The sequence below is a fragment of the Manis pentadactyla genome, chromosome 9 (assembly GCF_030020395.1).
Source record: "Manis pentadactyla isolate mManPen7 chromosome 9, mManPen7.hap1, whole genome shotgun sequence".
Classification (NCBI taxonomy): domain Eukaryota; kingdom Metazoa; phylum Chordata; class Mammalia; order Pholidota; family Manidae; genus Manis; species Manis pentadactyla.
This window is the reverse complement of record NC_080027.1, coordinates 23,131,279-23,419,636: the sequence shown is the minus strand read 5'-3', so window position 1 is coordinate 23,419,636 and position 288,358 is coordinate 23,131,279. Positions and strand designations below refer to the sequence as shown.

Sequence of the window (288,358 nt, the reverse complement as noted above, 5' to 3'; positions counted from 1 at the left end):
GCAGTAGGATTTGAGCCCCGCAGTCTGGCTCCTAAATTCATGCTCTTAAGCCCTGTGGTAGGCTGACTAATGGCCCACAGATATCAGGTCCTAAGCCTGGAACCTACAAATGTTACCTTATATAGAAAAGGGGTCTCTGCAGATGTGATTAAGATGAGCATCTTAAGATGAAGAGATATCATGGACCATCTGGGTGGACCCTAGATGCCATCACAAGTGTCCTCCTATGAGAGGCAGAGGGAGATTTCATACACACACACACACACACACAAGGCAGGCATATGAAAACAGGGCCATTATTAGAGATGGGGGCCACATTCCAAGAAATGTCAGCAGCCACAAGAAGCTGGGAGGGGCAGGGAACAGATTCTCCCTAGAGAGACAGGAGGGAGCCCAGTCCTTCCTCTACCTTGATTTGGACTTCTAGCCTCTAGAAGTATGACAGAATAAATTTCTGTTGTTTTAAACCACCCCAGGTTTTGGAAATTTGTTACAGCAGCTACAGAAACTAATGAAGTTCCTGTGCCGTACTGCTCTGAATGCAAGAGAACATATTCCCATGTTAAATGGGAAAAGTAGAAATCAAAATTTTTATACAATGATCTTAATTATGCATATAAAAATGCATGCAAATATAACAAAATGTTTTGTAGTGATTATCTCTGAATACTAAAATTATGGGTAATCTTCAGCATTATGCCTTCTGATATTTTTCCAAATTTCTACAATTAGTGTGAATTATTTTTACAAAGAATATTTTTAAAAAATAGCAACTCATGATATTTCTGCAAGTCTAACTCAATCACAAAAATTAGAAACCAAGAGGACCAAAATTCCCTGAGAAGTTTAATTCAATCTCAGAGCACCAGAAAAATCAGCAACCCAGATGCATGCCTCTCTCCAAATGGCTCCACTCAACCCTTGGCTTCTCCAAAGTCTATTAATTTTCAGACTCTGGCCCGAACATGATGTGGCTGAAGGAGTTTCAGGCTTTGAAACAAGAGGATAATCTGAGCTGGCGAACATTTTCCTGTCTATCCATGGAGGTGGTTTGGGGGGGAGTATGTGTGCTGGGGGTGGATGGGAGGCATTCATGCATTCCTCAAGCTCATCCAGCCCAACGCAGTACGGGACACATGCCAAGAAGCAAAAGCACTGGTTAATACACATGCAAATGTTTGATTTCTCTGTAGGTGACTTCCCAGAATGAAACACTTCAGATTAATCATTGGCTTAATCTTCTTACTAAAGCCTGACTCCAAGGCCATTCTGCTGTAAGAGCCTCCTGTTATCATGTGTCCAGGCAGTCGGAAGACCAAAGGCCAATTCTGCTATATCAACATCATGTCCTTTGATTAAAAAGTCGTATAAACAGTGTATTAACATTTTCCCCCAATGGGTGGGCAGTACTGGATCCAAATAGAAAGCAGGGTGTGCTCTGTTTGGCATAGAGGAGAAGGGAAGAGTTGCTGGTTTCCTCCAAAACAGGCCAGGTCAGAGCAGCAGAGCAGAACAAGCCTTTTATATGGCTCTGTTCAATTTGCTCTGTACAGAGAAGCCAGTTCAGGCTCTAGGGTGATGAGACCACAGTGTGGGGCTTATTCCTCAAATTCTTCTGAGCACGTTTACTCATTCCTCGTTCAGCCAACCAATGTGCACAAGCACCTTCTCATGCTAGGCACATTTTAAAAGATCCTGTCTCCAACAGGTCTACTCTGACATGATACGGTTGAGCAAATGGCCCACATCTTTGCTGACCCTCCTCAGTCAGATGGATCCCAGGGATGACAGCAGCGAAGTGTTGAGAGGAATGCTCAGACAGACCAGGCAGAGCTTCACAGTGGGGGAAAAATCAAAAAGCGAATGGCTTAGCCCTGGTTACCATCCTCCGTAGTATTGGGGGGTGAGTAGATGAATACCGGACCTCCCACTTAACCATCTGCTCCACACAAATAGCATATAGCTTTTCTCCAAGTCTGTCTTGGTTTTGTTGCTTGTCATGGGATGCCTAAGTCTACCTGCATATGACCTTAAGAGGTACTCATAAAATATCTGAGGTATAAAGTAATGCACAAATGAATGCAGGTAATCAATTTCCTCATCTGTAAAAATGGAAAGGCCAGGCTACATGATTATTTCCCAAAGAAAATTCCAAGGAACCTAAATCATATGACATATGCCAAGAAGAGAAGGTTCACATGATATTCAATTTGGGAAATACTATAGTCAGTAGCCTCTCATACCCCTTAGAGATTCACAGTGCACTTAATGCAGTAAAGGATCCAGAAAATCCTTCAATTAAAACCCTGTTTGAACATTCCCAAGTCTAGTTAACCACAGATGCCCTTTTGTGCTTAACATTTACTGACATGACAAAGAACCAATGTTGTAAGGAAACCCTGGAAAAATACTAACCCAAACTCTTTATTTGTTCAAAAAATATTTATCAGGCCCTTGCAATGGTGATGATGAAGATAGCTAACATTTAAAAGTTAACATTCAATAGGCATGGTACTTGGTTCACAGTCTACACTCCACTGGAAGATACCCATGAACACATGGTTAGTATAACAGTATTAACTGAGGTGACACACACACATATGCATATATATACATGTACTTAGACACACATACATACACACATATGTGTTTATGTATATATGTATGTGTGTGTGTGTGTGTGTGTACACACTCACATAAAAGGATGGAGAAGTGGTAACAATCAATGTCCAGAGATGGGAAGCAAGAGAATCTACTGTGTGCAGATGAAAGACAGTTCGGTCTTATCCAGTGGTTTTCAAAGTATGGTCCAAGACTCTCCTTGAGGATACTGCAAGATCAAAACTATCCTCAGTTGTGTTGACATCTGCACCATTGGTGGGTAAAGCTGCTGGTAGCTAAGCAAGAATCCAGGCAGTGGCATCTGACTGTATTAGGAGTCACTGTATTCTCTACTGCCACATATTCACAGTTGAGGAAAAAAGTCAATGTCACTGAGGAATGTCCTTGATGAAGCAGTAAAAATTATTAATTTCATTAAACATCGACCCTTGAGTACATCTCTCTTAATGCCCCACGTGACAAAATGTGAGCATTCATAAGGCACCGTGGCTGCGAGCCAGAGCATGACCATTGGCAGGAGGAAAAGCACTTGAGTAACCGAGCTGCAAGCTGAACAGCCCCCTTTCCGCAGACAGTTTTTACTGGAAAGAATGACAGGGAAACTATGGCAATTCAGATTTGCATACTGTAGACATTTCCTCAAAAATGGATAAAGTGAGTGTGCTATTTCGAGGAAATCTGATGTCATTTGTTGCTAAAGAAAACATTTTAACTTTCAAACAAAAATTTAAATTTTAAAGAACCTGTTTCGGCCACTGTGAGCTTTGGAGTGTCTCAATACTTAAAGACATTTCAGATGAGAGTGAGAGTAACATTAACAAATACTATTTTCCAAAAGACTAATGTATGATGTTACAAAATGCATGAAGGAGGCTTTCAAAGTGTAAGACGGATCAATAGGTCTTAATGTGACACAGTAGGAAAAGCTCACTTACACAGTTTCAGATTCTATGCTGCAAAAATGTTTAAGAAGCTTCCACTTGTCAAGCTCTGATGTAGTTTCAAGGATTATCCATAATTAACTGAAAAGGTCATTAAAATTACTCTTCCTTTTCCCAACTGCATATCCATGCAAGATGGTATTTTCTTCTTAGAGTTGAACCAACACATCATACTGCAACAGAATGCATGCAAAAGTATTTGTGAGACTCCAGCTGTCTTCCATTAAGGGAGACATTAAAAAGATCTGTAACAAGTAAAACAGTGTCACTCTTCTGATAAATGTGTTTGTTTTGGAAACAGTTATTCTTCATTAAAAATGTTGTTTATGTTACATAATGGGTTATTATTGCTACACTTAAACTAAATAAACATTTGAAATAGTTTCCATTTCGATTTCTAATACAGTACATATTGTTAAATATAATTCACATAATTGGAAGTTCTTTGGAGAGCTCACTGATTTTGAAGAATTTTTGAAGGGGACCTGAAATGGAAAGTTTGGGAACTGCTGGTCTGGTGTTGGGGGGGTGGGGCAAGGAGTCATGGCAGGTGAGGTGAAGAGGGAGAGGAACAGGGAGTGGGACACCAGTAGCCTCCTGCACTGTGACAAGGTGCTCAGAACTGATCCTACAAGAACCAGCGAAGTGTATAGAGCCCCAAAATGATAGACAGATCTGCCTCTTAGAAAGAGAAAGGACACCATAAAGGTATCCTCTGCTCCACGAACAAGTGATTCTAGAAATAAGTCAATCTTGATGGGAAGTCAAACTATAGGGCATTGACGATCCATTATTACAATCTAAAAAATGAAACACAAATTTCTATAAAAGAGCAGGAACAGAAAAGTATTAAAATTTAATGATGGAAGGGAAAGAAGCAGGGTCTTGCAAAACAGACTTGCAACCAAAGGGATTCTGCAAAATGAGGGAGATCATCAGTAATAAAGAGCAGGGCTTTAAACATCTGAGATGCCAAAATCAAGATGCATTTCAGGCAAGTCTGGAAAATAAAAATAAAGGAGCCAGCGAAGTGCAATAAACTGCAGCAGTAAAGAGGGAAAATGAATGTAGCCCTGAGAAGACAAACAGAAGCACTTAGAAACAGAAAATAGGGAGAAAAGAAAATCAGCTCCTACATCCAGAGCAGGCACACCACCTAGTCAGCATGCACTCCCTCCGGTCAGCACGCATGCCATCCAATCAGCACGCACTCCACCACTAGGGTGGGAACAGATGGAGCCGGAAGCACCTCCAGAGCCAAGGAGACCCTGCAGAGTCCGTCACAGGAATGGATAGGCTTGGCCTGGACCAGCAGACCTTCTGAGAAAGTATCTCAGACAAGAAAAGTTGCATTACACCAATCAAGAACACAGACCATATAGAATAGATAAAACACAGCTATTTAAACATGCTCTCAAGAAGCTTACAGTTATCATTTTCTAAATCCAAAAGAAAAAAACATTAATAGGGCAGTTATAACTAAAGAAAGAATGGTGTCCTACAAAGAACTCCAAAAGGAAGACTCTGGCCAAGTTTCTCAAACTTGGGCCTCAGTTTTCTCTTCTGTCAACAGGAGTTCACCACCTATTTCCCACAGTTGGGAAAAGAGGTGACGCATCACGGCGCATACGTCTGGCATATGGCAGATGCTTAATAAACAAAAGCTGTATTAATTATCATCAGTATAATTATGATTTCAGGGCTGAAGTAGAATATGGAGTTATCACTGCATAATTCTAAGCCAGAAATTTCCCTGAGGTCAAATATCAAGGTTTTAAAATCACCAATATGTGAACACAGAGAAGGAATTTGAATGGTTTGGCCCAGGGCTGAATTCACTCAAAGATGAGAGAGTCACCCTTGGCCTTGGTTGGCCTAGTACTGCTGGGCCTATAGGGCCTCTCCAATCACAAAGGCACCTTGTCAAGCACACACAGACCCAAGAAAGAAGGGAGAAAAAAACAAACTGCCACCTTCCTAAATGGCCAACACAGCTACTTCATGTACCTTTCACACAATTTATCTCCTCTGATTGTCAAGATTAGCCCGGATGTAGGTGCATACACTGTCATAATGCCCACTTAACGCATCAGGGAAGCTGTCTCACCACTGAATTGCAAAGTGTTGTAAGTGGGGCCTCTATCTCTTGATGTGGGGGAACAGGACCCACACTAGACCAACTGCCCACCCCCACAGGGATCCGCAGGCCCACCCAACAGATGTGAGCCAACAGCCCTTCACCCAACTAGAATAGCACACTAGGAATGCACTGAATTAAAAGATAACCACAAAAACAAACAAACAAACAAAAATACTCATAAGATTTTGACCCATCTACAGAATAAATGTGGCCAATTAAAGAAATGTTTTCTAGAAAATGCAGATAGGAAGAAGAGACTAAGGAGTATTTTGTCAACTCAGCCAAAAAGGGGACTCCTGCCTTTCTTCTGCATCCACAGCTAATGATGAGCATTCACTGACTGACATGCCAGACACTGCCCACAGGCCTGGGGATGCCAGCCAGCCTGGTGCCACTGCCCCCAGAGAGACAACAGGGGCACAAGCCGTCGCTGCTGTGGATGCACTGTCCAGGTACCACGGGTCCTGGTACCACAGGGGCAGGTCGTGACCAGCCTGGGCCTGAGAGGTCACAGGAGCACATGCAGAGGGCCGGAGGGGTCCTGAAGCCTGCAAGACAGGAAGAGCTGTGGGACTCAGGAGGCCTGCAGGGACCAGGCTCCGCAGCCTGGAGGCCACACAGCCTGCACACTCTCCTAAGAGCGTGGGACCCCGCTGGAGAGGAAAGGCACTGTCCCATTTCCATTGTAAAAGGTTATTGTGGCTGCAGCTCAGAGATCTACAGAGGATAAGAGTGAAGGTACAGATGTCTGTCAAATAGAAACTTTCCACCCCTTTTTTTTTTTCTTTACCACAATTTGCACAGTAAGAAAGATACTTTGCAACTCAGTAAGTACCTATACATGTACACGCATGTAGAAAGAGTCTCTGAGAGGCAGGCTACCAACCTGGGCATTTTCTGTGACCATGGGACAGTCTCTCAACTTCCCTGAGCTTCACTTTCCTCATCTGTGAAACAAAGATAATAATAATAATGATACCTACTGCATAGGCTGTTGTGGGGGAGATAAAAAAGCCAATACATGTAAGGTCCTTAGCAATGCTAACCTTTCTTCTATAAAACTATTATTATAAACAAATACAAATTTCACAAAATTAAACTCAGCCTTACTCCATGCGCTCTGCTCCAATATTCTCTATTCTACCTCTTCTTTTAAAATGCTGGTCAATACCACTCAATTAATTTCAGAACCCAGTAACCTGGCTCATGACCTTCAGTTGGAGATAACGGCTTGGCCGTGAGTGATGGCAATGGAGGGAGAGAACTGGAGACAGGGTTGGGGAATAATTACAGCAGGAGTGGAAGAGAGGAAGGTGTCAGAGGCACTCTTAGGCCTCTGGGTTGAGGGGGTGTCCTTTCTAAGTCGGGGAGCCCAGGGGAGGAGCCAGTGTGAGGCTGTGGGAGGAGTGGAAGGGATCAACTTTTTGGTCTAGACTTTCTCTTTCATTGAACAGTCTGCCTGGACAAAAGGAACCTTCACATAAACCACTTTATGAAGCAGGGAACCACAGAGAGAGCATCAGAACTGTGGCTACAAATAAAGAATGCATTCTTGCAGACTGTGCTGGGGGCGGGGGCGGGGGCACGCTCCAGTAGCTGAGCACAGCAGCAACTGGCTGATGGAGGACTTGGGGACTTTGGGGCTCCCAGCAAATGTCTTTCTTTTCCAACCAACAAAAAGAACTGATCACATTTAATTAGTGTCCCTCTGTCCATCTGTTTTCTCTACCGAGCAAGCTGCTTCAGGGCAATAACCACCCTGTCTCATCAATCTTTCTGCTTCCCAGGCCTCCCCAGCATGTGGCTCTGCCTGCTGCCTGTAGTAGGTGTTCAATAAACATCTGCTGAATCCACGGCCACAATTCGACATGATAAAATCCTGGAAAGGCCGCATACAGTGCAGGGAACTAAAATAAGGCAAAGCAAATGGGACGGAGGTGGTAGAATCTGCTAGGAGAATTCTGATCATTTTAAGGGTGTGAACCAACAAAAGGCCAACTGTTCGCAGAGAAACTGCGCAAAAAAAAAAAAACAACACCTCTGAAATGTGCAATAGGTAAGGATCTTCACATAAAGATCAGAAACACTAATCAGGTCTGGGACAGAATCGGTTAAGAAAAAGGAAAAATAAAACAGGAAAAATGAGGCATGAGGTGCGTATATCATCTCACCTCTTGCAAAGATCACCCTCAAAGTTAAATTCTTTGTATCACTTTCCTCGCTACACTTTTCCATCAGCTCTGCGCCATCTCTGGATGCCTCCCTGTTTCCAATCCTCTGCCATCCTCTACTGCCCAGCTCCTCGTACATTACCTCTTTTTTTCCATACATACATGACAGGCATGGTGTTACATACCCCTTGCACAGGTGAGACACCCAATAGGAGTTTTATTGATGGGCTTTGGCATTAAATACCAAATTCAGATTCATACTTTCTAGTCTCACCCCCTTTAGCTGCAACTGCTGCTAAAGCTAGCATTTTTAATAGTAACAGCTGCATTTATGTAGCACCTATCACACATAAAACACAGCTATGGTCTTTAAATGCCTAATTTCTTATAATCCTCCATCTACAGGGTTGGGAGTTTTATTGCCAGTTTACAAATGACAAGATTGAGGATCAAAGACAACATAGTTTAGTAAATGACAACACCAGGATTCAAACCCAAAGCTATTTAACTCCAAAGCCAAGTAAAAGTACAATCACTCTACAATTTCAGCACGATTTTCCCTGGCACAGAGGCACAGAGAACAGCCCATCTGATAGGGATTCTACTCAATGTTCACCAAGACATAATTAGAGTTCAACTCAGAGAAGGCTTTTTTTAGGCTTGAAAAGGCTATAATCTATCAAGACCTATTCATTCATTTCCTATAAATACAGAGGTCAGGTCAAGCTTATTTTAACTCTGTGATGAAAAAGCAGAATATGCCAATGGCATCATTTGCTTTTGAAGGAATATTTAACTTACACTGAGAAACCAACAGTGGTCAGATCAAATCATTAATGTCAGGTAGTTAATAAAATAATCATAAAACTTGTAACAGCATTATCTCCTATCTCCTCCCAAAGCTTTCACATGTTTCATTTGAACTTGTCAGCAACTGAGGTGATTACTGTTACACCATCGTACATGTGAGAGAAGAAAAACGAGACTAAGAGAAGTTCAGTAAGTCACCAAAGGTCACAATTCTATTAGAATCCTGGGTTATAAAAAAATAAAACAAGGCATCTCCAATCAGCTTGGGCAAAAGAGAAGCCTCGCCAGAAGGAAGCATAGTGAGCAGCTAGGGACTCCCGGCTGAACACGGGCCCCCTCTCTCCTTCTCTGCCTGTGGCTTCCTCCTACCTGCGGGCAGGCCAGCTTCCTGCTCCAGACAGGAAACCTGGGCCACCAGAGTTCCACCCCCAGATCCCCAGCCACTTCAGGAAGACGGAATTGAAATGGGGTCCACCACGCCCCTCTCCTCTCCCGAGCCCTGTGCCGGGTGGCAGGAGAGTGTGAACAATGGACAGACGTCACCTAGTCCAAAGACACTTCTGCACTAAATCCTCTCCCGCCTCCACGGTCTGACCCGCCTCTCCTCAGCATCTGTGATCTGGCTGAGGTCCACAAGCGGCAACCCCAGTTCCCAGCTTCTCATCTGTGATTCCCACACGGGAGGCTGCCGCACACACACTCCGGTATAGGATGCCCCGTACCAGAGGCTCTGCAGGCACAGAGGCAGAAACCCCCCCCTTTTAACATCCAGTTACATGGCTTAATTACTTACTGCCTTGGAGTCGCTGAGACACCTGAGGCCTCATAATAAACTCTTCTCTTTTACTAACAAGAAAAGGAAAACAATTCAGAGAGGTCAGGTCAAGGGTCCACCTACATCACAGGGAGCAATCAGGAGCCACACCTGGCAGCCTGGAGAGTGGACAGAGGGGCAGCAGCTCCCCAGAAGGTGGGGGCTGGGGTGGGGTGTGGGGTACAGTTCCAAAAAAAAGAGAGCAGGGCAGAAGTTAAATTGTAAAAATAAGTAGAAACCTGCACACACAACTGCTAAGCCACTGCTTTTCAGACCCCAAATCCAGTGACCTTTCTTCCTGTGACTCCACAGCTGACATGATCCGGGCATGAAGCTGTGACGCACCCACAGTAAACAAGAGCCAGTCCACAATAAGGGGCTAACTGTGTAGTAAAGCTATTTAATGCAAACAGAATTAGGAAAGAGAGAGCTCTCCATGTACCCATTTACATCAGAGTAATATCCGCAAATTAGATATCTCCACACCACAATTTTGTGCTAAGAAGAAATGAAAACTATTTCTTCACCAAAAAAGTCAGACTCGCGTCCCCACCCCGCCTTTACCCCATCCAGCTGGGCAATGGCAGCCTCTCCCTCGGCCCAGGCCTTCTCATCCTCTATTCCGAGGGAGGGCTCTTCCGGGCCTATGTCCCTTCTTCCGGGAAAGAAAGCAGGAATCAGAGACACAAAGCCAGTCTATTAGATGATCCCAATAGCATGATGCTCTGCAAACCCTGGAGGGCCAACAAAACATGCAGGCACCCCGCAATGTGCTCAGTGCTAGAGTAAGGCCACCGTGTGTAAGGACCAGGAGGCGCGGAAAGGAGGAGGGTCGGGGGGCACGTACCCCATCTCTGGCTCGTGAAGAGTGCCACAGCTCACTTGGGGCTTTTCTTCTTTAATCAAACACTTCTATAGCCACCGACCAGGCACTGATCTAAATGCTTTATAAATATTCTTTGTTTAGCTGGTAGAAGTCAGCTTTCACAGCATCACTGGCTATGCGTGGTTATGGTGACTGACTCCTAAAAGGAATCTACGAAGTGGGATTTTTTTTATTCTTTTCTTAAAGGTCTAACCTAAACCTAGATGGCTGAACTCAAGCCCCAGTTGTCTAGTGCCAGCACTTTGCTTCTCTCCCTGAGCCCACTTCAACCTCTCCTCCCACAGACCAGAGACAAAGGTTAATAAGGTTAATATTTCTTAAGCACCTACAGTGTGCCCAGCACCATCTATCCATTACCTCACCTGATTCTCCCGGCAATCCTATAAGGTAAGGTCTACTTTTAAGCTTTCTTTACAAAAGAGGGAACAGGCTGGGAGAGGGGAGGCAACTCTCTGGGCTGACTGGCAACCCTGATGCTGAGCAGCGAGGCTGGTTCCTGGCCCCAGAGGGGGGACTGCACACACCCTGCCCATAGCCACCCTTAATGGAGAGCAACTCTTATATAGTGTCACTGGAAAAGCCACCCTTGGCAAAACACATATGGGCAGCTCATTCAAAAAAATGTTTTTTAATTGAGCTGAAATTCACATAAACTAACCATTGTAAAGTGTTCAATTTGGTGGCACTTAGGACACTCACAACGTCCTACAGCCTTTATCTAGTTCCAAAACATTTTCACCACCCCAAAAGAAAACTCTTATCGGTAAGTGGTCAATCCCCACATTTCCCATTCCCCCAGCTCCTGGCAACCACCTTTGCTTTCTGTCTCTGTGGATATACCTACTCTGGGTATTTCATTTAAATGCAGTCACACCATATGCAACCTGCTGTGTTTGACTTCTTTCATCGACAGTAGAATGCCTTTGAAGTTTATCCATGTTGTAGCTATATCTGTACTTCACTCCCTTTCATAGCTTTATAATAGTCCATTGAATGGACATACCACTTTTATTTATCCATTCCCCCTGATGGACATTTGGGTTGTTTCCATTTGGGTATTGCAAACAGAGCTATGACTATTTGTGCACAAAGATTTCAGTTCCTGTTTTCAATTCTTTCACATGGATCCCTAGGGTGAAATTGCTTCGTCCTATGGTAATTCCATGTTTAACTTTTTGAGGAGCTCTTTAAAATATTTTAAAAATATGAAATCCTACAAGGAAAAGCCAAAAGAAAACTGAATAATGTAAAACCTAAGTGAGATCAAAGAAATTTAAAAAAAAAGAAAGTTTTCTGAATAAGTTCAAATCTGGGCAGAAGGAACCCAAACAGTATATATATTTCTATTTAAAAGGCAAAAACACTAGGAAGAGAATATTAATATATACATTTCTACCAAATAATGAACATGGGTTGGTGTGTCTCCATAAGATTTTCAACAAAATAATACCTAAGCCAGGGCTCCACTAAAAACCACATGGCTGCCTATAAGTCTTTTGAACCAAAGAAAACAGTAGAGCAGACCCAACACAGGCCAGCAGCCAGGAAGGCTTTCTAGTACTGGAAGATTGGATTCTCCACTCTGGCTCTTATTTTTAGTGAAGTTGCTTTCTCTTTGGAAAGACATAAGCTTCTTGTGTCAAAAAAGCCAGTACTCTTTAAAAAAACAATCTTACCACATCACATGTGATCAGGGAAATGCAAATTAAGCCATCAAGACACCACTATACTCCTATGGAAAGGCCAAAATCTGGAACACTGACAACACCAAATGCTGCCAAGGATGTGGAGCCACAGGAACTCTCATTCATTGTTGGAGGGAATGGAGAGAATGTAAAATCGTTTGGCTTTGGAAGACAGAAGACAGTTTGGCAGTTTCTTACAAAACTAAACATACTCTTACCCTATGATTCAGCCATCAGCTGCATCCATCTCCTTGGATTTACCCAAAGGTTTGGAAAACTATGTCCACACACAAACCTGCACATAGATGTTTACAGAAACTTTATTCACAATTGCCAAAACTTGGAAGCAACCAAGATGTTCTTCAGTAGGTGATGGATAAAGAAACCGTGTTATATTCAGACCACAGAATATTATCCAGCACTAAGAAGAAATGAGCTACTGAGCCATGAAAAGACATGGAAGAACTTTAAATGCATACGACTAAGTGAAAGAAGCCAGTCTGAGAATGCCACATACTGTATGATTCCAACTATATGACACTGTAGAAAAGGGAACACTATGGAGACAGTAAAATCAGTGGTTGCCAGGGGTGGGTGTGGGAGGGATGAACAGGCACAGCACAGAGGATTTTTGAGGCAGTGAAAATACTCTCTATGATAGCATAATGACAGAAACATGTCATGATACATTTGTCCAGAACCACAGAATGAACCCCAGGATAAACTGTGGCCTTTGGTGATTGTGATGGCTCAATGTAGGTTCATCAGTTGTAACAAATGTACTGCTCTGGTGGGGGATGTTAATACCAGGGGAGGCTGTGCATGTGTGGGGCAGGGGTATACGGGAAATCTCTGCACTTTCTGTTCATTATTGCTGCAAACCTAAAACTGCTCTAAAAATGTAAAGTCTTCATAAGGAAACAAAAATCTATGTCCCATCCCCTAAAAGAGTATTTCAAATCAGCTCTGGAAGCAAGCACTACTTTAAGATTTTCTAGAAACTTAGTCTGGGACAGAGGGAGAGTGAGGCAAGCACAAGAACCAGCCCAGGAGGTGAACGTACTCTTTTTCTCTGCCTCTGGTCTCTTGGAAGCTTTTTTGATGTTGACAGTCAGCAGTGCTTTCAGCTGGGAGGACAGTAGCCAGATGGGAATAAACAGGGGGTGTACGGAAAGAGGACACATGAGCACCTTTAAGTTAAGTGAAGAAGGAAACAGTTCTCTGAAGGACACAGTAAGCTAACCACAAAAACAAAACCGACTCATCTGATCCAAGCAAGACACTGCCATGTCGGGGATGCTGGCAATCAGATAAAGGGCAGGAGCACTGGCTGCATTTGCTAGACAGGTGTTCAGTCAGGCAGGAAGTGGGGTGAAAACAAATCCATTCATTCATTGTGCCTGCCTGTCCCAGAGAACAGGAAGATAAACCTGAAACACCAACGGCAGGCTGGAGATGAATTCCACAGCTCCACTTTGTGCAAAAGTGAGGGTGAGTGAAAATGCACAAGCAAAACGGAAAATTGCATCAACATTAACCCTGGTAAGCCCGTCAACATCCAAACTAAAACTGCAGGCCAGGAAGGAAACAAAGGAAGAAAGGTAGCTTATTATGAATCAAAAAAGTAATCTGTTTGTCATGAGTGGCTCAGTTACCTGCAGCCCTTGGGGGCTGGGATGGGGAATGTGGTAAGGACAAACACAGACACGACTGTAAAACCATCAGCAAAGTGATAGGATCCCACTCTCTGCTTACAAGTTACACGCTTACTTGTAACATTCCCTGTGTGGGAGGCTCTGCCAAGCTGAGACTTAACTCCCACCCACCAGGCACATCCCTGGTCTGTACACACTGGAAAAAAATCTACAAAGAGAGAGAGAGGGGTCATTTGGCAGAGGCTTGTAAAGGGGAGATACACCGAGAATACACAATCAAGGAAAGAAAAACAAGTTATCGGATCAACATCTGGCGGGGGGGCTACAGGTTCTTAACAGAAAGTGGGACCTCACCCTCCTGGCAGCCAGCAATGTGTCAATCAGGCCGGAGAAGAAACAGAGGCTCAGCATGCAAAGCAAAGCCTTCGACCAAGAAGCACCTGGGCCGCCCCCTTGTTTTAGAGAAAATAATACTGAGGTTCAGAGATTCAGCAACATATCCAGGACCAACTGTTAATAATGGCAAGGCCGGCTCAAAAATCCTGGTCTCCTGGAAGGCCTTCCCTAATAATATTAATGTGATAATAACAATAGCGCCCAGGTGCTGAAGAGTTTATGAGCAGACGTACATAACAAGGAAGGCTTTACATCTGTTATCCCATTTAATCCTCAACAAACTATAAGGTAATAGTATTATTATTGGCCCATTTCACAGATGGGGTACAGAGAGGGTGAGCTACTTGCCCAAAGTCACACAGCTTGTTAAAAGTACAGGCAGCTTTGTGTCAGCATGGATGAAGCTGGAGGGCATCATGCAAAGTGAAATAAGCCACACACAGAATGTATCTCACTTACATGTGGAATCTAATAAAGTCAGACTCTAAAGCAAAGAGTAAGGACGGTGGTTGCCAGGGGCTGGGAGAGCGGGTGGATAAGGAGCTGTTGGTGAAAGAGTACAGACTTTCAGTTATAAGATGAATAAGCTGGGGACCAAATGTACAGCCTGGTGACAACAGTTAATAATGCTGTATTGTATACTTGAAGTTGCTAAGAGAACAGATCTGAGGTGTTCTTCCCCCCACAAACACGGTGGTGCTACATGAGGTGATGGACGTGTGAACTTGATTGTGGTAATCATTTCCCAGAGCACAAGTATATCAACTTATCACACTGTGTTCCTTAAGTAGATACGATTTTTATCTGTTAATTAAACTTCCATAAAGCAGGAAAAAAGCCCAAGCAGGATGAAAACCAAGGTCGAGTTAAAGTCTGTGCTCTTAACTACTCTATGTGACTGCTTCCAGACAAGGCAGAGTCAGATTTTCAAATGCAGTATAGACCAGAAACTTCCTGTTACTGGTAGTGTCTTATGTCTACCAGCTTTCCCTCCCAAGACACAAAAAACAATCAGCACTGGGGATATAAAGAACAAAAATATTTTAACTTTGGGAAGAAAGAAGGCTCAAGATTCTTCTACCTAGACAAGAGACCTGAGCAGACTCAGACTGGAAAAATTAGGGGCTTTTGCCAAAAGGCAAGAATCTTACACCTTCAACGTGTATTTTTATGTAGTTCTGACTGGACAGTGGTGCTGTTGGCCCAGTTGCTGGTGTCAGAAATCAGTATTTACCAGACCTTGGAGCTTCCACTAAAAACATCACTGTGCTGAACACAAAATCACCAGTTAAGCCATACACATGGTTATCTTCAGTTTCAGGAAACAGTTGCCTTCTTTTTACTGTGGTAAAAAAACAAAAAAAGTAACATTAAATTGAAACTGTTGCTTTTTGATTAAGTAAAAAGCACTTGGCTTTTTAAAGCAATGCCATGTGTATTTTTTTAAGCAATGCCAAGAATATTCTCAGATGCCACAATGATAGTCCTCTTTTACTATGGCTAGAAGATGTTTTGTTTCCTCTAAACTACAAAACCAGAACATTCCCCTGCATGCACAGACACCCACTCCATTGCAACATCCACTTCCTCTCCCTGCACAAGCAAACCACACGGTCAAGGTCAACATCAAGATCCATGACTATCCCTGAACTGGAGCTCCAGAAAGGGCCTCCTGCAGTGGACCTGGCAAGAGCCACTTAATCTCTCTTAATATTAATTTTTAAAACAAGAGTAGCAGATAATGCTTCCTGACCATTTATGAGATGCCAAGCACCATACTAAAGGCACTTGAGTTCTCTCTTCTAATCCTCACAATACCTCTGAGGTAGGTGCCCTTATTACACCCAGCTTAGAGATGGAGAAAGTGTGAGGGCAATCTGGCTGCAACATCTGTCACCCCATTTGTTGCCAGGCTTGATTCGGCAGATGTGGCTAGGTGGGTGTCCCCTTCCTCCGCTCCATGTGCGTCCGTCCTGTAGCCTTGTGCTCAAAGAGGACCACCTTTCCCAACAGAGGAGGATGTCCTTCAGTCAAGAGTATATGAGTAGCTACACTCCCCTGCTAGACCCTCCAGACAAGCTCCCAAGGTTCATCTGTAGGAGAAGGTGGGGTAGTCCAGCTTCTAAGACTCCAGACACATCCAAAGAGGTGCTGCATGTGGCAGTCTGCTTTCTTTAAATTAAAAAAAAAAATTGAGAAAGTAAAGTTTAGCAAGTGGAAGGAAGTTGTCTAAAGGCACACTTGGAAGCTGCACATACAAAACTCAAACCCAGGTTCCTCAGACTTCAGAGCCCAAGCTCTCACCTGTCATGCACTTGGTGTCTCTCTATGTTCCTCACACACAAAGCCTGGGAAAGACCATCACACTCATTTCCTTTGTGAGGACAGCACAGGGTATGTTCTGTCTTCTTACAGTATGGAAAACCAGAGCAAATTCCCCCAGAGAGACTAACCATGTACTCAGCACTGGGTTAGCATGGATGGAACATAAGAAGAAAAGGAGAGAGAGAACAGACCTCTATTCCAAGAACTTTCCAGTCTAACCTTCATTGATCTCAATTATAGTCCATCTCTCCAGGACATCTTTGTTCATGAGCCACGTCATGATCCAGGACACACACACACATACTAAGCCTTACCATGGGTGATGCAGATTTTTTTTTATTCTGTCCCTTTTCTTTTTCCTAATGTGTCAGTCCACTCAATTGATCCTGTGACTAGGGGTTGTGAATGATATATTAAAATGCTGCTCTAGAATACCCCCATTTTACCTCTAATTAAAAGAATAAAAAAACAAAAAAATGTTAGGAAGTTCTTCCTTAGATCTAATTTGAGTTTCCAGGGCTATCAGGTTAATTTAATTAGTATGGCTGGACATGTCCTCAGGGCACAGATGGAAGTGTATCAGATTAGTCAAGGGAGATCTGGAATTGGCAGACTGGCATTCAAATGCCGAAAAACTTATCTGCATGTCAGCTGGGGGGCTTCTCCAGATCTTGGCCTATAAAATAGCAGAGAGTACCACTCACTCTTTGGGCTTGTTACAGAGCGCCTATTTGGTACTGGCTCTGTGTTTCTCAACAGAGGTGCTACAGGCAAGCGCTGGGGAAGGGAGACAAGCCTGGTTTGTGGGACCGGCCCGCACCTTACAGGACTTTCCACGTCCCTGGTCCCACACAGCTCCCAACGCCCCCTGGTGGTTGAAGGCCAAATCTGCAAAATAAATATCTACACTTGACAGAACGCCCTGTCCCACACCTTTCCCCCATGGTAAGGGATCCCAACTCCTTCAAATTTTTATGTAGCCATCAGTTGTGTCCCACATACAACATGTAAGATATCTAAGCTATAACTGGGCATAATCCAAGTCCCTGCCTCTGCAGAGCCTGCCATCAAGCTGGACAGACGGACAGATAAACAGTTAACCATAACCCACTGAGCCAAACGGTATAACTGAAGTCTGGGAGCCCAAGGAGAGAGCAGCTTACACTAAAAGTCCAGTCTTTAATCTAATTGCAATCCTAATTGCAATTCTTTTAGTAGGGGGAAAAAAACAGCTTGCAAATTTCTAGCATATAAATGCATTAAGATTAGGAAACTACCACCCTGCCAAGACTCAAGCTCTGAAGAAAGCATCTTTATCTGCACCCAGAGCAGTAATAGGATTGTCACAACTCCAGGTCGACCTCGCTGCTGAGACTAAGTTCCCTGGGGCTGGAAGTAAAGGGAACTGCTCAAGATCACAAGGCAAATATACACAAAACTGGAATCCCAAAGATCACAAATGACTGGTTATTTTCCTGCTTCCTCTGGAACCTGCCTGACGCTTTTCTAGACTCATACTTATAGGAGGGGGGATGGGAGAGGCATAGATGGAAGGCCTGCTATTAGGTGGTCAAAAAGGTAAGGCTGAATCTGCTAGATGCTTAGGCCTTCAGAGAGGCAAGGCCAGGGGCCTCACATTTAGACTTCCAAAGTCGTCTCCAGATAATTATATAGTGATTATACATGTGTGTGCTAGAAGTACTGATATGCCCAATGTGCACATTTAAAACACCTCTGTTTCTAAAATGCTGTTTTGGCATTTTTTCATTTTTTTAAATACTGGCCTGGGCACTTGAGAGGGCCAGGCAGTTAACACAGATTTCCCAGAGCTCTGGTTCCCAGCAAAGGAAGCATGCATCACCTACGCCACCCCAAATGCAAAAAGAATGGGAAAATCTTGGAAAAGACTCTCGCTAAGGTAAGGGTTCTTGATGCTCCGTCCTCTCCCTCTTTCTTTGGGGAAGGGGATCTCTTGGGCCTCTAAGCTACTCAGTTAACTAAGGCTCTCAGGGAGGGGGAGTTTCCAGGCCTTTGTTTCTGTAGTTCAGATAAAGACAAAGTAATAACCCATTCATTGGGTCCTGGGTGATTTTATGTACACTGTCTCATTTACATCTTACCACAACTCTGTTAGATATTACTATCCCCAATTTATAGGATACAGACTCAGAGTAGTTAAGTAAAAAGCCAGGGAACAGCTGGGAGGGAAACCAGGATGGGTGCAGGCACCCCACCTGCCTGCCAGCCAATCAGACCACATTTGAGGAGGGCATTCTTCACTTCCAGAATACAACTAATTTTAAATAAACATTTCCTCTGGCATTATTTTACAAAACTTTCAGAGAAAGCTATGGAATATGCTACCTAAAAGTCTCAGGTCTGTGATGTCCCTGAAGACTCCCTACCTGCAAAGTGGGGGTGACAACAGCTCACAGGGAGTGTGGGGCGGGGTGATGCCTTCATGAAGCAGCAGAAAACTCCAACATAGCAGCAAACAGAAATGCCCCCTGAGCAGAAAGAAGCATTACCACCAGGACTCTGTAACAGCTTAGGAGGAAGAAAGGTAGAGAAAGACAAGCAAACACCCCCCCAAAGCTTGTATTTACTCCTCAAAAATGTAGGGAAAACACAGTGTACTGAAGATGGCAGAGTAGGTGGTTAAAATGACTCCATCACCACCTACACTGTCACGGACCTCACCACCTCACTGCACTCATCCAAGCTCTTAGGCAAGAAAACCTAGAGAAAAACATTGAAACTGGAAAAAATCCAACAGAGTAAAAATTGAGAATTCTGTGGTCCAGTTAGAGCAAAGTGATAGCCTAAGACATAACTCCAATTCCACAAAGAAGCCCCTCTGTGTTGGGGGGCCTGTATCCCCAATACCCACAGCTGGCCTCTATGGAGCACAGTCACATCTCATGTCAGAACAGAGCCATGAGCTGCTACCATGCTCTCCACTCCCAGCAAGGAACATCTCCCACTCCCAGGGGTCCAGAGACCAGTGTGGTGTGGTACAAAATGCCAGCCTGCACAGAAGGACCTGGGTTCGAACCTCTGACCCTACATCTTACACACTTGATCTGTGGGCAAATTATCGCACTACTTTGACTGTCCCCTCACCTGTAAAGTGGAGACAATAATACCCATTTTCTAAGGTAGTTGTGAGAAGTAAACATAATGAAATAAAAGGTTCAACACCCAGTAAATCAGCAACTGGCATATTAATATAAGCAGAAGTCCACTAACCCTGGGTAACAATTAAATTGATTCCTTAAAAGAAGAAGTTTTGTGAACTTAGTGATGACCCTCAATTTTCAGAAAATTTGAGGAAGCAGGGTAGAAACACTCTACTCCCCTGGCTTCCTGAAGGTTTCTGAAACTTCTCAACCAATGGCACTCCTACAGGAATAGAGAAATTGGGTGTCTCGTTACCTCCAGACTCCTCACACTTTATAAATATCACACAAGCCACCAGAGCATGTTTGCTGCCAACCTCCCGGGCAGCAGGAGGTTGATCCAACAGGATTTGATCCGGAAATTACATGTCCATGAAGCCCAGCCACACTTCATTCAAAATAGATATCCATGACCTACTTAGTCTTCGAGTGCCGCTCTCAACGCCAGAAACAAGTGGCCAATGAGACAGGGTGCTGGCGTCAGCAGGGCCGTGCAGGGAAGGCCTGGCTTTCTTGTCAGAGGAAAAGTGCACTGAACAGTGATGGCAGAAATCATTCTTGAGGGAAGCTGGATAGAAACCCGAGCCTTAGAAAAGCTGCTTCAAACAGCTGTTTAAAAGCAAAGGTGCGCAGAAGTCCCAAGAACAATGATCAGCCCTGAGGAGCCACAAGAATGCATTTTCATTCGGACTACAGGCTACATGCCTCATGACAGTCACTTTTCAAGCCACCTATCCCTGGTCCTTGTGAACAGTTTCCTGAGCATATACATCTTCCCTACGAAAGTGTGACTGTGAGAGCTAAGACCCTCTCTCCTTCACCTTGACATTGCACAGTGGAGGGTCTTGGTGCAACAAGAAGCCAGCACTGCCACGAGACTGCCACAGCAGTCTTCCACGAGAAGGGGAGCTCCTTTGTCACCAGTGAGTCCTCCAGATCCCAACCCACTGGCCAGCTCGGCTTCTCAAGATTTAGAGAAGAGAAGCAGACAGACTGCAGACAGACAAGGCTGTAAAAACTTGCAGACAGACGAGACCAGGGAAAGTTGCTGTGTCCTTTCAATTTCCACATGGCTACAAAATGACCTACATTACAGTTCACTTCACCAGGGAGATGGGAATCTTGGGGAGGTCAGTCCAAGCACCCTGGCATACATGTATTCCAGGAAATCCCAGAGCATTCCAATATCAGGTGCTAGTAGACAGTGCAACAGAATATATATGTCACCAACCAAGCGATGGTGAAAGAAGCAGGCTGATGGTAAAAACAAAAGAAACCTGCTACTCTTCACATTCAAATCCATCCTCCTCGAGTCTCTAGGGTCAGCCCCAGACACTCCTCCCAGACCACAGTTTACTCAAAATTCTCGAGAAATTTATTGACAGCCCTTGAGCTTACGCAGCACTTTTTCCCCACATCAAGATATGTAACCATCTATAATCATGGAACGCAAGTAAGCGAGCAATTTTTATCATCCACTCAGAAATGAGGAAGTTGAGGCCAAAGCATGTCTACCACCTGGTAAAATCAGGACTAAAGCACAGACCTTCTAACCCAAAGTTCAATGCCCTTTTTCTAAAACCACCCAGCATGGTGCTCCCTGACCTGGTGAAGCCAGGAATCTGGGCTCTAGGCCACTGCACCCCACTCAATCCTAAGTACCTCAGAAACTCAATCCCAACACAGCAGCCCATACACTCAACCTTATTAACAAAGACAAACAGGAGCACACAAATTGTCAGACCTGGTGTCCATCAATAGGCCGCAGCTATGTCAGCCATGTACCCTGAGCTAGGCTGATCTCCCACCTCCCTGACACATACACAAAGCCCAAGCCCAGAACTTTCCGAGGAGACACACACACCAGTGAGCTGGCTGTAATCAAGCGGCAAGCACAGGGTAAGGCGAATAGTCGTGGACTCCAACCACCGTAAACCAGAGACCCCCTGATTTCTGGGCCTCAGTGTCCTGGGTTCAAATCCTGTCTCTGGAACTACTCACTCTCTGGAACTTTAGACAAGCAACTTTGTTTTTCTAAATCTCAGCTTCCACATTTACAAAATCAGGAGTTAAAAAAAAAAACAAAAGATCTCACAGTGAATATGCTTAATGCTATAGAACTATACACTTAAAAATGGTTAAAAAAATACATTTTATATAATGTATATTTTACCACAATTTTAAAAATAGATTAACATTTGTATTTTTCTTTAAAAAAAAGTATCTCACGTAGTGAGAATTAAGTAAGAGCGTAATGGCAAGATCTTATAGCCTCTAGCACCTATTACATCCTAATAAATAAAAATTTATTATTTATAGTAATTGTAATATTTATTATAAAGACAATACATGCTCAATGCAGAACATGACCAAAAAAACAAAGATTGTAAAAATCTCATATATCAAAATGCAGAGATAACCAATGACATAAAGCCCTTTATAGTATTTTTCCTATGCTGTACTCTTGATCCATTCTTTTCTTCCTTACCAGTAATTACACAAACAATTCTTACAACAACATCCAGAACTAAAGGGACTTTGTTCAAGGCCAAGATAAAGAGTGGTGTGAAACCTGAGAGAGGAACAAGTTGCTCACGTTGAACAACGGGAGACACCTGTCCCCAAAGCCAGGCTGGAGATTAATGCCAAATCCCCTTCCACCTGTTCCTCCTTTCCCCCCTCAAAGTTCACAGCAACAAAGCGCTCTGGGGGTCTAGCCAACAGGACTCAGGCCATGAGGAAGCTTTGTACAAGATCTGCATGTGTCAGGCTCACAGGACAGAGCGCATGTTCCTGCTGCCCCAGAGGAGCTCCCGCTGTAACCATGGGAGATGGAGGCAAATCATCCCAGGATCCATGAAAAGGGCTGAAGGGGAAAGGGATTCATCCAACCCCCGGGGTTAAAGATGAGAGAAATGAGGTCCAGGTAGGCAAGTAACTTCCCTAGAGCAGTCACAATACTGGGCTGAATTCAGAGATAGCAGGGCTCTGAGCTCACTCACAGCATGCTGCCTGCTCAGAACCCAGCAAAAAATAGTCAGGGACTACATCCCACTGAGCCTGCCTGCCAACAGGTATTTATTTTTACTAAGTGCGTGGGGCACATCAGCACAGAGACAAAGGCCACCCCGGGCACAGGACAAGGCCATTTCACAGGAACACTTGGGGCCGTCTGGCTCCCACTCTGGTGCAAGGCCAGACCCCAGACTTCTGGGGAGGCTCTCTGAGTCAAAACTTCCTGCAGTGTCTGGCAGAGAAGGCTGCACGACTTGAAAGGCAGTGCCTCTCAGGAAGTGCTTTTGATGTGCTGGGGGAAGCACCCCCAGAATAACTCTGGAGAAGGAATTACAATCTCACAAAACACATTTTAGATGCTCATTTTCTAGCTAGAAGTAGTCTTCACACCTTTCATTCTGTCTGGGTGTGTGCTGTTTGGGAGGTGGGGTAGGGAGTAAGTGGGTGGCACCCAACACAGCTACTGAAATCCAACCCCAGAGCGGCTGCTCCTGGCACTGGGATTCTATTTCCGTCTCTGCTTACACGTAATTATCTTCCAAAGCAGTGCTCCCCAGAGGCTTGACGGTGCCAGTGGCCCCCCAGATAACCTCCCGGAATGGGCTGCTCCCGACCCTACCCTGGCAGGTAGAGGCAGGGAAGGAGCCAGGGCCCTACTTCCAACATGTCCAGCCCTTTCCTTTTGAGGCCCAAAGAGGAAATTAAATGTCAGCCAGCTAAGGAGACTTCCCTTTGGCAATGACGCCAAGGAGCCCAAAGTTCTGATCCCCCAGCAACCACGCCAGCCCAGCCAGCACAGGCCCAGCCCACGAGGCCCGCGCTGAGGGCCAGCCCCTGCCTGGAGTTCCTTCTTCTTTCCCATGCCTGATGTTCAGATGGCAGGCCTAAGCGTTCTTGCAGCAAATAGGAACAACGGTGTGCAAAGCTCTGTAGGCCAGTTACAAAGGCAGTGCTGAGGGCCTGGGCCCGGGCACAGCAACCACCCGACAGCTCCCTCAGTCTCTCCGCAGGTGCTTTTGGAGGTCCCTCCCTGCCCTGGATTTTCAAGGCCAAATGTGGCCCGCTGCCCAAGGGAGCTGACCCAGCTCGTTTCACGCATAGTGACTTTGCCCACAGAAAGATCCGGGGAGCAGAACATGCTCAGCTCACACACTGACCTCAGCATTTTCTAAATCTGCTGGGGAGATAAACACCTCAACAGCGGGCACAGTGTTCACCGGGCAGGCCCAGAGCTAGGGGAAAATAAGCAGCTGACAGCGGGTCTCTCACACACAGTGAGCTTCCTGACAGCCCCAGCCACCCCCAGACTTGTCCACTTTCTCTTCTTCATGCTTGTGGTTTACATGTGGGGAGGTCAGTGGGTGAAAAGGCATCTAGAAGGACAAAGAACAGATAGGAAAGGGTGGTGGATGGCTAACACTTAAAAAAGAAACTGCAGAGAAATGGTTGCTGCAAACCTTGGTGTGCATAGCGCTCTGACAGCCATCTGCCCTTGTGAGAAATCCTAGAGAACTGGTGCATGCTGACCTGATTCCCTCCATGTTCACAGCCACCTCAGTGGCTCCTGTCTCACTGGGGCAAAGGGCCAAAGTCTTCACAAAGGCTGGCAAGGACTCCTTGATCCCCTCACATACTTCCTGGACCCCACATCCTCCTCAACCATCTCGAGTGCACACATGTGCATGCACACACACAGGACTTCAACCGTGCTGTCCCTATACCATCCCGTAGGTACACACGCCCACCTCCAGACTTCCACATTTGCTGTTCCCTCTGCCTGGAATGGTGTCCCTCCACACATCTGCTTCTTCCCTCTCCCCTCCTACCGATGGGAGCTCAAACACTACCTTCTCAGCAAGGCCTGCCTTGATCCTCACCCCTGGCACTCCCCCCACTTTTCAGCAGTCACCACCACCTCACATGCTCTTCTGGGTTGAACAGTATCCTCCCAAAATCCACATCTACCTGGAACCTCAGAATGTGACCTCATTTGGAAATGGGTCTTTGCAAATGCATTTAGTCTGGATGAGGACACATTGTGGTAGAGTGGGTCCTAATCCAGAGACCGGTGTCTTTTTATAAGCAAGCATAGAACAGATTCTCTCTCAGAGCCCCAGACCAGTAAGAGAATGGATGTCTGTGGTTTAAGCCATCCAGCATGTGGTCCTTTGTTACAGCAGCCCTAGGAAACCAGTACGCGTGGCATGAATTGGAATCATTCGTTGTCTATTGCTGCTCACTAGAAAATAAGCCCCAGAAGAACAGGATTTTAGCTTCTTTTGCTCAGTACAAACTGACCCACACATAGACCAGTGTCTGGCACCCAGCAGGCATGCAATAAATATTTGCTGAACACATTATAAGTGGATGAAGAAAGCTTAGAAGGGAGGTGGGGGTGGTGCTATGCCCATCCTTCAGAGGGCAAAACTGAGACACTAATGTTCTACTCAGAGAAGGAAAAGCCAGGACTGGAATGGACTTGGGACCTTGTTCATTCATTGGTAAGTAATACCAAGCTCCTCCAGGTGCTAAATGCCATGCCAGCCCTTAGGTAGCCGTGACACAGTGATCACTAACTACAGGTATGGGTGGAGGGACAGAAAGGAGAGTCTCCAGGCTCCACTCTCCAGAGGCCATGAGCCTGAACAAGGTAGCTCACCTCTGGGTCTCATCTGCAAACTAGAAGCCATGTCCACCTGCTCTCCAAGGGGCAGGCAAGGCTCGGTTTCATTTGGTCTGCTTCTGAGAAGCCTTCTTAGACCTCTGGAGCCAAGGTAAAGTCTCCATTCCACTCATTTACATGTAGGGCAGTACGTTTGGCACTTACCACACATTACTTTGAAATCTCTCTCAAACCACAGGCCACTATTACTCATTTGCACAGTTAATGTTCACACACATTATATGGACTCAGGTCACAGGCCTCTGCATCTGGAGCTCTGCAAGCTGTGCACTCGCTGGGTGGCTCTGTTCCTCCCAGGCCAGCAGACAAGTGCACACACCAGCTCGGCTCCCAAGGCGAGGTTTCCTTTCCCCGCCTGCACCTTGGCGGCCTGGCCTGCAGCAGAGATCTTGGGTACAGCCATGTCCACGCTCAACCTGCAGGTCTTACCTCCAGTTTGGGTGACCCATCAGCCAGCAAACTGGCGATTTCAAATGAACTTGCCATCATACAAAGTATGTGTGCGTGCACACACACACACACACACACACACACACACACACACACACACAGGCATCACTCTCTGAGCAGTGCAATTACAGGTGATCAGGTTGTGACACCAGCACCACTAGGAATGCACCCAGGTGGAAGGTAAAAGTCCAAGCTTTGGAGGCAGGCAGACTGAGTGTGAATCCCAGCCTTGCCTTTGCCTGTGCCTGGCTTTCCCTCTCTGCACTTCAGGGACCACGTCTCAGGCCTGAGGAGCATCTAGCAGGCCTCCACAAAGCACCTACCACCACATAGTGCTCTTTCCCACATCTGGAAATTGGCAGCCCCTGGCAGGGACCTGGCCCCACCTCCACTCTGAACCTGACACTGCATGGCTTGGGGAAGGACTTCACCTCGGGGCCTTGCTCAGCTCCTCAAAGCCCCAGGGGAGAAGCTGTACTAAGGAACCCCCAGCACTGGGTCTGTCTAAAAAAGGGGAAGGTCTCTGCACTTGGGGCTTCAGGGTTTTGCAGTAGGAGCTCTTTGGTAAGAGAACAGCAAGTCAGCAAGCTTGCCCGCAAGCTGGTGACCCCCTGCCAGACCTCCGTTCAGCCCTTCCTTACTCCTGCTGCCCAATGGGTCCCAATCCACCTTGGGCCGGCTCCTCATCTTGACCTCCTCTCCCCGACATTACTGTCAATGCACAATGATGTGCACTTTTATACATAGCAAATATAACATGCATCCATGCATTTTAAAACATTTAAGGGAAAGGGAACACAAATAAGAGCAGTTATTTATAATTACTGAGTACTTATTAGGTAATAAACTGAGAGCTTTACAAACATTATGTTCTCAATCCTCACAACAACCCTGTACAGTAGGCACTGACCTGACTCCTGGTTTACAGCTGAGGAAGCTGAGGCCCGGGGAGAAATGCTACTTTGCCCTTGTCACCAACACAAGGGGCCGAGTGGGAGCTGGAACCCAGCTTGGCCGGGCCCTGGAGTCCCTCCACCACCCCAGGCTGCCTCCTCCATCACTCCTTCTCTCTGGCCCCTTTTGAACAGCAGGTTAAGGCCACTGTTTTCCAGTAAACGTGAGCTTCCCAGCACCCCGGCAGCTCAGCCTGCAGGCACAGCGCAGGGGAGCCCTACTGGGAGGGTGTCCAGATGCCTCCTCAACCAGGGCAGGCCCCTAGAGCATCTTCTAAGACACCATGGCTTCTCCAAGAGCACCCTGCTGAGGGACAAACCATCACAATAGTCCCACAAACCAGGAGGGGGGACTGTCAACCTGCTGGAAGGAAAGACACACCACACACAGACTCTCGCTTCACTGAATGCACGGCAGCTATTCCAGAAGCAAGAGCGCCTGATTTTCTGGTATGCAATCTTGAATTGTTCTCCCAGTTCAGCTGTCCGGTCTCAAATCCCTGCCTCCGAGGCAGAACACATGGGTCCCAACATGCTACTTATGCACACTTGCTTCCTCTGGGGAGAGGTTCAGAGAAATACTCTGGCAGGTTACACCAAAATTAAGGTGTTCTGTTACAGTACTCTAGCCACTGGGAAAAGCGGAGAGAAAGTGAAACCCGAAGTGCTTGCTTCCAGGACCACGTTGCCTCCTCTGGCGACAGGAAGCTGAGACTTGATCCTCAAGGGCTCGGCTGCCCCATCCTCCACTGTCAGTATGGACTCACCCACTAGGACCCAGAGGCCAAATGACGAGTCTCACAGTCTCACCAGTCATCAGTGTCTACATCAATGTCTAGAACTGTCTACTAAACATTATTCCTTTCACCTAGAAGAATGGCAGCCCACAGGGAAATGGGCAGCCTCATAACACTATTCAGAGTTTAAGCCAGTACAGCCCTTGAGAGAACATTGTGGGTACAGCTGTAACAGTTTAAGTGTGTAGAACTGTTGACACACCAATGCCACTCCTAGAAAAACACATGCATATGTGCACAACAATATGTATGTATGAGGATGTAATAGCAAAACTAATCAGTTAGTTTATATGCCTATCGATAGGGGACTGACTCATAAATTATGATACAGCTGTACTATATTTTGTAGACAAATTAGAAGAGAGAAGCGCTACGTGCATGATGAGATCTACAAGATATATTATGTGAAAGGAGAAAACAGAAACAATATAAATGATGCCATCAGATTTATGCTTACGAAAGAAATAAAGCTGTATGCATTTGTATCTACACACGCTGATGGACAGCTTCAGGGCATGTGCCAAGCCGCTAAAACTGGTTACTTCTGAGGACCCAGCCGGGAGGTGGTACATGGGGGATGGTGCCAGGTGAAAGAGGACTTAACTTTTTCTGCTTAGGACTCCTGCACTATTCAAACAGGAGGGTGGGGTGCCAGAACATAATATGTTCATGAAGAAAAAGGCAACTAAACTGATTAAACACCACCAACCGCCCACCCCACTACCAACATCACCACCACCAAAATAGGATTCTTCTGGTGTGGAACTGCCGTGCCAACCTGAACAAGTTTTGGTGCTCCAAGGTCTCCCCGAGAGGGATAACATTCAAGTCCAATTACGAAGCCGCTGATGACATGCTAGATCAGAATCATGGAAAAGAAGGGAAATGTGGGTCACAAGGAAAACCTGTAAAATCTCCAATCCTCTCCTACCCGCAACCTGGGCAGCAACAAAACTCAATATTCTGAGACTTTCCTCCCTCTCACCCCCATTGGATGAGAAGAATAGCGAAACCCCAGGATTCAGAGAGAATTCCCTTTCCCACGGCAGAAGGAGGGCCACCCACCGTCCCCAGCAGAGCCATTCCCCCAAGAAAAGCATGCTGGGCTCTGGAATCGCGGGGGGGTGGGGGGGGGCCACACCCGACAACCCCGAAGCCCGCTCACTCCCGTCCCTGCACTCGGCAGTCAGCCCAGGCATCTTTTCACACTCACTGCTGAAATCCAAACTGAACCAGTATACAAATCAGATGGTTCTGCCAATAAAACAGCTCCAGTGTGGTAAAAGGAGAGATAAATCAGTGATATCCTGCCTAATATATGTATTATTCTTTCTGCTTGCCAGCAGCAGTACTTCTGTAGATTCAAGCATTTGATAAATATCCTTTTTGCCTCCCAGTAATAATTAAAACACACACACACCCCAAACACATACGCAGCTAACCACAAAGCAAAAGGAAAAACAACGAAGGGGCTCTGCCTAGGACAATGTGCTTGAGAGGCAGGCGAGATGGCTAACATTCCCCACAAAAATGTTCTCACACTAAAACAGGTACCGGGTTAAAGCACTAGAAAATCTCACTGGTCACTTTAACAGTCCGCTGGCTGGGGGGGCACTACGGAGAGATGCCCTGGGGACAAGGAAAACAGGTCACATCTTGGGAGGGAATGGGGTGACCATCAAGCAGAAAGAGGGGGAGCTGAGTCTTCTGCAGTAACTCACTGCAGAGATGGGCTGTGACTGTGGGTGCCTAGAAGCAGGCAGTCCAATAAAGGTAACCCTCAGCCTCCTCGCAATGAGGTTGCAGCCCACATAAAGCCAGAACCTGATCGACTGGCCTGAGCCAACCCAGAACAAACTATATGAAGGGCATGGGTGTTGTTCAATCTGGAAAAGAGATGCCCAAGCAAGTTTATTACAGTGTCTGACAATGACTACGGGAGAGGGCATGAAGCCAGTCTTTCCTGATGTGGCAATAGTGCATCTCATAACAGGGATGTGTGAACACCTGCCACAGGGACCAATCCCCTCACCTTGCTCTGACTCCAGTCCACCAGAGCACCCCCTTCAAGTGATGGCTCACCTCCTCGCAGGGCTGGTCCCACTGTGACCTCACCCACCACCACTCCCCTTCCTTGACCAATCACCTGCATGCTTGGTGACCAAAAGTCACCCCCACCTAGAAGCAGATCAGCTATCTGGGAACAGCTAGAACTGAGGACCATACCTGCTGGTGGGTTCACTGAATCCACAGGGAACAGCAGGATGCCAACTACCCCCCAGGAGGTTCACTCTATGGGGGCTTTTCCTCTCTGACACCTTGTGCTTTAAGTTTGAATGTGCAAACCAACATTTCCCTCTGTGGGGTCTGAGGAACCTGAACTCCATCCTGAGATGCTCCTGGAAATGTAGAAATGACAAGGCTAGGCAGTGGGCAAAGAAAGCAGAAGGCATTTTCAGGTTTTACTCAGGGCTTTCTCTAGCTGGAGGAAGAGACTGAAGGAGGCAATTTTGGTTTCTGCAGAGATGGCTTGCTGTGTACACAGAGTTGGTATAACCAATATCCAGCCCGGGGGGGTGGGGTGGGAGATCAGAACTGCAGTGGGGAGGCGTGAGGAGAGAAAAGAATCAGCTCAGATTTGATCCCTCCCTTTCTCAACTCACATTTCCAAAAGACTAAGTACTATCCCCTTTTCTCCATCACCACTGTCTCTGTCTTAATGTCTTAAGTTCAAGCCCTTGTCATCAGTCTTGCCAATTACTCTAAAGGGACTCATTTCTCTACTCCTAATTTCATACTCCACATAGCCCATGGAGTTACCATTTTAAAATACAGACCTGACCCTCTCTCCCTTAATGAAAACTCCAGCCTACAAAACAGTGTCTAGCCCTGGCAGGGCATGGTCTCTGCCTGCAAAGACTTCGGAGTCACACAGACCACAGCTGACACAGTAACCTCTTGCTGGCTGTGGACACACAGGTGTTTCTGTGCCCATTTGCCCATCCATACATCAGGAACACCATCAACCTCCATAGCTGCTGTGAGGATTAAATCCAAGTTCCAGAGAGCACAGCTCTGCAAGAACACTCTGTATCTGTCCCAACCTGGTTCCCAAGTCTGTGCACATCACCACCTCGTGTAGTACCTCTTCCTAATGCATTACTATGAATTAGCTCAACAGATAAGAAGGTACTTCCAGAGATCTAAAAATTAAGTGTCATAAAGCGTAAGAACTAGGCTATCAAAATGTGAAAGAAATCAAAATTAACTCATTACCAAAATAATGCGCCAAGAGGGGGAGGAAGAGAAGGAAAACATTACTTTGGGGAGATAATGCTTTTAAAATATATAGCTTTATGACTTTTTGGACTTCATTTGTTCCAAAGACTTGGGAAGACTGCATTTCAAAAGCTCACAAAGGACACACTTCTATTTTTTTTTAAACCATTTCTTAATTAATATCTTCAGAGAACTAAGAAGCACTTTTTTTTTTCTAGGCTGACTGAATTGTAATAAAATTCTCAGAGAAATTCAGGCATCAGTCACAACAAACACCCTCTTGGAATTTAATTTCCTTTTGAGCACACAACTTACTACGGAAACTCATTTATAATGCCACCACAACCAGTCAAAATCTGCCTGGAGCACAAAAACTTCAAAGCCCCAAAGAGAGCTTTATAGGACCAGATGGAAACTGGCCCCATATCTAACCAAATCCTACATCTAACCGAGATTTCGCTACACCAAACTTTCCAGCTTTTTCTGTCAGATTCGACTCCTCCCTCCCCTTCTCTCCTTCCCAGCCTGTAACTGCCCTGCCCTCCCACCTCACACTAGAGTCCTTCCAGCGCCATCTTCCAGCTAGAAAACCCCCAAATTTTTTTTATTTTCACAGTCCAAAGAAATGAATAAAAAAAGGAAAGAAAGGCACAAAACGGGCAAAGGGCAATGAGCTATATCCATCTTCAACTTATCAAAGACTTGTCCTTTCTGGCTTCGGGTTTTGTTCGATCCCCTCCTTCTAGATGATTGCAAGGCCTGGAATATTCATTTTGTGTGTTGTGGGCTGGATGGGAAGGCAAAAAAGCTGGAAGAATTATTCATAAGTACAAAAATGTACTTGAAAAGCCTTTTTCCCTTGAGGACAATCCCTACTGGAAGACTTAATCAATCCCATTATCCTCGGTGCCTGTGGACAAAGGGAGAGAAAGGGGTGGATGCTAACCTTGACTGAGAGCCCTCTGCAATTCAGTTACATCTCATCTAATTTAAGGCCCACGACATTACCCTATTTTCACATATAAGGAAACCGAGCTCAGAGGGGTCAGACAATTGGCTCAGGATATACACTCATGCCCATCAGAAACTAGAATTCATGGATTCCTAAGATTTCAGTGTCCCCAAGTGCTTATGTTAAAACACTGTCCCAGTTTGGACAGCACTTTACAGATTACCTGTTGCTTTTCAAATACACTATCTCATTTAATATCACTACCCTGCAGGACAGCTGCAAATTCCTTACCCACTATTACAAAAGACTATTTGGTTTCAAAGATCATCAGCAAGCTAACACAGAGCTGTGCCCTGAGGTTTGTTTTCTTGCCTCACAGCGCCTGATAAATGGTAGGGGCTCATATGGTAGCTATTATTAGCACCATGATTTTTATCAATTTAACAGCCCTCGGTTCAAGCAAAATTTACACACACACACATATATACTATAGATATTTTAAAGATTCAACTTAATTAGTTAAGTCTTTCCTTGTTGGACAGGATATGATTTCACCCACTACCTCAAATCAGAGATAACCACTAACTATAGCTTCCAAGAAACTGACAAGAAAGGATTACTTAAAAAGATGTGGCCGAACCCAATATAGATTTTGAAAGCTACTAATGGAAGAAAACAGAAGAACAGGAGCATTCAGTTATATGAAAATACAAAAAAAAAAAAAAAACCCTCTTCTTCTAGCACCATGGCTTGATCATTAATATGCTTCTGGTACAGCCGTATCCTTTCAACTCTGTGATGACCCTCAGCATCTAAAATAGGAGAGCCAGCAGGGGATGGGAAGTTCTAGTGAGAGGCTGCCCAAGGAGTCTGGGGAATAGGGGTGGGGTAGACACATTTATTACCTCAAGCTATTTTTAATGTGCTGCATCTAATGCACTGTTTGCCTGTTAATTGCACTCACTTGAAAAGAAAACTGTGAAATTCAGAAATGCCAGATGAGACAGGAAACAGCTCACTTCTCAGGCCACAAAGGAAAAGATGACAGAAGTGTAGTAGTACGAAGATTCCAGCATCCATCAGACAGAAGGAAATCTATGGTATTATAACAACAAGAGATCCAGGGGATGAAATTCCAGGAAGGCAGCACCAAGACCAATCCAAGTGGGCATCCACTCCATGCTTAAATGTTAAAATAAAACACTCAGGTCCACAGGTCAGATACAGGAAATTTTCTTCAAACACAGTTAATAACTTTATAGTAAAGACAGCGGGAGAGCCCTGTACATCAATTACCTGCATGACAACAGGGTTCATACTGTAAATCTAGTACCAATTACTAGTTTTTGGTTTTCTTTTGCTTTTTGCTTCTTACTTGTTTTAAGTCCATTCTAATTTCTTTATAAGAATAAGCTGAGTTTGATTTAGTGTGGCTGATCTAGTCTCACAAGTAAAAAGATTGCAGTCTCCCTCAGAAACTTACCCCTGCCTCCATGGGATTGCTTAGCTCTCATTATATTCAGTTTCACAGATTAGAAAACTGCAGGCAAGAGGGCAAGTGACTCATCCAAGATCACATTCCTTGCTAAGGTATGTAGGACTAGGGCTCAGGAGGCCCACAGTGTGGGTCTCCAGCTTTAACACTGTCACAAGCGCCCTGGCATACTTGTGTCTGGAATACAAAGTTGTTTTTTTTTTTAAAGCCAGCATGAGTCATCTTCATTGTCAAGGGGCACCACACAGGTTGTTCTAATAAAGTATCTAGCATCTCCAGAACCACTTGTTCTGAAATAACCAACCCCAGCCAGATAATAAAAGGCCTTGTCTTACAGCCCTTCAGGATACCCATGACCCTGTGAGCAGATGGGCAACTGCGCTTTGGGGACCTGCTAACATAACGGCAGGGAATGCTGGTGCATGGCAGTACTGGAGAGGGAAGGGGTCGGGTGTGTGAAGGAGGTCCGCGGTGCTTTCAGACATCTCCGGGGACAGTTATGATGTCATGTAGCTGGATCCTACTCACCTTGGAACCCCTAAATGTCTCATCCACTCAGGGGTCCCTCAACTTCCCCAGGACAAAAGCCCTGCAGTGTGGGAGGTGACTCCGGCGACGGGGAGGGGCCAAGTGCCAGAGGAAGCAACGCTTAGCCCTCCGCCACCCTTAGGGAACTCCCCACAGGCTCCCCAGACGCCAGGGGCGTCCCCAGCTCCGAGCCTGGGCCAGAGGGTCTCTTAGGGTCTGCCCCAACAGAGGCGGGTGGAGGCAAAGCCGACTGGGCATCGGTGTAGCAGCAGCTCGCCCTGGCGCCCGGCCCCCAGCGCTCGCCCCACGTAGGGCCTCCGACCCTCTGCACCGCAGGGACCCCGCCGGGCACTTGTCCACTCCAGCCCCAGACCCTGAGCGCACCCCTCTCTCCCAGTACGCGGAGGCCCCCGTCTCCCGCCTTCCCAAAAGGGGACCCCGGCCGCCCGCCTCCTGCCTCCCGCCCAGGACGCCCTCTCACCGCGTCCCTCAGATCCCCTGGAGTCCGCCCCACACCCGCACTTCCCGCCCGCCTAACGCCGGCTCGCGGTCCGCCCCAACTTTTCCCGGCCGCAGCCCCGGCCCCGCAGCGGCGGGGATTCCGCGTCCCGCGCCGAGACTGGCGGGCGGGCTCGCGTCCCCTCGGCCCCCGCCCGCCCCGCCCGCCCCGCCGGCACGAGTTGCGCTCGGGACCCGCTGGGAGCCCGGGCCTCGGCCGTCAGCCCGGCGCAGAGGCGGAGCCGGCGTGGCGGGCACCGCGCTGTCCCGGCGCCGGCGCCCCGGCCCGGTGCCCGCTCCGCCCGCGCCGCTCCCTGCCCACCTGCCCGCAGCGCCGGCGCCGCTCACCTCCTCGCGCTCGGTCGCCGGCTCTGCCGGGAATACGTGGCAGTGGCCGCCGCCGCTCGCGCTCCCCGCCTCGCCTCGCCTCGCCTGTCCTCTCGGCGCCCGCGCGGGCGGCTACGGCGCACCGGACCGCAGCGCCAGGCGCCCTCTGCCGCCGGGAAGCCGAATGCTCTTGCCCTAACCCTAACTCGCAGGCCGCCCCGGCCAGCCCCGCCCCCGGCCAGCCCCGACGCTCGCTTCCTAGTGGGTCCCTGCGTGCTGGGCCCCGGGCCCGCCGCTGCCTCCGGGGAGCCCGCCCTGACCACCCACCTCCGGCTCTCGCGCAGCCGCTGCAAGTCATCCCCGGGTTGCACGTTTCCTGCTTCTCTGTACGCCTCGCCCACGAGACAGTACAATGGGGGCGGGCAGAGAGCGGGGAGCAAACATCTCCCGTGTTCACCGTTCTCTCCTAGAGCTGGGTTAGCGCCTTGCCTGGAATACCCTAGCGCGCAATAAACACTTCTTGAGGGAGCGGAAAAGTGAATGAATGAGTAGAGGCTGTTGCTGTTCTCCACGCAAGTAGGCTTTTAAACCTCGAGCGGTCAGATACTCTGACCTGGATTTGCTTTTTGTAAATTACACACACGGGTGCGCAGCTCTGAATGAATAAATGGGATGCACATTTTCCCACCTCAGATCAGCACCAAAGCTTGCACAAAGCCCACAGCCGAACGTTATTTAGGTTTCTGAGTCAAATAGACTTAGCTTTTAGTTCTCACTTAAAAGCTGGGAAATCTGGGGAATGCTAATTTCCCTGGGCACAGTTACCTCATCTATAAATTCAGAATAATAAAACCTACTTCATAGGGTTGCTGTGGGGATCATTTGAGATCATGCGTTGTATGTAAAGCACTTTGCACAGCCGGCACCTCTGGTACACTGTAGTACCTAATGGTAGCTATTGTTATTATATTACTGTTCCAGAAGGTAATAAAAACTGTAGGTAAAATAATGGCTGTCTAATCGCCTGAGGACAAGCTTAATACCCTTGCTCTTGAGGCAGTCACCTGCCCAGTAGAGCCAGCCCTGGGAGCAAGGCCTCTCCAGGTCTGCCTCTCCCCACCCCCAAGAATTAACTGCTCTTGTTTTTTAAGAGCTGTAGCACTGGCTCTCCTGCAGGCTTGCCACCTGGGTTTCCGTGGTCAATCTCTAATAACAAGTGTTTATTTATTGCAAAGGCGGTGAACAGTTTGAAGTCCCCTGCCGTCTACTGCCTCTTCCTGTTTCCTTCTTGCCCCTCTCTCAGCACCTTGAGGCCATCTTTTCACTTTTGACAGTGTCTCCTTCCGGCTGCACACATAGAGGAGCAGTGAGTGCAGTGAGGCAGCGTCAGAGGGGCTGGACTGGAACGGAAGCCCATCTCCCTTGGGCTTTCTGAGCCCCAATCCGCTCAATTGTGAACTGTGGAGAAGAACGTTTATCTGTGACATTAAGAGAGACCTGGTAATCCCATCTATGAGCAAAATCCCTGGAATACATAGGTGTTTAATAAAAGGCAGCTATTGATCAGTTTATTTAACCAGCATTTAGGGCACACCTGCTGAGTGTTGTAGGTGCTGGAAGGTTGAGGGAAACAAACCAAGGTGGGCTAAGATCCTTGCCCTCAAAGGACTTTGAAGTCTAGTGGGTGAGACAGGCACGTACATACTGGGGTAGACGGACTGGGGGACATGAATGCCACTAAATATTAAAGTAGCAAACCTCAAGTTCCCGATTGAAACAGTGGTATTTTGGTGTAGATTGCTCTAATTCATTATAATTGTAAATGCCATTTTCCTCTAAGTATTATGTACATAACTTTCCAAGGCCACCGCTAAAAATTAATGAATAATTTTATGAGGCAAGCAGAGCCATTTGATGTAGGATTCAGTCCCTTAATAAGGTGACTTCAAGTGCTTCCTTATACGGCTTATATTATGTATATTATGTCTCTGAGTAAGCACCATAATTGATAAATTCAAGTTGCATATCTTGCGATGCATGTCTAAGAAGGAAAGTTCACACATCATTTCCCTAATGACCTATCATGAATCATCCCCAGTGTCCATGCCCTTGGGATAGCCCCCTCCCACACTGACCTTGGGCTTGGCCACATGATACGCTTTGGCCACTGGGACTTCAGCAAACATGGTAAAACAGGTGTTCGATGAGCACTTGTCCCTTGTTCATTGCTCTCTTGGAATGTTGTAATGGAAGTGAAGAAATCTGGTCTGACCTCCCTGAAAATGGAAACCTCCAGACTGAGAGAGCCTCGCCCTCCCAGCTGTGCTGGCCCCCAGCCAACCCACCGGTGGAATGCAGCCACCTGCGTGAGCCCAGGCCAGACCAGCCGAAAAATGACCCAGCCAACCCAAGAATTCTGAGAAATAAAGAGGTTGTTGTTTAAGCCACTAAGTGTTTGGGGTGACTTCTTATCCAGCAATAGACAATTGATGCACACATCACACACACACATGTCAACAGTTACAAGGTCTTGGGGAAATTGACCCAGGAGTCACGTGGCTACTTTGAAAGGGGAAGTTGTACCCAAGAGTCTACCTGGCTACTGAGACTAGTGCTATTTAAAATCCTTTGGCAGCCAGCATGATAATGATCTGGCAAAACCAAATTATAACCTGCTTTAAGTATTATCAGTCCTTGGACCACAACAGATGTTACAGAGGTCGGTGTGTCTATCTCTCCCACTTTTTTGTGAACTTAATGATAACTACCTTGTTTCATCTGATCAGGTTTCACACTAGATCATGAAACATCAGAGAAGGTAGAGAAGTTAGAGATTAGGTAATCCACCACCTCATGATATAGATTAGGAAATGGGTTAAGAGAGATTATAAAACCTAATAAATCACTAGGGTACTGAACTTGGCTCAGAGCAGTGTTGGGATGACCAATTCAAAGCTCTGGATGCTGTTTGCTGGATCATTCTGTCTTGCCTTTGTGATTTTCGTTGCCACTAAAACTATCCTCCCCATGTTCACAACATCTTCACAGCTTTCCTTTGCATTCAGAACTAAGCCCAAACTCAATCTGGCCCCACGAGGCCTGGTGCAGCTTGCCCCTCTGGATATTTCAGTTCTGCTCTACCTCTCACTCAGCCCTCTCTGCCCACTCTGGGTTTTTCTGTCCTTAGATCACTCCACCCAAGTTTCCAAGCCTTGAAAGAAAGTCAGTGTGACCTAACTTGGTCACAGGCCCCACGCCAGCCTACCAAGAACAGGAGGACTTCGAATGAAATCCCCCAAACATGATCATCCGTGTGTTGTTTCCAGAAGAAGAGAAGGTGGATAGAAGATGACAAAGACCACAAATGCCCACTATGTCATCTCTCAAATCTTAGCTTAAATGTTACTCTCACAGGGGAAAGTAACTGTTCTTAATTACTCCATCTGTTACACTCTCCTGACACTCCTTGTTTTGGTCCTTACCACATTTTGCAATTACATATTTATTTGTTTCTATCATGCTCTCCCTCCAGGAGAGAAGAGACTGTACTTGTTTGCCCTTTACTATATCCTGGTCACTGGCATAGATCCTGGTGCATAATCCACTCTCAATAAATACTGAATGAATGAATGAATGAATAAATAATATAGGCCTTGTGAATCTTCTGACTCAGTCCACATGTCATTACCTTTTTAGGAGTGGGTGAGAAAGACAAAGAGAATATGGCTGAATACAGGTTTGTGGAAGATATGCCATGCTGGGTCCCTGTGTGTCACTGTGAAGAGGACAAGGTCTCACACTCAGGATAAATGAGGAAACACTAAGTACGTCGTGCATCAGAGATGTGTCATGTTGTGCTGTGCTCTTCTGTAATTTATCTTAAGGGATAAATTACACAAGCAGTGATGCAAGGTGGGTGCAAAGGGCACATATCTAGAATGCTGCAGTCTGCGTGCCTGAGTGTGTACTGAAGTAAGAGCCTCAAAACTGAGATCAGCAGCGTGTGTTTATAAACCTGCTGGTCCCTGGGCGCTATCCAAGCCTGGCTGCGTGGTTCCTACAATAGATGTCCCAGTCTCCTCTGCTGATGGCCACAAGTCCATGGAGAGGTTTTTGTCACTTGGGCAAAATGAGAATAATCAGGGTAATGTAATGCTAAATGTGTTCTTGTAATGTTACTGGCCCGTGCAATCTGAAAACTTCGGAAATGACCGCTTTACAGTCTCAGGGACCCAGGCAGTCCCTGCAAAGATTTGGCGGACTCAGTACACCATCATTGAATCGTCTGTTGTTGTTATTGCCTTGGTACCATTCACCCAGCCTCTGTTTCCTTTTCTGCCTCAGTCTACCAGGCAGTCATATTCATCCACGGGGTAGATCATAGGGCTAAATGGGCTTCCCTCCCAGGACTGCATCAGTAGCCATGGCCCTGAAGTTGTCCTGTCGGGAACGGAGCCCTGTGCTTCAAGTCTGGTCAACAGCCTGTGTGTGTGCTTGTGGCATGGCAAGTCCTTCTTAGGTCACCAACAGTGTTCCACCAAAGGGGACTGAATTAACCCAAAGGGAAGACATTAGTTGTTAGTTGAAATTAAATCTGATGTGAATTCCCAGGAGCCTGACATGGGAAAGACTCTTGGAGAACTAGGAAAGGGATGGAATTTATCTTCCCTAAGCTGAAAGAGGGAAATATCCAACTTGTTATATTTGAGAAGTAGTGTAACGTTAAGTCCCGTACATCTACATTTCCAGCAGAAGCTAGCCTACCCATTTTATACACTTACCTGGAATTTGAATTCCTCAGAGAAAATACTAAGTATCAAGTACTATAATAAAAACGTCTTTTCTTCACTGGTAGTAATAACATATGTATTTTATTTTTTTAAACAGACTTTGAATAAAATTATACCTATTCGATTCTACCATAAAGATACCTTGCTCGTTTTCATAAAGCTGTGAAATCCCATAGAAGGAAGTTTTAAGATTTCTGCATTCATTTGTACAAAGATACTGGAACACTAATGGAAAGTTCCACCAAGATCTTCATGCTCCCTGCTTCTGATTTTTTTTTTTTAATAATTATTTTTTATTGAAGGGTAGTTGATGCACAGTATTACATTACATTAGTTTCAAGTGTACAACACAGTGGTAGAACATTTATATACATAATTCGAGGTTCCAGCTATCACCCTACCAAGCTGTTACATTATCTTGACTATATTCCTTATGCTATACATTACATCCCGGTTACTTATTTATTTTACCATTGGAAGTCTGTCCTTTTTTTTTTTTTTTTTTTGTGAGGGCATCTCTCATATTTATTGATCAAATGATTGTTAACAACAATAAAATTCTGTATAGGGGAGTCAATGCTCAATGCACAATCATTAATCCACCCCAAGCCTAATTTTCGTCAGTCTCCAATCTTCTGAGGCATAACAAACAAGTTCTTACATGGAGAACAAATTCTTACATAATGAATAAGTTACATAGTGAACAGTACAAGGGCAGTCATCACAGAAACTTTCAGTTTTGCTCATGCATTATGAACTCTAAACAGTCAGTTCAAATATGAATACTCATTTGGTTTTTATACTTGATTTATGTGTGGATACTACATTTCTCTCTTTATTATTATTACTTTTAATAAAATGCTGAAGTGGTAGGTAGATACAAGATAAAGGTAGAAAACATAGTTTAGTGTTGTAAGAGAGCAAATGTAGATGATCAGGTGTGTGCCTGTAGACTATGTGTTAATCCAAGCTAGACCAGGGCAATAAAACATCCACGTATGCAGAAGATTTCTCTCAGAACAGGGGGGTTGAGGTTCTAAGCCTCACCTCTGTTGATCCCCAATTTCTCACCTGATGGCCCCCCTGCGACTGTGCCTGTCTTAGGTTGTTCCTCCCTTGAGGAATCTTACCCGTCTCTGGCTAACCAGTCATCTTCTGGGGCCATACAGGGAAATGTGAAGTTGGTAAGTGAGAGAGAAGCCTTATTGTTTGAAAAGGTTAGCTTTTTACATCTTTGCATATTTATGCCCTGTGGCTTCTATGCCCAGCATTTGTCTTGAGGTATCTTTACCACTTGGAAGAATTATGATACTCGATAAATTTGATACGAGGCACGAATTCTATTTAAGGGTTGTAATTAGGAAGGAAGAAGAAAAGCTGTAGAAGTAGCAGGCGGAAGAAAACATGGGAAGATTGATTATTTCTTTGGCATATCTTCTTGTAGAGTACTTCAGCATGAATAGGTTTTAAGGTACTACTTAAATTGCGCACACACATTAACATAATAGGAGTATAGTTACATAACCAAAGCATATCTGTAATTACCAGCCATCTCCAGTGAAACCAAGAAAACCAGTTAGGCACCTTAGGCATTTGTGAAAACTTATCTATGATATGGTGGATATTGTCCAACTGAACTTGAACAGTCTGAGAGAAATCAGACAAATTAAAACAACCCATTCCTGGGGACTGTTCACATGCCATATGTTCTTTTAACAGTAAATAGTCTGTAGCTGTAAGACTTTGGAGCGCTACAGTTTGCACTTCTCCAAATTCTTGGTTGAGTTCCAACAGTATAGATCCAGTCAAATTTGTTGTTTTACTGTATGCACAGGCCAGCTTAGATATCTCCTTCCTCATTCCCATGGCAAGTCCAGGAACGGGTGGGATGAGTGCATCTACAGCTGTAGCAGTGCGTGGATCTTTGTTGGGGTTTTTTGATGATCATCTTCTGGCATGAGTCTTCCAGAGAGTGCTGATGTTGGAAGTTCTTTTTCATATCGTATCTTAGTTCATTTTCGGGGTAGCCCAATTAGGCTTTGATCCTCTGTATAAACACAAACAGACCCTTTGCCTACACTTTTATATGCCCTTTATACCCTTGTGTAGAACTCGTTGGAGGTTACCACACAGGAACTGCCCTCCCTTTTTTTTTTTTTTTGGTATCACTAATCTACACTTACATGACGAATATTATGCTTACTAGGCTCTCCCCTATACCAGGTCTCCCCTATAAACCCCTTTACAGTCATTGTCTATCAGCATAGCAAAATGTTGTAGAGTCACTACTTGCCTTCTCTGTGTTGTACAGCCCTCCCTTTTCTCCTACCCCCCCTTGCATGTTAATCTTAATACCCCCCTACTTCTCCCCCCCTTATCCCTCCCTACCCACCCATCCTCCCCAGTCCCTTTCCCTTTGGTACCTGTTAGTCCATTCTTGAGTTCTGTGATTCTGCTGCTGTTTTGTTCCTTCAGTTTTTCCTTTGTTCTTATATTCCACAGATAAGTGAAATCATTTGGTATTTCTCTTTCTCCGCTTGGCTTGTTTCACTGAGCATAATACCCTCCAGCTCCATCCATGTTGCTGCAAATGATTGGATTTGCCCTTTTCTTATGGCTGAGTAGTATTCCATTGTGTATATGTACCACATCTTCTTTATCCATTCATCTATTGATGGACATTTAGGTTGCTTCCAATTCTTGGCTATTGTAAATAGTGCTGCAATAAACATAGGGGTGCATCTGTCTTTCTCAAACTTGATTGCTGCGTTCTTAGGGTAAATTCCTAGGAGTGCAATTCCTGGGTCAAATGGTAAGTCTGTTTTGAGCATTTTGATGTACCTCCATACTGCTTTCCACAATGGTTGAACTAACTTACATTCCCACCAGCAGTGTAGGAGGGTTCCCCTTTCTCCACAGCCTCGCCAACATTTGTTGTTGTTTGTCTTTTGGATGGCAGCCATCCTTACTGGTGTGAGGTGATACCTCATTGTAGTTTTAATTTGCATTTCTCTGATAATTAGCGATGTGGAGCATCTTTTCATGTGTCTGTTGGCCATCTGTATTTCTTTTTTGGAGAACTGTCTGTTCAGTTCCTCTGCCCATTTTTTAATTGGGTTATTTGTTTTTTGTTTGTTGAGGCGTGTGAGCTCCTTATATATTCTGGATGTCAAGCCTTTATCGGATGTGTCATTTTCAAATATATTCTCCCATACTGTAGGGATCCTTCTTGTTCTATTGATGGTGTCTTTTGCTGTACAGAAGCTTTTCAGCTTAATATAGTCCCACTTACTCATTTTTGCTGTTGTTTTCCTTGCCCGGGGAGATATGTTCAAGAAGAGGTCACTCATGTTTATGTCTAAGAGGTTTTTGCCTATGTTTTCTTCCAAGAGTTTAATGGTTTCATGGCTTACATTCAGGTCTTTGATCCATTTTGAGTTTACTTTTGTATATGGGGTTAGACAATGGTCCAGTTTCATTCTCCTACATGTAGCTGTCCAGTTTTGCCAGCACCACCTGTTGAAGAGACTGTCATTTCGCCATTGTATGTCCATGGCTCCTTTATCAAATATTAATTGACCATATATGTCTGGGTTAATGTCTGGATTCTCTAGTCTGTTCCATTGGTCTGTGGCTCTGCTCTTGTGCCAGTACCAAATTGTCTTGATTACTATGGCTTTATAGTAGAGCTTGAAGTTGGGGAGTGAGATCCCCCCTACTTTATTCTTCTTTCTCAGGATTGCTTTGGCTATTCGGGGTCTTTTGTGTTTCCATATGAATTTTTGAATTATTTGTTCCAGTTCATTGAAGAATGTTGCTGGTAGTTTCATAAGGATTGCATCAAATCTGTATATTGCTTTGGGCAGGATGGCCATTTTGACGATATTAATTCTTCCTAGCCACGAGCATGGGATGAGTTTCCATCTGTTAGTGTCCCCTTTAATTTCTCTTAAGAGTGACTTGTAGTTTTCAGAGTATAAGTCTTTCACTTCTTTGGTTAGGTTTATTCCTAGGTATTTTATTTTTTTTGATGCAATTGTGAATGGAGTTGTTTTCCTGATTTCTCTTTCTGTTGGTTCATTGTTAGTATACAGGAAAGCCACAGATTTCTGTGTGTTGATTTTGTATCCTGCAACTTTGCTGTATTCCGATATCAGTTCTAGTAGTTTTGGGGTGGAGTCTTTAGGGTTTTTTATGTACCCTGCTTCTGATTTTATGACACTGAAATCTCCAGCTAAAGGCGGGGAAGGGCTCCGTCTTCCACCCCCACTGTTGGAAAGCAAAGCAAACTCTCAAACCAAGAACACCAGTGGATTCTTTTGACTTAATTTCTTCACAACTTTCTCCCTGCTGGCAAACGTTTCATTTCTATATCAGGAGAAATAAGAGCTGCATGAACTTGCCTGTCTTCATGCTTGGCTCACTCCTTTCAGAGTTTTGGGGGTATTTTGTGGGAAGGTAAGATGACACAAACACAACTCCCCAGAGCCCCATTAAAGGCAGACCGGTTGGCATGGGTGGGAAGGAGCAGGGAAACTCTTCTTTTATTCCATAGGTTGTAAATAGCCCACCACAGGTTTTGAATTCCAGGCCCAAAAAGCACCACATCTCAATTCCCTTAACTCTCAGATCTGTAACTCTGAAGATCTTCATCAGTGACTCATACACCAGATGTCCCTTTTGGTCTGGCGCATTTTTAACATCAAAAAGTGTTTCTTATCAACCGTGTCTTTGTCCCCAGCTGAGCTTCATCATTACCAGACAGCACTGGTATGGTTTCCAGCCTGTACTTAACTCAGTACTCCACACGTATTTACTGAGCACCTTGTATGTGCAGGCAATATATTGAATTTTGTGGGTACAGAGGCCAGCAAAAAAGACATAGTCCTTTCTCTCCCTCCCTAGAGAAGCTCACAGGCCAGTGGAGAGAAAAACGAACATATAATTCCAGATTATGTTAAGTGTTTTAAAGGAAAAAAAACAGGGTACTATTAGAAAGTTTAATAAAGGGAACTAGTTTTAAAATTGAGAGGACTGGGAGGAACTTTATGGAAGTAACCTTACAGCAGAGACCTGAGGGATGAATGGGCGTTGGCCCTGTGAGAAGGCCTATGGTCCTCCTCACATCAGGCTTCTGTATCTCATAAATAACGACCAGAACAAGGAGTACAACTTCTCAGGGCCCCGTGGCTTCCAGAGAGAAGTCCTAAGAACCCTGTTTCCACACAGGGGCAGACACAGGACAGGATGCCCTTCAGCACCCGGCCCGCACTCTGCTCTCTGGCCTCCTGACTCCCGGTAGCAGCATTTAGGTTAGCACTCCAGGTGATGTTTTTCCCCGGTTCCTGGGTGTGTGCAGTCTCTAGCTCTCCACTGCAAACTCTCAGAGAGTGAGTGTCTCTGTCTTATTCTCCTTGTGAACCGTTGCCAGCTCCTAGAAGAGAGCTTGACTAGTAGCTACTTTTCAGTGAACACCTGTGCAGCGGAATTGAATTTCATCTCAGCATTTAGCAGGGCGGCAAACATCTGATGTGAAATAGGAGCCGAATTAGACAAAATAAATACGCTTTAGAAGTGCAGAAATGAAAAGAAAAGAGCATGAAGAGCATAGACGTGGAAGCACTTCCCGAAGCTTCAAGGAATCGGCTTGTATGGCTCCAATTGACTCTGCAAGACGGTTCCTCGGTTCTAACATGCAACTGGAGGAGGCCACGCTGACTTCTCAACAGCTTAGCTTTTCTGGGAGTGGGGAGGATGGACGGGCTGCTTTCAATGTACACATCTATTGAGAGTCATAGCCTGATTTCAAACCCATTAAAATGTTCCCAGAAAGTATATCGCATTAAAAAAATAATCAATGCTCATCATTACTTTGCATGAGACTTACACTTTATTTTCCCTTTTGCCTGCCTCATGGCAACATCATTTTTTCTTTTCTTTTTCCTTACTTCCTTTTTTTTTTTGGTAATAGCACCTTAAATCCCTCCTGAGAAACTATCCTTCCTTATTAGATACAGTATGCTGAGGTGTGTCATCAAGGCGCCCAGCTTTCCCCTAGTGAAGGAATGGGCACCTGACCCAAGCCAGGCGATGATCACAGGGTCGAAAGCCCGGCCACAGGTGGAGCTCACATGTCCTGCATGCGGGATGCAAATAAGACTGTCCAGAAGCTTCTTCTACAAAGACTTTCTAAAACTGCCTGGTTTCAGACTTAGTTTCTGTTATTTACAGTCAAAGAGTGCCTCGGTGTACTGTGCCTTTGACAGTTGGTACACTTAGAACCGGAGTTAACCTGGGAGCCATGGACTTGGAAATGGTCCATGGATGGGTGACAAGGGGTCCACAAGAGGATATAATTTTTGTATTTGTAGATCAATGCTTTTTTTTTTTTTTTTTTTTTTTTGGTGAGGCATTCTCTCCTTTTGTAGCTTTTGTTAGATTCTCAAAGCAGTCGCTGGCTAAAAATAGGTTAGAAACTATTAGCCCCAAAGCAAGGTCTGTGGGTGAACTTGGGTGGAGGAAAACTATATTTTTGTTTTCACTTCCATTCATGTTCCCTTCAGTTATGAATGTAACAGACCACAGTATTATTAACAATATCTGTGACTTTGCCACCAATAGAAATCAGATATTTTCTTATCACATTATAGTGTTGCAGATATCTCAGAATATAATTTACACCTCTCATTACTTTAAACTTATGTTATTAGACCCACAGCTAGACCTTCTTATTCAATGTGTTAATAAGGAAGAGTATATATTACTTGACCACCAAATACTTTAATATATATATAACTGCATCTCAACATGATTGGTCGCCTTTGCAATCCTGTATGCTTTACGTTATTCAAATTGTTATTTTGAGAAGAGGTCTAGGAGCTTCATCAACTGCCAAGGAATCAATTAACACAAAAATAAGAGCCCCTTCAAGAGATACTTGATAGGGCTGTCTCCTAGGGTTCTACAAAACAAGGGTTTATCCTGTGGTTCCCCTCCTTTCAACAACATGACAGATTGGCGCCAACCATCACAACGCTGAATTCTTCCAGAGCAGCAGCCATTGCCTGTGGTCCAGAGAAACATACAAGCTTTTATGAATCATAGGAAAGAAATGAAAGCAGAAAAATAAAAATACATTTTATAAATAAAGAGAGAGAGAGAGAGATCCAGAATAGGTAAATCCATGGAGACAGGAAACAGATTAGTGGTTGCCAAGGGCTGGAGGGCAGGGGAAATGAAGAGTGACTACTTAATGGAGGCAGGATTTCCTTTTGGGGTGGTGGATGCGTTAAGGACCTGGATTGAGGCGATGGTCCCACAGCACAGAACTGTGAATGTCCTAAATGCCATCGAACTATACACTATAAAAGGGTTAATTTTATGTTATGTGAATTCCATCTCAATAAAATATAACAGGAAATAATAAATAAGTAAGAGGAAACTCCATTACAGATCCTCCTGGGAATTCAATGTCCCACTTAGGGGAATAAGGAAAATTGATCCTGAGGTTTTATATTATTTAGTTTCCCTCACTCCTCCCACCTCTCAAGTTGCTCATGTACACTGCAATTTTAGACCACTTATGAAATTGCTAATGTGTGCTTTAGCCTACACATTAAATTCTGGTTTGCACTTATGCATATTAAAACACACCGCTAAATACTCATTTGACAAGCTATATTTTAAACTTCAAACAAGGTTTTATTGTGCCTGGATGCATTTTAATATACCTCCTAAATTTTAACTGAGGTGAAAAATGCCTGGCAATGATGATTGATAAGGGAGCGGAGAGTTTCTCACATTCTATCCCACACATTCTGCTTCTGCTTGGGGGACTGGGGGTTGGCAGTCCCTACTGCCTGAGAGCTCTAGAGAGCTTTCGGGAACAGATTTCAAGCATGATCTGATTGCCTCAGGCAGGGTCTGAGAGAGCACCGAAAGGCTTCCCATTCCAGTAACTTGCCTGGCACCCAGGACCTCAGGGTATCCCGTTAGAGCTCTTGGTCCTTGCCAGAACTCCGTCAGAGAGGGCATGGGTTAACCTGCACAGGCCTTTCATCCTTCACAATTCTCCCTCTGCCAGGGTATTGAAATTCCTGCTCACTAACCCTCGCAGCTCCACACAGCCTGCAGGATGAAGTCCAAGCAGCTCAGCCCAGGAAGGGAGGACCAGAATGACATTTTTTTGAGGCCCAGAAAGTGCCCAGTGCTGGGTTAGAGCTTCAGATCAAGTATCTCATTGAACTTTACAAACAGCACCACCAAGTCTTCCCACCCAGCGGGGGGTGAGGAAAACTAGGCGCAGCATCAAAGTCAAAGGTCAAGCCTTCACGTTTCCCTGCCACCTTGCTTTTCAACCATTTTGCTGCCATTTCTGTCCCCTTCTTCAGCCAGGCTCCTGCACTGACCAGCCCTTGACTGTGTCATCAGGGGCCTCCACCTAAAATACCTCTTCTCTCCACATTCCAAATCCCCCCCTCTGTCAAAGTCTGGCTCAAGTTCCCCTTTCTCCAAGAAGCTTTTTCAGACCCAGTGCTCCCCTGCCGCCAATTGCCCCTGAGCCCCTGTGCCTCGCCTTCTCTGCCTCCTCACTCCCTTAAGCAAAACCTCCCTGAGGACAGAGACTGTGTCTTATTCATCTTTGTATTTACTGCATGAGAGATGGAAGCTGATTGATTCTCTCAGTCAGCAAGAGATTTGGTATTTCAGGCCAAAGCATTAAGACTCTCACTTCTGTACTTCTCTACCCCCACCCCCAGGAAGTCTGACGGGACTCCCAGTCCTTCTGTTCGCTCTGCCCTGCACAGGTGAGCTCAGCCTCACTCAGGGCCTCCCTCCTGCTGCCCTGTCTCTCCTAGATGCAGCCTGTTTCCTTTGTAGCTAGAAAATGAAAAGGGTTCTTTTTTCCCTTTATATGTCTAATGACATCATCCCTTTCAGGCAGGGACTTTGGGAAATTCATGGCAAATGAAGTATGACCACTTACTTATTCAGAGAATGAGCCAGTTGTGTTTCCAGGTGTCTGAAAGCTACTGAAGGGGTGATATTTAGGTCGTGTTGGCAGGAAGAAGGGCTTCAGCAGCATTAAGCACCCACAGGAGAAGACAGGGGTCTTGGGATGAGGGACCTGAGTAGAAGGCATAGCTGCCTGCATCATAGATTTCAGCAATGCTGTAAGACCCCAGCATCCCCAACCATGATCCTCTGAGCTTGCAATGATTTTTTCTTTCCTTTTGTGTTTAAAACTCCTATTGTTTCAGGTCTTTCTGCTTTAGATTGTGTGGCTTCATCTCTGATAAACCATCTCTCCTAGATGTACAGGTTGGGAAGATTAATTAGGAATGGTGTGGGTAATGTCCGCATTTTCTGGGAAGATGCGTCCAGCTGGGGAAAAGCAAGGACAGCCAGAATGAGTAACCTTCCCTCTATCTCTGTAGAAGACTAATTGCCACTTTGGGGACACTTTGACGTGTACAGTGAGTCAGAAGAGCAGGACACATAAGTCAGGAGTAGGATAGAAGAGTGAGGAAGCATCTCCAGGGGTAAAGAAGTGAAGGTGAGTGGGAAGGAGGACTCAGAGCCCTTGATATGACTCAGCCTGACCAGCTTCCCAAGATGGACAAGCGTAGGTGGCCCAGCCCCAGGCCATTGGAAATCCAGCCTGTACAACGCCAGGCTGAAGATGACAGTTTAGACAAGCAGCTGGTATCAGAGAGATGAAGGAGTGGCCAGCTCAAGAGGTACAAGCAGGAAGTTGGAATGAGTGACATCAGAGGTTCCCACAATATAAAAGCCCAATCCGGCCTTTGTAGGCAGGGACGAGAAGTGGAGGGGTGGCCTTAAAGAACAAGCAGCCCCTGAAGCAGAGGGACTGAGGGACTGAGCAGCGTCTTTACAGAGAGATCCAGTTACAAGGTAAGGACAGAGTCAGGAGCAAGGCAGAAGCACATCCTGCCGTGTGAAAGAAACAAGGTCTTCCAAAGACAGATGCACCAGGGTTTTACAACTGTTATTATCATGGCAAAATATACATAAAACTTACCATTTTAACTAACATAAAATGTACAATTCAGTAGCATTAAGCACATCCACAGGGCTGTGCAGCCCCCACTACCATCTAGCTCCAGAACTTTTCCATCTCCCTGAGTGGAAACACTGAGCCTATGAAGCAGTCACTCCCCATTCACAGCCCACTCCCTGTGCCAGGCCCTGGCGAGCACTATGCTTTCTGTTTCTATGCATTTGCCAACTCTGGATATTTCCTATAAATGAATCACACCACATGTAACCTTTTGTGTCTGGCTTCTTTCACTCAGCATAATGTTTTCAATGTGCATCCATCTTATAGCATGTGATGGCTACAAGTGCAACCTAACTGGGCCATGAAGTGCCCAAATATTTGGCTAAACATGCTGGGGGTTTCTGGATGAGATTAACATTTGAATTGATAACATGAGGAAAGGAGATTGCCCTCCAGATGGAGATGGGCCTCACCCAGTCTGTTGAAGGGCTCAATAGAACAAAAAGGCTGACTAAGGGAGAATTTGCTCTCTAGCTCTCTCTGCCTGACTGCTTTCGAGCTGGGATATTGGTCTTTACCTGCCTCTGGACTCAGTCTTGGACTGGAACTTACACTATTGGCTGTCCTGGGTGTCCAGCTCATAGATTGCTGATCTCCAGTTTGCCAGCTTCCATAATCATGTGAGCTAATTCCTTATTTTATATATATGCATGTATTTTATATATATGTGTGTGTGTGCTTGTATTTTATATTTTATATGTATATATATAAAATATATAATGTGTGGTATGTATTTTATATGATATACATATATGTATATGTATGTGGTGTATATGATATATGACATGTTATATGTTGTGTGTATATGTGATATATATGATACATGTATAATATATAAACAATATATGTATATATAAAAGTAGTGTTAATATACGATATGTATTAATATATTATGTTTATATTTATTAATATAGAACATTTATATATATATATATATATATATATATATATGTTCTTTTTTCTGTTGGTTCTGTTTCTCTGGAGAATCCTGACTAATGCATGGCATGTATCAGTACTTCATTCCTTTTAATGGCTGAATAGTATTCCACTGTATGGATATGCCACTTTTGTTTATCCACTGGCCAGTTGGTGGGCATTTGGGTTGTTTCTACCATGCACCAGGTTTTAAATCCTGGTGAAATCAAATCCTTTAACCTCTCTGTGCATCTGTTTCATCATATGTGAAATTCTTACAAGGATTAAATAGATAAAGCCTGTAAGATCATGGCAGAGAGAGGGCAATCAGTAAATTGGTTCCCTTAACTGGAATTAGGACCTAGATCAGAGTAGGTCCAACAGCAGAGCTAACTTCCAAGGTATCTAAGGATCCTTAAATTCCCCTTCAAATCAGAACTGGGCCCAGAGTCAGGACGAGAGGTCTTAGTTCTGAAGGAATAAAACTGGGCCCTTCTTTGCCCTCCTGCCTCTCTCTAGCATACAAACTTGGGGAACTGAGGTGCTAAATCAGGGCCCCAAAACATGAGTATGCCTCTGTTTCACAGTGTCTTAGGCAAATACATACTGCAATGAACTATCTCACATTTAACTTATTAGAAACACCACACATTTTACAAATGTTTGAAAGACAAGGCCCACACTGCCATCACGTCCTATCTTAAAAATAAGTACTCTTCAGGTTTCTTTACAACTTTTGTTCAGATTATTCTATAGCATGCACTCACATTATATAAAACTTGTGAAAAAATAACACCTATCATTCCCTAAATCACAGTAATTTCAGCTTAAGCTTATATTCACTTTATGTTCTGCAACTGTAAATGTTGCTCTCATATATGTCATAAAAGGCAATCTAGAAAGTGAGTTTAAATGCACTGCTAAAGGCACACATCTGAATAGCTTTCTCTACATTCAGGAGTGACCAATTCAATGGTCAACCTAAGAGCCCCGGGGGCATGCTCCCCTGGGGCCATGGACAGGTTCCCTAACTGCTCTGAGCCTCAGGTTTCTTCTCTGTGCAATCCATTCATTCAGCAGCACCCCCTGTGGACAATAGTGGGCCAGGCACTGTGCCAGGCTCTGGAGTTATAGCGATGAATAAGACCCACACCCCTTACCCTCAGAAACTCACAGTCAAGCAGGAAAACAGCTACCACACTTCACCTTACCATTTGCCAAAGATTACTCTTCTATTGCACACATATTAGCTCATTAGATCCTTCCCCAAACCTTATGAGATGGATAATATTATTAGAGATACTATTATTATCTTCATTTTATGGAGGAGAAAGCTGAAGCACAGAATGGCTCAGTAGCTTAACGCAGCTAGGCAAGGGCAAACCCAGGTGGTCTGGCTTCAGAGCCTGCCCTGTCAATCACCACATGATTGTGCCCAGTACGTACTTACAAAACAGACCTCCATGCTACTGAGACTGGACCAAGGAGCAGAGCAATTGATTTTAACTTATCTTAAAAGAGTTAAGAAAGGCATCAGACATGACTATGTATGTATCTTGGCCAAGAAAAATGAACAGAATTTCACCTGGCAGGGATGGCAGAGAGAAACGGAGAGCTGAGAAAACAGCAAGAGCCAAACACTGCAGGTGGTCAAGTGTGAGGCACAGTCAGAGAATGCCAAAAAGCCCCTGGTGGAAAGAGCAAGGCCATACAGGTAAGAATGAAAAATAAGGACACAGGTCCACCCTGATGCCCCTCCTAGTTCTTATTCCTGTGACTTGCCTACAAATTGTATCTATCATCTTTCATTTAAGGGCATGTCTTGCCTATACATTAACTATCACACTGGGGCTTAAAGAAGCAGATACCTCTCTGTCCCACCACCTAAACTACCTTTAGCCAGCTCATATAATGTGCTGTATATTGCAATGCGCGTATTTGGAGTATCTGACATTTGCTGAGCAATCACGGTGAGCATTAAATCAGTGCACACTATTGCACCGTAGTGGAGGGAAGGTTCATATATTGACTGCAAGTCTGCTTTCTCCAAACCACGTCCCCTCTTCCATGTGGCATTAATCTAACTGTTCTGATTTCCTAAGATCTCTGCCACTTCCATGGCCGACTACTGCATAAAGTCTGTTCTCTCTAGCACGGTATTCAGAACATTTCCCCATTGTTTGTGGTCTAACCTTCAACCCCGCCTCCTGCTGCTCCTCACCCCATCTACCCCAAGTTCCAGCCGAAGCCAAACCACCCCCCATTCGAACAGCACATCCATGCTGCCTTCCTGACAGCCCCAGAGAGCTAGTCACTCCTTCCTCCCACAGCTCCCTGCTCTTACCTGCATGTCAGAACTCATCTAATTATCCGGTTATATCTGAAACACTTTGGTATGCTTCCTGGCCAGGTTCACCTGGTCTGCTTTTCATATGATCACACAGCCCACGTAAGTGACTATATGAAAACCTGGCCTGTTACTTTATAAATATTGACACAGTTAGGTGGTTATTACTTACAAAGAAATGTATACAGATTTTTTTTGCTTTTCTTACTCAATATACTTAAGGTAAATTCAGCACTCATTCACCAAATACATATTGAGCAGCTCTTCTGTTCCTTACATGCACTGGACACTGGGCGTAGTGAGTAAGACAGTGGTTAGCAAACTGCCGTCACAGAGTTTGCAAAACATTCTAGATGGGAGAACAGATGAACATGAGAAAAGAAATAAACATGATCATGATGGGCCCTGATAAGTCCCTATCAATGAGGACACACCGGCAGGAAAGATAACACAATCAGAGGGAGCTGCTTAGATCAGGTGGTTCAGGACAGCCTCTTCAAGAGGTGACATTTTCACTGACACCTGGTGGGTGCAAGAGCATCCTGGGCCAAGGGGACAGCAAATACAAAGGGCCAGAGGTGGGAAAAGGCTCTATGAGTATTTGGCACAGAAAGGAACAGAGTGTAGCTGCTGTGTAAGGATAGGGGGAGAGCTAGAGCTGTCATAAGATTAAATGAGAGAAAGTTTAGTGGGGGCTCAATAAATACTATCTCTCAATGAGCGTCATCATCATATGAGTTTGGAGAGATAGGCGACATGTCTCTTTCATATGATCACTGCAGCCCATGATAAGAATTCTGGGTTTTAAGGCAAACACAACTGCAAGTCATTATGGTCTTTGAGCAGGTAGGCAACATGGTCTGATTTATTGTTTTAAAAAGATCCCAGACTGCTGGGTGGGGAGAAATTAGAACAGGGCAAGCATGGAAGTAGGGAGATAGGTTAGGAGTCCTTCACAATAATCTGGACAGGAACTTAGCATAAGATGTTTAAACGCCTGACTCTCATTTTGATCTAAATAAAGTTCATAAAAACAGAATTATATGTGTTTTTGAGTTGGTCCCACACTTTCAACAGAAGATGTTTATATATTCTGAGGTCCATGTTTATGGATGGACAAATCTATGCTGCTTTCTCAAGAATGCCACTAGGTGTTTTCCAACACCACCCGCCAATCCTCTGATTCTCTGGGCACCAGCTGCATGTCCCACAGTTCAATTCCAGCTACCTGGAGTCAGCATCAGATTCCACAATTTAAAGGGCTCAGTTCCATAAGACTCCCTCACTTCAGATGCTGATCCCAGGACCTCTGCACTTCTGGCCGACTGGCTATAAATTGGGAGTTCCCTAGTCCCTTTCTCAGGTTCAATAATGCACAAGAATGACTCACAGAACTCAGAAAGACACTTAACTTACTATAATCAGTTTATTATAAAGGATACAATGCAGCAACAGCCAAAGGGATGCACAGGGCAAGGAAGCGGGGTGGACAGTGCATGGAGCGGCCATGGCTTCTCTGGGCACTACCCAGCACCTCGGTGTGTTCACCAGCCCGAAAGCTCTCCAAACCCTGTCACTTAGGGTTTTCACGGAGGCTTCATCTGTTGTCATGGTTAACTCAACATCCAGCTGCTCTCCCTTCCCCAGAGATTGAGGAACAGGACTTAAGATTCCAGGCATCTAATCAAGGTTTGGTCTTTCTGGTAACATGTTCCCATTCCAAAGCTATCTGGGGGTCCACCACGAGTCCCCTCATTAGAACAAAAGACACTCCTAACATCCCTAACACTCAGAAAATCTGAGGGCTTTAGGACCTCTGCGATAGGAACCAAAATATATATTTCCTACCATGCCACACCCACCATTGGACTAATTTAAGTATTTTATCTGAGAACACTCTTGTCCATTGCATCTAAAATGAAATATATGGATAAATAAATGAAATATGCTAGTAGTCTATAACTGCTAAGCTCAGTTAGAATGGCAATGTCATGCCAGGTAGACCTGATTGTTTCATAACAACTCATTGACTTCACTGGACGTTTTACCCTCATAGAACTGTTAGCTCCCAAAGAACAGGCTTGATGATTTTTTGACTTGATGTTGGTTACTTAGTACAGTCCTTGGCACATAATAGGTGCTCCATGAACGTTTCCCAAATGTGTGAATGAATTCGATTTGTTATGGTCTGCATGTTTGTGTCTCCTCCCCAGTTCATATGCTGAAATCCTAACCCACAATGTGATGGTGTCAAGAGGTGGGGCTTTAGGGATGTGATTAGGTCACGAGGATGGAGTCCTCAGAGATAGATTTGTGCCTTTATAAGAAGAGGAAGAGAGAGCTCTCTCTCTGCATGCACCCACACACACACATGTGAGCGCATGTCCAGGAAGAGGGCCCTCACCAAGAACTCGACCATGCTGGCACCCTGATCTTAAACTTCCAGCCTCCAGGACTGTGAGAAAAATGCCCTGGGAAACAAACACCTCAGCCCATTGTGTTTGTTGTAGTCAACCTGTTGACTGAGATGTTATGGAAGCACCTTCCTAAGACATGGCCCCTCCCTTCAAGGAGCTTGTCATACATTTGGGAAGGAAATAGAGACATGGACACTTAAATAATAATTATCTTCACTCCTCTCAGGAGAGAGAGGTGCTGATGTGTGGTTAAAGCACTTAGAGTCTGCGGTTACCCCGGGCCTTGAGCATGCTCGCCTCACGCCCCTTTGTTAGCTTCCCTGTCATTTCCTGGGCAGAGTGGATGTGAGTAGATAATCCACATAAAGTGCTTAGAGTGGTGCCTGGAACACAGCAAATGCTGCCAGTTTGAATCCCAGAGAGATTCAAATCATTTTTGTGCAGAGTAGCACTGGAGTCAAGGCTAAAGTGTTTGTTTGAGTTCACAAGAAACAAGATTAATAATGAGGTGATGGACGGGCTGTGTGATTTGGCACCCTGTGAACCTCAACCCAGCGGAGAGGTCTCCAGTCTTTAAGAGAGCAGCTTACATTGGCAGCCCCCTCCATGGCACCGGGACTGTGGCTGGGGCCTCCGTGAGTTGCTGCTGTGGAGTGTCAGCTTGGGAATGATCCAGGGCATGCTGTGCTTGAATCATCTCCAAGAAGCCAGCCACTCTGCTTTTGGCTGGCGGGACATTTGGGGAGCCACTACTGCCAATTTCAGCTGGGCACTGGCCACATGTTGGCAGTGAGGCTCTGGGAAAATGTGACCTCTTGTTTTATTATATTCTTCACAGACACATCTCCAGAGCTGGCTTTGGGCCCCTTTTCTGGAGCTGGTCCAGAGCAATGAGGCAGTGGCTGCTTCACGGGGAGACTGATTCATTAGCCTGGGCTCTGTGCAGGTGACTGCATGGTAGCGGGCTCCCCCTGCCCACCTGGCCCCTCACCCCTACTCTAGCTGGAAGACAGTGCCCTCCCAGAACTTTCCCCTTATTGCCTGGCAATACCATGGGTTTAAAAAGCTGAAAAAGAGACTCAGAGCCAAACTGATATGCTCCCCCCTCAGCCCTCCCAGCCAACACTATCAAAGGAATGCCACACTTTAGAAAACCCAACTGGAGAAGCCCAGCAGAAAATAAAGGTGATGCACCCAGCCCTTGACATGTCAAGTTCTTCACCAGCACTTGAAATGGGACCTGACGCATTTCTAGAGCATGACATTTTCCCATAAATCTGAGTATGATTATGGAACTATCTGCCCATCTTCTAATGCTTTTCTTTGCTACCCTGTATCTAGTTCAATGGCACAGTCTGTTGTCCTTCCTTCTGTAGTCTTTTACTTCTCTCTATTTGTAAAATATATTCATTTACATCAGAATTTGTTATATATTTTGCCTTTATTTTGGGGAGGCAGAGGATCATGGTGATGGAGTCTGACTGTCGGGTTGAAATTCCAGCCTTAACAATTTACTGCTGTGTGGCCTGGGGCAAGTTCTGTAACTTCTCCATTTCCAGTTACCTTATGTGTAAAAGTGGGGCTTTGAGGAAGCACAAATGAGTTCACACATGCAAAATACTTAGAGGAGCACCTGAAACATAGGAAGTCCTTGGTGAATGTTTGTCAAAAATATTTTCCCCAAAGCCTCAGATCAGATATGAGTAACTTTTCCTTTTTTAGCTCCACTGATTACAAACATAATCAGGTGTGTAGTTCATTCATGTATCAGGTTTTTTCATGGAATAGTTAAGTATTTTAATTGATGATGATGCTACAAATAATATTAAATAACAGAAGTTAATATTTGTTGAGTTTTTTCTGCGTGCCAGACTCTGTGCTCAGTTATTTACACACATCATCTCATTTAATCTTCAATAGTTATCAAAGGCTAGACATGAGCTGGTGCTCATGCAAGACTAAAGTTTTTAATAGCGTAAAAGAGAGACATTGGAAAGCATTTTTCTTATAGTTATGTTCATTTAAAGAAATTAATCCTTCATACCTTTTTGGTGTTAAAATACTTTTTCTTTTATGGTGAGGGTAAACAATACTTTCTGTTTTGGAATATTCCTACTTAGAAAAATAAAATATAGGTGACCCTGTATTAGCCACTAGACTTTGTTTTGGGTCCATTAAATCTAACAGTCTAAAATCTGTTCTTCACCACAATTCTGATGGGTTGATATTATTCCCATTTTACAAATGAGAGGCCAAGGCTCAGAGAGGTTCAGGGAGTTGTCCAAGGTCACACAGCTAGCAAAAAGCAGAACTTAAACATCCTAGCTCCTAAGTCCTTGATAATAACACTTACTGAGTACCTCCTGCACAGTGGACACATAGATCTCACTTCATCCTCACAGCCAGCTGCCTTGTGTGGAGCTGTAGTTCCCATTTCACAGAATAATGGAACGTGGGAACATTAGGTATTTGCCAAGGTTCTAGAGTCTGAAAATAGAGAGCAGGATTAGAGCACAACTCTCTGATTCTAATTCCTCTTCCCTTTGCACTTATTGTGTCCCAGACCCTGACAGACACTAAGCCTGTACAGAGTACATAGCTGAGCAATGTACTCTGGCCTGAAGGGGCTCACAGTCTCGGCCAAGAGACACTCAAATGGCATATGTTCTGGTGACATCCTGAGGTGTACCTAAGGTACTTGGAGAGTACTAAGGAGGGAGAAGTTTATTTGGAGATTTTTGTAAACATTTCCGACAATATTGTAATCTTTTGCTATATTGTTAAAGAACCTATATGAAACTTAGGGTTTCATGTGACTACATTTTACCAACACTTGGCAGGAAATAATTTCTAGTAAGAGCATATTTCCTGTATTATGATATGACGCTCTGATTGGTGATTTGGCGAGGATGTTCTGGGAACCTGTAGGCTAACACATTTTATTTTTAAGGGTGAAAATGATTTTTAATAATAAAAAATGCATAAGGCACTTTAAATCCTGCAGCTTTTATTGTGACTTAAAGTGACAAAATACATCTCTTTATGCCTTTAACTTTGGCAAAAGGATTAAAAGGAACTTGATTTGGCTCCCATCCCCCAGCCCCAGCTCCACATTCAGATTTTTATTTAATATTTAGTAAAAAATAAAATAGGAAGATGTACAAATAGCAGCCAAAGATTCAATTACTTCAGCGTAAAAAGAAAGTATAAAGAATACATTTCATTTTGAGCCCCCAAGAGGTAGCAGGTGAAGTGTCTTCAGGCCAAATCTTTCTCTCCAAACTGCAGTGTGGAAGCTGAGTCAGACACGCTGAGCACAAGGAACTCCCACTGACGTCAGTGCACATTTGGAGAACAGGCTATTAAAGCTGCAGTCAGGCAGGCAGCCCTTATGTCAAAGTCATGCCCTTGGATTTTGCCTTTGAGGGTTAATGTATCACCAAGTTTTCACAGTGAGGGAGCCAGCTGGCTCCTGACATTGGGTCTCAGAAAGTCTTAACCTTTGGGGAAGGATACATTTCCTGGTCTAACAGGAAACATGCCTCCAAAATTTATAGCGTCCTTGAATCTTGTTCATTCAAAGTAAATGATTCTCTAGACTTAGAGGCTAGGGTTGCATTGGTTTGTAGATCTATCTTCTTAATCCATTTCCCAGGAGGCCATTCACTCTTTAACAAATACTTATTGAAAGACTTGCTTTGAGCAAGGTCCAGGTACATGGAAAAGCAAACGGAGACATACTTGGTGCAAACCTGCATGAAGCTGAGAGTCTAGTGGAAAGCCAGACACTGATCAATCAAATCATTTGCACTGTGATGTGTAAAACTGAATAGGAATCAGTAGATTTAGGAAGGAAAGAAGGTTCTTTGAGAGTGAATAACTAGAGAACCTGACCTAAATTGAGAAGTTAAGAGTAAGGATGGTGAGATTTCAGGCAAAGGTAGGGATGCAAGAGGGACTGAGAGACTAAAGACCACAGGCTGCTTGGTGGGAGGGACCTGAGAGCTGGTCAAGGCCAGACGGGGCTGGCTTGCAGAGCCTAGTTAAGGCTTTGATCCTTATCCTAAGAATAACATACTTTGGAAGTGTTCTAAGTTCAGGATCGTATCTAATGTGATCAGAAATGCCCTAACAGCTGTATAGAAAAGAGAAAAGATAGAAATGTTATCAAAGAGTCTGTGGTAAAACCAATTAGGGGACGACTGTGGTGGTCCAGCCAAGCCCTAATGGTACCTTGGCTTGGGGAGGTGGCAAAGCAGATGGAGGGGAAAAAGAGATGCTTCAACATGGCGGTGCTCAAGATGGGCTGGAATAAGCATGAGAGAGAAGGAGGTGTTCGGGACGGTGCCTAAGCATCTAGCTTTGGACCTGGCTAGATACTGAGCCATTTAATGAGACAAGGCCCTACAAGAGGACCACATGGTGAGGGGGAAGTTCATGATTCAGTCCCAGGTGCAGGAATTTTACAGTCCTTTGAGATACCCTCATGATGATGATGGTCTGAGTGGGCTGGAGACATAAACTTGGGAGTCATCAGTTAGTCACAGACAGTTAGGATTTGAATGACTGTGTGGAATCTTAAGAGTGGAACTCACAGACACGGATTGGTGGTTGCCAGAGGGGCAGAGGTGGGGGTAATAGAGAGATCCTGGTCAAAGGGCTTAAACCTTCAATTATAAGATAAGTAAGCTTTGGAGAGCTAATGTACAGCATGGTGACAATAGTTAACAAAAGTTAATCATACTCTATTGTATACTTGAAAGTGGCTATGAGAGGAGAACTTCAACGTTCTCATCATAACAGAACAATGAAATGGTAATTATATGAGGTAAAGGATGTGTTAACTAACCTTATTGTGTTTCACAATTGCGCGCATCAAATCATCACATTGCACACACCTACAATGCCATATGTCACTTGTATCTCAATAAAGCTGGGGAAAAAAGAGAAAAAAAGACATGAATGAAATCCTCCAAGCCAGAATAGTACACAGCATTAAAAGAGAAAAGGGCTTTGGTGTGTCTTGAAGAATTCCACTTCCTGGCTTGGAAGATGGGTGTAAAAACAGCCTGAAGTAGGTTTGCTGGGAAATGACAGTCTCTTGTATGGGCCCCATTCAAGTCTTTTTATTCATAATTCTGTATTCTTTAAAGGCGGCCCCTACCTCCCTGCAAATTGAAACTGCTTCAGGCTCTGCAAAATATGATTGCACCTCTGGCATTCTCAGAGGTAGAAGGAAATTTAGGAAAATGGGCAACACCCAAAACTGACAGAAGATAGTGTTTTATGTAGGAGGACTGGTTTCAAATGTTAAAGGCTGCTGAGGGATTTGGTAAGATGACGGTCAGAATGTAGTCCTGACATTGCTTACAGATGACCAGACAGGCAGGAAGGCAGGATGTGAGGGAGAGTGAGGACCCCTTCCCAGGTTTCCAGCTTGTGGGGCAGGGTAGTGGTGGTGCTGAGGCAGGAATTCAGGCAGAGAAACAGGACTGGCACAGCCCTTCCTCGGGGCTGTACAGAACTCCCTTCCCATCACAGAAATCAACCAAGATCCCCATGCCCCAACTATTCTTGTTACTTTCCTCTGAACAAGCTGCAGGTCCAGAAACTGAAGACTCTCTCAGGTGTGGTCCAGGCAGCCCGGGAGGGCACCCCACCCCCGCACCCCCTCGCTCCAGACTCCGCCTCTGCGGTTCTCCACTGGACCACCCTTTACAGCCATGCTTACTGGTCAAGTAAACCACCCTGTTTCTTGTTCACATTCTGCTTGTAAGTCACATCTCCCCACCCTATATGTGTGCCAGTGGATTTTTTTTTAACCCAAACACAATACCTTACATTTATCCTTGTTATATTTCAAATGTGAAGATTTAGTCCATCTCTATAGCTTATAAAAGATATTTTCCAGTCTTGATTCTTAATACATGGTCTCTTCAGAGAGCTCTGTACTATATTGTGGCATGGGCTCCCATGCCAGTGGCCAAAAGAAGGCAGGCTAATGATGGAAGGTTATGTTTTGTGGCGGATGAAAATTAGGAGCCATGATTGCACAATAAAACATGTGCTCTGCTTATCCAGAGTTGGACTACACCTAGTTAAACATTTACGCAGGCATATGCAGGTGACCCTTGAACAGCGTGGGGGTCGGGGTGCTGACCCCCTGCATAGTTGAGAATCCATGTTTAACTTTAGACTCCCCCCAAACTTAACTGCTGATAGCCTACCATTAACCAGAAGCTTTACCAATAATAGTTGATTAACATATATTTTGTATTATACATACAAATATAAATTGTGTATGTATAACATATATTATGTTCTGTATTCTCAAAATAAACTAGAGGAAAGAGAATGTCTTTTCAAATTGTCACAAGTCTCAGAAAAATTTTCCAATATATTTATTGAAAAAAATCCATGGGTAAGTGGACCCCTGCAGTGTTGTTCAAGGTCAGCTGTTTTCTTTAACTTACTCATTTACATTAGTTACATGTATCGACATGGATAAATCTAAAAATATAATGTCGAGCAAAACAAACAACTTGCAAAGTAATTTGTGCAGCATTATGTTATTTGTATAAGTTTTATAACATGTAAAACAATACAATGAATTATTTATGAATTCATACATACATGGTTTTAAAATATGCAAGTAAATGATAAACACCAAATGTAAGAGGGTCGTTACTTTTAGAAGAGAGGAAATGTAATGACATTGGAAAGGGTACTTGGAAACCTTCAACTGTATCTATAAGTGTTATATTTATTTTTTACAACACCTGAAGCAAACAGAACAAAATGCCAATGTTTGACAAGGATGGAGTTTATTTGATTATTCTCTAGACTTTTCTAGGTGCTTGAATATTTCAAATTTTTTAAGGTTCACAACTTAGTGGGGAAACAATAAGTGATACAAGAGAAGCACTGATGAAAAATTATGGAAAGACCAGAGAGGAAAAGAAATTCATTCTCACAGGAGAATTTATGTTGTTAACTTCATCATCAGTAGAAATATGACCAGTACATGTGTCTGTTTCTTTTGATTCAGTGAACATTTATTAAGCACCATGATGTTCGTTGTTAGAGGCACAGGTGTAACTGTGGCAGAGTCTGTTAACATCAAATCATGCACAGTCTAGAAAGGGAACAGACTTCATAAACAAGGAGGTGATAAGCAACTAACACTATCTTAGGTTAAGTGACAGGTTTTGAGACACCTGTGTCTGCCTAAGTGGGGAACAGCTTCACAGAGTAGGACATCTCTAAGAAATAGAAATAAATAGGATGAGAGAGGGATATGCAAAAGAGGTGACAGGTATAGAATGGGTAAATGTGTAGAGTTGTGAAAATTTAAAGGTGAGCCTTAAAAGGGACCAGTTTCTGAATGGCTCTGCATAGGATGCTAAATGCTTGCCTCTTCCCTGTATTTATGGGAGGAAGGAAGGAAGGGAGGAAGGAAGGAAGGGAGGAAGGAAGGAAGGGAGGAAGGAAGGAAGGAAGGAAGGAAGGAAGGAAGGAAGGAAGGAAGGAAGGAAGGAAGGAAGGAAGGAAGGAAGGAAGGAAGGAAGGAAGGAAGGAAGGAAGGAAGGAAGGAAGGAAGGAAGGAAGGAAGGAAGACTTGGCATCTCAATGTACAGAGAGTCAATGGAAGTATTTCATCAAGGGAGTGACAGGACATGATTACAGATGTGAGAAGTGGCTGGGGTTATGTATGGGGGGGTGGGAGCCTCCCACCCTGGTGCAGGGGAGGGATGCTGAGGACCTGAATAAGACTGGGGCCATTGAAAGCAAGTCAGGAGAGATTCATTTGAGAGAAATGTTTGAAGAAAAGTCAGGACAATGGAATAATTGATTAGTCGTAGGAGGTGACAAAAAGAAGAGGTTAAACATATATTTTTTAAAATTCCAGTCGGCTGGTTAAACCAACTTCACCAAGATATACTTAACATAAAATAAAAGTGTTTGTTTTAAGTATACAGCTTGATAAGTGATGACAAATATATACACATGTGTAACCACACTAAGCAATAGAATAATTCCACCATCCAAAAAGTTCTCTTAAGCTTTCTACAATCAATAAACGACTCGCCAACCTTGTCCAACCCCAATAACCACTGATATGCTTTCTGTCCCTATAAATTAGTTTTTCCTTTTCCAGATTTCATATAAATAGAATCACACAGTATGCACTTTTTTTGTCTGGTTTCTTTCACTCAGCACAGTAATTTGAAATACATGCAGGATATTGTTTATTTAAGTAATTTGTGCCTTTGTTTTGCTGTAAACTATTCTACTGTATGGATGTACCACATTTAATTTACTCAGTCACCTGCTGCCGGAGGTTTAAGTTGTTTTCCGTCTTGGGCTATTACAAATAAGCTTCTGTGAACATTTATATACACGTCTTTGGTTGCAATATGTTTTTATTTCTCATGAGGGAAGTAGCTAGGAATGGAATTGCTAGAGCACATAGTAAATGTTGACTTTCCTTTACAAGAAACTGCCAAACAGTTCTCCAAAGTGGTTGTATCATTTTATATTCCCACCTGCAGTGTATGTTGCTCCATATCCTTGTCAGCACTTGCATTGTCAGCCTTTTTAATTTTAGATATTTGTGGGTATTAATGGTATCTCCTTATGGTTTTAATTTTCACTTCTCTGATAACTAATGATGTTGAGCATCCATTCACGTGTTTGTCCATTTGTATCTATTCTTTGAAGTCACAGTTTAATCTTGTGGTTTATAAGGGTTCTTTACACATCTCAAGAGACTGGAAAGACAGAGAAGGCATTTACTGAGATGGGGCACAGTAGAGAAAGAGCAACTTTAAAAGGGTAGAGAGGGAGCCAGGAACAATGAATGAGCCCCTTCTGTTTAAAGCACACATAGAACATTTAGGTTGAGATGCAGGAAGAAAGCTGAAATTAGTATACTGGAGTCCAAGAGAGAGTGATCCAAAAATACATTAAGTTTGCAGAAGCACAGGTCCATGCAACAGTGTCAAATGTCACAAAAAGGTCCAGTGAAATAAAGACTGAAAAAAATGGATGTTCAGACTTCAGCCATAGTTTTTAAACTGTGGGTGCCTTCCTGTAGAAATCAAGTTAGTGGAGCTTTGCCAGTATTTTCTTTAAATGAAATAGAATGGAAACGCACATTGCAGGTACTAAGGTTAAATGCTGTGTCGTGAGACTTTTTTCTGTATATGTGCATTATGTACTGTGTCACAGTGTAAACTGTATCTTGCACTTTGGATTATGGTGAAAAAATTAATCTGGGGAGAAGAAAAGAAGCCCCAGTGTCCTTCCCAGTGTTACCCTAGCACAGGGGAGCCCCTGAGGATATGGAATCAGTCAGCTCTGGGTTCAAGCCCTGGTCTTTTCCTTTTTGTTAGATGTATGATCTTGAATGAATTACAGAAACTCTCTAATTCTCACTCTAAGTATAGATTGGGAATAACGCTACTACTTACCCCAAAGCACTGTTGACGGGGCCACCTGGGTGCACACTGAAGCCTAGCCAGGGCCTCTTCCTAGGGATAGAACCAAGCCAGGGGGTCTGGGCTGGATTTCAACTCCCCGCCCCTCCACCGGGCTGCCTGGTGTGAGACCACCCGCACAAGCCTTTGCCCTGTGAGGATTAAATGCAGCTGTGCTTTTAAACCGCTGTGCACAGGGCCTCCGTAACCATCGGCTGCTGCCATTACTGCTGGTTGTTCTTGTCAGGGCAAAGCCAGGTCCTCTGAGACTAAGGAAATGGCAATAGTGTTGCCTAGGGGTTACTCTTAAAAAGTTTGGTTGATGGAAACAATTCAGATGTTCATTACCTAATGAACTAGATGTGGAATATCTACGCAATGGAATGTTAGTCATAAAAAAGAATGAGGTACTGATACAGGCTCCAAAGTGGCTGAGCTCAGCTAAGTGAGAAAAGTAAATGCAAAAGGCCACAGACTGAATATGCCATATTTATTCAGAATGGGCAAATCCATAGAGACAACAAGCAGATTAGGGGTAGCCAAGGGCTGGGGGCAAGAGGAAATGGATGGGGCGTGACTGCCTCCTAGTTATGGGGTTTCCTTTGGGTGTGCTGAACGTGTGCTGGAACTGACAGTGGCCATGACCACACAGCACTTGCTGTACCAACTTCTACCCAACTGTCCACTTCAAAATGGTTAGAATGGTAAATGTTATGTGTATCTTACCACAGGTTTTTAAAAAGCCTTGCTCAACATAAGGACATGTCCCAGCCCAGTCACCATCTCCCTAGGCAGCTGCAAAAAGAAGCCCAGTTGGCTGGTGGAACACAATGAGAAGGTTAGCTCAGGAACATGGTAGCTGAGGGAAGGGTCTCCTGAGAATCTTCCTGGGGTTACGGGGGTACCCCACAAGAAGGGAAGGTGATGGAGGAAAAGGGGAACCATTTCTCCAGTTCAGAAAACGGCTGTCAGTCTCGCCCTCTGGCACAAATGTCTGGTTACCTCTGAGCAGTCCTTGGTCCTGACCCAGGAAAATCTCTCTCTCAGAAGGACCCCGAGCCGGTGACATGGGCACGAGTGGATGCCTCCCACCTTCATTAGATGTGGAGCATATATCATTGTTGTTCCTAAGAGAGAGGAATAATTGGACAGATAATTCACAGTAATCCCCCATGACTGCCTTGCTGGCAGGTGCTTGGCTATAGCCCCAGGAGCTTAGAAGCTAAATAATGCTTCATTATAAACTGATTTATCAGTGAATGTGACTATTGGTATTAATAATTAGAATCAATTCACTATTACATGCACTATTGAGTGGAGCAACAATGTGCCTAATCTGGGGAATGAGATGATTTTCTAAAAATGCTTTGTGTTATGTTACAGGTATTTATCTCCCTTTCATTATATTTACTTTCTTGATTATATCTGACTTGAGATCATTTAAAAATCACTTTGCATTCCCAGAGGGCGGGCATACAGGCATCATTCTCTGGGTTTCTTTTCTCCCCAAAACATGCTTGGCATTCCCTAGCCTAAGAATTGGACTAAAAACCAGTATTTTTAAATGCTATAAATAAAATCATTGAGAGCAGGGTATATTAGAACGGTCGTGGCAGAATTAACGAGTCTGTCTAATCTGCCAAAAAACATTTTGGCAATATCTACTAGTCAATAACATTTAAATCTCCTTGTTAGTCATTCATTCAACAATTTTTTGAGGGCCATAGAACAGATGCAGGAAATGCAGAAATAAATAAGATGCGCAATCATTACCCTCAACAAACCACACATAGAAACAAATATTTGTTCTCAAACTTAAGAAGTATAAGGAAAAAGCAATCAGCTCAGCCTTGTGCTGAGGGCTTCAATGAAAATATACATGAGAGCTACCTAAAAAAATTGTCTTCTATAGCCTTAAGGTATGATCTAGTTCTTATGTTTGTAGATTCAACCAAGTCAGAATTTGTAATTCCCCTGTGTACCTCAGACTCTCTGTGTTTAAACCCATGTTGATTTTTATTATTTCATGTACTATTATTAGCTTAATTGCATTATTATTGTTGCTTTTATTGCCACATTCCAACATGTTTCCATCAACTTAAAAGAATTACATTAAGTTACAAAGCTCAGCTGCTTACATGGTCTTAACAAAGGTCTCAGGCCTCAAGTGTTTCAGTACATTTGTGGCCAAGTGCAAGAAGACTGTTGGTCACAGCCAGACTCCAGCGGTGGGCCCACACAGGACTTGAGACATCGTGGGTGCTGTGACATTTGTTTTTGGCCAATTAACTGCCTCCCTCTATCCGTGACCTGTCTCTGGGCAGAACAGTCCAAGTACTCCAGGTCCAGGGCACTGCTGCAATTGATGGGATGACAAGTAGGCATCGTTTTCACCTCTCCCAGGTCTCTGGGGAAGTATCGTCGCTGTTCAGTATTCCACGTATTTTATTCTTTCTTTCTTTCTTTATTCCCTCTGGTTGGGAAGAATTCTCCTCAACACCATCCCAGTGGAAGAATGAAGAGAGAAAAGGTGATTGAATTCAAGAGCTGGAATGGATCTTAAAAGGTCATCTTAACTCATCTCACTTATTCAGTCATTTATTCACGCATCAGTATTTAGTGAATACCTGCTGTATGCCAGACACTGCATATGATGCTGGGGATAAAACATACTTTGTAGGCCAGCTGATCTATGGAATTTACAGACTAAGAAGGAGACTAGGAGACACAGAGAGACACCGGGGCTGCACACAGAGGAAAGGCCCTGTGAGGACGCAGTGAGAGGGCGGCATTTCCAAGCCAAGAGAGGGGTTTCAGGAGAAACCACACCTGCCAAAGCTATGAGAGAATAACTTCTGTTGTGTAAGCCACCCGGACCGTGTGGTATTTAGTTACGGTCCAAGCCAACTAATACACTAGCCCAGGATCCCTCACATAAGATACTTATTAAAAAACAGAATCTTGCTTCCTATCTGCCACTCCAGACTAACTAAAGAAACACTTAAGTGGGGCAGAGAGTAGGAATCTGGATTTTAAACAAGCACCTTCTCCAATAATAACAATTATAATAATAGTGGTAATGATAAAAGTAAAGATTCTCATCTACCCTCTAGTTTGAGAACTCTGACCTTTAAGACCAACTGGCTCATTTTACAGATGAGAAAATTGGGGTCCAAAGAAGGAAAGCAACACATGAAACGGGCAGTGCAAACCTGGTCTCCTCGTGTTGAGCTAGCCGCTCTGTCCATGCCCCAGCAGAGCCTGGAAGTATGTTGCTGGGGAGCAAATCTAGATTCAGCCGAGACTGTCCGGCAATGCTGATCAGGCAACTGGCAGTGTTAGCAGCAGTATTCTGTCTCACGGGAACTGGGATTGAGCGCGCATGGGTGTGATGGGGAATGGGAATCAACAGAAAGTAGCACGAGTCGTTCCTCATCTCTTTAACCATGCCTAGGCCATGCCCTTTGCTAAGACAGCTCAGTCATACGGACTTTTAATAATTCTATAATGAGGTTCCATGATAGCCTCTAAATTCTTCTTGCTGTAGGTTTAAGACCCATTTCTTCTTATTTTTGCTGCCTGGAAAAAATAATAATAATAATAATAATAATTGATCACTATTGCTTATAATATCCCTCCTATAATTAAAGGTATTGAGTGATAATTCCAATTTTTACCTTGAGCCAACAACCTTCTATCCCTTTAAGAAAAGCCCATTTCTTTACCTTCTTATCAATTTGTTTTTTTATAGTTTTCCAAATGCCTCCCATATTATAGGACCCCAATCTGGTCATAATAAAAATTTAATGCATGATTAATGAATAGTTATTAAAATAAATGAATGGTTCTCCTTTTGTTTACTCCTTCCTCCTGGGCTATGAGTTGCTACGGTTAAAAAGTATATATCTTTAAGAATAACAACAAAAAAGAACTTCATATTTACCAGGAGAAAACCTGTTATTGCCAAATGTTAGCTTATGCGAACTGCAGATAACTTTGCATCAGTCTCAACACATAATTGCCAGCTTGTGCTGACCTGGTCTCTCGCGGCTTTGTTTGGTTCTTCAGAGGCCATGTTCATATTCTAACTTCTGATCAACTTGTCTTTTACCTCAATCCTGTTTTTATCACCTTTCATTATAAAGCACTTTTTTTTGCCTTGTAAATAATGAGAACTTGTTGTCATGGAAAAGCTTCAGTTCGGCTATTTGCTTAGTTGCATCAGGGGCTCCCACACAGGGAGTAAGGGATCTTCAGGGACAGGAATAGATCCCAGGCACATTAGCTATGTAAATAAGCAAGGGCCTGAGTGAGATCAGGCTGGACCCATATTTAATAATTTCCCAAAACATAACTGGATCCTGTCATTCTCCAGCTCATGTACGTGTATGTGAGCTTATATGTATGCATATATGTGCACACATACATGTAGAGTTTAACATACATCTTGGCATAGATAAGTATTAAGCACATGGTAGCAATTAATTATAAGGAGGGAAAGGAAGAAAGAGAGGAGAAAGAGGAGAGCATTTTCCTGGCAGCTAGAGCATGCTTGCAAGGATAATGGAAGAATTTGTTAGCATGTCTGTGAGGGAGAAAATGCTTGATTGGGGGTGTTTTCATGGGCCCTAAGCTGAATGAGATTTGAGGGGTACATCCATCTAAGTGCATTTCCCTTAGGATCTGGAAAGCTGGTAGCTAATGTAATCAAAGTCCATCAAGCAGTACCTGGCTGGATATGTTATTACCACTATCATCACAGGAGCCTGGTCATAGAATCTCAGAGTTGGAAGGGGCTCTAGAAATCACTAAATCCAATACTCTGCCCAGATACAATAATAGCGCTTCTTCATAGACTGTAATGAGAATTGATGGGTTAATATTTGCAAAGCACTTAAAATAGTGTCTGACACATAACAAGACCTTTATGAGTGTCAGTTAAATAAACAAACACTATTTGTTGAATGCCCTCTAAATGTGGGCACCAATCAAGGTGCTGTATGTATGTCACCCTCTCCCTGGCTCTCAGTCCATTTTGGACATGAGGAAACTCAGCAAAATGAAGTGACTTGTCCAAAGCACACCAGTAGCAAGTGGTGTTTGGACTCAGTTTGATTTCAAAGTCCACGTTGCTCTTACTGTTAACTCTGACATTCCAGTACCCTCGACAAGGAGTCCTCCTTGGGCCTGAGCAGTCTACAGACAGAAAACCCATCCTTCTGAGATCAGCCCACTTATAGATGGAAACAAACTTTGTTTTGTTTTAATAAGTCTTCTCTATATTGAGCCCAAATTTGCCTCTGGGCAAATATCTTCTCATTGGACTACCCAGAGTAAGTTTCTTGCTCTTCTATTCCACAGACCTTCAAATCCCTGTCAACAGCTATCAGAGGAGATGACTAACACGGAGCCTGCAAGTATGTGACTCATCTGCTAGTTGGGTCCAACTGAAAGAGAAGGGTCTGAATGCCACGTCACTGACTGTGCCCTTTAGCTTTTGCTTTCCAGAGACTCGGGGGCATTTCTGTGGATGGTCTGTGAGCAGGGACTAGTGATTGTTGCTGCAGTTTAATGGGGCAGGGAGAGGAGGATTCCTGAAGAGATGGTTCCTGCCAAGTTGCCCCTGCCAGAGTGACAGCTGTAATTAAAGCCAGCCCTCAGCTCGCACAAGGGCCTGGTGGTGCTGTCCCACTGATGTCCAGTAGGGGTCAGCAGAGAAACCTGCCGACGGAAGCAGCGACAGGTAGACAAGCATGAGAAACACTTTGAGCAAAGGAGAGAAAATGGATCTGCGCTGGCTGCCAATAGGATAGTGGTTACAAACCAGAGCTCCGGGGACTCACAGCTTGGATCCCAAACCCAGCTCTGTCACCTAAATAACCATTGTCCTCAGGCGTTTCTGCTTCCTCCCCTCCCCCGTTTTCCTCTTTTAGAAAAGGAGGGTGGTCACAATGGTTTCTCCTCTATACAGTTGTTTTTAATGATTTACTGAGATAAATATATGCCAGGTATTTAGGAAAGTGCCTGGCATTCCACAAGTGCTCAATAAATATTCGTTGTTGTGATCTGATCTGAAAGTTTCATATACATATACTTCTCACAGAGACATTCGGAGCAGATGTCACTGGCCCCGTTTTACAGCTGAAGAAACTGAGCTTTAGAAAATTAAGTAATTTGTCCAAAAATCAGTGAGTTATAGACTGGGAAGTGCATATTTGATATATTTTCACCTATACTAGTAATCAAGGAAGTTCACAGCTCAGGGAAATCAGCCCCACCAGGCCAGGGGGCTGGGGTATGGAGAAGACGCGGGAAATAAGAGAGATGGGAACAGGGAAGAACAGAACATTGGGATGGAACCAGGCAGTTCATTGAGTATGAGTCCAAATGAAAGCCTCCTAAAGAGAAGTAGAAAGGAAGTTCAGTGGCCTAGAGGAAACTGTCACAAAAGTGTCACCTAGGGAGTATGTTGTGCAGATGACCAGGAACTTGTTCTAGAAAGAAAGCCATCCAGATCCTCCATCTTCCTAACTCCTCCATCCAGGCAGGGAAGTAGTCCACATCACTCCAGTCTCCATACTCCACACACCCCCAGCCCCAGCGGTAGTACCTGCTGTCCAAGAGTCTTTTGATAAGGTACTAAAGGAGATCAGAATATGCCACCCCAAAACATGCCACTTAGGCATAAGGATTATTTGGAGCTGAAAGCAAATAGGAAGCAGCAAACACAGAAAGGGCTCTTTGTCTTTCCCTATCTGACTAAAAGCAGATTAAAAATTTCCCTTTGTGGAGGTGTTTCCCCTCATCTCTCCTGTAACAGGAGGTGAACAGCTCTTATCACTGGAGACAGAAAGTTGGCACCAAGATGGGTCTGTACAAACCTTGTGAAAATAACTATTATCTTCTATTAGTTTCCCCCATATATTTACCTTTCTTCAGTTTACTGGCCCCAGTACTCCTTTTTCTTTGTCTTATCACTTCTCTTCAAATGTATTACCCTTTGTTAAAATGGTTTGTAAGCCCTCAGTTCTCTGACCCCTCTTTGGGTCTTTTCCATGAGGGTCTCTGTGCATGTAAACATTAAAAATTATTAACATAAATAAAATGAGTATGCCTTTTTGTTGTTGTTAATCTGTCATTTGTCAGTTTAATTCACAGGCCTCAGTCACAGAATTAAAGAGGGTAGAGGGACAGTTTTCTTTCCTCATTTACAGTTCAAAGATTTTTTCTGTAATATAAGAATATTTAAAAGCAGATATCCTGGGGAAGGCAACACATTGACGTATAGACTATGCTCTTTGGCTGTAAATATATCTATCTTGTTTATTGGTGAAACACCAGCACCAAGCCTGGCACTTAAAAGAACATATAAATAACTGATACCAAAATATTGTCTGAAAACTGGCTTTCTAGTGCCTGAAAATAGGTAAGTGCTCAGTAAAGGAGGAAATTACATGATGTTTTTATAGAAAGGGCACCTTATGAAGGCAAAGAAGTTCAGGTTAGCTAGTTTCACTGTTGAAACCAACAGTTGAACCAGTGTTATTATAATTACTCTCAGCTCTTTGTGTAAGACTTGTCTTCTTTGATTTCTAACTGTGTAGGAAAAGGAAAAAGTGACCAAAAAGAAATGGTACACTTGATTAATATTATTTAAAAGTAATAAAAATGTGTACGTGTGTGTGTGTGTTTCCAAAGATTTTTGGAGGTAATTAATATGGGATAGTTTTAATAGATTGCATAGATTGAGTAGGCCTGCCCTATTGTAAGGCTTAATAAATGTCTCATAAATTAACTGAACAGAACTGAATATCTAAGTGGAATTGAACTTTAAAAGAGTTTTCAGGCGAAGGTAAACATTGCCTTAGGACACAGTTCAGGCTGGTCTTCTGTACCTCTTGCGTTGGTACATCCTGTTGGTGCAGTTGAAGAGTTTTATTTTATCCTGAGAAGTTGTTGGTATTTGCATTGCTCTGAATGGGAGCCTCATAATCCTGTTTCAATCTATTTTCTTCCCTTTTTTCTTGTTTCCTCCCTGTTCCTTTTTCCTTTTATTCTTTTGAATTAATAACATTGCCACAATGATTTATCTGTTTATATGCACAAGATCGATAGTAATGATAAGAAGCATTCATTCCCTCACAAACTTTTCTCAAAAGAATTGCCTTGAGTTGTGGCTCAATCCTCATGGAAACTCCAAAATTCTTTAATTCCCTTTCATCAGAGACACATTCCCCCAGATTTCATTGAGTCCTGAGAGTTCTATTTCCCTATAAGTAACATCAATTAGAAATCAGCGCATCTGAAAGGACAATATTTCTATGTCTTAATATAGTAACACCTCAGCCACATCAAATTTTATTGGATGGATAAAAGTACTGAACAACTAAATGACTGAGGAAAAGAATGAATGAAATTTTTTTAAAAAGTAAAACTGTTTTTCTGGCTTTGCAACAAATAACCTACTCCTTATCAGTAAAACTTACATGTAGTGGAAAAACACGTTTTGACACTGCAGTCACTTTTTCTCACTTTAATATGAGTCCATTGGATATACATTAATCTTTGCTTGACTAACCTAGAGTCACATTGCTCTGTGCTATACTGTAGAAATATACTTGAGGATTATTCAAGCACTTTATACTCTACATCAGAAACTCTGGATTGTCAAGCATTGAGTTGGGACATCTGTTAGACACAGTAGACTATATCTCCTCCTTCCATGAACAATTACAGCTGCCACTGCCAGCACCCTAATGGAACAGGTTGCTTCTAATCTCCAGCTGGCTAAGAAGCCAGCCATTCAAGCCAGTTAATGTTGTGTCCACTGTAAGACTAAATCGATTCTAAGTGAAGAGTCATGGGGCTCTATTATAAGAAAAGCACATGAGTTGGAGTTTGGGGTTGTGGTTTGAGGCCATCTGTGTTATTTGCCCAGTATTTGAGAGTTGTCTGTTATTTTTGCTTTGAGAGGAATATTGGAGTGGGAGAGTGCTTTATTCTAGGTTATCTACTGTGTTTTAGCTAGTTGAGGCTGCTACCTAAGTGACCCCTGGTTATTCTAGTATCCCAAGGGCTAGTCATAAGCCTCTTAGTGTCTTTCAAGGGAGCCCATTTTGGTATTATAAGATTTAGATGATTAGATTAATTACAAAAATTCCTGGGCTGGGATTTGGAAATCCTAGCTTCTAATTCAAAATCACCTAATCCAGTATCAATTTTGGAACATGGTATATTCATAACCCAAAATTCAATTTTGGAACATGGTATATATCCAAAAAAGATTAATCACTTCCCTTTAGATCACATCTTTATCTTCATCCTCAGAACTTACATGGCATTACTTTTTCTCTTTCCTAGGTTAAAAATGAAATGGCTTAAAATACCCATACAAACACACACATACACACACAACTCCTCCTTAATTGAGGCCCCACTAAATTTGAATTCGTGAAACAGGGACGTGACTGAAACTTTCTTCTGAAAGATTACTTACTAGGGCAAACAAAGTTGAAAAAATACATAGTTAAGATGGAAAAGAAAAAATGTGTCTCCACAGAGCCCTGCAGGCATATCAACTTCCTTCCCGCGCATCAACACTCGGTGCTCAGTCACTAGACTAGTCACGAATCCTCGTCAGCTCTGGTCACAGAACTGCCCCTCGCAGAACACCCACCTGGCAAAATTGACAGCTGATTTGAGTAGCTGTTTGTATTTAGGAGTATTTAAGTTGCATTTCTTTGAAGACATTCCATAAATCATCTGCTTCCTCTCCCTGGTTAGTCTGGATAAGCAAGGCTTGGCAGAGCAGCCTGGAGAAAGAAATTGAGCAAGAGCAATGCCAAGCAGACACTTTTTTCATTTTCCCCTTTCATCTTACAAAGGGAGAAGGACTCTAATCTTTTGATTTGTCTGATGTATTCTGACAGCATGTATTCCTCGCTGCTCTTATAAAGATGCTAACTCCCAGGACGGTCCTCTGTTGAAGCCATTAGTTCTCTCCCTACTCCTTCTATGCATGGTATCCTCCACGGATAACTATCCTTTTATAGATAAGGCAGGCTATATTTTAATAATTCCTTACGGAGTTCAATCGACACAATGGGTATACTGCAGGGGAGATGCATTTTAAAGTAGTATTACCGGGAGAGTATTTCCCAAATCCCTAAGTAATAAGGATAGAGACAGCAATTTAGAAAGTAGAGCAGAAAGTCTTTATATGTGCATTTCATAAAATAGATTGTACTTCATGAATTTCAATGTGGCAGGATATTCACTCTGCTGCCCTGCCATTACTAAACAAGATGCTTGTTATAAAAAAGAAATACGCATGATTGTTGAAGATGTTGCGTTATTAATGACTCGGTTCTGCACTCTGGAAAATACTTTGTTAGAATGTTCTCCCCTTCACTGAAAGATACGCACAAACCTTCTTACCTAAATTATCCTGCCAAAGACATACAGAATATGCTAGCTCCACAAATCCCCAAACAAAAAGCCAGTTTAACAAGCCCCCATGTTCTTAAATTTAATATAGGAATAAAATACCAGAACCCTGACATCTACGGCTGATCCTTCTCCAGTGAGTTGCAAGCTATTTCTCTTTATTAATTGCTCAGTGGAGTTAGTTTGAATTAGCAAAGGCTGTGTGACAGCCAAGTGACTTACATTTTTAGTTTGTGGATGTAAGATTGGCTTATGAGGTAAAGTTAGTAGTAAAAATGCAGGGTATTACTCAGTCTGAGGACAATGCGCAGGACCTCTACAGAAGGAGCCAGTACTTCATCTCCTGGGGGCATCGGATGGGGACATATATTCCTGAAAGAATATATGTGTCTTCTTTTTAACCTAACCACTGCTGGCCTTGGGCCCTTGATTCCACCTCTCCCAGGTTCTTTCATGTTTTTCTTCCTTGTAATGTTGTCTCTCCTTTTTTCCACTGGCTTCTCCTTCTCGGTGTATAATTCTACTCATACCTGCCTCTGCCTGAAGACCTTTCACTTGTCCTGGCTGCTGGTCACACTGCGGCACTGGCTTACCTGTGCACCCCTCACTTATGTCAACCTGCCACTCGTTTCTTAATGCCCAGAGATCTGCTTTCGCCTCTACTTCTCATTGGAAATGGCACCAGGCAAAAACACAAATGACCTCCTGATCCCAAATCTAAGGGCGGTCGTGGTGTGTCCTCGATGTCTTGGCCTCTCTGGAGGCATTAATATTGCCGGTATTTTCCTCCTTGAGACTTTCCTTGGTGATGCTCTGCGATCATGGTTCTCAGAACTCTTTCTATCTCTGAAAAGTTTTTCTGTCCATTTCCTCTCCAAGTTCCCCTAGACGTGGGCATCAGCCTGGAATTAATCCTCTTCTATTTCTGTAGACTCTCAAATTCCACCTCTTCTATGGGTTCCAGTCCTTCTACTTGCAAAGCTATCAGATCTTTCTCCCTGAGCTTTTGCCCAGCTCATGTTTCCAGCTGCTTGTTAGAGAGTTCCACACGCACGTCCTTCCAGGACCTCCAATTTAACATGTCCAAAACTGGGCTTGTCGACTGTCTCCAGAACAGCTCTTGCTTCTAGGTCCCTTCTCTCTCTTAGGGTACCTAGCAGTTGGCATGAGATACATTTTGATCTCATTCTTCCATTTCATCCCTTTATCCATCCAGGCACTAACTCCTATCATTTTCTACCTTGTTGAGGTATTTCCCAAGTCTTCTGCTTATCCCCACTGTTACCACCTGTGGCAGTTTGTACTGTACCAATTTGGTTAAGCTGGAACTTAATCTATTTCCCTAGATGGTGCCAAGTGAGACTTGATCAAAAGAAGAATGTGATGATCATAAGAATGATTTCCACATATCCAGTAAATGCAGATTTCCAAATGCAGGGAGCACCACTGACTGGACCCAGCCTCTGCTCTCCAAAATCCATCACCACATGAGCATGCAGGCCACACTTTCCCTGGGACACTCTTAGGCAATAACTCAGTGTGGCAGGGCTACTAAGTAAGGAACACTCATACTTGGGAGATGGGACATTCCTCTGATGGGCAACTTAGGCTTGAGGAGTCTCCAATGGCCTTGGAGAACTGCAGACTATCTTAGAACTGCACTGACCCACCCAACCTTCCTTTCTCCCATCTCTCCTTCTCCCAGGATCACACCTGCCCTGTGGTCTGAGGCTCTTTCAGCCTGCCATGGCTCACTTTCTATTTTCCTTCACAGATTATCTCTCTTAAAAAGCCTCTTACACAGCTAGTCCCATTTTGGCCTCTGCTTCCTAGAGGACCTAGAGTACCGCAAAGAATTTGTGCAAATTTTGGAAGGTGGAGTGAATTGGCAGCCACTACTCTCTGAAGGTCGTCATGGCTAGAAGTGGTGCCAGGCAGCTGAGGAGATGCAGGTGGGTTCCAGCTTGTTCCTGCTCTCTCCTACGTGACATTTAGCTCTCTTGCCTGACTGCTGGCCCTGATGACTAACAGCAGCCCAGGCCCAGTACCAAATGCTTGGCTGCAGACAGAAACATACATACCCAACCTTCTATAGACTTTTCTACCACTTCTCCTTTGTTGTCTCACTCTGGAAGCTAGACATACCTATCCAGATTCCCTAGAAGCCCCAGCTTTTCCATCTATGCCAGTGCTCCAGGAGGACTAGTCAGTGACTTTTCCCTGAACTTCCAACTCCTCCTGCCAAACCCTGGCTTTCATAGTTTCTCTCACAATAGTGTAAGATCTATTCCTACAATAACCCCTTAGTCCATGGGACTTACAGTGGGTGTGCTTCCCTGACGGATCCCCCAGCCCCACCAGGGCCTTTGTCACCAACACTCAACCCGCCGCAGTGATAACCTAACCTCTCTCTCTCTCTCCCACCAGGGCATCTTGACCATTGCCGCTAGACTCATCTTTATCAATAGACTCAAAGATGAGGAGTAGCTTCCCCATTGGCTACAAAATAAAATCTGAAGCTAGGTCAGGATCCTTCACAAGCTCACTTTTCAGACTTATGCTCCTCATTCTCCCTACATGAATCTCTCTTCTGCCAAATTGATCTACTTTCTTTTCCTAAATATTCCTAGTTCTTGTACCCACTCTTATTCCATTTATTCAAATCTAATACATCCTAGGAAAAGCTAGTTCAAACCCCACCTCCTCTGTAAATACTTTTCTATCTCAGCTGTAAATGGTGGCTATTTTTACCAAGCAACTTCCTAAAGTAATTAGGGCCTTCTCTTGACATTTCTCTTCTAGCATATGTGATTCAGAAGGTTGATTCTGAAAACCCTTCATTTGACACAAGATGAAACTATAATGCAGAAATTTCATTTTTAAAAGACTTTAGTCAACAGTAAAAAAGAAACATGCATCATAAACTGTTAAGATGTATATTCAAACCAAGTAAAATATATTATTTACAGGAAGTTTTGTAACCTCCTGTCTTATAACATGAATGGGGATCCCCTTCCCCTTGTAGAGTGCTGAGGATTCAGCTCACACAGCTAGTGAAGTCAGCAGGGCCAGGGCAGGGATTAAACCAGCATGGTCAGGCTGGGGGGGTGCTGGGAGGAGGAGACATCTGTGGATCAGGTGACTGCTTACATACGGAGGGATGGAGAAATTAAGGAAATGTATTGATGATGATGACAATGATGATGGAAGAGGGGAAGACTCGAATGAACCCATGGTGACTGGACCAAATTGGAAGTATCTACATGAATTCTTATATTTATAAATACAGAAATAGGTGTGTGTATGTGTGTGTGTGTGTGTTGCAGATTGGGTTCTCTGGAAGCAAACATTAAGATACAGTTTGGAGTGTAGGATGTTTTTTAGGGATCAAAATACATGGAAGGAAACAGATTGGGCAGGAGACGTCAAACTGCAATGCAGGCCCAGGAGAGCCTTGGTTAACTCTACTCTGGAGCACATATGGCCTGTCAGAGTTGTTGCTCATTGCACCAAAAGCATCAGCCTTTATACCCTTTCCTTGATCAGTCATTAGATGTGGGCTGGCTGTCCCAGAAAAGGTGTGACATTGGGCAAGACAGTTTTCTGCAACAAGTCTTCCCTTGAAGGCAGACCTGAGTGGTACATTTTCATGTCCACCACAATGCGTGTGTGTGTGTATGTGTGCGCATGTGTGTGTGTGTGTGTACATACATATGTTTCCCAGCTCTGAGAAGGCAGAGAAGCAATGAAACCTCAGTAGAATGAACACATTTAGTGCCCAGATCTTGGTCACTAAATACCATTCTCTGCTCAAAGGAACCAAGGTTCCTTGGAAAATGGCTAATTTCAGGGCTGATGCAAGGAAAATTCAGGATGTACCTGGAACATTTTATGCCATAAAGTAAGGAATTGATCAAGAATGATGAGAACTGGTCAAAAGAACATGGGCACCATCTTGAAGAGGCTCAGCCTGGCCACAGCTGTAGTATCTGAGCATCAAAATAAATAATGACAGAACAAATTATAACCTACTGAAAACAGAGATCTATAAGTCCATACTGATATACATAAAGAAATTGGGGGAAGGGAAGGCTCAGCCTTATAGCAGAATGACCGCTAATAATTATAAAGAGTTGATGGAGTTAAACAATCACCATTTGGCAATCATAATAGAAATAATTGATTCAGGCAAGAATTACCAATGGATGCTAAAAATTGCAGGTAAAAGTTTAAGGAGGAACTAGGTATTTAAGTAATGTATTTTTATATACACAACAAGAGTGGCTCCTTTCGGTTCATGGGCTGATTCCAGTGTGTGTGGGGGTGGGGGTGGGGGTGGGGGTATTTCCACGCACACCAAGCAAATCTCAAAAACCAGCGGGTGTCTGAGAACTCAATTCAGTTCTGACACTGTCTGCCCAGAGACAGCACCAGATTCCCCAGGTTAATTGCTCAGCCCTACAAGACTGCCCTCCACCCGGCACCCCAGATGCCAGTTATAAACCCCAGGCAGTTAGCTGTGCTTCTGACCAACTGGCTACAGATTGGAGGTTCCAAAAAACTCCCCTTTAGATTTGATTAATTTCATAAAGTGGCTCAGAGACCTCAATAAAACACATTTACCAGTTTAATAAATATTGTATAGGATACAAGTTAACAGCCAGATGAAGAGATATACAGGGCAAGTTCCCGAATAAAGGAGCTTCTATCCTCATGGACCTTGGAGCCTGGCTTGGTGGCACATGGAAGCTTTCTGGTTCCCCTGAGAGAACCAAGTGAGACTTGACCAAAGAGACTCCATCTTGGGGAAGTTAAACTTACTTGACCAAAGAGACTCCATCTTAGAGAAGTTAAACTCTTACCCCATGCCTGTACCGAGAGTCTTACCCCATGACTGTACTCTTACTCCATAACTGTACCAAGAGCCAGTTACTAAGAAAAACCACAAACATCCCGCTTCAGCCAATCAGACTCGGGCGGGAAAAAACCCTAAGAGCGTTACACAAACAGAGAAAGAAAAGTAACCATGGCAACCCTCTAACGACCCAATCAGCTTGAAACAAGTTAGCCCTAGTTAAAGGTCAACCAATCCCAGTTCTGCCTGGGAGGAAACCCCCCTAACTGACCCTCTTGAATGCATAAAAATCCTGTTGTAACATTCACAGGGGCTTCCGAACTAAGTCCCGCTGCGTCGGGCTGGTTGGGTGCCCAAGCTCGAGCTTGTACTGCTTCAATAAAGGCTCTTTGTTTTTGCATGCTATCGGAGTCCTCCAGTGGTTCTTGGGACTCACCGTGATTTCCGCGTAACAGCCCAAGCATGGAAGTCCTCCCCAGCAGAGAAGTAGGATGCTAGAGAGGATGCTCTTCTCATGGGGTTTTCGTGAGGGCTTCACTGCATAGTCATGATTGACAAAATCATTGGTGATTGGCTGATTCAACCTCTAGCCTCCGCCCTTAGGTGGGGTCCAAAAGTCTCTCATTAACATAACAAGACACCCATTTCACCTTTAAGTCTCTCAAGTGTTTCTAGGAACTGTGGATGAAGGTCAGATATACCTGGGAAATACATATTTGTTCATCTGAATGACCAAATATGCATTTCTTATAACTCATTATATCACAAGTAGTCTCCAAGCATCTCCCATAAAAGACATATTATCATTAAATAAGGTATGAAATATTATTTATCTTTATAGTGGAGAAACCTGGCTAGATATGATCTTAACACATGATAAAAGAATAGGACCTCTTTTCTCATCTCTAGTAATGGGACAAATCAGCATCATGAGCCTCATGATATGAGTCACTGAGAACACATCACTTCTGTGTGACTCTGCCAAAAAGTGCATAAACTGAATCCAAACATGAGGAAGTCCCAGATGAACCCAAAATGAAGGATAGAGTACCCGGCCTGTATTCTTTTAAAAAATCAAATCACAGTCATGAAATACAAGGAAAGACAAAGGAAGTCAGTGGCACCCTGGAGCCTGCTGGTATTGGCTCAGACTTAATCTACAAAATCAATTGCAAGCATCTCTTCCTTACTTTGCAGTTTGGTGATAGTGATACCAAGATGGTTACTTGAAATTGGCCAGAATGGGAATATGTATTGTGTTTACCATAAATATTGGCAACCACTGCAAATTAGGGCTTCTCGTTTCTCCCGGTGAGCCAGTTAAGCAACACACCCCTGGAACTGTTCCTGATTAAAGGAGACAAAGCAGACATGACCACTAGGAGCACCACAGGGTCCTGGTTTGATCCTGGAATTATACAGGACATTACTGAGACTATCCAAGAAATGTGAATGAACTCTGAGGATCAGGTGGTAGTAATGTATCAGTGTTCGTTTTGATGACTGTACTGTGTTTACACAGGAGAATGTCCTTGTTTTTACGACTTATACATTGAAGTATTAGGGCATGAGGAGGTATCCTCTCTGCAACTTATTCTCAAAGGTTCGAAAAAACCTATATGCATAAATATTTATGGGAGGAGTGACAGAGCAAATGCAGTAAAATGATAAGCCATCAGGAGGAAATTAGGGATTAGGAAGTGGGATCAAGGTTATATGGGGTTTCTTTATACTATTCTTGCCACTTTTCTGTAAATTTCAAATTATTTCAGGAAAATATATGAAGGAATGGTATTTAATCATCTGCTTTTAAGTCAGTCTGTGGCTCCCCTGCTTTTCTGCCAGGCATGCTGAGCACTCAGCCCCTTTTACACTCAAAGAAGTTTGAGAAATACTGAAGGGAAAACTGAATTTAGTAAATCTTCATTTGTGATACTGTGTAGCTAAATGCAATCTCTGCTGGACTGGCGGTCCCTCCTCCTGGGCCTGCACAGAAGGGGGAAAGTTTTTTCATTTCTCTCTTTAGAAACACAAGGATTTGTGGTTAGGGCGAGACTGTTACTTTACTGCTGTAACTCTGGGGGGAAAATATGTTCCCAGCCTGGGGCAAATTACCTTTGAAGCTGAAATCAGTCAAAGGGAGAAATAAAGTGGGAGAAACCCTTTTATTGCCTACAAGCAGTCATCCACTTCTGCTCACCCGTTTCTCTTGCAACTCAGCTGCAAAAAGGGACCTGAATAAACCGTTCTGGTCTAGATATGCCCTTGCTCCCCTACCCTTATAATCACCTACTGATATAGAGATGCACTAATGCCATGCGAGAGATTCTGAAAATATTGCAATTTTAACCCACAGCTGCCATTACAAACAAAAAGGATGAGAACTGGATTAAAAGCAGAGCTTTTAGAGGGAAATTCTTTTCTGTTTATTTTGTTGAGAGCCAAATAGGGATTAAGATATTGGTAGTGTAATGTTCTGAACCCTCATTACTATGTACCAAGTGCTGCTTCTTAAAGTGTTAATAATTCATTGGTTTAAAAAAATTAAGCATCGACCCTGTAATAAATTAATGTGACTTCTTTAAAATGTAAAAATAATGAACAATGATCACATGGAGAGCAGTAGAATTTATTTCAAAATTCTCTCTTTTGCCTCCCTCCTTCCTATCCTCTGTGCCTTGGTGGCAAATAAACACTGCATGTAGATGTAGACTTTCCAAGCCGGTTTAGTGCTCCAGGATTATGGATTGTTCTTCTTTTGCCCCCCACAACACCTACCAGCAGTATTAGCCTTTTCCGTGGGTGATTGGGCTGCTTAATGAGACTACAAAGTTTACTGCTAATGCTGAAAGAGACAGCTAGTCCCTTGAGGACAGCAATCCTAATTGTCACTGTAGTTGATCTGAGGCAGGACGGCACCAAGTCCTGACAAAGCCCCTGCGGCTTCAGTGGGAATAAGGTCGTCAAGGCTCCCATTGTCTCAAAGCAATTTGTACTAGAAGGTAGGGGATTGGAGGCGCTGGCTGTGAACTCATTTAACCAACATTTTTCTCTTGGGCTGTTCAGATTTGCAGAATGCTCTCTACCTGGCATTTTAAAGGGTCCTACTGCGCTTCTCCTGAGGGAAGATTAATAATGGCAATCAGGAGTTTTATGGCTGTTCATTTGTTGTCAGGTAAGTGCATCCCTTCCTTAAGTTCTAAAAACAGCAAAGAAGAAAGTTCAGGGCTGGTTATAGGAATTAACTCTAGGGTCTGCTGCACACTAAGTGCAGCTGTGAGGAAAATACCAGCACCCGGGGAGACATGGGAGGTCCTGCGGGACGTGGATGCCCGCTCTCCAGTTTCATCAGGGCTTGGTTCCCAGCTTGGGGCTGAACGTGGACAGCCAGGGAACTGTGGGCTCACCCAGCGAGGGTAGTGCTTCCAGCAAAGCAAACAAAACTCACGCTACCAAACCGTGTGTGAACGATCTTAAGCTCACAAATACGTGCTTTAACTCAACTACATTTTTTTTCAGTCTTTAAAACAAGCTTTTCGGTGCATTTTGGTAGCTCCCTAATGACATTTGTTACTGAGATGGTTCTGAAAATAAATCGGCCTTTCTTGTAAATGTTGCTCAGGGAGCACGAAGAAAGATTTTTGCTGTCACATTTCCCTTCTGTGGATAAAGTGAAGGTTCCTGTGGCCAGGATTCCTACCTGGCCCTGGTTGGCTAGTTCACTACACACGTGTGGGCAATGCATCATTATTGACTCTATCTAAAGAGCCCTGCCCAGTGCTCTGTGCGACATGGTGGCATGGCTGCAAGGCTGCAGGAGAGCAGAACAGAGGCTGGAGTGGTGGCAGTGCCGAGGACAGACGCTGAGACGGCTGCATGGGTAGAAAGGCCCAAAGGAAGAAATCTCTCTCTGAGTGGATGGGATTCTAGTGATTGACCTGCCACTGTGGGAATAAAGTTGGGTATTTTCACCCCAGGACCGTTCTACTGTCATTTCTTTGGTCACACTGAATCCATAGCAAACTTGCGTGAGCCTGAAACCCATTGGCCAGACACCTTCTCTTAGACTGACTGACAATGATCATTTTAACTGAGGAATAATTGCATACAGTAAAACCAATCATTAAATTTTAAAAATTATTTTAATTATATAAAATATATGATAGCAAATAGGGTAAATCCAGTCATATCAGAATTTATCTCCTAAAATGCCATCATTTAGTACTCTCAAAATTTCCCCTTTTCCCTAAAAATGTATGCATATTAACTGGAAATTTTTGTAAATATAATGCACACTAAATCATTGCTTTACGTAAATTAAAAAGCAAAAACGGTACCATATAACCCTTTCAGTGCACTCTGAGGATTTAATTTTAAATGTTTAATCAGGTATTTTACACATATGCTAAATGTGTCTAACTATTTCAAAATTCCTATAGTAAAATTGTTCCTCTCTGTCACCTTTTTGTAGACAGTTATGTTTAGTAACCATTGAAAGCAACTTTTAATTACATACTGCCAATCAAAATCTTGGCACTGTGGGCTGTGTTTTAGTCCCAGGGAAGACACCAGTCTTTAATTACCATTGCATTGTTTCAAATTCCACTTCTGAAATATATCCTCATGTGGAGTGACAAAATGTAAAAAATAATTTTTACATTTCACATTTTTCACTTACAATCTAAACTGCACAGGACACAATGGTAATCAGACTATATTGTTTCAATCCTAAACATAACAGTAATGGGAGATGAGGCTCCTAATGATGAAAAAATAGGCTTTTTTGATATTCATGGAAGGGGGAGATTATCTTGCTGCTGAGTGACATCCTTTTGAGGGAACCTAGCTTCTGGCTATGAAACCCATTCCTATGTTATTTCTTTCTAACAAGCCAGAAAGCTGCTTTAATCTTTAAACATGAAGCATCGTGCACACAGTATCAAAGGTAGACAAGTTCCCCTACTGAGGTTCAAAAGCAGATAATAAGAACCTGGTTGCTAATGTCAGGCTGATGCCAGCTCTGAAACCACTTTGCGCTTGATTGAGCCATTTTGTCCTCTGAATCACTTTGTTCCGTTCAGCTGTATTTCCTCCAGCCCCTAATATTGAGTAGCAGACCCAGGGCTTCCCTGGGGGCTTCTTGTCAGAAGTTAGTGCCCCTTGAGCAATAGGTGTTGTTTCATATCCAAACTGGCGGAGATAGGGGCTGGCCAAGGAATTCCTAGTTGTGGAACTCCAGGCCTACTTCCAGCTGTGTCCCAGGCACTGATACTTCCCAGTCTGATGGGAAACAGCCCATAGGATGCTGTGGATAAAATGAGAGTTGCTGTGGCCAGGATTCTCACCTGGCCCTGGTTGACTAGCTCACTGCACACCTGTGGGCAATACCTGGCTATTGGCTCTATATGAAGAGCTCCACCCAGTGCTCTGGGTGCGACACAGTGGCAGAGCTGCAAGGCTGCCAGTGAGCAGAGCAGAGCAGAGGCTGGAGAGGTGGCAGCACCGAGGACAGAGGCCCAGAGGATGGCTGTGCGGGATGATTGTGCAGAGAGGCTGGGAGGAGGGCTGTGTGGGACAACTCTGCAGAGAGACCCAAAGGACAGCTGTGTGGCACAACTCTGCAGAGAGGCCCAGAGCACAGCTGTGTGGGACAGCTGTGCAGAGAGGCCTGGAGGACGGCTATGCGGACAGAGGGGCCCAGAGGCAAGGGGAGAGACCAGCTTGCTGCATGTAGACTCACTCTGAGTGAACAGGATTTTAGTGACTGACCTGCCACCTGGAAATAAAGTTGGGGTATATCCCTTTCACCCCAAGAAGGTTTTGCTGTCAATTTCTTTGGTCACATTGAATCCATAGCAAACTTGCTTGGGGCTGAAACCCATTGGCAAAGACAGATGCCAGACTCTACTTTTTTCCTGGAAATGACTTGCAAGATACTGAGTTTCACAGAGATTTTCATAATCCAGTTGTACAAGTTGAGGAGCTATACTGCAAAAAATCTCCTACCAAAACTGGAGGCAAGGAAAACAGGCACTTTCAAAATGAAGTTCTGTTAGATTAAGCAAAGTGGAGGAGATACATGCCTCCACAGACCACCAGCAGCCAATACCTGTATACTCACGCGATAGCAGATTGGAGAGATCATACAGTCTGCAGTATGGGGTATAATCCAAGATCAGGGAAGTCCCAGATCAAGGTGTTGGTGGGGCCACTCTCCCTCCAGAGGCTCCCAGCAGGGACCCACCCCTTGACTCTCTAGCTTCTGAAGGCTGCTTGCGTTCCTCGGCTTGTGACTGCATCACTGTATCTCTGGTTTTCTGACCACCCTGCTCCTCTTATCTGTGCTAAATCTCCCTCTGCTTTCCTGCTATAAGGATACAAATGATTGCATGTGAGGCCCACTCAGGCAGTCTAAACTAATCTCCCCATCTCAGGATCCTTACCTGAATCCCATATACGAAGGTTCTGTTTGTTTGTTTGTTTACATATAAGGTAAATTCATAGGCTCCAAGGATTAAGATAAGGATATCTTTGGGGAGAGGGGTTTATTCATTAGTCTACCACACTGGTCCTGATTGCCAAAATATGGCTTTCCTGTCACTTGAAGGCAGGGGTTGGCTAAGAGGAGAGCTGAGCAGTACATCCCAGTTCGGGATGCCTCAGAGGGCATCCCAGGCTCCTAGGGTCCTTGCTGATTTGAACTACCCAACCAGACAGAAGCCTGAGTTTCCAGTCAGGCTGTCGGTCTCCAGGTAGAAGTAAATTATAGGTCTTTCAAGCTACCTTAAAACTCCCTTTACAAGGATCCATAAAGAGCTATTTAAATTTGGCCTGTGTTTGAGTAAAACATGCCATGTAAACTTTAAATGTACTGGGCAGTGTGTGCATCTAAAGGTTCTAGGGAGACTGTACAATATCATTTATGATAGAAGGAAGGTACAATTAGTTATTATTAGACCATCTCTCTGGCCACCCACTGCTATGAGCAAATAGCTAACTGTGCATATCAATAGCCTCTCAAGGGGCTGGGTCAGAGGTTGGTGGCATTTGAATGTTTAGATTTAGCCCATCATGACCTCAACCTCAGATCCCTTCTGACCTAAATTGCCCAGCTTGCTGGCCTGTGCCAACCAAATATACAGGATAATTATGCAGTGCTGGGCTTTGCTTCAGTTGGATACACACATTTAGCTTACCTAATCAAGAGCAGCTATGAAGCAATGCACCTTGGAAAAGTAGAAACAGCAGACCTCAGTTCCAGAGCTGGATTTAATAAACAATGCATGGGTAACAAGAAAGTAATATGTGAAAAATAAAAAGCAAGAAACCAAGAAACTTCACCAGTAAGCTGGTGGGACTTTGAAAGCTTTCCCTATAAACTTCAAAGCCTGCTTGTTCAGTTTGCAACCTAGCCCCACTCTGAACTGCTTCACAGTAAAATCTACTCTGTATTAACTCTGAATTCATTCAAAATGACCAATAATAATGACATCCCTGAGCTGCTAATTGATTGTGAAATGCTTTAAGAGCTTTATGATAGAAGGAAGGTACAATTAGTTATTATTAGATCATGCAATTCATTAACTTTAAAGGGCAAACAAAACCTCAATGGCAAGTGTTTCTACATTACTCCTGTAAGAAAATAGAGTTGTCAGGCCACTGTTCTCTGCTATTAGCTATGTCACCTACTCACCAGAATGGAATTTGCATATTTTGTCACAATATGAAATTTTCTTATAAATATTGTTGGGAGCCGAGATGTAAGTGTTCATTTAGATGGAATGCTTCATCTAGAATATAATTTGGCCATCATATCTAATAACCAGCACTCAAATGTAAATGCTTTTTAAATGTATTATTATCATACAGTTGAAAGGAAAAAGGGAAGTCACAAGTTGGACACTGCTAGAAACCCATCAAAGGAACTCCCCATCTGTATAGAAAAAAAGGTTCAAAGCTATAAGTTTACTTTAAAGAGAAATATTTAAATAGCACTTACATAATTTTTCCTATATGAATTAATACTGATACTATCCCATTTTGTGCTCCCAAAAAACATCTCAATAAAAGGAATGACATTTTCCTCTGAAAACCACCAGCCCACAGCTGTAGACTAGTTATTGCTTTAAACAGGCTCACTAGAAATTGGAAAACCACAAATTGAAAAGTGTCCACAAGGAACCAACCTAGAAATTAAAGATTTTGATCTGTGGTTAGTTATCCCATGGATTAGACAGAAAGCTTGCTGATGGTGTTTATATTGCTTCTATTGGGGAGTCTTTGATTGCCAGTGATAGACACCCAATTCCACTATCCTAAACTAGGGGATGTACTGGATTACACAGTCATGGAAAGAGTGATGACCAAGCTGATCTTAGGGATGCCTGTTTTCAGGGACTCAAATGCCCTGGGGCCTCTGTCTACAATCTGCTCTCTGTTCCTTCCTGAATTTTGACTTCATTCATTTCATTGCAAGTGGAATTTCTGCACATGGCAAAGATCATGGTACAAGCTGCTCTGGGCTTATAGTCTTGTAGATTTGTGATCCTTAAGTAAGAAGAACTTCTCTCTCCCACACGTAATTGAAAAATTCCGGGGAAGAGCTCTGCTTGGCTTAGCTTGATCTGCATGGTTATAAATGGATCAGTCTCCAAGAAGAGGGGAATGGTGTATTATAAATGACCCATCCTTAGGCATGTGCTTATAATAGTCCCATGACAGCCTCAGCCACTAAGGAAATCATGGGGTGAGTACTGCCCTCCCCCAGTTGGTACTGACCGCATTCTCTGCAAACACACAGAGCAGAACACCAGGAAGACATCCCTATTTTGCAATGCAAAGGACATAGTCTTTGACATCAGAGAGAAGAGGGTTCAGTCAGAGGATTAAAAAACATCTTGTGGAACAACTACTCCCCCTCAGAATTCATATGTTGAGGTCCTGACCCCTAGTACCTTAGAATGTGCCTGTATCTGGAGATAGGTCCTTTAAAGGAGTCATTAAGTTAAGGAGGTCACTAGGATGGGCCCAAATCCAATATAGCTGGTGTCCTTACAGGAAGAGATTAGGACATAGGCACAGACAGAGGGAAGGTCATCTCCAAGCCAGGGGGAGGAGCCTAGAACAGATCCTTCCCTCACAGCCCTTAGTAGGAACCAGTCTTGATGACACCTTGATTTTGGGCTTCCAGCCTCCAGAACTATGAGACAGTACATTTCTGTTGTTTAAGCCACCCAATTGTGGTACGTTGTTACAGCAGCATCTGTAGCAGGTTGAAGAATGTCTTCCAAGAATTCATGTCCATCTGGAACCTCAGGATGTGACCTGATTTGGAAATAGAGTCTTTGAAGATATTATTAATTAAAGATTTCAAGATGAAATCATCCAGATTTAGGATGGACTCTAAATACAATGAGTGAAGAAGACACAGAAAGGCACATAAAGACGGCCATGTGAAGATGGAGGCAGAGATTGGAGCTGTGCAGCCAAAAACCAAGGAATGCCTAGAGCCCTCAGGAGCTGGAAGAGGCAAGAAAGGATTCTTTCCTAGAGTTTGAGAGAACATGGTCCTGCTTACACGTTGACTTTAGATGTCTAGCCTCCAGAACCATGAGAAAATAAAGTTCATCTATTAAACTACCCAGTCTGTGGTACTTTTGTTACAGCAGCCCAAGCAAACACATACATCTTCCCAACAGTCCCCATCACCAGCAAATGAGCTTCTCCTGCTCTCTCCAAGGGAAGAGGAATCCATTCAACAACTAGTTGTTGCACATGACCAGTAAGACATCAGCCATCACGCTTAGGTACAGGAACCACAAAGGGAAGGGACAGAAAAGCGTGTGTTCTTTATCTTGTTTCTTAAACCCCCACCTATCCCAGAATAGCAAATTCAAGGCACATGTACACAAATCATCCCCACCCCTCATGACCAGGACCAAGATCCATGATCAACCATTGTTCTCTACCCACTGAGCCCAGATCGCTGCCCACTGAACTCTAGGAAATCACTACAAATAAGTCAAAATTGGCACATAAGATGAAACCTATCTGCCCTGTGAGACAGAAGCTGTTTATTGCCTACTCATACCGATCTATCTTCTTCCTGAGACAGCCCTGTTTCTATTCAAAAAGCAACATGTTTCACCTTCTCTACTCTCTAATACAGGTCAATGAGAGATGTAATAAGAGGTATTGATTGGAAGACTCCTCAAAAGAAGGGTAATTGGCTGAGGAATGCTATTTTGCCTTCCCCCTTTGTCCTTTATGCTTTCTGGAATGAAACTGTGATGTCTTCATCAGTCATTTTGGATTACGAGTACTCAATGAGGACGGAAGCTAACACTAAGGATGAAGGAAAAGAAAGTAGAAGGAATCTGCCTTCTTAATAACTGTGAAGGTGCCCTACCAGGCTTAGATTGTCTACATCCAGACTCTCACATATTTAAACTACTATTATTCTGATTTTCTTGTTATAGGCTGCCAGACCTAAAACTTGGTCTAAAGTGGTGGTAATTCAGAGGTATTATAGAATGGTTTATTCAAAACCAATTATCAAATTCTCCTTAATTGTGTTCTTCCAGTGTAGAGGCTTGAGATCTAAAAACACAATACCTACTTGCCTTCCTTACTGCTGGATTGGCCCTATGAAGTGTAAGCCAGTTCAGCCATTGAAATATAAGTGGAAGTCTGCTGGGTGATCTTTGAAAAATACTCTCCTTTTTTTTTCTCTCCTTCCTCTTTCTGTCTGGAATGCAGATGTGTGGCTGAGGGGCTCAGTAACTACCCTGTGATTGTGAGGCAACCAGCATGAGGGCAAAGAATGCCAATAAGCTAAAGATAGCAGAGTGGAAATATGGGAAGGGTCCAGGTCCCCTATGCCATTTAGTAACTACACAAGTCCTGGACTGCTTATCTCTGAACTTCTTGTTGTATGAAAATAAATGAAACCTATTTGTTTAAGCCACTTTGGGTGGGTTTTCTGTTATTTGTGACTGAATACCTTCTCAATACCATCCCTATACTAGCCCTTTAGTTCTTAGCTGAGGCGTTATTTCCACTGGAATCACCCCAAGCCTGGCAATTGTATTCGCTTCCTAGGGCAACCAAAACAAATTGCTACAAATTGAGTGGCTTAAAGCCTAAATTTATTCTCTCACAGTTCAAAGAGACCAGAAGTCCAAAATCAAGGCATCAGTAAAGTTGACTGATTCCTCATTGAGTTTCCAAGAGGCTCTGAAATAGAAACTGTCCATCACGCTTTCCAAATCCTGGCTTCTGGCAGCTCCTGGCCATCCTTGGTGTTCCTTGACTATGGCTATATCACTCCAAGCTCTGCCTTCCTGTGTGTGTGCCTGTGCCTCTTCTCTTGTTATTAGGACACTAGTCATTGGATTTAGGGCTCTCCCTTTTCATCTGCAAGACCCTATTTCCAAATAAAGTCCCAGGGGTTAGGACATGAACATTACTCTTTGGCAGACACAATTCAACCCACTACAGTGGTGGACCCCTCCTATTGCATTACAACATACCACATTCAACTCATTACCGTGGGAGGAGCTGGGACTTCAGACCGGGTTCTCGTTTCAGCCATCTCACTAATCATTTTGATGCCCTAGCCAAGTGTTTTAACTCTTTGATGACACAGTTTCTTTATCAGTAACATGGGTATCCTCTCCTTCAACAGCATCATCATCATTTGTCTCTGGGTTTTCAAATGTCTAAGGATGAGAAGGAAAGTAGGAATGAGCTCCGGTAGCTGGAATAGCTAAGTTGAGGCCATGAGGAGCTCGACATGTTTTCCTGCAGGGAATTTCCTCAAAGGCAGGGTGGGAGAGCAGGTCAGGGGACAGGAGGAGAGTGGCTGGAGCCTTGGCAGGAGCAGGCTGAGTCTGAAGGAGGTGATCCTGGGATAGAAGGCTGACCAGCCACCAGGCCTGCCACCAGGCACTTCACAAGCCCCAACTTCAGAGACAATCTGCCTCCGCCGAATTGTATCTTTCAAACTGACCTGGACGTCCTAGCCTTGCTATCATCCTTTAGGGGTTCTAAAAGCATTAACTTTTTGAAACATGAGAAAAATATAGTAAGTGATTTTTAAAAAGCACATGTTTATACTGCATCATATTTAATCCAGATTCTTCTTTTTAAGAAACAAAGCATAAAAATGCAATCGAAGCCCCCTATATACAAAAATCCACTTTCACTTCCTCCTTCACATTGTTTTGAAGTTGGTATGCATCTTCCTGTGCATGTTTAGATGCTATTCTACAAATGTGGGTAGCTATATTTTAAAATGTTCAGTGTCATTTCCTACATTTAAAATTTTTCATATAAGACATCATTCTGTACCTGTATTTCCATGTTAGCTTTTTTTTTGCTCACCATGATTTTGAGATTTAGCCATGTTGCTATGTACAAATCTAGTTTAATCATTTTAACTGCTAGATATTATTACATTAAAACGACAGTTCATTTTTCCTATGCCCCGACTGAGGAACAGATAGGCTATCTCTAATGTTTTTATATCATAACCAATGCTTGAATGACCAACCTTTTGCTTTCCTCCTTATGCCTGTGTATGAGAGCTTCAGTAAATCTACTCATGACCCAAATTACTGAGTTCCAGGGTACATTCAGCTTTAACTTCCCAGGCATTGTAAATTTAATGTCATTTGAATTAATCATTTTCTTCAATATGGTTTGAACTTCAGTCTTATTTAAGAAATTCTTCTCTACCCTTAAGGTCCTAGAAATAGTCATATATTTTCCTCACCTGTTTACAGTCAGGCCGTTAATCCACCTGGAACTTATTTTTTGTATATGGTGTGAAATAAGGATCTAATTTTGTTCTGCACAGGAATGGCTGGCTGTCCAGAACTGTTCTTTGAAGAATCCATGCCTTCTCCACTGATTCATACTCCAGCTTGTCAGTGTAACCTTTCTGCTACATGGTGGGGCTCATCTTGAGCTCTCTTTATTTGGCACTATACCACATTTTAAAATCAATGAAGCTTTATAGTAAGCCTTAATAGCTATGTGGCAAATTCCCTTCTTCAAAATTCTCTTGACTTTTCTGGGCTAAGGGCCCTCTTAAGAAAACATTTTAACTGGGTGAGTTCAAGGTTGGTGAGGAATTAACATATTGATGGAAGTAATTTAACTAAACACCCTTCAGTACCTTTTGTCAAAGAGCAGAGAGCAGCAGGCTTGGAAAGAATCTAAACCTAAGAGACTTAGATAGGTAAAGGGAGCTGGGGGTCTGACAGGTGTGGCCCAGGTGGGTGCACAGGCGAGGTGGGACACGCTAAAGAACTCGGGTGCTTGGGGTGAGTGGACGTGGGAAGACGCACTAAACCCCATTCACCTGCTGTCCCTGCTTGCTTGCAGGGAGCCCCTGCACTACAGGGTCTCTAAGTCTCTGTTTCCTAACATGTAGAGTGGATAAAACACCACCACCTTTTCAGGGTTGTTTTATAGAAAATAGAGATAGTGCACCTAATATCATGCCTGGCACACATTAAGGAGGTTCTTAGTGAAGAGGAGCTATACTTTGCATCATTATTAATTATCACCATTTTCTCCAGGGTCCATTCAGCAATACCAACAATCCTCAATCTCCTGGAATAGGTTTTTAAGCATCACTTTGGGATGCATTTTACCATTGTGGTAGGTATATCCAAAGATGGCTAGAAACCGTTCCTCCCACTGTAATTGTGCAGGCTGCTTCTCTTCCCAAGAGGTGGAGTCCATTTCCCTTTCACTTGAATATGGGCTGGCCTTGTCACTTGCTTTGACCAACAGAATATGGTGGAAAGGATACTTGTGGGCCTACCCCTGAAGAGTGTAAGAAGTCTGCACTCTGAGTTCATGCTCTTGGAACCCAGAAGCCATGCTGTAAGGAAGTCCAGGCTACCTTGCAGGAGGCATAGAGGCCCTGGAGGATGAAGCTCCTGGGAGAGACCGACCACGTGGAGGTGAAGATAAGTACCCTAGCTGACAGTCAGCACCCAGACCCCAGATGGTGAGAGAGGTCTTCCTGGACCTTCCAGCCCAGGGCAGCTGCCAGCTAAGTGCAGCTGCCTGAGTGACCCCAGTCAGCACCACCCAGCTAAAGAACTGCCCAGTCAATCTGTTACGGAAAATACTGAAAAAACCTGGACTGGATCACTGACGGAAGAACCAAGCAGCCCTCGGAGGTCTTGGAGTGTTGAGGCTTTATTTCACACCAGCGGGCTCAGAGGGGAGTCATCTCCCAAAAAGTCTGAGCCCCTTAACAAAGGCAAAGGGAGCAATATATGTCTTTCTGCTTCCGTATCTCTAACATTCCTACGTGCTCAGCAAGCGAGCAGGCAAGAGGGAGGGAGTTTAGGGAGTGAACCCTGGGAACCGTGCTTGGCAGAGCCGGGAAACCAAGGGAGTGGTTTTTGTTGTTTGTGTTGAGGAGGGTGGAGACAGAGGGGAGCCACCCGGGCTAGGTTGTTGTCCTTGTAAATCTTCCCTGTCAAACCCGCAGAACTGAGGAAAAGAATAAGCACTGTTGTTTTAAGACACTAAGTTTTGAGGTGCTTTGTTACCTGGCAATAGATAATAGAAACAATCATAAGCACAACTGCCTAAATATTATGTTTATTCCCCCCAAGACTAGCAAGAAAGCCAGTTTAATCCCTGTAACATGCAATGAGAAATAATAGAAAATTCTACATACTGATCCAGAAGAGCTAGAAAATCCAGGAGGGCCCTGGGTATTGACATGCAAATGAAGTCAAGAAGTCCCCATCAGAATCCAACAAACTAGAAAAGCACTGAATTCCTATTCTTTCCCCTAGAGCAATCAGTTTTTTAAAAAGAAAAGAAGAGAGAAAGAATCATTTAAAAAAAAAAACAACCTTCAGTTTCAATCACTTTTCAAATTTAGGCGGAACGACTCTCACAGCTTCAGTCAAGTTTGTGAAAAAGTAATTTTCTACCTAATTTACTTTCACAGGATGCAGACCTTCTCAGAGGCCAGAGGAAAAATCCCTTTTCGACAAGGGTGAGAATAGAGCTAGATTTCTTCCCAGGTTCCCTCCCTTCTGGCTACTCTGCACGTGCCAAGGGTACCAAAGACCGGCTCTGCCTAACCCAGCAGGTGGCCCGGCCCGCAGGAGGCGTAGGCAGGGTGAGGAACTTACTTTTTATTCCCAGCCGTCCCTGATCTGTTAGTCCTACAGTCATGGTCAATTGAGAACAGAAACCCTGGCTCCTCGAGGACTGTTACACAGCTAAGAGAATGGGGAAATCCAGAGAGGCCTCTTGTTTACGTAGGGGTCAAACGGAGGTGGAACGAACTGAAAACCAATTTTGACTCCAGCTTTACAAAGTAATTTGCGACCACCCAGACAGAGATAAAAATCTTCCCAGGAAAGGATAGCAGGCAGGTAAATTACTGTGTCTTTCTAAGTGATCTGTGGTTTTTTGCTTATCTTCTCTCTGCCTCCTTTTTTTCTAAAGCTTCTCCTTTGCCTCATTATTTCTGTATATAAATGAGAAGACTTTTTATTAGTAAATGGCCCTGAAAGATGGTGCCATTTCCCTGAACAGACATCTCTGTGTGTGGTGTTCTTACCCAGACCAGCATGCCCCAACCTCTTCCTTTGTGCCCCAAATCCAATTGCAGACTATCATGAAGCATTAGTGATTTTTAATTGCAATGTCTAATTACAGTGATAAAAATTATCATGCAGTAATGCATGAGCAAAACCAAAAGTTTCTGTGATGACTGCCCTTGTACTGCTCACCATGTAACTTATTCAATATGTAAGAATTTGTTCTCCATGTAAGAACTTGTTTGTTATGCCTCAGAAGATTGGAGACTGACGAAAATTAGGCTTGGGGTGGATTAATGATTGTGCATTGAGCATTGACTTCCCTATACAGAATTTTATTGTTGTTAACAACCATTTGATCAATAAATATGAGAGATGCCCTCACAAAAAACAAAAAAAAAAAGTACACACTTCCAACTGTAAAATAAATAAGTAACCAGGATTAAAAAAAAAAAATTATCATGCAGAGGAGAATTTAGTGCATGTACCATCATATTCAAATCTTTCCACGGTTCTTCTGTTTGCATTCCTGGACTGACTTATGTTCTGTGTGCTGTGGGGAAAAGTTAAGAAGGTGGCCAAATCCCCTTGCAACCTCTGGAGTTAAGATGCAAAAAATAGAAGTGGTTTTGACATAGCAGAGAAAGTATGATCTTTGCCAGACTCTATAAACTCTCACTGATCATAGGTGGGGGCTTGCTAAGTCCAGAGCTCAGTCTTGCCACAAAGAGGAAGCTAGGAGAGAGGTTACCCTAGGGGTTGGGAGGCTGGGTTGGGCCTCCTGAACTACATTTGGTCGGTACCTTTTATGGATGTGGCTAGATACTTTATAGATATACCCTTTTACCATCAGTTCTCACAGCAGCCCTTTGAGTAAGGTGCTCCTAGCTCCATGTTATGGGTGTTTGCTGCACCTCCACCCTGAACACTCTCCTCCATAACCAGCCTTTGCTCCCTTTGTCTGGTTATTTCTATCCTTTAAGACTCCCTCAGTCATTACCACCTCCTCTGAGACTAGCTCCCTGACCTCCTCTCCCCTGGGTCTCCAACTCCCACAGCAGCCTGCATTTAATGCTATGATAACCTTTATTATATGCTCTGTGGTCATTGTTTACTTTTCTGTCATCCTCTACTAGACTCCTGGAGGGAGGAATTTGATCTTACTCATATCTGTGTGTCTCAAATTTAGCACAATGCCTGGCATATGGTCTGTGCTTTAGTAAATGTTTGTGTAATGAGCTGAGTAAACTGCCCATAGGTGTACCATTAGGAAGGGGTGGAGCTTCTGTACCAGTTCAAGTTCTTTTGATTCCAAAGCCTTATCACAATAGCTTCTATTGAAGACTTTTTTTTGTCAATGTGTTATTGTATGCAGAGCATTGTTTCAGTGAAAAAGAGAAAGGAAGTCTTATTATCCAAGTTTAAATTGATGTTAGAGGTTGTGGGAATCTTCTGGCATTCTTGGAGAATGGGCGTTCGTTGCTGATAACAACAGGGGTTAGTCCTTCAGCGCTGTGTGAAACACTTGTCTGTTTCTGAAGACACCAGAGTAATTCTGCCCCCTCTCCAATCCCTCTTTGCCCCTGAGGATCACTAGGGCTGGGGGGGGGGGGGGGGCGGTGACAGCCTCTCCTGCTACTGAGCTATTCTGCTGAATTGGAGACCAGTCTGTACCATTCAGGCTTTATAAAATGTACTGATAAGACTTCTGTGTTCCCTGCTTACCCAGGGGTTGGTGGACAGATCTTAGGGCTAGAAAAGTCCCCAAGGGCACATGATTACTACTTTATAACCACGTGGCCTGGGCAGTCTCCACGGCCCCACTCCTGACTGTGAGGGACTTAGCAAAGATTTTTTCCTGAGTTTAACTTGGAGATAACACCACCTACCTGTATTGCAAGAAATAGTTCTGGAAAAGTTGTGTCGGTGCTGTTATAAAGATGTGGTTGAAGATGTGGTTCACTATGTTAAACAGATTTTATGAGGATATTCAGAATAAATTTCTGTCTTAGACTATAACTACTTGGGTGGTTATATTTTGTTTTATCTCCTAACACTCTAAACTACACAACAATGTTTTCATGTTCACACTGGCTACCATGAGATGTCTGAAAATGAAGGATAAACTTTATTTTTAAACAGCATGTTAATTACATTTTCAGACACTATGCTAATATAGATCTGTGTCCAAAATAAACACACCACAGAAGATGAGATTGCTGATCTGAAAAAAGTATAATAAACACACTATTTTCCCTGTGTCTGAGACTTCTTTCTGCCACTCTTTTGTATATTTAGTGTACTTTTTTTCAGATTACCAGTTGGACCCAGTGCTTAAAATTTAGAGGTGCTTCACTTGCAAAGATGTCTGGAGGTTGAGCATATTATTTGAAAATGTAACCGATATACTTCATAAAAATAAACTTACTCTGCATTTCCTGTAGAAAGCTTAGAACCAAATCTGTGGTTTAGTCAGAGACGGTTTTGTTATAAAGAATAGAATCCACTCAAGCTAACTGAATCACGAAGATGGGCTTCTGGAAGGAAATACCATCACACAGACACTGAGGCCTATCCCTCTCCCAGGAGAGAGAATCAGGTTCACTGTGTCCAGCCAATTCTTTGCCTGCTCCTCAATTTCGGGTCCCATTTGCAGTGGCCGCAGACCCAGACCCACCGCAGCAGGGGGAAAGGGAAGCGGTGGCTGTAACTGGCTTAACCTTTAGTAATGTTTCCTGCAGTCCTCATGTTACAGGAGTCCTTGTAAGCTGTCTTAAATATTTTTAGGAAAAGATTGGGGAGAGGTGGCAAGAAGGGCTGAGTATGTTGAAGAGCAGAGATACAGTTATCATTTATTTAGCAAACATGTATTGCATGCCTACAATACAAAACTGCCTAAGAAGTGGTTCTAGTACACCCAGCAGCAGTTTAATTTTGTTGCCAGTTTTGCCCATATCAAAGGTTGCCAATACCTGCTCTTCAGCGTTTGCATTTTTGGGCCTGTCTGATAAAAGCTAGTGTTCAGAGCAATGACCCAGAAATCCCAATGACTTCCAGCACCACGGAAAGATGAACTTCCATGTTTGTGGAACTGTCTGAGAGCAGGAAAATGGACTTGTCCCTTTGGAAATATGTTCAACAAGATCTGAACAAAAGAGGTTCTATTGTTGATGTTAAGTTAACCTTCTGATAAATGGAGCTCCACTCCCCCATCAGAGCCCTGACTGCAAAAGGGTCATGTCAATGAAAGTAGATAAGAGAAAACTGAAAAAAAAAATTTTTTTAACCGCGTGGAGGAATATCATTTGGTGATACATACCGATCTGATTAATTGCTTCCTGCATGACTGCAGGCATCTGTAAAACTGTCAAAATGCAGAAACACCAAGCTGAGCCTTCTGTTTGCACACATCTGACGAAGGAAGTTCAGGAAAACCTTAGAGGGGACATTGCATGGTAATTACAATGATGGCTAACGTAGCAGGCTCCACTATGCTAAGCACTTAATATTATATACTCAGTGTATATATACTACTATTATATACTTAATACTATATACTTGTTTAAAGATACCTATACATAAACACATATACGTATATATGCATATACATACACATTTTGTATGTAACTCTGAGAAGTAGGGGATGTTATCACCCCCATTTGACAGATGGAAACTGAGTCTCCAAGAGTGAATAAAACCTTTTGATTGCCCAATAAAATCCACTTTTAAGAACTTTTTGTGGCCTAATAAGTCAATCTAAAGAGCAGAAAATAAAGTTGGAAGTCGATTAGGTAATTTCTCAGTAGTTATCCAGACATCCAGATAATTCTGGCCCAGAAATGGATTTTGAAGGACCTGAATTAATCATTCATCTAATAACTTAAATCAGCAACAACCTCCACCCCAAATCGTAAGGAGAGGTGATAACCACTTACAAAAATCCATGAGTCTAACTCTTGAGTTCCATTGTGGAATTCGGCCAAGAAGCTTTTTAACTCGAGCATGCATGTGGTGGGGCAGCATAATCGCATTGAGTCAAGATCAAATCTGACACCAGGGAAGTCATCTATTCAAGGAAATCGTTCAAGGATCACAGCAGAACTGCTTGTTGAAGGCGATCATAAACTGTGGTGCAAATATTGACACTTATTAACATTTTTATTTTTGTCATTTTAAATGAATGGCTTACCAGACTATTTATTTGTCTCTTCTGGGGCTCCCCAGTTTGCCTCTAACGAGCTGACCTTATACAATTAGTGAAATCAGATCATGCTGGAAAAACTGGGGCTGAGCAGCCCTCAGAAGGCTTCTCAGTAAATCCAACAGTCAAGAAATGCTGTATTATTGGACAGGGGCAGTGTCACATGGAACAGCAGAAGGAATGAAGTCACTTTTGGTGAGAATATAAGATTAGGTAGTTTGGGGGCACCAGGAGAGGAAAACCATTTATATTGTCAGTGTTATGGCCACCAGTGTAGGTGACATTCTACCCCCTAAAGTGCTTTTTTCTTTTCTGTTGAGCATTTCCTCCTCTCAGTCCTATAGACCTTTTCTCCAGGCTCTTAAACAGAAGGAGACACCCCTTCTGTTCCTCTGTCCACTAACTGCTGAGCATGTGGGCTCTTCTCTCTCTTGCCTCATCATCACACTGTATTAGCATAATTTAGCATTATCTTGATTCACTGTGGTCTGGACCACAGGGAGAGAGGGGATCTGAAAGCAAAGGTCACTGGTGGGAGAGCAGGTGGGCAGGGCCATTCTGGCACGTGGGCAGGGCCCTTTGCTGCCCAGGTCCTACTCGCATGTCCTGTCCATCCCTGTCTATTCCACATTCTCATATTGGATGCTCCCCAAAGCACAGAGCACCGTACTTGTGAGCAGCTGGCTGGGTCATAATCAGACCAGCTATGACAGCATGAAAGTTTAAAGGCATATACTGAAAAGAAATTTCATAGACTAGGACATTTGGAATACATGTGAATATATAAAGAACTGGTTGTAGTGGTTGCCTCTGGAGAGAACTGGGAGACTTGGGTGGGGTAGGGGAGGACTTACATTTCACTCTGCTTAAAATCTCTTACACATTTTGGATTTTGTCTCGTGTGTTTTTTATAGGTTTTAAAGGACCTTGAGAATCATCTAGTGGAAGCTGAAATAAGGCATGATTTTGAAAATGGAATCCTTGACAACTGTTCACCTGCGTCTCCCCAAGTACTCCCTGAAATCCTCCCAAATGGGGGCAACCTTCTTATTGCCATTCCCCACATTTGCCCATAGAACTGGTGCAAGAGTGGAGGGCATCTGGCTTAGTGTTTCGTGCTTTGTCCAAGGCATTGTTTGTGCATCTTCAAATAAAATCTATTCCTTCGATGTATACAGAATGATTATGGAAAATCTACATTGTGTTTACTAAATGTATAGCATTCTGAATGCTCTAAATACATAATCTAATTTATTCCCATTTATAGTTGTGAAAGCTGAAACAAGAGAAGTGACCACATGGCTAGTGTGTGGGATTCACACCCAGGTGGGTCTACAACCTAAACTCCTAATTCCATCAAGATACTCCCTTCCCTGCCTTTCTGTGTTCGTTGTTCACGTCCTCACCTCTTGTCACCTCCACATTCATTGAAGAGTTTGCCGTGCGATAGGGAACTTGCGTTACCTCATCTTTATCCTGGAGTAGGGAGGGGAGCATGGGAGGGCAGCTACGGGAGGCTGGAGGGCCATTCTGACTGAAAAGTCAGAAAAAAATAACCCTTAGGAATGTCCACACACTGTCTCCTCCTCATTCTCTATCCTTATACCTTCTCCCAACACACACTCATACACACACACACACACACACACACACACACACACACACACACACGCTGAAGCCCTGACAGCTGTAGCTTCCACTGTTGAGAATTTTGCTTCTCTTCTTTTTAGGACCTTGTGCTTTGGCTTTGAAGTCATCTTTTATCAAGAGCATCACTGAAAGACTCACTGGAAAGGAGAATAGAAAGACCTACCTGGCGGATGCCTGCTGAGCAGACCAAAAAGAATGCTGCCTCACACAGGGAGGCTGCGTGGAGCTGGGGGGAGGCAGAGTCCAGAGCGTGACAGGGCACAAATCTGGGAGAAAAAGGCCGGCCAGGAAATAGGCTGAACAGGAAAGAGGAGGAAAACCAGGATCCCGGAAGTTCAGCAGGACAGACTGAAGGAGGAAAGGACATTTTTTTCTGTCTTCAAGATTTACACAGTGATCATAGAAATAAGAAAGTTAATCGTCCCTCCCCCCCAACCTTGCCTCCTGGCTAATCAATCGACTGAAAATAAATAACAATCACTGTGCTCTCAACCGTGCCAAATAGCCATCACACAGTGAGGAAAAAGAGAAAAAGATACAGCTAAGACTGTTCTGGAGAAAAAAATGGAGCATTCATCTTTGGTTTTCAAATTCAAAAGCAGTTACCATAACTTTAGCAAGGGGCACGTACACACACACACACACAGACACACATACATACACACTTACCACACAGAGAACCCAAATAGGAAAAGCATCTAGACAGATGTCTTTGTGTTTTTTAAGTTTCCTACAACTTGTATCCCAGGAAGAAAAGATGTTGTTTCAAGTTCTGACAGGGGACTGACTTGAAAGGGAAACTCTGAAGGATTTAAACAGCTTTCTGAATAAGGCAAAACTCAAACTGTCAAGAAGATTCGTTTTATTTTTCTTCCTTATTTTCCCTCACCCGTCTTTCTTTTTAAAAATTTTTTACTTTCTTATCTTTTGTCCCTCAGTACACCCCCTTTTCTCTGGTCGCCCCATTTTTCTTTCTCTTCTTTACAAAAACTGTAAGACGGAGCAGCCAGTGATATTGCTTTTAGCATAGTGTTTGAGGAATTAGAAAAAAACAGATGCCATGCCTCATTAAAAGACTATCAGCCTGAAAAAAAAATCCAAAAAAGAGACCTGGAAGCAGAACACCTGGAGCTACCAGAGAGCCATCCACCACCCCTGAGATGAGAAGACTTTCACCTTTGGGGAGGGTTTTACTTAATCAGCTGGGTTGATGGTATCAGATATTCAATTATGTTCAATGGGATTAGCACCATAAACATGGGGCCAAGTCTGAGGCTGTTCTCAGTAAATATTATCTCATTAGGATATTGTGGCAGAACATGTAAGCAAGGATTCTAACATTATGCCACTGATTTTCAAGCCAGTGTGGCCCTCGTGTCAGGGACAACTGGGGCAAAAAGAATCTGGCTAATTTTTAGAGATGCCATTTCTAAGGGTTTGAGCCTCCACATGGAAACCTCAGGGAGTCAGGAAAGCATCTTAGATCAGGAGTCAGGTAAAGCGAACAGCATGTGCTGTGTGTCAAATCCACGTGAGCAAGCACACAGTCCCCTGCCCTGGTGGCGGCAGAGTCTGCTGGGACGGTAAGTGAAACCAACCGAGCAAACAGTATGCTAGGATAAATGTAACAAGAAGGTTAAGAATTTATGCGGAAGGATTCACTCTGCTTTAGTGAGTACAGCTTCCTAACAATCTACAGCCTCCTCTTTCTTCTACCCTAACATGCTATAATCCCGTCTCACCTCTCAGCTCCCATCTAAGGACAGACAGCCATCCAAATGCTGATGACGCTCCTGCCAAGACAGGTGCAAAAATTCCTCACCTCTGCCAACTCCTAGCAGCCAGGAACACCTTGGCCCTTTGTGGTTCCCCAGGCTTCTCACATTTGAACCATTTATTTTTTACCAGAACTGTGCATCACTCCTTAGCCTCCTGACTAGTCTTTGGAAGCACCTGCTTCTGACTGTTCCTATCACTGATAATCCCATTCTCACAGATTTTCGGCTCATGCCCAGACCCCTACTTTACCATCTCTGTGGCCTGATGGAACTCTACTTTATGTCTTGTTGTGTGGAAAGATCCAACATTCTTACCCTAATTAAATGAGTTGCCTTATAATAATAGAGAAATGGATAAATGGTAGATTTCCTCTTACTTTGATGTGTTTTCCTTGTCTAGGTGAAATTATCCCACCCATCCCTGTAAGGTTAGGGATCCAGATAGAGGTTTCTGTGACTTGAAGAGAACAACTCAGGGGTCACCACAGCAGAGCGAGCCTCTTCCTAGGTATAAAGGAACTCACCCCACAGAGAAGTCGGCAAATATTATTACCACCTTGAACAGCTCCAGAAAGTACTGCAGCCAAACCCTCTAAGTGTTCAGGAGGTACCAGCAAGGTGGGTTTGCTCAGGCCTGATGCTTTTTGTGGCTTGGATCTGCATGAGGAAGGATTAGTGGGGAGCTAACTAAAGGCACAGTCCAGCTGCCTTCTGCTGTTTCTCCTCATGTGAAAACCCTGCTCCTGCTTTACCGGGGGATGTCGAGGAAATATTGTCAGTCTCCCCACTGGACTGGGAGCCTCTAGTACAGAGACAGCAGTTCACTTATCTTCACACCCCCGTCCTTGCGCCAATACCTGGCACATAGTAACAGCTTGGTTCATGTTTGATGAACAAATAATTAGAGCTCTGTTTTTCTCCATTTTGAATCTTCCAATTAAGCACTCCTTCAACTAAGACTTCTTGAATTGAATTAAAATGTCATTAACAGAGGTTAGGGGGCCTTTCTGAAATGATGACTTTAGAGACCCAAAATGGTTAACTATAGCCATGATTCACCTTCTGATGAGCACTATATAATCTTTGGCCAAGCCAAATTAATCTGGACCCAATCTAATCTGGATATAATGTTTACTTTCTTAAGAGTGGTGTTACTGAGCTGTGACCCTCAGGTAACAGTCTCATACTTAGACTTTGGAGTCTTAAATTCATCTAACATTGAAAACAACCAGTTAATGGAATTGACTAAGTTTTTCATTTGGACATTTCAAACATTGATGTAAAAACTATATTGCATTTATCCTAACATGGTAGGAATACTAATAAGGAGACGCACGTGTCTCCCTCTTCTTCTTTCTCTCCCCAAGGAGTAATTCTGAAGCACTTAATTGGAATCTTGAATAATAATGATGATGTGGATATGGCTTTTGGAAGCAGAAACAGTGCCTAAGAATCACCTTGCCTGGGAATAAAATGTACCTACCTCTTCCATGTAACCCAGACAATATTACACATGCACATGGGGCCTACTGAAGATTAGTGGATTTTTCCCAATCCAAGGGGAAAAATTTGTTATATTTCCCTCAAAATATGAATCCATTCTCCCAGAGATCATGTCAGGATCCAGGGAGTTAATAAGGGTGTTTTCTAAACCTCCTAATGATCTTTTCTAAAAATCCAATAACAAGGCCATTCTTCATACAGTTGGGTCCAAATTATTACATCTACTTGCCAAGACTTGGCTGCTTCCCAATGCAGACTGGCTCCAGGTAAAACTATAAAGATGTCCAAGTTTGTCTTTGTGACACCCCCAACTCAAATTTCTATCTCCTCTCTTACCCATTCTGTGCCTCCTGTCTCTGCTCAGCCACCCTTTAAATACCCAGGCCCTTAGGCATAAGTTCTCAGGGAAGACTTGACATGTGAACTTAAGTGACTGGATTTCCTATTCTAAAAAGTGTTCCCTGTGGAATGAAAATCCTTGTCCCTTCTCATTTTGCGGGGAGAGATGGAGAGAGATGTGTGTGCGTGTGTATCTATATATCTATACATCTATTTACAAGCCTAAGGAAGCCCTTCCCCAGGACCTTTCAAGTTCATCAAATGTATTCTAAGCATCTTGGAAAGGCAGAACGGTGTGGGGCAGTGACTCTCAACCTTGACTACCCTTTAAGATCACCTGGAAGGCTTCTGAAACATCCCAATCCAGGTAATCAGACTCAGCCAGGGATTAGAACCACCGGCCTGATGCAACACGCTTGGACTTTGGCACTGGCAGATATAGGTTCAAATCCCAGCCCTGACACTTACAAGTGGCATGATTCTGAGTGAGTTACTTACCTTTGGTGTGCCTCAGTGTCTTCACCTGAAAAATGAGGTAGTGATTCCAATCCCATTGAGGTGTAGGGCAGTTAACTGACCAGCAGGGCACCTGACCCACAGTTGGGACTCAATGGCTTTGTGCTCTTTTCCCCACTTTGCCAGGCATTGAGCTAGGTGATAGACATCAGATATGCAAAGAACCAAGCACCATAGTCATATCTAGACAAACATAAACAGATACCTCCCTTTTAATGAAAAAGTAAATTTCCTCCAGCAGTCCCCAAAACAACTTCCAGAGCAATGATTTCTCACTTCTGGATGCACATTAGAATCAATCTCAAATTTTTTTTTTAATGCAGATAGATATTGGCTATATCCCAAAGACTCTGACTTAACTGTTCTGGGATAGGACCTGAATGTCAGTATTTTTTTAAGTTTTTAATGTGAGTCCAGGACTGAAAAGATACTGTTGTGGAACAAGTATAAATATATTACTGTGGAAAGAGCAATGAATAAGTGGTCAAAAGATGATTTTGCCTCCCAGCTCTGCCACTTTCAGTATGACCTTGGACACATCTCATAATATTTTTTGGCTTAAAAGGTAGTCATAATGAGCAAATGGGATAATGTAAGTCAAAGTGCTTTTAGAACCATAATGTACTGCACAATTTTAGCTCATCATTCTGAAGATGATAAAGCCACAGGTTAGCAGTGTGGTGTCTACAGCCCCTCCCAAGATTGTCCAGTACCTTGGGGTCAGATGGGGTGTTTGGATGTGGGAACGTACAGTGACAGATGGTGAGTGTAACAAGACTTTGTCCACTTTCTCCAAATGAGAAAACTGGAAGTTTGTCTCTGGATCAAAAAAATCCATCAAACTTCAAGGCAAATTGAAACAGCAAATTTTTCACCACCCCAAACAACAATTTATCTGATATGTAAACAGCTGGTGGGGCTTTTTATTTTGCAATAGTTTCTGCTTCCCAAGTTTGACTGCCTCCTGCTCCTGCCGTACTCCCCCACTGACAGGTCTTCAAGGTAGATTGAAATAGCTCATTATTCTAATCACATAGGTCCTGGGCACTGAATTTAATTTAGCTACCTGTGCAGTAGGATGCTAGTATATTTCCAAATCTTTAGCCCCTGGCACTGTAAATCAGTCTGAATGTCAGCCAAGAAAAGTATTGAGATGTGTTAGCCTCCTGTCCACAAATACCACTCATTGCTTTTGCAGTAAGAAGAAAAAAACCCAGTAAATGTTGCATTTAAACTCTACTTTGTGGCAGGTCTTAAATATGAAGAAAGATAAATTGGGGAAGTTTTATGAACGTCACTCTGATTCCCCCTCCCTTCCGTGCTCCAACGTTCTCTGGAAGGGGTCACCACATGCTGTTCTAACATTTCTTTAAACTGTGGTTCTCCACCCTGGTCCCATCATTTGGGAGTTTGGTAGAAATCAGAATCTCAAGCTCCATCTCAGACTTAGCGATTCAGAGTCTGCATTTCCCGCAGGCGATTCCTATGCCCATCAGAGTCTGAGAAGCCCAGTCTGGCAGAACCACGAATCCTCACAAACCGTTCTGGTAGTTATTGTTTTCCCCATTTCACAGATGAAGCAACTGAGACTCACACGAGAGCAACTCCATGACTAGGTCAGGACCACACAGCCCACTCAGAGAACAGAGCACTTCCCACCTTATAACGTTGGCCTTACTGTAGGGTTTGGCTTTTTTTTCTTTTTTAACTGTCATTGATACAATGTCTATGATTTATTCTGCATCCTCTTCTGCACAAAACAGCTTCTCAGGGTTTATTCTTAACAGATTAACTGCAAGCAGAAGTAAAAAAGAAAAGTTGTGAGCCACACACCACACAGAAAATAAAGATGACAAAAAGTAAAATTTCCACTGATAAAAACCTTTCTAAGAAAGCCAGAGAAAGGCTTCAATCTATGGATTCCTGGTAACCCTGGAAACCTGCACCTTTATAGAACAAGGATAAAAATCCTCAAAGGACTGGGATGAAGATTAGTAACATAATTAGATAGAAAGCAGATGGAACCCTTTGAGAGAGAAATCAATACCCACATAGGTACAGAATACCAATACAGAACCACCTCCCACCACACACACACCCTGCCTGCTCACCCTTATTGCTGAGGTGACACCCTTCAGCAAAACACTGGCCAGGTCCTGGGTGGGGCCCACAAAACATGTGGCCATGATCACATCAGGGCTTTGACTGGTGATATCGCCGTGACCACTTTACACTTTTGTCCTGCCTGATCCAGACTCCAAGTGCCCAGAGTCAAGGCAGCTCTGGAAGCTGAAGGAACAGCACTCCCCAAAGGACAGGCACTAGAATAGGTGTGGAAAGGTGAACCAGCTGTGTGACCTTAGATAAGTCACTAAATCTCTTTGAGCCTGTTTCCACATCCATAAAATGGGTCATAACAAACCTGTCCTGCCTCCCTCATAGACTTTTTGAGTATTAGCTATGTTAATCTATGTGAAAGGGCGTGGAAGGTCATGATTTTATCATCATGAAGCCTGATGATATGTACAGTGTTGTAATTACTAGGTTGTTTTGGTTTTGTTTTGGCCATGCAGGCAAAGACACTTGAAATTCACTCTCTTGCTGAAAATGGCCCAGTGCTATGCAAAAAACATCAACTTCTGGGCTGCTTGAATTGTGGGTCAAGCTGGGTGCTAATACTGGAGGATGTAATAAAGACAGGTTGTTTAGAAGGGACTGCAAATAACCCAGAAAAGTCCCCCTAACTGAAAAGCTCCTCTGCCAGCAAGCCACAATGCCTCATGTGCCACTAGTATGGCAATATTTGCTTAAGTGAAGCATTGGCCTTGGGAAACTTTGGGATGCAAATAGTCCTAGGAAAGGTTAATATATTGACTGGTTACCAGTCAGTCTCTCACACTTTAGTCTGAACTAGTCCATCCACAGATTCTTCAGGTACTGCTCTTAAAATGCCCAGGCAAGGACCTCTACCAAAAGAATTGAATGGTAATTTGGATAGTGAGGAAAGAGGGAATTTTGGAAACTGAAAGTCTGCCTTGAGAGGCAAAACTATGATGCAAGAGGTCACTGGATGCTTCATAGGAGGTAAAAGTCTCAAACTAGTGAGATGAACATGAAATAAAGGAATGGTAGAGTGCTGAATCAGTTGATACTTTTTTCCAATGTCTAAAAGGGGAAGAAATGGGTCCTGTGTTCTTCTGTCTTATCCTTCTTCCTCTTTGGGCAAATTATTTGCCTTTTCCTCTTTGTAGCAGAGTTTAGCTTGATATTGCTCTAGGTAATGGAAAAACAAAACTAATTTAACAATCTTGACTATTACTCATTGTAAATCATTATTTATCCTAGACAAGTAGTTATCTTCAAGTCTCTCCTAACTGTAACATCTTTTTATAAAAAGTCCTTTAAAGTGAGTTGGATTGGCTTTTGTCCAATGTAAGTTACCTATCTTGAGAGAAAAGCATTCAGTGTTCTAAAAAATTCTCCAGGTTGTAGACATGGGATGTGTTCTAGAACCCTTCACAGGTGTAACACAGTGCCTCAGTTTCTCCAGGGTGATCAGCTACCCAAAACGGATAGCTCATGCTTCCTGATGGACCCTAATGGGTACTGCTTCTCAAGACTTCACATTTGTGAACCTTAGACTGGCCGGCTCATCCATGTCCCAGCCAGCCACTGGTCAGTGGACACAAACCAACCAGGGTATCCATGGCAACCGGCCTTGACCCCACCTTTGCGGCAAATGCCTGAGCTCCTCCAGTTCTGGTGGATTCTAGCCTTCCAATTCTGGCTTTCCTCTCACCCATTACATTTGACCCCTGAATTAAGATCCCCAGTTTGATCCCCAGAACTCTTCTCTCATTGGATTTACTCATCACCAAACTTCTGATTGTCCTCCCTATGAGAAGATTATAAAAGCCTACCCTGTAGAACCCTGAAGAACCTTTGGGCTCACTTAGCCAATGAAAAGTGGGCAGAAGTGATGCTAAGATTTGGATGCACCATCTTTTCCCTTTGTCTCAATGACAGGTAATGTTCCAGGGAGAGGCAACTCCCTCAGCATAGTGTCAATGTGGAGTTCTGGAAGGGAGTGGCAGCTGACCCATGTTGATAAGAGTGAGAAATAAACCTTTGTTAACATAAATACTAAGATTTGGAGTCTTACTGTTACTATAGCATAATTGAGTCCCACATCCTTGGACTCCTACCACTTTCAGAGGATAGACTCACCTCCAGGGAAAAGCAACATACTCGTGTATTCTGTGATGAGTCAGCACTGGGCAGCACTGTGGTCTGAGTCCGTTGATTTCATCTGCTTTCCTGGGTTTAAGGCCCCTAACAAAATCTCTTTGCACAGTCCAGCATCCAACATGATACCAAGGTCCCCTTTGGCTAAACTAAGCATTATCGTATGAGAGGGCCGAGGTGGAATCTCATGATCTTCAGGGTCTCGTTCAGACCTTATAAGAGGAAATCACCCACCTAGCCTTGCCCAGGCCATCTACTCATCTAGAAAATCACTGAACTCCACCCAGTATGACAGAGTTGAATTTCTAAACACCCAGCAGTAATCATTAGAGGTGTTAATTTTATGTCAAATTTTCTTCACTTTACGGATTTTCCTTTCTTCTCTTTATCACCTTCTCAGCCATGGAAATAAGGTGGCAAGGTTAAAAGGCCACTGCTTTAGGGTCTGAAAAATATAGGTCCTACTCATGCCACATTCCCCAGTGTACGGTTGGGTACATTTGTGCCCTCCGGGGGCTTCTCCTCCTTCTGAATAACTCTTCAGAGGCTTGCTGTGAGGTATGTCTGACACTAAGTAGGCATTCCCAAAATGGGAGCTGCTTACTGTTATCACATTTCCCAAGCCCCAATTTCCTCCTTATCAATAAGAAGTAAATTCCAGGGTGTAACTCTGGGGAGAGGAAATCCCAGGGCAAAATACTTCTAAAACCAAAATCAGTCAAAGGCAGAAATAAAGTTTAAAACCCATGTATTGCTTACAAACTGCAGTCCGGGGCCGTCTCTTTCCTGCTCAGGCAGAAGCAAGCAAGACCTCCCCCATACCTCTCAGGTTCAGACAAGCCCTCTGTTGCCCAGGTAATTGCCCATTGATATGGAGATGAATTTATCCACCCCTGAGGAACCCCTGTTGATACGCAGATGCACTAAAGCCAGGTGAGATATTCCGGAAATAGTACAATTTTACCCACACAGGGGGACGTATTTAGGGGAGGCATTTCCTTCATGAAGCTAATGTGTTAAAATTGTCTATTTCTGTGGTTTCCCTCCTACCTTCACCCTATGCCTCCAGGAGACCATGTTACTTTGAGGATGGAGGTGGTGATAGAGTCAAGTGGCTCAGAGTATAATAAGTGTTCAATACAGGTTACTAAATAAAATAAGGAATGAATGGACTAAAAATGGTGAGTCTCACAAAATAATTTACTATTACTTATTCTTTCCACTTCTGTTCAATCCTCATGTCCCCTTGTGAAAATCATCAAATAAAGAGATTGTAAATATGTATGTGTTACATCCTGAGCTCTTTAGAAGAGGTGTTATATTCAAAAAAAAGGATATGTTAAAAAGTGTATTCTGTTGAAATAAAATTGGAGAGGAGAGCTTCTGTGTTTTCATGGCTAGTTATTGTTCATCGCTCTTTAACTCCGCCATGCCCCAAGGGGCTCAGCAAAGAGCAGACCGACTCTGCTGTGTTCACTGATTTTTATTGTGTTCAGGGTGTACACAATTTATTAGCAGGAGTTACAGCCATCCAGTGATCTAAATTATACATGAAATCATAATAAAAATTTTAAAAGGTAACTAACATTCCAGCCTGAGCTCAATTTTGTAGACTGTGAAAAATAACAGGCTTTTGGGTTTGTTCTTAAATGGATCCCTATCTTTTCCTTAGCTGGCCCTGGTGTCTGTCTGGTATTTGACAAACCCCTGCTTTGGTACATGTGTTCAGCTGTAGAGGGACTCCTCCATCCTCTCTTCCAAAGCTCAGGATGGGTACCAGAGGCTTCAGGGGCTCCAGGTCCATCAGGTGGGAAAAATCTTTACTACTATGAGCCAAGCCCTCATTGTGACATGCTTTGGAAATGCAGTGCAGTTCTTTCCCCAGAAGCACATTCAGAGAATAAAGTGCAATGCTTTGCAAATTGTATTCTCTGACCACTTGCCTCAAAAATCCTTGGGATGGGTGGGCTGAAATGTTGATTTCTGGGCCCTGCCCAGATGGGTTGGATCAGAATTTCAGGGAAGGAAGCATGGGAATCAGTAAGTTTCCTAGGAAAATCTTCTACACACCAAATTGTGAAGATCACTAGTATATCTGCTTAAAGTAGGGATTCTCGAATCTGAAGGGACTTAGTTGGAATTTTTACTAGTTAATGTGACCTCAATGCCCATACCTCTCAAAACTACCCCACAGTGTGTTAGAAAGATAAAAATGAAATGAGATTCTGCATGTAAAGCAGTGCTTCTCAAATTCCATGCACATGGGAACCACCCGGGGATCTTGTTAAAGTACAAGTTCTGATTCAGTGGATATGGGTTAGATCCTGAGATTCTGACTTATGCTAGCAAGCTCCCTGGTAAAGCCAATGCTGCTGGGCCCCTGTCCACACTTCAAGTAATTGGCAGACACATAGTAAATTCTGAATAAATGTTACCTACTCCATTACAGCAGCCCCCCTTCTCCATGGTCTCTCTTTCTGTGGTGTCAGTTATGGCCAACCGCAGCCCAGAAGCAGATGCTCCTCCTCTGCTCTATTGTCAGAAGGTCAGTAGTAGCCTACCACTTGTCACAATGCCCGCATCATTCACCTCATCTCCTCACGCAGACATTTTATCATCTCACAACATCACAAGAGAAGAAAGGTGAGTATAGCACAATAAGATATTTTGAGAGAGGACACATTCACATAACTTTTATTGCAGTATATTGTTATAATTACTCTACTTTTAGTTATTGTTGTTAATCTCCCACTGCATCTAATTTATAAATTAAACTTTATCATAGGCATATATACATAAAAATACAGTAAATATGGAGTTCAGTGCTATCCACAGTTTCAGGGGTCTTGGAACAGACTTGTGGATAAAGGGATACTATTGTAATCATTGGCTTGGCAAGGACAGAAAACCTGAGAGAGCAGTGGATTTTTTTAAATCCTGATCATCCATTATAATCACCTTGGTGTTTCAAAAAAAATGCGGATGCCTGGGCTCCCAACTCTAGAGATTCTGATTCAGTATCTTTATTGTGGAGCCCCAGAATCTATGTTTCTAAAGTGCAGCAACTGAGGCAGGAGTGAGAACCACTTGATAGATCTAAAGTAATAAGTATCTTGGATGAAATTTACTTTGCAGTGACTGAAGGGATGTCAAAATGTCCCCCAGTACAAAATTCTTATTCACCATTCTATAAGCTGAATGTTCATGTTTCCCCAAAATTCATATGGTGAAAGCTTAATCCCTAAGTGATGGCATTTAGAAGAGGCCTTTGGGAGGTGATTGAGTCACTAGGGTGGAGGCCTCATGAATGGAATTTAGTGCCATTTACAAAAGAGCCTCCAGAGAGCACCTTTGCCCCTTCTACCAGGTGGATACAGTGACAGCTATCTGTGAACCAGTGTAGGGAAAACAGAAGTTCCCATGGCCAGGATCCTCACCTGACTGTAATCTATTTGATAATGTGATACTGTGTAGGCTCATGCTTACACATGTGTTGACAATGAGCCATTATTGTCGGTGTTACTATGTAAAGAGCTCTGCCTGGAGGCAGAGACGGAGACAGACTGCAGACTTTCCAGATGCAGATGTGATTCTAGCATTCGACCTACCACTGTGAGACTAAACCTTGATATAAACCCTTTAACCCACAATGTTCTGTTGTGGTTATTCAGCCTCTACGAATCCAGAGTGAACTTGCCCGTTGCTGAAATCCCCATCTGGCAAGACAATCAGGAAGAGGGCTTTCACCAGATACCAAATCTGCTGGTGGCTTGATCTAGACTTCCTAGCCTCGAGAACTGTGAGAAATAAATTTCTGTCATTTATAAGCCACCCCCTTTCTGGCATCTTTTCATAGCAGCCTGAATAAAGACATTATGATGCCAGTCTAAAGTGTGCGGCCAGAGTCATGGTTATCAATGCTGGAAAGAGAAAACATTGGACTTAGCCCCTAGATTTCTCTAGCAATGCTTTATAGGGCCAGTCTCAATTGCTTTTCTGTCCCTGCTGACAAAGGAAGAAAGATTACAAGAGGCAAGCACTTCATTACCCAGTAGCTGTGGGATTTTGTGCATGGAACTTTAACCCCCTGATCCTCAATGCCTCAGCTGTAAAATAAGGATAACGTCTAGCCACCTACTTCCTATGGTTGTTATGCACCAAATGAATACTATAATCTTGCTACTCAGAGTGGGTTCATGGACCAGCATTATCAACATCACCTGAATGCTTGCTGGAAATGCAAAACCTCCAAACTTTTGAATAAGAATCTGCACTTTAACAAGACACCTCCACCCACCCAGTGATTTCTATGCAAAGTTTGCAAAACCCTGCTTTATGTACTAAAAAGTTGTAGGGAAGTGTTATAAGCTGAAAGAGCCCTTGTCCTTTAGGGTCCTACAGTCTCTCTGGAAAGGAGCAAGGCTTCCATTATGAACAAACAATTAGAAATGGGCACAAAGCTGACAAAGTCAAGTGTTAGGTAGTGTCCATACTTTTCCAAAAACTAGAACTACTGAAAAAGAGCTGCAGCAACATTATTTGACATTCTTTCTAGCTCTGATTATAATAATCCATGCTCTCTAAATATTTTCACAACCAAGGAACAAATAATGATAATATTTATACACCTCATTGAAATGAAATGATGGGTTTGTTCAAGACCAGAGTCAATTGTCTTGGGCACAGTTTCTGAAACTTAAATAGGCAGACAATCACCTGTGCATGTTGTGAAAGTCTGCATTTTAACAAGACCCCAGAGACAAGGCCTTAAATTCTGCATCGACCAGTCTCCCAGAGGATGCCCATGCTGTTAGTCCATGGGCAATACTTCGAGGAGTACGGGTGATGGATTCAGGCCACCCAGGCTGCACACCAGTAGCCCTGAGGGCTAGGGAAAATAACTATTTCAGTACACCTTACACATCTGTGACACATGTGAGTTAACTCACAATTTATAATGGGACCAATAGTGTTGTTCTTGCCCCTGAGGACTTTATGCCTGATGCACACAGGGTGAGGGTAGATGAAAAGATACCTGCCTCAGTGTGTAAGTATAGCACCATTTTGTGATGAGATATATGTCAGCTGATACTGCTGCTAATGGGGAAGGGAAATAGCTAGTGATTACACAGTACTGCAATCTGGGAAACCTGTCAAGGTAAACTTTTCTAATTCTCCAGAACTATGTAGTTGTATTCATTTGCATGTCTCTCCTTGGAGTAGAACAATGTGACTTCACAGCTATGCAATATTCTCTCTCTGGCACCTGCTTTATGCATAGACGTTTATCAGCTGTGTCAGCTCACCCTTCTGCAAACTCCCCAGGGAACGGGTTTCATGGCATTTCGCTTTGTTATAACATTCCTACTCTCCGGAATGCTGGGACTATGTTTGATGAGCCACATAGTGTTATGCTATCTCCTTTTACCTGGACTCATAATACTTTAGCGAGAAATTTATCTACAAGAAAAGAATATGCTTAGTAAACCTTACCAAGAAAGCCTGAGCAAGCTCAATATTCAAATATTCATTCATATAACTATATTCTTTTTGGAGAAATCAAAAACTGTCAGGGAAAAATGAATAAATTTGACTGCATAATATATTATTAACTTCTTTTTGTCAAAAACTCCCCAAACAAGGTCGAAAGGCAAATGGAAAACTGGGAAACACAACGGCAGTTTAAGCAAATATTTAATACACAAAGGACAAATCAATAAGGGGAAACAATCATAACAGAAAAAAAGACAGTGTAATCTAGGAATTCACACAAACAATTCATGTACAAATCATCAATAAATCTATACCTAAAAACATGCAAGTAATCCCCAATGCAAATGCAAAAAACATATTTTGTGTATGAGATTACTAAAGATGAATTTGTACTGACAAATCCCCTTGGTGAGCATTGGGTCAATAGCAGTATCACATACTCTGTTGATGGGCATATAAATTGCTCAAGTGCGTCACATCCTTAATACACATACCCTTTGAGTCAGTAATCCCACTCCTAGAAATCTACCCTAAAGAGGTAATTGCACCAAAAGATGACTATTTATTCATTCCACAGGTATGTATTGAGCCCTTATCAGTGTCAGGTGTTTGATTATGAGTTAGGGGTACAACAGGCAAACAGCTGAAATAGGAAGAAGGGCTTTGAGCAGAGCAGGGACAGGCTAGTGACTTAGAGTTTGTAAAGACTGCCCAGCTGCTGGGTGGAGAACAGGTTGGAAGTGGACAAGAGGACAGCAGGGGGACCACTTCAGATGCAATCACAATAATCCAGATGAGATACGGTGTTGGGGAGACAGTGGAGGTCGTTGATAGTGGTTGCATTCTAGATATGTTTTGAAGGTAGAGCCATCAGGATTTCCTGACTGGACAGATGTGAGTTCTAAGAGAAATAAAGGGGTTAGAGATGACTCTTGAGATTTTTAGCTGGGAAGCATGATTTTTATTGAGATGGGGAAGCCTATAGAATGAGGAGTTGGGTGAGATGAGGTCAGGGAAATCAAGTGCTTTCAACTTGTCACGTTTGAGTGGTCTATTCAACACCAGTAGAGATGTCAGGTAGGCAATTGGACTAAGAATCTGGAGTTTAGGAGGAGGTCTGGGAATATGGTTAGTTTTTAAGTCCTAAGATGACCTAAGGAATGACTGTTGATAGAGAAGACAAGAGGTCTGAGATCTGAACACTGGGATGCTCCAACATTTGGAGGTCAAGAAGATGAGCAGAGAAAGCAAAGATGACTATGGCCAGTGAAGAGCAGTGGCCAACAAAATAGGAGAAAAACCAAGAAAGTGGTTTCCCGGAAGGCAAGTGAAGATTCCAAGAAAGAAAGGAATCATCAGTATATCAAACACTGCAAGCGAGATGAAGACAAAGGAATGACCGATGCATTTGACAGCATGGTGGTCACTGGTGGCCTTAAGAACTCTTTGTGGAGGACTGTGGATGAAATCCTGGTTGGAGTGGACTCAGAGAAAGCAGGAGGGCAGAAAGTGAGGCTGGCAAGTTGAAAGAACTCTTTCGAGAATTTTAGGTGCCTAGGAAAACAAAGAAAACAGGCTGTAGTTGGAGGTGGAGTGACATCAGGGAAGATTTTATTTTTTTAAGATGGGAGTTATCATCTGATATCTTTCCTAAAGAAATAGTCTAGCAGAAAGGAAAAAGTGACAAAGGAACTTAGATGGGGTGGGACCCAATTAACAAAAGAGAGGACCCCTTGGACAGAAGCAGACACAAAGAGCTTGTTACACAGTGTTTACAGTGGTAAACAATTGTAAATGAATGAACAGTTTATCAATAAGACCTGGATAAGTGATTTAAGGGATCTCATTATGATCAAATAAAACACAATCATTACAAATGATAGCACAGATTCTATATTTATCAATGATAATATATCCACAGTAAAAAAAAATGAGTATAGTAGGATTCTGATTAAAAATGGTTAAAAATGGGGGTAGGGAGGACAGTATTGGCTCATGGTTACTGTCTGCGAGAAGAGTGGAGCTGGTCCTAACATGCTGCTGGCTTGGCTCCTTGAAGCTTGGACATAATGACGTGTAGTTAATCAGTTAGAGATGTTAGAACTGCCTTGGCAGAGTACTGAGAAAAGGATTTGAAAGCTTGGGGAGGGAAACTGTTAGATTGGGTTTACCGTGTAAGAACAGAGTACGAGCTCACTGACTAGATTCAGCAATAAGGCTAGGAGGAAATTTGTTTCATTAAGATATCAAGAAATGAAGACACTGGTAGCTTTCAAGAGAAACAGATAGTACTTCCTGGTACATCAGATCAGCAGTGGCTAGCAGGCTTGACTCTAACACACAAATAAACTGTATGGTCTCTTGACCCAGATTGCTTTCTGTGGTAGTTCTGAGAGCTACTAAAAAATAATGCATATCCATGGAGGGATGTATTTCTCTATGCCATTGAAAATGAAGTGTATCTATGTGACTGACTAATGAAACTTAAGAAGTGAAAGGTGACACGGAGTTTGAAATGTTCAGCAGTTTTGAAAGGAGTTCCAAGAAAGAATGCAGAACCTTTCATTGCCACTAATTATTGATGGGCCCCCACCAGCACAGATGCTGATAGTCTTCCAAGACAGGCCTTTTGTTCCCGGATATGATGGCACAACATTAACTAGATCTCAGCCTGACTGGTTTGGGCAGGCTAAATGCAGCAGAAAGTTTTCTTGGATTTTATCACTATTTAGAAATCATATAAATGCTGTAACAGGACATTTACTGATGAAATCTGTTGATTCACCAACCTATAATGGGCAGCTGTTCTTTATTACCCCAAAGCTCCTCAGCATCTGTGACATGTCAACAATATGACAACTTAGCATACTGTGTAATATGGCATCTTTTCAATTTCTCATATATAACTTGTCCATTTTCCTCACTATATATTTCTTTATATGCTAGCATTTTTAATCTCACCAAGTACATGATTTTTTTTCATTTTTCTGTGAAATCAGTTCTATTACTAAATAACTTTCTTCCTGAGTCTTTTCACTAAATGTGACTTTTCTAAAACGAATTTTTACTCTAAAATTAATATTTCGGTTTCATCAAAAATAATCACCGAAGAAGAAAATAAGAAAAAAAAAGGATAAAAATGCTTTATCTAAAGGATGAGATTTGAAGGCAGCTTTTGCTTTGTTCTTTAGATATTCTGTGTTAATAATTAATTTTTGTTACAGTGAATACATATACTTTGCTTAAAGTGACTTTCTCTACTTAGAGCAGCTGCCTTAAGACTGACAGTGCCCCGCCCTGAGGTGCTGTTCCAGGCTTTGAATGGTGACTCACCATTTAATTTAATTTTAGGCCCTTTCAAGACCCCCCTTTTCCTGTTTACTTCCTCCCCAACAAATATCAATTCAAATCTCATGTGCCATTTACTAGCTGCTTGCCTTTGAACCGTATATTTCACCTTATTAATGCTGTTTCTTCACCTGTAAAATAATGATTTAAAATTTTGCCTCAGAAGGCTGTTATAAGAAAGAAAGTAATGTAGGTAAAATGCCTGGCATGGTGCCTGACACGTTAACAGGTACTACATTCTAGGCATTTATTACCTGCTATGCAACCTCCCTAGGCCAGACCTAGTGTGCTATACACACTGGGAGAAGATGAGGGGCGCTCTTATCAGCAACAATGCGCCTTTGCATTTGCCTTTTTCTGGGGACCCTGGTCTCTCTGCTCTTGTCAAATGCAGGGGAGTTTGAATGCAAGAAAAAAAAATATCACGGCTTCTCAAGTTGTCCCTGAACATTCCAAAATTTGACTAATCTGCCCTCTAGTGGCAGACTTAATAATTTCCACCACTTAACCCGAAATTGCGTTGCAATAGGAAAGGCTCGGAAGGGGCACCCGTCTTAGGTGTTTGCCTCACCTCCCAAAACTGGTCCTGCAACCATCATGTAGAGGTGGGAAAGTGCCTCAAAGTGGCCCATGGCTCATGTCCCTGTGTTAAGGCTTTGAAGGTCCTTCTTAAATTGCAAATCAGTGCCTATGCCCCCAAGTAAACTGCCTGTGAATCGCTCAGCTTGAGTTAAGCCAACCTGACGAATGAGACTCCGCAAGACGAGGGGCAGGAAAGGCCATGGGACGTTGTCCGCAAAGGTGAGCCAAAGGGGGCTGTTGGCTATTCCAAGGCTGAAAAGCAGAAGGCACGATTCCCCAAAGTGCTTCCTCTGTTCCCGGAGTAATGACAGTCGTCTATCAGGGAGTAGCACCCCAACAGAAGTTGATGCAATAACACTGGAAACTAAGTCTTGAAGGAAAGGGATGCAAAGCCTCCCAGCCTGAAAGGTGACTCTAATATGTCAGGAGCTTTTGTGCTGGAATCAAGAACTTTATATTTGGGATCAAAAGAGCAGAGATTGAGTGCCACTCCTGTCATTGACAAGATGTGTAATGCCACACAAGCCATTTCCTCTTTCCGAGCATAAGCATTCTCACCTGTAGAATGGGTGTGATGGCAGTAACCCTGCTCTCAGTGAAATGCTTGGTAAGCCACAGATCACGTGGCAGTTTAGTTACATTAAGTCTCCCTGAACGTGGTGTGTTGTGACTTGTGTTGAAGGTGAGAGAAGGGCATGTGCTGGAAAGGGACACCCCTCTTCTGCCCTGGCCTGGTGGCTTGATGACGTCGGGGGATCAGTTATAAAACCCGTAGGCTCTTTGGTAAAAGCTGAGGAGAGAGAGTGCAGGATGAGTAGATCCCCACTAGGAGATTTGGGGAAAAGTCTAGTAGAGTCACAATAAAGGAGTCTTCAGAGCAAAGATGGGAGAGGGGAGGGGGAAAAAGGGACAAAAGAGCATAGAAGCGCAAGACCTAGGAAAGGCTGTCAGGCAAAAGAGATTAACTCACAGAAATGGGAGAAGGGCTTTTTTTTCAAGGAGAAGGGTCAACCCGAGCCAAAACGTGGACCCCCCCAGAGCTGGTCTGAGAGAGATGGAATCTGCTAGAAGGGGCTTTGGGAGCTCCAGAAAAGGTGGCTCTGTGATAGGTGGTACGTGACTGCAATGCTGATAAAGTTATTCTGAACTGATTTGACTTGAAAATGGGCTCAATCAGGTACCATTCACTTAGGCATAAGTCAAGGATAAGCTAGTACCTCAAGGAGAAACTCTCATGGTCCAAGTTTTATCCAATCAGATGTGTAGGAACAAAAGGTCCATTACTAGCCAATGAATTGAAGCCCAGAGTTATTTTTGAAGTTAGGTCTTGTTTATAATAACCAGAACACAGACCTGAAAATTAGTCTAATGTCCAATATTTGTGGGTGCTTCTATCTTTTCACCTGTTTTGTCAGGTTATTTATTGAGGACTCCCTGTGGTTCAAACACTGTGCTCTACCCAGCCCTGTGGGGGTGCAAGAGACATTAGACGTGGCATTTTCCTTTAAGGTGTTTGCCGTCTACCAGCGGATGCAACACCATTACAAAATAATTCTAAAGCCAGGCAGAAGGTGCCGTTAATGCTGAGCAGAAAAAAATCGGATGGTCTGATTGCAGCTGGCTGGAAAAGAAACACAGAAATTACAGAGTATTGCTCACACAAGTACTCAGTAAATAAGCACTGAGTGATTGGAGTGGAGGGGAAAACAGCAGCATGAACAGAGAGGGATGGGAAGAGCATGGACTTTAGAGTCCGAACTAGCTGGGTAAAAAACTTGGCATTGTCACTTGAGCCATTTAACACTGGGCAATGTAAGGGTTCAATAAAATGGTAGATGTGAGAAGGTTTAAGATGACTTTAGCCTTGAAAGATGGGTGAGCTGCAGATGAAGGGAAGGGCATTCTTACCCACTACTTATCAAGCACACACTTGGCTTCTTGCCTGGAGGAACCACCCTTCCCATCAGGAAGCTCACCTTTCAAGCAGACAACACAGTGGCCTGCCCAGAAGAGGAGAGCAGCCCTGGGAGTCACACCTGGGCCCACCCTAGGAAGGAGCAAGGACCCACACACTCTGCACAGCTGTAATGTTGTGATTGTATGCTTGAAGTCCTGAGTTGTGAGCATGTGAACAGTTGTTTCCTGCTACGAGCTTCCAGAGAAAGTGTTAGGAGTTGCATTGTATCTCCACCCCCAGAACTCATGTACCGAAGTCCTCATCCCCCAGTACCTCAGAATGTGACAGTGTTTGGAAATAGGGTCATTGCAGATGTAACTAGTTAAGATGAAGACATACTCGAGTAGAGTGGGCCCCTAAACCAATATGACTGGAGTGCCCACGAACAGGGGAAATGTGGGCACACGTGAAGAATGCCGTGTGAGGCTGAAGGCAGAGGTCAGAGTGATCTACAAACCGAAGATCTACTGCAAGCGAGGAGAGAGGTTGGCTCAGATCTTTCCCTGGTGCCTTCAGAGAGAACTGTGACCCTCCCAACACATTGCTCTCAGACTTCTAGCCTCCAGAACTCTGACATAAGGAATTTATGTTGTTTAAGCCACTCAGCTTGTGGTACTTTGTTAGACAAACCCTAGCAAGCTAATACAGAATGGCTTTAAGGTTTCTGAGAAAGGGGAGGGAATATTCAGGGTAGAAGTAAGGGTCAAAACTCTGCATGATGGGGAGAAGGCGAAAAGACTCATACAGTCAATGCAGTGAGGTGGCCGGAGAGAGCTACACCCAGGGACGAGAGCCTGAGGCCTGGAGCAGGAGCGTGGAGGAAACGGCTGAGAGGGAGGAAGTCCAGGAGACAAAACCGCCTGCCAAGAATGACCCTGGAGCCGCAGGTAATGCCGACTGTAGGAGCTAAGATCCAGAAACCCGAGACTGGCACCGAGGGGCCTGCCCTAAGCCAATGTCGGTCAGCAAATATCAATTGATCTGTCGATTCTGAAATATTAGTATAGCATTGAGCTTGTGTGTTTGACTTTAGAATAGGAAGCCCATTGCCCTGACTTTCTAGCACGTGACCTGAGTCTCAGTTTCCTCATTAGTAAAACAAGAATAATAACTGTAGCTGCCGTATAGTTTGCTGTGAGTTGTGAGAATTGAGCACATATAGCAGTTAGCTCACTGCCTGGGCTGTGGCAAGAGCTGGATAATTTTTAACTGCTCTTACTTTTTAGGAACTTTTGGTGAATCAAGGAAGCAAAAGGCATGGTAACAACATGTAGGTGCGTGTCAATTTCTAATCCTCTGCAAGCCTCAGCAATAAGTTCAGCAAATCATGGAAGCCTTTCGCCAGCCTGAATTTTCTCTTTTTTCTCCTCATTTCCATAGCAGCCCATGTGTACCTTTATCAGGGCTCCTATTTCCTGCTGTCTTAGCCCATTCAGGCTGCTACCACAGACCACCATAGACTGGTGGTAGGGCCTATAAACAACAGACAAATACTTAACTTCTCATAGCTCAGGAGGGTGGGAGTCAAAGATCAAGGTAACAGCAAATTGTGCATCTGGGGAGAGCCTGCTTTCTAAGCTTTCTTCCTTTAAGAAAATGAAGGGAACAGACTTCACGAAGAGTTAGGATGTGAATGAAAACTGAAAGACATGGTAAGGGATGAAGAGCACAAGTCACAACGGTGAGAGGAGTGACAGTAGTGGCAAATGCTTGCACAACACTGTGTGCCATGCAGTATGCTAAGGACTTTACACCAGCAACTCATTTAATACCCCCTGCAGCCCTGTGACCAAGTGCTGTTATCCTCCAGACGCTAGGGGGTCCGGCCCCGGGGTCTGTGCCCTTGCCCCACCATGCTGGGAACTGGCATGAACACAGACTCAGAGATGGGAATGATCAGAGCCTGCTGGCCCAGTGCAGAGCAGTGTGAAAGGGTGTCATGAAATAAGCTTGGGTGGATAATATGAGCTCCATTTGCATAGTACCTGGTGGTTTGCAAAGTGCTTTCAGATGCATCATTTTATTTGACTCACACAGTTCTGTCAGTTTGGCATGGTGGATACTATTATTCTTGTTTTATAATAAAGAGACTATGGCTCAAAGCTGTTAGTGATAAACTCAGTCCCTAAGCTCTGTTCTCTTCAGTGCCGTATTACAGAGGATCTGGAAAGTTATTAAGAGACATTTGGAGACATTTACATATTGTGTAAAAAAGAACCACTGCAGATCTTAAACAGGGTGGGAATGCTTATAGAAGGATGTTTGGCTGGGAGATTGTCCCATGTCACTACTTCCTGGAATGCTGAGGGAAAAATCTCTATGTCTAAACATAGAGAGAGTGAAGCAAGTGTAAATTTATTCTGTCAGGCGTTCTTGGCAGTGCTCTAGAAGAGAAGAATTCCCTTTAATGTGTTTCACCGAACCACAATCATTTAAATAAATATTTTACACCATCAACATACAATGACACTCTATACGTTAAAATATCAAGACTTTGTTCCCTTTGAAACTGCTGGAATATCTTAGATCCCCACCTGACTTCTTCCTGGTGCCAAAGATCTATAGCTGAAATTCCTTCTTTCTGGAAATGATAGCACATTCACCATATGTGTTGGATTTCCAGTGCAGCAACCTCATCGATTGTCTCAATAGTCATTGCCCCCTTCCTTCTGCTAATCCCGACCATCAGGAGGCCCACAGACTTCTGGTGGCCACCTCACTAGGACACCAGTTATGTGAGAATCCCACTTTGGGCTCAAGCAGGACACTGGCCTGGGTGCACAGGTCTACAAGGAAGGGACAGGCTATGTACTCGAGTCTTGATATTGTAAAAGCCTGCTTACATGTCTGCACTGCCATTCTGAAGGTAGCATCATGTCTACCATGGGCATTGTTGTATCATCAAAATCTGCTTAATCACTGTAACCTCAACCAAAGTACCTGGCATTTAGTAGCTGCTCAGTGAATATTCAATGAATAAATACAATGCAGGAAGTGGGTAATTACCTTCTTACTGAGATTCCTTGTACATAGACACATCCCAGGTTTCTGGGTGAGAGGTTCCATGAAGAGAAATATGATACACCATAAAGATAACACCAACCCATCAGGTTATTACCCTCCTGGACACACACCACCCAGGGAGATGAGAGGACCAATGGGCTCTCAGTTCTGTGCTCAATGCCCAATGTGTAAATCATAGATATTACAATCCCCATTTTATAGGTGAGCTCATTGAGTCTCAGAGTGACTCATTTCCTAGATTAATAAGTGGTACAGCTAAGATTAGAACTCCAGATCTAGTGTGTTCTTTCTACTATGTGTTCTTTCTACATCCCTATGCCACAAAGTGGCCACAGTCTACGTTAGGCAAGGGAAACCCTCGTCACATTTTAGATGGTGTCAGTGGTCAGCCTCTGTCAAATAAATTACTCTGGTCCTAAATACCTCACATGGGGCTTTGTATAGTGCCATGCTGGTCAAACTTTAATGAACTGCCCACGAGTCTAGTTAAAACACAGCTTCTGCTTCAACAGATCTTGGGCGGGGGTGAAAGGAGCCTGAGAATCTGCATTTCTAACACATTCCCAGGAAACACAATGCTTCTGATCCTTGGACCACAATTTGGGTAGCAAGAGTGTAGATTACTTCTATTCACAAGTAAATGGAAATATTTGAGATGATGGGACCTCTGACCAAACGGGCTGATTCTGGTTGTATAAAAGCTAGATAGGGTAAGGCAGATCAAATGGCAGTGATGAAGAAATTGTGGTGCAGAAGCTGCCTGCCTGGAGTCTACATTCATGCCTACATTGCAGTATGATTTTTCAGTTATTTGTATACCTTTATGCAGAACATTTATACCTTAACTTTCTAAAACGTTATCTTTACAACTGCTCTATAAGATTGGACTGGTATTCACATTCCCAGCACATAGAATGCCCAATAAATGTTAGGCATTTTCATCCTTGTTTTATAGATAGAGACTGAGCCTCAGAGATGTTAACTATTGGTCAAGCAGATGTTCAAACCCACATCTTTTGCATCCAGCTGCAAACTCTTCCCACCCAACCCAATCCTCCTCAATTGCTGTGTATTTTTCTGGGTTGTAAGTAATCTTTTTTCCCCCTTTTATTTAGCCTGTCCTGTTTCTTTAAGCATTAACTCACTGTCTACCCACTTAGGGCTTAATAAACATCAGTAATATTAATAAATACCATGTCAGCCATGTGCTGAAAATGATTTAAAAGATGAAACAAAGCCAATCAATTTCCCCTTTCTCTCCTCTTATTTCTCATTTTCCATAAATAAATGTCCCAATTCCTGCCCCAGACCTACACCTTTTAAAAAATATTTATTGCTTTTAAAAGCCTTTCCCAGCCCATCTTTCCTCTCCTGTTGGGCACTCTTAGTCTCACTCCTGGCAGCAGCTCTAAATTATCCTGTTGAGATGCTATCACCTGTTCAGCTCTTGTGTTTGTGCCAGAGAGCAAAGGCAGTTGGCAGATGGGCAGATGCTGGATTACTTCTGTGCTTGCAGAGATTCTCTTTCTGATGGGTTTTATACATGAGATTTATTAAGGGTCTCCGCCTGCCGACTTTAATGTTAGTCTCTCATATTAGACGTGGATAAAGATTAAAGTGAACTAGGAACAGTTTACTGTTACCATCCGAGAAACATCTTCAACAGCTTCAGTCCTGAACGGGTTCAGTTGGATTTTGTGGAGGGGCAGCATTACATGGTGACCAGTCACCCTAATGTCATCACTACCCAAGGCAACTCTTCCTCTTGATCACTGCTTATTAATGTTCATTGCTAGTGGCACAACAACACTAGAAGCGAAACATACAGCCCTCCCCCAAGACTATAAAATAGAAAAGGACCCAATTAAAAATTAAACCAAAAACACCAGTAAACACCTTTGAAAGGGCTTTTGTTTGTTTTATGTTGTTGTTTCACCTCCTGTAATCTGAAATGAATGTATTAAAAGCCAAAAAAGATAGCATTTATTGCACACTTTGTGCCAGGCATTGTCATAAGAGCTTTAAATCATGCTTTTGAGTACTTTTGCTACATCCCTTTTAAAGATGAGAAAACTGGCTTTTTTGGGCAGTTCAGGCACTAGCTCATAGTCACAGAATTGTGAAGCGAGAAATTTAAATCCAGGCAGTTGGACTCAAGGTCCAAGATCTTAACTATTATTCTGTATTATTTCCCAAGATGCCCAGATGTTGTCTGAGAATTTAAAAATAAATCTACAGCCTGTTTCAATTTTCAAAAAAGGGAAACCCCCATTCAAAGCAGCTTAAGTAAGAGGGGGGATTTAATGACTCCTATCAGTAAGTTACAGAACGGACTGACTGCAAGGATGGCTGGATCCAGGACTTGAAAGCTGCCAGGATTCTCTGTGTGTTCCACACTGAATGTCAGACTCATTCTGTCAGACCAGCTTGTGTGGGACCACATGGTGGCGGACCACATTGGGGAAGCTTCAGTTTCACATTCTAATATAAGCTCACAGAGGAAAATACTCATCCCTGCTGGTTCCAGTAAGATAAATTCCTGTGAAAGACTGACTGGCCCAGTTTAGTTTACACACCCATTCTTGGGTCAGTTCCAGTGGCAAGAGAGATAGAAAACTGTAATTTGCTCGATATGGGTCACATGCCTAACCCTGTGGCCTGGAGGGCTGGTTCTGTACCGGAAGAGGAGAGAAAATTGCTAAACAGAATATATAAAATGGCTGCTAAACTACCTACTGTGGATATGCTTCTTTAGAAGTGTTCTTATATGATTCATGGTCTTTGAATCTTAAAAACACCCTGTGAAGAGGGCAGATCAAGTATAACTAAGGAAATGGTGGTGGATTAAAGATGGCCACAGATTCGTTGTCACTCTCTCTGGTGAAGAAATGGAATTCATTTCCCCTTTCCTTAAATCTGAGCTGGCCTTATGATACTTAATCAATAAAATGTGGCAGAACTTACTATAATTATTTCTCAGCCTTGCCTTTAAAAGGACTTGCAGATTCCACTTTCTCTGGGAATGCTTACTCTTAGGACACTCCCACTGGAACCTTAACTAGTAAAAAGTCCAGCCACGTGCAGAGCCACGTGAAGGCACTCCATTCCACAGTTGCAGCTAAACTTTCAACTGACAGCCAGAGTTAACCGCCAGCAGCAATGAGTGAGCCACTGTGGACATGCCAGGATGCTCTGGTTGACAACACAGAACCAAAACAGAAACTAAAGCGCATTGGCTTATTGTCCTACAGCTAGAAAGTCTCCGAACTGTGATGCTAAACCAGATGCTCCTCTGACTCTAAGTCCACTGGCTTTCTTTTATTCCCCACTGACTCCTATTAAAAAGAAAATGGGCCTTAATTCAAAATCTCCAGTTGTACAATTTCTGCCCAGCTGCAGTTTGGGGGAGAGAAGCAGACAGTTCATTCATTCATCCATTCATTCTTCCAACAAACATTTTAGAAGCTCTATCTGGCAGGCAACTGAACAAAATGCACTCCTGGTTCTTGAAGAATTCAGAGTCTAATCAACAGAGAGCCCCATTACCAGATCATTTCAATAAGAACTGATAAGTGCCCTAATGAGGAATGTACAGGGCGCTTTCGGAAAACATATTGGACACTAAACCTAGCTTAAGGGAGGAAATCATTGGCACATCTTTTGCTGGGTGCAGGAGGGGATCTCTGAGTCTGTGTTGAGGATGTTGAAGAATATGTTTGGAATAAATACAATTATTCATCAAGATAAATGTAATAAGAAATGAGGAGGGAGGCAGGAAGAACCCTAGTATTTGGGATAAGGACATGAACGCCAGTCCTAGTTCCACCCTTCACTCACTTGTGTTTTTGGTTAAGTCACTGCACCTTCCTGTAATTCAGATTCCTGTCTGTAAAACTGAGGTGGGATCACACTATTTCTTCTTCATGTATACAGACAGTTCCTTTCTTCAACTCCTGTAAATTTTGGTATTCCTCAGAATTTGGTCCTTAGCGAGTTGCTCTTCTCACTCTGTAAATTCTCCCTAGGTGATCTCATCTACTTCTATACTTGGTGACCACTCATGGAAATGAAACCCACATCTCATGCTAGCCCAGTTCTGTGGGTTGTGTACCAGTGGATTCATCTGCTTACTGCACCTCACTGGATATTCCACAGGCACATGAAGTTCAACACGTTCTCGTCACCTTGCCTACTTGCTCATTACTCGTCCAGCTCATCACCTTGCCCACTTAACTGACTCCCACTTCTGATCTCTCCTTTGTTTGGCGGCACCACCATCAACATTGTTAGAGGCCTGTGAGGTCAACTTCACTCCCACTGTTCCCTCAACGTCATGTGCAATTGTTTGTCAGAACTGCCAATTTTGCCTCCTAAATATTTCTTCAATTCATTCCTTTATCTAGATATCCCTTAAACAGCTCTAATTCCAAATATTCAAAACTAAATTCATTACTTTCCCCTTCAAACCTGTTCCTCTCCCCGTGTTCTCATAGGATGTTGTCCACATCCACTCAGTTGCTAACTATGGAATTCAAGCCTCAGGGTTGATTTCTCCATCCACTGTGCCTTCCATAACCAGTTAACCAAGGACTCCTGATGTTTGGTCCCCCCTTTGCCTCTTAAATCTCTCCACTTAAATCCTGCGGTAGTGTCCTAATTGGTTCCTCTGCCTTCAGTCTTCAGTCTTCACTCCCTCTGACCTCTTCTCCACAACGAAGCCAGATCTGATCATGTCAGCAACTTCCCTCTCCCCCACCTCCCATTTTCTAGTCCTTTGATTCCTTTATGTTCTAGACTACAAAATCTAGGATAGGAGGCATAATCCATTTACCCTCTTCTGCCTGCACGAAGCACACTGTACTTGGCAGAAAAAATGCTCAATAAATATGAACCTGCTTTCATACCTTCTCTGATTATAGGTTATGTATAGTAGATAAAGCTATGACATGTGCTAGGTGTGTGGGACCCCAGAGGCAGAGTGTCATGAGTCACCACTGTTCAAGCTGCAGGCTTTTAATGACAGCTGTAATAGTACTAAATGAATTGTGCAGCCAGTGCACAAACGGATGCACATTCCAGGCATCTTCATGATGGAGCTTAGGGCTGAAGTCACCCTCATGGCTCTGGAAAACATCTTCCCTTCCTAGACCGCCGACTCTCGATGTGTAAAATAAGCACGTGAGGAGAGATGAAGTAAAACTTCAAAGACGGGGTAGGTATGAGAGGCAATGGGGTTCCTCCTAAGCTCTGGCGCGTGCGCGTGCGCAGGGAGCGGGCCTCACCCGCGCCGCAGTCCCGGCGGCCCCCGGGCGGGGCGGGACCAGGCCGATTCCCGCGGTTTGGCCCCGCCATTGGCGAGCGGTTTGAATGACGGAAGTGACGGGCCTCGGCCATGGCTGCCCCGCAGGCGCACAAACGGCTCCTGGGAAGCTTCCCGGCGGCGGTCGCCAGGGTCCTCTGTGTCTGAGCAGCGGTTCCTGACCCCGGGCTCCTGGGTCTCCGGTGAGTGGCGGGCGCGCCGGCCCTTCTGCAGCCCCGGGCGCGCACGACTCCCTGAAGCCCAGGAGGCCGGGGTGTGCCCGGAAGGGGGGGCAGGCCGGGAGGGCCTCAGCGGGCTGCGTCTGCGGGGCGCCAGAGGCTGTGCCCGGCAGCTGCGCATGGGCCTGTGCGCGGCCCCCTGGCCCGGGTAGCATGGGCCCAGAGCCTCCGCGGGCGCCCCGGGAGGGCCTCCCCGGCGGCCGCCGCCCGCCCTCCGCCCCCCCCCCCCCCCGGCCACCCGCGGACCTGGCCTGAAACCCGGGAGCACGGCCCGGAATCGTTTCAGGCAGAGAACGGGCTCCTCTTTAGTATCTCTTACCTTTAATGTCTCAGGAATTAAGTCCTGCCACAAACCTGAGCTTTTAAAACAATGGGGAATGTTTACATCTGTAATACTAAGAGTGTCAGTTTCACATTCATTAACTACTTAACATAGTATCAGAAAAACGTCTTGGGGTAAATATTAATACTCCTATTATATATTTTAAGTAAAGGAAATCAAAGTCTTAAGTGACATAGCCAGCCAGGGTCGTCCTGCTGTGAGTGGCCGTTTTGGGTCTTGAACCCAGATCTTCTAAGTCTAGTACCAATTTTGTAATTACAGTGTGCTAGGTGCCATTTAGTCCTCAAGACAAAGTCTTGCAAGTAAGTAGTACCCTCTGTTACTGGATAGTAATGCACAGAATTTTTAAATCCCTATTATATGAAAAAATAACAAGTGAGAGAAAAGGGGAAATGCCCTTACAGTGGGGTTACAATGGTAAGTGTTGAAGGAGAAATTGAAATAGAAAACACCTTTTGATAAATGCCACAGTAACTGTTTCAGACAACAACCGTCAATAAATGCTAATTTAGTTGGCAAAAGTATGAGGAACATGATATCTATATAGCCTCAACTATTTCTCCACCAGATACTTAGAAAAGTAGTAACTTCAGTGGAGAAACCTGGTAGACACCACCTTTAACCAGGTGATCAAAATTCACATCACCAGTAGTAAGACATGTTAACATCATTTACCTCCTGATGTGGTGCCCTGTGAGGGGTAATTTGTCACTTCTGGTGTTCTTGTCCAAAATGCATAACCTCAGTCTAACCACAAAAAGATTAAACACATCCAAGTTGAGGGACATTGTATAAAATATGGGCCAGTATTTTTTTTTTAATGTCAAGAGTTTGAAAAGAAAAACAGACTGAGGAGCTGTTTCAGAGTAGGAAGTTGTCGAACCTCAGCAACCATGCGAATGTAATTCACAGACTTTAATCTCCTGTATTCTGTAATCTGTTTGCTTGGGCGCTTCCCTTGGGCTGCTCCTATGAAGGCAGTCCTGTTCCTAAGAAACAAGGGACTTTGGCTTAAGGACTCCCCAGAGATCTTGGCTGAACCTTCCTGAGACTGCGTGACAGCCTTAAGAGGCTTCTCTTCAACATTCCTTGCCTTCTCCACTGAGTGGGTGAGATTTGCTCATGGTTGAAAAGGGTTCCTGGAGTTTTCCAGACTCAACTTTAGCAGACAGAGAACTAAATGCTGTTTATGTGCAAGACACTGTGTTTTGGCCTTGGATGTAAAACTGTAAGACCATTCCTGCCTCACTGAGTTTATGTGTTGATGGACAATTCACTGGAAAAGTCTTAGTCCCTATTAGATAACCCCGAATTCTAGCCTCTATTCTGTTTACACCTGAGTAAAAACAGTATCCATCCATAGTATGTGAAATACTTCCTTGTAGATGTTATTTATTAAATTAATTTGAATATTAAAATGATAAATAGCCTCTGCCCTTCAATTGTTAGGAATCTAACTAGAAAGGCAAATTGGCAGTGGGTGAAAAACTAGAGGAAGGTAATAACAAAACATTAGCCCCCATGTAGATGAAAAGGTAGTATGGGTTATAAGGCGAGTCAGTAATGAGGGGGTGGGTGGTCGGAACAAGAATTATAGAGGACAGCTTCATAAAGAGGGGTGGCTTAGGCTAATCTTCAGGAAGTTGTAATGTGTATCCATGTTAGTATCTAGGGAAGCAAATGAGAACACCTGAGTGTGAACAGTACTAGAATAGATCTGCTATTCCATACACTTAAATCATCCAAAACAATTGCTCTAAGAAAATGTTTAAGGATCATTCATTTAAAAATCTCACCTTTGTAATTATTGAAGAATTGTTGAGGGGTTGATGTGATTCCATACAATACAATGACACTTGCTGATCAAGTTACATGCAGGAGAGTGGGAGTTGAATCTAAGGACCAGGAGCCCTTGCAATTACAACAGTGTTGTGGGTTATGAACAAGTTACCAGAATTCTAAAGTTTTACATTGTGATTGTGAAGACATTACTTCTATGCTGACACAGCATTTAAAATCTTTGTTGTTCTTACATTTAAGCTAGGTAAACTTCGGAAGCCAATCAGAAATAAGTCAGATCCCAGATACTCTAGGTAAACAATAATCTGCCATAGTTGGGCAGAATTACTTTTTCAAGTAATTCTGATTCACCCTCCACTTAATCCCTTCCCACCCATCTGAGAACCACTGTTCCAAGCAACACCTAATTAATAATTGCAATTTGTAAATAAATTGGACAGTTTATTTGCATGTACACAGCTCTTTAAATGTCAGAAGTGTTAATATGTGTTTTAAAAATCATTCTAATCTTTGCTGCCCTATTTTAATAGATAGTTTACTTTTTTAAATTCAGAACCTTTAAAGTACACAGGAATGAAAAGAAAGGTAGTGAATGCTGGCAAGCTGAGATTGAGTCCTAATGAGGAAGCCTTCGTTTTAAAGGAAGATTATGAAAGAAGACGAAAACTAAGATTGCTACAGGTAAGATTTATTTGGAACAAAGTTCCAAATTCTTTGTCTTTTTTACATTACCAGTATTTTTTATCAGTATTTTTTACATTAGAATGTTTTAAATGTTGCATTTAAAAGCCTTTTCTGGCTGTTTAAGAGCCTAGGTCTTTCTTATTTACTAGTTTGGAACATCTAAAAGAATAGGCTAAAATGATAAATAGACTGAAGAAGAGTTTGAGCATTTGGATTATTTGACTCAATAATACTGGAAAATATTTCTTTAAACATTTAAAAAATATGTATAACCAATGAAGGTTGAAATAGGAAGATTAGAATGGCTTTGACAAAGACTTACTGGAGATTATTAGCTGGTAATGTAGTTTTAAGTCTTTGTGAAGCATGTTTTAGGTGCCATTTTGTCTAGAATTGGCCATGATGTACCACAGACATGGAGTTCTTGTCCAGCTCTGTCTGTACTCACTGGTCCTATATATATTTGTTGCATTGTATATACCTTTTAGCCTCTTAAAGGTTATTAGAATGATAATGACAGTCCCATTAGTGCTTTGGTTCGAGGGAAGATAATGGCCAATCAGGGAACTTTAGTAGTCTTGAGATTTTAATTTTTTTACATCACTTGGACTTTGCTGTATATAGGCCATATCTAATACAATATGAATATTCAGGACAACTGATAATACCTAAAGAAAATTCATTTAAGTTCCTGTTCCCAAACAGATTTTCAAAAAAGTTGAAGCCTCTTTTCATATAATGTGTTAAATATTAATTCTTAAGGTTCGAGAACAAGAAAGGGGTATCGCTTTACAGATAAGAGAAGATATAAAACAGAGGAGAAATCAGCAATTCACTCGTTTGGCAGAGGAGCTAAGGACAGAATGGGAAGAATCACAAACCCAGAAAATAAAGAACTTGGAAAAACTGTATTTGGCAAGTTTAAGGACTATGGGAGAGGGACATCAACAAGCCAAAGAAAATGTAAGTGAGCACTGGCTTGACTACCTGTCTGGTAATGATATTGGTTAAAAGTAAATTGTAATGATAAATGCTCATCTCATAAATGTATTTTCCTGTATGGAGTTTGTTTTGGGCAGCCTGAACATTTTTATAAATTTAATGTAATTTAAGAATGCCCCTAGCTTCATTTCCTAGTAAGTCATGTCAAGTAAAATCTATCTTCCTATGATGTTTAATTAGCAGTATTTTCTTCTAATCCTTAACTGTTTGGATAAATAATATACTAACTTTCTGAATCAGATGTTGTTCATTTCAAGCATTTTGGACAGACTCAGTAAGCTGAATTCAGATTTCCCATTTCATTATTGTCCCTCATACCTTCAAATCATGTATGAATATGTTGAACATATAAAACTTGAATTTCAATCACAGACAGTAAAAATTATTTGATGACTCAGTATTTAATACTGCTCTCTGACCTTATTTTGTTGTTTATTGTGATTTATGGTTGGAAAATACTAGAATTGTGGTTCCAGAAGTAGTCACACAGAGTAAACAAGCTGGTTCCAAAGAAGGCAGATCTTTGATATCAAACTATTAGTGAGGAAAGAAATATCTTTAAAGAATGTGGCATTCAAATATGTCCCTTGGTCCTGTGTTAGTCTGTTTTTATTAATAACCTTAAGTTCTGATATCAGATTTTTGTAGCTTTATTTATGCCACTGTTAACTTTGTGCCTTAGTATAGTACTTCCTAAACCTCTTCCATTTCAATACCACTTTTGTGATTTTTGCCCTAAATGGGGAGCCACCATGTTATTATGTGTTTGGCATTTTAATCTTGTTTAACATGACATTATAAGTAAAATGTATTTTTAGGAACCTGATTTGAATGCTCTGGCACAGCGGGCAGCAGAAAGAAAAAGAAAAGCAGAAATGAGGCATAAAGAGGCCCTGAAAGTACAGAAAAATCGAAAAGAAACATTAATGAAACAAAAAACCTGGTAAAGTAGTAAAGATTTTTACCACATTCTCCACTGACACTGATAGAACTGGAAGTAGAGGGTACCTTGGATATTGTTAAGCAGATGTTAAATAAAAGTCATACAGTGTATTTATTACATTTGTTGAAAACTTGGTTTAAAAATAATGCAATGGGGGAGTGGTTTGTGTAGGTGAATATAGTAACAAACGAGCTGTCTCTTCTAGTCTGACTATAGCAGCAATTACTAAATTTCTGGAGAAATGTAAGGCTCGTTCAGAATGCATGTCAACCAAAATGTGTCTGCCTCTGCCAAAGTCTGTCTGCCACTCAAATAGTTATATGTATAAAAACAAAAGAAAAAAATTAGGGCAGTTTAACATAAAAAGAGGTTGTAGACTCTTTGCAAGTTATTAATAGGTGTTTTTGCATGTTGTGAAAGTGTGGGAGACATCAGTGAGCAGTGGTCACTTTATATAGTCTTTATCAACATTGCTAGTTTTTTACAATAAACTTTTAAACTGAAGAACATTAATGTTGGGTCATTCTCCACTGTGGAGCTTTAGATATACTTCTTTCACTTGGTGAACATTTTATATGTCCGGTGGGTATGGACTCTTAAACAGCACATTGAGCCTGTGGGGTCAGACTGGAGCATTTCTTGGGATCCTATGTCTTTTATATTTTTAACCATGGGGTTTACCTGAGAGATTAATTTATATTATATTACCTGAGAGATTAATTTATAACATCTCTTGTTTTTTTTTTTAAGGCATATAAAAGCTCGAAAGGAAGCACTGCTTGTGGAAAAAGAGAGATCTGCCAAAGTTACAAGTCTGCCACCTCCTCCTCCAACTCTTTTTGAAGTAAGTTACTTTGAGTGTTGAGAAGAGCAGATCAAAATAGAATTCAGTGCAAAATATTATTCATTGAAACTTAATTTTTAATTGTGCAAGTAACACAGTATATCTGGAGTATTTAAAAAATAATATGGGGTATCCTTTTATGTATAAATAGTACGTCCTGATGTATATGGACCTTTTTGAAAGCACTGTACTAATGTTGTTCCCAATCATCTAATACCTAGTTTGTGTTCCATTTTACCAGGTTGGCTCAAAAAATTTTTGTTTGAAAAATTTTATCTGATTTTTAAAAAGCTATGAATAGATGGGCCTTTTTTAAAAAAATGCCCTTTGTTTATTGAAAAAAATAACTGGATTATTTGCCCTATCAACTTTGCCACATCCAGGATTTGGCCATTGTAAATAGTTACCATTTTACAGATAAATTAGGTTCAAGTGAGTTAATGTATACAAGATTATATAAAATGACAAGAGAGGTCTATATTTGTGAGTAAAATATTTGGATTAGTGATTTTAGAGCTTGCTTTTGAAAAAAACATTAAAGTGGAAATTTTAAAAGGTATTGGTTCCCTTTTTCACACTAGCTTGTGGTTATTGAAAAGGCTATTTTTTATCAAAATTACAGTTATTTTTAGCTAATAAGTAGAGGTAAAAAACATTGAAATACATGGTTAGCTACTTTAATTGTATATCTTTATTTATTTTTATATTTAGTTATACAAGTATATTTTATGTATATGCGATTAGCGTTAAGTACCAGATATTCACCTCTTAAGCCTCTCATTTTATCAGCCTGCTTTTATGTTAAGCCATCTGCCATGTGATACTTGATCCCGTAAGGTTCAAATGGAAGAATCAGCTTTCAGTCACTCCCTTGGTACCATGTTAAAAGGCTGGCAGTATTTATCTGTGATGCCTTTTGATTACCTTTGTCATATTTTCTAATGTTCCTAACAAGCCATAGTCAAAAATTTACAAAAAGCAAATAAAACATTCTGTGTAAGCAGTTTGGTAAATGTGAATTATATGTAAATGTGTGAGTATTTTTTCCCTCAACATTTTATTAGAACATTTTCAAAATACAAAGAAGTTGAAAGAAGGGTGCAGTGAATAGCTGTTTGCATTGTGTATAAACTTCAAGTAATTGCCTGTAGATATGTGTACATCTGAATGGAGGTTATGGAGAGGACATTTCATCCTACATACTTCAGCATGCCTCTTGTAAGAACAAGGACATTCTCATATGCAACTATAGTATCATTCTAAGAAAATTAATGTTAATCCCTTAATACAATTTAATCTACAGTCTATAATCAAAATACTTTAGTTGTTCCTAAACTGTCTTATTTTACTACTCTTTTTTTTTTGTTATCATTAATCTACAGTTATATGCAGAACATTTGTTTACTAGGCTCCCCCCTTCACCAGGTCCCTCCCACAATCTCCGTTACAGTCACTGTCCGTCAGCATTCTCACTACTCTTTTTAAACCAGAATCCAGTCAGGGTTCAGCCGTTGCTTTCGTTTTGTCTCTGGAACATTATCTCCCCTAACCCTAGCCAGCTTTTTTATTTTTTATTTTTATTTATTTATTTTTTTTTTTTTAATTTTTTATTAAGGTATGATTGATATACACTCTTATGAAGGTTTCACATGAAAAAACAATGTGGTTACTACATTTACCCATATTATCAAGTCCCCCCCACACCCCAATGCAGTAACTGTCCATCAGTGTAGTAAGATGCCACAGATTCACTATTTGCCTTTTCTGTGCTACACTGTCTTCCCCATGATACCCCCCCACACTGTGTGTGCCAATCATAATACCCCTCAATCCCCTTCTCCCTCCCTCCCCACCCACCCTCCCACACCTCTCCCTTTGGTAACCTTTTTATCTTCAGTTACCAAGAAATCTGTGAAGTGGTATTTTGGCACCAGACAGGTACTTGCCATCATTCTACATTTATTCATTGTTCTGCTTCTGTTTGAATAAAGAAGGGAACTTCTCTTATCACTGGGCATGAACCACTGAACCAAATGATCAAATTGAGAATCAATAATGGGAATAAAGCTATTACGTGCCTCCTGATGTGATGCTTTAAACTAATTAGCATCACCTAGTTAGTATTCTTGCCTAAATATAATTAGTTTTTAAACCTAAATTCTAGTTTAATGGAAATACAGTACATGGTCCCATGTGAAAAAAACAAATAAGGATGATGGATTAAAAAACAAAATTTTTTCATTGGATTCAACTTTAAATGTAAGTACTTTTAACCTAACTATCTGTTTTCTATGTTCCATTTTTCAGAACATTGAAGTAAAGAGAATTACTAATGTGGAAACTAGTAGCTCTACCTACCATCATCTTTACAGTTTTGTGAATAGAGAGATGGGCACAAAGCAGGTGACCGACTTACTGTTTGTTCATGATCCTCCCTTTTATTATTTCTCTGTTCATTGAATTAAGCTATGTCTTGGTTCTGTGTATGTTCTCAGATACCGAAGTTGAAACACCTCTACTAACCATCTTAGGCTATCTTTTAAGTATGCTTTGAATTATGTCATGTTAATATGAATGATGATTTCATATGAAAGGAGTTAATTACTTAAATGGTATATTTTTAAATAGCAGATTTTAAAACCTTTGTAATCATAAAAATAATATATGCTCTTTGTTAAAAATTTGGAATTAAACACGTAAACATAAACTATAGGGAAAATACCTGTGATTCCATCACCAAAATGTAATGTTGTTAATACATAAATGAATTCATTAATGTATATAAACATACACACATTTTCAAAACATGATTTTTAATAGGCACTTAATATTTCATCCTAGAATTTAACCATTCTCCCTTTTTTTTCTGCTTCTGTAAGTAATGCAAACATAATCTTGTACATTTTTGTCTACAACTGTGTTTAGAGTGGACTTCTAGAAGATAAATTATTGATTTCAAATTGTATAGCATTTGATACAGATACTTGATATGGATTATTAAATTGCCTTTTAAAAGCCTCAGCAACTTGAGAATGACCATTTATTTTATCATATCCTTGTGTGTATGGATATTGTGGCTTAAAAATTATTGCCAGTCTTAAGAGTAACATGATAATCTTGTTATAAATATCTTTGTAACAGTGGGTTTTAATTTTTGTTTCTTATGGATATATTTGGCAACTAGGAAAATAAACTTTCTCAATGTAAAATTCATATGGAGTTTAGGATGCAGCAAATACACATGCTCAATAGCAAGTGTTAAAATAAGTATTCAGTCAGGACCTAAAAGGAGTATAAGCATCATAGAATTAACTTCTAAGAAACAAAAGTAAATCTTGGAATTTGCTTAAAATCATAAATTATTACAACCTAAATATTATAATGTAAGAACAATAACTTCAGTCTGTTTCTCACTTATTCTTGTGGTTACTAGACTACATATTTGTAGATGTTCCCTTTCAACTACGATGGATGAAGAAAGTCTTATTTTTGCCCAGCTCTAGCTTAGAGCTAGTGTAACACAGCTTGCCTAGAGAAGGATACTGCTGACGATGTTGCAATAAGTTATTAAACTTTCCTCTTTGATAATAACTAAAAGATGTATCTCTTCTTCAATTTCAGTACTTAAAGTTTAGATCAGTAGTTACGATACAGTTTTTTAAAAACAGTCCCACAAACTAAAGCATTCCGATATTTTCAATTTGTTCTTCACGGCATCCATCACCTGAGAAAAATCTGTCCTTAAGCCTTGAGTTTAAATTGTGACAGTGGAGCATTGTGCTAGGTTTTCCAGGTAACAAAATTATCTGTGAATACGCTTATATCACATGCACAATAATTTAGCATTTTTCCTGGAGTAGAACGATAGGATCTTTACAGCACGTACCATGTAAAAAATACTTGTACTCTTAGCATGTATGTTTGGTTTGAGCATCTTTCTGCAGTTAAATACTTGTAGTTGTTCAGTCAGCTTCTTTAATATGTGATAGCTGCTATCATATTTGGTTTGAATATCCTGATAAAGTAGTGCTAAGATCTCATATATGTTGTACAGTTTGTCCTTGGCTGAAGAAGATGAAGGTGGCCTGCTCTATTCCTACTTGGAGCTAGTTATTCTCTAAATTATGTTTTGCTTCCTTTACTTTCTGTACAAACAATTAAACAGAACATCATATGCTTAAAATTTCTAATTACTCGTGGTTTTCATTGTGTTTGATCCTTTGTTAACAGCAGTTGTGTAGCATTTGTTAAAAATAGTTTTTTCACCCTAAAACCATTTTTCCAATCTGATCCACTGTATTTGCTGCAGAAACATACAGACAAGTAAAGCAAAAACAGTTCAGTTCATTAGTTTACCATACTATCCTAGTTAGAAGATTGCTGTCCAAATGTCTCCCCTACAAGGTGCAGAAGTAACATTCTAATTATATCACTTACCATTCTGTGCACTGCAGATAATAATTCATGAAAAAGTTTTTCAGAAAAATGTTTTCTAAAAAAAATTTTTGCTTGGGATTTACAGTGTTTGCAGATTGTACATACCTTTTGAGTTCAACCACTGAAGATGTAATCAGAATTATTTCAGTCAGATTTGTGTTTTAAGTTTTTAATTACATTGACACGAATCTATAAGGGATTGTCTTCCTAATACATTCTTGTAAAATCTTGTTTTGAAGTTAGGGCAGAATAAAATTAGTTTGGGTATGTAATTTTTCTCTAATCCTTTATATCCTTCAAATATCTCATTATGTCTAGACTAAACATTTTATTATGCATGTTTATGTTTTGTAGTTTTTCCTTCCTTTAACACTTTGGCATTCTGTTTTTAATTCAACCTCAAACAATGTGAAGAGTTCCCAAACAAATTTTTTCTTGAAAACCTCATGTCCTAAATGGAATGGAATATTGTTCTTAAAGGATATTTTATTTAATGTTATGTGTGTTAATACACTAATTTTATAGAGATTATAATCTAACCTTTGTTCTGTCTGGTATTTAGATTTGCATAAATCCTTACTAACTCAAAAGGGATATTTTTCCAAAGACTTGTTTGTCCAGTGTACTCTTTCTTTATATATTAACTGTCAGTCTTTTTACCTATTTATCTCACTGAGTTATAAATAATCTTACATATATAGCTAATGGCTTTCAAGATCATAAGATTTTTTTTACTTAAAGTTACATTTGAAATGTTTACCTGCATTTGTAAATGAAGGTGTAAATAAATCAAGTTATGTGTTCCTCCCTCCCCCCTTATCTGATACTAGTATTGTTATGTCAATGAGATGGCAGCAGGCAGTACCATCACTTGATCATTGATTATCAACACAGTTCTAAGAGAAGTCAGAAATTATGTTAAAGTCGCTGTTTTGGTGATTTGGCCTTCCTGAGGCTGAAGCCAAGCAGCAGGTGGCTGAAAACCAGGCAAATCTCAGTGTTTCCTTTACGTGACCTTTGATGTTTGTGGTTTCTTAACTACTAGTGTTTTACCTTTCAACATTGTCCTTTTAATGGAATTTCTTTAAAAAATGATAGAGGAATGTGTTTGGTTCAGCATAGTATAATCTAGTTTAAAATGAACAACTTGTACAACTTTACACTAACAATTTGATTTTTATTCATATATGCTGTTGATAAAGAATGGACATTTTACATCTTTTTATCATTTAATTTTTTATAAATAGAAAACGTGATTTTAAAATTGTTTGTTTTTTACTTATCACTTTGTTTCACACATTTTTAAATTGTCTGAAATATGTTATTACTTGACTGCTAGCCAGACCCTCATTTGGCTGCTGAAGAAGAAGCTAAAAGATTGGAAGAACTACAAAAACAAGCAGAGCAACAGAGAATGCAACAGAGTGAAAAGGCACACGTGCGGGGTTCCCAAGCAATGAAAAAGATCCATTTGGCTCAAGTAAGAATTGAATTTTGGCTGTGACAACTGCTGATAGACTTGCCCGCAGCACTGTAGAACTGATTAGTGAATGGGCTCAAAGTACAGAGGTATGAGGAATGTGAAAATAGTCTGATTCATGCCATTTCAAGGTTCCCAGCTTGCTTTTACCTCCTGTTTCAAATTCAGATTCTCACTTATAGTATATTGCTTTTCTAAAATTTTTACTAATGATGAATTTATTAAAAGAATATTTTTATCAGTCCAAAAATAGCCTGAGAATAAATCAGTCCCTTTTCTGATTTAATTATTTGAATTTCAATTATGCTATGCACATTTTTGGATTTGATTCATTAAATATTGAGCAAAGCACCTGTTATCTTTTCAGAGTATTGACTGGAAGGTAGAGTCATGATACTTGCTATCAAAGAGCTTTGAAAAAGTGACTGTCACAGCTGTAAAATATGTATAGTGAAAACTGGCTATGGTTTTAGCTTCACTTCTGTCATGCTGATTGTTTAGTGAGTGTTTATTCTTGAAATATAGCATATAAATGATTTATCTCTTTAGAAATTTTATTTTCTGACTAATTAGACTAATGCATTTGGATGTTTTAAACATTAAGGGATGTTTTAAACACTCATCCAAAGGATGGGTTAAGTAAATCTGTGGGAATTAAGTGATCTAAGGTTCATTTGCACAGTTTGAACAAATTATGGCCTTCTCCCATAAATTTTTAGGTTTGATAAATTGGGAATTAATTTTGACTAAAACAGCCGAATGTCTGAATTATTACCAGTAATTCTCCTCTGTAGAAACATGTGGAAAGCAATCATGAACTGAACACATTCTTCCATTTTAAATCAATCAGTCATATTTAGTGATTAAGAAAGTGCACTTCCAGGTCTGTCATCCTGGATTTTCCTCCCTTCCTCATTGTTTAGCTGTTTGATCTCAGGCAAGTTACCTACTCTATCCGAGCTTTGTTTCATCATTTGTTTTGTGAAGATCAAATGAGTTTACTAAAGCCCTTCGAATTGTGCCTGGAATTTCATAAGCTCACAGTAAATGTCAGTGGTGGTGGTGTTATTATAAATAATTCAAGTAGAATAAAGCCAGACATTGAATGAGCCAGAAATAGCAGTTATTCAAAAACTCTGAAGTTAATTTAATGAGATGATTTAAATCTTAATATAAATGGAATAAATTTGTTCGTAATTTGATCTTTTTCAGGGCGTGGCAAACTCATCTCCAAATAACAAATTATTTAAAGTTTTACATAAGAATAAGTAATGTGTGTCATCACTTGACAAACACTGTGTCGTACAGGCTCTCCACCTTTTCATAGGCTTAGTGACTCTTACACAAGAATGGTCGTCAGAACCACTGAAGGATTTCCTTTTCCCCTGTCTGAACCTTTCTGCCCCATTGTGCAGTGGGAGCTTATTTCCTGCTAGTATCAGTTAGAACAAGTATGTGGCCTCTCCATGCCTCTCCAACTTTGCCTTTTTCCTTAACCAACCTTGCTCCCCATACCCTGTCTGTAACAAACAGTGTGCTCTCTCGGACACCCTGTGCCTGCATCTCCATACCTCTGTGCTATGCTTGTTTTTCCTTCTGGTACTCCTCCTCCTCCTTCACCACTGTTCTCTGGCTAAATCCTTGCCCCAAATGATGAGAGGTATTCCCTTATCTCCCCTTCTATCTTGTACCACCAAAATTCGGTTAGTTAGCCTCACTGGTATTATCCTTAAAGTTGCACATTAGCCGCATTTTTTAAGTTTAAAGAGATACATACTTGTAAATCATGAGGATTTATGAGTGTGAAGTAACAAGAAATACCGTCTGGTAAGCTGCAGTCAGTCTGGGTCCTGCTGCTTACTTGAGACTGGCTGCACAGAGAACTGGAACAAAGTACATTACAGGAGCCCTGGCAACTTAAACAGAATGTAGTTTCATAACTATGCCGAGAAAGGAAATCTGTACCTGGCAGATATTTTTGAAGTGTTGTGGCCTAACCATCTAGCATGGTATCTGGCATTCACAAGATATTTTTTTGAATGAGTACATTAATTGTCTTTTTGCAGTAGAATAGATTGTGGAGGAGGGGACGGAACTCCAGTCCTTGTTCTTCATGAGTTCTCCACTTTTCCCTCACTCTTAATGTTTCTAGTCCAAGTTTGTGACTCAACTGTTGTTAATTCTCTTTGTTCTTGAAGAATCAAGAGAAACTAATGAAAGAACTCAAACAGCTACAACAAGAGGACCTGGCACGCAGGAGACAGACTGTAGCACGAATGCCGCCACAGCTCCTTGAACCTCCGTACAGACGGAGTGAAATGAAAGAAGATTGGCAGAGAGAGCTGGAATTTGCCTTTGAAGACATGTACAATGCAGACAGGAGTAAGATATTTTCAGTAAACTTTCAACAGTTCTTTTAACTGTTTTGGTGGGAAAATAACATTTGTATTGTTGAAGCAAATTTTTTTTTTGGAAATGAGTTCTTAGTTTGAAAAAGGCCCTCATATTTTAACTTAGAAACCATCATGGCCCTTAAAATTCTGTGTTGAAGTTCTTTTTAGTCATTCTGAAATGGAAACAGGTCTCTATATTTCTTTATTTGAGAGGTGAAAGGAAACCTGATTTTGCACCTTGAACCAGAGCCTTTGCCCACGATGACTGATCAGATCCAAGATAAAGAACTGGACGTTTCAATGGAACAAGAAAATTTAGAGGAAACTGAAAACATACCAGTGACAGAAGCCAAAATGATATGTTCTAGTGAAGCATACGGTAAAAACTTCTGAGCTGAATATTATAATATTTCATAGAAAAATGCTAATCATTCACTAATAGCAAAGTCTGGTATAATTAGCAAACAGTGACTAATAGTAATGATAGGAATGAAAGGAGGAAACAAAGTTTTCAGATTTCCGTCATTAAAGATCTTCATATACAAAGGAAAGTTATTTTATTCATAGATACATATGGTCTGAAGATTTTTATAGTTTATTTAAGTTCGGTGTTAAATTCTGAATTCATTTGGAAGGTCAGCATTTTGTAGACTTTAATCAAATCACCAAAGAGATCCTACTGCGTCAGTTACTGCTAGGCACTTCACGTGTGATGATGACCAGTGCAAACTTGATCTCTCTCTGAACTTCATTTTTATCTACACCATTCTAAACTTTTTCATCTCCTGCTGCCTACTGAGACCTTGTCTTCCTGTCTTCCTCATGTCAGTGAATGATACTATAGTCTGCAGTTCTCCAAGCCAGACCAGTGAGAGTTACTGCCCTCTCTTCTACTCCACATCTCCTTAGAGACCAAATTCTCTTTATTTTGACCTCTTTTTTCCTCCATGCCTGCTAATATTGCCATTGTTGAAAACTACTCAGGTTTTCTCACCATCTTCATCCTACACTGTGGAGAGACCGCCCTTGGGGGCTCCACCTTTATGTGGGTCTCCTGCGAGATCCCTTGAAGGAGGCTCTGGGCTCTATCCTTTCTCTTAGGCCCACACTGCTGTGGTTTGGTATGAACTTCAGAAGATGAGTTCAGGGCTCACTTGCATTCCACCATTCCCAACTGAAGTTCATTTCTGGCCTTTGCAAAATCTTTCATTTTCTTGCCAGGTGAGCAAGGCCTTTAAGAAGAGATTTTTATTATTTCATCCAGCTTTTTAATTTTTTTAATTGGGAATATCATTTAGATCTCTCTTTTGTCAGAATTATCTAAGAGCTCCTGCTGACCCATTTGAGATTGCTGGCTTGGTGTTGCCAGCTCTTGATTTTTCAAAAGAACTTGGAAGTCCCACTGATTTTAAAATCCTTATATTTAAATATTGGCAACTAATTTATTTCTTAAAAGTGAATGAGTATAGACTAATGATGAGTGAAAGAAGCCAGGCAGGAAATAATACCTAAATATAATTACATATTTGTAGGAAGTTGGAAGAAAAGAAAAAACACAGGCAAAACTAATCTGGCCTCAAGGTTAGAGTAATGACTGCCTTCAAGGGTAATTTGATTGGGGAGGGGCATGAAGGAGTCTTCTGGGTGCTGGAAATGTTCCACAGAATGATCTGGACGGTGTTACATAGGTGTACGGACACTTAGGTCTTGTATACTTTTTTGTTTGTAAGTTATAATTCAGAAAGATTTTTTAAAAAGTGGGTTAGACAAAACTACATCCTGCCACTTTTCAACCTCTGCAGATTTCTGAAATTTTATTCCTTAAGCCAGAGAACTATATCTTTGCAACACAGTTTTGTCCCCTTAGAGAACTATTAGTGTATTGTACTGAGTTTTGATGTCATACCGTCAGCCAACGTGGATGTTTAAGTAAACAAGAATTTTTTTTAACTGAAGTTGGGGGTGGAAGTGGATGGGGGTGGGGGGTAGGGGGGATGGGGGGTCTCTTTATGAAGACAGGTGGGAGAAATTTTCTTCAGCTAGGACCAGGAATAATTAGGGAGGACTTGATTTGCTTTTAAGGTAATAACTTGTATATGTTTTCCTCTGTGGCCTACTAGAAGTACAGAGCCTTATTTGGGATCCTTGTCTAGCATAGGGTATAGAATGTTACAGCACATATTTCAAATGCTAATCTTATCCACAAATTAAGAGAGATGCATTCTGCCTTCATTTAGCAAGCAGCATAAACATCTTCCTGATAAATTTTTAAGCATGAAATTTGTGTTGCATACATAATGGAAAGCAATTGAATTTTGGTGCCTTTACTTAAGTTGAAAAAAATTATTCCTGGTTATAAAATTATGATTAGGGTTGAACAGTGTTGTGTATGTTGTTAAATTATAAATGTTGAGGAAAATAAAGTTGTGTTTTGTTTTAACTAGTAGTTAAGTGTGGTAACTAAGTATAAAGATAGAATATCTGGTATGTAATAGGTACTGAATAAATTTTTTTTTTCTTTTAGTTCCTTTGGCAATGAAGACCCACCAGGTCCCTTCAAAAATTCTTTTTAAAAAATTATTAAACAAAATCCGAAGCCAAAAATCTCTCTGGACAATTAAATCCACATCTGAGGATGAAAGTGAAATGATTACAACTATTAGTGAAACTGAGAGTAAAACACAAACAGTTGAATCAGGAGCAACTGCTAGTGAAGATAGAACATTATCGTCTGAGCAGGAACAAGGTGGTTCTCTTCAGTAGTTTCATTTTATAGCACATAAACTCTTTCTAAATTGTTTTAAAAAAATGTGCTCATTTCTATGAGGATACCTGCTGATCTATTTGGAAGGATCTGGGCATCCCCACATTCTTTACCTGCCTGATCCCTCCTTACCTTTCAGATATCTGCTTAAATGTCATTTCCTAAAAGAAATGTCATCTGAGCTCCTAGTATAATTCAGATCCCCCTGTAATATTCTGTTGCATAACCCTTTATTTTTCTTATGTAGTACTTACAACAGAATCAAAGAATAGAGGTTAAAAGGAAGGAGACATCTTAAAGCCTATAATGCTGCCACTTAAAGGCGATACACATTAAAACTCTTGGTGAATCTCCTTCCCAACCACTTTCAGTGTAGTAGTAGTATTCATACAAATATTAATTCCACTGCAATTGATGAACCAAAATTAATCATTCCTTGTTGAGACATTTAGGCTGTTTCTAATTTTTCTTGTTATTTCTTGTGTTACATTGAGCTTCCTTTTAGCAAAACTATAATTTTCCAGTTTCAGAAAATCTCTTTGCCCACATCTTTAATTACTTCCTTAGGAACAACCCTTGAAAAAATTCCTTGAAAGAGATTGAACATTAAGAGCTTTTGAGTGTATTGTATTGTGTGCTTATTTTACATTATCACCAGAGATTTGGTTTCTTCCTTAGTTTTTTTTAGTTTTTTATTGAAGGGTAGTTGACACAAAGTATTACATTAGTTTCAGGTGTACAACACAGTGATTCAACATTTATATACATGTTAATTCTAATTCTAGGTACCAGCTATCACCATACCAAGTTGTTACAATATTTTGACTATATTCCTTATGCTATACATTACATCCCGGTTACTTATTTATTTTACAATTGGAAGTGCGTGTATATATATATATATATATTTTTTTTTGTGAGGGCATCTCTCATATTTATTGATCAAACGGTTGTTAACAACAATAAAATTCTGTATAGGGTGGTCAATGCTCAATGCACAATCATTAATCCACCCCAAGCCTAATTTTCGTCAGTCTCCAATCTTCTGAAGCATAACGAACAAGTTCTTACATGGAGAACAAATTCTTACATAGTGAATAAGTTGCATGGTGAACATTACAAGGGCAGTCATCACAGAAGCTTTCGGTTTTGCTCATGCATTATGAACTATAAACAGTTCAAATATGAATACTCATTTGATTTTTATACTTGATTTATATGTGGATACCTCATTTCTTTATTATTATTATTTTTAATAAAATGCTGAAGTGGTAGGTAGATACAAGATAAAGGTAGAAAACATAGTTTAGTGTTGTAAGAGAGCAAATGTAGATGATCAGGTGTGTGCCTGTAGCCTATGTGTTAATCCACGCTAGACACGGGCAATAAAACATCCACGTATGCGGAAGATTTCTCTCAGAACATGGGGGGTGAGGTTCCAAGCCTCACCTCTGTTGATCCCCAATTTCTCACCTGATGACACCCTGCGACTGCGCCTGTCTTAGTTTGTTCCTCCCTTGAGGAATCTTACCCGTCTCTGGCTAACCAGTCATCTTCCGGGGCCATACAGGGAAATGTAAAGTTGGTAAGTGAGAGAGGAGCCTTATTGTTTGAAATGGTTAGCTTCTTACTTCTTTGCAGATTTATGCCCTGTGGCTTCTATGCCCAGCATTTGTCTTGAGGTGTCTTTACCACTTGGAAGAATTATGATACTCGGTAAATTTGATATGAGGCAAGAATTCTATTTAAGGGTTGTAATTAGGAAGGAAGAAGACAAGCTATAGAAGTAGCAGGCGGAAGAAAACATGGGAAGATTGATTATTTCTTTGACATATCTTCTCGTAGAGTAACTTCAGCATGTATAGGTTTTAAGCTACTACTTAAATTGCGCACACACATTAACATAACAGGAGTATAGTTACATAACCAAAGCATACCTGTAATTACCAGCCATCTCCAGTGAAACCAAGAAAACCAGTTAGGCACCATAGGCATTTGTGAAAACTTATCTATGATATGGTGGATATTGTCCAACTGAAATTGAACAGTCTGAGAGAAATCAGACAAATTAAAACAACCCATTCCTGGGGAATGTTCACATCCCTTATGTTCTTTTAACAGTAAATAGTCTGTAGTTGTAAGATTTTGGAGCGCTATAATTTGCACTTCTCCTAATTCTTGATTGAGTTCCAACAGTATAGATCCAGTCAAATTTGATGTTTTACTGTATGCACAGGCCAGCTAAGATATCTCCTTCATTCCCATGGCAAGTCCAGGAGCTGGTGGGATGAGTGCATCTACAGCTGTAGCAGTGCATGGATCTTTGTTGGGGTTTTTTGATGATCATCTTCTGGCATTAGTCCTCCCGAGAGTGCTGATGTTGGAAGTTCTCTTTCATATTGTATCTTAGTTCATTTTCGGGGTAGCCCAATTAGGCTTTGATCTTCTGTATAAACACAAACAGACCCTTTGCCTACACTTTTATATGCCCTTTATATCATTGTGTAGAGCTCATTGGAGGTCACCACACAGGAACTGCTTTTTTTTTTTTTTTTAACATTAATCTACACTTACATGACGAATACTTTGTTTACTAGGCTCACCCCTATACCAGGTCCCCCCTATTCTTCCTTAGTTTTAAAGAATTTTTTTTTGGTAGATAAATAGCCTATTAAATATATTTCCAGAAGTTACAGAGATCAAGCCAACAGCATCTACTTGAAATATATACTGACAAATGGAATGGTGATGATATAACTCCTCTTTGATTTAGAGTTTTTCTTGAGTTTTATCTTCTGGATATTTTTTAAAGATGTGATTAGATTTGTAGGGAAATGTTTTGCTACCAGGCTTCTGATAGAAGTGACTTTTAGTCCATAATTAGATTTTTTATTTTATCCTAAGCACTGAACAGGACACCTGGAAATAATTTCTTCATTGACTTCTTACCGTCACTCTTTCTTGGTTTTCCCACCTCACTGGCTCCTGTCATAGTTTCCTCTGCTGCTTATCCTCATCTCCACAACCACTGGTCCCTAGGGCTTGTTTCTGCAATGTTTTCTCTTTGTAGCCATTCTCCTTGGTTGACCTCTACTGGCACGACTACATTATCATCTATATACTGATGACTTTCAGTTGCAGATTTATAGGCTTGATCTCTCCTTTGAACTCCACTCATTTATTTAAACATCCATCATATATCTAATCACATCTTCAGCTTTTCCAAAACTGAATTCTTGATAGCCCCTCCCACCTTCCACCTGCTTTTCAGACAATCCAATAAGTGGCAATAAAATTACCTTGCTCAAGCCAAAAAGCTTGTCATTCTGATACCCTCTTTTATCGAAATTGAAACCCATCAGCAATTCCTGTTGATCCTACTCTCAAAATATGTCCAAAGTCTAACCATTTCTCACCACCTACCATCCTAGTTTAAGTGAAGTTCATTCCTAATGTAGATTCTTGCCGTAGCTTCCTTATTGGTCTCTGTTTTCAGTGTTTGCCCCTCTCTGCTATAATCAATTCCTGGAGTCATCATTTTAAAATGCACATCAGCTTGTGCTGTTCCTCTAGGGGAAGCCCTCCAACAACTACCCATTTTTGTAACCACCAGCATGCTTACAGTGGCATCAGAATGCAGGTGTGCAGGTACACACCCCACTTCTCTCATCCTCCATGTGTCTGACTTCATTTTCTGCCATACTTCCCTCCCCACCACTGCACTGTAGGCACTGGCTTTCTGGGTGACCCTCAGACACAGCAAACATGACTTACATGGTCTCTGCACTTCCTGGTCTTTTTGGCTGGAATGCTCTTGGATATTTCTATGGCTTATTCTCCCTTTCTTTAAATATTTGCTCAAATACCACTTTCTCAGTAAGGCCTTCTCTGACCACTCTACACAAAACAGCAAGCTTCTGCCCTTCCACCTCATACATATCCTTCACTCCTTATCCCCTTTACTCTGCTTTTTCTCCATACCTCTTAACAACATCTGGACCATAAGTTGACTTTTCTGCTTATTTGCTTCTTGTCTTGACACCTGCCCCTCTCCACCTTGCCCGTTCTGCAGTCACAGAACGTGACGTCTGTGAGGGTAAGAACTTGGTTTTGTTTGTTGCTATATCCCCAGAGCCTAGACCAGTGCTCAGTTAGTTGCTGAATTAATCATAGTTTAAAGCAAAAGGGGCAAGTTTAGAAGTCAGATGTATAATATTTAAAGCCATGGACATGGAATAACTCTTTTAGAAGAAAGAATTCAGTGAGAAGAGGACTTAAAAGGCCATCTGAAGGGCCTCCAGCATTTAGAAAATGGTTAGTGAAGGGGCAAACAGCAAAAGCACTAGAAAAGAATGGCCAAAGAAGTGGGAGAAAGAGTACTTGGTGTTGGGATTCAGTCAAAGGGGGCTCTTAGTTTCAGCCCATTACAAGTTATTTTGAAAAAGGCCTTGTGGGGATAGGCTTTCCCTAGCCTCATCTTGCCTCATTCTCCCCCTTGTCTGACTACACCTGTATTCATTGATCTTTTTCCAGTTCCTTGAATGAACTGAGCGTTTTATCCCCACAGGGCCTGTGAGGATACCTGCTGATGTGTTTGGAAAGATCTGAGCATCCCCACATTCTTTACCTGCCTGATCCCTCCTTACCTTTCAGATGTCTGCTTAAATGTCATTTCCTAAAAGAAATCTCAGCTCCTAGTCTGATTCAGATCCCCCTGTAATATTCTATTGCATGACCCTTTATTTTTCTTATGTAATACTTATCACAGTTTCTAATTTTATGTTTTCTAGGATGATTATGTAATGCTTATGACCCCACTCACCCTATAAAACCTCCTAAAGGCCTTTTCTTATGTATCATGGTATCCCCAACATACAGCACTTTAAATAGGTACTGGGTGAATAAATGAGTGATGAATGAATGCTTGATGTGGAGTTTCTAGCTACTAAAAAGGTCAAAGGAAATTGCTTAACTTCTCTGCTCTGATGTCATGAGTAATCAAAATCCTAGTATCTAAATATGTCAAAGATACACTCACATTTATTTAACTTCTCTTTTTAAACTTTGGTACCTTGCTTATTCATACTCCTTTTGTGCGTTTCCATTGTGTTTGAAACTGTCAGCATACCTTTTAAATCAGTTCTTCATTTTTTCTTCTGGCTCACAATTTTAATTTTTTAATCAGACTTGAGTTTAATGGATAAAATGTGTGGTCATCTGGAAGGTGATTAGATCTTAATAAGACAGACATGTGGACCAAGAATGAATTCTTTTCATGAATGCAGATTTTTGTTATTTTGTTCAGATTTAAGCTTGACAATGGTAACATTATAATGTATCTCTTACAGTTGTTGAAAGTGATATACTAACAACAGTTGACTCTGGCCCACTTTCTAGTGAACCACGTTCATGTGATGCAGACTCTGTAAAGGAACAAGGTATTTCTTTCTGTCACATCCTCAAATTAAACTTGACTCTTCACATCTTTTTCTTAAAAAAATTACATTTAATAAGTGAACAAAGGGCATGGTAGTGGTGTCAATTCTAAATTACTGAAACTAATTTTTGTTTTGGGGACTCTTTTAGAAATAAATGAGACTCAATCTCTCACAACTGTAGCTCAAAGTTCAGTTTTACTGCATCCTCAAGAAGCAGCAGCCAGAATTAGAATGGCAGCAAGGCAGAGACAGGTAATCCGATATTTTTATTTTTAAAGTTTTCTTTCTTCCCCTAGGTACTATAATTTTGTTTGAGCAATGAAATTTGACATAATATCTGGCTACTTTTGATGTTTTCTTCAACCTTACCTTATGTGTTTAACTGGTAGAAAGTACTTAATCTCTGCTTGTACTACTCATTTGGCCCCTCCTGCATTTTGCTTTGTATTTTAAACTTTTGTATATATCTTCCCTAAACAGTTTTTTACAGCAGAGACTGGCTTTTTATAAAGTTCAGTTTATCTTTCGTAATTTCTGATGCAATGATGTATACATATGGTAAGCGCACAGCAAATATTTGTGAGTAAGTGAGTCCCTATCATAATATTAGACACTCAGCTGGGCTTTGTAAACCCAAAAGTTTTTTTAGAAAAAGTATTATGGAAGAAAAATTTTAAATTCAACCTTCCTAACTAAATTTTGGACTCATTTACTTCGATAAAATCTTTTTAAATACAAAAGTACCTTGAAAGAGGCTAATTGTTACTGCATCAATTTATAGTCATAGTTTTTAAAAAAATTAAGTTGGGAGAAAGAGAATTTTATCTTCTATGATAATAGAATTATGATATGGTTCCATAACCATGTCCAGTACGGTAGCCACTAGCTACATGGGATGTTGAGTACTGGAAATACAACTACTACAACTAAGGAACTGAATCATAAATCTTATTGAAGTTGAGTTAATTTTTTTTTTTTGTCAAATTACTGTGGCTTAAAAGTGTAAATCATTTTTAATTATTAATGAGCTTTATACTCTTAATTTTTTAAGTTAGCTTTTAAACAAGAAATAGTTGCACATGGAAAAATGCAAACAGTATATCCTTCCAGAAAAGGCCTCTTGGATACAAACACAGATGTACCTCTTTGCATTTTTTCCCAAAATGCTACATACTGTATACATTGTTCTGCCAAGTTGAGTTAATTTTTAATCGTCACATGTAGCTAGTGACTGTCCATAGTGCAGTTCTGGAGGTGCTGTGGGAATGTAAACAGTCTATAAACACAGTAAGGGAAAGTAAGGAAGACGAAGATGGGAACTCAGCTATGGCCACAGCTGCCTGATGGGGAATAGGTAAAGTATCAAATTGAGACATTTTTTATTTTGAAAAAAATCATTCCTCACTATCTCTAGAAGTGTTCCTCTCAATAAAACTTCACATTTCTTTTTCTACTTAATGAGTAAATATTCACATTATGTATGTGTCAGGGACTGTAATAAGTGCTGGGTTTAATAGGCAACCAGACAGACTAATAACCCTCGTCCTCATGAAACTTAGAGTTACTCTGACATATGTTCTTATTGGGTCTGTGTGGAGTGGGTATGATATTAATGTCATCCTTCTGTAATTTTTCTTCCCATCTGTTGTACACCCAACAAAAAAGGCACAATGTTGCTCATTGTATTATTATTTGGCTTCTAGATAACTGCACCCCTTTATGGGTATGCCTAAGAAATCCAAGTGTTTTGGGAGGGCTTGGTATTTAATTCCCTTAGTCATATTCTTCCAGAGAACAGTTTAAAATTAAAGATGTGAACACAAAATTTGGCTATCGCATCATTTGCTGCTTCTCTGGAGGTGGATCTTCAGAGGCGATCAGTTTCCCTATGCTCCGAGGAAATAGAAATAGTTAATGTGTTTATTTTTTCTTGCCTTCTACCTCTTTTTACTTCTCTTCCTTTCTCTTCATCTGCCATTCCCTTCCTCCTCTTGGTAGTGACAATAACAGAGATAAAACATCATTTTTTTCTCAGATAATTGGTACTGCTGGTAATGACCTATTTCTTGTTATTGTAATGCATATAAATTTTTCTTTTGTATGAGTTTGTTAATAGATCATATTATTTCTATTAATTAGGTAATGGAAATAGAAGAGCAGAAGCAAAAGCAGTTGGAATTACTTGAACAAATTGAACAACAGAAGTTAAGATTAGAAGCTGATTGCTTCAGGGCTCAGCTGAAAGAAGAAAAAAAGAAAGAAACTCAGCAGACTGGGGTAGGACGCAGGAAATCCCATCCCCACGTAGATTGTAGGGATAAGAAAATATGGACACTCTCAGCACTCAGAAAAGTAAAATGCATTTCTAAATTTTATTTGGTATTATTTTTTGGTTTTTTTTAATATATATTCTTATACAGAGCTAATGGCTTTCATTTTTCAGTTTCTGGAGGGTGCCAGTTTATATGACCATGATTAGTATGTAATATGTATGTTACATACTAACTCTTGAACTGGCACTAGAGGAGAATGGTGTATTATTTCATTTCTTAATAATGGAATTTGTAGTCTTTTTTGGTAAAAAATAAAGTTACATGGACATTTACAGTGGAACTTCTGTTTATATAAATACTTTAGTACTTGTTTCTAGATTTTACCTTTGGTTTAGTAGCTTTATCTCTTATTAGGTTGGCACTGCTCCAGCATCATGCACTGTAAGTTCTGATAAACATGATCATAGGAAAATGATTCGTGACTATCAACATCAGCTTTTGCAGCAAAACAGGTATTAACTGGGGTACAGTTTATATATGACAGTGTCTGACTGTCCCACATCCTAGGGTCCCACAACTTCAGGACTTTTTATCTGTTTTATATGAAGGTCTATCTGATTAGGATTCCCTCAGGACTATGATATACAGATTTCTCAAAGGGCAGTGTGAACATTGTCCTTTTCCATCATGATATGGCCAACTATAGATTTCTGTCCATTAAGTTTAATGTGCAGACAGTTGAGAATATGGGGCATTTTTTTTTTTTATCAAAAAAATAATGTTTGTTTCTGTTTGTTGTTGATAGATTTCACAGACAGTCTGTTGAAACAGCCAGGAAACAATTACTTGATTATCAGACTATGTTAAAAGGAAAGTACTCATCCATGTCAGCTACATCATTGATACCTGATTCGGTTTTACCAATACCAACACAGAAATCTGAAAGACCCCCTGTTAGACTGGAACATTGGGATCAAGGTCAGAGACCCAAGCTGAATCCTAACAAATACCAACCTCTACAACCCATGCAGATTTCCGAATTAGAACAAAATTATTTTCAGGTTCTGAAAAAAAATCACTTTTCACGAAGACAGGTAGAAACAACAGAAGCATTAATCACTTCAGATATTTTAGCCAAGCAATCTTTGGAATCACAAGAACAGCTAAAGCAATTCTCACAGACTAAAACACAACAGAGAGACTATAAATTGTTCCCTAAAGATTCTCATACACTTTCAGGAGCTTTGTCACATGACAGACCACTAATATTACAGGATGCTAGAGGAATACCTGAAACATCTAAGGCAGCAACTTCTCAAACTTTAGGCTCTCAGCAGATGTTCTCAGAGAACAGAGAAAGCCTATCTTCTAAGCGAACTGAACTTTCTTCACTTCTGCCACTGGCAGCTGAGCGTTCTTTTAATTCTCTGCCTGCCAAAGTTGAGTCTGGAAAAATACAGGAACCCTTTTCAGCCTTGAGCAAAAGTACAGTTTCTGTAATCAGCCAAATTCAGGATAAGTCTCTGCCTTCCTCAGAGACTGTCACAGTCCAGCAGAGTAATGTGAAGGCTCTCCAAGAGCAGTTAGACCTGCAGAAGGAGGTTCTTCGGTCAAAACAGGAAGCTCAGGAACAGTTGCTTTTGTGCAAACAGAAAGAATCGGAAGGGCAAACAGGCCTCTCTCTATTCCTTCCATCGGTACTGCTGGATTCATTTGCTCTACTTCCTCATGCAAAAAGTGAATCAGGGAGAATCCAGGACTCTTCTCCAACCACAAATGATTCTGCAGTTTCCTCAGGCCATCCTGGGGTCCCACAACTTCAGGATAGGCTTTTGAGTTTTTCACAGCCTATCTTAGCACAGCAGGGTAATTTAAAGTTGCTCCAAGAACAGTTAAATATTCAGAGGGACAACCTTCAGGCTAGGATGGAAGCCCAGGAGGTATTGTATGTGCGTAAACAAAGTGAATTGGATGGAGGAGTATTGTCTGAACAGACTGATCCTCCTTCTCTCCCATCTCAGGTGGCTAAGCATACATTTACTTCACTATCTTCTGCTGGTACTCAATCTGGAGAAATCCAGGAGCAGTATTTATCTAAGAGGGAGACAGGATTTCTCTCAAGCCAGTCTGAAATCCCCAAATCTCACACTGGACCTTCGAGTTTCCTACAGCAACTCCTACCTTTACATGATAGTTTGAAGTTGCTCCAAAAACAGCTGACTGCACAGAGGGATGCTCTTCAGGCTAGGCACAAAGCCCAGGCAGAATTACTTTTATACAGACAAAGGGATTTGGAGTACAGCAAGTCTGGGCAGATGAGTTCTTCATTCCCACCAGTGGTTGCTCAGTGTGCAGTTGCTTCACAAGCTTCTGCTAAAACCGAGCCTGGAAGAATTCAGAACATTTGTTTTTCTGAGAGGGATCATATTATTCCTTCAAGGCATTCTGTGACCCCAACATTACAGGATGCGTCTCTCAGTTTGCCACCGCATAGTCTGCCACAGCAAGAAAAGTTGGCAGTCCCAGAACAGTCACACATAAAGAGGGTAATGCTGGATACTGAACAAGCAACTGAGGAATTTGTACACAAACCAAGTGAGTTAGGAAAAAGAATTTCTGAACAGACTGGTGTCTCTTTATCCCTGTCCCAGGTAGCTGAATCTGAAAGATTCCAGGAATTTATGTCAGTCAAGAGTGACAGTACAGTTCCCTTAAGCCATTTTAAGATCCCAGAATTTCAACAAAGATTACTGAGATTTTCACAACATACACAACCTCAAGATAATTTGGAGAAACACCAAGAACGGCTAGACACAGAGGAGGAGACCCTTCCTTTTAGCAAGAAAACCCAAGGAGGTATGTCTTCTGAACAAACTGGCCTCTCCTCCCTCATACCTCAGTTAGGAAAGCTTTCACTTACTTCGTTGTCTTTTGCTGAATCTAGTACAGCCCCAGGACCTCTTACAACAGAGAGCAATAGTAAAATTCCTGCAAGTCATTTGAAGATTCCACAATTGCAGGATAGGCTTTTGAGGATATCACAGCTTATCCAGCCTCAACAAGATAATTTGAAAGTACTTCAAGAACAGTTAGCTACACAGAGGGAAGCTATCGTTCAATGTAGACGGGACGCTCAGGAGGAATTACATAAACAGAAGGAGTGGAGGGAAAGAGTATCTTCTGAGCAGGTTGGTACCTCTTCCTTCTTACCCCTAGTTGTACAGCATTCATTTGCTTCATTACCTCCTAGTGAATCTGGAAGAATCCAAGAACCTTGTTCAGCTAAGAGTGATAATACAGCTTCACTGGGTCATTCTGAAATACCAAGATTGTCCGATAGGCTTTTAGGTTTATCACAGCCTATTTTACCTCAACAAGATCTGACTGCACTTCAACAAGAACACCTGAATGCCCGGACAGATTCCCTTCCCTGTCACGAGAAGACCCAGAAAGAATTGGTTTTGCCAAGGCAACATAGATTGGAGGAACAGTTACCTTCTGAGCATTTTGTCCAACTTTGCCATAGTGATTTGAAAGCACTGCAGCAGCAGTTAGACACGCAGTGGGAAGCCATGGGCTTGAGACAGGAAGCCCAGGAGGAAGTGCTTCTGCAGAAGCTAAGTAAGTTGGAGAAAAGGGTATCATCTGAGCAGGTAAGCTCCTCTTCACCCTTATCCCGGGTACCACTGCCTGTTGCTGACTCTGAAAGAATCCCAAAGGCTTTTCCAACTGGAAGTAATGGTACTATTCCCTCAAGTCATCCTGAGGTCCCCAGATCACAGGATGGGTGTTTGTGTTCATCACAGCCTGTTCTGCCTCAGCAAGACCATTTGACAACACAACTGGTCGTCCAGAGAGAAGCGACACATTCTGCCGAAAAAGCCCAGGAAGAATTGCTTTTGGACAAACAAAGTGAGTTGATTGAAAGTAAATCAGATCATGCTGTTTCCTTTTTGTCTTTTCTACCCAAAGAAACAGAACGTGCATTTATTTCACTACCTTTTGCTGAAGTTAAATCTGAAAACACATGTGAATTATATTCATCCAAGAGTGAACACACAGGTCCCTCAAGTGATTCAGCTATCCCAAGATTTCAAGGTACACTTTTAAGTTTTTCACAACCTGTCTTAGCTCAGCAAGATAATGTGGGGCTTCAAAAGCAGTTGGATCTACAAAAAGAGATCCTGCATTATAGCCAAAAAGTCCAAGAAAAATTGCTTGTGCAGAGACAAACAGAATTACAGCAACATATCCGGAAACATCAAGAGACTGTGAAGGACTTCTTTAAAGGCAGTCAGGTGTGTATTAAACTTGAGTATCTAAGAACTAACCAGTGAACATAACTCAAACTAAATATGTGTTTTAATCCTAGGCCTAAGTCAGTTCTTAGTTACTGAGAATAAGTGATTTGACCTTAACTGTGCTTTAATTTTCTACTTCAAACAATGTAGAGATTAAAACATAAAAATGGATCCACCTCACATAGTGTTCATGAAGTTAATAGTTATCTGAAGCTCAGCTAAATTCAGCCAGTAATTGTATACAACCAAATGCAAACACCACTGAAAATGTAGATTGTCACTTGAAGTTTTGTTACAATGGGTTTTGAGCTCACCGTAAGATTACATTGTAAAATAACTAGTTAGCAGAATTTCTCTTGAGCAAATAGCTGACCCTGTGCTTTCTATATAGCACTTTGTTGACATTTGCACATAAGTCAGTATCATCTTTTTCTTTAGGTGACAGTTAACACCTGTTGTAAAACTGGCTTGAATTTAGGCTGATGGGCAGTTGGACCTGCTGCTTGTTCCTAAATTGTTAGGACTCTGGCACGGTCGCTCAGATGCTCCTAGTTTCTCTATAAGGGAGACAAGTATATTCTCCTAAATATGAATGTGTCCATTTTATTTTAAAAGGCGACTTTTTAAATATATAAGGTAGCCTAAATAGAATTTTACAAATCCTTTGATGTTCAGGAGAAGCTTGGTTGACTTCATAAGAATTTGAGATCTGGGGATTTACTGGTCATTTTAAGGAAAAGTAAAGGGGAAAGAAAAGCAGAGGGGATACTTAAGTGCAATCTCTTATTGAAAGATACTGTAGAGGCTAATGTTTAGGTCCATTGTTGTGAATGGAAATACCACCCTTTCAATATTAGAAGCATTTCTTATTGTATCTGTGAATAAATTTGTAATTGTATGACTGATGGAACTATTTATTTAGTTGAGGTTCTAATTTAAGAAGGGAGATATAAATCTAATGAATTTGTTAACATGATCCCTCACCCTGTGTCATCGTCCACCCTCATCTATCCACTTTTTCAGACAAATAAGCCCACAGTTGAAAATGATTTCACCCAGAAGCACAGAGAGTGGCCTCCTCATTTACAACACCTAGCGAGAAATGATCAGGAAAACATCAGCCTTGCAGGTCGGAGCGACTCTGATGATGATCCACTGCTTTCAGGAGATAGTAGTGCCAAGCACAGTGGTGAGATGATTGCATTTTATTGTGATTATCTTACAAATCATTCTCTGCTTCAACCTCCTGCAACTTGCTGGGTGAAAAAAAGTGGTTTGGTAGCAGGTTTGTGTTGTGCCTAACTTTATTACTGACTTGATTAGGGGAGCATCTGGACAAAGAACTGGGCAGGAGATCCTCAAAGCCACCTGTGGCGAAAGTTAAATGTGGATTGGACTTGAACCAGCATGAGCTTAGTGCTATACAAGAGGTGGAATCACCAGCAAGTGGCAAAATTTCTTTACTAGGTAAACAGATGATTGATAAAATATGACTTTTAATAGTTTGCCAATTTCCTACATTTTTTTCAGGATGCCCATTTTTTTGTTGTTTTAGAAATTTAGGCTGTGGGTACTCGCGAAAGGAAAACAATGGTTTACATAAAAGTATTTGTAATTTGGACTTAAAGAGGTGTTGCATTAGATAACTAGTTTCTTGTGTATGGAGAAAACAAATTTACAATAGAACATTCCTCGATGTCTCATGTTCCAACACTCCTGCTTCCTTCCCTGCACCTTCTTTGAGGTCTGCCTTCTAAACCGATTTCTTTAGGATATTACGCAGTTTTTTCTCTTTGCCCTTGCTGCTTTTCTACTTCAGCCCCTTCACTGCTCCTTTCCTTTGTCTTTTATAGGATAATTATGCTTAAAATCCTGGCTTTAGCAGTTACAGCACATACATTTCTTTGAACTTCTACCTAGATCCAATAATCTAGAAAAATTTCTCCCTGTAATCCTTAGATTTCAGACTCACCAGATAATTTTCTTGATTATTTTTATCAAAGTAAATCCTTTTTTTGAGGAGGAAAATTAGCTTTGTCAATAGACTGGTTTTCATATAAGTATAATGTTAATATTGACTATTTTAATCTTAAGCCATGAAATTATGTACATTTGTTCTGGCTGGAAGAAGGAAGGAAGGCAGAGATGGAAACTAACTCTTAAGAATTAGTCCCCTTCTGCTTTCTTGTTATGTCTATGAAAGTTATAGAGTAATGAACTTATTACTGGGCTTTGGGAGCTTTTCTCCAATTTCCAACTCTTGCAAACCACAGCTGTTCATGAATTGATTAGTGTTTTCCCTGATTAAGGATGAACTTTGGGAAATTCTCACCATTAATTCCTATAACAATGAATCATGTTAGAGATTGTAAAAATGTCATCTTGTCTAAAAGGGAAAGCTTTATATCCCCTCACCTCTACCTCCTTGTCCTTCAGAAGCCTTTTTTTAGTGAAAAGTACCCAGATGTAGGTCTCAACACTACCCTTGTCTGTACACCTGACACCTAGTAAATCACCAGTTCTCAGTTCTCTTTGGTCTGTTCTGGAATCTTCTACCTGCTTCTCTTCCCACCACTACTCAATTTAGGCTATCATTTCTTTCTTGAATGGCTGCTACAACTCCGATGTCTCCCTGTTCCCAGTCTAGCTATGGCTAATTCATTTTCCCATGGTATATTCAGAGTGATCTTCTTTTGTGTTTCCCTTTTTAGAACTCTTTAATGATTTCCCTTTGATTCAAGGAGTAAATGTCAATGAAGTCTAAGCCCCCTAGCTTCATGTGCCAGGCCCTTCTCACTGCACGGTTTGGTTAAGTGCCACTTCTCTGGTAAACTTTTTGTGAACTATCAGGGATCCCTCTCGTGCTCCTGGAAAACTTTCATCCTAGCCTGTATCACACTTCTTTGGAGAATACTTTTAATCAAAATACTACAGGCAAGTAGTTAAAAGGGACAAATAGCGCTCAATGTTTGTAATCTGAAATGACATTTCTTCCTTCCACCACCCACCCCTAATGCCTTAATTTTATTCACCAGAAGCAGTCACTTTTCATGTTTTTCTGATGTTTCTTCTTGTATTTACCTCTATAGTTAGCAGTGGATTTTAGCAAAATCAAGCAAAAGTATCATCATGCTGTTGTGTATGTATTTTTTCACTGCTGAGACAATTCGTATGCTACGCATTATATATCCTTCTTTTAAAACTTTTTTCCTTTTTTTCATTTGCTTAAAGTTTGTGTTGAATGTCTGTCTTCCCATACTAATACTTACATTAAATACCTCTAATGTAATTTGAGATCACACCATTTTCTCTGTGGAACACCTTTTAGTTGGAAGTTGGATGACCTGTATCATGCATTCTTAACAAGGCTGTTATTTCCCCCAGGGGGACAAACATTGTTCTTGAGGAGTTGAAAAAGTCTTAACTCTTTTTATGCATCAAAGTACAGATGTACATTAAAAGGTATACAATATATGTGAAGTTTTTAAGATTTTATGGACTTAGGAGGCAAGGGAGAAGAAAAGCCTAAAAATGCTCCTTAGGTACATGATAAAAATAATGTTGAGGAACACTGATTTATATTAATCGATCAATTTTCTTTTCTTCTATTTCTTTTTCCTTTGGTTACCTTCTGGGAGAATATCCTCAACTTATGAATTTCTTGACTATCAAATTGTAGTTTCTAAAGTTTTGCTCTTTTTCCTGATTTTTTTTCCTTTTTCATAGTATCTTGCTTTTGTTTCATGGATGCAAAGTATTACCAACTTTGAATATTTAGTTTTTTGTTTGGGTACCTGTATTTTCTTTGTTTGGACTATTCCTTTTTTGTTGTTTCTGTCTGATATTTTGAAGGGTTTTCTCTAATACTTTGCATATTTGAGAGGACTGCTAACAGGCTAATTGGAAATCCTGTAGGTGGGGGCCTTATATATTGCTAGACTTAATTGGAAAAGGTGGCTTTCCGTTGGGAACTCTCAATTTTTTGTATCTGTAGCTCTTTTCCTTGAAGCAAATTTACAGTTTAGTTTTTTCAAAGAAAGATCTTCCAAGCTTGAGATAAGCCTAGCTGTTGACATATTGGAGTCAGACCTGGGTTAAAGATGAAGAATTCCTTTTAATACTACTGATTTTCTTAACATTCTATCCCTTCCTTCCACCTTTGCCACCTTTCAGTGTTTGATACCCCTGAATTCAGAGTGTATTGGATTCAGGTTCTCCAGAGAATTAAACCTTTTGTATCCTTTGGAGGTAATGTTGAAGGGCAGGGATCTCAGGAGATGGGAAGGATCTTATCTGTTCCAAGTATGTATTTTTGAACATTCTCTCCGTTTTTAGTTCCCTGATGCACACCTTTCTATTGTAATACCTGGTGCCTTTAATTCCTATTTTTCTGTGGTTCTGCAAGTAAGTTAGCTTCTACTTTCAGATTTTCCCACTATGTGTGCTTATATTTTATTTTTGTATCAAAATGTAACAATCAGAGAAGTACACAAACCCAGTTTCTTTCCATGATTATTGCTGTAAAAACCACCCCATTTAAACACCAACTGGTCAAGACAAGGTCAGATAATGTCATGAGCCCTTCACTTGTTCCCTCCTAATTACTGTCCTTTCAGTTCTCCAGAGGTAAATGCCTATCTTGATTTCTTATACTACAGATCAGCTGTAGCTGTTTTTAAACTCTATTTACAAATGCATATTATACCTAGTTAGTGTAAGTTCTCCAGACATTTCTCCTCTAATTAGTCAATACTGAAGCATTATCTGGTATTAGGAAGTAGGAGTATCATTAAAAACAGTAAAACTGAAGTAAAAGAAGTTAAAAGCCTGTGTGGAAGATGAGCAGTTTTTGCTACATAGGTCAAGAGTTTTAGATTTTTACTCATAGCTTAAATTGTCATTTTTGTCTTAGCCAATCTCTAGAAAATTAAGTGGAAATCTGAAGAGACGTTTTTTTTCTTCTTCCAGGTAAACCAGATTTTTATCAAGACAGAGACCCCCTGAGGGTCTCAGTAAGCCGAGAACAAAGTTTCCTTGGATGCCCACTGGACTGTGACCCATTTGGTCATGTTCACCCACTTGCCCAGGAGAACATCAGTGGTGCTGACTCTGAAGCAGCAGGTGAGAGACGAAGAAACTCAAAGTGGGATTGCTGTGCACAGGTTATGTGAGCAGATGTTTATTGTAGTGTTATTTGTAATGGAAAGTGGTAAATAACCTCAGTGACTGCTGGTAACAGAATCATCGATGCACCCATACCACGTAGTTCAGTAGTGGTTAAAGCTCTGTACCCTTTTCCTTTTGTAGGGGAGCAGCAAACGTTGCCTTCCCACATAGTATGGAAGATTACTGTTAACAGCACTGCTTTCATGGTATTAATGCTTTTTTGGAGCTTCCTAATGGGTCCCAATCATCAGTAAACCATTTCCAAACAAGTAACACTTCTCTTACAACTACATTCAGGGACCTATCCATTGAAATCTTGAATGCCTTAAATAACTGACCTTGCTCCTTCTCTCCTTTTTATTTTTCACTTCTTAATACTGTACCAATGCTGCCCTGTTCACACATCTCTGCGGGGAATCTTCTTTGTAAGGGATAGATATCAGCATAGAATTGGGATTATGAATTTTAAAAACCCGGATTAACTTCTCACCTCCCAACTAGCTTCTGATATGAGCTGCTAAGAAGAACTAATTCACTATAAAATTTTACCATCTATTTATTTTTCTTTACTTAAAATTTTAGGGTGCATAGAAGCAACCAGTTTCAAGTTAAATCATTTGTGTCACAATATATTTTTAAGTGAACTAGGAGAGTTAAATGATTGTATTTAAACAAATTGTATTTGAACATAATATTTGGTATTAGTTTTGTTTCTAAATTATCTGTAATGTGAATTTGCATGACTTTTACAAATAATATATATATACATACACACACAGATACATGTGTATGTCCTGGGTTAACCTCTTAGGAAATTATCTTACACAAAACATTTCAGAAATATACTTCTAAGGTACATGATCTCTTTTAATAATATGGTGACAATGAGACAAATTTAGTTTATATTTGATAGAGCAGTTTTCATTTTATTCAGAGCCACAGACGATCATATGCTTTGTCCAGCTTTTTCACAAATGTTGGCTATTAGAGCAAGAGAAAAATTAAACTCAGAATACCTGAAATACTATGTGAGACCAAAGTGTACTTTTCATATATTCTTAATATGTCAAATGCTATTAGGAATGATAATCTATAATAGAAGTAATATATGCTCAGTGTGATTTTCGACAGCACCAAAATGTATAAAGAAGTAAAATTCCTCCTGGTCCTACCATTCATAAGCAACTATTGGTTGCACTTGGGAGTTTTTCTGTCTTACCTATTCATGTGCATTTTTCTTAACTTTGACATACTCAGAATATTTTTGCATCTGTACTCAAAATAAGAAAAGCATTTCCCATCACATTGCTCTCTCATAAAGGGTCTTATTCATAGAATAGTAGTAATTACAGTTTTCCAGAAAAAGTTTATTATGCGTAAATGTTTTTAATGAATAATAAAAAAATGGATTTTTCTCTTTTTGATCTAAGATAAAGCAACTCTGTAAAGCAAAATGTGAAAGAAAATTGTAGAACAGCAGGAAATGATGCCCTCTGAGGCTAAAAATTTGTCATAAACCAAATCTTTTTTTCCTATGCAGTTAAGGTCAAGGAAGTTGTGGTTGAGAATCATGCAGGATTAAGTTACGCTGTGGAGGAAGAACAACATACATATCCAGATCCAACTGTGGAGCCAGATAATGTTCGTAATGTTTTAACATGTATATTATTAGAGCTATTTGGCTTCATATTGTTTTTAGTTTACAAAAATTATTAAATATTAAAGTTTGCATTCTCTGAGGTCTGCTCTTACTGAAGTGGATCAATGATGAAAATAGCCAAATCTGATTATCAGAAGACCTTCCAGTCTACCTGGTACATGATCTCTATAATCTGAGAAGCAAAAGTATAGAGTAATTTAAAACAGTAGAGGCTTATGTCTGGGGTTGTAAGGGTGAGAATGTGAGAGGGAGGGAGGGAGGGAATGTGTGTGTGTGTGTGTGTGTGTACAAAGGTGGCAGTGGATAACTGAGGACTCATAGATGGATGAATGAGATTGGGAGGTGTGTGTATATGAAAGACTAATCAATTCTGAGCAGTGATGAAAAGGTTTTATTACTGACCTTTATAACTATGAAGGTTTCTACACTTGATCTGAGCTCAGAATTGATTAACTGCTGATGTTGGCAATTTGGGTTTTTTCTAGATCCCACTTTCTACATTGTAGTTTTAATTTTTAGGTTGAAACACAAGAGATTTATCATGAGCCATTATCTTCAGTAACTGTTTCTACTGGGAGCTTAAGTTATGAAAACACAGATGTGAGCCTTACAAATCCAGGTAATGTCAAAATGTTTGTAAATAAACTCAAAGATCAATACCTTGAGTTGCAAATACAGTGATGAGAGCAAACACTGCTTTTCACAATGTGCTGGAAGGGAATGTTTCTTTAAATCTCAAAAACAGTATTCATGCCCAGTAGAGTATCAGATAGTATTGTATTCTAAACACGCCCGGAACCCTAGGCATGCTGATCCAAGGGGATGCTCTGGATGCCCACCACCGCAGGCAGAAGTGTTGGCCAGGGGTCTTCCCATTAGTGGGAATCTCTGAGCAGATTCCATGCTTACACTTGTTAGCAGTGTCTATTGCTGTGCCTCTCAACCCAAACTTGGCTCTAAGGAAGTCGCTAGCTATCAAGTATTTTCATTAGACTCAATTTTCAGTCATTTTCAGAGCATGTGGACCATAGGGAACAAGAATCTACACTGGTAAGGAGGAACAAATATTTTAAGTTCTATAGTTCCTTCGTCCCAAGTTACTTATCAAAGGGAGGATTCTTGGGACATTGTTGCCTGCAGTGGAAAAATTTACATCTGGTCCAACACACATTCAGCAGATGATAGACAAGTATGTAAGTAAAGCAAATTTGAAGTCTGAAAGAACAGACTTGCAGGTTAAAATTATTTTGAACAAATACTTTATATAAACTAATTTAAAATTTTTTAAACTTTTTATCCATTTTAGTTTTAAGTATTGATTGTTTAAAGCTTCGTGCTTTTATGGCCGACTGCAGCACAGTTATAACATGGAAAATTGAGAGCATTTAGGGAGAGAGGGGGTCTGAATTAGTTAAACTGAATGTGAGAACATTACCGAATCTTCCTGTGCCGTTGTAAAGTTATAATTAGCTGCAGCATTATTGTCAATATTGAGAACAAGAGCTCAGAAGTTAGACACATCTGGATTTGAATCCCACTTTGACTATTTGCAGCCTGTGAGACCATGAGCAAGTTACTCTTTTCATTTTCTGTAAGAGGTATGTTGGAGATTAAATACATAACATACAAGGCCTGGCCCATAGTTAATACTCAGTACCGTGAGCTTTCTTTTTGTTTTTAAATTATTGATCCTGAACTGAGCTAAGTGAGAGTAACAAAGAATGGCTTCTTACTCCTACTTATTAACCTATTAAGACTTGGGGTAGTAGAAATGGAAACTTTGTCAAAGTTTTTGGTCACTGAGAGCATCCTCTTTTGTTTTTTTGGTATGTCAGAAATAATGAGAGGACTTTTTTAAGGCATCTGCTAGTTATGAAAACATAGAATTTTGTTGAAGTTACCTAAAAACTAAACTTCTGTTAATATTTTTCTAGGCTTTGTTTTGAACATAATTTTTCATTTTCCTCAAAATGCCAACAGATGACCTTGACTTTCCAGAATTGGAAGATACTTTTCCCAATTTGCACCGTCACCTGTTTAAACCATTAGAACCACATCCAGACTTTGATACATCTTCATCTTCTGGGATTCAAGACAGCAGAGCCTTTTACCAGGTAAAGTAGATGGTTCACTGCTGTTTATGTCTAAGAGTAGCTGTCTTTTAGAACAGAACGTTTCTTAACTTTGGGTGCCAATTAGAATCATGTGGAAGCTTTTAAAAATCTCAAGGTGCAGTCTGCCAAAATCTCTGGATGTGCTCAAAATAGCAGAATTTTTAAGATCCCCAACCTGCCCATAACTTACATAACACTTGAGAACATTGTTACTTTTTTTAAATTTTATTTTAGGGGATTCAGCCTTAAAATAGTTCAGCTAAATACAATTTTGCAACTTAAAAGTCTCTTCCTACATAAAGGAGCTAAGATTCAAACCTAGGTCTTGTTCCCACAGCCTGACATCCTAGTCTGTTCCACACAGCTCTTATCAGAAAATGATCTCATTACATTCTAAACTCTTAACCTAGTTCATTTCCAATTTGTTTTCTAAATGATCTTTTTTAAAGTATTGACTGAGATGGAAGAATTGGATTTGAATAAGTGAGTGTAATAAAGTGGTAATTAAGGGTGGTATCAAGGAAACAATTATTAGATTCCACTGGTAATATTTCAGCTTTCCCCGTTTTCTGTCAGAGCCCAGATTCTTCATGTGAAAATCACTGTGCTCCAGTGCCATCCAAAAGTACGGTTTCTTTCACATCACTGCAAACCAGCCTTTCTTCACTTTACACTGGATTGACCCAGCCACTTGACCCTCACTTCGCTGACGCTATAGCTCTGAGTTTTGCTACAGAAAATTTTGAGGGTATGTATGATTGTTAGTATTGGGCTTTACTCCATTTTTTTCTATGTCATGGTCAATTACATCCATTTTCCTTGGATTATCTTCACTCCCATCCTCAGTGTTACAAGTTGTGTGTGTGTAAATAGCGCAGTTTGCATTTTTACAGGACTGGGCTTCACAAAGACAAAAGTGCTGCTTCTTGCTCCATCTCCCTACTTCAACCCTCACGGTTAGGTTTTAAGTATCCTCCTGAAACTTTTTGTACAAATTTATCATACACATACATACCTGTATCATACAACATACATATTATGAAATACACATGCAGATTTTAGTCTGAGTCCTTGTGTTGTTAAAATCAATATTCTTCTCATTGTGTAAGTGTCCTTATGTTTAATAGCCATGTTTTCTTTAGTAAGTAACAGGACAAAATCCATGGTGTGAGCATTAGTTATCACTGACCATCCTTAAGCTTTCTATTCATGTTTACATATATCAGCTTCCACTCTTAAAATTGTAGGAAGTAACCTGACTTATATTATTTGCAGTTTACTCAAATTATTGGAGACTGTGTCCGTATTCAAGTTTTACAACATACAACAGTGATTAAACTGATTTATTACAGGATCTGAACAATCTTTTCAACAACTTCTGCCAGAATTTTCTTCACAGGAGAGCCAGCATACTGATCTACCAAGTATTTTTAGCATTGAAGCAAGAGATCCTTCCCAAGGCATGGAAAATCACAACTACTCTGAACAGATTGAAATATTACAAAATAAAAAAATTGCTCATTTTCAGCTCTCCATAGGAAATTTGCAAAGTTCAGTCTTCAGTTCATCTGATGAGGCTAATGTATTTCATCCAGTAAATCTACAATATAGCACTCCATGTGGTTCTGCCTCCAGTGAGATCTCAATAAAAGACCAACTAGAAGGCAAAAAAGAAAGACTGGGCTTTGAAGAATTAACGGAAAGTGGGATTGATGCATTACATCAAGGATTCAATGAGGATTATAAAAATGAATCCTGTGGTGTTTCAAATATAAATCCACATGCTGAAGAAACTGACTCCCGATTATGTGTAAGAACAGTGGAATGTTCTCAGAATGAAAATTTTGAGGATTCAGCTAAAGCAGAAACTCCGAAAATCACAGGAAACCTATCTCAACTAGCACAATCAGAGGTCTTTCTAAATTCTCGATCACTTTCGTTACAGAGTTGTATTCCAGTCTGGGTAAGTGAAAATCTGTGTTGTATAAACAGCATTAAAATTCATTTTCAGTAAATACTTTTGAAACAAACTTGAAGCAACAAAGCTACTCAATATTTGAGAGATTGGACATCTCCAACAATGAAATAATTAAGCTCCAAATTTTAAGCTGACCTTTGAATTTTATGTAAGACCTTTCCTCCCAATTCTGATTTCCGTTCTCCAGCTTCCCTGAGTAATGGTGGCTCAGCCAGTGCTCCAGCACATTGTGTTGAACCTCACCGCACTCAGCAGCTTGGCTTCAACTTACTAAGGTTTTTACCTTCTAGTATTGTTTGTCCTTCTAAGGCGAACATGAGACTGAAAATAAAGGTAACATGTAGGCCCCAGATGTGTTTGGCTGCTTTTGGATTTTGTAGATGTTTATTAAAATTTTTTTTTTTAAGATATTTCCCTTAAATTGTCATCTGGCAGCAGTGGCCATTATTTGGCTGCACCCAAGAGCTGCTGCTCCCCTTAGACATGACACTCCAGGTGCTGCTGCAGCACTATCAGTCTGCATTTACATCTGCAGCCCTCTGAAATATTTGGATTTCTAACCTTTGCAGAAGCTATTTTTAGACAGTTACCACATCACTTCATCTATTCCCCAAAGTCTTCTCCAGTCTTTCAAAAGGGGTTTGGGGAGGGGGAGGCACCACCTTAGTCTTTACCAACCCTTGCTGTTCTCCATTGTTTTAAGACTGTTATTCTTAGATATAATTTCCTTTTTAATTTTATTGCACAGGAGACAGAATCTGGCCATGGTATAATGGAAGAACCAGAACTTACATTAGTAAGCACCAGTGATATCAGTATAGCTGAAACCGATTTTGCTAACTTAACCCTAGAAGAAAAGGGACAGTATGAACCAAGTAACTGTATTCAGGTAAGTTTTTCAGTTCTTTCATATAAATACACCTCATTTACACAGAGCTAATTTCCTTCCCTGTATGATGCAAATGCTGTGAGCTATACTAAATGATGGAGAGGTTTAATGTGCTCATAGAAATGACAGGTGACAGGGAGAGTATTTAGGAATATTTCTAAATACATATGCTATCGATCTCATTAAGATTTGGGTTGGATTTCATGCCTTTCACTCCCCAATGAAAGATAAATTTTGTTCCAAGTTTTGAGAGGCAGCAGAGACACTAAGACTGGTAAGGAAATCCAGACCTGAGGCAGATTCAGAATGTTACTGAAAGGTTTAGTTCTGCGGTTGCATGTTTACTTTTTTCCACTAGGGAAAAACTGTTCTTGTCTGGCCCACAAGGCGGTAATTGAAGGGAATTCTGCTGAGTTTAATTCTAATTTAATCTAGGTTAAGAGGTGAATTCATTCACTTTAAGGAATGATTTATTTTTTTCTCAGACTTTCTATTGTACATGTTTGCCTTTAATCCCCACAACCCAAATCTGTAGGCAATTCCCAAGTAATATTATTTGTACACTGTACTATGCAGCACTATAGCAGAACTATTTTTCTTGTGCCTGATGCCAAATTAGAAGGGAATTCACCTAAGACTTCCAAAATATTTCAAACTCCACACAACCACCTGTAATTGTTTCTAAAAAAGTAGTGGACTAATTACCAGACTTCACGGGAACCAGATGAGGAAGACTTTAGAATAGGAAAGTAGACTGGGTGAGGATTAGTAATTATTCTGTACTTCAACTGAGGATTGAGAGGAGCTATCAGCCATCCAAATGCCCACCTCACCCAAATACCTTTTGTTCACCTGAGGGAACCAGGGTTTGGTTAGATGAGAACCTTTGCTTTCAGTCTGTACAATAAGGTGAAAAGTGGTAAATTCTTTCTTACAACTAGGTGAGTGAATTTCTACCTCTTGCATCAGAAACAGAAACCTCAGACTATCCAGGTGTACCAGAACACTCTATGGAGAAGACCATGTCTGCAGGTATGCTTGAGCACCTTTAAATGGTTAGTGAATCCAGGGGCCAGTGAAAATCCTTGGCCTTCCTATTTCTGGCAGAGGGATGGGGGAACAAAATCTTATTGCTGGCATAAAATAAAAAAGTATAATTGGAAGGAAATAGCTTCACTGTTTCTTTTTACAGAAACCCTTCCAAAGCCTACAGCTATCCCAGAGAGCTTACAAGAAGCATTTGTAAAGAGGAAAAAAAAGTTTATTGAGAGATCCTCCCAGAGACAAGAAGAAATAAAGAAGAAAACTCGTATCTCTGAAAAGTCTCCAATCAAAATAGTTACGGAGAAACTTTCTATAGGTATGTTCTTCACATTTGTATCATCAGTTTCCACAAAGAGAATTGGGGACTATATATTTATCAAGTCTCCTGTTCAGGTTCACCTGTGAGTTGCCTAAAGGTTATGAATAAAGTTAGGGTGCCACTTCCTGAAGACAGACAGACTGCGCAAGCCTTCACGCACCACAGGGCTCTAAGGTACCATGTGTGTGCATGTGTGTTTATGTTCACAGTTCTTAAGTCACGCCTTTTAATTCCATATATATTTCTTACATTGTACAGAGTATACAATGAATCAGTTGAAAAACAGCAAAAGGAAGAGAATGCTAAAAAGCATGATGTGGGTGCCCAAAGTAGAGCAAGGGCAAAAGAATTCCGTAAGGTGAGCAGGACCTCTAGTTTCATGTGTAAGGTACACCATTTAACTGGAACTCTAAGTTTTTCTTCTATTCCCTCCACAGAAAACACTAGAGAAACTTCGAGCCAAATATACACAGTGACTTTCTATGAAAACTGTAGAGTTGTTTTTATTATGTAACATAGGCCACATAAGTCAATAAATTTTTTAAGAACTTAATATGGTGTGGTTCCTTCCACTGCCTTTGCTTCTCCAGAGTGAGGCATGATCTTCAATAAAAATTGTCCTAAAGAGAGTAGGCATGGGTTAGACTTTACTCCATTGCTAATTATGGATATAGATTTGAGTGGCTAAATCTTGTATCTCCTCAGGAAAACAGCACTTACATTAAGTGGCTATTTACATCCTATGGAGAACGTCAGTTTTTGGTCACAGCGTTAAGAGCTCTTGGTTATGGTCCCACAAGCCCTCTTTGAAATGACCCAGTAATTATCTTTTCCTAGTGTGTACATACCTTTTAAAATCAACTTTTGTTCAATCCAGTTATATAGTCAGTCCTATACATAACAGGAATATAAAATTAAGGATTAAAGTTCCATTTAACTTCTGAAGCTAGCTCTATTTTTGCTCATTAAAAGTTGCCAGTTATATTTCAACCAGGCAAGGAACAGCTACAAGATGTTAGAGATAGAGACACGCCCTGGTTCACTGTAACAGCCACTAGCCATGTAACACGTCAGTGATGATTTAAAATACGCCTGTCGTATGAACCTCAGTGATTACCAATGGCTATTACAAAGTCGGATATAGCTTGTTGTATTTACATTGACAGTGCTCACCCAGGTAACGGAAATGAATCACAGAAGGGTTAATAACATGTTCCCAATAGGCTGAATGCTAACAAGGTAGCAGAAAAGAAAACCTAGTGGGAAGTTTTTTTTATGGTCATGTCCACAGCAAATGAGAAACTGTATTCTAAAAGCCTTGGTAATGACCATTATACCCTAACAAATACTTCTGACATGCTAAGATAAATGACTTGCCAACTTTTTTACCTCAGCTTCTTTGCTCTCCATGAATATGGACATACTTCAAAAACTCCCCACCTATGGAAAAAGATTTCAAATTTATACTGGATTTAGTTTTTCAAAACGAGGCTTATTAATTCCTAAATATCCTGAAACTGTTCCCAAACTGTTATATTGATAATTCAGTGTAACAGAATTTTCATCTTTTCAATCCAGCTCAGCTCATTTAAATTATATGTTGGGAACACATAACTTTAAAATTAAGGTTAAATGGATCCATTTCTGATCATACTTTAACTTATATGAAATGCCCTGATAATATCAACTCCGTATTTGGAAACATGCCACATTTTAGGTAACTTTTACCTTGAAGCTTAATGTTTTAATATACAGCATATATTTAATATATAGCTGGATGTTCAGAAAGGCTGCTTTTCATTCAGCCCATTCAGAGCAGTTGAACATTTTGCCCATCATCATAACATCATACTCACTGACAGATTAACACATGGTGGACTGTTTAACATCTTTTCCACTATCTCTTAAGGGGTGATAATCACCATTGACTGCCTATCAGATTTAGATTAATGGCAAGGACATTCATTAATGCTTAAGTTTTAGAAAGGAAAAGTTCTGCTATAAAATAGGGAATAAAAATCTTACCTGTAATCTGAGTTCCAGTTCTTCAAGCAATTTACTTTGGGGCCCTAGAAGTTAAATTGTAGTAAGTAAATTGCTATTTTCGCTAATGACCCATAATATATAGATATTCTCTAGTCATCTCTATCAGTCCTGTTACAGCCAGTTTTTTACTCATGAGCCTAGCAAAAGAATGTTACAGGTCTCATTGTCATCACTGCAATAAAACCACTGTGATGGAAGCATGACCTGTGTCTCAATGTAGCCACATTAACAATTTCTGGACACCAAGAACAACAATGCCCATGTTCATCTAAAATGAGGCTTTATTAAGAGTTCCTCTCAGACATGCATTATTATATATATCTATCACACACACTATGAAAAAGGCTTCTGCATCTGTATAGAAGTTTTGCTAACCCACGCTATCAATAAAGGAAAGCAGCTACTAGAAGCAACAGAAATACAAAGCCTTACACATTTAGGGTCAGAGGAGATGGATCTGCCTGGTTCTCAATTTCAGATACCCTAGAAAAAGGGAATCATTAGTTCTTACTGAAGATCATGTTTAACTGAACAGTGTAAGAATACTGTATCAATAAAAATACCAGGTTTTACATGCACAAAGCCAAGAAAACCAACGATGCCAGATACTGAATTTATTTGGCACTGTCCTTTGAACACCCAGCAGGAATAAACTGCTGTATGCAGATACCACACAGTGCAATCATAACCGAATGTAAACCCTTCCACTTCAAGTCTACAATGCTGAGAAGTAAATTTTCACAAAACTCAAGAAATTTAAGTTCCTGTAACAAGTAATTTCACCTTTATTCCTACATTAACTGCATTTTAAACTATAAGCCTAGTTGTCATTATCCTGTCTACAAAACTCACATTATGGAGCTATTACATCACTAGACGACAATGCATTATATAGAAAGATCACAGTTGCTCAAACTGCTCTTTTTTTTAGGTGAGATTACTTAAAACTTAATAACCTTATTTTAACATGTCTAAGTATACATTATGAGGATGAACCATATGGAACTGTCAGTTTATAAAATGTGAAAAAGGAAGGCATTTTCATTTGTTGGCCCTAGATATGGAATCTGTTATTTTTCCAATTCTGTATACAAATGCAATTATGGCAAATACTTTCTGCCATGACCTTGATAATTCCACTGATGCCTAAATAATGCCTAGTCACCACAGCAATGGAATGCTGTACACTAATGAGCATTTTTCACAACTTTTGTATCCTGAACAACTTTCAGTAGAAATTAAGTACTCCACTTACCTCTAACCCTGAGTTAAGTTCAAATCATACTCATTCCTACAAATAAAATATTGAACAAAAGATTACCTTAGTGTGTAATTAAACTAAAACCTAAATAATATGCTTAACACCCAAATTGATGTTTTTTTAAAGGTATACTCAGCTCTGTCAGAATTAAGTTTTAGTTCATTTCTGTATCATTCAGCAGTTGAACAGTTAAATTCATCATCTGACACTGCAAAGTCCCCCCTCCCCAAGATTCCATTGTCACCAATTATAACTCACCTAAGTTGTCATACCCTAAGAACAGTATAGATCATAGGGATATGCAAATACCTAAGATTAAAAAAACAATTCTGTATTAGTTCTTTCATAGGTGCAAGAGACCTGTCTTGTAGTTCTTTCCCACAGAGCTAACACACAGTTCTGTGAATAAAGGAAACCACATATATACTCTATGAGGCGTTTCCAACGATGTAGGTCTACAGAAAAAGCCCCATCGGGATAGACCTCAAGCATTGTTTGTACCTTAAAAAAATACAGAAATGCCACAGGATTCAAGACTCTGCAAGATTATTTAAAGTCATCTGACTTCAAAATTATCTTAACAAAGCTCCCATTTGAAAGAAATCAGCCCATAAATTACACGGATTTTAAGCTGCTACTTAGCAAAGACAGTACTACAGATGAGCAAAGGAATAATGATTTCCACATAGTTAAGTCTTCATTTTATCTCAACCTCCACTACTACAATCTGTTTTGCCTATGAATATGCAGATAGTTTAACTGAATTTCTGCCACAGAATTTAAAATACAAGCAGTATTTTTTTCCCATTCTATAAAAAGTACAGAAAAATACTAATGTGGCTATGTATGTTCTTACCGTGGGGATACCATGGGAAAACAAATTGAGTGCTTTCTTAAATAAACCTTGTATTATTTAGATTTATAAATATTGTGTCTTATTTAGTCATTTCTAACACTGCAATATTAAATCTTATACCTCACTTTATGCGCTAATAATGTAAATGCCTCAGGTGGGAATATCCAAGATTCTGATTATTGCTGTACAATAACTTAATAGTTTTTAGAACCCTTTCCTTGCTGACACTTGATCACTAGAAAATGGTTAATCCCAAGATTTATTTTTTGAAGTCATATTATGAACAGGAATTAAGTCTGCAAAAATGTCTTTACATTAAGACATAGTCCTATAACACTTCATCTTACCTAAAAACTCACATAAAGCTTAAGACATACCTTTAAGTCCAGACACTGTCCTCCTGTTAGGAGCCTAAAAGAGAAGCCATTTTTGTTTCATGTCAACATTAGAACACTAAATTGATATAGCTGAGATTTACCTTACATCCTATGCTTTTAAATTATCAATAGCGGCCCCCCATCACTACTTTAGTCATTAGGTATCATGTTCCTTCTTATCTGTATCAAAACTCACACTGAAAAATGAGTTTTGGGTTGCAAAAGAGGATTTTTTTTCTGCACTTGTCTGTAAGTCTTTGTCCACAAACAAACAAACAAAAACACACACAAGTGCTATTGTAAAATGTAGTATATGAAGTGACATAATCAGCAATATACAGTGATGATGAAAATGCTAATTGGGAGTAGGAAGGGAAAATTAACTTCTAATTACAGTATTAAGCATTTGACACAAGGTTACTTTAGTCTGAATAAAACTGGGATAATAGGGAAACTTCAGGGACATGCCTGGTTGCCAATCATCAGTGATTATTGTTAACAAATCTTTTCAGGATTATGGCTGTATTTCTGTGATTCAGTGCTCAAGTGACATCTTTGAAGCTCTTACTCTTGAAGTATAGGCAAAAATAGCAGGACATTCTGTTTATTTGTCCAATTTTTTTACATACATCAATTTCACTATTTTAAAATATTTTTTTTCTAGTAATTACTTTAGGAATTTCACAGATTTGTCCAGAGGTTCTTTTTCTCCTTAGGTTCTTTTTTATCACTAGGCTGGCATACACATTCACCATCTTTACTTTTTATGAAAAGTTGCCATTTCTCTTTCCTTTACCTTGGCATTCACATTCCTATTTTCTTTGCAGGCCATTCTGTCCTCTGTCCAGTGTTTTTGGACTTCAATGCTCTCTTTTTAGACAAAGCAGCTTCTTCAATATAATGCTCTTGGTCTAAATATACATTCACCTTCTTTGGTAATTCAGACCTTATTATGAAATAATTATTCTCCTGCATGAAAAATATCAGTATTAAGCAACTTTAGTAATTACACATAACTGAATTCTAGGTTACTTAAAAATAACCCGAGGACTACATCTAGAGATTAAAAACCTGTATCAACTTATTTTCTCATTAGATTATCTTTGTAGCAATAACCACATATTATCACATATTAAAACTTACAATAGAATTTTTGTACTCATCAACAATCCAAAAATTCTTCTTGCATTTCTGCAATAAATGCCTTGAGCCTTTCAAAAATTCATTATAGAGTCTAAGACAAAAACTAATGGATAGATTCTTCCTGTACCAACAGCTACCCTACCAAAATGATATAGGATTAAAATATCACTTACCACCAATTTGATGTCACATTCTTCAGCATGTTCAAGATCTGCTGCAACCTCGTCTGCTCTATAATATTGAAATGTTATCACTCACATGACACAATCTTCTATAACACAATTAAACTATCATAACAGAACGTAAACAGCAATTTTTTGCCATGTGTTAACACCCCAAAATGGATGTCTGAGCCATATTCAAAGCTGAAATATAATAAAGCAAATGGCCTATTGTATCTATGCTCACATCACTACTGAATCAAAGTATAAATGGATAGCATAAAATGAATTAACATTAAAATTTAAAAGCAGACTCCATTTGATAATTTGACCGAAATTATTTCATATGATTAAGCTTACTCGGATTCTTCAATAGGAGAGATAGGCCCATCATCATCCAGGTATTTGTATCTACGACTATCCAAGTCTTCTTTTTCTAAATCTTCACTGACATTCATTTGCTTCAAGGATTCCTTGAGGTGGTCCTCATACTTCAATTTTTCAAGGTAGCTGAAAAATCCTCTTGCCACTGCTTGCTATAGAAAAACACCATGTTACGTCACAGCCTTAAAAAACTGAAAATCCTCTTGCCATTGCTTACTATATAAAAACACCATATTAAGTCATAGCCTTAGGAAGTTTTCTTCTGACTTAGCAATTGCCTGTACTACAAAATGGCAACAATCCCCTTACCAAGAACTTGTAAATCTTGATTCCACTACTCTGCCACAATGCTGGTTGTAAAAAGAATTCACTCTTATACCTAGCAAATTATCAAACTTATCCAAGTTGCTACCAAGAAAAACTAGCACCAGTCTTAGTTTGCCAATCACTAGAGACATTTCTAAATGCAAAGAGAAACAAATTTCTAACGATTATAATCACCTTAAAATATAAAGTGTTGCAAATATTAATCCTTCCAGATAAACTTACTAATTCTAGAGCAAGGGGTTTTAAATTATGCAGTCATTTAACTCAAATATTTGAGTCTACTGCTAAGTATTAGGGCATTTGTTAGGCAACTCTGTTCCATACCATATATTGAAGATTTGTTCAGAAAATGAAATCTAAAGCTGAACATGAAAAGGAAGGTGTCTGACTTAGGTTCCTATAAAATGTCGTCATTTAAGTTTTAGGGATGTTTAAAGACCAACTGGGATTAAGGTAAGGGATTTGATATGACAAGCCTTAGAGCACTTCATACATACCAGGTATATTCAGTGATACACCAGTGAAGATTCCACCCACAAGCCCAAGGGAGATTTGAGCTGAAGGATGGGGTGGCCCTTAAGTGGATATCAGCAGAGTTATTACCAAAGTTGCTGTCTCCATGTTCCGGGAGCACCTAAATTCTTCAGACATGTTAGCTGTGCATAATTGCACATATAAAATACTGACCTCAAAGGCTAGAATTTTTCTCCAAGGTAATTGATTTCTTCCATTCTCTGATTCTAAAAATGGGAACCCAGATCCTTTGTCTTTAAACTCTATCTTACTTCTTTGAGAGCTTCTACTGCTTTTCTTTCCTTGGGGTCTTCCCCTTGGTCTTCCTGTTCGCTTGTATTTCCTCTTTTTAGGTTTCTTTTTTTTGAATCTTTCAAAAATAGCTTTCATAGTCAATGGTATTGGCTCGAAAGATGAGTCGCTAGATGAGTCTCTTGCTTGCACACCTTCAGGTGAACGAATGTGTTTTCTAATAGGGGTTCTTTGCCTCCGTTTAGGTGAGTAAGGAACACACTGGGTTTTAAACAAGCTGCCACCAGAGGAAGAGTTATCACTAGGGGGAAAAAAAAGGGAAGAAAACTGATACTCTTGTATTACTAATGATTATGTGACCTACTTTTCTTCTACAAACCAAGCAGGAAAACATGCTCAGGGTAATTTTTAAGAAGATGGACTCTACTAGCGAACCACTTAGTTCTGACTACTCTACGAAAATGGCCCATGCCAAAGCACTTAACAAAATCAACCTTCTATTTTTGAGGAAAGAGAAATTTTAGTTTCACAAAGGTAGTCTTGTTCACAGCTACAGCTGCCTCCAAATAAAATGGGTAGCCTCACTGACAGATATCTGATGTGAATATACTAGAAATACTTACTTGATCAAGATCAACAGATAAGGTTAACTACACATCTCCATCCCCTAAAAAGCCAGCATCCTTGATAATGAAGAATATCCAACAAACTGGTTTTTAAGCAACATTCCGCACTGATGTCCACTTCGTTATGGAAGAGATACTGAGCTGGCCCAGAGAATACACTGTTTCCCAGGGTTAAGAATGTGTCCCACTATTAATTATATCAAATAAACTTTGATGGTCTGTGTAAACAGGTTTTCTTTCCTAATTCTCAGAAACTACCTTTACCATCACTTATTGTTTACAACTTATGTTTTCTCAGTAATTCAAATACACTAAACTATCACAAATCCAGACTGTTTTCTGGTAAAATTAATGTGGTTGTTGTTGGCATTAAAAAATGCACTAACCTCTGAACTTCCATTCCCAGAGCTAAATCAGGTACCGCTGTACAGCTGGGAGCGTCCATCCCTGTTAGGTACTCTCCAAGCCCCTCTCAAAACTGTTTTGCTCCTCCTTAACAGATTTGACAAAAAAGTTGGTTAAATGTGAGGTAGTTTCTTTGAAAAAAAAAAAAAAAAGCCAATTTTAACAGCTAATACCCAAGTAATGCAAAATTTGATGTAGTCAGATTGTCCCATCATTGTAAATTAAAGCAAATTTATATATACACAAAGGCTCTAATTTCCCTGTAGAAACTATCATTTCAAATCAAATCCTAGAATGTAGAAACGTTATTCGATTCCATTTTGCCCTCTCACTCTAATTCAATGAAATAAGATACCAGAAGTGTACCACCATTTCAAATTATCAAACATCTTTCCCTAACAAAAGTATTTTAAAATCCATATAGTAATGTAAAATTAATGGCCAAAAAGACATTTTTTAAGAGCAAACGGTAACTCCTAGGAAAAACTTCTACACAACAAAGCCAGACGGCAGTGTGTGGTATTCATATGCCAGGAAAAATAATCACGACTATTTTAAAAATCCATATGCTCCTGGTCTGGGACTTTCACTTACGGTCTTTTCCCGTTCATAGGATGATTACAATCACTGAAACCTCTTTCTTCGAATATTATCTCTTTGCCATTATGGATATTAACCGAAAAAGTTCTGAATTCTCGATCTTTAAATGAAAGGTTAGCAAACTATACAATAATGCCCTTTACCTTAAAAAAAACTCCTTTGGAAGATTTTACAATAACGGCAAATAACAAAATAATGATTTATTTTTCTACATTTCCCCTCATAGAGGATGCCATCACAATTCCATTTTTGTATTGTTCAGTCTTAGCATACTTAGAAATGACAAATGAGTAACGATGAAAGGAACTCTCTGATAAGATAGCAAAATATTTCAAGTATAGAAATAAAGTCACAATTCAGATTTGCAAAATGTCCAATAGACTCACGGTATGTTTGTTTTTTACAATGCAAAAAACGATTAAGTTGTAATTGCTCAAAAGCTATGTTCATTCAGAATCGAGTCCATTGGCACTGCTGATACACCTGGGGTTAAATTTTAAGTATCGGAGCATTACCAAAATAAAGCGCAGTTAACTCCAAATTCACTTTTTCGGACACAGAGCACATGTACTCAAGTGTCCCTCCCTATTTCGAGATTCTGCGATGAGAGGCCACGCGCCGAGCTGGTGGCCACACTGCCAACTCAGTGTCTCCTGGACTACCGTACGACCTCGAGGCGTGCATCTCACTTAGCACCGTCTCTCACGCGAGGAAAACGGCGTCGGCAGCGGTTACCAAGAGCAACCCGGCACACGCGCATTTGTCAGTAACTCTACCACCACATCCCAGACAGCGAGCGGCCCGCGCCCAGCCGCTGGGCCCGAGGCCTACAACCACCGCAAGCCCTCCACCCCCAGGGCCCGAGCGCTGCCCCGGGAACACCCCGCTCGTCCGCTGCACTTCCCCACCCAGCCGGCCCCGGCAAGCGCAGCACCGACTCACCACGGGGCTCAGCGGCGTCCTCGCAGGGCTGCTGGCAGCGGCCGCCGGCCTCGGCCTCGGCCTCGCAGGGATTCAGAAGCCGCCTACTTCTACCGGCGCCCGGAAAAAAAGGGCCCGCATGCGGCGCGACCCAGCTAATACAGGGCCGAAATCTCGCGATAACAAGCCAACTGAGGGATGAAAGCCAGAGGTGGAAGGAGAAGAGAGGCTGGGCCCCGTTTTGATGGCCGCGAGGGGCGGGGCTATAAAGTGGGCGGAGCCTGAAACCCCAAGCCAGAGGAGGCAGGGTTGAACAAGGAGAGCTTCGGTTGCAGGTGTAAGCTACCCGAACCGATTAGGTAAGTGCAATAGCCAAGAACATTTCGGCAAATGGCAAATTCTGTGGGGTCAAGTGAACGGAATGGATGTGAACTGCACTGCAAGGGAACATTCTGATTTGTTTCCGGTGGTTTCGCACTTGCTGAGCTGATCTGACTTCGTAAAGCCTGGTCCCGGGTGCGTTGGGCTGTGTACGAGTCTGTGTGTCTGGTGTTGGATGAATTTTGTCATACTGTCTAGTTTTGCCTTCGAAAATCTCTTCTGTGTTAAACTGCGAAAGAATCGTGCTTTGTCCGTGAGTCAGAACGTGTAACCTTTGCACGGGAGGCCACAGTTACTGCACAGCACCCCAGTCCTCTCCACCCCTGGACTTGCCCTGTTGGCTCACTCGCTCTACGCTAAGGGTCAGCCTCCCACGAGCAGGTTAACATATCACGAGACACCAGCGGTGCATTTTCTTTTCGAGTTTTTTCCCCCTTAATTCTTTGAACGGTTACTGTTCAGAAAGTCTCAACTAGTTTAGTTGTGGTGGGTTTTTCCCCCCAAAATAGTTATAGGAAGGAATGACATGGTTTGATTTGTCCACTTTCAGATATCTTGGATCATATGATAAACCAACAAAGCTGCCTAGACTTAGTTTATAATTAGTGTTATCTTGGGATTGGATAGAACTTGAAGGTAATCTGGTTTCTTTACTCAATTGTGCTCTAAATATTAAATAATAACAGCATAAAAAGCCCACTGCTATAGGCACTTGCAGTCTAGAAACTAGTGTAGGCTCCAGGACAGCCACCACACGTGTGTCACTCGCTACCGTATTTGGGAGCAGGCACCAGCTACGAAAATCGTGAGGCCCAGTACAAAAAGAACAAGCAGGGTCCTTTCTTCTAAAGGCAGGGGAAAGGTGCCATAAAAGGTACTAAAATATAAGCTGTCTCCTTTCTTTTGTAATATCTTTTTTGACTTATCATGGTGTTTTAATGAACATTAACTTTCCATTAATTATTAATAGTATTTTAACCGTGCTATTATTAATTATGCTATTATTGGTTAGTAACATTAACTTATTTAATGTCATTCTAAGGAAAAATTAACAATATGTATTATTAGCATAAATTTTACCATTCTTTATATTGTGCAGTGCCAGTTTTAAATACAAATATAAAACATTTAACTCATGGAGAATTGCTGAAACTTCCTAATTCGTATTTCATAGCTCATACAAGCATATGTATTTCTTTCTTACCAGAACAGTGGAAACTGCACAGAACTAACAGCCGTATTTATTTTACTTTTTGCTACATGCACATTCTACCAACACTGTGGAATCCAGGGACTTGAGTCTTGCTGATGGGTCCACCAGGATTCTATGCTCACGGAGCTTCATAAACAGTGTGTGGATGAGCGGCGAGGAACAGTGGTAGACATGCACATTGTGCCTCCCTCCTCTGTCCTATGCATGCTCTGTTGTCAGATTGGTCTAAAACAAAAGTTCAAACATAAAGTTAAGAATTTAAAGGGGACAGCAGAGCATTAAACCAAGTGCCATTCTGACCACATGACCCCCACATAACTATACTAGTTGCACACCCATGAAACCAACCCTGTCCCAGAGCCTTATTGGTCTGTACTTCGTAAATGTTCAATAAATAATTAAGGCTGAGCTGGTGCCCACTCTATGCTAGGTGCTTCTGACAGATACGTGAAACACAGTCCCATCTTCAAAGAGATCACAATGTAGGGGAAGAAACAAACCAGGCGCAAGATCACAGGTATAGTCCCTGTGCTGTAAGATGGCACTATACAAGTTCTTCCCTAGTGTGAACTGAAATGTGTCATTCCTACCATCAATTAACCCACACGGTCTAATGAGCAGAGTTCTGGCTTTCTGGTGGGCTAGCTTTGGGTTTGAATTCTGTTTCTGTGTAGTAGTAGCTCAGTGATCTTGAGTAAATCATACATTCTCTTTGGCCTATTTCCTTTTGTAAAATGAGGACATTATCTGCGTGGTTGTGAAGTTTGAAAGAGCGTCTGAAAAGTCCCTCACATAGTGTCTGGTATATAATGTGCAGTTAATAGTTGCCAACTTGGTCGCCATAGTTTCTTCCTTCTACTCCTTTAGGTGTTGTCTGTGCAGCTCCACCTCTCCAACTGCTCATTTCTGTTCTTCCCGTCTCTAGATGCTACTTCTGGGCCAGTGATTCCCAGTAATGGATCTGGAGGGTATATATATGTGCCTCCATGTGGCGGTCCTCCTGGAGCCACTGTGAGTTGGTACTGGAGCCAGCCCCCTTCCTCTCATCACTCCAACTCCAGCGTCTTCCCCCAGCGTCCCTCTCACAGATACGCAACCTCACTGCCACTGGGCTATTGGCTTGTCTGAAGACCTCCATTTCTAAATCAGTCATTCAGGCTGGAGCCTCCCAGGGTCGGACTTTGTCTCTGTTTTGGTGGGGAAAGAACAAGAAAATCTGACCATCTTTTAAGGCCACTAAAGTGTGTAAAATTAGGATGGCATTTGAATTTAAACTTGAGGTCTTTATTATTCCTGATGTAAGTAGAAATACCCGAAGAGCTTTCATTATCCTCATTATAAATATGGTATTCATTGAGCAGATTTTATAATGTTCTTAATTAGTACTTGGCTGGTTTCCAATAAAGAAAACATGGTACAATGTTAACATTTAGAAAATCTAGGTGAAAAATATATAGGAATTTTTTATATCTGGCCATCTGAAATTATTTCAAAAGGAAAAGTTACAAGTATCTCATTCATGAACAATTACAGATTATTCAACTCAAAAGTGAGATAATTGAAATATGATTATATAGGACTTGGGGTCCATTATCAACAGTTTATATTTTATTTGAGAGACCACATTATGCATATTAAGTAATTAAAGGATAAGAATAGGTATTTGCTAAGGTACTAAGGTAAATGTTAAGTCCTAAATGTATGCAATAGGGTGTTTGTAAAGAATGTGTTGTTTGAAATTACCATCAAAACTAGAAACCCAGTTTCTAAAAAAACTATGAATCTTTCAAAATTTTTCAGAAGAATTTTTTAAGTGATGCTGAACACCTTTCACTTACCAAGTAAGTGTGTTACCAGAGACAATTAAAATTAATGAGGTGTTCCATGAACAATTTTAATGAGAACCCAACAGTACTCTTAGAAACACCCTTGAGTTCTGTCTTTATTACTTGTAACCAGCTTTAGAAAGGGAATCCCTACCCACCTCTAACTATGTTTGTTTGTTTGTTTGTTTTTGTCTTCATTTTATTTATCTCCCTCTGCTCAGCCCACCTCATCACCTGAACACTTGAGGTAAGATACTAATCTCTGTATAATATACTTGTAAAATATACATAGCATATATTTTTAAAATACCAACTTATAATTGGTTATCAAAATAATTGAACATTAAAGCTGCTTAACAAGAAAGTATGTTTATTTGTAAAAGAAATTTGTAGTAATTTGAATTTCAAAAGCTAATCATCTGTAGGAGTTTCCATCTTTCTTAGTAATTTAAATTTTCTTATGTAAAAGTAAGTCTTAAGAAACTTCTTTAATTTTTAGCCTAAATGTCAAATATAGAAAACACAAATGATGTATTATAAAAGTACTTGAGCGTCCTCTACTGTTATTTACAACCATTTAAACACTTACCTTAATAACTATACCTTTTGCTTCAGGACCTATATTCCTTAGACTAATTATTAGAAAATTGCATGTTCAATCCAGACATATGACTAAAGAAAATCAATCATGTGTGCTCTTCATTTGGCATTTCATCTCTTGCCTATTTTAAATGTTAACTGTTTAAGTATCAGTACTAAAGAGTCTACTTGGCAATTAATGTCTCCTCTGGAGTATTAAATACTAGAGGTTGTGGTTGCCTTTCTGTGAGGACAGAAACCTAAAAGCCCCTTTGCCCTCTTTATGTAACTGACCTCTTAATATTCATTTCCAGAGCAGGAACTGTGACGCACTGTGAACTCTTGTGATAATTAGCCTTACAATAGCTTTATTTATACATCCTTGCACCTAAAGAAGAAAGAAAATGGCTTGTACTGAGTATTCTTTTCATGTGCCAAGTCTAGAGGAACTTGTTGGAGGTAAATACAATACTAATCTTGAGCTTTAAAAATTATTCTAAGGGAAAAAAACCTAAGATGTGATCTATGCAATAGTATTTTCAATACATAACTCATTTTCCTTTTCAGTCTCTGTTGTGTATTATTTTTGAGACAACCCAAAATTCTGCCCCTCCACACTAAACTCACCATTTGCAGATTCTTGATACCAACTTTACAGAATGAAATGAACATAGGAATCCAAGATTTAATTATCTGTGATGCCCAAAGAGTTGCAGGATTTGGCTCTATTAACTTTAACCAGTTACAATATTCTTTATATAATCTACTGTGGTGTATAAATCATTTCCCAATACACTGCTTTCCCCCCTCCTGATTATGACTGCCTCCCAATGAGCTGAGATTTCTCAGTCTGCACATATTTTTACGCATTTCATCTTGCTCGAAAAAGATTTTAGGGCAGCTTCACAAGATTTGTTAGGGGGGAGAGAGATAAGAACACAGGAATGTAACATGAAGCCAGGAACAGTAGTAACCTAAAACTGTAGAGCTTGTCAGAATGTGAAATGTGACAGCCTTTTTAGTCCTATTCTGATGGTAACTGTGAAACCAACCCTTATTTCTCAAAGTGTATCCGTCCTAGTACATCTGTCCTCCTGATGTGGTGGAAGTCAAGTGTATGCACGTTTTCCTTGGCTGGGGCTCTCTTCTTACAACCTTCCTTTATTTTTTCTGAAGTGAATGGCAGCTGGTAAGCCATCTGTGTCACCAGTACTCTTTGCCTGCATTTCTTTCCCATCAGTCTTCCTGTTGTCCAGGACACAGCAGGACGGCCAGTGTTCTTCCAGAGCCTTTCTACATGCATCTTCCCTTGTGTGCTTGTGTTGCTATTTTCCTTCTGTAGGTATGGGATACATTCAGTTCAAAATAGAAATGGGATAGTAAGTTTTTTGTTTTATAATTTAATTTCTTTTTCCAGAAAATCCTATAGCAAGAACATGGCCCCTTTGTAATTGGTAAAAAAAATAGTTTTTACTAAATCTTAATTCATATACTTAAGTGTTCAGTCTAGGCAGGGGAATTTTCCAGGCAGTTGCTTTCTGTTCTCATATAGAGTATCTATGGGATGGAATGGATATGGCATAGAATTGACTATCTATATGGTATGGAATATCTATATGGTTAAATGTAGGATGACTTCATGTTTTTAGAGCATCTGATTCTGTAAGACTTAAACTGATGGCTGACACTACTATAGAAACATTTTTATAGGAACTTTTCATCCTTAAAAGTACCTTGTTCTTAGATTTATACCTTTGAAACACTTATGCTTGTTTACAATAGTAAAGTATTGTAAAGTATACTAATCTCAAATTACAGCTTGATGAATTTTAACATGTTTACACCCACATCACCACTATCTCAATCAAGACATAAAGTATTCCCAGCATCCCAGCAGGCTCCTTCACATTTTCCCAGTCAGTATCTCTACCCTGGAAGGGAACCACTGTTGACATCTATCACCTTAGATTGGTTGCCTGTTATTAAACTACATGTAAGGAAGTTATAGTATATACTCCTGGGTCTTGCTTCTTTTGCTCACCATTTTGTTGGTAGGCATCAATGCAGTTGTCACCTGTCCGCTTACTTTCTAACGGTTTAAACACTTACTTTTGAGTAGGTCTTCGGAATTCTCTCCCCACAAGGAAGGTAGTCCTCACCTTAGTACAGCATTTATCTTTAAGAGTTTACACTCCAGACTTACAGTGGTGTTTATGGAGTTTGCCTGTTTGTCTTAGTTGATATTCTATCTTGTGATTAGCTATGTGTCTAATGTCTAACTGTATTCATTACTATCTCTCCCTCTTTTCCAATTACACAAGTTAAAGTTGGGAGTGTGATACACAAAAAAAAATGAGGGAAGGTTTAATATATAGTGGCCAACTTTACCTGTTATTTACCCTTTTCCTTGTCTTCATAGTTCTGCAAAAGGGGCTGAAGGATAACTTTGCTGACGTCCAGGTCTCTGTAGTTAACTGCCCTGATCTGACTAAGGAGCCATTTACCTTTCCTGTAAAAGGTAAGCAATTTTGTTTTTGAGAGTCTTTTACAACATATTTTCTCCTCCAAGAAAAGATACAATTCACTTTTGTTTTTTAGTCCTAAATTTTTTTAGAAACCAGAATTATTTTTAAGGATCATCTTAAGTTATCTATAAATAAAGGATGTTCTTCCAAATTTTAGACTAAATTGTGCTTAATCTCTTTGCTTGTTGTTTTCCTATGTTTGGTCAAATACCATTTTATAACCTTGCAGGAAAATACTGTTTTATGCACTTCGTTATTTTCACAGGTTATTCAGTAGGCTAGGCTCCTTGATATCACATGTGAATTTTGTTTTTAGTTCCTCAAGTGACTGTTACAGAAATTTAATTTCTATGTGTGTATTTATTCAAGATCAGAGGGGATCTTAAAAGCTTTGTATTTCAATCACCTATTAAGTACTTACATCCCTTCAACAGATTTGCCAAGTAATCAGTCAGCCAGTGTTTAAAGTGAGAAGGGAAATTAATATTGGTTGAATAAATATAATTTGTCACACAGTATATGTAGACACCTATATTTGATGTTTTATCTTTATAGTAACACTACAGGGTAAGTTTATAGATGAGAAAACTGAAGATCAGGAGAAGTCAAGAAGACTCAGTGTGAATCACTATCAGGATTCAAATCCAAGTCTCTCACTCCAAGAAGGGACTAGTGGTTACTAAAGGGCAGGGGTATGGAGGGCAGGTGGGAGGGAGGGAAAAAGGGATTGAGGGGGGTATTATGTTTAGTACACATGGTGTGGGGGGATCACGGGGAAAACAGTGTAGCACAGAGAAGGCAAATAATGAATCTGTGGCATCTTACTGCACTGATGGACAGTGACTGCATTGGGATATGAGTGGGGACTTGATAATATGGGTAAATGTAGTAACCACATTGTTTTTTCATGTGAAACCTTCATAAGAGTGTATATCAATCATACCTTAATAAAAAATTTTTTTAAAAATCCAAGTCTATCAGCTTCCAGATTTGAACTTCTCCCATTTATGAGGGATTTGGAGACAAACTCACTCACTTTTATTAAGCCACTGACATCTTGCTAAAAAGTAGTTTTACATAGAAGTCCTGGACTCTGGTTCTTTCTCTGCCACGTATAGCTTTCATTACCTTGGGTAAGCTAAATAAAAATGTATTTGGGCTTGGGATACATTAAAATGGAGGACATTTGGGTTTGATGCTCTTTTTGGGTCTTTCTAGCTTAAACAGTCTTTGATTGAAGTAGAGCTGTAGGTTCTACAACTTTTTGTCTACCAGATGGCAATTTCTCTTTGCTCTTTGGAAGCATTTAACATAATACTTTTTTATGGCCATGTTTCTTCCAACTATACGAGTAATTATATTCTCCCCACTAATTGATTAATTAAAATAAAATACAAAATCAGAAAATATAGAAGAGTACAAAGAAAAAAGAAAAAATGCTTAATCTTAATTTTGCATTCCAAAGTTTTCTGGTCAATAATTTGTGAGTCTTTCAATCGCGATACTAACGAAGCCAGATATGTCTATTTATATATGGATGATCTTTTATAAACAATTAGGCACTTTCTACATGAACTGGACTTGCTAAGTCACCAAAGACCTCGGTATGGTTCCTGGTGCTATTTGACCTCTCCTGTGTTTCACGCTGTTTGGCCACTGCTTCCTGAATTTTCCATCTCCTTGGCTGTCTCTCCTCCCTGCTGCTTTTGCCTCTTCTTCCTTGGTGCCTTTCCTGTCTCTGTGTTCTTTCTTCTTCATTTGTCCATGTTCTCTTTTGGGCAGGCTCTTACATTTTGATGTTTTCCAGGATTCTTTCCTCTTCTTCCTCTTTTTCTATACAGTCTCTCTGGGCTTTTCCATCTGTTCCTGTGGTTTTAATTACTACTTGGATACAGCTTTGAAATCTGTACATCTCACCTGGGTCTTTCTTAGCAGTGGATCCGTAATTCCAGCTGTCTACTAGATATGGTAAAGACAACTCGAGGTCAACATATCTAAAAGTTAGCTCATTCCTTCACCATAGCTGCCTATTCTCCTTTCTTTGTCCTTTTTGTTAATCTCCTGTTCTCTGTCTCTACAGTCACCACTTTTAGCTCACCCCTTGTCTTCCCTGGATTACTAGAATAGTCCCCTAAAGGTTTCTCTAAACTTCAACATTACTATCACTTATGAGAAACTGTCTTATCCTTGAGTAGTTTCTGCTGACCCCATGGAAAACATTTACAAAATCTCTAATTTTAAGTGGTATTCATAAAAATTTTGTTCCTCCTTCTGCATAGCTGAAGTAGAGCAATTATATCTACTTCACTGTGTAATGATGTTAGTATGAAACTGACTACTTTTTCTCAAATGAAAGGTAATTATTTTCCACTTTACATTAGAAAGAAAAGAATATGCCTTCTCCCAAATTATGTCTAGCTGATGTTAATTAGAAACGTAAGTAGAAAGTTCCTAGCATCTGAAGTTCTAATTTCTTGTCATTTTTATAAACAACTTTGACAAGAGGACTTCAATATGGATTTCTAAAAGAATTCATATTCTATCAAAGCAAAATATTTTAAATTAGAATACAATTTTGGCCAACCCCACCTCCCTAAAAATATAAATGATTTTTAAAGGAATAAGCCATTACAGACTTCTAGAAATCTCATCCAATTCAAACTTTGGCCCCAATTCTGGCCCTTGCCCAATCATCAACTTCCTGTTGCCTTTATGCTACCAACTATATCAAGCCATGCTGGCCTATGATGATACTGGGGGCACAGGATATCAGAACAGGAGTCCTAGCTACTTACATCTTGTAAAACTGAGAATGGGGAAGTTATATACTCTAAATAAATTAAATTAGTGCTTTCTGGCATTTTACACTTGATACATGTTTGCCTATTTTTAAGATGGCTTTCTTTTTTTAAAGGCATCTGTGGGAAAACTAGAATTGCAGAAGTAGGAGGTGTGCCTTACTTACTGCCTCTTGTAAATCTGAAAAAAGTAAGTGTACTTTTACTTTTCACATTCCCATGAAGATGGTAGAAGTTGGGTTGGTTGCTCTTTTATCATTAGAACATCCACCGACCAGTGTGGCAAGGAAGCATTAATGGATAAATACTTAGACATAAAAAGTAAACCAGGAGATCTGTATAAGTTACTTAAGTAACACTGTTTTCTCCTTGCACAGGTTTATGATCTAAATAAGATTGCAAAAGAAATCAAGCTTCCTGGAGCTTTTATTCTTGGAGCAGGTGCAGGCCCATTTCAGACTCTTGGGTTTAATTCTGAGGTCAGCAAACATGGTTATTTTATTTTACTTATTTGATATTTGGTTCATCTTTTTTCTCATACTGCCCTATCAGAAAGTCTGCTTTCTGAGTGAAGTGTAAGTTATTGATGTCCTATTTCACTGTAGGTTTGATACTTCTTGATATAGATTTGGACTATAGCACATGCTCCAACTGGTCCAACTATAATGGAACACTGAGCTCTAATTTCAGATTGTCTTAGGATGTACACTTAGTCTTAGATGAGTTGAAGGTCCTAAGGTTGTCTGATGAGGACCCTGGATTGTGAAAGATTTTAATCCTTATACATCAGGAGATTCCTACCTTTTCTATAAATCTCTGCCTTTGGTAAGAGGGCAGCTTTTGATCAGAAGATGAGTGGAATATTTCATGATCTAGTCAATTCCATCTTTCAGACCAAATAGTAGAGACCTACCCCAGTGGTATCAATCTATTACTGTGTATGTCAGTGTATCTCCAACATGCAGATACCTGTTTCTCCACGTCTCATGAATAGAAGCATGCTGGGCCTCTTCAGTCTGCCCTTTCTCTCACAGCCTCTTCAGATGTGACTGTTAGGCAAAGACAAGTTCTTTTGCAGAAAGATTAGTATAATTTCCCTAGTGTTCAAGACAAAAAAAGTTTAAAATTTAAAATTAGGTGTTTTAAAGCAAATGTTAAATGTTACTGAAACACTAACAAATACTATAAATATTTATAAAATTTTTTCAGTTTTTGGATATTTATAAATCTTTAAACATTTTGAATCTAGAGTTAAATGTCATATTTCATTTTTCTTAGTAAGTCTTGAAATTAAATGTCTTAAAGCCTAGGACAAAATATTTTGTTGCATTATTCAAGATACTCTCTTTACTTAAAGATACCAGGACAGACTAATTACCTTATTTACTTTTCTTTTCAGTTTATGCCAGTTGTTCAAACAGAAAGTGAACACAAACCTCCTGTGAATGGAAGTTACTTTGCCCGTGTTAATCCTGAAGATGGAGGGTGCCTTCTAGAGAAATACAGTGAGAAATATCATGATTTTGGGTGTGCACTACTGGCTAATCTTTTTGCCAGTGAGGGCCAAGCTGGAAAGGTGATTTTGGTCATAAAAACACAGTATTCTCTCTTCTCAGATAGCTAAAAATATGAACTTTTATTGTGCAAATAGGGTTTTATTAAGAAAATCCGAAGCTACCAAAGTCAAAGCTCTTTAAATAACCCAGTTAGTAAAAGATTCAGAGTACATAGGCAATGTCAAAGTCTTTTTTTAAAACTGAGGTTAAGAATAATACATAGTAAGCAGTACCCTTTTTTCTGAGGAACTAAAAAGTAACAGAGTATTCATGTGGGGAGCGAATTACTTGAATAGGGGAACCATGCAGCTGAAATAAATAAATAATGCCCACTGCTATAGTTAGTATAGAGGCAATTTGCTCATTCCTGACTGATCTGACATTGATTGAGCTAGACAGAAATGGTGATAACAAGATATTACAGCAAGAAGATAAATTAATGCTTCAATTCATATTTACTTCCTGTTAGTACACAAAAAGATGACTTCAGTGTTAGCAGCTGTGAGAACTTTCATATTTCATGGAGATAAGTGCTTCAGGTACTTTGAGAAATAAGGTAGTGAAGTAAAAAGACCTAATAAAGTGGAAGTGATGTAAGTCCAGAATTTTAAGTGAGAAAATGTAATTCTCCCCCCCACCCCAATCTCAACCTTTTACCACTTTGATATAAGAATCTGTAGAGTTCAGAGTAGGACTTAGTTGTAACTTTCTCTTAGTCCAAGAAAGCATGAGTAAAACTTAGTAAATGATAACTTGTGTGCATCTGTATAACTGATATATATGTGTAATTGTCAAGGCTTATGGAGGATTGAGACACCTCATTCAACTCTTTCCTGGTGCTCCAAGCAAACAAGTGAATGCCTGCTTGATGGCATTACATTGTTTCACACTGGTAGTTATTTACATAAAATTTTGCAGCTTAGAATAACGGTATACATATTTATGTCCTCTCTAGGTCATTGAAGTGAAAGCTAAAAGAAGAACTGGAAAACTTAATTTTGTGACTTGCATGAGACAGACTCTTGAGAAACATTATGGAGATAAGCCTGTAGGGATGGGAGGTACTTTTATAATTCAGAACGGAAAAGTAAAGACTCACATAATGGTAAGGGCCTGTGTGTGCTTTTGTGTGTATGCATGTACTTAAGGTGTTAGGATTTTTTAATATACATTGAGAACTCTGCCTTTAAAGATGCCCTGAATACTTCTGCTGTAATTGTATTACTTTAAAACTTAAATGACAATACTGTAAGTCCTACTGTGAGATAATGTCTAGCTAGAGTCCTTTTTTGTTAGTTAGACTTATAATTTATAAAATATGTATTTCTTCTCAGAGTGTTTGTTTTTAAGATTAAGACAGATGCCAAGTGTGAGCCTTAGAAACATCATTTTCATTGCCAGAATCCCAAACTCCATACACAGATTTTGCTGTTAAGATGGCTGTGGTTTTAGAGAAAGAATTCATGAAAATTATAATCCTATGAGCTAAATATGTAATTTTATAAGACATTAAGAATGGAATACAATGAAGCCAGATCCAGGGCATTCCCTACTTTTGAAATAATTTTTTGTAGGTGAATGAATGCATGAAGTATAAAAGTGATTTTAACTTCTTGTTTTATCAGTAAAGCCATCAGAAAATCTATGGTTTTAATGTTTTTTTATCCTGATAATTTTAAATGGCAAGTGAGCTGATCCTGCACAGGAAGACATTTATGACACTGAACTTTGCAAATTATTAAAAAGAGAATTACAGATAAATCTATTTGTAAATAGTGAAGTATAGTTTTTTTATTCAAGTACACAATACATTATTATTTACTACAGTTACCATGATATACATAAGCTCTCTAAAACTTACTCATCTTACAGCTGAAGTCTGTACCCTTTGACCAGCATCTTATTTACCCGACTACCTAGGTTCTGGCACCACTATTCTACTGTTTCTCTAAGTTGGACTTTTTTAGATTCCAATAAGTGATATCATGCAATCTTTGTTGATTTGTATCTGGCTTATTTTACTTAGTTCATCCATGTTGTTGCAAGTGGCAGGATTTCTTTCTTTTTTATGCCTAATATCCCCTACATGTATATCACAATTATATATATATATGTGTGTGTGTGTATGTATACATATAGCACATTTACATGTCATATTTATATACATGATATATACATTCATATATAATTTATATATGTATCACACATATACATACATAGACATCAAGTAATTTCTTTATCCATTTGTGCATTAACCGACAATTGCTCCTATATCTTGGCTATTGTGAGTAACTCTTCAATAAACATAGGAGCATGGATATCAATCCATTTTCATTTCCTTTGGATATCTACCCAGAATTGGGGTTGCTGGATCACAGGGATTTAATTTTTTGAGGCCCCTCCAGTTGTACCAGTTTATATTCCCATCAACAAAGTAAAAGGGGTCCTTTTCTCCAGATCCTTATCAACACTTGTTATCTGTCTTTTGATAGCCATCCTCATAGGAATGAGGTGACATCTCATGGTTTTGATTTGCATTTCTCTGATAAGTGATGTTGAGCACTTTTTCATATACCTGATGGCCTTTTGTATGTCTTCTTTGGAGAAATGTCTAATTCAGTTCCTTTGCACATTTTTAATTGCATTTTTTTTGCTATTGTTGAGTTGTAAGAGTTGCTTATATATTTTGGATACTTCCTTATCAGAAACAGGTATTTGCACATATTTTCTCCCATTCCATATGTTGCCTTTTCATTTTCTTCTTTCCCTTCTTGTGCAGAGCTTTTTAGTTTTAGTTTGATATAGTCCCACTTACTTATTTTTCCTTTTGTTGCCTGTACTTTTGATGTCATATCTGAGAAATGGTCAAATCCAGTGTTGTGAAACTTTTTCTTTGTTTTCTTCTAGGAGTTTTAGCTCTTATATTTAGGCCTTTGATCTACTTTGAATTAACTTTTGGACAGTGTAAATTAAGGGTCCAACTTCATTCTTCTGCATGTGGATATCTAGCTTTCCCAGGACCATTTGTTAAAAAGACTGCCTTTCCTCGCTGAATGGTCTTGGCACTCTTTGTCAAAAATCCTTTGACCATACACATGGGGTTCTTTTCCGGAATCTCTCTACCATTGATTTGTATGTCTGTCTTTATGCCAACATGACACTATTTTGATTAGTATAACATTGTAGTAAGTTTGATATCAGGAAATCTGAGACCTCCAACTTTTTTTCCAAAATTGGTCTGGCTATTTGGGGTCCCCTGAGATTCCATGTGAATTTGAGGATGGGTTTTTCTATTTCTGCAAAAAGGTCATTGGGATTTTAATAGGGAGCAGCCTGAATCTTTAGACTGCCTTTGGTAGTACTGGCATCTTAACAATATTAAGTTGTCCAATGTGTGAACATAAGACCTCTTTCCATTTATTGTAGTCTTCTGAAATTTCTTTCAGCAATGCTTTGTAGTTTGCAGTGTACAAGTCTTTTGCCTCCTTAAGTTTATTCCTAAGTTATTTGTTTTGATGTTTCTACTCACTTTTAATGCCTCGCTTTTTTTTTTCAATCTACCAGTAGCAGTAATTGAGAGTTAATATTAGGATGAAGGTGTAATCCCAGGAAAACTGAAAGGCTATGAAAAATAAAAAGATAGCAATAGACTCAATCCTTCATTTATTCACTCATATGTTTTAGTTTGTACACACTGATTGGTGATCCTTTTGAAAACTAGGGTGTATAACTTCTTTTGATGCCAAAACAATAAAATGTATAACAAGGCTTAAAATTTTTAATTTAATGAAATTACATGTAGTTTAAAATTTTAATTCTCAATAATAATCTGTATGTTTGTTGTTTAATGATCTTTTATTGTAGCCTGCAGAGTTTTCATCCTGCCCATTGAACTCTGATGAGGAGGTGAATAACTGGTTGAATTTTTATGAGATGAAAGCTCCTTTGGTTTGTCTGCCAGTTTTTGTCTCCAGAGACCCAGTAAGTGTATATACCTGTCTTTTAAACTGCAGTATATACGACAATGAAAATGCTCAACTTTGAGAATTTTTTTAGAGTAAGGTACTTATTGTTCTTACTTAAGAACTGGGATGTTCTCTGGAATTATATTGAAAGATAAGGGAGCTGGTGACTTAACTACCCTATAAGTCAGGCAGGGCAGATTTTTACCTTTGAGGAAATGAAGGCACAGACATCTTAAACAACATCCCAAGTCATGTTACTAAACAGTAGAATTACAACTAGGATTCAGGTCTCCTGTAGTCTTATTTGCTGTTCATTATACTGTTCATTATATTCTAACACTATACACTAGAAAAAAATAGTACAGTATAGACCAAGTCGAAGCAAATATCTACCAAAATACTGACTAGTTGTAGCTTTGGATCCAGCAATTATATGTCTAGGAATTTTTCCTTAAATGTATACATTGGTGTGTAAAATAATTAGTTAGAAAGTTACTCATGACAGCATTGCTGTGACAGCAGAATTACAAGTAATCTAAACATCAGCTGGGAAGTGGTCTTATAGACAAGAGAATACCCTGTAGGTGTAAAGAAGGAGGAAGCTCCCTGCAATTTGATTACAAAGGTCTCAGAGCTACTTTGTTAAATGGAGAGAAGCAACATGCAGCGCAATATGCAGAGAACTACCATCTGAGTAAAAAAATTAAACCAGTATTTCTGGAAGGATATACAAGAAATTTCTCACACTGGTTGCCTGAAGGGAGAGGAGGTGAGTGGTGAGGGCAGGAGATGAAAGATACATTTTACAGAATATGTCTTTTTGTGTCCTTCAAATTTTGCATCATGAATATAGTACTTAAAAAATAAAATATTGCAACAAATAAACAAGGCCTCTCTCCCCTAAAACAAATACTATCTAAAATCGTTTGAATACTAACAGACAGCTGTCCGTGTTGTAGGGGTTTGATCTGCGATTGGAGCACACTCATTGTTTTAGTCACCATGGAGAAGGTGGACACTACCATTGTGACACTACCCCAGATACAGTGGAATATCTTGGATACTTCTTGCCTGCAGAGTTTCTCTATCGCATTGATCAACCAATAGAGACCCATTTATTTGGGCGAGATTAAATGAACTGAAACAGAAAAAGAAAGGTTAATCGATGGACTCATTAATTCTAATATAAAATCTAACAGAAATTATCTCACTACTTAAATCCCATTTTTTTGCCTTTTGAAATGAAAGGTGTATTGACATTTGCACTCTGTATTACTTCTCAGATCTGTCATAAAGAGATTATTGGGAACAAAGATACATAATGGAAATGTTCTTCACTATTTTTTTATTCTGTAACAGAAAAATCAGTCTTATGTTTATACCTTAAATATAAACATGATTAGGAGTCATGTAATTATTCCTACTATCTACTATAATAACTTATATTTGTATGACATTAAGTTTTTCAAATTACTCTTACAGCTGTTAAATAGGTACTTCTGGGTATTAGGAAAATCAGTGTTGGAAATGTTGATAGTTATTGAAACTCTGTACTGCATTTTAAAAATTCAGATTAGAAATCAGAGTATACTTTTGTCATGGAATAAAGTGGGCAGAGGGAGCAACTATACCCCTTTTGGTGAAGCTGAAACATACTCAGAAGTTTGCAGTTTGCCTTTCACAAACATTAGCAAAGTAGGTAGTTAGCTATGATTCCCAACTTCCCAACTGGAAGCAGTTTGTACCTTTTGGGCTATTTGCAAGAAGAGGGAAAAGAAATAGCATCAAAACACAGCACTGAAATGAGGTACTTTATAAGTGAGGCTACTGCTAAACATGACCACTGTCCTTTATGAAATATAAAATTATACTCTTTTACTGATGGTAATTGTTGAAATTTTCTTCAATATTCTACTATAATCATTAGCAAGAAATGAACTCTCTAATCTCACTAATGCTAACTGTGAGCAGATTTTGGAGCTCTTTAGTAGTGAGCACATAATAAATCTTCAAAATATTTCCTGATTGTCTTTTTTAGATGTTATCTATAGCATATCCTGTGAGTATACATTCCTAAATATTATTTTAAAATAAGCACTAGTTTGAAGCAAAAAAATAAAAATGTTATATTCAGAATATGATATCACATTTCCTTTCATTATCTTACCTCTAGACTAATATTAAAAATAATATTAGTATTCATTCATTAAACAAACATTCAAATACTTATCCTACACACTGGAATGTAAGCTCCACGAGGGCAAGGGCTTTGTTCACCTCCGTAGCACCAGTGCCTTTAACGGTACCTGACCAAAGTAGGCGCTCAGTAAATACTTGGTGAATGAATGAATGGGTAGGTGATTATGCCAGACATTTCACCACATGCTGGGGACATTCAGTCCTTTTTATAGTGGGAAAAGAGTAACAATAAACTAATACCTGACAAGTGGTAGTAAGTGCTATGAAGAAAAATAAAGCACAGGATGAACTGTAAAGGAGAATACTATTTTGCTGTGGCCATCCCATACAGACTCAAGACTGATAGGCACACACACCCCAACAGGGTATGAAAGGGGTTGTTACTTACTTGCATAATAAGGTTTCCTCACCTGGGGAAGGTGGGGCAGCTCCCAAGCAAGTATACAGAAAAGGCTTGAGGGAACGGGGAAAGAAGACTGGATGGATTGTGGTGAGGGTGATAGTTCCACAGGAGTTTAAAGCTCCCACAAGAGTCAAAGAAAGGAGCAGCCAAGCTTTGTTACCAGCTTGTCCAAATGTGAAGAAAGGGACGAGGGAGGAGTGAGCCTTAAAAGCTGTCTGCAAACATAAAAATGGAATCAGACTCTCTTACACATATTATATACGGAGATCAAGGAAAGCCTCTCAATAAAGAGACATTTGAGCAAAGACCTGAAAGAAATGACAGTGTGAGCTGTGAAGTTATTTGGAGAAATATCCTGCCGGGCAGATTCAAAGGTCCAGGAGCAGAAGAGGACTTGGAAATGGTCAAGAAACAGCAGGAGGTCATTGTGAACCAAATACAATCACCTGACTCTGTGAGGCTAAAATCTAGTACATGCTCTGAGTAGCAATTTTTAAATTCTCTCTAGATAGATAGATATTCTTAAAATTATATGTTAATGCCATGTTCACTTTAAAATTAGGAACATGGCAAGAATGCCCAGTATCATTAACTTCCAGATGGCCTAGCCAGGAAAAAGCACAAGAAAGGAAGAGTAAGTGTATTACTTAAAAGGGAGAAAAAAATAATTTTTTAGCAATAACTTCTCAGAAAACCTAAGAGTCTATAGTGAAATTATTAGACCGAGTTTGAAAAGGTCCCTAAATATTAAAATCAATATACAAAAATGAGTTGTGTTTCTTCAACAAGAAACAAAAGTGTACATTTGTAAAACATAATCACAATATCAAAAGTACATAGCAATATTTTTATTTAACTTCATGGAGAAAACTTAGCTTCATGGAGAAAACTGTCATATTGTTGAAAACTTAAAGAAGTTCCAAATAAAATTATAGCTGGGAAAATGCAGTATCATAAAAGTACCAATTCTCAAAACTATAAATTCAATTCAATGCCAGTAGGGGTTTTCACAGAACCTCATCAGTTAATTCTAAAATATATGGAATAGCAAAGGGCCAACATACTCAAAGACAATCTTTAAGACAACAAGATCAGGAGTATTTGATATATTGACATCAAAATTTATGAACTTACTATGAGTAAGACTGGTTTGCACTGTGGTGGACAATCACACCAACAGAAAATCAAGGCCAGAAACAGATCCTCACATATGTAGATACTTGCTTTTATTGACCGAGGTGGTATTTCAGATCAGTGAGAAAGATGTACTTGCAGAGTGCTGGCACAGTAGTCATTTACATGGAAAAATAAAATTCAATTGGACTCAATACCAGATTAAAGACCTAAATGTAAATATTAAAACTTCAAAAGTTGTAAGAAAGTATAGGAAGATATCTTTATGACCTAATGCTGTGGAAGGATTTCCTAAAGAACATAAGGTATAAACTCTAAAAGACAGCTAAACATGATCTGACAACATTAAAATGTAAAACCTCTGTATGTCAAAGTATAGCTCAAAAAAGGAAGCAAGCTCTACTTCTATAGCTTTTCTTCTTCCTTCCTAATTAAAACCCTTAAGTAGAATTCGTGCCTCATATCGAAATTACCGAGTATCACAATTCTTCCAAGTGGTAAAGATACCTCAAGACAAATGCTGGGCATAGAAGCCACAGGGCATAAATCTGCAAAGAAGTAAAAAGCTAACCTTTTCAAACAATATTGCTTCTCTCTCACTTACCAACTTTACATTTCCCTGTATGGCCCCGGAAGATGACTGGTTAGCCAGAGACGGGTAAGATTCCTCAAGGGAGGAACAACCTAAGACAGGCACAGTCGCAGGGGGCCATCAGGTGAGAAATTGGGGATCAACAGAGGTGAGGCTTAGAACCTCACCCCCCCTGTTCTGAGAGAAATCTTCTGCATATGTGGATGTTTTATTGCCCTTGTCTAGCTTGGATTAACACATAGTCTACAGGCACACACCTGATCATCTACATTTGCCCTCTTACAGCACTAAACTATGTTTTCTACCTTTATCTTGCATCTACCTACCACTTCAGCATTTTATTTAAAATAATAATAATAATAATAAGGGAGAAATGTGGGATTCACATATAAATCAAGTATAAAAATCAAACGAATATTCATATTTGACCTGATTGTTTATAGTTCATGATGTGTGATCAAAACCGAAAGTTTCTGTGATGACTGCCCTTGTAATGTTCACCATGTAAGAACTTGTTCGTTATGCTTCAGAAGATTGGAGACTGTTGAGAATTAGGCTTGGGGTTGATTAATGATTGTGCATTGAGTCCCCTATACAGAATTTTATTGTTGTTAACAACCATTTGATCAATAAATATGAGAGATGCCCTCTCAAAAAAAAATAAAATTAAAAATTAAAAAAAAAAGGAAGCAAGCTGACTGCCATCTGGGGAGAACATATTTTCAGAACACAGTTGATGAAATCCAGCTAGTATTCAAAATGCACTAAGAACAACTACAAATCATTATGGAAGAGACAAACACCCACTAGAAAAAACAGGCAAAAACTATGAACATTTGGCAGAGAAGGTAAAACCAATGGCCATTGTTAAATGTTAAGATTTCCATTTCCAGTAATTGTGGATTAGGTAATTCAGACAAATCATCTCACTAAAGACAATTTTAAAAGCTGGAGTAACAGAAAAAGTACCTTGTTGAAGGTACTGATGAGTTAACAAGACAGTGGAGGGTTACTAGGCCAGTACCTGGGAGAGGACAGAGCCCAGACTAGATCAGCAACTCCCAGGAACTACACTGCTTCAGCAGGTATGAAGGATTGGCATAAGTCTGTGACTTCTGGGGTGCTCTGTAGCAGCAACAGATGACCAATTTAATAGATGCTTGGAAATGGTAAGTCATGGTTATTGCTAGGGGGAGGGAGATTTGAACCAGGAAGAGCACAAAGGAGCTTCAACTCTATCAGTAATGTTTTATTAAGTTGCGTGTAAGACAGATGCTTGTTGTTACCTTATTAACTCTAAAGATGCAGTACATAACTCTCCTTTTTGTATGTTCTCTTGTACTTAATTCTTCACATATTTTTTTAAAATATCTTTAAGGTTATTGAAAAATTACGGTGATTTAGTAATTAATGTTCAATTGTTTTTAGCTTACATTTTTTTCTCTTGTTCTCTTGAATTGGTTAGGATTCTTTTCTAACATAATGACATCCTATTCCTACTATCATTTTTCTTCCTAAGGAGTTATCTTTTGTATGTGCAATGACTTACGTTTATGACATGTGGGCAGGAGTGAACAGTAGAGGGGGAGCAATGACAGTGTTGGTTGGGGAAATCTTACTTGCCTTTGGGAAGGATGGGAAAATGTTAGTGACAATATACTATGTGATGTTTTTCTATGAAGTGTATTGGAATATCTCTGTATTAAGACTGGACCATGATATACCAACTTCCTTGTCTTAGATATTAGTGAATTCCTATGAGGTACATTATGAAAGAAATGACAAGCCTTCTTTGCAAGTATCCACTCTAGTAGAGTGACATGAAAAATCGACAGACATGTAGGTGAAGGGCTAACAGGTTCCAGCTTTAAAAAAAGGATTAACAGGCAGAGGGTTCTGCATTCAGTGAGGGAAAACATGAAATGTAAAGCTGCAGAGTGGGCCAAGAACCTGTTCCAAACAGGAAGCTGGGAGATGGGTTGAGGCACTAAGGAGTCACAGCCCTTGAGGAAGTGAGCTGTCCTCCTGCAGGCATGCCTGGAGAATTCATACCTGAGTTCTCTAGAAGTTGCCTTAAGGACCTAAGCTGAGAACTCTGCTATATTAAAATAATTCTAGAGTCAGTTTGCTTTGGTCCCACCTTGAGGCTGCTGCCCCGCTGATTGGAGAGGTGGGGGTCCTCTGAAAGACTCCAGGGCCCTTATGCTGACTAGAGAGTGCAAATACTGCCTCTACCTTTCCATCAGTGTTCCCCAAAGTGGGGGGCATTGAAGGGCCCCCACCCATAAGATGGCGAACTTCCTGCTTCTCTTCCGGGTCCTCAGTTCCTGCCGGCGCCATCTGAACCCCAATCACTCCTCGCCCCCCTAATCCCAGCACCTAGCCAATAGCCACCAGCCCCATAGAAGTGACACCACAATCACCCCATGCCCCTTCCTATATATCCCAGTACCTTTCCCTAATAAAATGGAATTGTCCAGTGAATTGCTGCTGTGTGTTGCTCCCTTCCTTTCATTGGTGCCGAAACCCGGGAGACGGGACACCCCAACTGGGCCCCGTCTTCCCCCCGACACCAGCAGCAGCTTGCCCTCGTCCTCTTTTTCTGGCACTGGCTCATCACACTCACCACTCCTCTCTGGCCTTTGGGTAAGTTTTCCCCTAGAGCGGGCCGCTCTTCCCCGACGAGGAGGGAGCTCTCCCCGCCTTAGGCCTTCACGGCTGCGGCGGACCCTCAGGCCCCTCCTCTGACAGCCATAAACGCACTCACCGCTCCTTCCATTAGTGCCGAAACTTTTTAAGCAAAATTTCCCCAGGGTGGGCCACTCTCCCCCAAGCTATCACAGCGCCATTGACCGTGATCGTCCGGCAAGGCCCTGACGCTCGGGGACGAGGAGGGAACTCTCCCCGCCTTAGGCCTTCACGGCTGCGGCGGACCCTCAGGCCCCCCTTCAACAGCCATAAACGAGGTGACTCCTTTGTGGATGAGAACGCCCCCTTTCCCCCTCCTCCTACTTCCGTTCCTTCCGCCGAAAACTCCTGGTACTAGGTTCCTCGGACTCCGGCACTCTGCCTTCTTAGTGTCTGGGTGACGACCCACACTTCCTAAGAAACCGACTAGTACACGAGTTTCCGCAGACCCCCAAGGATCATCGGGGACGCCCTTTGTCTCCTTGCGGTCGGCTCCCAGTCCGAGGATCTCCGTTCGTCTTCCCCTGTTTGTCTCCTTCTCTGTCCTTTAGCCATGGGAGCCTCCTCACCCCTCCCTGGAAGCTCACCTCCTGAATGCCTGCTCAAGCATCTAGCCACCCTCTCCCTGACGCCTGATATAAAACCAAAACTCCTCCGCAAATACTGCTCCCAAGATTGGCCGACATGCCCCCTAGACAATCACAACCAATGGCCCGCAGGGGGAACTCTTGATCCTAACATCACTCGCGATCTCTTTAACTTCGCCAGTGCCTAAAAAAATGGAAGGAGATTCCCTATACTGAAGCTTTCCGCCTCCTCCCCCCGCCTCCCCCCAAGATCTCCAAGCCTGCAAGCCGTCTCCCCCGCAGAAGCCTCCCGCCCACTCCCTTCCCCCTCCTCTCTTACAACAGCCCCTCCCCCTTCCTCCACCACCATCTCCTCCCCCACCTCACCCCCCTGCAGATCAAGCCTGAGCCTTTCAGCCCCCCTCTAACTAAGTCCCAGGAGCCTCCTCCGTCTTTGCCCCCATCACCTGTTTCTCCCCCACAGACTGAGCCAGAACCCTTCAGTCCCCCACCGCCGTGGGTCTCCACTCTCAAGATATCTTCACCTGCTGCTTAATAGCAGGTCTGAAAAAGGCAGCTCGTAAAGTAGTCAATTTTCAAAAGCTCCAAGACATAATTCAAATGAGTGAGGAGACTCCCTCCGAGTTCTTAGACAGACTCACTCAAGCCCTATTACAGTTACCAGCCTGGACCCAGAAACGCCTGACGGGAGACATGTCCTTATGACATACTTCCTGGCTCAAAGCTACCCCGACATTAAAGCTAAACTCAAAAAGTTAGAACAGGGCCCCGCTACCCCACAGACTGAGATCCTAACAGTGGCCTTTAAAGTCTTCCATAACCAGGAGGAGGAAAAAGAACGCCATAAACAAAAGGCTGATCAGGCCAATTTCCAAATGCTGGCCCAGCTGATAAAACCACAACCTGGGCGCCCCTTTACAAACAAGCCCCACCCACCCAGGAGCTTGTTTCAAGTGTGGAAAAGAGGGACATTGGTCAAGGGCGTGCCCCTCCCCCAGGTCTCCTACCACCCCATGCCCCAGATGCCACAAAAAGGGCCACTGGGGGTCTGATTGCCCAACCACCCGAAGGGGAGGCTGGACAAACAACCCCATCCTAAGCCCGCCGTAGTGGGGCTGGCAGAAGAAGATTGACAGGGCCCGGGGGCTTCTCACCCAACCATTTCCATCACCAAAGAGGAGCCCAGGGTTACTTTAATAGTAGACGGTCGCCCCATCTCCTTCCTCCTAGATACAGGAGCCACCTTCTCAGTCTTGCGGGAATACCGGGGCCCTACCATGCCTGCCATTACTCCTATAGTCGGGGTAGGAGGTAAACAGATTTTCCCATTAAACCCCCCCCCACCTTTTATGCACAATCCAGGACAGTCCCATACCTTTCTCCCACTCCTTCCTGGTTATGCCCCAGTGTCCCATCCCTTTACTAGGACAGGACATCCTTTCTCTCCTCCATGTTTCCATAACTATATCCACTCCCACAGCCCCCAGTACCCCCTTTCTGATGGCCCTCATAGCTGACGACCCCCCTCTACCCAATGAAAGCTCCAGTTCCGCCCTCATACACCCTGTAAATCCCAAAGTTTGGGACATTACAAGCCCCTCCGTGGCTCTATGTCCTCCTGCCTCTATCAAATTACGTGACCCCTCTCAGTATATCTGTCAGGCCCAATACCCCCTGACCACTTCAGCCCTCATAGGCCTCCAACCCATCATTCAAGATCTTTTAACAAAAATTACCTCAGACCCACTCACTCCCCATTTAATACCCCCATATTAGCTGTTAAAAAAACCAACGGATCTTTCCGCCTTGTCCAAGACCTTCGCCTCATCAACATGGCCATCGTCCCTATCCATCCCTTAGTCCCAAATCCATACACCCTTTTATTGCAGATCCCTGCCTCGGCCTCCCACTTCTCAGTCCTAGATCTCAAGGATGCATTTTTTTTCCTATCCCTCTGGACCCCACCTCCCAAGATTTTTTACAGAAAACGGCTCCTCTCTGACCTGCCCATTCCCAAAACCAAGACAGAAATCCTTTCCTTTCTAGGCCTGGCTTATTTTAGAGCGTGGATCCCTAACTTCTCCCTGTTGCAAGACCCCTATACGACCTCAGCAAGGGCCCCCTGAAGAACCATTATCCTCCTCACCCCGACACTCCTTCATTAAGCTCCGTGGAGCCCTTGTGGAAGCCCCAGCTCTCCATCTTCCTGATTTGTCGAAGCCCTTCTCATTACACATTCATGAGAGGTCCAGTCAAGCTCTAGGAGTCCTAGGCCAATATTATGGCCCATCCTTTGCCCCAGTAGCTTATCTTTCCAAGCAATTAGACCCCACAGTTTGGGGATGGGCCCCCTGCCTACGGGCATTAGCCGCTGGACAGCTCTTGCAGAAGGAAGCTCAGAAACTGACATTCGAGGAGCCCCTTACCATTCTGTCCCCACATCACCTAAAGGATCTCTTAACCTACAAAAGTTTACAGACTCTCCCTCCCTCCAGACTCCTGACCTTACTGTCCTCTTTCCTCCAAAATCCCGTTCACCCCCTTTGCCATCCATACCCAAATCATGACTTTTTCCTCCTTTACTGCTCCCTCGCTCTCTCTCGCTTTTTTTCCTCATTCCTATTGTCTTCCCCACCACCCCAGCCTCCTTTGTATGGCGATTCAAAGTCAGACAGACTTACACACAGCATCAAACAAAAATTACTGCCCTCATTGCCACATCAGACTGCCCTCTGAAAGGCTGCTCCGAGCCTTTATACCTCCACTTTCCTCCCTCCACCGAAGTGTTCACTAGCAGCTACCTTTATTCTCCCTACCTCTGCTTCCTCTATGACCAAAAACAAGCCTGTTGCAGGCGATGGCCAGACACCTACGGGGGATGTCCCTACATGTCTTGCATCATTCACTACATGGGTAACTCCCGGTACCCACAGTATTACTCCTCCAACCATTTCATAAAATATCCCAACAGCTCATTCTCCTTATCAATCCCAGATCCCTGGGACTCTTGATGGGCCGCCGGAGTCACAGCCTCAGTTTACTACGGGGGGTCCTCGAACCCCACGGTACCCTTCATATCTCTCAAGAGTATGTTCCCTCTCATTCCCAGATCTCTCAAGTTGCATCAGATATCAGACATTCCGAAAAAGTCATTATCCAAACTCTTGACGGTGCCTCTTCATCTTCTTATCCCCGCCCCTCTTCCAATTTCTCCTACTCTTGGTTACAGCTTATTCAGGACACCACCATCTTTCTCAACCACACTCTTAACACCGCCAATTGTTTCCTGTGCGCATCACTACAGCGCCCACTGCTGGCTGCCGTGCCCCTTAATATTTCCAATTACTCCTTTCACGCAGAAGGACAACCCTTCCGTCCCCTGGCAGACATACCCTTATGGGAACCAGAATACGCAGATAATCTCACCATCCACCACTGTGTAGGCCCAACCCCTCCCCCCTCCAGCGCACTTCACTGCCTCTCTATCTACACCCCTACCTCCGGCTCAAAGACTTTTACACAACCGGGACACTTCTTTTGGTGCAATGGCAGTCTTTTCAACTCACTGCCTCCCAACTCCAGCACACCCTGCATTCTCATCACCCTAATCCCACAGCTTACACTTTACAGCATGGCAGAATTCCTTGAGCTCCAACCTCCCTTGCCCTTGCGCACAAGAAGGGCTGCTTTCCTTCCCATTATGGTCGGTATTTCCCTAGCCACCTCAGCCATTGGGGCAGGGTTTTCGGGAGGAGCCTTGGGTCACTCTCTATAGGCAATTAGAGATCTCAACGCCAAACTTGAGGGAGCCCTGACATCCACTGCCGATTCCCTGGCCTCTCTCCAAAGACAGGTCACTTCTCTAGCTACGGTCACCCTTCAAAACCGGCGGGCCTTAGATCTGCTTACAGCCGAAAAGGGCGGCACCTGCGTCTTCCTTCGGGAAGAGTGCTGCTATTACATCAATGAATCCGGCATTGTGGAAACTGACATTACCAAACTCACTGACCTTGCCTCCAGCCTCCACTCTGCTTCCAATTCCAACCCATTCTCTTCAATACTAACAAACCCCTTCCTCACCTGACTGTGGCCCATTGCAGGCCCTATAATAATCATTCTTCTCGCCTGTCTCTTCTTACCTTGTATAGTAAAGTTTATCAAATCCCAAGTCGGTAAAATCTCTAATCAAACTTTCAACCAGCTTTTACTCAGGAACTACCAGCTTTTAGCCACAGAAGATCCCTCACCCGCACGTAACCTCCTCACCACACGCTGAGATGGACCCCTCTCTCCGCTGGAAACTGTTCCTGGAAACAATGGCGGCAGACACCTGGCTCCTGGCACCCGTATCCTCTTGGCACCATTGGAATCAACAAGTCCTCGACCTATGGTTACAGGGAACCTTCATTGATTTCCAACCTGAAGAAGTCCACATCTACTCGTCCTTACTGTGGGGAGTCCTATCAACCCTTTCCTCCCAGTCCTCAAGCCCTCACTCCCTTCTCCGCCCCCGTTCAGCAGGAAGCAGTCAGAGAGAAAGCAACGTCCACAACCCCATAGAGGAGAAAGGGGGGAATGAAGGGCCCCCACCCATAAGATGGCGAACCTCCTGCTTCTCTTCAGGGTCCTCAGTTCCCGCCGGCGCCACCTGAAGCCCAATCACCCCTCGCCCCCCTAATCCCAGCACCTAGCCAATAGCCACCAGCCCCGTAGAAGTAACACCACAATCACCCCATGCCCCTTCCTATATAACCCAGCACCTTTCCCCAATAAAGCGGAATTCTCCGGTGAATTGCTGCTGTGTGTCGCTGCCTTCCTTTCAGGCATGAACCACAGCAAGTGTGAAGGATATTCCAAGGGTGAGGGAATAGTAGAACATCAATTTGCATATTTTATTGCATATTTTATTTCACCCTTACATTCTATTTTTGTGTACATTTCTTAAGTTACTTTAGGGATGTCAGCTGAAATTTTTTTTTCTGAAAGACACAACTGAAAAAGCCTGGAAATCAGATAACATTTACATCATCTTTCCAAACTTACAACAAGAACACCATCTAATGGATACAGGGCAGTCACGTAACTGAAGTAATAAATATTAAAAACTGAGATTCCACAGAAAATCTATAACCACTGATCAAGTCTATGGTTACTGTTCCTGGAAATTCTACCTTTGGCCCGATCCCTCCAATACACTTTTTCTGGAACAGGCTGTCTTTCTGAAAGCATTAACTACAGCCAGGAGGACTGACTTCTTTAAATTTAGAATAACGCTTGGGATTAATTGCATTAACAACCTAATATTTGCCATTGGAGTAGACAGATAAAATACTAGAGTTGATAGATAGCCGATTCCCATGTGCTTTTGGGTTTAAAATCCCAGCTTCCTTTTAGGTTATCTGTGAGCCTCTGTGTGGCCTGGTCTACTGTTCAACAGCAGTATACTAAGCATCATCAACACACCAGGCACTATGAACACAAAGATGAACAAGACATGGTCTCTGCCCCAGAGAAGCTCAGTCTAGTGGGGACACTGACAGACATGAACACATAAAATTAAAATAGGGTGAATCTGATTAGTATTAACCTACAAGGTGCTGTGCAATGGAATATTCCGCAAATCACAAACACAGAAATGTGCCAAAGAACACATAAACTAAGAAAAAATGGTTATTTGTGACCAAAGGAAGCAGAAAGGGGTGTTATTCATAGTACTCCTTTATTGGCCTTTAAATATCTGTAAATTTTCAATGTGCATCCCAAATTACTTTACACTCTGTTCTTTCTGAGTGTAGGGAAAATGGAAGTTCCTATAGCCAGGATCCTCATATGATCCTGATCTACTTGCCCACTGTAATACTGGACCTACTGCACAGGTGCATGCTTACACCTGTGTTGGCAGTGAGCCACTATTGTATAAAAAGGGTGACTACTAGGCACTTATGAGACTGTGGATGGTGGACTTGCTGCACATGGATGTGGATCCACAGATGTGGACTAGATTCTAGCACTCGACCTGCCACAGAAAAAGCTTGGTGTAAGACCTTTTACCCAAAACGTTCCGTTGTTTTTCAGGCTTACCAAATCCAGAATGAACTTGCTGGGAGTGGAAATCTCCTGAGCTACACTGAGCTTTGGGTTTTTCCATTGACCAGTCTTTGAGTTCACTAACGCTGTTTGGTGCTGTGTCAAGTCTTAGTAAACCTATCCTATGGGTTATTAATTTCAGCTATTTTTATAATCTAGAATATGTATTTGATTGTTTTCTTATAGACTGAAGTTTTCTGTTGAAGCATCCTATCTTTTCAACCATTTTTGTACATTTTCCTCCATTTTTTTGAATACATTAATCAGTTATTTTTAAGTCCTTACCTCTCATCTTCAATGTTTTGATTGTCCATAGATATGTTCCTATTATTTGTTTTTGCTCTTGATTATCAGTCACTGTTTCCTGCCTCTTTACATATCTACCACTACTACTACTATATGCTGGATATTATGTGTTGTACTTATCTCCCACCAGCAAGGGTTTCCACCTTTCTTTTTTTTAGGCAGATATGGTGAGACTGATTACCTCAATGTAATCAGAAATTGAGCTAGGTTGCATTTTAAATAAGACTAAGGCCGCCTCTGCCTAGATCCTGTCACTCCATGTGTTCCTTGGGGTTTTAATCAAGAGCCTGGCAGGTCTTTATCTTGTCATCCCTGAAAGATGGTGGGGGATTCAATTCTTCCCTTTGGAAGATTTGAGCCACATGAGCCCTCGAAATCTGACAAATAGTTTTTATAGAACAATTCCCTGTAAGCAGGATTTGGTCTCATGTGTATCTGAATTGCAGGAGACTTCACTGTTTCTTATACTTGGACTGTTTCTTATACTTAGATCTTTATTCCATTTGAAATTTTTTCTATGGTTGATAGGAGAATGTAACTGGATTATTTTCCATATGAGACAGTTAGCCCTGCTCCTCCCTTTATTCACACCTCTTTTTATAACTGCAGTTTCTACAACTAAAATGGCTGAGTGTTTCTCTCTCCCACCCTTGATTTTTGGGCTTGGCCATGGGACTTATGGACTATCAGACACGTAATGCAAGCAAAGCTTACTTCTTGTACCTCTGCCATCGCCGTGAGAACATACCCTGACCAGCCTGCTAGTGCAAGGAGAAGGAGAGTATGGTTCAAAGTCATCTGAATGACCTGTAACCTGAAGTAGAACCAACCAGCTGAGCCCACCCTAGATCACCTGAGGCTCATGTGAGAAAGCCAGGTGAGATAGCTGATGCTTCAGCCAAACTACAAAAGAACACCTTACAAAGATTAAATAAGAAATACATTCATTTAAAATACGTAGAACAGTGATTACCACAAAGAGAGCCCATGCTAAATATTAATCACTCTTTAAAATGAAGTATTAAAACCTTTTACAAACGTATGCATAAAGAGTAAGTACAGTGGTTCCTAACATGATTGTACAACACAATCACTGTTGCGCTTGCCAATAGGTTCCTCTCTTGGAAATCCACATCCCTAACACACACATCACACATATTGTTTACATAGGTACTGACACCTGGGGAATCGTACTAGAAAACAGTTCAAAAATTTAAATATATCTTGGTCAATACAAAACTTGTAAACTCATGATAAATGGTATACATAATTCCTTAAACTGAGTTTTGTAATATAAAATAATCCATCCTCACTTGTCTATTTCTAATAAAATACTTTATCGGGGACTCAGACATGTTATAGTACTGTTTCTTAGTCTTTAAGTATTACTTATTCTCAGTCACTAAAGCATGAAATAAATATCTATTAAGTGCATTGTGCCAGTGTGTATTATGCTTGCTGGAAATAGTTGCCTTCACGGAGTTTACAACTAACGGGAAAACAGACAAAGTAATTATGTGGTATAATTCTAAGTAGGAATAAGCACAATTGTTTTCCTCAACCTACGTCCTTATGTTATAACGTAGACCTGCTGTTTGTAACTCTAGGTTTAAGTCCTCACATCTCATCATTCTAGAGGGACTCTCACTGTCACTTCTTCGTCCCAATTCCCTAACTCGGTTTCGGCCTTCTTCAGCTCTCCTCTCTCCAACACTTTCAAACAAGTAGCACTTAAAATGCAGAGAGACTCCAGGGACCAGCCTCTCAAAGCTCTCGCCTGGAGACCCCACCATTGCTCCCGCGGCCGGCCGCGCTGCCCACAGACCCGGAAGTTCCCCAGCCCGATACTGACACCCACCGGAAGCGCTCTTCGGGAAGCGCGGAGCGCCGGTCCTGCCAGTTTGGTTCCGGGAGACTCCGGGCCAGCAGGCGGAGGAGGTGGGGTAGGGGCTGCAGTGCATTCTGGGAAAGTCTCTGGGACTTCGGCTTTGTTTCCGGCCCGAGGACTCCGTTTGTTTGGGCTTCCGAGGATCCTCAGAGGCGCCGCGGACCCGGTCAGCATGTCTGGGGTGCGCGCCGTGCGGATCAGCATCGAGTCAGCCTGCGAGAAGCAGGTCCAGGAGGTGGGCCTGGATGGCACCGAGACGTACCTGCAGCCGTTGTCCATGTCGCAGAATCTGGCGCGTCTGGCCCAGCGCATAGACTTCAGCCAGGGTTCGGGCTCCGAGGAGGAGGAGGCGGCCGGGGCCGAGGGCGACGCGCAGGACTGGGCGGCCGCCGGGCCCAGCGCCGACCAGGACGACGAGGAAGGTGCGGCCCGGGTCCGCGGCGCGGCTGATGTCGCCCTGCCTCTCCCGCGCCCCACTCGCGCGCGTAGGAGTAATCGTGCTCGCCGTCGTCGTGTTTTAGTGCTGGGCAGTTAAAGGCAGTGCTTGATTCTTAGTATTCCTTATCCTTATGCAGGTTTTCTTGAGTGGGACTGTTTTGAGACACGGTCACTGATTCAGCGTTTAAGTACGACTTTCATAGGTCTGTGATGTGGCACACACCGGCTAAGCGTCTTGTAGTTCATACCGCGGCTGTGCCACCTACTAGCTGTGTGAGCATGGGTGAGCTGCTTTGCTTCCCTGTGCAACGTGGATTATGATCGTAACACTGACTGAAAAAGGGAAAAGGTCTCTCTTGACCGGAGCATGTGATGGAAGTAAGGTCTAAGAGGTAGGCGGTAGCCAAATCATGTAGAGCCAATAGGCCAGGATTAACATTTGGCTCTTACTAGAAGAATTGAAAGCTTCTGAAGGATTTATAGTAGATGATGTTGTTTTTAACCAATATTACGCCGGTTGCTATGTAATAAATGGATCATAGGGAAGACAAAAACGAAAGAGGAAGGCTAGTTAGAGAATTTTGTAGAAAAAGTATGAGTAGTTTTTGGATTCTCATTGTCAAGGATAAAAAATAGTCACAATTATTGATTTAGTTATTGAAAAGAAAATGACAGCTCGTTGGAAAAATAGGCCAAAGATATAAACAGCAGAGGAAAGACTTAGATCTCACTAGTAGCAGAGAGGAAAATTAAAACATTATTAAGATGCTATTTTAAAACATAAGGAGAAATGTTAAAGCTTGTTAATGTCCAGTGTTGGAAATGTGCATTGGTAGAGCCTTTATGGAAAACAGTTCCGCAGTACCGTGTATGTCAAAAGTTCTACATGTGCATCTTCTTTGACCCACTAATATTGCAGGTGTTAGTGGGACGCAGGCTGGTAAGTTTCAAGGCCCCAGTAAGTTGCACGCAGGAGGCATGTAGGGTCAAGGCTTTGCAATAAACAAGTAGCCACACCCTGGACTCCTGAAAAATAAGGAAGTTTTTTTCCTTTTGAATCCAGATGGACCCTAGCCACAAGCCCCTGCCAATCATGTAAATTTCTCCCTTTTTGTGCTTATAAACCCTAGACACTGCAGCCCTAAAGGCATCCTCCCTTGAAACCCCCTCCTGAGTAGCAGGAGGCTTCACTCTTCATTAAAAGCTTTGCTGGTTGCTCCGTACTCTTGTCTGTTAGCTTCATTTTTCATTGCCTACAAGACATGATCCTGGGAAACGAGCATCTCAGCTGGTAACAATATCATTTCTAAGGATTTAGCCTGTACATGTGTGTTCAAGAGGTTTGCCGCTACTAGTGTTTTTGGAGCCAGTCTGCATACCCATTGAATAGGAGTGGTTAAGCTTATTGTACATGCACGCTCCAGAGTATATCATACAGTGTTAAAAGAAGGAAGTACATCAGCATGTGTTGACATGGAAGTGCCTCTAGGACATATTAAAATGAAGGGAAGCAAGTAACAGAAAAATGGAAGGATATGTAATGCATAGGAGAGCATTTGGATGGGCACACCCCACCTGTTAATAGTGATTACTTCTCAGGAAAGGAAAGAATCAGGGCTGGGGAGTAAAGGAAGTTCTTCTCTTTTTATTCTGTCACTCTGTTATTTCCACCTCTATACAATGAGCATGTATTCGTGAAATTTAAGCTTTAAAAATGATTAAGAAGTTGGAAGATGTTAATAGTGTTTAATATCTGAAAGCTGTCATTATAGGTCATTTTTATTCTTGTACTTTAATGTATTTTGGGGTTTCTCTACAATTCGAGTTTTAAAAAGCTGGAAGAAAAAAGATTATTGAAAAGGCTTGGGTACATTTTTTTTTATATCATTAATATACAATTACATGAGCAACACTGGGTTACTAGATTCCCCCCATTATCAAGTCCCCACCACATACCCCATTACAACTACTGTCTTCTCTGTGCTATACTGCCTTCCCCATGCCCCCACTACATTATGTGTGCTAATTGTAATGCCCCTTTATCCCCTTATCCCTCCCTTCCTCCCACCCCCCAGTCCCTTACCCTTTGGTAACTGTTAGTCCATTCTTGGGTTCTGTGCATCTGCTGCTGTTTTGTTCCTTCAGTTTTTGCTTTGTCCTTATGCTCCACAGATGAGTGAAATCATTTGGTACTTGTCTTTCTCTGCTTGGCTTATTTCACTGAGCATAATACCCTCCAGCTCCATCCATGTTGTTGCAAATGGTAGGATTTGTTTTCTCCTTATGGCTGAATAATATTCCATTGTGTATATGTACCACATTTTCTTTATCCATTCATCTACTGGTGGACACTTAGGTTGCTTCCATTTCTTGGCTAGCTTGGATAAATTTTAAGATATTTGGATGCCTCTCTGTGATGTGATAGTTAGATTTAAGCTGTGGAAATTGGATATCATATTTGTTTTGCCATTATAGGAATGCTATCTTAAATGTTAAAGATTCAACAAGTAGAGGGAATAGGATTAAAAGAGGAAACAATTTGGAATAAAAACCATTGTTTCTTTTTTTAGCACTTTCAAACATCTAACTGAGCTGTCTTCTATTCAATGTAACTAATATCTGTATTTCTTTTCTTTCTCTTTTTAGGGTTGGTAAAATTTCAACCTTCCCTTTGGCCCTGGGACTCAGTGAGGAACAATTTGAGAAGTGCCTTGACAGAGATGTGCGTTCTCTACGATGTTCTCAGTATTGTGAGGGATAAAAAATTTATGACTCTTGATCCCGTCTCTCAGGATGCACTTCCTCCAAAACAGGTATTTGTGGGCTTAATTTAATTGAATAATGGCACCATTTTATTAAGTCCTGGGACCATTATTTAGGCTGTTTGCCTATTGTTGCCTTTTCCTTTCATGCAAAATTAAGTACAGATGAAAATTCAAAGACTGGTTCAAAACAAAGGTATAAAACTGTATCTCTTTATCTGTTACTTTATTAATGTACCTGTTACCTTTGGAAGAGTTAAATGTCATTGATAATGTAATACTTTAAAGTTTCCCAAATCTTAACAAATTCTTACAGCCTGGATCATTAGTCTGTAATATATTAAGCAAAAATGTGATGGTAAAATGACTTTGGAGTCAAATAGACCAGGGTTCAAATCCTTGTACTCTCACTAGCCCTGTGTCCTTGAACAAGTTATTTTCTGTAAGTCTTAGTTTTCCACTCTAACATCCCCACCCCCATCCCAGACCATTTTAGGGCCTGGTTGGAAAAGTTAGGCCAGATTATGGAGAGTATTGAAAGCTAGGTAGAATTGTGGAGATATGATGGAGAGTGTATTAAACTTTTAAATGCTAGCTGAAAGGGAGACAGCAGAAGGATGAGTTGCAGCCTGAAGGGTCTGAAGTCAGGAGGGTCAGTTAGGAGGTCCCTCAAGGAAACATCAGGAAGGACCATGATCAGACTGGCAGCACGGAGAGGACGTGATGGTTGTTAGAACCCGTTTGTGAGTAAGATCAGTTGATTGTAGTGACTCATGAGGTAGTAATATCAACATCTAGAAACATTGTGCTGGAAGACTTCTTAGGATCATTAAATCTGCTTCCTTCGTTTTACAGAGAGAATATTAAGGCCCAGAGGTATTTGTGTTATGTTCAGCTTGCAGTAAAGCCAGTGGTTAGAGACCCAGATGAGAACTACAGCACCTTACTCATCCCATTCTTCACTTGCCCTAAAGGGGAGTCTCCAGGAATTTCTTGAGAACTGCAAGAACTTAGAGTTAGGTTTTATAATATGATCAAGAGACTGTGACATTTATATGTAACTTTGTGATTTGACTCATAGGCCAGAAAGCTTTCTTTTATTAAACTTGGTTTTTTGGAAGCATGTCTGATTATGGATATTTGTGTGTGTATATAAAATACACAGATTTTGATACCAGTTTTCCAAAAATCAGCCTTCAGTGAAGTACACTTATTATAAATGCTGCATGGTTTTAGTCTTAATTCCAAAGCTTTCTGGAATATAAGATGACTTAGGGCTGTGCTCACTGGAATCATTCATTGATTCATGAAATCAAATACTGTGTGCTATGCTTTGTTCTGGAGTTTGTGGGTACAGAGGTTTCTGCCATATAGGTGACTTTCAAGCAGGCATTGTTGTAAGCTAATGAGCACCACAGAAGGATGTACCCATGGTGGGGAGGGCAGTGGCAGTACATACGAGGGGACCCTCGCCTAGGCTGGGCAAGACCAATGCCACCATGCTTCTGATCTGTAGTTCCCTGTGGTGTTTCTGATTTAACATAAGCCTTTGAGTTGATCAAGGAAATAGGTTAAGGTTGTTACTTTTTAAAAAACATTGTTATGTGTATTTTACCCTATTTTGCTTTTCTTTAATTTCTAAATTGCCTCTGAAGTATGTATTTTATTGATAAAATGTATAACTTAAAAATCATTTAAAAATAACACAGAACTACAGTTTTGGATTGTTTTTGATAGAACCCTCAGACACTGCAGTTGATATCTAAAAAGAAGTCACTTGCGGGAGCAGCACAGATCCTACTGAAGGGGGCAGAAAGACTGACGAAGTCAGTCACTGAAAACCAAGAAAATAAGCTGCAAAGAGACTTCAACTCTGAGCTTTTGAAATTAAGGCAACACTGGAAACTTAGAAAAGTTGGAGATAAAATTCTTGGGGACCTGAGCTACAGAAGTGCAGGTATAATTGTTAAAAACTATGCCTTTATAGTTTGTCAAAAAGAACAATACAGGGTCAGTTGTAATGTTACATATTCTTCTATAGCATATTGTTTCTCAGTTACATGTTACATTTTGAAGTTTTAATTTCTGTACACACAAACATCTTGAAGAAACTAAACTCTTACCCTAGCCTTATGTAAATATACATAAATAGTTTAGATTCAATTTGAAAACCTTCCAGGTACATTTAACAGAAAGTTGAAAGATAGGCTTTGTGTGCTGACACATCCTGAGCCATAACTGACATTTTAGTCAGAAGGGAGGGGGTTGCATTAGACTCCTCAGTCAGGGACTTACTTCAAAACCCATCACAAAAGAAGAAAAGAAACATTTCTATTCTTCCTTATTCTTTGTTTTTTCTCCTTTAAGTCTACTAAATTGTTTTCACGTCCTGGATGAAGAAAGTGGATGGGGCAAATGCTGTGCCTGTCTTTTTCCCCTTCCGCCAAGGCTGCAGCACTAACTTAAGGGCTGTACTCTGTTGGTGTGTGCCAAAGCTTGATCATCTTGAATTCACATCTTTTGGTATAACTTCTTTGTTGTTGAGCTGTAATGGGTTTCAAGAGATAATCACAATAATGTCTTGTTATCTGTGAAGATATATTCAGAGGAGCTGTACAATAAAAAGTTTATAAGATTCGCAGCCCAATGGGGTGAAAGCTTTGCCAAGGAACAGAGCAAGGAATGCCCGGCTGTGATGATTGTAGTAATAGTTGGAGAGTGATATTTTAACAGGACTCATTTAACAGGGAGGCTGTCATTATCCTAAAATTAAAGTAAAGGAAGGTAAGTTGAGGTGCTTAAGGCAAATACTGGAGCACCTCAGTGCCTCAACATCGATATGCTTAGGGGATTTTGAATTGTGAAGGTACAGTCTTACAGAGGCGAGTTCTAGAGGACAAAGACATTTTTACGTTTTAATAGGTGGTCTGCAGGAGCAGTGCTTTCTGGCTCTGGACATTGTTAAGTTCTTTCCAACAAGTAGTTACATGCAAGTACTTCCTCAGTTTCTATGGGACAGTCACCCATGATTATTAGAGGATTTGATTGCATTCTGCTTTTGATTGTCTTCCCTTGTTCTAAAACAGCAGGTCGATTTTAACCACCCACTCTTCCCATAATTCACTAGCCCAGAACAAACAACATACTCAAACTTCATAACTGCACAAAAAGACATCACATACAAATCTAGAAGCTAGTTGAAAAAAAGATGGTATCCTTTTGTCCCTCTCTGGCTCAATTCAGAACAGTCCAATTTCAGCCTTATTTCCTAAGCTGAGCTCCAAAGTATTTAATCTGCAAGATTTAAGTCTGAGGAAGCACATTCTAGAGGTACATCCCTTTTATCAAAATCACATTGGAATAAACAATCGGATGGCCTCCAGAGTTCATATTACAATGGTACCATTAGACCAAGGAGTCAACTGTTTTAAGGTGCATAACTCCTTTTCCCTGACTTCTTTCTTCCTTTGCTCACCACCCTTCCCTGAAACACACATTTTTGCTGGGAACTTAATCTATGATTCAGTGATGTAGATGTAAGGTATTATATACTTAATAATTTATGTTAAATAAATGTGTTCATTTTGTTTATTTTCTATTTTTAATACCCTCTTAGGATCTCTCTTTCCTCATCATGGTACATTTGAAGTAATAAAGAATACAGATATTGATCTGGATAAGAAGATACCTGACGATTACTGTCCCCTTGATGTCCAAATCCCTAGTGATTTAGAGGGGTCTGCGTATATCAAGGTATTTGTCAAAGTATTTTTTAGGTAATTTCTTATTACTGGCTAAGAAGCTAATTTGCTAACATTCTTTTCATGTTTCTATTGTCACATAGGTTTCAATTCAAAAACAGGCCCCAGACATAGGTGATCTCGGCACAATTAACCTCTTCAGACGACCTTTGCCCAAATCCAAACCAGGTGTAGTTATGTTCCATTTTCTAACTTCTGATCTTATCTGAGCTTACAGTTATAAATAAACTGAAGATAGATGTAGATAGTAAAAATAGAGTAAGAACAAGTGAAAATGTATTATTTATAATTTGTTAATTAACTATTAGTGAGTAACTGTACAGTTCTTTTTTTAAGGTTGAACTTATTTGCCAGTTTTCTCTATAGAATAAGTGAGAATTTTTATATATTTTGGAAGGAATATGCTCTAATACAATGCTTTATAAACTTTTGTTGTATGTATTCAGATCACCATTTAAACTAGGTAATGCATAATATAGTTATATAATTGACATGTACATACGTCCCCTGTCTTTCAGGTTCCCCACATTGGCAGACGAAATTAGAAGCTGCACAAAATGTCCTCCTGTGTAAAGAAATTTTTGCACAGCTCTCTCGGGAAGCTGTTCAAATTAAATCACAGATCCCTCACATTGTAGTGAAAAATCAGATTATCTCTCAGCCCTTTCCAAGTAAGAGCAGCCAATCCTTTTGAGGTTATTAGAAATAGGACTTTGTGGTTTGGGGAACAGGGCAGAGTGGGTAGCTATATGGGTGTGTCGGGGCAACAATGAGAACAAAGAGATAGCATGCCATCCGTGATGGCAGCTGGTAAAGTGTGCGACACAGACTGCATTGGCAGTTCTCTGTGTTACAAGTAGAGTAACTCCTGGGCTTTATGTATGTTTTGCATTGTCAGAGCTGCTACTCAGCAGCAGGTGATTTGAGGTGTCTGTGCTCACATCATCTCTGGAAGGTTCTTCAGGGATCCTGCCTTACTGTCTAAAGGAGATGTCAACTAGTCAATGTTTGATTTACTAAATACCCATAATATTCCTAAGTTTGTGGAAATTGGACTTTAATTATATTAGTCTAAAGCAGTTAGACTTGCCCTGGAGATCAGTTTCTAGTTAGCTATGCACTTGTATATTTACGTCAGTTCTAAGGAGTATCTTCATAGGACTTGTCTTAAGAATAGGTTTTAGAAGTGAAAGATTCCATTCTGGTTTTCATGGCAGCAAAAAAGAGTGTCTTTTAGTCAATTAGACTAGATACCAAATATGTGGGGTTTTTTTGTTTTTTTTAATTTAAAGGCAAGAAAAAACAAATAATATATAGCTTCTCTCCACCTGTCTTTAGCCACAGCTCAAGGTCAACAGTCTCACTGTAGATCAACAGAATTTGGATTGTTAAAATACACAGTAGTTGGGCATATTCATAAGTAGTCATTTTGGTGTAAAAATGTTAGTCATGAAGCCCAATCTTCAAGTTTAGAATATATCTTTTGGAAATGGGCTGTGACTACCCTTTATGAAAACAGTTTGTGCCGTTCCATATTTTAGGTCATTTGTATCTGTCCTACTTCTTTTTGTAAACAGGTTTGCAGTTATCTATTTCTTTGTGCCATTCCTCAAATGATAAGAAATCCCAGAAGTCTGCTACTGAGAAGCAAAGTCCAGAAGACCATCTTTATGTCCTGGAGCATAATTTGCACTTACTAATTAGAGAGGTAATGAAATGAATGTTTTATCTTTGCATTGTGGTAAACGTTTCCAGGGCAGTGAATGTGCACAAGCCCCTGTGCTGAGTCCTCATTGTTCTCATGGCAATGACGTTCACTATCTGTGTTGTGAAAGCTCTATATGTAAAGACATACAGAAAAAAGAGACATATGCATATGTGTATACATAACTATATACACAGAGATCATCTGAATTACCAGTCTCTATGCAGAGGGAAGAGGGATGCTGACAGGGTGATTAGGGAAAACATCTTGCCAGAACCTATTAACAGGGTAGTTGAGTTATTTGGGGACATATTCTACTTATAGGTTATCTAGAACTGTGTCCAGAGAGCTGGTTCACAGTTTAGGCTAATTTCAAAAGAACCCCCACAAGAAACTTAATAGAAGCATATGTATTCCAGCCTCTTCTGTCTTTTTAATATGTGATTATTGGTGGTTTTAAAAAAAATTTTTTGTAACTATGGTGATGGATGTTAACTAGATTTGTGATCATTTTGTAAAATGTACAAATAGCGAATCATTACATTCTACACCTGAAACTCATATACATCAGTTTTACCTCAGTTAAGAAAAATAAATAAAAGATAAAATGGTTGTTTTGTTACAGTTTCATAAACAGACCTTGAGTTCCATCGTGATGCCTCACCCAGCAAGTGCACCTTTTGGCCACAAGAGAATGAGACTTTCGGGTCCTCAGGCTTTTGATAAAAATGAAATTAACTCATTACAGTCCAGTGAAGGGCTTCTGGAAAAAATAATTAAGCAAGCAAAGCATATTTTTCTGAGGAGTAGGTAAGGATGAAGTTTCTTTGAAACTATGATCTTTTTTTCCTTTATTAATATTTGTTCCTTTTGGTGTATTTTAACCTTTTTCCAAGGAGAGGGCAGTGGCTACAGTGTTAAGTAAGTTCACGGCCGTATGTAGATGACGTCCCCCCAGGTTCGGGGCAGACTTGGGTCCATGACCCGTGTGACTTTCTAGCCTTGGCACTGTGGTCTCAGAAGCCGACTGACTAGGAACATGCCTTAGAACACCTCACTTTCTTCAGTTACCCATCCACAAGATATTTATTCCTGAATGGATATAAAATCTTTGAAGCTTTGTGTAATTTTTGGCTGTTGCTTGTTTAGGACTTTGGAAGGTGCTTTTCCCACAGGTTGACTTGTTTAGTCCTTGTTCTCTGGGGTAAACAGTGGTAACCCATTTTTACCCATATTTGAAGCTTAGAGAAGTTGTGCAACTTGTTTAGGTCACACAGCTAAAAAGTAGCAAAATCAGGATTTATCCCCAAGTCTAGATAACAGCCAAGTTCATTTTCTTTATTCCATACACATTGTTTACAAAGAGCTTGACATGATTGGACCCGAATGTATCTTTTTCAGCTGCTGAAGGTACTCTTCTACTGTAGTTTGGTCCTTGGTTAAGAGGTCTGTTTTCATTCCCTTCAGAATTGCGTCTTGATAGGACTAGAATTTTGGGCGGGGGCACACTACTGATCTGTGGATGATGCTTTATTTTTAGTTTTTAGTTTTTTCTTGTTAACATAGTCATGATTTTATTAGCACATTATTTGTAATCTTAGAATGGAAACTTAGATCCGAAACTCTTCGTAAAATGAGTTAGGATGGTGTGTTAGAGAAGAAGGCATGATGCAGTGAAAAGGTCAGGAATTTAGGGAGAAAGATGTGTTTAAGCCAGGGCCTTGCTGCTTGCTAAGTAACTTTGGGCAAATTTCTGAATATCTAGGAGTCTGGTCTTAGGATCTAATTAAACCATGTATGCAGAAGTTCCTTCTGAGCAATAGAATATTATATGGTAGGTTATTGTCATCACTTTCCATTTGTACAATTATAAAAGCTCTTAACCATAAGTCAGGGACATGGGAATAGCTATCTTTAGAACCATTTTACATTTCAGAGCAGTAGTTACAGTCTTGGAAGCTGCAAAGCTTTTAAAATGTTCTCCTTTCCCTCCTACTTATAAAAATAATGTTCAATGCAATCTGTATAAATACCACACACAGTGAGACCTACTGTTAGCATGTTCGTGTACTTTGATATTTATGTGCCAGTGTGTGTTTGTATCTTTTTTAAAAAACATCTGGAATCATAAAATTTAAAACCCTGCCTTCACTTAATACTATAAATTTTTTCATCTTTCATTAAATGCTTTTCAAAGAAACTTTAATAGCTATGTAATACCCCATTATGTGCATATTTCGTGATTTCTTTTACCAATTCTCAACTGTTAGGTACTTTTTATTTCCAGTTTGTTGATCCGTGTAATGCTAAGATGAACACTTGGATGCATATTTATCTGCTGTAGGAATTTTTGAAGCACTGTCAAGGGAACAGGTCGCAGAAGAGGATGGACTGAAAGAAGCCAGTACTAGAGCAGAGGGAGTGAAAGAGCAAATCCCAAGCCCACTTATGTAAAAGCCCCTGTTCTTAAAGCCTGTTTGCATTTCCTCCATTTTTCTTTCTTTTCCAATCAAGTGCTAGAACCAGGTACTTAGAAACTGAGGACCTCCCATAGTGTGGTTAACATACATGGTTTACGCTTTGGTTCCAGGCAGTGGCTGTTGGTTAGTGTGTATAAGACGTAAAGGAAAAGTTACTGGCTTGGGAATTACACCCCCAGGTGTTTGGCTCTGGAGGCAGACTCCCAGGTTTTATACCCCAGCTTACAGCTGTTGAACCTGAGGCAAATTACTACACATTGCCAAACTGCTTTTTTCTCTCCAGAAAAATAGAGATGATATAATATCTACCTCATGGTTGCTAATAAGAGTAAATTGTATAGTTCCTGAAAGTACTACAATATTTGGTATATAATGAGGACTTGATGAGTCTTCTTTCTCACCTATAGATTTTGATTGTGCAGGAAGTCTCTCTGGCTTCTTGTGAAAATGATCAGAATTCCATTACAGCTGTGGGCCTCAGCTGTGGGTGTGTCCCAGGTCATTGGTTATGAGGGCTCAAGTCCCGACATTTATGAATGATTATCCTTACAGAGCTGAGGCCAGGCTTCAAGAAGCATCCTTTCCACAGTGGTCTGCTAAGCTTTCCTGGGTGAGGGAAGACAGACTGGAGATGAAATCACACAAACCGGTGCCTGAGAGTACGTTGCAAGGCGATGCTGACAGCCAGCACCTCAGAGGAATGTGAAGGGGGGTTCTGAGCCCGTGACCTTCCTTTAAAATCTTTCCAAAAATAGTAGTCATCTGGTTTTCAAATATCTATAAAATTGAGAGATGATTTATAATCTTAGTATTTTCTGTGGTGACATTTTAAAATCTTCAACTTCTTTTCTTTCAAAGAACTGCTGCAACCATTGACAGCTTAGCCAGTCGCATCGAGGACCCTCAGATACAGGCCCATTGGTCAAATATTAATGATGTTTATGAATCCAGTGTGAAAGTTTTAATCACTTCACAAGGTTATGAACAAATATGCAAGTAAGTGTCAAAAACAAGGTATTCGTTTAATATATTCAGTTGCTTTTTATATATTGAAGTTTGTTGAGTGATGTATATCAAGATTTTGTTTTTTATTTGCTAGGATGGCATAACATTCCAGTAAATTATATCAACTGTAGAGTGTTTATAAAAATGAGAAGTAAGAATGGCTAAAATAGTCATTATTAGGTAACGGTCACACACTGAGCTGTGGTGCAAAGTGAACCTCAGCCCTGAGCAGAAGGCTGCCACACCTCCTTAGATTCCAGTCTGCGTCAGAACTTGTCAAAGGCTGTGGCAGGTCTAGGCCATTTGGAGTAGGGCCACCTACATTAGAGCGCATGGTCTGCATATTGTACTAAATCAGGCCAAGTTTTGTAGCTCTCTCCTGGCCTGGGGTTAATTCTGAGTCTAATCCAATTCCTGATGATGCCCGTAGGTCTAGGCTGCCAGCTGTGTCTGTAGAGGGGGCAAAATGGCTTCTGTCCCCAGCATTCACAGGGAAGTGTCCACGTGGTTTACATTCACAAATGACAGGTGAATGTACAGATCAGTGGTGCCAGAAGGCAGGGGTGAATGGGTAAAAGTGGTCAGAAGGTAGAGCATTCCAGTTATAAAGTCAGTCAGTCCTGGGGGTGTAATGTACAGCATGGCGACCATAGTAAATACCGTGTTGTATATTTGACAGTAGCTAAGAGAGTATATCCTACAAGTTTTCATCACACACAGAAAAATGGGTAACTGTGAGGTGGTGGATGCTGACTTCCTGTGGTGATGATTTTGCAACACGTACATATGTCAGATCATTGTGTTGTTCACCTTAAACTAACACAATGATATATGTCAGTCATGTCTCAGTAAAACTGGGGGGGAGACACCAAGATCATACAGTTAGCTAGTAGCCCCGAAAGGCACTTTTGGTCTCCATTTGAGCCTCTGCAATTTAACAACTGACAAGACAGAGCTGTCCACCCCCACGTCAGTCTGAGAGAGTCACTAGCAGGTGTTTGTCAGGCTCTGAGGACTTCGTATTTTTCCAGCTTCAGTTGCTCTATTTCAGGCAGTCCTAACAAGCCACAGTGGCCTCTCCAGTGAGCAAAACACACCTCAAAACAAAACCCCACCCTAAGGAGTAAGGGAGTGTAATATATTTATACTGTTGTCTTTTAATATGGAGGCTTTAATTTTTTTTTAATGAAAAATAGGTGAGCATGACTTAAAAGATCAAATACAGAAGATAAAAGAGTACACAATAGAAAGGAAATCTTGAAACTTGTAGGAAAAGATGGTGGAGTGAAGCTGGAGTATGGTTTTCTTCGTCTGTACCTAAAGAATGAAATATTTGGGGTGATTTGGGCTGTGGTAGGAGACTAGGAGTCAAAACGAGTTTGGTGTGTGTTCTGTTAAGGCTGGGTGATGGGGTCATCAGGCTTCATTATACTACACTCTGCTTCTGTTTGTGTTTAAAACTTTTCCATAATATAAAGTGAAGAGAGAATGAGCACAAAGGAGAGGAAAAGAAAAAAACCGTCAGCATTGAGTTGTTAACATCTGAAACATCACACAACTGTGGGATATGGTTCCAAGCGCCAAGGTTCTAAATTGTGAGGAAAGGTTAGTGATAATGTAGCCCTGACAGAACTGGAAGGACACAGGAAGTAGAGGGCCATAGTAAAGTGTTCTTTCCCTCGTCTTTCATAGCTGAGGTCATTTTACGACTATTTAAAGTTGAAAGTAATTCTGTTTTCTAGAATTCCCTAGAAGCATGCATTGGAAACAGTTTCTTATACATCCTTCTAGAAAAGTCTGCATTTACAAGCATATATATCCTGCTGCTTTTATATGATACTGTGTTTTAAAAATTGAGATACTGATTCACATATGAAAGTTGACCACTTAAAGTGCAATTCAGTGGTTTTTAGTATATTCCTTATGTTGTATAACTATCATCACTGTCTAATTCCAGAACATTTCCATCACTCCAAAAAGAAACCCTGTGCCCAGCAGGAGTCACTCTCAATTTGTGTACTTCTTTACCTGGTAGTCCTTTGGTGAATAAGCATTACTAATTAGCACATAGATTTATTCTTTTTTACAGCTTTTTGTGTTCCATTGTATGTACGAAGACTTTTAATCAGCCTTCTCTTGATGAACATTTTAATTAGATGCCAGCAAAGTAATTTATACATTTGCAAGTGTATCCATAGGATAAAGTCCTACAAGTGTAACTGCTGGGTCAAGAGATTAGGACGTTTGCAGTTTTGATTAATGTTTGATTAATTGCTCCTTCCAATAGTGATAAGAATTCCTCTTCCCCACACCCTTTTTAAAAAAAAGGAGTTTTAAAAATTTGGTTAGATTTATAAGTCTTTTCCTTTAAGCCTTCTGACTTTTGTGTTTCTCTTTAAAGAAAGAAATAAATTTTAATTCATCAGAATTAAAATTTTATATAGACAATGGCCAAAATGTTTTATTCCTAAATATTTACTGTAAACTAAAGTTAGAAAAAAAGAGGTACTATCAAGTGTGGAAAGATACACTGTATTTTTCTGCATTTATACATCTAAGTGATTTGATCTGGAGAATTGTGTTCCTTGTACATGCCTAATGCTAAAAATTTATAAACTGGTTTGTAAGAGTGTAGTGATTGATGTGTTATTCACTGGCTGTCTTACGAGTTTCTGTGACCAAAGCCAGGTTAATAAATAGTGTGGACTTACATTCTGACTTACTTGCTAATTATTTCAGGAGTAGGTGAAGAATTAACAAAGCCTTTTCTCTTTTTGTATGAGAATCTGACCTTTGGTTAACTCTCTAGCCCTGGAACCCTAGTAACCTGGCATGGGGAGATGCCATCTGGCTACTAGGCAGCATTGCTTATGCCAAAAATAATCCCAAACTGGTGGAATGGACCTGGACTGGGAGGAGTTAGGAACACCCTATGGGGATGGCCTTGGATTTCCCCAGGTAGGGTAACTACTAAAACTGGGTAGTGTCTCTCGTATGGGTAGGGCAGCCTGGCCATGGTGCGGAGTTGCTACAGGAGCACGCGGCTGCTCTGGGGAATGAGGTCTAAGTCAGGGCAGGCCCCACACATACCCAGTGGGCATCTCATCTCATTGCAACAAGGTGCACTGCTCCTGTGTCGACAGCTTCTTGTCCTGCAAGGACAGAGTTGAGCAGCCGCCGTTGGCCAGAGGCATGCTGTGGTTCCTCCCCACACCCTCCTTGTAGACTGGTGCTCACTGTTTTGGCCTATGGGAGTCTCACAGTTTGGCTGATCCTCAGAAAACCCCTCTTTTCCCAGGTGTTGGTCTAGGTCATCAAAACCATTAACTTTCTTTTTCTTTGATGTTAAGGGTTAATGTTTGTGGCATTGTATGAGATAATTTTGAACATTTCTGATTTTTAGTATGTCTGTCTGTAAAGGTCCATTCAGCTACAGTTGAATATTGGAGTTGAGCAGATCCGAGTTGTTCACAGAGATGGAAGAGTCATCACACTGTCTCACCAGGAGCAGGAGCTACAGGATTTCCTCCTGTCCCAGGTAACCGCCGCCGACTGTGAGTGTGCAGCCCCTTCCTCTCACAACCATTTAAAGAAGTACAGTAAGTTATAAAAGGAACACCACTTTCTGTGCCATCTTTTTAATCTATTGACTGTCTAGGACACATTTTACAACCTACTGGTTGATTGAAAATATTGAAAAGCTGTCCTAGACTTATTTCCACCTAATTTGTATTTGAGATGAAGGACTATTTCTGAGACTCGCAAACTTTTTTTTATTTCTCATGTTTGCCAAGGTCTGTACCTCTCTGGGACCACGTGAAAGTGGAGTATTAACCCAAGGAAATCAGAGAAAGGGAGAAACTTTAGTAACCATTCTCCATAATAGTAAATGGAAAGTTTTTATCTTAAGCCAATAAAGAGTTTATTTAAAATGCTGTGTCTTCTAGTCCCAGCTCCACCACAACGTTGTTTTGTGACACTGGACAAATTTCTGTGCCTTTCTTTCCCCATCTGTAAAGTAAGAACTGTATTTTCCTGCCCTCTTTGTGGAGCTATAGTGATCCAGTGAAAAACTTCCTTATGGAAGAAAGGGTATGTTTTAAAATGCTAATGTAGCTTTCACATAATAGATATATTTATTACTCATAAAATTTCTTTTAAAAATACACTTTCATCCTAGAAGCAACACTCTTCTATACTGATTTGCTTGCTTCCTTGGTACCAGTTAAATAAAATGCATTTGTGAGGTGCAGCCGCTCCTGGTTGATTACACCTAAAATGACTGTGGTCAACTTAAGTACACAGAGAAATGTATTGGAAGGCTACTGGGTAGCTCCCAGAATCAATGGGAAGTCTAGAGAACAAGGCTTGCAAAGAATAAGGAGCAAAGGAAGCTCGGTAGTAATCAATCCTGGCGAACACCGTTGCCCTCCTGACACCGTGCCTTCATCCCTGGTGGCGGGATGCACTGTAACTTGCCCCCGTGTATCAGCCACGGTCTTAGTGGGAAATACGTGGCACATTCAGGAGAATTTCAGGTCAGTTTATTTACCTAGCACCGATTTACAAAAGTGTGGGTATAGGGGAACCACCAGGGAAACTGTGGTAACCTGCTGCTAACAATAACCAGCCCTAACCAGAGGGGTAAGGGAGACACAAGTGACAGGTACCCTAAAAGGGAGAGTCATGTACAATAGGCCACTTTGAAAAGACCAGTGGCCTTTTGTCACAGGATACAAGCAGCCCGGACACCCTCATGGGAGCGTACCAGGACAGAAATGCCCTGACCTCACTCTCTTCGCCATCCTGATTGCACAGCTCCGATTATCTGATCCCAAACAAGCCAGAGGACAGAAAGCTGCTAATGTAACCGGACAGGTCAACCTTGGAGATTCGAAGGGCAAATGGGGGATGTTCCACGTGCCCTGCTGCTCTTAATAGGGCGCCCCAGTCAGTGCTGCGGGTGGGGGTCTGCAGTTGGCTGGTTTTGAGTCGTGCCTGTGCCCAAGCTGCCAGTGGACAGAGAAAGCAAGCCCCAGGCTATTCTAGCTTCTGCATTGGAAGGTGGGGTCCAGTAGGTACACAGAGGAGGCGACCTCAGACATGGGCTAGGGTTTCCATGTCAGGTGCTGAAAACCCCAACAGGAGTTTACTTTACAGTTGTGATGTCAGGTCGCTGCAGATGTGCCCATGCAGATTGTCAGTAGAGTGTCCTCTTTCTTTCGTAGATGTCACAGCACCAGGTGCATGCAGTTCAACAGCTGGCCAAGGTTATGGGCTGGCAGGTCCTGAGCTTCGGCAATCACATGGGGCTTGGGCCCATGGAGAGCATCGGCAACGCCTCCGCTGTCATGGTGGCCTCCCCGAGCGGGGACTATGCCATTTCAGGTACTTGCTGCTGCTTTCAGTGTGGCAGGCCCTTTGGGGGTTTGGCCTTAACATTCAGCTTTCATGGTTACATATACGTAATTGACCTCTGCTGCAAGTAAGTTCATGCGGTCGGTATGCTGAGTGTATGTCTGATCATAGCTATCATTCAGACCAGCAGACTATTACTTCTCTCTGTAGTAGTTTTAAATAACACATTGCTTGCAACACATTTTCCTAAGATCACCTACAAACTGCCATCAGCATTGGTACTCCTGTAGTTCAAAACCTTTCATGGATAAATGCTTTTTAAAAAGGAACTGCTGCAACTATGCAAGAATAATGTCTGATCCTGGACATGGTTAAGGGGTGGACTAGAGAGGAGAGGTTTTATTCAGCGTCTGCTCTGCGGGGGAAACTTGAACGAGCCTTCCGCCTATTGTTTAGTTGAAGTCTATATTTTGGAGTGCTTATGGTTTTAGTGTGATCTTTTTTTTAGTATCTGCTCTAAGTATTTGAAAAAGTCGGTAATTAGACATTTCCCCACAGAATCACAGCTTGTGAATCTGCAGGCTTGGTCATTGCTAGGCCTCTATTGATAAGAAGGTCAGAACACCCTTTTCTTCTTTCCTGATAATAAAGCCTCATTCAAGCCTGAAGTTCTTAATTTGGAATAATGGTTCCATCATCGCTCCTACTCCTAACTCTGAGTGTTTGAGTTTAATTATAAGATATAAACCAATTCCTTGAGCGATTGGATTATTAAATAATGTTTTAGAAAAAATAAATCGGTGATTTTCTGAAGATACAGGACATTTAACTTTCCTACGCTAAAGTTCATTTTGCTGCACTTTTATAATACAGTGATTCATAAGTATTTATACCCACCTACTATAGATAAATTAGTACTTTTTTTTAGCAGATTGAAACTGAAAAACACTTCTAAATAAGAAATGTTAAATTGATAAACAGACAAGGTTTTTGTATTTTTGGCAGAATGAAGTTGTGGGATCCTTTTGTTTTCTAATAAGTGTGTTGATATTTTGGTTTTGCCCCATAGTTCGTAACGGCCCTGAAAGCGGCAGCAAGATTATGGTTCAGTTTCCCCGTAACCAGTGTAAAGACCTTCCAAAAAGTGATGTCTTACAAGATAGCAAATGGAATCACCTTCGTGGACCATTCAGAGAAGTTCAGTGGAATAAAATGGAAGGTCGAAACTTTGTTTATAAAATGGAACTGCTTATGTCTGCTCTCAGCCCTTGTCTACTATGATTTCCCAGAAGTTTCCAGTTTTTTTTCCAGAGATGTTTCCAGAAACTTTGACTTGGGATATCTATGGATAAAGTGTAAGCACAAGGAAGAAAAATCTCCCAAAGAAATAGTTTTATAAAGTAACAGTTTGCATATGTTTACCTAGCATTTTGAGACCTTTCATTGTATAAATGACAAGGACTTTGAAACACAAAAGTTTATGTACAATTATGGGGTATATAGTAGAGGGAGATGTGAAATACTACTTTTCATGCAGTTAACTTGAAATGTTAATAACTTACGGGTTTGAGTTTGCATTTTAAAATATTCTTTTGATGTTGACATCAAATAAAGGGGTAAAAAGTCCATTCACTCTCTGAACTCTTAACCTTAATGAATTGTGTCTTTTATTCTACTTGTCTTTTTCCACTATTTGGTAAAAAATTGAACAAGAATATTCTTACGGCCCAGCTTTCGTGCAGGAATTCACTCAACGCTGAGAGAGGCGGACCCTTTCCCTGAAGTGTGACAAAGAGCCTGCCAGCAGAAGGGGCCTGTCCTCCCTTCCATACCTGAGTGATGAAGCGTGCTCTTTTCTTAGTGAATAAAAAGTACTGCTTTGTCCAGTTGTCTTCTCTGCATGCCTGAGTCTCATCTAAACTGGTACTTTGAGAATATCCTCAGAAAGCACCAGCTGAAGGTACTGGGGTCTATAGGGAGTGCTGGGGTCCCTGTTTGGCCTCTTCTCCCACTGGAATGACAGTGCTCCCCCAGGCCACTCACATCTTGCTCCACCCCTGGGATTCTCCAGCCCCTGCCCTGCGGCCCTGGATTGCCTCTTCCCCTTAAAGTCTTGTCCTGTCTCATTCCATTAGCTCTCTGCTTTTATGAGGGGAAAATACTAATGGATTAATGGGTTACATTTTGTAAATAACATGTTTGAACTTGTTAGAAATAGTCCCCCAATCCTAAAATGTGCCTGAGGAACTTCCCTTAATGAGAGACAGGCTTTTGGGCCTTTGGAACCACTATAAGTTGAGTAAAGATACCCTTTTTATAAATTTTTAAGATACCCTTTTAATAAATTATATGAAGTAACTTATAGCCCTCTGTATTTATCTGACCTGTTTTTCTTTTAAAAGCAAAATAGAGCTTGTAAGCCACAGAATACCTTAATACCTTTGGGTTTTTGTTTGTTTTTTCCCCTTCTGGTCAAGGTATTGTACCCTTACTTGCTACCCATGGAAATTAAAATAATTGAAATTACAATATGAAATGGCTTTAAAAATCTTAGTGCTTCTTAAGTTATGGTGGCCCACAACAGTTGCCTTAGCTAATTTTACTAAGCTAATCTGTACAGTTCTGCTCACCTGAGGAGCCTTTTGTGTCATTTCGAAGGCTCACACTGTAGTACTATGACTCTCAAACCTTGACAAAGGACTACTTTTTGGTTTTTTAAATGTCTATTCACTGAAGATTGATATTTCACTAAAATATAATAAAAATAAACCAGTAGAAAAAAGCTTAAAAGATACAAAATAAAAATCCCCCTTTTTATTAGACATAAAATGGCTGTCGGATAGTGAAAATCCTGAAAGCTGTATTTTCTATGATTGTCTCCCCAAGAACCAGTAGTAGGACACTTTGCATGAAACTGATGGGAGTTCAAGCACCAGTGTTACCACCTGTCCTGTGAAACTTCATCTGAGTGGAGTGGCCGAAGACCAACCTGATCGCCACACGCCTTCCTGTCCCCTCATTGTAAGTCAGTGTCTAGTGACTAGCCGTCACCCAGCTGAAGGACAGTGGAAACTAAACACGGGAAATGGCAGCTGAGTTGCTATGCAAGCGACTCTTGGGTTTTGTGTCTACTTACATTTCCCAGCTTAATGATTCGGCCTGAATTCTCTGATGCTGTCAGTACGTGCTAGGGCATTTGAGAGGCCGGTTGGAGAAAACCAGTTAGTCCCTCACCTAGTATTTAACAGGTCAGCAAAGAGCTGTGTTGGAATGTCGGCTCTGCTGCTGAGCTTGGCAAGGGTACCCTCTCTGAACTATTTGCTTCCATATAAAATGGCAACCTCGTAGTTCAAAGGTTTCAATACAGTTGGTAAGGATGTGAAATTCTAGAGTGTTGTGCTATAAAAAGCACCATGCAACTGCTTTTCTAAATGTCAAGCCAATTTGAAGTTGAAAAATGGTTAAGATCCCAGATTTTTACTTCTCATTAGGAGAAAGCATTTTAGAATGTCCTGTATTGTTTAAATTTACAGATAGTAAGGACAGTGAGTGCATCTATAGGTATGAAGATTTTCATTTTCTCAGTCCATTTTTAGAGCCGTGCTCGGCGGTCAGCTCTCCCCGTGTCCTCTGCCTTTGTCTTTCTCTGTTCACGTTCACTTCCCTACTCCTGTTCTGCACTGAAACCTGACATACTTGGGGCTAACGTGGCTGAATCTCACTTTAGGATGGGAACTATTTCCCATATTTTTCACTTTAGGATGAGAACTGAGACGATAGGCAGTTGACAACTGGAAAATCCTGTCTTGAAATAGCAAGCACCGTGGTGCAAGTGGACAGAAGTCAGTGACCAGAGCTTGGTGGTTCTAAAGTTTGCTGTTTTTATCTACAAGTCCACTTTCAGAAACTTAGCCTATAGACACCCTTCACGAAGCAGAGATTCACAAAGATCACTGTGTAAGGATTATCGAGGAGGCCTGTGGAAGTGGAAGATTGAAATCAGTCTGAAGGTCCAATAAGAGAAGACTGAGTAAATTATGGTGGAGGAGCCCCAGACACGGGCACTTATTTTTACTTCTCTGAAAGTTAAGCTCAAATGGCCAAGGAGTTTTTCCACTCCTTCTATTCTAGCTGTTCTTGCTTCAGAACCAGAAAAACTTCCATGTGCTACTATACCCATTACCCTGCTTCCTGATCAGGAAACTGGTTGTAGAACAGACTACAGTTGTCTGGAAACCTGATGAGGGAGATGTTTGAGATCTAAAAGGAACCTACAATCTGCAAGTGTTTCCGATAACGCGTATACCAAGGAGATGAGGCCAGTGGCTGAGTCTACTCTCTTACCCAAATCTATCCACAACTTCTCTCTTAACTGTCCTTATAGGTCCTGCCAATCCCAGCTCCTGGAGATCCAAAAAGGCAGTAATCGAGATCTGTGTCCAGTATTTGAAAAAGCCTAATGGAAATCATACATTTACCTCTAAAACCTTACTATCAGATTTCACCAGAACACATCAAATCAAAGTGATAACCCTTGACTAGCTCACACTGGCCAGGAGTTCTAATTTGCATTCTATATTGTTGATAAATAAAAACAGGCAACTGATTTATTTAAGAAGTTTACTTTTTTAGTAAGAAAAAATTCAGACCATGAGGGAAAAATGCTTTTAGTACTTTTAAAGACAGAACTACCTAAATCACCACTGGTCTGTTGCATCAAAGAAACTGAACCTACTTGTGCATATACTACTTGTAAGGTCAAATCCAAAGCTAAAACTTTACACTTATTTTACAATAGCAATGCCCTTTCTCCATCCTCTAAACATGCAGTCTCTTATAAACTTTACACAAAACCCACCAGTATTATAAAGCATTGACTCTAAAGTTCCCAAAAGAGGAAGGGCTGCACACGAGACAGAGGTGAACGTTAATAGTTGGCAAGAGGGAAGCCACCTTGGTTGAAGGAACAAGTCTGATGTAAGAGAGAGATTGCCCAAGATATTTTTGTATATATCATTTGAAATAAAAAGTAACTTTTCAGTGAACAATTATTATACATCCATGCTATGGATTGCATTGTGCAAGCAATAAGAAGAATGAAGCTTAGAAATAGAGACATGCAATAATGCCCAAGAAACTAAGGAAAAACGAGCAAAATGTAGGGTGATATGTATAATAGAATCCTATTTGCCTAAAAAGAAAGTGGATTAAATATGTATATTGCAGTGTGTGTGTATACAGATGCCTTCCTATATGCTTAACCAAGTCTAGAGGGAAACATACCAAATGCATCTACTGTTCCCTCTGAGGAGTAGGATTGGAGGATAGAGTACTTTTTGCTTTACATATAGACTTCAGTATCATTTTAAAGGATTTATCACCTTTGTACTTAGACCAAACCCAAAACACCCACCTAAGTTTTGAAGGGCAGTGGAAACAGTGAACTCAGCAACCATGTTCTCAAGGATCAGAAAAGCCGACGGTGGGCGCGGGTTTGGGTGTGCAGAGATGCGCACGTCCCAGCTCACAGCATTCGCCAGCGGAAGCCGCAGTGCGGAGAGACGCCGACAACATCCACGGGGGGCTGCTCTGTTTTCAGTAACCTAGAGATGTGTCTGATGCTTGCGCGAGCTGCTGACAGGGTCTCCCTTCCCCCGACACGCCCTCCGGCGTCAAGGACGACTGCCTTGGGGTCGCGTCCCTGCGGGGTCGTCCTGGGTCCCTTGGTCTTGGTTACATCTCCCCGCGTTCTGTTCCGCCACCTCCCCTCTCCCCGTGTTACAGTTACCCAGCCCTTCTGAACTGTGTTCCCTCAGGGCTTGTCCCTGCTTTACTGCACGGGCAAGACGTCCCGAGAGGCTTCCCGACCTCTCGCCGCCCTTCTCCTCACCCCTGTGGGGCGTGGTTGCTAACTGCAGCGAGCGCAAAGTGCGGTGGGCTGTGTACCATCTCCTGTGGGCCCCAGAACCGCTTCCCGAGTCTGCGCTCCTCGTGCACCCGAACGCCATGAAATGAGAAGGTACAGTGTACACCTTGGTTTCTTGGATCCCAGTCTCGGCGGGGACATTCTGTTCACAGCATGTATGTTCTGTCGGGTATTTCACGCGTTGCTGAATGAGGTGGAACAACTGTCATCCTCGTTTGTGCGGACTCCTGAATTACAGTTAATATTATGGAAGCAGAAACTTCAATTAGTCGTCTGGCTACAATACAGGGGAGAATGATAGGCTCACTAGGTGGTGTTTTCTGATTTGCTAAAGAATGTTTACAGTTAGAACCATTGTTATTAGTTCCCTTGTCATTTAAGAAATGTGCCAGACCCTGGCGGGGCTGCGGGTAACACCTGCCTGCAGCCAATGGAAGCCCCGCCCAGGGCCTGAGTTCCCGGCAGGCGTAGGTCCGCACACAAAGGGCCAGGGCTTGATTTTCAGTTTTTATTTCATTCCCTCAAACCAATTTTTCACAGCTGAAAATATAACTTACAGCTTAACATTTACAGGGGCCAGACTCTATGATTTAATATTTTCTTTTCTGAAAGAGACAAAAACCTCAGGCTCAGGAATCAAACACTTTCCAAGGCAATGTTCAGGACCGGAGCTTTAAAAGTACCAAATAAAGAAATGGAAAGCTGAGGGAATAACCCTGTGTGAGTTTTGGGAAGGGGGACAGTTTAATTTACATCTGGGTTTGCCCGTGGAGGCCTCTCACTGGGGACTCGTTTCCATTTCTCCTTTCATTAGGAACATTACCCCGCTGACAAGCTGGGAGGTAGAATTCTGGGAGGCAGATGGTGTCGGAGGACACACAGACTCCAGCAGCCACCCGTCCAAGCTGCCTTCCTGCAGGTGGGCTCTCTGTGTCAAAGAGGAGAACTGCGCACATCATCCTTGACCCCCTTTAATGTGGGATCCTCACCCTGCTGCTTCATGGTACTGGAGGCCAGAATAAGGAACCTCCTGGCACGGGGCTTGGTTCCTCTGTCCATCGCCTGGGGAAAGGGCTCAGGTATTCATGTTTATACACGTGTACAGGTGGCCTGAAGGCGAAAACCTTCAATGTGGCAGGTGCTAGAGCTGCAAGTCAGTTGTGCAGACAACTACTCTCTTGCCTTACAAACCAAGTAGTGTCTTTGGAGCCATTGTAGATCCTGAGGGCTCCTGTCTGTATACTCCAAAAGATCCCTTCTTGTAAACCTGGATTCATGATTCAAAGAAAGGCCTCACACTAACATCTCCAGTTAACTCCTTATCTGCCACATGGGGGAGTGGAAAAGATGTGGACATCTGGGACTCAGAGAGAGAACAGGAAGGCAATGTGCTAGCTCTCCTTCATATTTACATGGGTGAATTTGCAGCTGAGGACTGGGGACACAGCCACTAACCTCAGCCTCCACTGCTGAGCTTCGGCCTCCACTTCAGGAAGGGTGATACTTTTGGTCTGTGGCTAAGCATGCTAGAGAGGGAAAGACAATGGAAAATGAACTCGTGCCTACTAAAGAGCTTGCCAGATGGGAGTTGGGATGGAGAACCTTTCAAGTAAACACTGTGATCAACAACCTGAGAGAGTAAGAGCCAAGCCCAGCTGGGACCTGGTCCCCAATTCTACCTGGAACCCCAATACTCAGAACATTTTATCAGTTTCCAGTACTCAGATAATTTAGTGCTTATTGCCTTCCAGATTCTTGAAGACTCCTCAGGCCGTTCTTAACTTGCTCGGTGAGCTCTGTGCATACTGTGGGCTTCACTTGATACCCTGACTGTGAGGTAGGTAAGCACCAAATGGTTCTTAGCCCAGCTGGGAGAGAACAAGGGCCTGATTGAGACGTGAAGCGTTGGTGACGCAGGGGATGGATGTGAAGCCCGAGCTAACTGCCCAGTTGTACTATTCATCATGCAGCTTTCACACATGTAGTGTTACCTAGCTTGTCATGAGGCCATTTGGAGGCCAGATGCTGCCTATAATGGAGAAGAACTTTGGTGAAAATTAGGGCCGTAGGAGGGAAAATCCAATTGATGTTGGAATAAAATGAAGAGCATGGTAATTTTCTCTCTATTCCTTATTACCAGTGCTGGTCCCTCAGGAACATGTTAAGATCCTCTCCTTAAAGCTCCAGGCCATGGGGCTCTTGCCCTGCTCACAGTAACTCAAGACAGCAGAACAGCAGGCTCTTGGTCCCGACCTCTGCTTTGTGGGCAGCAGACTGTCTAAAAGCCTCAGGTTTTCTCATAGTTGCCCCTGCGGCAGAGGGTTAGAGGCAGAAGCAGGGCAAATAGGAGCACAGAGAATTTGTTCCAGTGCTGACTGCACACTCAATCTGGATACTCTGGTTTCAGATACCGGGATTCCTCCAATGGCCAACCCCCAGGCAAGAACAGAACAGTGAGCTAGCAGCAGGTGCCTGTACCAAACCATTGGTAGGGGTCAACATGGCCCTGAAGCTGCAGCCAAGCAAAGGTCAAGCACACTTCTCCTTGAACTTTGTGCAAGTGCTAGAAAGGACCTTCCAGTCCAGAGTCCTCGACTCCACACAGTCACTTTTGTTAATGTCTGGCAGTCTCATCAGGAATGGGTGGCTGTAGTGGGACAACAGGAGACTCTGGGGTAGATTGGCCATGTTTACTGCTTTTGTTGGGAAATAATGTTTTCCTCTTGAGGTAGGACTGTAATTGGGCCCAGTCTTGGCTAACACTCAACATCCTGCAGCTCAATCTCCTCAGTTGTGCTTTCTGCAAAGCAAAAACAAGTCAATGAGTTGCAAATCAGCTGCAAGGTAGTTTCTTGGTGAGAACAAGATACCATGTGCTACCTCCAGCCATAAAAGCATGAATTATCACAAGACCCAGAGAATTACCTTTGAGTTTGTGTCTTCTCTTCCTCTGGAATTTATATGCACACTTATTACAAACCCACATGAGGCTGATTAACACTGCGGCCACAGCAGCAAGAAAAGCAAGGAAGACAGCAACAAAGTGGAGGTCTTCATAGAGGATCTCTAGGGAGCGGGATGAGGGGAAGGGGGAGACAATGTCTCTTTTAATATTGTGCAGTCAGTTTCCCACACACTTGCAGTTCAGAGGGGTGCTGGGCCCCTGGGGATGTCTTACCCGACACATGCAGCATGATGGTGCCAAACTGGCTGCTCCCCAGGTGCTCTGTCACTGTGATGACATAGTAGCCAGAATCTCTCACGCTCACACTGAAGAGCTGGATGGAGCCATTGTCAAAGGTGCAGACTCTGTCCTTGTGGCTTTGGGAGATGTTGGCCTGAGTCCCTGGCTTCCATTCCACGATCTTTTGCACTCCCCAGGTGGACGTATACTTCCATTCGATGGTTGGGACACCGTGGCAGGAATATTCAACTGAGAGCAGGATGTCTTCTTCCACTGTGGCATTGATGGCAGACTGGGGAATGTACAGTGACACGCCCTGACCTGCAGGATGGAGTGCTACATGTGGGGCAACTTGTATGAACTTATTGGGGAATGAACTTCTATAATTCATTAAATTACTTAGCAAATATTTATTGATTGCCTAGGACATGTCAGACTCTCTTCTGCATTCTGGTGCTGGTGCTACAACGGTGAATGTTATGGACTGAGTATTTGTATCCCACCAGCTTCAGCTGTCCTACCAAGGCAGCCTGGCACAGCTCCAAGCCCCGACCAGCCTGTGCTGGACCAGCTGTTTTGCCAGGACCGCTCCAGCGTTATGTGTATCAGGATACCCCTGGTCTGTGAGCTCCACCGCCAGCCATACCTCCTGGGAAGCCCGGATGTGGAGTGCCCTGGGATGGCCCTGGCCCATGGCTACTCCAGCCAACCTGTGAAATACCACAGGACCCCCACAGGGGACTTTTCTGCACAAGGCCAGTCCTTCAAGACCAGAAGAAGCAGCTGTCCTGCAAAATTGATAGAAATAAACACAGAGAGTCAAAGAAAGAACCAAGAGAGCTGAAGAATACAATAACTGAAATGAAAAATGCACCAGAGGGAAACAACAACAGATAAGATCAGCAATCTGGAAGACAGAGTGGTAGAAATCACCCAAAGAACAGCAAAAAGAAAAAAGAATTTTAAAAGACAAGAATAGTTTAAGGGGCCTCTGGGGCAACATTAAGCATACTAACATTCACATTGTAGGGGTTCCAGAAGGATAAGAGAGAGAGAGAAAGGGCAGAAAACTTATTTGAAGAAATTATTGCTGGAAATTTCCCTAATCTGGAGAAGGAAACAGATCTTCAGGTCCAGAAGTACAGTTCCAAACAAGATGAAGCCAAAGATATCCACAACAAAATATATTATAATTAAAATGGCAAAAGCTAAGGGAAAATGTTAAAGGTAGAAAAAGAAAAAACAAATAGTCACATACAAAGGGAACCCCACAAGACTATTGTCTGAGTTTTCAGCAGAAACTTTGCAGACCAGAAGGGAGTGGCATGATATATTCAAAGTACTGAAAGGAAAACACTCCCAACCAATAATATTCTACCCGGCAAGGTTATCATTTAGAAATGAAGAAGACACAAGGAGTTTTCCAGACAAGCAAATGCTAAAGGAGTTCATTACCATTAAGTCAGCCTTACAAGAATATCAATGAGTCTTTGTGAAGTGAAAAAGGACATAACTAGATATGAGAAAATATGTGAAAGAAAAAAATCTCACTGGTAATGGCAAATATATAGTAAAGGCAGTAAATCAGCCACTAAAAAAGTTAGTATGAAGGTTAAAAGCCAAAAATAGTAAAACTAAGTATACCTACAATAAGTAGTTAAGGGATACACAAAGTAAAATGATGTCAAAAACATAAAACATGATGGGGGGAGTAGTAAAAATGTAATGCTTTCAAAATCTGAACTACTGCTATCTATATAGTCAGTATATATGAACCTCATGGTCACAACAAATCAAAAACTTAAAATAGATACACACACAAAGACAAAGGAACCCAAACATAAAGCCACCAATCCACAAGAGACAAGACCAAGAGACGAAGAAAGAGTAAAGAACTACAAAAACACCAGGAAACAAACAACAAAATAGCAATGGCAATAAGTAAATAACTATCAATAATTACTTTAAAATAGACTAAGTCCTTCAATCAAAAGACATAGGATGGGTGGATTAAAAAATAAGACCCATCTATATGCTGCCTGCAGGAAACTCAGTTCAGATCTAAAGACACACACAGTCCAAAAGTGAAGGGATGGAAAAAGATACATTCCTTGCAAATGGAAGAGAAAGCTGGTACTCATACCAGACAAAATAGACTTTAAAAGAAAGGCTGTAACAAAAGACAAAGAAGGGCATTAGATCATGATAAAGGGATTAATCAGGATACAAAATTTGTAGATATTTATGCACCCAACATAGGAGCACCTGAATATACAAAGCAAATACTAACCAACATAAAGGAATACCCACTTACATCAATGGATAGATCATCCAGACAGAAGATCAATAAGGAACACTGACCTTAAACTACATATTAGATCTGATGGACTTTATAGATATATACAGAACATTTCATCCAAGAACCATAGAATATCCATTCTGTCAAATTGACATGGAATATTCTCCAGGAGAGATGTTAGGCCAGAAAAGAAGTCAATAAAATCAAGAAGATTGAAATCATATCAAGCACCTTTACCATATTTTTCTAGTATGAAACTAGAATTCAATAAGAAAACTGGAAAATACACAAACATGTGGAAACTAAACAACATGTTACTAATCAACCAATGAAGAAGTCAAAGAATAAAAAAATACCTTGTGGCAAATGAAAATGGAAACACAAATTCCCAAAATCTATGGGATGCAGAAAAAGTTCTCAGAGGGAAGTTTGAAGTGATACAGGCCTATCTCAAGAAACAAGAAAAATCCAAAATAAAAAATCCAACTTTACACCTAAAGGAGTTAGAAAAAGATGAACAAATAAAGACCAAAGTTAGCAGAAGAAAGTAAACAATAAGGATCAGAGCAGGAAAAAAAAAAAGAAAGAAATAGAGATTAACAATAGAAAAGAGCATGAAACTAAAAACCAGTTTTTTGAAATGACAATCAGGAAAGCTTCAGCCAAACTCATCAAGGAAAAAAGAGAGAAGGCCAAATAAAGAAAAAGAAATAAAAGAAGTTACAACTGACACCACAGAAATGCACAGGATCATAAGAGAACACTATGAACAATTGTACACCAAATTATAAGATCTAGAAGAAATAGGTAAATTCCTAGAGACACACAACTTTCCAGGACTGAATCATGAATAGGAAATATGAACAGAATACAGGTAATGAAATTGAAGCAGTAATTTAAAAACTCCAAATAAACTAGAATTCCAGTACCAGATGGGTTCATAGGTGAATTCTACTGAACATTTAAAGAATTAGTACTTATCCTTCTCAAATCATTCCTAAAAACTGAAGAGGAGGGAATCCTTCAAACTTCATTTTACAAGCCAGCATTTCTCTGATGCCATAACCAAACAAGCACACCATACAAAAAAAGAAAACTACAGGCAAATATCCCTGATGAACATTAATGCAAAAATCCTCAACAAAATATTAGCAAACTGAATTCAAGAATACATTGAAAGGATCAAACACCACTGTCAAGTGGGATTTACCCTAGGGATGCCAGGATGTGCCAGGATGGTTCAGCATCTGCAAATCAATCAAGGAGATAAACCCCATTAATAAAATGAAAGATAAAAATCATATGATCGTCTTAATAGATGCAGAAAAAGCACATGACAAAATTCAATATTGATTTATGAGAAAAACTCTGAACCAAGTGGGTATAGAAGGAATGAACCAGCATAATAAAGGCCATATATGACAAGCTAACATTACACTCGATGATGAAAAGCTAAAAGCTTTTCCTTTAAGATCAGGAATAAGGCAAGGATGACTACTCCTGCCACTTTTATTTAGCACAGTATTGGGAATTTTAGACACAACAATGAGTCAAGAAAAATAAAAGGCATCCAAATTAGAAAGGAAGAAATAAAGCTCTATTTACAGTTGACATATTATATATAAAAAACCCTAATGAATCCACCAAAAGGCTGTTAACAACTAATCGATAAATTTAGTAAAGTTGTAGCATACAGATGAACCAAATTAGCATACAGAATTTTTTTGCATTTCTTTACACTGATAATGAGCTTTCAGAAGAGAAATTAAGAAAATAATCCCATTTATAACTGCATCAAAAAGAACAAAATGCCTACGTATAAATTTAACCAAGGAGGTGACAGACCTGTACTCTAAACACTATGACATTGATGAAAGAAATTGAAGATGACACAAATAAAGCAAAGATATCCTGATTCATAGATTGGAAGCATTAATATTGTTAAAATGTCCATACTAACCAAAGCAATACAGATTCAGTGTAACCCCTATCAAAATATCAATCGCATTTTTCACATAACTAGAACAAGGATCCTAAAATTTGTATTGAACCACAAAATACCTTGAATAACCAAAGTAATCTTGACAAAGAAAAACAAGGCTGGAGGTATCACACATTCTGATTTCAAACTATACTACAAAGCTATAGTAATCTAAATAGTATGGTACAGGCATAAAAATAGACACTGTAGATTCTGTAGATCAGTGGTGTAGAATAGAGCACCTAGAAAAAAAAGCCCACACATATATGGTTAATTAATCTATCACAAGGAGGCAAGAACATGCAACAGGGAAAAGACAGAATCTTCAATAAGTGGTTTTGGGGAAAGCGGACAGCTACATGCAAAAGAATTAAACTGGGCCACTATCTCACACTACATACAAAAATAAGTTAAAAATGGATTAAAGATTTGAATGTAAGACCTGAAACCATAAAACTCCTAGAAGAAAACATAGGCAGTACGTTTTCTATCTCATTGGTCTTAGCAATACTTTTTAGGACCAGTCTTCTCAGGCAAAAACTACAAAAGCTAAAATAAACAAGATTACATCAAACTAAAAAGCTTTTTCACAGTGAAAGAAACCATCAACAAAATGAAAAGGCAGCCTACTGAGAAGATATTTGCAAATCATACATTTGATAAGAACTTACACAACTTACTGTCCAAAAAACTCTCAGTTAAATAATAAACAAAGAACTTGAACACATATTTTTCAAAAAAAGATACAAAGATAGCCAACAGGCACAATGTGACTAATAATCAGGGAAATGCAAATCAAAACCACAGGAGATATCACCTCATACCACCAGTCAGACTGCCTATTATCAAAAAGACAGAAAATGAGCTTTGGTGAGGATGTAGAGAAAAGGGAACTCTCAAAGCACTGATGATGGGAATACAAACTGGTGCCGTCACTATGGAAAACAGGAAGAAGATTCCCCCAAAATTTTTAAATAGGATTACCATAAGATTCAGCACTTCCACTTCTGGGTACATATCTGAAGAAAACACTAGTCTGAAGAGATACCCACCCCTTTGTTCACTGCAGTATTATTTACAATAACTAAGATATGGAAGCAACCTTAATGTGCATCGATGTATGAATGGATAAAGATGTGATACACACATACAATGTAATATTTCTCAGCCATAAAAAAGAAAGAAATCTTACCATTTGCAACAATACGGATAGATCTAGAAGGTTTTATGCTACATGAACTAAGAGTAAGACAAATACTGTGTGATTTCACTTATACGTGGAATCTAAAAAATGAAACGAACAAAACAGATTCATAGAGACAGGAAACAAATTGTTGATTATCAAAATGGGGGAGAGGTGGGTGGGGCAGGTGGAATAGGTGAAGGAGATTAAGAGGTAGTACTCCCAGTTATAAATAAATGTAAGGGTGACAGATGGCAACTAGACTTATGGTGGGGATCATTTCATAATGAATAAAAACAATGAAGCACTAGGATATACACCTGAAACTAATAGGATATTGTATGTGAGCTATATTTCAATTAAAAAAAGAGCCTTTTAGGCAGAGGAACTACTATATAAGCTATGAGGTGAGAGTAAGTTTTGGGGTGTCTGAGGCACAGGGAGAAAGCCAGTGTGCTTGAATGCAGGAGGAGTTAGGAGACAGGCTGGAGAGCTGGCAGGCCCCTGGTCAGGACATGAGGGCAGTGTGGGATCCACGCCGGGTGACGGGAAGGCATAGGAAGGCCCAGGCGGGAGGTCACCTTCTCCAGGAGCTTGAGAACGTCTGTTCCGGAGGTCAGGAGGCAAGAGTAGCCAGGGGGTTGCCGCTGGGACTGATGAACTAAAGTGGGGGTGGGTGAGGCAAAGAGGCGTCAAGCAGAGGTTTCTGCTTGAGTGTGTAGGTGAATAGTAGTGCCGCGGGCTAAGGTCATATAAATGCCATTATACATGCATTAAGTAGGCACCATGCACAGGCCCACTGCGATTCTGTCAAGGATTTAGGGAACTGCAGTGTCAACAGAACTAGCTTGTCCAAGTTCACCCCCCTGAGTCACATGAGGCCTGCTGATGCCAAAGCTCACATATTTAACTCTATGCCCAAATCAAAGGTCAGCAGCTGGCAGTGGTGGAGCGTACAGAATGGGCCACATGCCCCCACACACTGAGAGGGGTGCTCAGGGCTGGCCGGCCACTGGAGAGTGACTAGCGCAGGACTGAAGCTTGGGGCCTGCCCCTTGGTCTCCACCTCGGCTTCCTGGGTGGCCCCCCCTCACTCTCTGGGTGCCCGTTGCCCGCAGGCCCCTGTGAGGTGGCTCCAGGTAGCCACACCTCTTACCTTCCCAGGCCCTTGTCACTGTCCTCCTCCACCCCTGGCACACCTTCCCTCATACCTGAAGAGGGGACTAGAGATAATCCAGGAAATCCCATGCGGCAGTAGCGGGAGGTAGTAATGGCTTTCAAGAGTTACGGCTGCCAAGTAACGGAAAGGAAATCTCTCCCAACTCTTTATTTTGAAAAGTGTTAAGCTCACAGGCAGTTGAAAGACAAGGACAATTAATATCTATACACCCTCACCTATATTAACGTTTATTATTAACATTTGCCACACTTCTGCACTTCTTCTCTCTTTCTCTAAAAAACAGGCCAGATTCCAGGCCAGCCCTTGGAGGACAGGAATTATATATTTTCTTAAACTCTGTGGCCCCTGTGCCCAACACAACACCTGACACATCATGATTGGTCAGTAAAAGTTTGTTGAATGACCAAATATTCATAGTGACAGAAAGAGCAAACGTTTGCTCTTTTTCCCAATAGAAATGTTGCTGCTTATTGGGTGGTTTGAGAAATTAGGCACTAATTGAGAAAGTAGGTCTAAACGCTAACATGCATAGACCTACTATAGAAAGAACTAGAATTTAGTTCAGGTTTTGTGCGTCGATTACCATATTATATACTCGTCATGGACGTTGCAGTCCTGATCTCTCATTTTTCACATGAGAGTTAGCGACATGTCCACACAGGTACGAGGCAGCAGAGGTGGGATTTGAATGCAGTTCTGTCTGACTCAAACCCTGTGTTTTTCCCACTCTGCTTTGCATCAGTCTATCTATCATTTCTCTAGGTTTTCTGATTTCTGACCCCAAATATGAGCAGTTGGAACAGCGATTACTGTTAAGAGCAGAAGAACCATATTTAGAACCAGTGACAAACTATATCATAATGTGTATTTCATATATGTTGTGTGTTAACCACGTTGGTCAAAGGTATAGACTAGTCTCCTGAGAGGCAACCAGTTCTCACAGTAGCCTTGGGGACCTTGCTTTGGAGCCTTTCAGGTACTCTGACCCAAGAAACAGCAAAACTAAACAAAAGTAGCCAGCCCAACTTTCTGAGATGCTCATACAAGCTGCAAACAGGCCACCTAGTCAGTGGTTGTTTCTGTATCTTTCTCTTGACCAGAAAAACCTCCTTCCAATCAGACAAACTAACCAGGCATTTAACTAGGTCCTAGGAACAAAGAGTTCCTCCTCCTGTCAAGGTGCAGACAATTAAGAATAAATCATCTTACGGTAAAGATGGAAAATTGACAGTTCCAAGAGTTTCAAGGCAAACTGCCTGGCAGCTGTTAAAAAAGATGAAGTAAAGCATCACCACCACACCTCATGCTAAAATCATTCCAGAAAAAAAGTCCAGAGAAACTTAGTGACTAGACCAATATTAAGACTTGGCTGAATCATTCTTTTCAAGGAAACTGGTTCAATAAATCAGATTTTACTTGTAAAATGGATGGCAGACAGTCATTAAAGGAATGAGCTTTGAATGGACAAGAAAAGATGTCTACAACATACTAAATTAAAAAATAAATTTATAAAATAGCATATGATCTTATTTATATTTGTACGGATATGTGCTGATATATACATATATATAGAAAAATGTCAGTAAATGTAAGCTACACTGTTAACAGAAATTGCCCCTTAGAGATTTAATGGCAACAAAATTTTATTTTCCAAGCTATATGTTTATGTAATTTAATGTTTCACATTTATTGCATTGATAATTAAAAAAATATATTTTTAAAAATACATTTTAAGTTCTCCTGGTTGGACCAAGCAATCTAGTGGGCTAAGATTAAAGTTCACCTTGCCATTCATCTTCATTTGAATTCTATGTGCAAAGCAGAGAACTAAATTCTACCCATTTCCCAGAAGATGCTGACCCCTCCTTTAAGGAAGAAGTCATAGAACTGAGGATCTTAGCAGGGCAGAAGTCACTGGACCCTGAGCCAAGAGGCTTCCTGGAAGCCGGATTTCCCGGTGCTCTCGGGAGACCTGCTGGGGCTCATCAGCGAGAATTCGCGAGGCAGAAGAAACCAGCTGCCTATAGCAACTGCTGCAATGTAATATAATACTCAGAAGGCTTTTTTATTCCTTTTCTTTCAAAACAATGACAGAGGCAGTGCTTTGCTGCTTTTAAAACTCGATTACTTAAGAAGGATGTATTTCTTGAAATCACAACAAAGGTCAATACTGTTCATATTTCAACTGTTTGCAATTTCAGTGAACAAGAATAGCAGCAAATGGCGAGACAGAACGTTGCTGACGTGGTCTCTCAGAGCAAGGAGTGACGGAGGGCGCAGCTCAATCAGGACAACTCTTTCAGCTCACTTATCTGGAAAGCCCCTTCTCCAGCCAGCGCGATCAGCAGGTGCAGCTGAGAGCCAGCGCATGCGCATCACAGTCACCCTCATCAAGCCTGTAGGCAGCTAAACTCAAAAGTCAGAAAGCCTCATTCACGAGTCCTCGTTCAGGAAACGGTGGGAGCAGGGTGGTGGAGCGACGAACCCCACTGCAGAAGGGTTCTTCCAGGGGGCAGTGAGGTGTGGTGGAGACGCCTGATGCCCGCAGGATCAGGGCCGACCTGAGCAGTGAGACCTGGAAAAAGTACCTTTACTTAGGAGCTCAGCTTCCTCCCCCGTAGAACAGGACCGGCAAACGTGAGGAGGACGGCTGTGGGGCTGTGACAGGCCCCGCGTGCGGCCCGGCTGGGCACACAGCCTAGTACCGGGGCGGGGCTGCTGCCCTGCTGCCCGTCCTCCTCGGGTCAGGCCTCTGCCCTTGGCCTCAGGGTGACCAACCCTCCTGGTTTGTCCGGGCCTGAGAATGCGCCCCGAATTCAGGAGCTTCAGTGCTAAAACCAGCACAGTCATGGGCAAACAAGGACAGCTTGTCCCCCCATCTGAGACGCAAAGAAATGTTGAAGAGAAAAGAGAAAACAAAGATAAACTATGAGGCGACCAAGCGGGCCTGGCAAGTGGGTGCAGACACGGCTAGTCCCAGGCGAGTTGAGGGAGCGTGAGAACCAGTGTCCCCTGAGCCTGCTGGCCCCCCAACACCTCCCCCATGGGTGGGCAATGCCACCGCACCCCCGCCCCAGTTGCTAAGCTGCAGCTTCCTCCACGGCAGGCCGTGGCTCGTGGGTGCTGGCTTGGGGAAGGGTAGGTTATCATCCCCATTTTACAGAGGAGCAAATGCATGTCTACTGAAGTTAGGAGATTTGTGCAATGTCACAGTAACTGGCTGAGCGGAAGTGGAAATCCTTGGTACTACTGTTCGCTGTCCAGTAATGAGCCGGGAAAGTCTGCAGGAGGTGGGGAAGGGGGAACTCATATAAACTGAGGTGTGAAGAATAACATTTTTAAAGCATGGGGAAGGGCAGAAGCACAACCGCAGCAGGTAAACAGGGACCCCACCCAGGGAGGCAGGAGGGATCCTCAGGTTTGGGACCTGACAAGTAAGAAGTGCAGGTGCCTGTAGCATGAGGAACCTGTGGCAAGCTGGGGGCCTCTGAAGGGCAGGGAGAAGCCAGGATGGTGTTCAAAAGAGGCATGGCATCATCGGCCCTTCCAGAAGGGCTGCCTGGCACCCAAACTCGTCATATCGTTTACACACATCACATGTAGGCCTGTCCTGTGCATCTGCAGAACCCCTGGGCGGAACCCTACGCGTTGGGAATGGCCTGAAGCCTCTGCCCTGAACTGGGGACAGGAGGGGTGCAGCAGGAAGTGCACACGAGCATGGTGGGTCTGCCCCTGACTCTGAGATCTTTGCTGAATCACTCAGGAGCTCCAGAGCACAGCACAGGGCCTGGCACTTTGCTCACAATTACTCACAGGGAAGAACGAGCACGGATATGCAAGCCCTGCCTGTCAACCCGCTGCCCATTCAGAGAGGAGAGAAGTGGGAGGGGCTGTACTGAGCTGAGGGGGCCATGGGTCTGGATGAGGGCAGTGCTGGCAAGACCCCTTTCGTGGCTCCACACCTGCAAAAGTCAAACAGCTAAGAGTAGAAATGGCACAATTTGAAGCTGCAACTAAAATATCCGTGTCCCTGCAACACTATTCCTGAAAGAAGTGAGGCTGGAATTTTGGGAACATAGCTTTGTGTGGGAGGCCAGCCCAGCAACCCCAAATAATGGCTTTGGCAGACAGATGCCATGAAGTGTTGATGGCTGACCTCTGCACGCTGTTTATACGCACCCTCCTGTTCGCTCGGGTGCCAGTTCCCCCTCTCAGGGCCTGATTACTCAGAGGCCAAAGCTCAGCTCGTCCCCGAGGGAGCTCCCCCATGATCTTGCTGTATCATGGCCTTGGGAAACCACCCAGATGTCAGCCAAACCCTGACACACACAGTTTGGATGGAGGCTGGCAGGCTGCCCCCACCTCAAGTTCCTGTATTTGTACCCCAACCAGATAAACAGCTCCCAAACAGCAATAGCCAGGAGTTTTGCTGGCCACATCTGTTAGCTACTAACTGGCATATGCAATGGTCACAGCCCAGTGAAAGTCAGGCTAGGAAAGCTGAATGACATGGCTGCTACCAGTCTGGCAGAGATGAAGGAGGTGGTAGCATCACATTACCAGGAGACGAACTCACACATCACTGTGGGCATTGTAAATGGGTGTAACCTGCTGGGAGGGCAGTATGGTGACATCTATAAGAATATTAAGTAGCACATACCTCTTGACTCAGAAATTACACTTTTAACAAGTTATCCTACAAAAATAATAAAGGCACATAGATACAAAGGCATATATGTGTTCATGCTGTCATTGAGGCGTAGCATATGTAGACAACTGTAGTAGTAGAGGACTGGAGACATCCTATGTGTTCACTGGTTGAGGCTGGTAAAAAACTGTTTCTCACTCTACTCACAATTCTTCTCACACCAACTACTCAGAATTAGTGCAGGTGAAGGGCTCAGACTCAAGACTGCCCCCCAAATTCGGACACCAATCACAAGTCCATGCGTCCTGTACTTCCGATCAACTGGCTATAAATCATGACCACCTTGTCAGGATTAATAATTTGCTAGAATGGTTCACAGAACTCAAAGAAGCACAACGCTTACTATGCCTGGTTTATTATAAAGAAGACAACTCAGGAACAGTCACATGGGAGAGATGCATAAGGCAGAATATGTGGGAAGGGGCGCAGAGCCTCATGCCCTCTCCGGGTGCACCTCCCTTGCAGCACCTCCCTGTGTTCACCAGACTTGTTCAGTCAGGGTGTGGTTTTGTTTTCAGGTTCCAGCACATATGCATGATTGACTCAATCCCTGACCACGGGATTAATTCAATCCCCAGCCCCTCTCCTATCCCCCAGGTGGGGGTGGAAGGAGACCAGATGACAGGGCTGGAAGTTCCAAACCTCTGATCACCTGGTTAGTTCTTCTGTCGAACAGCCTTCATCTGCCAAGAGTTGCCTCATCAGCAAACAAAAAGACACTCTTATGACTCAGGAGGTTCCAAGGGTTTTTGTGTTGGGAGCCAGGGACTAAGCCCAAATACTGTAACAAAAGACGCTCCTGTCACTCAGGAAATGACGAGAGTTCTAAGAGTTCTTATCAGTAACAGGGAGCAGAAACCACATATATTACATCACAACTGTTTATATAAATTATCAACTGTCATACTTTATAATACTACAGAGACATTAAAAATGATCTATACACATTGATATTTTAAGATCTCAAAAATAATGAAGCAGAGGGCCAAACAGTGTGTAGAGACTGTTTCCGAGTACAGTACTGATATGTGTATGCACACATGCTCACACAGATGCACATATCATATACCCATATTTACATATTTCCAGCCATATAAATGTATACAAAATCTCCAGAAGGACATTAAAAACCAGGAGTTGTGGTTGACTTTGGGGAGGAGACTGGGTGTCTAGAGGAGAAGAAAGCCTTACATTTCACTTTATACCTTTTGAACAGTTGGACTGCTTTAGGAAGTTTCTGAGTTACTTAATAAAGTAAAAACAGTGTAATCCTAAAAATAAATAAAATGCATGCCAGGATCAGGTCCAAGCCCCAGAATTTTCATGTTTGAAAATGTTAGTAACTCATGTGTATGCAAATGATGAAGGACTAAGACACAAACACTCAGCCTGTTGAGGCAGGAGGCTTGGGTTTGCTCCACAGGCACTTACTTGATCACTACTTACAGGTGAGGAAACTGAGGCTCAGAGGCATAACATAAACACGTAAGTTCTTGCCAAGCAGAAAATCAGAGCTGAAACTGCAACTCAACTTTCTTTTCACTGTCCCACAGCTGCCTCTCATAAGATGCTGAGACTAGAGTTGGAGTTTTACATGTTTTATGTTTCCCAAAAGAGCACATGGCTCAGTGCTGGTAAAGACTTGGAAGACAGATGTGACAAGAAGCAGCAGTCCAGACCTGGGCTTGCCAGGACGGCAGCCACATGGAGCTACCCTTCACCAGCTTGCAAAAACAATCCTGTTGCCTTGGGGTGGTTCCACCCTCTCCCCTTCCCAACAAACGATGTAAGAAATTCTTAGCCTCTCTTCTTCATCTTTAACCACGCTGGCCGTTCTTTTACTCCACGTATCTCCAGCACCCACCTGGACAACCCACCCAGCACCCCTGTCTGCTACAGCCTTCTCCCTCTGCTCTCCCCTGGCCTCCAGTCAGGCAGTGTGCTCTGAACACAGCCTTCCTGTTTACCGTTCAACCGCTCCCATTGGCCCCACTGGTCCTTCCACTCCAACTCCCCCTACTTCCCCCACTGGATCGTCCTCATTTCCCTCCCTGTTCAGCCTGGATTCCATGGCCCATCGTGTCCCAAGCACTCTTGCCAAACTCCACTGGCCTGTGTCATGCCTGGCAAAACCCTAGCCCTGGATCGACGACTCTCTATTCACTCTCTGCCCAAACCCGATGAGACAATGCTGCAGAAGGTCCCCCAGCACACACTCTCCGGCACAGTAAAGCACATCGTCGCCTGTGTACATTCAAGACCGCCAAATTCAAGAGGCCTCCTGGACTACCAATTGTACTATGTTTTCCACACAAATTCACTCTTTCTTCCACAGTTACTATGGCCTAGTCCCTCCAATCTCTTTGGACCTCCAAATTCCTCCTTATTCTCGGCAGGAGACCTTCTCCTCCTGGGACAATGCTGACCACCCTCTCCTGCCGGGAACACCCCTGTGGCTTCCGGGCCACCACACTCACCCAGTGCTCTTCCCAGCTCCTTCTCTGATGGCAGAGTGGAATCTCAGCAGGCGTCCTAAGAGGTCAGCTGCGACCTTCCCCGGATGCTGAGAAAACACGCTTGCTTCTTGGAGCAGAGGAGGGCAAAGGAGGGCAACAGAGCAGCTGGGGAAGCCCTAGGAAGGCCCCCTGCGTGTGCTCCGTGCAGCCGAAAGACTCCGGCTCCGTTTCGGCTGCATCACGCCCTGGCAGGGAGACTGCGCAAATCCCGCCACCTCTCTGACACACTATTTCCTCATTTGCTATTAGGGATAATCACACTTGGCTGTCCATGATTTAATTTAAAAAGAAAAAAGAAAAAATATGTGGGTGAGGAGTTTGACAGCCAGGAACAATTCCAAGGGGTCTAGAAAGTCCCCTCCCTGATTTCCCACCCCCTGTAAACCCTGATTCCAGGCCATGAGAATTCAGTCCAGTCTCCTTTCATTCAGTAGGCTCTTGGGAAGGGAAGAGAGGAGCCTAACATTTAGGGAGCACCAACCCAGCCCGCACACTCTGCAGGAAGCCCATTGTTCGTTAATGTGGCCCCTGACCAGCTCCGCCCAGTCTCCTCAGAGCCCCAGGAGGGGGCCTTGCAGCCACCTCCCTGGCCACAGCTGACAGGACTGGGGGTGCAGCCCCATCTAATCTACCTATTCACCATCTCTGATGAAGCCTGACTGACAGACATTCTTGATTGAATATTGGACCATCTGGGGAAGATTTGAACATCGTATCCCCAACTAATCAATTTGGAATCTTTGGGGGTAGCACCAAGGACTCTGATTTTTCAAAGTCCCCCAGATTCCGGTGTGCCACAAGGTTGAGGACCACTCAGGGGTTAGCGGCTGATGCCAATAACCCACTCAGGGAGGTACTTGCACAAAGCCTAAAGCCAGAGAAATGAAGGGCCACTGTGAAAGAAGGATATTCGAGGCATGGGTGACACTTTCAGAGAGGTATTTGGGGAAATTGACTCTTTCCAGTATCCCTCAAAATTTTATTGTATCTACTCCTATTTCTAGTGTTGTTTCGGGGCTAGAGAGGAAGAACAGTGAGTTATGTCATTCTCCACCCTCTCTAATGCTGTAACACAGTAATTCTCAACATTAAGCTGCACCTGAATCACCTGGAAGACTTATGAAAATACAATTGCTGGGTCTGAACCCCAATTTCTCATTCAGTAGATCTGGGGTGAGGCCCCAGGGTTTGCATTTCTAAGTTCCAAGGTAATGTTGCTGCTGGTCTCAGGACCACACTTCTAAAATTTCAGTAGTTATGATTCTGCAAGTCCTTGGGCGATGGATGCCCTGAGGAGGCTCCCGGTGTCCCTGCAGGCTGGCCCCTTATCTCCTTCTCCAACACTGGAAACATCGCCGCTGCCAAATGGGGGACAGGCCTCTGCTGCAGAACTTCTCGCCTTGGAGAAGAAAGACTTGGGACACCCAGTAATGCCAGAATGAGGGCCGCTGGGTAAAGACTGAAAGGAGACAGGTTCTGGTGAACAGAAGTGAGGCAGTGTGTGTGTAATGGATGCATTCATGGACTCAAGTCAGGTCTGAGTTCAAAACTTAGGTCTGCCAGTAATAGCTTTGTAGCCTAGGGTGCTGGCCTGCCAGTGGGTTTTGGCCCGGAGCCAGTTCACTCTTGATTTGGTGACACTGAACAATAGGAATGGAATGTTTTTTGGTGGAAAGGGTTTATATCCAGCTTTATTCCCACGGTGGCAGGTCAAGCTCTAGAGTCCCATCCACCTCAGAGAGAGTCTGCATGCAGCAAGCCGGTCTCTGTTTCTGGGCATCTCTACCCCTGCAGCCGTCTCAGTCTCTGTCCTCTGCACTGCCACCACTCCAGCCTCTGTTCTCCTGCAGCCCTGCAGCCCTGCAGCCCAGAGCACTGGGCGGAGCTCTTTATATAGAGTCAATGAGAACGTATTGCCCACATGTGTGCAGTGAGCAAGCCGACCAGGATCAGGTGAGAATCCCAGCCATAGGAAGTTTCATTTTCTCTGCAGGTACAATACTTATTTTCTTTCAGTCTCAGTTAGTGGTGTGTGGTGTCTGAAATACACGGATCCCACCTCTGGAGGCTGAATGAAGTGAATCAATATATCTAAGGAGTGATCAATAATATTAGCTGTTATTCATGAGAACTATTAATGAAGATGCACTGGGCTGCTTACTGAGGTGGTGAGCCGCTCCACCCCCAGGGGTGTGTAAGCAGAAGCTGGAGTCATACCAGGACTGGAAGCAGCAGATCTGAGTCTGAGAGCTGGAGAGCATTGTGTGGAGGAGTTCTTAAAACAGCCCAAATCACAGAGCAGGTAGAGAGCTGGAATGGGCATTCGTACATTTGATTCCCTTGTGGAAGTGTGGGCGACCTGAAATTCCTCCCTGTGGAATTCCTTTTGGCAACTTTCTACCTTAAGTAAGTGCCACCCTTACTGTAAAGCTGAACTCTTTTCCAAATGGCCATGGACCACGGTCAGGTCACTGCTGTGTTCCTACACAGATGCCAAGGTCATGAGAGGTTGGTGGGGCGGCAGCCTGGCCCTACGTGAGCTGGGAGGTGGGGTGCTGATGGGTTTGCCACCTGCAGGGCTGGGCTGTAGGACTCATGGTCAGGCTTGGACCCGCGGCTGGCCTGGGGAAGGCGGGGTTCTCCCCAGGTACCTCAGCAGTAAATGTGATGGAACAGGAGGATGAGGGAGGAAATGAGGAGGCGTGCCCTCCAACAATTCTTTTGGGAGAACTTTACAGGATGCCTGAAGGCACTTGGAAGGGGAATTTTTGAAAAGTGGTCAGAAGATAATTCAGTCCCACACAGATACCATGGTATTCAAAACTCCTCTTCAAAGAGACTGAAGGGCCAACCCCTCTTCGTCCTGTAGGTCTTAGTTCAAACACCGCTTTTTCCAGGAAGCCTTCCCCAACCCCTCAACGCCAGGTCAGGGGTTCTAACTCTGTTTCCCACAGCAACCTGTTCCTCTCTTTCAATGCACTTATCCCAGTCCAGTGTAATTCCTCTTGGTTAACCGTTCATCCTCCTAGATGACCTGTCAGCTGGGAACACAGGCGCTGGTCCGTCCTGCTCACCGTGGACACCCCAGGGCCTGCACAGTGCCTGGCCCGTGGGCTTTCCATAAGCACCCACTGCATGAATGCATGTCTTAGGCAAGTCCCGCACCCTCTCTGAGCCTCGTTTTCCTCATCTATAAAATGGGGACTAATAGCACCTATTTGCAGGGTTACTGTAATGCAAAGGGAAGGCAGCTGTTACGCTGCCTAGTAGAAGGTAGGTGCTCAATAAACAGTCACAGATATAGTCTTGTAATTGTTATCAACAATTATAAAAACTCAGAAGATACTGGCTTTTCTTTTTTTTGGTTGACTGGAAGCATTATTAAGATTGTTCTAGACCACACATCTGGTTGGTCTCCCCTGGCTCTGAAAGACCTTAATAATCTGGTCTACCCTCCTTTTCCATTGCCATCTGCCAAGACTCCTTGCCACCCTCCAATTCCAGTTGCACCAAACTAGGGGCCCCTCCCCACTGAGCCTTTATCTCCTCCATCTCAGCCCAGGTCTCTGTCTCATTCTTGAGTTTCTGTTCCCTCTTCAAGACCCATCTTAAATGTCACCTTCTCGGCCAGGCCCCACCAGGTTCCCATAGCACCGCTCACACCCTGCCTCGCACCCGTGTTAGACGAGTGACTGCCCACCCCACACTAGAAGGAGCAGCAAACACCCACCGTGTGCTCAGGGCCCAATCGCCAGCACCCGCAGCATGCGACGTGATGAATGGCTCTCTGAAGCTGGGGCTGTCAAATCAAATTGATAGTCCACCTGACATAAGGACAAGTTCTGGTTAAGAACCCCTGAAATCTCACCCCAAATATTTAGGAGACTTGGTTGATGGTGGCAGGATAGAGCAGGGCTGATGTTCTGCATCTGGGCATTGGCTTCTGAAAGGAAGGTGGCACAGTCCCACAGCGAGCCTGGGGCAAGGGCATTACATTAGTACAGAAGGGCAAACGGCCTACTGCCAGGGTCAATCTGAGGAACTATTCCAGCAGGTGCCACCTAAGATCCAAGGCCTTCCCAAGCTCCATTCCTTTAACTACTAGATGACTTACCAGATTGAACATGAAGAAATTAGCAACAGCTGACACACCTGGTCTAAGTAAGGAATGGTCACCCTGCTGCTGGATCGAAGGGAAGAAGGCCATGTGGCGTCTGTGTCCATTATTTCCAACTGCTCAGAACGTTCTCCCTCCCTGCTCCCCTGGCTACCTCCCACTTTGCTTTCAAGCCTTCTTCTTCAAGAAGTTTCCCCCCAACTCTATCCAAGCTAAATAAATGCCTTTCTCTGAGCCCCCAGGGCACCTGACATCAAATCATTCCATTTGGGTCTGACTTCCCCTCCAGGCCACGCCACCCCCCCTATTGCAGGGACCACGTTGAGTTTCCCTGGCTCCTAGCAAGGTGCCCATCACTCAAAAGGGGCTCAGCAGCTACTTAGAGAACAAACCAAATTTCAAAGCAAAGCAAAGGAGTCTTGTGTTCTGACCTAGACCTGGTGGGAAAGTCGCTCGGGATTTGTCAGCTACAACCACAAATAAGACATGGCTGAGGCCCTACTATGCAATGGTAGGTGTTCTGAGAACAGAAGATGGGAGAAATGTGCACACTTCCTGACAAGCTCTTTCCATAGCACAGGACTAATGGAGGGGACCTGGAAATGGCCTAGTGCAGGAGCTCTGCCTGGCCACAGATTAAAATCACTGAGGAACTTGAAGCAAACAAAACCGTGCTGGGTCCTGCCCCCAGAGACCCAGTCTAACTGTCTGGCATAAGGTGTGAGCATCTGTAGGCCACACAGGCCACACAAGTGGTTCTAATGTGCAGCCTTGCTGAGGACCCTAAGCCGGCCTGCCCCTTTGCCCTGTGCCCTCAGAGCAGGAAGGTGGCCTCACAACCAGGACTGGGACTGGGACCAGTTCCCCAGGCCCTTCCCCATCTGCCAGCTGAGGATTCCCCAGGAAGCCTCAGAGCAGCCAGACACAGGCCTGAGCTACCCTGCAGGGTGCACCTCAGCAGGGGGAATGGTCACGTGCTTCCTGGACCACACGCGAACACGGGATGTCCTGCGTTCCCTTTACGGTCCAGTGCGTCATTTCCCCTTTGCCCACAGGGCAGACGGGTACTTTCCCAGCCCAGCAAACTAGTTACAGGAGATAATCATTTCCCAACTTTGAACACACCAGTCCTGCCTCTCCTACTCCCAATTCTGCTGGATAAGCAATTGCTTTCCTATCCCGAGCCCATTTTCCAGGGGAAACCCAGGTGCAGGCAGACCAGGGCCTGAGTGCCCTGGACTATGGAGGTGCAGTGTTAGCAGGGACTCTGAACGGGATTCAGGCTAAGACCCCAGTAACTCCATACTAAGGCAGCCCCCCACTTCCTCTTCTGTTGTCAGTACATCCACACCCTGCCTGGCCCCAGGAAGAAAAGCACACCTATTTTTTGAGCATTTGCTGTATGCCCCAAATTCTCTTCTCCACCCTGTTCTGTTGTATACACTTACTCATCTTTTAAGACTCAGCCTTGACCTTCTCTGTGAGGCCTTTCCCACTGCCCAGGTAGAGCACCCCCAAGTGATGGACAGAAGCCACACATGTCCTCTCAGGAAAGACTCAACTTCAGTACAGGCTGACAGAGATTACAGCAGAACTATTGATTTGTAACACATATCCTGACTTTAGATACATTAAAATATTTTTTTAAGTCTTGCAGCAGATGAAATATATAGGTGTCCATATGTCCTGCAGATAATGGAGAAAGGAGGGTCTCCTGCCTGCACCCCCTCGCAGACCAGCAGGGAGTATACACAGGGCCTCCTAGGCAATCAGGAATAAAGAAACTTAGGTGGCTTCCTGGCTGAAAGTCCCCATCCCTCCCTCAATAGCTTGACTGAATCCTCTGGGCATTTTTGGGGCACTGCCCTGTGGGGAAGAGGTGTGGTTCAGGGGGCAGCTGTCAGCCTGGGGGCGGTCCGGACCTTCCACATCTTCTATACCATGTGCATCACCAGCTTTGCCCTCGTCACCCTGTCTCAGGGGTCTGCTCTCTCCTGAGGACCAAAAGCTGAAAGCTTAAATGTCCATCATCAGGGGGCTGGCTAAATAAAAGTACCATAGTTACATGATGGCATAGGTATATCTGCTGAGAAAACTGAGCAAGATTTCTGTATTACCAATGTGGGAAGAGATTTTTTAAATGGTATAAAAACTCAGTTGCTGAATAACAAGTATAGCATGGCTGCATTTTTTAAAAGTGCACCCAAACACCACTTTTATCAGTGGGTACATTTATATGTGTGCATAGCCACTGTCTATAAACTGGAAAGGGCACTGCAGAGAGAGACCACACCTCACTTGTCTCTGATTCATCAGGGGCTAGGCCAGAGGCCGCTGCACCGCAGGTGCTCAGTACCAGGGGGCCTTGCCCCGGAGTGATGGACCTGGGCATCTCCCCAGGGTCTCCAGGGAATTCCTATTATTCTGGCTCCCCCTCCCTTCCCCACCCATCCCACAGCCAGTGAAGCCCAGAACCCACAGCTCCATCCTAGTTGTGACAGCTCCCGGCTTATCCACTCTCTCCCCAGACCCAGATTCAGTCCCCACTCCGTTCCTCTGTTCTCCTGGGGACTGGGCTGTGAGTGACACAGTGGGGCCAGTGTGTGTGTGTGTGTGTGTGTGTGTGTGTGTGTTGGGGGAGTGGACTGCTTCTCAGGATCTGGGGTTGGAACCCAGGAAGCAAGCCCCAGGCCAGTCATTAAACATTCCTACTTTAGTCTTGGGTTCTCTGCTTCCAAATGAGAGGGAACACTGGGTACTCACTGGCCTGATGGCTAATTCACCATGCTGAGAGCTGAGAGAGGAAACAAGGGTGCCAGGAAGGCACTCGCCTTGGCCTGCTGTGGGAAGCCCGCCCGCTTTCTGAGGGGGCAAGTCTTTAAGTACCTGTCTTAGTCAGCTGGGGCTGCTATCACAAAACACCACAGGGTGGGGGCTTAAACGGAAGACATTTATTTCTCTCAGTTCTGGAGTCTGGGAAGTCCAAGATCGACATGCCAACAGACTGAGCTCTTGGTGAAGCCTTCTTCCTAGCTTGCAGATGACCACTTTCTTTACGCTGTGTCATGACATGGTAGAGAGAAGTGACCTCTTGTCTATTCTTCTTTTATGTGGACACTAATTCTATCATGGAAGTTCCATCCTCAAGGCCTCACCTAAACTGAATTGCTTTCCAAAGGCCCCACCTCGAAATGCCATCATATTGGGAGTTAGAGCTTCAGCATATGAATTTCTGGGGGACACAAATGTTCAGTCCATAACAGTCTGCCCCTGGACCCTCGAAATTCAGGCCCATTTTGCATGCAAAGTACATGCATTCCATCCTAACAACCACAAAAGTCTTAATTTGTTTCAGCTTCAATTTTAAAGTCTGAAGTCCAATCTCATATAAATACCATCTAAATCAGGTATTGGGGAGACTTGGAGTTGTGATTCATCTTGAAACAAAATTCTTCTCCAAGTGCGAAGTCATGAAACCAGACAAGTCATGTGCTTCCAAAATGCAGTGGTGGGGCAAGCATAGGATAGACATTTCCATTCCAAAAGGGAGAAATCAGAAGGAAGAGGGGGTGCTGAGTCCCCAGGGAGTCTAAAACCTGGCAAGGTAAATACCATTGATCTTAAGGCTCACGAACAATCCTCTTTGGTTCAAAGGTCTGCCTTCTGGCCCACTCTCTGGTGGTCTTGCCTTCAGTATTCATTGAGTCAGGGATTGTGGGACCCCCTTCCCCTGCAGCACTGCCCCCAAAAGGCTCTGCATAGCCTCGGTCTGGCCTGCTGAAATCGAGGCAATGGCCCCCCACTGAAACTGAGGGGCAGCTCTGATGATCAATCACTGAATCACCTTCAGAGTCATTCTTTTCTTGTCTTGACGAATAGTGCATGTTCACAGCTATTCAGACATGCAGTCACTCCTGTAGGATCTAATGAGTCTGACATCCTTCCTTCATTCCATTCTGTCTTCATCCCCTTCAGCTCAAATTGGCAGTGTTTCTGCTGGGTGGCTGTTGGGTCCACGGTTCACACCCATACTCATCTCCTCATCAGCTTAGTTGTCTGGCCATTCTCTTAGTGTTCTCTTCTGAATGTGCTTTCTTACTTTTTGTAATATAGAAAGGGGGCTGAGAATTTCCCAAATCTTGAAGTTCTGGTTCCTTCATGCTTAATGATTCCTTCTTCAATTCATCTTTCTCCTTTCACATTTTACTAGAAGCAGTCAGGAAGAACCAAGCCACTTCTTCAACACTTTGCTTAGAAACCTTCTCAACTAAATATAAAACCCCATCATTCCCAAGTTCTATCTCCCCCAAAACACTAGAACATGAACACAGTTGAGCCAAGTTCCTTGCCACTTTTTAACAGGATCATCTTTTCTCCATCGTTCACTGATGTTCTTCATTTCCATCTGAAACCTCACCAGAACCACCCTTAGAGTCCATATTGCTAGCATGTACCTCAGACCTCCAGCTTCTATGCATTGCCCAGTTCCAAAGGTCCTTCCACATTTTTTAGGTATTTCGTATAGCAGCACCGTGCTGCTTGGTACCACTGTCTGTCTCAGTCAGCTTGGGCTGCTCTATCAAAATACCAGAGACTGGGGGGCTTAAACAACAGACATTTATTTCTCAAAATTCTGGAAGCTGGAAAATCCAAGATCAAGGTGCTGGCAGATTTGGAGGGCTGTCTTCCTGGGTTACAGACAGCTGCCACTAGACACACATTTTGTCCTCACATGGCAGAAAGACAGAGGTTACTTTGGTCTGTCTTCCTCTTGTTATAAAGACATTAATCCCATCACTGGGGCCCAACCATCATGACCTCATCTAAACCTAGTGCTTCCCAAAGGCCCAGCTCCACCTGTCATTGTGCTGGGGTTAGGGTTCAACATGCAAATTTCAGGGAGATAGAAATGTGCTCCTGTTTGTAGAGAAGAGACTTCAAAGGCAGAGTGTTTGTGTATTTGTGTTTGTGGGGTAATCTCTAACACAGACCTCTGTGCAAATGAGGAGTGCCAGACTGTCTGAGTAGAAGCTTCTGACAAGCTGAAGAGGCAGAGAATGGATGCAGCTGGTATGAGGGAGGAGGCCCATTCTGGGACATCAGGGATGGCCCTGAAGCACAGGCTCATTTAGGCAGATGCACAGCCATCCACTGTTTTTTCAGGGTAGACCCTGGCAGGCACAAGTGCTAGGGACCCAGAGCTGAAATAGAATGTCTTGTCTTCTGGATTCATAGCTGTGGAGGAGACAGGTAGTCAATGCAAAACTTTCACCTGATCTCCCGTTTTGCGTGTGCTGCTTCTGGTCTCAGGCACCCTGCATTCCCTCTCTCCCAGTCTCTTGGCTGCTCCTGTCCATCTCTCAGGTCTGAGTAGGTGTGCCTCCCACTGGGTGACTTGCTCTGGTTCCCCAACTCTGGGTTCTAAGCCTTTAGGGCTCCCAGAACATTAACAACTCCCACCTATCAATGTTCAGCACTCCAAGCTGGCACTCTTGTTTGCTTGTCTGAGGGCAAGACCGTGAATTACAGTATCCCTGGGACCCACCGTGGCTTGCTGTTCTGCAGGCAGGGGGTCCTGTGAATTATTGAGAGAATGAGTAATTAAACACTGTGGCGAATGGCTGGCCCCTGAGTCAGGCACATCTGGACAGATCTGCCTAAGAATGATGGTTGGAAACATGTGTTGGAGAGTTGAAAAACAATAGATGAGGTCACTGCAATGCAAAATACACCTGCCCACTTGACGGACTAACAACTGGTTATTTCTTGCTCCAAAAGCCCCATCCCAGTCTTTCTGGGTTTCTGAGATTTGCGGTGTCCAAGGCCGGGCTCTAGCTAGAGAGGCATAAAGGTCACGAGTGCTAGACTAGCCAGGTTTGGATCTAGCTAGTTTGCAAGTCAGTGCACATAACAACTGCTCTCTGCCTCTGTTTCCCCACTTGTGCAACAGGGGAAGAGTAGCACGCATTTCACAGGGTTACCCTGAGAATTAAATGGGAGAAGTCTTAAAAAGTCTGAGGGGTAGTAAATGTCTATGTGCTTAGTACATGCAAGCTCTTACTATAGGTCCCCCCACCTCCCGGGGCCCTGCACTGGTCACTCTCTAAGCGTCCGTTGACTAATCTGGGAGTGATGATAATGGGAATGATTAGATGAGAATGTAAAACTGCATCATAACTTGTTGTTTGTATCAGTGGGAGGTTGTGGGGGCTGGGCCTTACATTCAAACTCACCGACCCAGGGGGGATTGTGGGGCCAACCCAACCAAGTCCTCCAACTGGTACAAATGGGAAGGGCCACCTCTGGCCTGAGGAATTTCAGGCCCACTACGCAAAGCCCCAGCGCTCCCTGCCTCAGGCGAGTCTGCTTTGCTTTCCTCTGTGTGGTGGGGAGGCCTACGGAACGTGCTGGTGACCCGGGAGGCCCGCGGGAGGGCGAGGGGTCCCCACAGTTGGGCGGCGGGCCCATTGGCCCTTGGACACCTCAACTACGCTCTGGTTATTCCAGGAAAAATTAAGAAAATATATTATAGAGGAGGCGGCCACCGGGACAGGTGCCACTTATCTCCGGGCCGGCTTCCGGCTCTGATAACGCGCCCGGCTGAGCGGGGTGCGGCGGGCACCCCAAGCGGCCCCGGTGCCAGGCCCGGGGGCGCCTCCGCTTGGCCCCCGTCCCTCCCCGCAGCCGGGCGGCCGCGCCCCCGACCCGCCCGCGCCCCGCCCAGCCCCGCGCTTACTCTGCAGACAGCGGGCTGCGGCCAGGCAGAGGGCGAGGAGCCCCAGGGAGACGCCGCGGCCCTTCCTCCGGCGGCTGGGCGCAGGCCTCATGAGCGAGCCCCGGGCGGCGCGGGCCGGGCATGGGCTCCCCGGGCGGCGCGGCGCAGCGCGGGTCCGGCTGTGCGCTGTGGCCGCCGCCGCCCCTGGGCCCGCCTCGCGTCCCCTCCTCCTTTGGCTCCTGCAGGTCCTCCAGGGCCAGATGCAGATGAGCCGCTCGTACTCTGGTTGAACCAGTTCCAAAGAGAGGGGAAAAGAGGAAGGAGAGACTGAGAGGGGAGAGAGAGAGGAAGGCAGCAGGCAGCACACACTCGGGGGTAAACAGTGACAAGCAGCGCGCCGTCTCCTTCCGTTCACACCCACTTTACTGGTGTTGGTTCAAGATTCAGATGGATGCTGGGTGGCAACACGGGGAAAATACTAGCCTTTGCCTGAGGACCTACCTAATGGCTCCCTGGGCAAGGAAACTGTTAAACTGCCTAGGGTGAGAAGGGTACAAAGGGGGGTACAAAGGAGCCTCAGGCTGCTCAGGTGGAGTCACTGGACATCTGTCCAGAGTCTACTCCTCACCCACCCAACCACCATCCACCCACTCACCCATCCAGAATCCACCCACCCGCACATCCACACACGCACACATGCAACCATCCATGCATCCAAGTGCCCACTGAGAGCCTACTTATTTGCACAGGGCCTGGCACATGGTAGATACTCAGAGAACATGTGGAATGAAGCTGGACACTGGGCTAGGCATTAAAATACAATCATGGACAAGATAAACATGAATACCTCTTTGGAAACCCTGGCAAGGAGTGGGTGCCAGAAAAATGAGCAATTGCTCTAAGTGCACATTTTGCTTTGATAATGGAGGCTCAGGCTGCTATGGGGACTCAGAGCAAGAGTAAGTGACTCCAGTGGGAGGAGGAATACAGGGTGGGGCAGAATGAATATGGGCCCTAGCCAGTCAAGAAATTCTGTTCCAGTTTGTTTAACCTAGACTGCCTAGCCTGCCTTGTACCTAGAGGTAGAAGTGTGATCCAGTGCTGGCCAGTGATGTTTAAGGGAAATTCTCTTGGGGTGTTGGGAAAGTTACACTCTCCTGATAGAAGAAATAAGGCTAGCGCTGCCCCTCCTCCTCCTCCTGAAGACACCTGACGTTTAGGTCTGTGGCACCTGTCTCACATCCATGAGGTCAAGCAGGTGAGGATGAAACCGTCATGCTAAGGTAGGCTGGTGGCACAAAAAGATGGGAAGATACGGAAGACCATGGCAGTCCTTCATAGTTTCCTGTCTCTTCCTTCTGGTTCCTAAGGGAGACTCTTTGCCAGCTCTGTGGATTCTTAGTGAGGCTGACAGAGGTGGCACCCTGCCAACTGCCCCCGGGCGGACTTGTGAACCAGGATGACAGGTACCCTCCTCATCATCCCTAGTGTTTGGTTCAGGGATGAGCGGATGGGGCCCCCAGAGTCTTTCCTGGGAATGATACGTGGCCATTTCTGGGATTGCTAAAATCAGAGGATACGAACCTAGGAACACTGGGCACCATCTTGCCCACCACAAGGAGAATGAAGCCCAAGATGCCACAGACTGAGCTGGGAGCCATCAAGAGAGCAAGTCCTCATGACTTAGTTTGAGCTCTGTGATTCTGCACACTTCTGGTGCTAGTTATGAGCAAATAAATATGCTCTTTTGCCTCAGAAAATTTAAGTTGGACTTCTGTGACATAAAATTGAGGAAGTTCTGACTCATACACATGGTCTCTTTGCCATTTTTCTGTTTTCCTTATTCCATGTAAGGTGATTCAGGAATCACTTGCATTCATTTTCTTATTCCTCAGACTTTTCGCAGACCTGCCCCTGTGCCAGGCAATGCGCTAGGCCTTGCAGCTCCAAAGAAGGTTAACTCATGGCTCCTAGTCCCAGGAAACCTGCAAACCAGTGAAGACAGAATGATCCAGATCACGGAAGGCCCCCAGGTATTCGGGCTTGCTTCTTAGGCTAGCGCAAGGGGACACTGGCTGCTCTCTGCTGTCGGGCTGGCACTTGGCCCATGGTAGGGCGCTTGGTGACCATGTGTTAAATGAATAGATGAATGAAAAAAACTGGAGTCTGAGAGACATAAGAGACAAGGAGGAATATCATGAGGTAAAGAGCTGATAAAGGCCAGAATGACTGAGCAACGTGGAGCTCATGTCCTGCCTCTGTGTCCTACCAGCTCTCTGGCCATGGAGAAGGGACATCAACTCTCCGGACCTCTGAGGGGCTGGACTGAACCAAAATGGTAAATTCTGCACATTAGAGAAAAGGCACCATGGCCTGGGTCTCACTTCATTTCCACCGAATCAGGTTTTCTGGGGGTGGGGCCCTGGCATTAGTGTTTTTTGAAAGATTACTTTAGATTATTGGAAGCTTCTTACGGTCATAGCAGATGACACTTAGATCTGAATTTATCACAGCCCTTCTTTTAGAGCAGGATTCCGTAGAGGGGAGGAGGGAGACAGCATGAGTCCATTTAGGCTGTGATTACATTGACCATTTCTTTTTTTCTCTCTTTCCCTCCTTGTCTTTCCCTTCCTTTCTCCCTCCCTCCCTCCCTCCATCTCTCTCCTGTTACCCTTCCTTCCTCCCTGTCTCTCTCTTTCTCTTTTTTTGGCATGTGTTTCTGACGTATTAGTTTGGCTGAGGCTAGTAGGGGATAAGGAGAAAGATGAGAAAAATAGATTGGGATTCAGATTTCAAGGGTCTATATACTGAATCCTGAGTATGTTTGCTTCTGCTAAAAAGATTTAATTCAAGACTCACACTTAATATGAAATGTTGGCTTCTCCTTTGCAATCCTTGGCATATACTGTAGTCCTCAGGCATTTGGTAACTCTTATCACCAATTAACCACTCTGGAAAAAACCAACGCCCACCAGCATTTATATTCTCAAAATCTTAGGAGCCATTCTTTACTTCCAAGAGAAACCAATGGTGTGTGTTTATAGTGTCCCAGCTTTATGACAGCTGTATATCTCTACACAGTTCCCATTTTTGAGGACAGCCCTGACTTTACATACATTATTTCATTGTTCCTGTAAGTACATATGAATTTGTGAGACCATATGTCTTGGTGTTTCTTTCTGCAAAACTGATCACCACATTCACGAATCTGTAAATTCTTGCTTCTTTCATCTCTTTCGAGAATATGCTTGCAGTTTATTATGTATGTATGTAGTTTCAGTGCCAGGTAGATGGCTGAACCAGGAGGGAATTGCGGAGAAGGCTACAGTGTGGAAGACCTATATAAATCTGTGTTGAAATTGATTCCTTTGACCTGGGCTTTTATGGCTCCATATACTGTCCAAAGACTCTTAGGCTGAGGTGGTTTGTGTTGTCCCTATTACCCTGGAGCCACCCAGAGGCCAAGCCTACTAAACAGGAGATCCAAATTGGAAAGTCTCTTCCTGCTAACTTGGGTGGTCCACACTGCCTGTACCATGCAGCCTGTGTGTAGCCTCTGTGATCACAAGTCATGGTGATTGATGCAGGCAAGGCTTATCCCGTATTAGGCTACAGTGCCCTTACGGGTGAGCGCCAGCACTTACTCTCTTAGTAGCCCGACCTGATAAGAGAGGGGCTGGGCGCACGCTGGGAAAGAATGGTGGCCCTTGAGTCAGACAGACCCAGGAAAAGCCCAGCCCTTCCACTCCTGACTGTGTAACCTCAGGCAAGACCTCAGGCAGTCCTTCAGGGCAGTTTTCTTAGCTGCAAAATGGGATTCTGATATTACTACCCAATAGGTGAGGGTCAGACAAGACACAAATATGAAGTGGGATGGGTGCATGGAAAACGCTTGGCCCGTGTCACTTATCATCACAGTGTCCAGCTCAGTGCCTCGTCTAATAGGCGCTCAGTAGCTGAATAAATCTCCCTGGTGTATTCATGCTTTTTAGTCTTGGGCTCTAAGATTATACTTCAAAAGGGCTGAGAGCATTTCTTTCAGATTTTCTATGGGCTGCCTCTTCCTACAGAGTGCTGGGCATACAGAAGGTATCCAATAAATATGCCGTGGTGGGTGGCAAAAGTCTAACTTGAATTCTGGTCCTAGCAGGGCCATTAAGGATGTGACTTCATGTCTCTGGGTCTCAGTTCCTTCATTGGAAAAAAAAGAGGGGTTAGACCTTGGGTACATGGTCTGGAGCAAATGTCATGCACTTGAGCTCAGCACATGGTCTACAGGACACTTACAGTCAAACATAACAAAACAAACAAGAAAATTAGAAAAACAAACAAGTGCTCCTGAGTTAAATGGCATCTGTGAGCTAGCTGGCCAGTAAGGTCTGACACTGCCATTATGTACCTGGATGGGCTGGGTATCCTAGGTACAGGTGGGGGTGGGGATTGAGCCACCGGGTGGATTTGAGTCTAATTTCAGTAAACATTAATGAAGAGGCAGCACACCATGAAGGAGTCCTGCAGGAGAAAAACAGGTGTGATGAAAATTATGAGTTATTTTTTTAAAATCACGGTTTGCCGCTGTACTCAATAAAAAGGAATGTGACCCATGCGCCTCCCAGAGGTTTCTGAGTCCTGGGACTACTGAAAACATGGTGTAGGAGCAGCATGCGCCTGCAGGGAAGAGTGTTTCCTCACTGGCATTGTGCAGAATTGCCCGTGCATGGCAGTAATAAACACTTCTGGTGGGTCTTACTCTTATTTTAAATTCTCTTTAGACTCTGCACGTCCTCATTGCATCAGGGGCCAGATGCTCCCTGCCCTGGTTTGCCATGGATTGAAGATATTCTGGGTGCCCTGCCCTTGAACTAGATCCCTTTGGTTTCTCACAGCTTGAACATCCTTCTCGTGGCTTAGTTCCCAGCCCAAATATTCTCTGCAGGAGCTGTGCCCCAACAACCTTCGCGGTCATTATCCCATGTTTTGAAATCAGCTTTCCTGAGGCTTCATTAATGTGCAGGAAACTGCATCCATTAAAGGGTACAGTTTGGTGAGTTTTGTTATAGGGATTACTCTGTGAAACCACCACCACAATAAAGATACAGAGTAAGATTTTGTCACTCCAAAATTTCCTCTGTGCAGCCCATCCTTATCTCTGCCCTCAGCCCTAGGTAACCAGGGGGTTGTTTTTTGTCGAGATAGATTCATTGGCATGCTCTAGGACATCTAAATAGAATCATACAGCATGGAGCACTTTTGTCTGCCTTTTCTCAGCCAGCATAATGACTTACCTAGGCTATGGAGCCCACTTTCTGGCCAAACACTAGTGTAAATGTTGCTGTGAAGGTATTTGTGAACGTGACCAACATTGACAATCAGTTGACTCGAAGTAAAGCTGATTCTCCTCCACAATGCAGGCAGGCCTCCTTCCACCAGGTGAAGGCTAGATATTCTCAAGAAGCAGTTCTGTTTCAAGGTTGCAACATAGAAACCCTGCTTGCGTTTCCAGCTGCTGGTCTGCTCTACAAAATTCGGACTTGGCAACATCCAGCATTTGTGGGAGCCAATCCCTTAAAATAAATCTCCCTCTTTCTCTCCCTGTCTCTAAATACATATCCTATTGATTCTGTTTCTCTAGAGAACTCTAATAACACATCAGCCAGTCCCACCATTCACTAATCTGTGACCTTGGACACATCTCTTAACCTCCCTGATTCTCAATTTCTCCAACTGTAGAGATTTAAAAAGCATGCATTAACCAAAATCTCCTTCTCTTCCCTTTGCACACAGCTCCTCTGCCTGTGGCCCTGTGCCCAGGAGGTGTGTCTAAAGGGTTAGGTGTCACACAGGGCACCAGTGGGGCATTGTCTCCCACCGGTCAGGCCTGCCCTGCCCTGCCTGTTCTTCTGCCAATGAGCCTTCCAGCCCGTCTGATGTCTGGGCTCTGCGGGAGCCACTGCAGTGACTCTTCAGTCCCAGGTCTCCTGGGGACCAGAAGAATCAGATGCCTTCCCACCACTGCCCGGTGCTGCTTCTCACCAGGGCTTCCTGGCTGGCTCAGTAGCCCCTCTGCCTTCCAAGCCCACACATTTGGACATTACCAGCCTCCCCCTCCTTAGGGGTATCGCCCTCTTACCTTTGGGAGCTCTCCCATGTTACGTGAGCTGTACATCGTCTCCCCACCTTTTTTCTCTACCACTTCCCTGTACCACTGTCTTCATCAGCTTCAGAGTGTGATCCATCCAAACAGACCCACAGGGAAATGCAGGAAATGTAAACACACAATTTGACAAGTGGTAAAGACAAACATTCAACTTAACAGATAGTTATAAAGCATATGCCTATGTCCTGTCGTCAGAGCCCCGGAGGTCTCTTCCAGGCCACAGCACCTCCCTCACACAGGAGCATCCATGAGCCTGGTGTGTGACTATTTTTCTTTTTTCTTTGCTTTGTGGTTTTAAGGCCTAGGGATGCGTTCTTAAACCCTATAGTTCCATTGTGTTGGTTTTTATATATATGAATTATGTTTTTATGATTTTTATGTTTGTATATGTGATTTGTATGTTCATGTGTGTATTTGTGTTGCCTCTTTAGTTCAATGCTATGTTTGTAAGATTCATTCATGGGGTTGCAAGGAGCTCCGGTTCATTTGCTTGCAGTGCTCTATAGTTTTTCTCCATTTTCAGAGGTTGTCAAACTATACGGTCCATGGGCCAAACCCAGAGGGTAGCATGTTTTTATCTGACCTAAGAATGCTTCTTCTATTTATAAAGTTGTAAAATGCTCAACAAGGTAATGAGACAGAGACCCGCAAAACCAAAATATTTACTCTCTGTCTCACCACAGGAAGGTTTCTGGCCCCAGTTCTACACGAATATGCTGTAATTTACTTTTGTTACCTGTGGATGGCTACTTGAGTGTCCTGCACATTTTGGCTCCTAGGAAATGCTGCTCTGAGCATCCTTGTACATATTTTCTGGTGCACGTGTATGCGTGTTTCTCTTAGGTATGTACCTAGGAATGAAAATACACTTATATTCAAATTTAGCAGATGACTGCAAATAGTTTTCTAAAGTGAATGTACCAATTATATTCCCAACTATAGTGTATGAGAAATCCTAGTTACTCTATATCCTCCACAACACTAAAAATATAAAATTAAAAAATTTTTGCCTATTTGGTGGGTTGTAGTGTTCTATCATTGTCTGTGTAATCTAGTGTTTCCCTGTAATGAAGTTTATTGGAGATACATATATACTATAAAAAGACTGGTTCAGTTCCAATATCTTTTCTATTTTCTTATTGGGTTGTCTGCTTTTTACCACTGATTTGAAGCTCTTCATATAGTTTGGATATCAGTAATAGATGTCATGAATATGTGGCTTACTTTTCCACTGTCTTAATGGCACCTGTTGATCAGAAGGTCTTAACTTTAATGTAATCAAATGTATCAGTGTTTTCTTTAATAGTACATTGTGTAATTGTTTAAGAAGACTTCCTACTTTAAAGTTATGGAGATGATAAGAAGTCTCCCGTTTTGTCTTCTGAAAGCTTTATAGTTTTGTCTTTTACATTAAGAACTTGAATATACCTGAACTGATTTCTGCTTAACCTATATGGATAGCTAATGGTCCCAGAAACACTTATTAAAAAACTGTCCTTTGCCCGTATCAAGTGCTTGTATAATACAAAGTTCTCTTCCTGGATTCTACTGTATTGGTCTGTTGTTGACCCCTGTGCCAATCCCTCCTATTTTAAATATTATGGCTTCAAAACAAACCTTGATATTTGTGAGTGCCTGTCCTCCGTTTTGTTATTCTTCTTCAACTCCAAAGGATTTGACCGTCCTTTGCCCTCTGCACCTTCATATAAATTTGGGAATAAACTTGTCAAATAATACCAAAAATCTGTTGCGACATTGACTGGAATTGTATCGACTCTGTAATTGATTTGGGAGAACTGACATCTTTACAATACTGAATCTTCTGATCCACAAACTTGGTATATCTCTTGATTTAATTATCTTTAATGTCTTTCAATAAGTCTAATAATTTTCATCATTAAAATCTTGCATAACTTTTATTGTATTTATTCCTAGGCACATAATATTTTTTGATGTGATTATAAAAGATAGTCTGGTAAATTCCTGGAAGTGGAATTACTGAACTGAATAGTATTTCTATTTTTAGTTTCTTGAGAAACCTCCATACTGCTTTCGACAGCAGTTGTACCAATTTACATTTCCACCAACAGTGTACGAGGGTTCCCATTTCTCCACATCCTCACCAACACTTGTTATTTCTTGTCTTTGGATATTGGCCATCCTAACTGGGGTGTTAGGTGGTATCTCACTGTGGTTTTGATTTGCATTTCCCTGATGATTAGCGATGTGGAGAATCTTTTCATGTGCCTGTTGGCCATTTGCATTTCTTCTTTGGAGAAATGTCTGTTCAGGTCCTCCGCCCATTTTTTAATAGTATTATTTGTATTTTGGGTGTTGAGGCATATGAGTTCTTTATATATTTTGGATGTTAACCCCTTATAAGAGGAGTCGTTTACAAATATATTCTCCCATACAGTAGGATGCCTTTTTGTTCTGTTCATGGTGTCCTTTGATGCACAGAAGCTTTTCAGTTTGATGTTGTCCCACTTGTTCATTTTTAGTTTGTTTCCCTTGCCCGAGATGTATCCAGAAAAAATCGCTCATACTCATGTTCAAGAGATTTTTGCCTATGTTTTCTTCTAAGAGTTTTAAGGTTTCATGACTTACATTCAGGTTTTTGATTCATTTCAAGTTTACTTTTGTGTAGGGAGGGTGAGGGGGATAAAGGAGCATAATAATTCACAATCACAATACAAGCTGGTCATGGAGATGGTAGTACAGCACGGAGAATGTAGTCGATGATTCTGTAACATCTTTCTACATTGATAGTAACTGCAATAGAGGAGTTGAGGATTTAATGATATGGGTAACTGTTGAACCACTGTGTTATACATTTGAAACCAATATAAGATTGCATATCAACAATACTTCAATAAAAAATAATAAATAAAAGATAGAGTCTATCTGCCACAGATAGAGAAACTTTTCTATGGATGAACTGGATTTTCTATTTTCTACTTCAAAGTGGATACTATGTTATTTTCTCTTCTATGAGGAACCATAACCAGTAAACAAACAGATCTTTATTTCTCATTATTTTGCTTTCAGATAGGCTTTTGATTCAGAACTTAGCATAAGTCTTAATAAACAATTAATTTTTTTCTTAATATATTGGAAAAAAGTTGAGGGCATATATTCATATTCCTTGTGCTTGTTGCAATGTTTTGGGCAATAAATATTGCTGAATATTTTTCTCTTGTTGAAATATAGAATGCTTTCGCCAGGTGTGGATCCCGTCCTCCACAAATGGCTGGAATGTCAAGTCTCTCAAGACTCCGCCTGTCGGAGCTGCCCATCCCCCAGAGCACCACACAAGTTGTGAACTAGTAAGACATTCTTGAAAGGAGTGGAAAGGGAGGTGGTGTTCCAAATGGCTTCTGGGAGACAGTCCTGCTCACATTACTTTGCTTAAGGTTGTTCTATTGTCCCCAGTTCCAGAACTAAGGGATTCTTCAAAAATTCATGCTTCTCTTTATAATGAAGAGTGTACTTTCCAACAACCTGGAACTTACATCCATTCTATAAGAGACCCTGTCCATAACAGAGTAACTCTGGAACTGAGTAATAGCTCCATGGTTAGGATCACTTCTGAAATTTCCATTTCTGAATTAGTCCAAACATGTTTGCAAGCAATTAAGTTTATCCTGCCAAAAGAAATAGCCGTTCAGATGCTTGTCAAGTGGTACAGTGTCCACAGTGCTCCAGGAGGACCCAGTTACCACTCAGAGTGGAATCTATTTGTGATTTGCCTCATGAACATGATGGGTTATAACACAGACTGCTTAGCATGGACCCGAAATTTTGACTTTGAAGGATCACTTTCCCCAGTCATTGCACCCAAAAAAGCAAGGCCTTCGGAGACAGGATCTGATGATGACTGGGAATATTTACTAAATTCAGACTACCACCAGAATGTTGAGTCTCATCTTTTGAATAGATCTTTATGTTTGAGTCCTTTGGAAGTTTCACAGATAAAGGATGAGGATGTTTCACAGAATCTCAGTTTGGATTCTTCCACACTTCTCTTTACTCATATACCTGCAATTTTTTTTGTTCTTCACCTTGTCTATGAGGAGCTTAAGTTGAATACGCTAATGGGCGAAGGAATTCACTCTCTTGTTGACCTTCTCGTTCAACTGGCACGAGATTTAAAGTTGGAACCTTAGGTAGATCACTACTATAGAGATTACCCAACGCTTGTCAGAACTACTGGACAAGTATGCACCATTGATCAAGGTCAAGCAGGATTTATGCATCAACCACCATTTTTTACTCCTGAGCCACCAAGTATTTATCAGTGGGTGAGTTCTTGTCTGAAGGGTGAAGGAATGCCACCCTATCCTTACCTGCCTGGAATCTGTGAGAGAAGTAGACTTATAGTCTTGAGCATTGCACTCTACATACTGGGTAACAAGAGCTCTGTTTCTGATGAATCCTCACAGTATTTATAGTAGCCTCCCAGAAGTCACAAGCAGAACAAGAGGAAAACAGATTCAGTTTCAGGCATTCTACATCAGTTTCTAGTCTAGCTGAAAGATTAGTTGTCTGGATGACTAACGTAGGTTTCACTTTAAGAGACTTAGAAACTCTTCCCTTTGGAATTGCTCTTCCCATCAGAGATGCAATTTATCACTGTCATGAGCAGCCTGCTTCAGACTGGCCAGAGGCTGTCTGTCTCTTGATTGGACGTCAGGATCTATCTAAACAGGCCTGCAAAGGAAACTTACCCAAAGGGAAATCTGGCCATGAAATGACAAGCATTGAACTGCTCCTTGGTGTTTCTGCTGCTAAACTAGGCACCATGGATATGTAAGTTACTCGGCTTCTAAGCATTCACATTCCTGCTCTCTTACCCCCAACGTCCACAGAGCTCGATGTTCCTCACAATGTCCAAGTGGCTGCAGTGGTTGGTATTGGCCTCATATATCAAGGAACAGCTCACAGGCATACTGCTGAAGTCCTATTGGCGGAAATAGGCCGCTCCCCTGGTCCTGAAATGGAATACTGCACGGACAGAGAGTCCTACTCTTTAGCTGCTGGTTTAGCCCTTGCCATGGTTTGCTTGGGGCATGGCAGTAATTTGATAGGTATGTCTGATCTCAATGTGCCTGAGCAGCTTTATCAGTACATGGTTGGAGGTCATAGGTGCTTTCAAGCAGGGATGCACAGGGAGAAACATAAATCTCCAAGTTATCAAATCAAAGGAGGAAATACAATAAATGTGGATGTAACTTGTCCAGGTGCCACTCTGGCTTTGGCTATGATCTACTTAAAAACCAATAACAAGGGGGCGGAAGATGGCGGCGTGAGTAGAGCAGCGGAAATCTCCTCCCAAAACAACATATATCTATGAAAATATAACAAAGACAACCCTTCCTAGAATAAAGACCAGAGGACACAGGACAATATCCAGACCACATCCGGACCTGAGAGAACCCAGCGCCTCGCGAAGGGGGTAAGATACAAGCCCCGGCCCCGCGGGAGCCGAGCGCCCCTCCCCCCAGCTCCCGGCGGGAGAAGAGCAGGCAGAGCGGGAGGGAGACGGAGCCCAGGACTGCCGAACACCCAGCCCCCGCCATCCGGGACAGAGTGCAGGGCCCTCGATACTGGGAAAACAGGGCAGCAAGAACAGTGAGCAGGCACTGGAGGCTGGGCGACAGAGGACATAAGAAAAGCGCGCGACCATTTTTTTTTTTGCTTTTTTGCTGCTTTGTTTTGGCGAGCGCTTTTTGGAAGTCTTAAAGGGACAGGGACCCCAATATTAGGGAAACAGGGCAGAAAGACCGGTGAGCAGAGGCCTGAGGCTGGCACCGGAGAATAAAGAAAAACGAACGACCACCTTTTTTTTTTTTAATTAAAAATTTTTTTTTTTTTTATTAAAAAAATTTTTTTTTCTTGTTTTTTTTTGTGGTCGTTGTTTTGTTTTGGCGGGTGCTTTTTGGAAGTCTTAAAGGGGCAGGGCGGGCCACTTAATCCAGAGGTAGGGAATCCGGGATCTCTGGGCACCCTAACCCCTGGGCTGCAGGGAGCAGGGAGGCCCCTTACGGAGATAAATAGCCTCCCAGCAGCTCCTGCTCCAACGCGACTCCACCATTTTGGAGTAGCTGCCCGAGCCAGGCCACGCCCACAGCAACAGCGGAGATTAACTCCATAGCAGCCGGGCAGGAAGCAGAAACCCTGTCTGCGCGCAGCTGCGCAGCACAAGCCACTAGAGGCCGCTGTTCTCCCAGGAGAGGAGGGCCACAAACCAACAAGAAAGGAAGTCCTTCCAGCCGTCACTCGTCCCAGTTCTGCAGACTATTCCTATCACCATGAAAAGGCAAAGCTACAGGCAGACAAAGATCACAGAGACAACACCAGAGAAGGAGACAGACCTAACCAGTCTCCCTGAAAAAGAATTCAAAATAAGAATCATAAACATGCTGACAGAGATGCAGAGAAACACGCAAGAGAAATGGGATGAAGTCCGGAAAGAGATCACAGATGCCAGAAAGGAGATCGCAGAAATGAAACAAACTCTGGAAGGGTTTATAAGCAGAATGGATAGAATGCAAGAGGCCATTGATGGAATTGAAATCAGAGAACAGGAACGCATAGAAGCTGACATAGAGAGAGACAAAAGGATCTCCAGGAATGAAACAATATTAAGAGAACTGTGTGACCAATCTAAAAGGAGCAATATCCGTATTATAGGGGTCCCAGAAGAAGAAGAGAGAGGCAAAGAGATGGAAAGTATCTTAGAAGAAATAATTGCTGAAAACTTCCCCACACTGGGGGAGGAAGTAATCAAACAGACCACGGAAATACACAGAACCCCCAACAGAAAGGATCCAAGAAGGGCAACACCAAGACACATAATAATTAAAATGGCAAAGATCAAGGACAAGGAAAGAGTGTTAAAGGCAGCTAGAGAGAAAAAGGTCACCTATAAAGGGAAACCCATCAGGCTAACGTCAGATTTCTCAACAGAAACCCTACAGGCCAGAAGAGAATGGCATGATATATTTAATACAATGAAACAGAAGGGCCTTGAACCAAGGATACTGTATCCAGCACGACTATCATTCAAATATGACGGTGGGATTAAACAATTCCCAGACAAACAAAAGCTGAGGGAATTTGCTTTCCACAAACCACCTCTACAGAACATCTTACAGGGACTGCTCTAGATGGGAGCACTCCTAGAAAGAGCACAGCACAAAACACCCAACATATGAAGAATCGAGGAGGAGGAACAAGAAGGGAGAGAAGAAAAGAATCTCCAGACAGTGTATATAACAGCTCAATAAGTGAGCTAAGTTAGGCAGTAAGATACTAAAGAGGCTAACCTTGAACCTTTGGTAACCACGAATTTAAAGCCTGCAATGGCAATAAGTACATATCTTTCAATAGTCACCCTAAATGTTAATGGGTTGAATGCACCAATCAAAAGACACAGAGTAACAGAATGGATAAAAAAGCAAGACCCATCTATATGCTGCTTACAAGAAACTCACCTCAAACCCAAAGACATGTACAGACTAAAAGTCAAGGGATGGAAAAACATATTTCAAGCAAACAACAGTGAGAAGAAAGCAGGGGTTGCAGTACTAATATCAGACAAAATAGACTTCAAAACAAAGAAAGTAACAAGAGATAAAGAAGGACACTACATAATGATAAAGGGCTCAGTCCAACAAGAGGATATAACCATTCTAAATATATATGCACCCAACACAGGAGCACCAGCATATGTGAAACAAATACTAACAGAACTAAAGGGGGATATAGACTGCAATGCATTCATTCTAGGAGACTTCAACACACCACTCACCCCAAAGGATAGATCCACTGGGCAGAAAATAAGTAAGGACACGGAAGCACTGAACAACACAGTAGAGCAGATGGACCTAATAGACATCTATAGAACTCTACATCCAAAAGCAGCGGGATATACATTCTTCTCAAGTGCACATGGAACATTCTCCAGAATAGACCACATACTAGGCCACAAAAAGAGCCTCAGAAAATTCCAAAAGATTGAAATCCTACCAACCAACTTTTCAGACCACAAAGGCATAAAACTAGAAATAAACTGTACAAAGAAAGCAAAGAGGCTCACGAACACATGGAGGCTTAACAACACGCTCCTAAATAATCAATGGATCAATGACCAAATCAAAATGGAGATCCAGCAATATATGGAAACAAATGACAACAACAACACTAAGCCCCAACTTCTGTGGGACACAGCAAAAGCAGTCTTAAGAGGAAAGTATATAGCAATCCAAGCATATTTAAAAAAGGAAGAGCAATCCCAAATGAATGGTCTAATGTCACAATTATCGAAATTGGAAAAAGAAGAACAGATGAGGCCTAAGGTCAGCAGAAGGAGGGACATAATAAAGATCAGAGAAGAAATAAATAAAATTGAGAAGAATAAAACAATAGCAAAAATCAATGAAACCAAGAGCTGGTTCTTCGAGAAAATAAACAAAATAGATAAGCCTCTAGCCAGACTTATTAAGAAGAAAAGAGAGTCAACACAAATCAACAGTATCAGAAACGAGAAAGGAAAAATCACGACGGACCCCACGGAAATGCAAAGAATTATTGGAGAATACTATGAAAACCTATATGCTAACAAGCTGGGAAACCTAGGAGAAATGGACAACTTCCTAGAAAAATATAACCTTCCAAGATTGACCCAGGAAGAAACAGAAAATCTAAACAGACCAATTACCAGCAACGAAATTGAAGAGGTAATCAAAAAACTACCAAAGAACAAAACCCCCGGGCCAGATGGATTTACCTCGGAATTTTATCAGACATACAGGGAAGACATAATACCCATTCTCCTTAAAGTTTTCCAAAAAATAGAGGAGGAGGGGATACTCCCAAACTCATTCTATGAAGCTAACATCACCCTAATACCAAAACCAGGCAAAGACCCCACCAAAAAAGAAAACTACAGACCAATATCCCTGATGAACGTAGATGCAAAAATACTGAACAAAATATTAGCAAACCGAATTCAAAAATACATCAAAAGGATCATACACCATGACCAAGTGGGTTTCATCCCAGGGATGCAAGGATGGCAAAACATTCGAAAGTCCATCAACATCATCCACCACATCAACAAAAAGAAAGACAAAAACCACATGATCATCTCCATAGATGCTGAAAAAGCATTTGACAAAGTTCAACATCCATTCATGTTAAAAACTCTCAGCAAAATGGGAATAGAGGGCAAGTACCTCAACATAATAAAGGCCATCTATGATAAACCCACAGCCAACATTATATTGAACAGCGAGAAGCTGAAAGCATTTCCTCTGAGATCGGGAACTAGACAGGGATGCCCACTCTCTCCACTGTTATTTAACATAGTACTGGAGGTCCTAGCCACGGCAATCAGACAAAATAAAGAAATACAAGGAATCCAGATTGGTAAAGAAGAAGTTAAACTGTCACTATTTGCAGATGACATGATACTGTACATAAAAAACCCTAAAGACTCCACCCCAAAACTACTAGAACTGATATCGGAATACAGCAAAGTTGCAGGATACAAAATCAACACACAGAAATCTGTGGCTTTCCTATATACTAACAATGAACCAACAGAAAGAGAAATCAGGAAAACAACTCCATTCACAATTGCATCAAAAAAAATAAAATACCTAGGAATAAACCTAACCAAAGAAGTGAAAGACTTATACTCTGAAAACTACAAGTCACTCTTAAGAGAAATTAAAGGGGACACTAACAGATGGAAACTCATCCCATGCTCGTGGCTAGGAAGAATTAATATCGTTAAAATGGCCATCCTGCCCAAAGCAATATACAGATTTGATGCAATCCCTATGAAACTACCAGCAACATTCTTCAATGAACTGGAACAAATAATTCAAAAATTCATATGGAAACACCAAAGACCCCGAATAGCCAAAGCAATCCTGAGAAAGAAGAATAAAGTAGGGGGGATCTCACTCCCCAATTTCAAGCTCTACTATAAAGCCATAGTAATCAAGACAATTTGGTGCTGGCACAAGAACAGAGCCACAGACCAATGGAACAGACTAGAGAATCCAGACATTAACCCAGACATATATGGTCAATTAATATTTGATAAAGGAGCCATGGACATACAATGGCGAAATGACAGTCTCTTCAACAGGTGGTGCTGGCAAAACTGGACAGCTACATGTAGGAGAATGAAACTGGACCATTGTCTAACCCCATATACAAAAGTAAACTCAAAATGGATCAAAGACCTGAATGTAAGCCATGAAACCATTAAACTCTTGGAAGAAAACATAGGCGAAAACCTCTTAGACATAAACATGAGTGACCTCTTCTTGAACATATCTCCCCGGGCAAGGAAAACAACAGCAAAAATGAGTAAGTGGGACTATATTAAGCTGAAAAGCTTCTGTACAGCAAAAGACACCATCAATAGAACAAGAAGGATCCCTACAGTATGGGAGAATATATTTGAAAATGACACATCCGATAAAGGCTTGACGTCCAGAATATATAAGGAGCTCTCACGCCTCAACAAACAAAAAACAAATAACCCAATTAAAAAATGGGCAGAGGAACTGAACAGACAGTTCTCCAAAAAAGAAATACAGATGGCCAACAGACACATGAAAAGATGCTCCACATCGCTAATTATCAGAGAAATGCAAATTAAAACTACAATGAGGTATCACCTCACACCAGTAAGGATGGCTGCCATCCAGAAGACAAACAACAACAAATGTTGGCGAGGCTGTGGAGAAAGGGGAACCCTCCTACACTGCTGGTGGGAATGTAAGTTAGTTCAACCATTGTGGAAAGCAGTATGGAGGTACATCAAAATGCTCAAAACAGACTTACCATTTGACCCAGGAATTCCACTCCTAGGAATTTACCCTAAGAATGCAGCAATCAAGTTTGAGAAAGACAGATGCACCCCTATGTTTATTGCAGCACTATTTACAATAGCCAAGAATTGGAAGCAACCTAAATGTCCATCAATAGATGAATGGATAAAGAAGATGTGGTACATATACACAATGGAATACTACTCAGCTATAAGAAAAGGGCAAATCCAATCATTTGCAGCAACATGGATGGAGCTGGAGGGTATTATGCTCAGTGAAACAAGCCAAGCGGAGAAAGAGAAATACCAAATGATTTCACTTATCTGTGGAATATAAGAACAAAGGAAAAACTGAAGGAACAAAACAGCAGCAGAATCACAGAACTCAAGAATGGACTAACAGGTACCAAAGGGAAAGGGACTGGGGAGGATGGGTGGGTAGGGAGGGATAAGGGGGGGAGAAGTAGGGGGGTATTAAGATTAACATGCATGGGGGGGTAGGAGAAAAGGGAGGGCTGTACAACACAGAGAAGGCAAGTAGTGATTCTACAACATTTAGCTATGCTGATGGACAGTGACTGTAAAGGGGTTTATAGGGGAGACCTGGTATAGGGGAGAGCCTAGTAAACATAATATTCGTCATGTAAGTGTAGATTAGTGATAGCAAAAAAAAAAAAAAAAAAAAGGGCAGTTCCTGTGTGGTAACCTCCAACGAGTTCTACACAAGGGTATAAAGGGCATATAAAAGTGTAGGCAAAGGGTCTGTTTGTGTTTATACAGAGGATCAAAGCCTAATTGGGCTACCCCGAAAATGAACTAAGATACGATATGAAAAAGAACTTCCAACATCTGCACCCTCTGGAAGACTCATGCCAGAAGATGATCATCAAAAAACCCCAACAAAGATCCACGCACTGCTACAGCTGTAGATGCACTCATCCCACCAGTTCCTGGACCTGCCATGGGAATGAGGAAGGAGATATCTAAGCTGGCCTGTGCATATAGTAAAACAACAAAATTGGACTGGATCTATACTGTTGGAACTCAACCAAGAATTTGGAGAAGTGCAAATTGTAGCGCTCCAAAGTCTTACAACTACAAACTATTTATTGTTAAAAGAACATATGGCATGTGAACAGTCCCCAGGAATGGGTTGTTTTAATTTGTCTGATTTCTCTCAGACTGTTCAAGTTCATTTGGACAATATCCACCATATCATAGATAAGTTTTCACAAATGCCTAAGGTGCCTAACTGGTTTTCTTGGTTTCACTGCAGATGGCTGGTAATTACAGATATGCCTTGGTTATGTAACTATACTCCTATTATGTTAATGTGTGTGTGCAATTTAAGTAGTAGCTTAAAACCTATACATGCTGAAGTTACTCTACAAGAAGATATATCAAAGAAATAATCAATCTTCCCAAGTTTTCTTCCGCCTGCTACTTCTATAGCTTTTCTTCTTCCTTCCTAATTACAACCCTTAAATAGAATTCGTGCCTCATATCAAATTTACCGAGTATCATAATTCTTCCAAGTGGTAAAGATACCTCAAGACAAATGCTGGGCATAGAAGCCACAGGGCATAAATATGCAAAGAAGTAAAAAGCTAACTTTTTCAAACAATAAGGCTTCTCTCTCACTTACCAACTTCACATTTCCCTGTATGGCCCCGGAAGATGACTGGTTAGCCAGAGACGGGTAAGATTCCTCAAGGGAGGAACAACCTAAGACAGGCACAGTCGCAGGGGGGCCATCAGGTGAGAAATTGGGGATCAACAGAGGTGAGGCTTAGAACCTCACCCCCCCGTTCTGAGAGAAATCTTCTGCATACGTGGATGTTTTATTGCCCTGGTCTAGCTTGGATTAACACATAGTCTACAGGCACACACCTGATCATCTACATGTGCTCTCTTACAACACTAAACTATGTTTTCTACCTTTATCTTGTATCTACCTACCACTTCAGCATTTTATTAAAAATAATAATAATAAAGAGAGAAATGTGGTATCCACATATAAATCAAGTATAAAAACCAAATGAGTATTCATATTTGAACTGACTGTTTATAGTTCATAATGCATGAGCAAAACCGAAAGTTTCTGTGATGACTGCCCTTGTACTGTTCACTATGTAACTTATTCATTATGTAAGAATTTGTTCTACATGTAAAAACTTGTTTGTTATGCCTCAGAAGATTGGAGACTGACAAAAATTAGGCTTGGGGTGGAATAATGATTGTGCATTGAGCATTGACTCCCCTATACAGAATTTTATTGTCGTTAACAACCATTTGATCAATAAATATGAGAGATGCCCTCACAAAAAAAAAAAAAAAAAAAAAAAAATGGACAGACTTCCAATGGTAAAATAAAAACCGGGATGTAATGTATAGCATAAGGAATATAGTCAAGATATTGTAACAGCCTGGTAGGGTGATAGCTGGAACCTAGAATTATGTATATAAATGTTCTACCACTGTGTTGTACACTTGAAACTCATGTAATGTAATACTGTGTGTCAACTACCCTTCAATAAAAAATAATTATTAAAAAAAAAAAAAAAAAAAAAAAAAAAAAAAAAACCAATAACAGATCTATTGCAGATTGGCTTCGAGCTCCTGACACCATGTATTTGCTGGACTTTGTGAAACCAGAATTTCTCTTGCTTAGGACACTTGCTTGATGCCTGATTTTGTGGGATGATATTTTGCCAAATTCCAAGTGGGTAGATAGCAATGTTCCTCAAATTATAAGAGAAAATAGTATCTCTCTCAGTGAAATTGAATTGCCTTGCTCAGAGGATTTGAACTTGGAAACTTTGTCGCAAGCACGTGTTTACATAATTGCAGGAGCCTGTTTGTCTCTGGGTTTTAGATTTGCTGCCTCGGAAAAATTATCAGCATTTCACTGTTTGCATAAATTTGCAAAAGATTTCATGACTTATTTGTCTGCTCCTAATGCTTCTGTAACGGGTCCTTACAACCTGGAAACTTGCCTGAGTGCAGTCCTGCTGGCTCTGGCCATGGTGATGGCGGCCTTGGGGAACCTGAAGGTGTTGCAGCTTTGTCGTTTCTTGCACATGAAAACAGGTGGTGAAATGAATTGTGGTTTCCACTTAGCCCATCACATGGCCCTTGGACTTCTGTTTTTGGGAGGAGGAAGGTACTCTTTGAGTACATCCAACTTTTCCATTGCCACCCTCCTCTGTGCCCTTTACCCGCACTTCCCAGCTCATAGCACTGACAACCAGTATCATCTCCAGGCTCTGCGGCACCTGTACGTGCTGGCTGCAGAACCAAGGGTCTTAGTGCCTGTGGATGTGGATACAAACACGCCCTGCTATGCCCTCCTGGAAGTTACCTATAAGGGCACTCAGTAGTACGAACAAACCAAGGAAGAATTGATGGCGCCCACCCTCCTTCCAGAGCTCCACCTTTTAAAACAGATTAAAGTTAAAGGCCCACGATACTGGGAACTGCTCATAGATTTAAGCAAGGGAACACAACGCTTGAAATCAATCCATTCCAAGGATGGAGTTTGATATGTCAAGCTCAGAGCAGGTCAGCTTTCCTACAAGGAAGATCCAATGGGACGGCAAAGTTTGTTGGCCCAGACTGTTGCCAATAGGAACTCTGAAGCTCGGGCTTTCAAGCCTGAAACAATTTCAGCATTCACTTCTGATCCAGCACTTCTGTCATTTGCTGAATATTTCTGCAAATGCACTGTGAACATGGGTCAGAAACAGGAATTCTGGATCTATTTTCTTCAGTACTCTATGAATGGGTTACTCAGGAGACCCCAGAGATGTTGCCTGCATACATAGCAATGGATCAGGCTATAAGAAGGTTAGGAAGAAGGGAAATGCCTGAGACATCTGAACTTCGGCAGATAAAGTTGGTGTTAGAGTTTTTCAGCTCCAGAAGCCATCAGGAGCGGCTGCAGAATCATCCTAAGCGAGGGCTCTTCATGAACTCTGAATTCCTCCCCGTTGTGAAGTGCACTATTGATAACGCTTTGGACCAGTGGCTACAAGCGGCGGGGGGTGATGTGTGTGTGCACGCCTACCTCAGTGGGCAGCCCTTTGAGGAATCTCAGCTCAGCATGCTGGCCTGTTTCCTTGTCTACCATTCAGTGCCAGTTCCGTGGCACTTGCCAGGACTAGAAGGAAGCACAAGCTTTGCTGACCTGCTCTTCAAATTTAAACAGCTGAAGATGCCAGTGCGAGCTTTGCTAAGACTGGCGTCTTTGCTCCTTGGAAATCCACAGCCGATGGTTATGTGATCACGTCTGGTGGTAAACCTACCTTGAACGTGACTTCTGCCCCCAAACGCTACCCAACAACAAAGCTAAAGCATGTTTATAAGTTTTATAGCTAGGGAGGAATGAGCTACACAAACCTCAATGTATTTTAAAATTTAAGTGTTTTAAATATTCCAGCATTAACATAATATGATATATAAAAGTGAGTTAAAGTTTACTTTTGTAAATAAAGTTTTTTGGTTTGTTTTCAAAAAAAATATATATATATAGAACGCTTTCTTCTGGAAGCTAAATATTTAATACCACAAAAGCCCACCAGGTGGCGATCCAAGACTGCCTAGTGTAGGTCATACTTGCTGAAAAAATTCCGGGTACAGGGACAAGGAGCTGGCACGTGATTTTGGTTTAAAAGAAGGGGTGGGGCAGAGAAAACCCCTTTGGTCTTGGTATTCTTTGCATTCAACGCTGGGCCATAGTATGTGACTTCCTGTGGTTTTAGGCATTTATGACTCCCTTATAATAAAAAATTTTTTTATTTATTCTATTTTTTATTTTTTATTATTTTGATATCATTAATATACAATTACATGAGCAACATTATGGTTACTAGACTCCCCCCATTATCAAGTCCCCACCACATACCCCATTACAGTCACTGTCCACGTAGTAAGATGCTATAGAATCACTACTTGCCTTCCCCATGCCCTCCCCCCACCACCCACTACATTATGTGTGCTAATCGTAGTACCCCTTTTCCCCCCTTATCCCTCCCTTCCCACCCATCCTCTCCAGTTCCTTTCCCTTTGGTAACTGTTGGTCCATTCTTGGGTTCTGTGAGTCTGCTGCTGTTTTGTTCCTTCTGTTTTTTGTTTGTTCTTATACTCCTCAGATGAGTGAAATCATTTGGTACTTGTCTTTCTCCACCTGGCTTATTTCACTGAGCATAATACCCTCCAGCTCCAACCATGTTGCTGCAAATGGTAGGATTTGTTTTCTTCTTATGGCTGAATAATATTCCACTGTGTATATGTACCACATCTTCTTTATCCATTCATCTACTGATGGACACTTAGGTTGCTTCCATTTCTTGTCTATTGTAAATAGTGCTGCGATAAACATAGGGGTGTATCTGTCTTTTTCAAACTGGGCTGCTGCATTCTTAGGGTAAATTCCTAGGAGTGGAATTCCTGAGTCAAATGGTATTTCTATTTTGAGCATTTTGAGGAACCTCCATACTGCTTTCCACAATGGTTGAACTAATTTACATTCCCACCAGCAGTGTAGGAGGGTTCCCCTTTCTGACTCCCTCATATTTTATGCATTTTTTAGCTCCTCCAAGTCTGGGGCTCTCCTGTTTGTCTTTGTGTTCAATACAAAGTCCAGTGTATAGAAGGAGCCTCATACATTCTCACCGATCTGCGATGGCTAGCTTTATCTCCAAGTCTGGTCCCCCATACCTTTTCCCTGATTCCTGCCCTCTGTCCCCTTTCTAGCTGGCATCTGCTGTCCTGGCATCATGGCTGAATCCTCAGAGCCACCGTGTTGCCCAGCAATCCCCCCATGAGCCTCTGGCAGCATTCGTTCCCTCCTCTGCAGTAGCTGTTTCAAACCTTCAGTTCTCTCCTCGGTCCTCCCTCCCCCTTGTTGCCACCTCTCCCTTCAGGGGGTAGCCCCTCACCCACTGATTCACAGATGAAGGAGGGACATGAGCTTCCTAACTCTGCACCCTTCAGCTTCCCCAAGTTCCCTCTGCCCTCCTCTGCTCTCCTCCCACGATGCTAGACGACGTGCCTTTTATTTTGGTCAGGGTGAATTCTCTCCACTCATACTCTGTTCTTTCATCTGTTCGATTGTTTACCTGTTCTTCAAACATGTATTATTACTATGTGCTAGGCTCTGGGAATACAATGGGAGTAAAACTAAGGGCCAGTAGGAGAGAAGCTGTTAATTGAACAACCAACCTTCTAGATGAAGTGAGGTCAACATTTCCATGCTACACTGAGATGCGCTAAGAAAATATGGCTTTTTAGTTTCTATAACTGACATCTTCCACACAAGTCAGATGTGGTGCCTCCAGTTTAGACTAAGCATTCAGACCAAATACATCTGGACAGGTAACTCCCTCTGATAGAACTGCTTGCACCTGCACTCTCTGAGCCTCAATGGCCTCGTCTCCAAAATAAGGATAATAATGCCACCTGCACAGTGCAGATGTGGGAGGTAAGTTTTTGTAAAGTATGTGTGTGTTAGTCCATTCAGGTGGCTATAACAAAAGTACCGCAGACGGACTGAAACAACCAGCATCTGTCCCAGCTCTGGAGGCTGGCGACGTCCAAGATCAAGGCATCGGCAGGTGCAGTGCCGCATGCTTCCTGAGTCATGGATGCCTCAGGAAGGACACTCCGACTTGCCCTGCCTGACACCAAAAGCTGGGCTTTGCTGGGCACAGGGAAGGAAGGCCCACCAGATTTCTTGTGAGCCCTTTTCCCATGCTACCCTGTCCCTGTCCCTGGGGTTCAGCTCTCGCCTGGGGCTGTGCGAGGGAGCAGAGGGGAGACCTGGGTGGGGGCAGAGGAGACGTGTGGTACCCATGGCTAGAGTCGGACAAAAGGATTCTGGGAAAAAGTGGAGGCAGAGGCCAGTGGGTTTGCAGGCCAGGCCCACAGCCAGGGTTCTTAAATCCTGGGGGATCTAAGATGAGGATGAGAGGTAAGATGGATGGTGAGTAAGTGATTGAGGGGCACAGTGGGAGGAGGTTTGGGGCAGACAGTGGGAAGGTGAGGCCTGGAAGGGCTTGAGTTGAGCAGACAGACCTGCTTTGAAATGCCCTAGTCACCTGTCACTCCGACTTGCCACTCCATCATTAGCTGCTGTTTCTCCTGCCTCCGCATTTCATCCTGTGTTAAAAGGAAGACGGTATCCAGGAGGAATTGATCTCACCTTTTATATTTTTAGCATCAGATTCAAATAACATTTGCTGAGCACTTTTGATATGCCAGAGGCTATGCCAGCTTTTGCCTCCTGTTATAGACCAAATGTATGTGGTTCCCCCAACACCCCCCAAATTCATATGTTAAATCCTAACCTGCAATGTGATGGTGCTAGGAGGTGGGGCCCCTGGGAGGTGATTAGGTCCTGCCATTGGATTCCTAATGAACAGGGTTGATGCCCTTCTAGAAGAGACCCAGGGAGCTTTCTTACCCCGTCAGCCACGCGAGGACACATCAGGACAGGCATCCATGACTCAGGAAGCGGGCGGCACTGCACCTGCCAATGCCTTGATCTTGGACGTCGCCAGCCTCCAGAGCTGGGACAGATGCTGGTTTTTTGGGTCAATCTGCGGTACTTTTGTTACAGCCACCTGAATGGACCAACACACACATACTTCAAAAAAACTTAACTCCCACACCTGCACTGTGCAGGTGGCATTATTATCCTTATTTTGGAGATGAGGCCATTGAGGCTCAGAGAGGTTGCCCCAGTCACATGGCTGGTAAATGGTGCCCAGTCTCTGGCTCAGGGTCCAGGGTCCTTTCTCCTGCACTGTGCTGCTTTCATAGCCAGAATGTGTCAAGCTGTGATATACAGGAAGGAAGCCCCAGAATGT

General features: G+C 42.0%; 5 protein-coding genes, 1 long non-coding RNA gene, 10 other non-coding genes and 1 pseudogene across 35 annotated transcripts; 6 read left to right on the top strand and 11 right to left on the bottom strand.

Annotated features, from left to right (window-relative positions):
* The first annotated feature begins 129,518 nt into the window (after positions 1-129,518).
* CEP295 (centrosomal protein 295) lies at positions 129,519-172,117 on the top strand. Of its 14 annotated transcripts, none has more exons than XR_008999177.1 (30): positions 129,532-129,660; positions 131,013-131,144; positions 132,389-132,516; positions 133,282-133,482; positions 134,340-134,464; positions 135,215-135,308; positions 137,616-137,711; positions 141,085-141,225; positions 143,424-143,607; positions 143,830-143,997; positions 146,143-146,364; positions 151,731-151,820; positions 151,969-152,072; positions 153,960-154,097; positions 154,508-154,605; positions 154,899-158,391; positions 159,418-159,583; positions 159,718-159,861; positions 163,363-163,515; positions 165,101-165,201; positions 165,740-165,839; positions 167,201-167,334; positions 167,911-168,082; positions 168,687-169,297; positions 170,061-170,201; positions 171,143-171,233; positions 171,394-171,561; positions 171,639-171,738; positions 171,840-171,922; positions 172,002-172,117. XR_008999177.1 is itself a non-coding variant. In XM_057507120.1 (30 exons), exons 3-30 carry the CDS (start codon positions 132,409-132,411, stop codon positions 172,038-172,040), a joined length of 7,482 nt encoding a protein of 2,493 aa, XP_057363103.1. In that variant the 5' UTR covers positions 129,532-129,660; positions 131,013-131,144; positions 132,389-132,408; the 3' UTR covers positions 172,041-172,117. The 14 variants fall into 14 exon arrangements, 12 of the variants coding, with proteins under 12 accessions (XP_057363096.1, XP_057363105.1, XP_057363099.1 ...); XM_057507120.1 differs by having other exon boundaries at positions 171,823-171,922; XM_057507121.1 differs by having other exon boundaries at positions 154,899-158,005; positions 158,225-158,391; positions 171,639-172,117.
* LOC118931156 (small nucleolar RNA U2-19) lies at positions 165,320-165,398 on the top strand. The gene has a single exon (XR_005032286.1). It is a non-coding gene; the product is annotated as a small nucleolar RNA U2-19 (small nucleolar RNA).
* LOC118931155 (small nucleolar RNA U2-30) lies at positions 165,593-165,662 on the top strand. Its single transcript, XR_005032285.1, has one exon. It is a non-coding gene; the product is annotated as a small nucleolar RNA U2-30 (small nucleolar RNA).
* A 136-nt stretch (positions 172,118-172,253) lies between the features above and the next one.
* LOC118931161 (small nucleolar RNA SNORA25) lies at positions 172,254-172,382 on the bottom strand. Its single transcript, XR_005032291.1, has one exon. It is a non-coding gene; the product is annotated as a small nucleolar RNA SNORA25 (small nucleolar RNA).
* A 29-nt stretch (positions 172,383-172,411) lies between these two features.
* Positions 172,412-181,593, bottom strand: TAF1D (TATA-box binding protein associated factor, RNA polymerase I subunit D). The gene is given in 11 exon segments (XM_057507125.1): positions 172,412-172,455; positions 172,954-173,004; positions 173,590-173,633; positions 176,105-176,138; positions 176,901-176,957; positions 176,960-177,073; positions 177,421-177,478; positions 177,769-177,944; positions 178,807-179,185; positions 179,897-180,002; positions 181,458-181,593. Coding segments are annotated over 9 exon segments (936 nt in total). The 5' UTR covers positions 179,956-180,002; positions 181,458-181,593; the 3' UTR covers positions 172,412-172,455; positions 172,954-172,989.
* LOC118931153 (small nucleolar RNA SNORA32) lies at positions 172,773-172,895 on the bottom strand. The gene has a single exon (XR_005032283.1). It is a non-coding gene; the product is annotated as a small nucleolar RNA SNORA32 (small nucleolar RNA).
* LOC118931159 (small nucleolar RNA Z40) lies at positions 173,340-173,413 on the bottom strand. The gene has a single exon (XR_005032289.1). It is a non-coding gene; the product is annotated as a small nucleolar RNA Z40 (small nucleolar RNA).
* Positions 173,757-173,891, bottom strand: LOC118931162 (small nucleolar RNA SNORA1). Its single transcript, XR_005032292.1, has one exon. It is a non-coding gene; the product is annotated as a small nucleolar RNA SNORA1 (small nucleolar RNA).
* On the bottom strand, positions 174,154-174,291 carry LOC118931160 (small nucleolar RNA SNORA8). The gene has a single exon (XR_005032290.1). It is a non-coding gene; the product is annotated as a small nucleolar RNA SNORA8 (small nucleolar RNA).
* LOC118931158 (small nucleolar RNA SNORD5) lies at positions 175,008-175,079 on the bottom strand. Its single transcript, XR_005032288.1, has one exon. It is a non-coding gene; the product is annotated as a small nucleolar RNA SNORD5 (small nucleolar RNA).
* Positions 175,230-175,360, bottom strand: LOC118931154 (small nucleolar RNA SNORA18). The gene has a single exon (XR_005032284.1). It is a non-coding gene; the product is annotated as a small nucleolar RNA SNORA18 (small nucleolar RNA).
* Positions 176,270-176,400, bottom strand: LOC118931157 (small nucleolar RNA SNORA40). Its single transcript, XR_005032287.1, has one exon. It is a non-coding gene; the product is annotated as a small nucleolar RNA SNORA40 (small nucleolar RNA).
* A 98-nt stretch (positions 181,594-181,691) lies between the features above and the next one.
* On the top strand, positions 181,692-198,420 carry C9H11orf54 (chromosome 9 C11orf54 homolog). 3 transcript variants are annotated; one of them, XM_036923293.2, is made up of 10 exons: positions 181,692-181,795; positions 185,078-185,103; positions 185,750-185,894; positions 187,855-187,953; positions 190,875-190,948; positions 191,136-191,237; positions 192,158-192,334; positions 193,270-193,419; positions 196,179-196,295; positions 197,239-198,420. In XM_036923293.2, the coding sequence occupies exons 3-10, from the start codon at positions 185,840-185,842 to the stop codon at positions 197,410-197,412; spliced, it is 948 nt and encodes a 315-aa protein (XP_036779188.2). In that variant the 5' UTR covers positions 181,692-181,795; positions 185,078-185,103; positions 185,750-185,839; the 3' UTR covers positions 197,413-198,420. The 3 variants fall into 3 exon arrangements, with proteins under 3 accessions (XP_036779188.2, XP_036779189.2, XP_036779191.2); XM_036923294.2 differs by lacking the exon at positions 185,078-185,103 and having other exon boundaries at positions 181,717-181,795; XM_036923296.2 differs by lacking the exons at positions 181,692-181,795; positions 185,078-185,103; positions 185,750-185,894; positions 190,875-190,948.
* LOC130684858 (uncharacterized) lies at positions 182,256-212,201 on the bottom strand. 2 transcript variants are annotated; one of them, XR_008999179.1, is made up of 4 exons: positions 212,134-212,201; positions 191,728-191,855; positions 187,824-187,944; positions 182,256-183,255 (listed from the first exon to the last, which is right to left on the bottom strand). It is a non-coding gene; the product is annotated as an uncharacterized LOC130684858 (long non-coding RNA). The 2 variants fall into 2 exon arrangements; XR_008999180.1 differs by lacking the exon at positions 212,134-212,201 and adding an exon at positions 200,016-200,129.
* Positions 212,202-212,210: 9 nt separating this feature from the next.
* On the top strand, positions 212,211-231,320 carry MED17 (mediator complex subunit 17). The gene is made up of 12 exons (XM_036923292.2): positions 212,211-212,585; positions 215,248-215,414; positions 217,101-217,320; positions 218,980-219,116; positions 219,208-219,292; positions 219,643-219,795; positions 220,702-220,832; positions 221,455-221,639; positions 224,168-224,305; positions 227,735-227,852; positions 229,543-229,702; positions 230,742-231,320. The coding sequence occupies exons 1-12, from the start codon at positions 212,336-212,338 to the stop codon at positions 230,951-230,953; spliced, it is 1,956 nt and encodes a 651-aa protein (XP_036779187.1). The 5' UTR covers positions 212,211-212,335; the 3' UTR covers positions 230,954-231,320.
* Positions 231,321-235,850: 4,530 nt separating this feature from the next.
* VSTM5 (V-set and transmembrane domain containing 5) lies at positions 235,851-263,896 on the bottom strand. 4 transcript variants are annotated; one of them, XM_057507111.1, is made up of 5 exons: positions 263,503-263,601; positions 242,292-242,328; positions 238,777-239,570; positions 238,524-238,700; positions 235,851-238,398 (listed from the first exon to the last, which is right to left on the bottom strand). In XM_057507111.1, exons 3-5 carry the CDS (start codon positions 239,171-239,173, stop codon positions 238,355-238,357), a joined length of 618 nt encoding a protein of 205 aa, XP_057363094.1. In that variant the 5' UTR covers positions 239,174-239,570; positions 242,292-242,328; positions 263,503-263,601; the 3' UTR covers positions 235,851-238,354. The 4 variants fall into 4 exon arrangements, with proteins under 4 accessions (XP_057363094.1, XP_036779195.2, XP_057363093.1 ...); XM_036923300.2 differs by lacking the exon at positions 242,292-242,328 and having other exon boundaries at positions 238,777-239,103; positions 263,503-263,896; XM_057507110.1 differs by having other exon boundaries at positions 238,777-242,328.
* A 10,291-nt stretch (positions 263,897-274,187) lies between these two features.
* On the top strand, positions 274,188-283,870 carry LOC130685023 (anaphase-promoting complex subunit 1-like; annotated as a pseudogene).
* The last annotated feature ends 4,488 nt before the right edge of the window (positions 283,871-288,358 follow it).

Excerpts from the sequence above, each read along its gene's own strand:
- MED17 (XM_036923292.2), top strand. The coding sequence starts at position 212,336 with ATGTCTGGGGTGCGCGCCGTGCGGATCAGCATCGAGTCAGCCTGCGAG. Across the intron at positions 215,415-217,100 it reads ATGCACTTCCTCCAAAACAG|AACCCTCAGACACTGCAGTT; the intron begins GTATTTGTGGGC and ends TGTTTTTGATAG. Across the intron at positions 224,306-227,734 it reads GGTTATGAACAAATATGCAA|GTCCATTCAGCTACAGTTGA; the intron begins GTAAGTGTCAAA and ends CTGTCTGTAAAG.
- CEP295 (XM_057507113.1), top strand. The coding sequence starts at position 132,409 with ATGAAAAGAAAGGTAGTGAATGCTGGCAAGCTGAGATTGAGTCCTAAT. Across the intron at positions 163,516-165,100 it reads TGCTGACTCTGAAGCAGCAG|TTAAGGTCAAGGAAGTTGTG; the intron begins GTGAGAGACGAA and ends TTTCCTATGCAG. Across the intron at positions 169,298-170,060 it reads AGAGTTGTATTCCAGTCTGG|GAGACAGAATCTGGCCATGG; the intron begins GTAAGTGAAAAT and ends TTTATTGCACAG.
- VSTM5 (XM_036923300.2), bottom strand. The coding sequence starts at position 263,593 with ATGAGGCCTGCGCCCAGCCGCCGGAGGAAGGGCCGCGGCGTCTCCCTG. Across the intron at positions 239,104-263,502 it reads CGCAGCCCGCTGTCTGCAGA|GTCAGGGCGTGTCACTGTAC; the intron begins GTAAGCGCGGGG and ends TCCATCCTGCAG. Across the intron at positions 238,399-238,523 it reads GAGAAGACACAAACTCAAAG|AAAGCACAACTGAGGAGATT; the intron begins GTAATTCTCTGG and ends TTTGCTTTGCAG.
- C9H11orf54 (XM_036923293.2), top strand. The coding sequence starts at position 185,840 with ATGGCTTGTACTGAGTATTCTTTTCATGTGCCAAGTCTAGAGGAACTT. Across the intron at positions 191,238-192,157 it reads CTCTTGGGTTTAATTCTGAG|TTTATGCCAGTTGTTCAAAC; the intron begins GTCAGCAAACAT and ends TTTTCTTTTCAG. Across the intron at positions 193,420-196,178 it reads AAGTAAAGACTCACATAATG|CCTGCAGAGTTTTCATCCTG; the intron begins GTAAGGGCCTGT and ends CTTTTATTGTAG.